At 40.8% G+C, this 272,935-nt stretch overlaps 2 protein-coding genes across 2 annotated transcripts; one reads left to right on the forward strand and one right to left on the reverse strand.

The window, feature by feature from the left end:
• Positions 1-22,675: 22,675 nt before the first annotated feature.
• Positions 22,676-238,295, forward strand: PTPN4 (protein tyrosine phosphatase non-receptor type 4). The gene is made up of 28 exons (XM_081095457.1): positions 22,676-22,776; positions 50,560-50,712; positions 55,632-55,786; positions 62,962-63,069; positions 89,704-89,746; positions 89,845-89,923; positions 96,040-96,084; positions 96,341-96,393; positions 100,434-100,554; positions 104,473-104,560; positions 124,613-124,701; positions 131,153-131,216; positions 136,854-137,026; positions 148,888-148,956; positions 165,635-165,760; positions 168,180-168,338; positions 185,142-185,301; positions 191,835-191,918; positions 192,001-192,057; positions 198,239-198,395; positions 204,166-204,332; positions 205,785-205,875; positions 205,962-206,023; positions 213,373-213,519; positions 218,693-218,821; positions 227,501-227,649; positions 229,790-229,925; positions 237,040-238,295. The coding sequence occupies exons 2-28, from the start codon at positions 50,667-50,669 to the stop codon at positions 237,124-237,126; spliced, it is 2,844 nt and encodes a 947-aa protein (XP_080951583.1). The 5' UTR covers positions 22,676-22,776; positions 50,560-50,666; the 3' UTR covers positions 237,127-238,295.
• On the reverse strand, positions 226,004-226,273 carry LOC308522759 (mitochondrial import inner membrane translocase subunit Tim9-like; the record flags this gene model as incomplete). Its single annotated transcript, XM_081096324.1, has 1 exon — positions 226,004-226,273. The coding sequence occupies one exon, from the start codon at positions 226,271-226,273 to the stop codon at positions 226,004-226,006; it is 270 nt and encodes an 89-aa protein (XP_080952450.1).
• Positions 238,296-272,935: the final 34,640 nt, after the last annotated feature.

Genomic DNA, 272,935 nt, shown 5'->3' on the forward strand with positions numbered 1-272,935 from the left:
TCAGTGGATAGAGCGTCGGCTTGCGGACTGAAGGGTCCCAGGTTGGATTCCAGTCAAGGGCTTGTACCTTGGTTGCGGGCACTTCCCCAATGAGGAGTGTGCAGGAGGCAGCTGATCGATGTTTCTCTCTCATTGATGTTTCTAACTCTATCCCTCTCCCTTCCTCTCTTGTAAAAAATCAATAAAATATATATTTTTAAAAATCAATGGAAAAATATCCTTGGCTGAGGATTAACAAGAACAACAAAAAATGGGCAAAGAACCTAAGTAGACACTTCTCCCAAGTGGACATACAGATGGCCAAGAGACATATAAAAATGCTCAAAGTCATTGGTCATCAGAGAGATGCAAATTAAAAACAACAAGGAAGTATCACCTCACACCTGTCAGAATGGCTACCATCGACAAATCAAGGGAACCCAAGTATACTGCTGGTGGGAATGCAGACTGATGCAGCCATTATGGAAAACAATATGGAGTTTCCTCAAAGACTTTAATATGGAATTTCTATTTGATCCAGTGATCCCACTTCTAGGAATATATTCTAAGAAACCCGAAACACCAATCAGAAAGAATGTATGCACCCCTATGTTCATAGCAGCAGAATTCACAATAGTTAAGATCTGGAAACAGCCCAAGTGTCCATCAGCAGATGAGTGGATAAAAAAGCTATGGTATTTTTACACCATGGAATACTATGTTGCAGTTTGAGACAGCATGGAGAGACCTGGAGAGTATCATGCTAAGTGAAATAAGCCAGTCAGAGAAAGTCAAGTATCACATGATCTCACTCATAGGTGGAATGTAATGAACAAAATAAACTCATGAACAAAATAGATCCAGAGACATAGAAGCATGGAACAGGCTGTGGAACCTCAGAGGGAAGACGAGGTGTATGGGGTAGGTAAGTAGGAAAAGATCAACCAAAGAACTTGTATGCATATATGCATAAGCCATGGACACAGACAATAGGGTGATGGAGGCCTGGGGTGGGGGGCGGGGCAGGCTAGAAGGGTCAATGGGAGAAAAAAAGAGGATATATGTAATACTTTCAACAATAGAGATTTAAGAAAACAACATGCTTTCTAGCCTAATTGCATAGCATTAGACAAATGCCTACTTGTCCCTTTTTGGCTGACAAATGTTAAGAAGGCACAATCATCCGCGAGGGTGCATGCACTTCGGGGGAGGCCTGCTTTCCCCTATTGCAGAGAGAAAAACAGTGGAGGGGAAGCCACCTGGGCTTGGAGGCAGACAGGCCTTAACAATGGAGTTTGAAGGCCCAAAAGGGCTCCTCTACATTGACCTTACAGCCCCACCCTGCCCACTGCAGCCCCTTTCAGGAGCCACTCCAGCCCAAACACTGTCCTTGGTTGCTAAACTATTACAGTAATTACTTTAACAAGCAGTCATTGATCATCTACCTCCACTGGGCACAGGGGTCCTAGGAGAAAGGCTCTTCACCATAACCCTCCTCCCTCCGGGCTCTTGCCATTTGTGCCCTGTACCCAATCCTATTACAACCTTCCAGCCCGACTGAGAAGCAGCCTGAGTCTCAGCCTCGGATCTCTTCTTTCCTCCTGGGTGTACGTTTGATCCTCCTCATTGGCTCAGTAAATGTCTGGAGAATTCTGGACCAGGCCTTACGGGCAGCATCCCCCTCCCCTACCTCTGCATGGGCCACGGGGCCAGGGCATGAGCCTGCTACTCCGAAAGCACTCGGAGCTTCAGTCTAGTTTCTGCAGAGGACAGCAGATGGTGCTCTCCCTGGGGACTGAGGGCAAACAGCTGTTCCTGGCACAGCAGAGCCCTCAGCCATGCCCAGGAAGGGCAGCTCTGACTTCCCAACACCAGGGGTCCCCGACTGTGAGCCCCGGCTGCCCATCTTCCCTGAAGGACATGGCGTCCCCTGCAAGGCTAGTTTCTGCAGCTCCATGGTGATTACTGCTGACATTCTCTCTCTGGGAAATGCCTTTCCATGCAGCGTTCAGAGAAAGAGGCCTGCCATCTGCAGTGGATCTGTGCGGAAACGTAGGGAAGTGGCCCTGAGTTTATTTATGTGTCCATTGTTAGCTAAGAATATCCAGGTGCTCCAATGTTGGAGGTGCTGCCACAGGAAGAAGTGGATGGTGGGAAGGATGCGGGGCTCAGATCAGGAAAGCGAGCCCCTCCGCCCGAGCTGAGCAGCCTCAGCACATCTTCAGTTCATCAGTCTCCATTGCTTCCTCCAGGGGAAAATGAGCCCAGTGGGACCTGCTCCACAGACCTCGCAGGGATGGGACGGGAATCCCCTGAACAGTGCACGTGTCCCACGTCATCTCAGGCTCCGGCAGCCGGAAGAACAGGGGAATCCACACTAACAGATGTCACGACTCATGCCTCCCACCTGCTGACACAGGGCTTCCAGCTCCCCCCACCCCACGTTAGCTTCGCCAGAGGTATTTTTGGGAACTCCTGGGGGTCTCAGAACCCCCACAAAAGCTTCCCAAGAGCCTGAGCGGCCCTCCCTACAGCTACCCAGGGAAGTTAAAGTTCAGGGTTCTCAAAGCTACAAAAACCAAGAGGTGTCAAAATGCCCCCTCAGATGCCCACCCCTCACTCCCAGCAGAGTGACACCTGGACACGGGCAGTGCCACTGACAGCAGACATGCCCAGGAATCCAAACACGCCCAAGCTTCAGGTCAGGCTCAGGGAACATCACTACACAAAGGGGTGGGGAGCAGCAGGCCCTGGGCCAAGGTCTTCCATGTTCCCACTGAACCACACAGCCGCCGGAGATGAGCATTACCCGCTCCTCACGTCCCCAAGGTCACTTGGCTGGTGGTAGTAGGTAACAGAGCCGTGTGCTGAGCATTTGTCATTTTGGCTGCTTAGCATGTGGATATATTTAGGTCAATGGTCTCACCCGACTTAATTTCTGTATATGAAACAAGGTAAGAATCAAGGTTCTTTTCCTTTGCACAGAGATGTCCAATTGCATTTACAGGTCTTATTTGGAAAGAACATCTAGAAGAGGGTCCATGGCCTACTGCGGAAACCAAGCTTGGGGGGGGGGGGAGATAGTTCCTCTTCCCAGCTCCTGGTCCCTCCAAACTGTGACCCTTGGGGGAGACAAGCCAAGGCACAAGGTCAGTTAGGATTTCTCTGAGGGTCCTGCAGGGCAGCAACAAGTGCTCCCCCACCAATCTGGTGCCTCCCAGGCAGCCTCTTGACTGAGCCTCACTTCCTGTGAGCCCCACCCCAGCCAGGCCCTCCCACCACCCAGTGATTCTGTGAGTTACCCACTGCTCCTCACACACATTCCGCTTTCAGTTCTATTTGCAACCAAATCCCTATAAGGCAATTCAAATCCAGGTATCACTTCCTGAAAAACCCATATGCTTTCCATAGTGCACGATTGAAGCTCAAGTACATATTAGACGTAATTAGTATTACAATGCATTAAACTGGAGCATATCCTCTTGAAATAAGTGGCAGACTGGTGGTAGTTCTGGAAGAAAGCAAGCTCACACCATCAAGGTTCAACGCGATGCTCTGAATCCCACACTAAAGAGAGGCTGGAAGAGCGCTACTCAAGTCAGGATACAACAGTGTGAACAGGAGGCACGCCGCTGGGAAATGGAATTCCACCTATTTTCCAAGTAATTAAATTCACGTGCTATTTTAAAAAGCATTCCTCTATGGTTTGCGTATGATCATGCTATGTCATACATGAAGAAACGGATGCCCAGTCCAGTTAAAGACCTGCCTAACATCCACACCAGCGTAGTGACAGAACCAGGACCAGAGGGAGCCGTCCTCTCCACGTGGGAAAGGATGATGAAAACAGGCCAACAATTCAGAGGGAACCCCTCTGACACAGGGAGAAGCCAGATTATTAGTTGAATTATCTAAGAAATCAAATTGCACACATACTCCAGTCTTTCTGTCCTTGTGAAGGCCTAGGTTTGTTCTCCAAACGGCCCCCCTGAGAGGTGCCTCCTATTTCCCCTGTTTCCACTGAGAAACGGTCCAGGTGACCCTCACTTCCTATAGCACCTAAGGCCACATGCACCGGTAGGAAACACCTCAGAGAGCCAGGGTGTGTCTGAGGTTTCCTGCAGTTACACAGGTGTTTTCAGTGTGTTACCTGGGAGGAGCGTGCTGTCTTGGTGCTAAGGTGCTGTGGTGGTATCTTATAGGCAACCATTCAGATTAGCTCCCAGGCAAAACAGATGCTAAAGAAAAGCAACACAAGACCTAAGGTTCTTGAAGTTAGGAGACACCCCCGTCAGTAGTGGCTCCGCTTCCCTCCCCTGGGAGTCACTGCTCCAGCAGGCCCTCCGCAGCGCCATCCGCAGGGTGCGATGCAAGGCTAATCTTAGGGAGGTTGAGAGTGCTGTTTGTAGTGATGTAGAAAGTTCTCCAAGGTCTATTGAAAATGAAGAAAGCAAGTGTGATCATTTGATGACATTTGATAAGAAATAAACACATGGTTTGGCAATATGTACACAGGCAACTTCTAAAAAGAGACATACAACACTGTAACTGGTGCTAGCTCCTGAGGAGTGAAGGACTTTTTACTTTTCACTTAAAAAAGCTCTGTAATGTTTACATCAATCACAAAATCTATGATCACCTGTTACCTTTATAATAAAAAATACAGTTTCCAGGGCATAACCCCTGGTGTGGGGTGGGTGGGGCTTAGAAATGTATATTTTAATAAGTTCTTCAGCTGATTCTAATGTGCAGCCAGAGTTGAGAACCAATGGGTTAAGCCTTAAGGCATTAAGGGTCCTTGGTAATGTAGGAATCACTCTATCAGATTAGCTCTGGAGGAAAAAGGATGCCAACAAAATTCAACAGAAGACCTGGGTGGTGTATTTCATGGGATGGAAGTAGGGCACCCAGGGCAGCCAGAGGGCACTGGGGTTGGTGCCTGCATTACTCAGCTACGGCTGCTATAACAAATGCCACAGGCTGTGTGGCTTGAACAATGGAATCTATTTTCACACAATTCTGGGGGCTGGAAGTCCCAGATCAAGGTCCCACAGGGCTGTTTCTGAGGAGAGCTCTCTGCCTGGCTTGCAGACGGCCACTCTGTCCTCACATGGCCTTTCCTCTGAGTGTGTGTGGAGAAAAGGAGCTTCTTATAAGGACACTTATCATCCTATAGGATCCGGACCCCAATCTTATAACCTCCTTAGAGCTCCCATCTCCAATACAGTACAGTCATATGGAGATTAGGGCTTCAACATACAAACTGGGAAGCAGCACAAACATTCAGTCCATAACCGCGCCTAAGAAGTGGGAAAGGAAAGGGGGAAGACAGGCCAGCCGAGGGGGTCAGCCTCAGAGCCTGCCTCACTTTGTCCTCAGAGCCCCCACCCCCCTGTTGCCTTCTGTCTTCTGTTCTTCCCACCACCAAGCAAGAACTTGGAACTTAGGCGCCCACAGGCAAGATATTTGTTTTATTTGGAAGCTCCAAAATTACATTTAAAAATAATTCTGGGTTTCTTACAACAGGCAGGTTAAGAAAAAACATCTGGGAAGAAATAAACCCACAGACCATTCATGTGGACCAAAAGAGAAAGAAAAAAACCCACTCCAAATTATGCTATTCATAGCAGTGCCAGGAAAGCCATGAATGAGGGGTGCGGGGAGGGGAACAAACTTCTCAGTGATTGTAAGAGAAGGCGGAGGAGGCCAGAGTGGGGGTGGGCCTGGGAGCTCTTTGCTCTCACATTATGGAAAGAAAGAAGCTTCATTTCAGTAATTTTGAGTCTTTCTCAAAAAAGTAGTTTTTATGTGTGGTTCTAAATTACAGGCTTGAGTCAACTCGGAACTTCACACAAGACTGGTATCTAAATTCCCCTTGACCTGACTAAGGAGCCTGTATCCCACCCCACTCAGATTGGCTGTCCCCAAGGTAAGTGTGTTCCTGGCAGCCACCATTCTCAGCAGCAGGGTTGCTGTGCGATGTTGACATATAATAAATATATATTTGGTCTTTGTCCCCAGTTCCTGGCACAAGAGCTTCTAAAGTCCTTGAAATCTCCTGAGTGGTGAGGATGCCTTTGGTACACTACTAAGATGACTCTGGAGTGACAAACCTCTAGTTAGCTTCAGGATGGGGCCTGAAAGACCAACCTTGTGATTAGAGGGTTGGAACTCCCGGCCCCACCCCTGGGTCTCTGGGGAGGAGAGAAGGGCTGGAGAGTCAGTTAATCACCATTGGTCAATGACTTAGCCAATCAGGCCTACGAAATGAGACCTCCATAAAACCCCCCACGCCATACCTGTCCTATGCATCTCTTCATTCGGCTGTTCCTGAGTCGTAACCTTTAAATAGTAGGTGAACTGTCTTCCTGAGTTGCGAGCCATTCTAGCAAATTTTTAAACCCGAGGATATGAGGTCGTGGAAATCCCCTACTTATAGCCAGTTGTAGAAGGCGGGTGACTTGCAACTGGTGTCTGAAGTGGGGGGAGTCTTGTGGGACTGAGCCCGTAACCTGGGGGGTCTGACAGTAACGTGAGGTAGTTAGTGTCAGAATTGAGTTACATAGCAGGACAGCCAGTTGATGCCTGAAGAGGTGGAGAATAGGTTGGTGTTGAAGGTTGTCAGAGTGCTAGGATGTAAAAACAGCCTATGGTGCTTCCGTGTGTCCCTGTGCTGAACTGAAAAGGGACTGACATCTGCAAGAACTCCTTCAAAAGGGCTGATGAAGGATCCCCAAAAGCAACCACAGCAATTCCTGCAAATCAGTTCATCTGAGGGAATGTCTGCCTCGGGGACAAATCTTTATTGAGAGCACATGGTCTGTGTTGATTCCGTTAGCAAGGAGGAGAGCCGGATGGGAACTAGCATCTCCAGGCATCTATTAGGGACCATATAGAAGTTATATATCTAATTCTTGATCGGTGCATATTGCTCAGATAAGGAAGTTGAGTCCCAAAGAGTCTGGCCTCCAGAATCAAGTAGGTCTAACTCCTCTATCCACTCCTTCTGACTTTTGGCAAGTTACTTAACTCTCTATGTCTCAGGCTCCTCATCTGTAAAATGGGGGAATACTAAAATCACCCCAAAATAATAACGGAGAGAATTGATATAATATAGAATGTCCCCAAAAATGTTTACACAGTGTAACAGCTGATTCTATTACCTTTTGAAAATGAAATGTATTTTAATAAACACTGCCTTTAAAATTATTCAAAGTGCATATATATTTTTGGGACACCCCATACACTGTAAAGTGTTAAGCAGAGAAATAAACACTCAATAAATATTAGTTACTATTATTATTATCGTTATGATTTAAAAAGGTAAAGAGCTTGGTGGGACGGAAGCTGGGATTTGCATAATTGTCTTCACTCAAAGTGCACATTCTCCTCACTACTCAGCACTGTCTTTCCAAGCTGAGGATGAAAGACAGAGAGACAGATGGACAGAGACAGCCTGTTGTCTTGCCACCAGGGAATATCAAAGTGGCCCAGAGGATGGGTTCAGTTGATGTTGCTCTCTGGCCACAGGGTTTATTCTGTGGCTTATTGGTCAGAAGTGGGGTGGCTCCCTGGCACCTGCTGTAATACAGGCCCAGGGTGAGGCAAAGGAAAATTGGCCGCCTGGGCAGTGGGCAGGGTCATAAGCTGGGGAAATCGGGCTGCCACAGGTCTGGTGCGGGAGGGGTACAAGGCCTGGGCACTCTGTCTGGGGGCTCAACAGGCTAACAGCCCAGGACAGTGTGGGGATGTGGTCAGCCGGGCAGGCCACAGGAGGAAGTCAGCAGGCTGTGTGTGACCTGGAAGAAAACTGCCATGGAACTGGCGGCCAGTGGGTGACCGGGAGCTGTGAAGGGTAGGATCCAGGTCTCCCAGAGGCCCCTAGGGAGGGGCTTGGCTCTCAGCAATTTGCCCATGGCCACTCCTAGTTTCTCCTGGGAGGGTGTAGGAGTTGAGTGTGAGGGGATGTGCAAATAACTAACGCACGTGAAAATAGGACCAGGCACATCGTTTATATACTGGGCGTTTTACACATGCTGTCTTAGTTCTCACCACAGGCTTTAGTAGCTATTCTCCAGGATCCCAGTGAGGAAACTGAGGCTCATACAAGTCAAATAATTTGCTCAAGGTCAATGTTTGGTTGTCTAATAAACTAATTACAAGTCTGCTTAGGATATGTGCAAAGCAGGAACATCTAATTTGATTTTTGAAATTAAAATTTTATTTTTCTATGTCTGCTTCAAAGAAATTACTTTTGGCAAATCAGAACTTTGTTGGACTTCCTTATAAGTATGTTTGTCCTAAACAGAATGGAAGGTGAGGGGTGAAAAAAAGGGCTTTCTCCACTTTTGTCTCCTATTGTGGGTTTGGGGCAAGGGAGCAACCTTTTCTAGAAGCCCTCAGCAAATTTCCCATCGGCCAGGACTGGGTCATACACACACCCAGACCAGTTCCTGGCAAAGGGAAACAGCATTGCATTAATTGTCTTGGAACAATCACAGCTTATACTATGGGCTGGGCAAATTGCCACGGCATACAATTGAGTCCTCTTAGCAAGAAAGGGGACAACAGCTGTTGAGTGGGCAATCAGTGGAGCTAGCACAACCCTTTAGGACACTCCAAAATCATGGGGGAGCCAGTGAAGCATGGATCATTCCTTTACCAAATGGTTACCTTGGGTTAGCATTTATTAACTATGATTTTTAGAAAGGGACTATTAATTGACTTCCCTGGGGACTTGAATCCCATGAGCTAGCATTGTGAGAACTATATTCTAACCAAAGCTTACCTTGATCCTGTCTATTTCTCTCACTTTCCTTAAACAACTAAGCTCCTTGTGACCTGTCTTCACTCTGTCTGGACTCCCCATTCCCTCTTCAATTCATTGTCATCTGCCTTCCACCCTACCTCTTCCTTGAAACTGTCTGGTAAAGGTCACGAATGAGTATTAAACTCCCAACCCCTGGCACACTTTTCCTCCCACAGCTCACTCAGCTCTGTGGTACATGGCACCATCAATCCCCGACAGCCTTGACAAGCTTTCCTCCTTTGGGGCCTGGGACCCTATTCTCTCTTCACCCTGACTCATCTACTACAAGGGCCTGTTCCCGAATGTTGGGTCTCACTCCCCAGGATGTTTTCCTTTACTTCTCTCTCCAGATATTGTCCTCACAATCTGTGCTGCCATCTCAAATCTCTGACTCCCGTGCATGCTGAGGCCCGAGCTGCAGGCCTGTATGTTTAATTGACTTTTGGATCGTCCCACCTAGAATCTCACAGGTACCTCAAGTTCAGTTTCTTCTAAACTGGATTCATCATCATCTCTGTCAAACCTAGTCCCTAATGTGCTCCTGGTCTCGGTGACTGGCACTACTACCCATCCAGCCCGTTGGCTGAGCCAGAAACCTGGGTTCCACCTGAGTCATGTAACAAATGATTGTGTCATCTTGCTTCTGCCTACCTAGTCTCTCAAGCATCTCTGTTCTCTTTTGTATCAACAATTTCCACCCTGGCTGAAATACTTTAACTCTGGGTTATTTGAGGGTCTGAAACTGGTCTCTCCACCATTACGCTTCCCATACCCCGCAGCCTATGCTACTTTATCATTATTGTGGTCTTTATAAAGCATGCGGATAATCACATCTCTTTCTATGGCTCTTCTTGGCCGCCAACACAGAGTTCATGACATACAAATGCAAAGGTGGCCACCAGTAGATTCTCATTCCTGTCCTTTCTCTACTTGGCTTCTGCTCTCTCCATGCTGGCTGCTGACATCACACTGTTTTACCTTTACTAACTCGAGTTGCTTGCATTTATGCATAAGCACTTTTTGATGTTTATAGCTCCATAGGAAGGTCAATATTAAATGTGATTAGGCTTGTTGGAACCTCTAAATTCAAGTTTCCTTATCTGCAAAATGGGGATACTAATACTTGCTCATAAGGGAGTTAGCAAGTGAACAATTCAACAGTGCACTTAATAGGCTTGGCACATGGTAAGTGTCTGATCAGTGATAACAGCTACTAATACGGACCAGTCTTATTCTGGCCCAGGACGGCTCTGGGTGCTTTATGTTGCTAGTTCCCTTGATCGTCAGTCCTTTGAAGTAAAGCATTATTCCCATTCTATGGATGGAGAAACAAGCACAGAGAGTTTGAGTTTGTATTATTCTGCTCGGGCTGCCATACGAAGTACCACTAACTGGGCAGCTTAGACAACACAAATTTATTTTCTCCAAGCTCTGGAGGCTGGAAGTCCAGAGTCACAGTGCTGGCAGTTTGCTTTCTTCTGAGGTCTCGCTCCTTAGCTTCCAGAGGACCACCTCCTTGTCGTGTGTTTACATGGTTTTCTCTCTGTGCGTGTCTGTATCTAAATTTCTTCTTATAAGGACACCAGCCATACTTTATTTGGGTCCACCTTAATTATCTCATTTCTTTTTTTTTTTAAATCTTCACCGAAGGATATGTGTTTCATTGATTCTATAGTGAGAGAAAGGGAGCAGGAGAGAAGGAGAGAGAGAAACATCGATTGGTTGCCTCCCAAACAGGGATCAAACCCAAAACCTGGGTATGTGCCTTGACAGGGAATCAAACCCACAATTCTTTGGTGCACAGGATGATGCTCTAACCAACTGAGCCATACCAGCCAGGGCATAATCTAATTTATTTAAAGACTTCATCTCCAAATAATCACTACAGATTAGGACTTCAACATATGAATTATGGGGGTACATAATTCAGCCCATGACAAGTAAGCAAGCTTGCCCAATATCACACAGATAGTGAGTGTCAGAGAGGAGATTTGAACCCTGGCAGGGCAGCCCCAGTGTACTCTTAACAACTATGCAACCTTCTCTCTTCTTTGTGGCTGGAGACCATTTAAATTAATGCCTTTGCTTCAGCTATATGCAGCAGAGTTTCTCATAAATGTGATACAGATTATTTTGGGGATGCAACAATCTAAGTACTTATTTCTAGAATCCTATATAATAAAAGGCTAATATGCAAATTGACCAAATGGCAGAATGATTGGTCACTATGAATTGCACTGACCACCAGGGGGCAGACGCTCAATGCAGGAGCTTCCCCCTGGTGGCCACTCAGCTAGAAGCCAGGCTTATGGCTGGCAAGTGCAGCAGCAGGAGCTTCTCTTGTCTCCCCAGCAGCACTAAGGACCCCCTTGGGGGATGTCCAACTGCCGGCTTAGGCCTGCTCCCTGAGGGGACATCCCCCAAGGAGTCCTGGACTGCAAGAGGGTGCAGGCCAGGCTGAGGAACCCCCACTCCCCCCCAGTGCACGAAGGTTGTGCACCGGTCTTCTAGTGTTAGCATAAAGCCAATAAGATGTCCACAAAACAACAACAACAAATTCTCAATAATTTGAAAGCTCTTTTTATCCACTAAATTAATCTGGCATATTTGGTTGTGTGTCATTAATACCAAAATAATTCAGACCGAAGTTAAATCTATCATCTGTAAATGAGGGAATTGTTTCAAAGACACTTGAACGTTTTTGCTCTTTCAAAACCTGCAGTTTCACATTGCTTCCATTTTGTAGGATCTATGAAACAGAGTCACTGGGGCTGCCCATTGGGGTAAACTTGACTTGCTCCACACTCACAGTATTTACCCAGGTTCTCTTGGGTTGGAGTTCAGCCAAACTGTCAACAACCAGAGGAGCTCCAGGACAACTTTACAGGTGTATCAGGAACTGGAGTGTGTGCCCATCCAAATAGGTCTCCTGGGACTTGCTCTCAGCTTCATGAACACTTGGGCATTTTACCCCTTACAAAGAGAGGGAGGACAGGTTACAGGCTTCTCCATCAACGACTTCTCCACTAGCCTGCAAGTCCTTAGGGGCAGGGCTGTGTTATATCCACCTTGCAAACCCAGATCCTGGCATAGTGCCAGGCAAGAGAAGGCACTTGACTAAGCCAACTGCTCACTCCTGCTGGTGGGGTTGGAGGTCCTGCTTCAGCCAGTGTTCAGAATAAGGATTGGGTTGGCAGAGTACTTAAAAGGAACAGCATCTTCCCAGATAAGAACCTGGGTGGCAGAGACGAGATGAGGTGGAGTTGATAGTATCTGAGAAATAGTCAAGTTGTTGGAAAAACAGATAGCTTCCCCAAATCACTAAGCTGGAGGACTGCGCTAATTTACATGTGTAGATTCTGATATGCTTGTAAAAACAGAAAAAAAGACAGGCCCTACGGTTATCACATTCTAATGCAGTGGTTCTCAACCTGTAGGTCGCGACCCCTTTGGTGGTCGAACGACCCTTTCACAGGGGTTGCCTAAGACCAACCTGCATATCAGATATTTACATTACGATTCATAACAGTAGCAACATTACAGTTATTAAGTAGCAACGAAAATAATTTTATGGTTGGGTCACAACATGAGGAACTGTATTTAAAGGGCCAGAAGGTTGAGAACCACTGCTCTAGTGCTTTCCCTAGCACAGGGGTGGGCAACCCCTGGCACGCGTGCCAAACATGGCACGCCAGTAACTTTTGCTGGCACGCGAAACCCTCTCTTATAATCTTCCATTTACAATTTTTTTCTTAATATCAACTTTTTTATTTTTCAGATAAATTCAGTGTAGGTGCATCTTAGATAAATAAATAATTTTACATAACAAGTTATCTTAAAGACCATAGACATGGATTGATGTGAGAGGGGAAGAGCAATTTCTATGCCTCTGCCTTAACTCTCCCTGCCTTCCTAGATCCGACCAGTATTTTGGTTTCATCTACATACACTTGTGAATCTTTGTTTTCAGTGATGAATTTTGTTAAGTCTCCTCATAGGAGTAGCCTGACGGATGAAAGTAGTAGCTCGTGCAAATCTCTGAAGGTCATGAAATGTAAACCTGATGTAAAATCTCTGCCATCAGTGATGCAGCAGCAAAAGTCCCACTGATAATATCAAACGGAATCATAAAGTTTTCTGTCGGACTATCAGTGTACATGTATACATTAAAAAGTAAATGTATTTTTCATCATCATATACTGTGTTTTTGTCGCTCGAATGAATTTTATTACTTCTTCAAGGTTCTTCATATACGTACACCTTAAGAGATATCAAGTAAGCGTAACATGTTCTCAAAAAATTAGGGTTGGCATGCAGAAGAATTTTGAGTCAGATATTTTGCTGGTTTTGGCACACACTCAAAAAAAGGTTGCCCACCCCTGCCCTAGCACCTTAGGCCCACCTCGTTCACTCATTTATTTGAGAATAACTAAGGGCTGATTACATATCAGACATTAGGTTAGGCTGTGATGAAATAATGGTAAGTGAAATAATGATGGTTCCTGCCCTCATGCAGTTTACAGTTTAATCGATGAAAGCACTTCTCGTATTAATTTGTATTGTTTATTTACTTACTAGAGGCCTGGTGCACAAAAATTCATGCTCTGAGTGGGCGCATCCCTCAGCCTGGCCTGTGCCCTCTTGCAGTCTGGGAGCCCTCAAGGGATGTCTGACTGATGGCACGGGGAGCAGGCCCAAGCCACAGTCTGGCCTCCCTCTGTGGGAGGCAATGGGTGAGCCAATCAGGGACAGCCCCGTCCCTATCGCCCTGCGGCCGCTGCCGGTCGCCATCTCCTCCTTCTGCCTGCTGGCACCTGCCTTGGCTGGCCTGGTGCCACCTGCTTGCCAGCTCCGCCCCCGCCGACTGGTCATTCTGCCATTTGGTTGATTTGCATATTAGGCTTTTATTATAAAGGATTAATTCTCCCTCAGGCCATAAGCTCTCAGAGACATTTTACATTACAACCTACATACACACAAACATATGCCTACAGTTAAAGTTTCCCACTACCATCTTAATCTTCACTTTGTGTGATGAACTCTGATATCTTCCAGTCTAGTTCATTTCTTTTTTTTCAAAATACTAGTAATGATCCACCAAATTGATATTATAACCCACTAATAAGTCACAACCTAAGAATGAAAAATACTTGCCTTGAGGGCAAGGGCCACTTCTTACCTGTATTCCTGGTATCTAGCAAATAATAAGTGGGCAGTAACATGTTTTATTTCATGAGTAATTTGTAATAATATTTAAACTAAGACTTAGGTACAGGTTCAGTGCCTTGTTGGTGGATAATAAGTGTCCTAAGAATTTATTTATATAGACAGATTATAGACACATATCTGCAGATAATTTTTTTAGATACTATATTGATCCCACACGAGGCACACCATATACACTGTTGATGTAATTTAACATTTCAGTCACAATCATGGGCTCACATTTTAAGTTCACATCATTAAAAACATGCTCATCTTGGAAAAAGAAGTTATGAAGAGAAATTGACTCTTTCAGATACTAGAGCTTATTAGAAACTCTAGTAGCTAAAAAGCTTGGTATTTGAGGCTGCGGCGAACAGAATAATGGCCTCCAAAAATGTACACACCCTCACCCACAGGGTGATTATGTGACTGTGTTAGCTTGCCTGGCAAAACAGACTTTGTAGATGTGACTAAATTAAGGATCTTGAATGGGACGATTATGGTGGATTCTGTGGATGGGTCCATTGTAATCACAAGGGTCTTTATAAGAGGAAGGCCAGAGGGTATGGGAGACAGAGATGGTGATAAGACAGAAATTTGAACTTTCTAGGCTGCTGGATTTGAAGACAGAGGATGGGCCATGAACCAAGTAATGCAGGCGGCCTCTAGCAGCTGGAAGAGACTTGTCTTACGTCTAGAACTGTAATAGGATAAATTTGTGCTGCTTTAAGCCACTGCAGTTGTGGTAATGTGTCACAGCAGCAATAGGAAACAAATGCAGAGATGCAGTAGATCTACGGAATAAACTAAAAAATTCCTAAATCAAAAATTAGAATTTAATATCTGATAAAAGCAATTTAGCAAAGCAGTGTGTGTGTGTGTGTGTGTGTGTGTGTGTGTGTGTGTGATGAATTATTCAATAATGGACAACTGGATTGTTAATAATAAAAGTAATAAAGCTGGATCCCTATCACTTTATACCAGAATTATTTTCAGATGGGTCAAGATTAAGCATTTAAAAGATCATCTAAAAATACTAGAAGAAATACGGTTTTGTTTTGTTTTTTATTGAGGAAGATATAAAACCCAGAAATGATGAGGAAGAAGTGGATGATAGTAACTTACACATAGTTCGTGGATGCAATTGGTAGTTGATTTGGCAACATTTATCAAAATTAAACATGCCCATACACTTCAACCCAGCAACTGCCTTTACAGGAATTTATCTTAGATACATTCTTAGTCCTGTGTACAAAGCTTTATGATGAAGATGTTCTTTACAGGCATTGCATGTAATGGCAAAGAACTGGAAATTGCCTAAATGCTCATTTATTATAGAAGATTAAATATATTATGGTACAACCCTTAGAAAGTATGACACATATGTGCTCTGTAAAGGAGATTTGTAAGTGAAACATAGTATATGTGGTATAATCCCTTGTATGTAGTGAAAAAGTACATTTATTTTACATGGAATAAAAGTCTGGAGGTAGATATAAGAAGTTGCTAGTAGTGCTTACCTTTTGGGGAGTGAAACTGGGAGTAAGAAGAAGTCTTTGATTTTAAAATTTTTACATTTTTCTGTATAATTCTTGATTCCAGGGATTGCTAATTTGGGTCTTCTGCTGCTACAGGCAAGAAGGAAGGAAGGAAGGAAGGAAGGAAGGAAGGAAGGAAGGAAGGAAAGAAGGAAGGAAGGAAGGAAGGAAGGAATTGTTAGCAAATGAAGAGGGCAAGAAGAGGGAGGGGCCATGTTGACAGAGTGAGCAAATCTGGGCCAACTGCACCAGAGGATATATACTAGCTAATTAAAAAAAATATATATATATATGTAAATACATATATACTAGTAAGTATATACTGGTATAAATTGGCTCTACGATTAGAGGAAGCCCAAGCCACAGAATTCTGAACTTGTTGGGAAAATGTATGACACCTGTTTAAAGGTATAAACTGTTTACATTTGTTTGCTTTACTTTGCTTTAAGTTATGCCTGAAGATTCCAGACAGGTAAAAAGATAAATTTCCCCCTTAATTGTGCAGCTAAGGCAGATGGATATCTAATTAAAGTCATGTGTCAGAGAGGTGTTTGAAAGGCTGTGTACCTTGTACGTACCACCTCACCAGTTTAGAAAAAAAAAATTCAAGTCACTTTAAGTCATGTGTTTTTTAATGTTAAAATTCACAACACTCTAAGTTCTAGCAAGGTGAGACCAGCTTTCCCTTGGGGGTCTTCTCCCTAGATATCCCCAGTAACCCAAGTGTTAGTCATTTCTTCCAAAGGATCCTCCCAAGTTGCTGATGGGGGTGGGGGCATGGGGAATGGGGCTGGTCAGTCAGCCACTGTGCCTGGTCAAAGCTGTCTCTGCTGCCTGTGGCTGCCAGAATTCACTGCCAAGGCCCAGGAAGCCTGGGTAGAAAACAAATGTCTATTCCCTCTTGGCTGTAGCTACCCAGGGTTAGGAAAGGTCCTAATGTCAACCACACAGTGTAGAAACACCAACCTTTCCCTGCCAACATCCTACAAGTGTGGACACAACCTTGCTCTTATTCTCCCAAAGCATAGCCAGAGGCAGGCTGCAGACAAGGGGAAAAAATTCAGTCAGTAGCAGTGTTTGCCAATATCTAGTAGTGTTTGAGGCCACTTAAGAAAAAAAAAAAAAGTCTTGCTCACTCTTGAATGTGAAATTAAATTATTTAAATTATGTTTCCTATTTAAGTGTAAACATAAGATATGTAGAAAGTCCTTATTTTCACAGCAATTGTACTTCTATAAAACTAAAAAATATTGCAAATTAAATTGACAAATTAAAAAATTCAATTAACATTATTATGTAATGTAGTTGATGATGTTGTTTTGCTGAAATTAAATCTTCCTTTGCAATGAAAATATGGAACTCACTGCTATTGTACAGGCTTTTAAAAGCATGCTCATAATCAACTTAGTTATCCCAATTTTCTTCTCTGTTTGAATTTCTGTGAAACTTTTGTACAATGTGCCATGAGGACACTTGACCTTCACTTAGCCAGAGCACTTGTCATCTCCACAAGAATATTCTTTTCTCATTAGCTCAAGGAAATTAAAGTTATAGTTTTTGGTGCCAAATACAAAATCAAGTGGCAGTATTTGACTGATTATAAGGTGGTCATCAAAATGATCCAGAATAGGCATACATTAATTTTTAAAATTATAATTTAAAATAAGAGCAAAATTTACATAGATGATTTGCAATAGACATGATTTCATTTATATAAAATGTCCAGAGTAAGCAAGTCCATAGAGACAAAAGGTAAATTAGTGGTTGTCAGGAGCTAGGCGGTGGCGGGGATGGAGAATGACAGCTAAGAGGTATGGATTTCATTTTCCCGATGAAAATGTTCTGGAAATAGGTATGGTGGTGGCTGCACAACTTTGTAAATATACTATAAAGCATTGAGTGGTACACTTGAAATGGGTGAATTTTTACGTGTGAATTATACCTCAAGTTTTAAAAGCTGACTTCACAGTTTTCCTAAAGAATAGGAACCGGATATGAGAATTACATTTATTTATCTAAACGGTTCACCCTGTGGAGTTTCCCAAAACAAAGGTTGTTGAGACTACAGCTCTATTTATATTATAACTCAGATTCACATTTGTATAAAAGGTCACAGTGATTTAGGGGTGGGGGTGGGAGGAATGGGCTGGAGAGGGAAGGTCTGCAGATGGGAAGATTAGTTGGGGGGCTAGCTACAAGGCTCTACAAGGCATCAACAAGGACATATCTAGACCAGACCAGGACCACCCAGAGACACAGCAACCAACCTCAGAAAGAGCCTGCTCTGTCCCAGGTACCTTCCTGAAACCCCACCAATTAGAGATTTAAGCATATCATTATGTCAACAAATACTTTTGGCATCCGGCAGTGTCATCAGGCATTATAGGGGATAGAAAGATAACTAAGACAAGGTCCTTGCCCTCAAGTATCTTACTATGTAGTAATGGAGATGAGCCACACAGAGATAAGTATCATGTGCACCACAAGAAAAAGGAGGTATAAACCTAGAACTGTCAATGTGAAAGGAGGAAGAAATTGCTTTTTACTTCTGCTGGAAGTCCTGTGTAACCTGATGATTTCATGTTGACAGGTGGAGATGAAGTGAAAAGCATTTTAGTGGAGGGAATAGTATGAACAAAGGTATAGAAAACAGAGAGCGAGAGCAAGAAAAGCATATTTAAGGAAGAATGAATGAGCGCAGGCTGGAACTAAGCTCTGGGAAGGAAAGTGAGAAGAGATAAAGCAGGAAAAACATGGACTGACAAGTTGTCTTTTTAAAATGGAAAAACTGAAGGGAGGTGCGAGGAATAGTAATCACTGTCTTTCACAGATTTGTATCAATTTGCACGATTTTATCTTGAGAAAACCACAGCTGATTACTGAACAGGCATTGTGTTGGCTTTGAAGGAGCGTGTTGAAAGAAGGCTTGTAGGAAGGCTAGCTCTGGTGAGGAGCTGAGGCTAAGAGCAGGGCGAGCAAAAGGCGACAGGCTACCGACAAGCGCACTGACAAAAGAAATGAATGCAAAGAAGTGTGAAGGTTCCCAAATCTCTCCTCGCAGCATTTCAGCTGAGATCACCTAGCCCGTAGGGATCTGCATCTGTCTTATCACCGATGTTTGTATTTTCAATAAAATATTCGAATGCACCTGGGAAAAAATCCTGGAGAGATAACACCAAATTCATATGTGTTACTGGAGTTAATTAATTCATTTTTTTAAAAGCACACCATCCTGTCACATAGAAGACACCCAAACATGTTTCATAAATGAACGTTTATTCTTTGTTTTAGAGACTATATTTAGGATAGGAAATGATTCTAAACTGCATACTAAACCTATATTCTCTGTTAGCACGTAAGTGGTGAAGACCTGGCCCAAAAGGTCTGATTTTCCCCTTTAAAACTTGGGTTTCGAGCCCCTCCGACCGGTCGGTCCCCTAGGTCAGTAGGCACAGCGTGGGGGGGGGGGGTGGTGGTCGATGTTCTAATAACCAATCGCTGCGGGGCCAAGGGGCGGAGCCACAGCGCCCCGCCCCCTCCTCCAAGCGCCCTCCCCGCCCTCACAGGTCCGGCCTCCTTCGCACCTGCGTGTCCGCCGGCGCACTGGCTGTGCCACCGCTCCCTCCTGCACTAGCGGGAAAGGGGTTTGGCCTCACCTCTCGCGAGATCGCCTGGTGCCGCTGCGGCCGCTGCTCCGGGGCGCTGACTGGCGGCGTCTGCGCAGCCGCCATGTTCGGTTGCTATGCTGTGGCCTGGGAGACGGAGTGTGCTTGAGGGAGGAGGAGGAGACCTGGGAGGAGGAAGAGGGGGAGGAGGCGAGGGAGGCGGGAGACCGAGCGCCTCTCGCATTCGCACTCAGTAGCGCAGCCCGAGAGTACCCGCTCGCTCACGCCGCGCCGCGCGCTTTTCCGCTCCTCACGGCCCCCCATTGTTCTCCCAGGACGCCTGGGTCCCCGGGGTGGAACTCGGGCCTGAGCCGGGGAGGGGAGAAACTTGGCTTTGGCCGAGGGTCGGCGGTTGGGGGCCGGGCCCCTCCCGGGGCTCCCCTCCCCCACGGCACTTTTGGGGGGTGCGGATTAGGTCATCCCCGCAGGGAGGTGGGAGCGCGCCCTCCGGTCTCCCGGCGGCGCCGGCCCGCGCGCGGCAGCCCCGCAGGATGAGGTGGTGCCGGCCGCTCCCGGCCCTGGCGCGGCCGCTGCGGCGGCGGGTGCTGGGGGGGCGCTGAGGGGGCCCCCGGCGCGGCGCGCGGACGCGCTTCTCCCCGCCGCCGGGCCGCGAGGCTTTTCTCCAGCCGGGAGGACGCGGCTGTGACTCGAAGGTAAGAGGCTCTCGGGTGTCGTGCGCGAGGCTGTTACCTGGGGCGAGTGTGGCTCTTGGGAAACGAGCCAGGTAGGGCCATCCCGAGGTGCCAGGTTAATTTAAAAGGCAGGGGAAAGGGTGCCCCGGCCCCCCGCACCATGCAGCCCTCCTTCCGGTAGGTACCTCTGCTCTCGGCCCCCGGGGTGAGAGTTGAGATCTGTGACAGGTGAGCGGAACCAGGGATGGGGTGGGTGCGCCACGGGACCCAAACTCCAAGGAAGGTTTTAGAATCTTCTGAGTTTTACAGCGCTGATAGGAGGCCCCCTTTTATTTTTTATTTATTTATTTTTGATTGGCTCACATGAGCGCGGCTTGCAGGCTGCATAGACGGACTCCCTACGGTTGAAGTTTGTAAGTTTCATGATCCTACCGGTATATACTTGCATTTAAGAATCTGTAGTTGGGGCAAAAAAAAAAAAAAAAAAAGTTGCGATGTAGCTAAAGAGACGTACCGATGCATTTCGCAGCGGTTCCTTAAAATGGAACAGCTTACAATTGAGCAGATAATGTTTGCATGTTTCTGAGAAACTTAGGATGGGATTGGGGTTGCATTATTTAGGGGCACCACTGCGATCTGCACCAGGACCATCTGTAGGATTTTCAAGCCCTTGTTCTAGGAGACCCTGTACATATACACTATGCCAACTGCTTTTCGAATCAGGAAATTTGAATGCTAATAGATTAATGTGACCAGATTTTAGACCCAGTTAAAACAATGCAGTTTAAAACATGTTTGGGGGTGGAGGGACCCCAGAAAACCAATGTATTCTTCTTGTAAAAGACGGTTTAAGTAGAAAGGAAGACTGGCCTTTTTTTTTTTTTTTTTTAAATCCTGATTTTGGATCCTTAAGGAGCCTGAGAAATTTTTTTTTTTTTTTTAAAGCGGGGAGGAGGCAACCTTAAAATAAATGATTATTCAGAGCCCAAAGTGTGCTTAATGGGAGATAGATAGGTATATCAGTTACATCTTGAATTTGATGAATATAAATTCAACCTATAAATTAAAAAAACTTTATAAGCAAATGTTTGTGTGTTTGTACAGAATGTCTTTACTAACTCGTAATAAAATAGTGCAATCATTTTGTGGACCCCACCATTTTTGGTCAGAATAAATTCGTGCTCCAATTTACCACAAAAAACTCTCTCTTTTTTTTTTTTAATGGCACACATATCTTTGTTACTGTTTTTGCACTGAAACATGTGCGTGGTCCCATAATATGATCTTGAGTGGTTTATAAGAAGAGAAACATGTTTTTGTTTTTGTACATGGGGATATTTGTTATTTAGCTCATCTATTTTAAACATTTGGCAAAAGATTTTGAAAACACAAGGAGCCACAATTTTGTAGTTTGTAAATAATATCGAGTAGTTTAAAGTTTATTAAGATAGAAAAATCACAGGTTCCTCAAAAGCAGCAATGAATGAGCATATGCCTTCCTTATTGCTTATTTTCTAACCTGCTTAGCTTGTAGGTATTGAATTGTTTCAGACTTTTTTCTTGTGTTCTAATTGAATATCTTCAAATGTTCCTAGTAACTTTGTTACTTTAAATTTGTGACACCCAATTTCTAATTTAGGCTAGGCATAAAACCAGCATTGATTGAACACACTTGCTAAAAATACTTTCTGGGTCAGATGTATTCAGAATGCAGCCTCAGGAAAATTCATTGGAACTATTCTACCGTGACCAATGTACACTTCATTATTATTGAAGGATTTAAAAAAAACTATAGACTCTTACACAGTTAGGTTGTATAACTTCAGGCATAGAAGCCTTTTTTTTCTCTTAATGTATAAAATACCTTATGTGGGATAGTAATAAAAACCTAAATAATTTTCTTAAATATGTGTGAACCCCCATGGATTATTAAACTCTGTGATTTTTATATTAAACATCTTTTAGTTTTGTCTACTAACATAATTTGAGTTGTAAAGGACAGTACAGTATGCAGTGTTATCTACTTCCTATTTATGACATTCTAAATTCTATAAGGGGATCAGTGGTTTTTCAGTAATCTTTAAGGAGCAAAATAAGAGACTACCAGATAATTTCAAGGAGATGCTGTTATTGACTGTTGTTGAGAGGACTTTTTTTTCCCCCTCTGAGAGTTAATATGGTCAGTTTTAAATAACAAAGTTTTAAAAAATATGTAGAAATTTTGTTTGGTAGAAGTTTGGTGGAAATTTGGTGGAAGTTAAGACATATGTTTAAAAGTTCTGCTTTAATTCTTTATGTTATTAGGAATATAAAATTGGTAATCTCATTAGAAACGGCAAGTTATGTGACTTTAGCTAAATATGAATTGTTCCTTCTAAATAAAATATAGTATTGGCAGAAATTTACTGGTTATAAACTGAGTTGAATTTTGTTGTTTTTCTGGGTTAATAACATGCATGTTGTAAAGTTTTTTATATGCTGTAGTCTAGTTTTGTTAAATTTGTCAGTTCACTAGATTAAGCTGTGAAGCCTTGAATACTGGTTGAGCATTCTGGAGATCCTTTCCCCCTCCCGGAAAGTAGTACTGTAGGGGGAAAGTGTTATTTCTTCATTTAACATCCAGTTATTAGTACAGATGGTGCGAAGTAGAAATGTTGTAGAATCGACTTTATTGGTGTAAATTACATTACTTATGAACAGTGTAATATATTTTCCTTTGTATGATCAGTCAGTATAGTGATATTTAAAATAGGATGGAAAACAGAGGGGCAATTTATTCCATTCTCTTCCACTTTATTAGAGGCATTTGCCTCTACATTCATTCTTAATTTCATTATTCCTAAATAGAAGCACTGGAAGAGAGATGCAAGTATTTGAAGAAATTGGCAGGAACAGAAGAAAATTAGGTACTGTGGATTATCTTGAAGGGAAGGAAGATACTAATTTGGGTGAGTTGTTGTGTTTGTATCTTTTAACAAGGAGGGTTATATTGAGGAGTAGGGGGAAAAAAGGATCCAGAAGGGAAGTGTTTATTGTCTTTTATGTGCCAGACAGTATAAAGGGGCTTTTCGTGTTATCCCACATAATCTTCAAGTACACTTTGTGAGGAAGGTATTAATAATCTCCTGCTTTTCCCTTCTCCTCCCCAAATCAGGGCAAGGAGAAATTAATTTGTCTAGGATCACACTGCTAGTAAGTAGGATTCAAATTAGGTCTGTCTGGCTCTGAAGCTTATTCTTTAGATCATGGTGCCAGGTGAACTTTCTGCAGTGATGGAAGTACAGTAAGTCTAAGTCCTCACTTAAAGTCATAGATTGCTTCTGTGACTTTAAGGAAAATGACGTATAACGAAACCAATTTTACCATAGGCGAACTGATATAAAAACGGGTTAAGTTCTTAAGGCATCTCATCAACAAAACAGCATTAAACTAAACGACGTTATTCTTTTTTCTGCACTGTCAGATGTGGTAGCCATGTGCAGTATGGAACACTCAAAAATGTGACTATCGTGCCTGAGGAACTGAATTTAAAATTGTATTTAATTTTGGCCCTGGCAGGGCAGCTCAGTTGGTTAGAGTGATGTCTGATACACCAGGGTTGCGATCCGGATCAGAGCACATAAAAGAGTCAACCAGTGAATGCATAAATAAGTGGAACAACAAATCAATGTCTGTCTGTCTGTCTGTCTGTCTCTCTCCCCCTTAGTCTCTCTAAAAATCAATTATAAATTTAAAACATTTGTATTTCATTTAAACCAGTTTAAATTTAAATAACCAGATGTTGCTAGTAGCTACAATATTGGACAGCACAGCTTTAGATCTTACTGCCTAGAAAATCTGAGTTTTAATTTTTTAATATTGAATCTTTTAGCTGTATATGACATTAGGCAAGTTATTTAGTTCTTGAGCATCAATTTAATTCATTTTGAAAATGAAGAGGTGATCACTAAAAGGTTATCTCCAGCATCCTTCTTGCTCTAAACTTATACTCCCTCTGTCCCATAATGATAGTAGCAGTTGATGAATGTAATTTGTCCCATAATAATAGTAGCAAAAGAAAATAAATATAGAATGCAACATTTATTATCAAAAAAGTAGATTAAATTAAACAATAAATTAAAAATAGTACTCCTAATTTTTATTTTGAGTGTTCAGATAGTTTCTGGATTTTTCAACAATTTCGTTACTGCATTTTAAACTTGTAGGTAGGATCCCTTGGCTGCAAAGCTTTGCTTTCCCTATATGGGTGAGCTTAAAATTATTGGAGCCATCGTTCTTCATTGCTTCCAGCATAACTTGTTGAAGTGACAGAAACGTATTATCCAGTATTTCGGGAGAAATATTATCAAAGGCTAATATGGTGCCTCTTCTGCTAAGAGGAATATGTCTAAGTTTTTTAAGTTTTTCTCCATAATCTTTGCATTTACGTCCACAGTTTTGTTTTTTCAAAGAATCAACATTAGCATAAGATTCTCCTTGAAATTATTTTCGGAAACACGTTTCCAAATCCTTGATATGGTCATTCTGTTGCACTTAAATTGTTTTGCAGCTAACGTAATTGCACCTTTCTGCAACTTTTCCTTTTTCTATTGATGCATCAATAACTGGACAATCGCAACTCGATCTTTGCTTGAAAACTTTTTCATCTTTTACAATGGGTTGATATTCAACAGAAATAAAACAATTGATTTCGATCAGCAGATAAAATTAGAAAAATAGTTATAATTCGTAATAATTAGATTAACCTAAAAATTGAAAGATGTGTCAAAACAAATGACAGATGTCATGAAACATTGATTTTGATCGAAGGTTTCATAATTTTGCGCTACAACATAACTTACAGCTGCATTTGCCAATAATTCCCGTTTAAATATTCACTTGCTACTATTATTATGGGACAGAGGGAGTATGATTCTTATTAAAATGTACAGTGGCATTTAATATTCACAAACATATCTGAAAGTCCTTCCTCCCCAATATACTCACCCATTATATAAAGACTAGAGGCCCTATGCACAAAATTCATGCAAGAGTAGGCCTTCCTTCCCCCGGCTGCCGGCATCAGCTTCCCTCTGGCACCTGGGACCTGGGCTTCCCTCCAGCCACAGGCAGGCACCTGGGACCTGGGCTTCCCTCTCAGCCCAGGCTTCATCCAGAAGGTTGGCCAGAATGATGTCTGGTCTAATTAGCATATTATGGTTTTATTATTATGGATTTTTATTGTTTAGTCAGTTTCTCTTTTTTACCAGAGTACGTATAAAAGATAATGGATTATTCCTCTCCATCCCCAGTTGTTTGGTGAAACACTGTGTAACCAAAGGCAGTACCTTGGAACAAAGTTTGGATCTTTAAAGACCATATTTCAGCATGCTACCTTCCCATTTAAGAATATGGTATAGTTCTCTGTTGCTTATCAGATTAATCCCAAACTTATCTGCTTGGCCTTGAAGGCTTTCCACCAACTTCATCTCACCCTGTTTCTCCTTCTTGCTTAAAAAGAAAACATTTTTGTTTTTTCCTTTGCCCTTGATTCCTCAGTTTAAACATTCCTGTCTCCAATCCATATGTCTTCTCTTCAAGTATTCCTCAAAATTCACCTTTTTCTGGAAGAATGCTGTTTAATCCAGTCATAATGACTAGATTTTGAATCCTGGTAATAAGCACCTTGGGGTTAATATGTGATTGTTTAGATATTTCAATTGAGTACATCCTTCTTAAGTTTTTATGTTACCTACTCTGTCTTTAATGAAAATGTAAAAAAATTAAAATTGGGGATTGTTTCTTTTGTTTTGCCTCATGAGTTTAGTCTATTGTTTATCAGTTCTGCTTTAAAAAGTTGCTAATTTTTAAAAAGGATAATTAGTGTAACAACATTCACCCTTAATCACCACTCTAATAGATGTTTTTGTTTCCTTCCAGGCAGTTGTCCATATTTTTAAAAATAAAGGTGTGTGGTAGAGATATAATTTGAGTTTAATATACTGGAAATATTATATATCAGGGGCAATGTAATGTAGGGAAAAGCTGACACACTTTGGAGTTAGATCTGGGTTGGAATCTGGTCTCAAAATCCTTGGGCAAATTATATAACCTCTGAGCTTACTTCCTTAACTATGAAATTAGGATAATACTTGGCCTTGAATTATTGTGAGGATTAAGGTACTCTATATAAAACATCTGGCACTATTTTTTTTTAAAATAAAAGAGATCAATAGAGTAGCAGATAACATTTTTTCTCATTTTTCCGTTCCCATTGTCATAACTTGAACAGTTGCTTCGACATTTCACATGATTTATTGATCAGGTGATTGATTTAGTCATTTACCTTTTGTTAAACATTTTGGTTATTTCTAAAGCTTCCAATGTTATAATCTGCATTGAATATATTTGTGCTTGTTTGTTTCCTCAGTCTAAAACCCTAGGACTGGGAAAGGGGTCCAGTGGTATGAATATTTCTATGACAAATATTTCTTTTATAAAACAATGGGTTTTCTTGCTTTGGAAAAATGCTAATGCTAATTTGGTTGTAAAATTGTACCTCATTGTTTTAATTAATGTATTCTGAAAAATTGGTTGCCCTTGCCTGTGTGGCTCAGTTAGAGCATCGTCCCATCACAGAAAGGTCACGAGTTTCATTCCTGGTCAGGGCACATACCCAAGTTCCAGGTTTGATTCCCCAGTCCAGGTGCATGAGAGAGGCAATCAGTGAATGTTTCACTCTCAAATTGATGTTTTTTTTCTCTCTCTCTCTTTCCCTTCCTCTCTCTCTCAAATCAATAAAAAAGCATGTCCTTGGGTGAGGATTAAAAAAAAAAAAAAGAAAGTAAAATATTTGGCTTATTGGTGAATTATGTAGTGAACATTTATATATAACTCGAGGCCCGATGCACGAAATTCATGCACTGGGGGGGCGGGGGGGAATCCTCAGCCCGGATTGCGAGAGGGGGCTGGCCAGGCCAAGGGACCCCACCAGTGCATGATTAGGGCTGGAAAGGGAAGCGGGAGGTTGGGCAGCCAGGGAGGGACCGTGGGAGAGCTCCAGGGCCTGTCTGGCCTGTTTTGCTCAGTCCTGATGGGCCAGACCTCAGCAGCAAGCTAACCTACCAGTCAGAGCGTCTGCCCCCTGGTGGTCAGTGCACATCATAGCGACTGGTCAACTGTCTTCCCCCTGGTGGTCAGTGCACGTTATAGCGAGTGGTTGAGCAGCCTTAGCATATCATTAGCATATTATGCTTTGATTGGTTGAATGGCTGACCAGACACTTAGCATATTAGGCTTTTATTATATAGCATGTTAATTAAACATTTGAATGTCTATTATAGGGATCAATGATAAACATGATTTTGCCCTTGAGCTCAAATTCTAGGTGGTAACACATGTCAACAAACAATTACAATTCGGAGTGACAGGTGTAATAAGATGTGGGGGAAGCAGCAGTAGCATTTGAGCAGTGTCTTGGAGGATGAGTTGGACTTGATCTGGATAGAGAACAGCATGTACAAAAAGTAAGAAGTATAAAAGGATGCATAGTGTGGAGAAATGCAAGTTTTCTTGTACATGTCTGTCTCTGTCTGTGGGATGGGTATTGGTATCTGATTTTGCCTGTGAATCTGTGTGCATGTATGTGTGTGTTAACTATGGTAGGAGAGGAAAGGTTGTGAGGCTCCTTGTTTGGGTGATGAGTGGGATCATATTAAGACCTTTAGAACAGAGCTTTCCAACTAGCTGGTAGGCCATGAATGGTTTACCATTAATGCTAAGAGCAAGATGCCTGTCAGTCTAAGGGACTGGGCATATTGGAGCCCCCCAGATGGTTTCTTTTGACCTTGAGTCATCTCCTTTGCTTGTCCCAGTGTGCTGAAAGCATTTTTTCTTTGATGCCAATTTGGGCAAAGGATTGGTAAAAGCACTGTTTTAGAGGCTATAAGTATTGGAAAGTTTATGATACCTACTCATCCCTGCCATTCCCACTGTGTAATAAAAAATAAAACCAGTACTAAATCCTAAAATAAGCATAAAAGATGTCAAGTCCATCCATCCCACCCACCCCACCCCCAGTAATTACTACTTCATTGGTGTGTGTGTGTGTGTGTGTGTGTGTGTGTGTGTGTGTGTGAGAGAGAGAGAGAGAGAGAGAGAGAGAGAGAGAGAGAGAGAGAGAGAGTTTTTTGGTGCTTCTGCATTGCTAGTGCCTTCACACATGTTTAATTTTCCTCTTAGAAAATCAACATTTACATTGGGGAGCAATTATAGGTACTTAAATAAAAGAACGATAACATTAGATTAAGTTTTGAAAAGGAACTCCATTTTTTAGATAATGATGCAAGGATGTAAGGATGGTGCAAAGATAAGGTTAAAATTGGAGCAGAGAGACCAGTGAGGATGCTCTTGCTGTGGTCTAGGTGAGAGATAGTAAGAACTGGAAATGGAGAGATGTGGAAATAAAAATTGGATTTGAAAAACTGAAAGCTTATTAGGTAGTTTTTCTAGAACTGAGAGTCCATTTGGATGTAGGGGAAAGAGGAAAAGAGTGATGATGACTTTAAGATTTTTTCATTTGAGCAGCTGGGAAGGAAAGGCCAAATAATTTTTTTTAGTACCTGTAGTAAGCCAGGCATTTTGCACCAAGGTCATCATAAGTTCTTACTGACTTTTAAAAATTAATTTATTTTAAAATAATTTCAAACCTACAGAAAAGTAGCAAAAACAGTGTAAAAAGCCTCCAAATTCCCTTCAACCAATTAATTTTTTCTTGACCTATTATTGCAACTTAAAATTTTTTTAAATAAGACTACTTTTTTAAAGCATTTTTAGGTTTACAGCAAAGTTGAGGAGAAGGTACAGAGATTTCCTATAAACCCTGTTCCCACACATGACCTTCAACCAAATTTTAACATTGTACTACATATATACTATGTGTATATACAAGACTAGAGGCCTGGTGCACGATATTCGTGCACTGGGGAGGATGGGAGGGTGGTTTCTCAGCCCAGCCTGCGCCCTTTCACAGTCTGGGAGCCCTTGGGGGATGTTGGGCCTAAGCTGCAGTCAGACATCCTTAGCGCTGCCACGGAAGTGGACCACTGCGCTCATCAACCGTCAGCTCAATTCTGGGTGAGCGGCGCTCCCCCTGTGGGAGCACACTGACCACCAGTGGGCAGCTCCTGCATTGAGCGTCTGCCCCCTGGTGGTCAGTGTGTAATAGCGACCAGTTGTTCCGCCATTCGGTTGATTTGCATATTACCTTTTTATTATATAAGATATAAGATAAGATGAGCCTGCAATATCATGTATTTGGCTCACTGTAGTGGGCTCAGTGAGGCCTTCCTTTCCAGATGCCCAAAGACAGAATCTTGACATCATCTTTGATCCTTTTCCTCTTTGTGATATATCTTACTGGATTCTCAAATTTCAGCAAATGAGACCTGATTATCTCATTTCTGGTCTCTTATTTTTATTACTGCTTTCAGTCATTTGAGAGGAATACACCATTTCTAATCTCATTAAACTTTTTCTGAACCATTTGAGAGCAAGTTGCAGACATAATGCCCATCACTCCTAAATAATTTAGTGTGTATTTACCAAAACATGGACAGTCTCTTGTGTAACCACCAAATCAGGAAGTCAACATGATACAACACTACCTTCAGATCCCCAGAAGCCATTCAAAATTTTCAACTGTCCCAGCATTGTCTCTCTTTACTTCTTGGTCCATGGTTCAATCCAGGATCACACATTGCATTTAATTATCATGTCTCTAGTCTCCATCAGTTTGAAATAGTTCCTCAATATTTCTCTGTCTTTTATGAACCTGACTTTTTTTATTCTGCTATAATAAAACTTAACTTTGGTCCATCCAGTGATTGCTCATGGCCATACTGAATGCATTGTTGGCAGGAATATCATAGAAATGATATACTATTCTTAGAGTATTACGAGGAGACATACATTGATATTTAACTTTGAACACTTAACCTTAATACCTTGTTAATTCATGTCTGTCATAAAGTCATCATTTTTCCTTTTGTAATTGGTAACTCTTTTTGTGGGACGATCTCCAAGACTGTGCCAGTATTCTGTTCCTCATCAAACAAACCTCTATCCACCAGACTTTGGGTCCACTGATGACTTCTGCCTGAATCAGTCACTACTATGAAGGTTGCCATCTGCATTTATTAGTTGATTTTCTAGTGAAAATTATAAACAGATGTTTCCCTTTCCCCCCATTCATGCACTCATTTATTTACATCAATATGTACCCATGGATTTTTGTTCTATTCAGTGGGTTTTATTAGTTACCACATTTTATTTTATTTTGATGCGCAAATTGCCCTAGATTTGGCTAATGGGAGCTCTTTAAGGTGGCTCCTGTGTGTTTCTGACATGTCCCATCCTTTGAGTATTTCCTTACTTCCGGGCACGAGATGTTCCAGACTTATTTTTGGCTTTTTCCTGTCCCAGCTCTGGAATCATGGATTTTCCCAAGGAATCCTGATTTCTTTTCGTGGAGGTGGTATTTAGAAATGTAGATTTGGATGCCTAATGTGCTCATTCTGTTGGAGTATCATTACTTCCAGGGTGGGCAGAGGTAGGAAATATGTGTATATAGGTACACATCTGAATCTCTTCCTACATCTGTGTATATGTATTTTTAAAAATTCACACTGATACATCCAATTCTAATCCAACTCCTGAGGGTTCTTTCTAGTCTTGCCCTTTCTGTATTTATAAATTTCTTCTCCAGCAGCGAGAAATTGACTCCCATTATCCTCAGTATATGTACTTATTTGCTCAAACTCGTATATTTTCTAATCTCCCAACCCCAGGCTAGTTGTCCCTTCCGCCACCTTTGAGGCCTATGGCATGGGTCCTCAAGGATGTGTTCCAAGTTCCTGCTAAGAAGGGAATGGAGTTTCTCATTTAATCTTTTTATTTCCCTCATTTAATCCAAACAAAAATTTGTTACAAACATGTTATCTCCAGTTTTAAAGGAGAACATAGCTGAAATTCAGAAAAATGTGTGGCTTTGGGCATGTTATGTAAATAGTAGAGCAAATATTTTGAATTCAGATATGCATGAGGCTGAAGCATCTTTGCTGGGTTGTTTTTTTGTTTTGTTTTCCTCCTGTACTGCATAGCCTCTGACTACCTGAAAATAGTTTAGAATTCAAAATGGCAGGGTTTAGGATGGCATATAGGTGGTTGTTGAAGCACCAATTACTGCTTATGAAGTTTGTGTCAATTTAGGAAGAGAGTCACTGACAGCCCCCTACCACTATTATTTAAAGGTTAAGAGTTATCAGGAAGTGAAGAAGCCAGTAAAGAAGATAGAATGGTGGTGAGAGAGGAGAGTCTAGTTGTGTGGTAAAAGGTGGTAGAAGGAAGGAGTTACAGGAAGGTGTCAGATGCTGAAAGAGATAACAAAAGTGCTTTGAATGTGACTATTGAACAGTTACCGATGACCTTAAGCTAGTTGGTTTTCAGGTGTGTTTAGGCAGGCTAGCTGTATTAGAATCAAATGAGATACTGATTAAAATGATCAGTTGCTCAGGTTTCATCACACACCTTTTGGATTCTTAAAAGGATGGAAGAGGAGTGAGGAAGAGTTGCATAGGAGATCTGCTTAAATGCTGCTACAGTTTGAGGTATACTAAAGTTTAACATTCATTGTCTTATTAGAGGAGTTATAAGACGGGTGTGATAAGAAACTAAGTTGAGGAAACTAGACGTACAATGAATAGAGACTAGAAAACTCTTAAGAAATGTGGTCATAAGAGAAGAAGAAAGGTCTTTTGTGTCATGAAGAATAGGGGAACAGAACCAAGAAAAACAAATTTTTTTAGAATTAAGAGAAAGCAACCATAGTGGTTATTTGAAAAGTGGGTAAGTAAAACTAGGTAGCAATACCTGCTATCAAAGAAATGAACAAACTTTGTTAAGTACCTGGGCTGGCTCCCTGATCCATTTCATATGATTGCCATCTTATGTTGAGTCTTTGGAGTGATCCGAGGGTAATTGTTAATCTTATTTTATTAACCCTTTGCGGTCGTTTGCCTACTCTCAGCCACCAAAGCTTTTTTACCGTTCCGGTCGTATGTCTGCTCTCAGCCACCATAGCAAGGAACCGTACGAATCTTAACTCTATTCATTCATGTATCAGTTCATAATTTCTCTGAAAGCTCTTAAGTGTCTAAGCGACCTTGTCACGAACCAAAACATTGCCCCGACAAATTGGAGATATCGAAACTCAATATAAACAAACGTGGTTGTTCCACACTCACCATGCAAAACACCGCGGCGAGTCCGTCGCCTTTTGAGAGTGAAGAAATCGACAAGCTTCGGAGATACTTCACAGAATTTCAAATAAAGCTTTACAAATTACGTTTAACTGTAATTAGGCATTCTCGCTTGTTAAGATATTTCAAAATAAAACTCCAAAATGGCAAAAAGAAAGTTACTGAAAGAAGTGTACTGCGAATCTGAAAGTAATGATGAAGAGTTTTATTTTGGCACTTTGAATACTGACTCTGACATAGAAAGTGATAACGTTTGTAGTGATTCTACTAGTAGTGACGTAGTTCCAAAAAAGAATTAATAAATCTTGTTTATCCTTCATAATCTCGTATGTTATGTATCACTGCTCTTTCAATGGAAATTAATTCCGACCAGTACGACACCCATGTCCAAATTTAATATGACCGCAAAGGGTTAATAGTTAAATTTATATCTTTCCTTTTTTGTTAAACAATTGTTAATAGGAAGAGCTTTCCTCATTTTTATAAGAACTTGAATTTTTTCTTTATTATTGAATTTATTGGGGTGACATCCTATATAATAATCCTATATGATAAAAGGCTAATATGCAAATAGACTGAATGGTGGAACAACCAAACAACTGGTCGCTATGACATGCGCTGACCACCAGGGGGTGCACATGGCACATGGTAGGCGTTGGCCGTGATGGGATGGTGGAGGAGGTGAGCTGGGCCGCCAGACCAAGGCGCCCGGGGTGCTGGTCACTGTCATTGGGGCAAGTCTCTGGTGGTTATTAAATTGTTTACTCCCTCACACCGCAGTCCCTCCCGGTGCTCACACCTGCTGCTGGCACTGGAGCCGCAGCTCACACGCACTATCGGCACCCAGCGCTGGCCCCAGTTGCTCAGTGCCATCAGTAGGTGCGAGCGGGGGCTGCAGGTCCCAGTTGCCCCTCAGGGCTTCTCCATGTCCCCCTGCTATAGCCCGGCTTACACCCACTGCTGGTGCCAGTCCTGCTTTTGCACCCTCAGCTAGTGCTGGTGCCACCAATCACACCTGCTGCCAGTGCCCAGCTCCAGCCCTGCTTGCACCTATTGCTGGTGCTGGCCCCAATCACTCCGCACCATCATTGGGTGCTAGTGGGGCTGGTGCCATCAGCATGTGGGAGTGGTGGTGGCAGGAGCTGGGCTGCTGGCAGATGGGGGATCGGACCAGAGGCTGTGACAGGAGGGGCCGGACGGGGGCGCAGAGATGGGCCAAGACCCCACCTGTGCCCACTGCAGCCTCACGGCCCACAGTTCCTTTCAAAGTGCATGAATTCGTACACTGGCCCCCTAGTTGGTTAATAAAATTATATAGGTGTCTGTTGTACAATTCTATAATACATCATCTGTGTATTGTATTGTGTGTTCACCACCCCAAGTCCAATCTCATTCTTGAATTTTAAGTATGATTTTGTACATAGATAAGTCACCACAATACAATTTAAAAATATATGCAGAATTGGAGGTGACTTCACTTGGAAAGCATTTAGGCAATCCAGAGTCAATTTAATGTATTCTTTGAATACTAGCTAGGTGCCAGGCACCATGCTTGGCAGTGGGGTTAAAGAACAAATGGGACATGATCTTTATCTTCAAGACTAGTGACTCGGTGCATGAAATTTGTGCACATTTAAAAGGGAACTAATTAGAGGAAGTATTTTAATATTGCTATTTGCTCTTTTTCTATAATAGAAGTGTCAGAGATTAAAGAAAATTAGTAAAATGTATATGAAAATCTTCCTCCTGTCAGAGTCTGGGGGGCACCATGGGAACCAGAGTCAAGTCCCCGCACACCCACGTGCGCCTAAAAATCGTGCGAGACCTAGACCTGGCTGGCCCCATCCCCATTGGGCTAGATCCAGACCCGGCTGGCCCCAACCCCGTCAAGCCCCACCGGGTGGGGGGCATGGCCTGAGGTCCCCCAGCCTGGGCCGGGGGGTGCAGCCTGAGGTCCCCTGTCAAGCCCCGCCATGAGGGGGCACAGCTTGAGGTCCCCCAATCTGGCACTGGGGTCCCTGCTGATTGCTCGTTAAGACTGATTGCTCGTTAAGGCTCAATACAGGAACTCGGCCTCTGCTGTGAGTGCAGCCATCTTGTGTTATGGATTTCCTGCCTCCACTATGGGTGAAGCCATCTTGACCATCATGGTGTGATGGTCAATTTGAATATTCCTGCTTTATTAGGATAACTAGAGGCCCGGTACACAAAAATTTGTGCACTCAGGGGGGAAGAGGGTGTCCCTCAGCCCGGCCAGTGCCCTCTCGCAGACTGGGACCCTTTGGGAGAAAACGACCTGCTGGCTTAGGCCTGCTCCCAGGTGGCAGAGGGCAGGCCCAATCCCTAGGTGCAGGCCCTGGTCGGGCTCAGAGCAGGGCCTATTGGGGAGTTGGAGCGCTGCCCCCTGTCATGCACAGAGCAGGGTGTATCGGGAGGTTACGATGCCACCCTCAGTCATGCTCAGGGTAGGGCCGATTGGGGGGTTGGGGCACTGCCTCCTGTCACATTCAGGGCAGGGTCGATGGGGAGGTTGCGGCGCCACCGCCTGTCACGCACAGAGCAGGGCCAATCAGGGGGTTGGGGCTCCGTGCCCTGTCACGCACAGAGCAGGGTCGATCAGGGGGTTGGGGAGCTCCCCCCCCTGTCACGTACAGAGCAGGGCCGATCAGGGGGTTGGGGAGCTCCCCCCATCACGCACAGAGCAGGGCCGATCAGGGGGTTGAGGAGCTCCCCCCTGTCACTCACAGAGTAGGGCCGATAGGGGAGTTGGGACACCGCCCCCTGTCCCACAGAGAGCAGGGCGGATCAGGGGGTTGGGGTGCCACACCCTGTCACACTCAGGGCAGGGCCGATGGGGAGGTTATGGCTCTACCCCATCACACACAGAGCAGGGCCCGTGGGGGGCGGTTGAGGCGTCACCCTCTATCACCCACAGAGCAGGGCCGATCAAGGGGTTGGGGCACTGCCACTGTCACACTCAGGGCAGGGCCGATGGGGAGGTTATGGCTCTACCCGTCACAGAGCAGGGCCCGTGGGGTGGGGGGGAGGGTTGGGGCGCCACACCCTGTCACACACAGAGCCGCAGGGCGATCAGGGGGTTGGGGAGCTCCCCCCTATCAGGCACAGAGCCGGGCTGATCAGGAGGTTGGAGTGCCTTCCCCTGTCACGAACAGAGCAGGGCGGATAGGGAGGTTGTGGCCCCGCTCCCTGTCACACACAGAGCCGCAGGGCGATCAGGGGGTTTGGGCGCTGCCCCCTGTCATGCTGATCCCGGTGCTGGGAGGCCTCGCGGCTCCGCTGATCCTGGTGCTGAGAGGCATATTACCCTTTTACTATATAGGATAGAGGCCTGGTGCATGGGTGGGGCTGGCTGATTTGCCCTGAAGGGTGTCCTGGATCAGGGTGGGGGTCCCCACTGGGGTGCCTGGCCAGCCTGGGTGAGGGGCTGAGGGCTGTTTGTGCTGGTCACACACCCTTCAGGGTGGGGTCCCCACTGGGGTTCTTGGCCAGCCTGGGTGAGGGGCTGAGGGCTGTTTGTGCTGGTCACACACCCTTCAGGGTGGGGGTCCCCACTGGGGTGCCTGGCCAGTCTGCGTGAGGGGCTGAGGGCTGTTTTCAGGCTGGCGGGTGATGGAGGCTCCCAACCGCTCCTTTTCTTCTGTTTTTGTTTTGTTTGTTTTTTATTCTGGGCCAGCTTTAGCTCTGAGGCTTGGCTCCAGCTCTGAGGCCTCGGCTGCTGAAAACAGGTATCTGGTTTGTTTGTGTTCTATAATCGAAACACTGTTTCAACTCCAGCTCTGAAATCCCGGCTGGCAGAAAGCAGGTTTCTGGGGTTTTGTTTAGCTTCTATATTTGTAACAATGTTTCAGACTGCAAGCTCAGAGGCCGGCAGCAGCAGGCTGGGAACGTTGGAGTCCTCCGTCACTGAAGCAAGCAAGCCTCATGTTCGCTTCATGCTGGCTGGCTGCCGGTCGCCATCTTGGCTGGCAGTTAATTTGCATATCACCCTGATTTGCCAATAGGAAGGGTAGCGGAGTGACACCAATTTGCATGTATCTCTTTTATCAGTGTAGATAATTCTTTGGAGGAAAAAATCTATTATACTGCTAAAATATGTACAAATAAGTCCTATATAATTAGTAAGTGTAGTGGAACATATCAACACTCAAGTTTCTGAAGCATTTTACATTTTATTTCCTTTTTAAATTGGTAATATGGTTACCAAAATAATATACAAAGGCATATATTGAGAAGTCTCAATACTACTTTGTCTATCCCTCTCTTCTCTATAGGTAACCAATTTTATTGTTTGTATATTTTACTAGTATTTTTGCAAATAGAAACAAAATACAAATATAAATTGTTATTTTCCCCTCTCTACTTTTTATGTAAAAGGGAGCATACCATGTTAATATTTTACATAATAATTTTTTTATTTAAAGTATAACTTGGAGATTTTTTACTTCAATATACAGAGAACTCTCCCTTTTTGCTTTTTTAAAAAAAATATGACATTAAGCTAATTCTAATGATTTAAACTTACTCTGCTTCAGTTTTTAAGGTCCTTTTACTTGTGTGACTCATTTACTTTGACTTCTTTATGAACTAGTGTTTTCATAAGGTATTTTGCATTAATGACCTACCTGCCTTTGTTCACCTAATTTCCTTTAATGCCTAGTTGGATAAGCCTTTCAGACTTTGTGGTCAAGTAGAATACTTCCCTATTTCAGTATCTTAAATGAAAAATGTAAGAAAAAGAGAAAGGGATGAAACTGCTATTTGTTGAACTCTACTGGTGTTTTAAAGTATTGACATCTCATTTAATTCTTCCAGCAACCCTGTAGAGTGGATAGTCTTATTCCCTTTTTATGGATGAAGAAATTGAGGCTCAAAATGCTGAGTTGTCCAGACTTTTACAGCTAGAAATGGCAGATTTAGGGTTTTGAAAGGTTAATTTGAGTCCAGAATCTGTATCTTTTCTGCTGCTGTCCTATTTTCTGTTTCCTATTTTTGAATTCCTGAACTCCAGTCTTATAGCTGAGCTCTCTGTTATCTCCTATATGTTTTTCATCAGGAACTGTAAAATTAAACATGTTCTGCTGTTGTGTTTTTCCTGATTGTTGGGATACCACCTGTTTATCTGACTTCTACAGTAAGGCCTGGATCACTGCTTATTGCAGACTACTGTACACTGTGGGTACCATTTTCTACTGGCTTGTCTAGATTGCCTCTCATCAACACTATTGAGTTTCTTTTTCTCCCCTAATTTTCTCTGTTGTAGCCCTATCACCACTTGAGTTTCAGTTTGGCAATATGAAGCTTAGGCAGAACTTCGGAAATTTTGTGGGATGATTTTAAACAAAGCTCTTCATGTCTCATCTGGACTTTTATAATAGTCTCTGAAAGTACATTCTGCTAGTGGTATTCCCTTTTTAGTCTTCCTTTACATTGTAGCCAGAGTGATCTGACTTGCACATCTGACCATAATTCACTCCTCAGAATTTTTTTGCCTCTCCATCTGCATCTATATATATATAAAAACTCAAGCAACCGAATGACCAGTGGACTGGTTGCTATGGTGCGCACTGACCACCAGGGGGCAGACACTCAACGCAGGAGCTGCCCCCTGGTGGTCAGTGCACTCCCACAGCCAACCTCCTGGGGCGGGCCAACCTCCCGCAGTCCCTCCCCCGGCTAGCCACCCCGATTGGCGGCAGGCAGAGGGATCCCACCTTTGCACGAATTCGTGCACAGGGCCTCTAGTGTTAAGATAAAATTTAAACTCACATTCAGCCCCTGTCTACCTCTCAAAGCCTCACTCCTTGTATTACCTGGTACACACAGTGCCTTGCACATAATATCTGCTAATATTGACTATACTTGGAGTGAATAAAATGAATGAATTTTCTAAGAAGGTTAAAATTATTTGGGAAACACCAGATTTTAAACTAATGTTGATGTTCTTTGTATCTGTTTCTTTTGGGCTATTTCTTACCTCATGGAGTAAAATATTTTTAAAAACTCCAAGGATTCCCATGTTGTTTTATTTACATTGGAATTAAAAAAATCTCTATACTTGGTTTATTTTCATTTCAAACTTATTGTGCCTTTTCCAGCCCAATATATACTGCTATGAGGTCCAGTGACTTACTACAGAAGCTACTAGGAAAATGGGGAATCTTCATTGGTAAGGGTTTTGTGGTTTGGAGAAGTTCGCCCAGGTGATTCTGATATTGTGACCCATCTTGCTATTTTATGGCTTTTGATCTGTGTTAACATAATTGTTTACAAAAGAATCGTATAGGTCAACAATTCCTCATATGCAATTCTGAAATCCCCAAGGTCGTCCGAGCTAATTAGCATATCATGCTTTTATTATTATAGATTTGTGTCATGTCACATCTCCATAATCCAAATATTCTGAAATCCACGACACTTCTGAAAGTGTTTTCAAACTAGAGGTTTCAGATGCAGGATTGTTGACATGATTGTTGATTTTCATTACCACCAATTTTCCTAGCAATGAGTGATAAATGGTACTTTGTTTTGCGTTGAATTTCTTTTTAGTGATAATTGAGTTTTTTGTGTTTTTTTGAAAATATTTTTTTATTGATTTTTTTTTTGTGTTTTTTTTTTTTAGAGAGAGGAAGGGAGAGGGATAGAGTGTTAGAAACATCAGTGAGAGAGAAACATCAATCAGCTGCCTCCTGCACACCCTCCACTGGGGATGTGCCCACAACCAAGGTACATGCCCTTGACGGGAATCGAACCCGGGACCCCTTAGACCGCAGGCCAACGCTCTATCCACTGAGCCAAACCAGTCAGGGTGATAATCGAGTTTTTTTATGTTTATTTACTAATTTCATTTCTTGTTGCATACATTCTTTAGATTTTTTGTTCATTTATCTGGTAGGGTCTTAATGTATTTTTTTTAAACCAATTTATAATACTGTAGATATTAACTGGTTTTCTGTTAGTATAGTAGCATCCTTGTGACATATTCTGAACTTTTTGTATCTTGCACGCCAATAAGAAATGATGCAAGTTCAAAATTTACCTACGTACAATGTAAGTAAAATGACCATGTTCCTCTCCTGTAAGTCCTTTAACGGCATCCTATCTCACTTGAGTAAAGGCTGTAGTTTTTAGCATGGCTGCCAAAGCCCTACATGATCTGTGGCTCCTGTTCTCCCTCTGAATTCATCTCTGGCCACTCTCCTTGTTCACTTTTCTCAGGGCACACGGGCCTCTTTGCTGTTCGAGGAACAGACCAGATATACGCCCACTTTAGGCCTTTGTGCTTGTTCTTCTCTCTCCCTAGAACACCTTTCTCCCAGGTATTTCAGGCAGAGGGTCCACATGTCTCATTTCCTCACTTCATCAAGTCTGCTCAAAAATGCCGTACTCAGTCATACCTTTCCTGAATACCTTATTTAAAATTACATCCCTACTTCTACATTCCCTGCTTATCACCTTAGTTTTAAAATTTTATTTTTCAATGACAGTTTACATTTGCTATTATTTTGTATTAGTTTTGGGTGTACAGCATAGTGGTTAGAAAATCATATGTCTTACAAAGTGTTCCCCTAGTATTTCAAGTCTTGGCACCTTTCATAGTTATATTATTACTAGTAGCCTGGTGCACGAAATTCATGCATTGGGGTCGGGGGGTGGGAGAAATGGGCCCCTCAGTCTGGCCTTCACCCTCTCCAATCTGAGACCCCTCAGGGAATGTCCAACTGCCTGTTTGTGCGCATACTTTTAACAGATAACAGCTCCATTGTTGTTTCTTTCTTATGCTTAAAACCATTGGAATTAGTAGGTATTCAAAGTGTGTATACATTTTGGGGGGACACCCTGTGTATCTCTAGTCAGCGGTGAAAGAAACCAACAGCAGATCTGGAACCCCCAGACAGGGAACCTCGCTCACTCCCCACATGTCTCCCCACTTCACTTTCCACCTTCGTGGGCAGCAGGAGAATCAACATTTTCTCTCATTAATTCGGAAGAGCACATCCTGTCACCCGCTGCCCGGCAGGAGTGCGCTAGGCCCCAAGCAAGTGAGGCTCAGTCAGGGCAGCCTTCGCTTATGGGTGCTGGCACCCAAAGTGCACATTTCTCCTCTACAGTCGCCCCGACTATCCCACTGTTTCACTGAGAGGACGGAATTCCTCTCCACCTCTGGGTTCTTGATCTTGAACGCTGACCAAAGGCACCTCAGCGAGGGCCACCCGCGCCCACCAGGTGTGTCTGTCTGCATCTGCTCCTGCCTCAGCACCTGCATTAACCCCCTAGAGGTGGTCTCGTAGCTGCACTGGCCTCCGTGGGAACGGGGCATCACTGCTCCGCCCTCTCACTGTCAACTCACAGGCGCCCACCCTCAGCACCCAGAACACCCAGACACTCTCCAAAGGATGTGAGCGCATCAGAGGGGATGTGTGCACATCCTGTGGGGGTGTTAGGCATGCTGGGTTGATGGAACTGCGGTGGAGAGTCGGGGGGAACTTGTGCACGCCTTGGTTTGCAACTCTTGCAGGCGCGGGAGGGTGACAGTGTGCTGGGGATGTTCGCATGCCAGGGGGGGATGTGCACACGGGAGGCCTCTGGCTTTGCAGATCCGCAGACCCCGGTGGTGTGGCCAGGAGGACGTCAGCCTGGCCCGCCACGGTGGCTGTCCCTGCGATCCTGCACCTTCTGGGCCAGGAGGCGGATCTTGCGCAGCCACTCCTGGGCGCTGATGGCCTGCAGACGCTACTTCAGCTCAGCCTGCAGGTTCCGCTTGGCGCGCTCACAGCTGTCACCACCGCCATGTGGGGAGTAAAGGCCGCCCTCCGCCGGCCTGCCTCCCCTGTCCAGAGGCTGTCTGCGCTGCTCACCTGCCCAGAGTGACTGGGGCTGGGCGGAAGCCAGGCATCCTGCCCTGCCCAACCCCGGCCGATCCGCCCCTGTGTGAGGTGCCGCCCCGCCGGGAAGGGTCACGGATCCAGGTCCGGGACCGCGGACAGCCTCAAGCACTGCCCCCCGCCCGGCAGGGTCACAGATCTGGGTCCCGGGACCGTGGACAACCTCAAGTGCTGCCCCCCGCCCAGCAGGGTCACAGATCTGGGTCCCGGGACAGCGGACAGCCTTGCCCGCTGCCACCCGCCTTCAGTATGCAAATTAGCTGCCATCTTGGTGCTTCAGGGTGGGGGTCCCCACTGAGGTGCCTGGCTAGCCTGGATGAGGGGATGATGGCTCTTTGTAGCTGGTCGCATCCCCTTCAGGGTGGGGGTCCCCACTGGGGTGCCTGGCCAGCCTGGATGAGGGGATGATGGCTGTTTGTAGCTGGTCACACCCCCTTCAGGGTGGGGGTCCCCACTGGGGTGCCTGACCAGTCTGGGTGAGGGGCTGAGGGCCATTTTCAGACTGGTGGGTGACTGAAGCTCCCAACCTCTCCTTTTTTTCTTTTTCTTTTTTAATTCTGGGATTTATTTACCTTCTATGGCTGTCACTGGAGCTGAGAGCCTGCTTTAGCTCTGAGACTCAGCTCCAGCTCTGAGACCTAAGCTGCTGAAAGCAGGTATCTGGGTTTGATCTATAATTGAAACTCTGTTGCGGTCCTGCTGGCTGAAGCCCGGCTGGGTGAAAGCAGGTTTCTGAGGTTTGTTTAGCCTCTATATTTGCAACATTGTTTCTTACACTGCAGCTCAGAGCCCAGCAGCGGCAGGCGGGGTACCTTGGCTTCCTCCTTCACTGGAGCAAGCAAGCCTCCTGTTCACTTCAGCTGCCTGGCTTCCGGCTGCCATCTTGGTTGGCAGTTAATTTGCATATCACCCTGATTATCCAATGGGAAGCGTGTCGGAGGTACGGTTAATTACCATGTTTGTCTATTATTAGATAGGATTGACTATATTTTCTATGCTGTATTTTACATACCCAGGACTAATTTGTGACTATCATTTTTTAGCTTTTAATTGCTTTACTTTTTTCACCCGGCCTCTCACCCCACTTTCCCTCTGGCAACCATCAGTCTATTCTCTGTACCTATGAGTCTGTTTCTATGTTCATTTATTTTGTTGTTTAGATTCCACATATAAGTGAAATAATATGGCATTCGTCTTTCTCTGTCTGACTTATTTCAATTAGCATAATATCCTTTAGGTCCATCCATACTGTTGCAAATGGTAAGATTTCATTTATCTTTTTTTTTTGTGGCCAAATAATATGCCATTATTTATATACATATCGTAACTTTTATATATATATATATATATATATATATATATATATATATTCTTGATTTTAGAGAGGAAGGGAGAGGGAGAGAGAGAAACATTAACGATGAGAGAGAATCATTGATAGGCTGCCTTATGCACACCCTCTACTGGGGATGGAGCCCACAACACCGGCATGTGCCCTTAACCAGAATTGAATCCGGGACCCTTCAGTCTGCAGGCCGACGCTCTATCCACTGAGCCAAACCAACTAGGGCACATATCATAACTTTTATCCACTCATCTGTTGATGAGGACTTAGGTTGCTTCCATATCTTGGCTATTGTAAATAGCACTGCAATGAACATAGGGGTGCATATAATTTTTTCAAAGTACTGTTTTGGGTTTCTTCAGATATATACCCAGAAGTGGAATTGCTGGGTCATAAGACACAAATGCCCAAAATCTTGGGTGATCCAGGCCAAACATCAACATCAATTGCAAGGCCAAATTGCTTCAGAAAGACGACAATGCTCTGCGTTTGGTGGGATCAGGAAGGTGTGGTGTATTATGAGCTTCTAAAACCAGGTGAAACCGTTAATACTGATTGCTACCGACAACAGATAATCATGAAATGACCAGAATGTGCCAGAAGACACGGCAAAGTAATTTTGCTTCAAGATGACGCACCATCATACACTTCAAAACCAGTTAAAGACATGTTAAAAGATCTGGCTTGGGAAGTATTAACCTACCCGCCATATTCACCAGACTTTGGTCCTTCAGATTACCACTTGTTCTGATCAATGGCACATGCACTTTCTGAGCAGCACTTCAAAACATATGAAGAAGTGGGAAATTTGGTCTCTGAATGATTTGCCTCAAAACAAGAAAAGTTCTATTGGGAGGGCATCCACAAATCATTTGAAAGATGGGGAAATGGTGTAGCTGGTGATGGACATTACTTTGAGTAAAGCACCTTTGATGTTTCTCTTGAAATTATAGTGTTTTCATTGATTACAAAATCCATATTATTAACCGGTACACCTAGTACAGATGATGTATTGTTTTATATTATAGAACTAGAGGCCTGGTGCATGAAATTCATGCACTGGGGGGGGGGGGGGCACGTCCCTCAGCCTGGCCTTAACCCTCTCGCAGTCCGGGAGCCCTCAGGGGATGTCGGACTGCCAGCTTAGGCCCGCTCCCCATGGGGAATGGGCCTAAGCCGGCAGTCGGACATCTTTAGCGCTGCTGCGGAGGTGGGGGAGGCTCCCTCCACTGCTGCTGTGCTCACCAGCCGTGAGTCCGGCTTCTGGCTGAGTGGCGCTCCACCTGTGGGAGCACACTGACCACCAGGGGGCAGCTCCTGTGTTGAGCGTCTGCCCCCTCATGGTCAGTGTGCATCAGAGACCTGTCGTTCCACTGTTCGGTCTATTTGCATATTAGCCTTTTATTATATAGGATTATACACTTGAAGTCTATATCATGTAATTAACAAGTGTCACCCTAGTAAATGTAATTAAAACAATTTGTTAATCATATGAGTCACATTTCAAGTCTTCCAATTGTCATATGTGGCATGGCTACCAGATAGAATAGTGCAGGTTATAAGTCACAAATTTTTATTTTATGGAGGAAGAAACTGGGACTCAGAAAAATGAATGACTGTCTCAAGGTAAATCAGAACTAGACAATAACAAAATTAGAATGTTAACATTTACGGTGAATCAGTGGCTTACCAAGTTTTGTAATATAACAGCAGTTATTAATAGAAAAGAATGAGACATTTGTCTTAGGCTCTGAAAACCTTTCTTACTAAATTCCATGTGAGATATGGGAGTAGCACAGTAACAGAAATATTTATATTTTGAGAGCTTACTGATTGACTTTATGGGTGCCCTATTTTTGCTGCATTGCCCATTCATATGTAGTCATTTCCATTCATTCATTTATGTAGTAGGTTCATTTGGACAGTGACTTAGGAACTTGACTTGAGAAGCCTTCAGGGAGAGGTTGAAAAGAATAGGCTATGCAAAACAAAATAGAACAACAACAAAGCTCTACTTATTGGTTCTCAATCTACCTATATTCCTTTTTCTATTCATGAGTTATTCCTCTGCCCTTACTGTAAAACATGTCTTATTATATCTGATTGTGATTTTTTTTTCCTGTTCAAATTCTCTGGGGGCAGTGTTGAGGTGGAAATTGAGGAAATGGAGAGTGCAAAGGATCAGATTAAAAATTTGTAAAACTCACAAATAGTAATGATTCTTTTTTAATGATGTCTTTCTTCAGTTAATTTAGGTGCTTTTATAGTTGGCTTTGAAAAGAACACTCAAAAGAATATTTTTGCATGAGAAAGTAGAAATTTCATTATATTGCTGTGGCAATAATAGTATTGCCTTTGAGATTAGACAGATCTGGATTCACATGCTACTTGATCACTTTTGCCTGTGTAACCTTAAACTAGCTGCTATCTGTATAAGAAACCAGGCTTATTAACATGACGAAGAAAAATGGCCAAAATATTCATTATGTTAAGTTGAATTGAATCTAGTTATATAGCCAGCAGATTATGAACCAGAACATCAAAATTGTCTCTAAATATTTTGCCTCTTAAGTGTTTTGGCCATATGTTTTTAACAACTTTATTGAGGTAAAGTAGTATGTAATAAACTGTATATATTTAAAGTATAATATTTGATAAGTTTTGACATATTTATACCTCTATAAAACTACTACCACAATCAGTGTAATGAACATATTCATTACTCCCCCAAATTTTCTTGTGTTCCAGTGTAATTGTTTCCTACTCTCATCCTGCCTGGTCTACTATTTATCACCAAAGTTTAGTTTGTATTTTCTAGAATTTTATATAAATGGAATCATATAGTATGTACTTTCTTTTTTGATTCAGCTTTCAGCATAGTTATTTTGAGATTTATGTTGTTGCATGTAACACCAGCTCTATTTTATTAACTACTCATTCTATTTATGTACAACATCTGAATAAATCCATTACCAGTTAATAGACACTTGTTTTGTTCTCAGTTTTCAACTATAGCAAAATTTCTGTGATCATTCATGTACAAGTCTTTATATGGACATATGCATTTGTTACCTAGAAATGGAATGGATAGCTCATAAAGTTGGAATAAGTTCAAATTTGTAAGAAAGTACCAAACTGTTTTCCAAGATTGTTGTAACATTTTATATTCCCACCAGCAATGAATGAGAGATCCATTTTTACCTGGTCCTTGCCACATTTGGTATTGTCACTATTTTTAAAATTTTAGCCATTGTGATAGGTATGTAGTGATACCATATTATGGTTTTACTTTGCATGTACCTTCAGTCTAGTAATGTTGAGCTTTTTTGCTATGTGGATATTTGCCATCCTTTTATCTTTGGTGAAGTATCTGTTCAAAGCTCTTGTTTGTGGTTTGTTTTGTTTTTCCTTATTCCTGAGTTTTGGAAGTTCTTTATATATTCTGGATAAAAATCCTTTATCAGATATATGCTCCCGCCCTCTGGCTAGTTTTATATTATTTTAACAGTGTCTTTTGAAAAGCAGATGTTTCATTTTGGTGAATGCTAGCATATCAATTTATTCTTTTAAGGATTGTGCTGATGGCAATGTTTCTGAGAAATACTTGCCTAATCCAAGGCCACCAAGGATTTCTCCTGTGTTTTCTTTAAGAAGTTTTATTGTTTTAGGTTCTACATAATCTGTGATTTACTTTAGTTAATTTTTGCATATGGTGCAAGGTGTGGATTGAAGTTCCTATTTTTTTGCAAATGGTATGTTGAAATGACTATCCTTTCTGTACTAAATTGCCTTTATATCTTTGTCCATATTTTTATAATTTGAATATCATTCATGTTCAGCTCTTCTTACTTAACATAATTTGTATAAATTTTTAATATTAGCAGCGTGGGGGAGGCGTGCGCCATTCATGCACGAGTTGAGGATGGGAGAGTTGTAAGGGGTCGATCTCAGCGAATGTACCTCAATCGATTGAGGACGTTTTTAGCAAAGGCCAGCTTAGGAGTACCCTAATTAAGTTAATAACAGTGTACCTACTTATATAGTTTAAGTTTAAAATATTTGGCTCTCAAAAGAAATTTCAATTGTACTGTTGATATTTGGCTCTGTTGACTAATGAGTTTGCTGACCACTGTCTAGTAGATCCATCATAAGCAAGAGTGGAATTTGCACAGAGATCATCATATGTTGCTGCATTTTTTTGTATATTTCTTTCTGTCTCATGAATGCATGTTGGTGTAGTAATACTACTGTGAAAGATGTATTAGTTTTCTATTGTATAACTAGAGGCCCGGTGCAGAAAAATTTGTGCACTCGGGGTGAAGGGGGTGGTCCCTCAGCCTGGCCTGTGCCCTCTCGCAGTCTGGGACCCCTCGGGAGATAACCACCTGCTGGCTTAGGCCTGCTTCCGGGTGGCAGAGGGCAGGCCCAATCCCTAGGTGCAGCCCCTGGTCGGGCTCAGAGCAGGGCCGATTGGGGAGTTGGGGCGCCTCTCCCTGTCATGCACAGAGCAGGGCGGATTGGGAGGTTGCGATGCCACCCTCAGTCACGCTCAGGGTAGGGCCGATTGGGGGGTTGGGGCACCCCCCCTGTCACACTCAAGGCAGGGTTGATGGGGAGGTTGCGGCGCCACTGCCTGTCACGCACAGAGCAGGGCCAATACGGGGGTTGGGGCGCTGCCCCATGTCACACACAGAGCAGGGCCCATCAGGGGGTTGAGGAGCTCCCCCCTGTCACTCAGAGAGTAGGGCCGATAGGGGAGTTGGGGCACCGCCCCCTGTCACGCACAGAGCAGGGCCCATCAGGGGGTTGGGGCGCTGCCCTCTATCACCAACAGAGCAGGGCCGATCAGGGGGTTGGGACGCCACCACTCTCACACTCAGGGCAGGGCCGATGGGGAGGTTATGGCTCTACCCTATCACACACAAGCAGGGCCCATGGGAGGGGTGGGGGTTGTGGCGCCACCCTCTATCACCCACAGAGTAGGGCCGATCAGGGGGTTGGGGCACCGCCACTCTCACACTCAGGGCAGGGCCGATGGGGAGGTTATGGCTCTACCCTGTCACACACAGAGCAGGGCCCGTGGGGAGGGGGGTTGGGGCGCCGCACCCTGTCACACACAGAGCCGCAGGGCGATCAGAGGTTGGGGAGCTCCCCTGTATCAGGCACAGAGCAGGACTGATCAGGAGGTTGGGGCGCCTTCCCCTGTCATGAACAGAGCAGGGCGGATAGGGAGGTTGTGGCCCTACCCCCTGTCACACACAGAGCCGCAGGGCGATCAGGGGGTTTGGGCGCTGCCCCCTGTCATGCTGATCCCGGTGCTGGGAGGCCTCGCGGCTCTGCTGATCCTGGTGCTGGGAGGCATATTACCCTTTTACTATATAGGATAGAGGCCTGGTGCATGGGTGGGGCTGGCTGGGCTGGCTGATTTGCCCTGAAGGGTGTCCTGGATCAGGGTGGGGGTCCCCACTGGGGTGCCTGGCCAGCCTGGGTGAGGGGATGATGGCTGTTTGCAGCTTGTCACACACCATTCAGGGTGGGGGTCCCCACTGGGGTGCCTGGCCAGTCTGGGTGAGGGGCTGAGGGCTGTTTTCAGGCTGGCGGGTGACGGAAGCTCCCAACCGCTCCTTTTTTTCTTTTTTCTTTTTTTTAAATTCTGAGCCAGCTTAGCTCTGAGGCTCCAGCTCTTAGGCCTCCGCTGCTGAAAGTAGGTAATCGAAACAATGTATAACTCCAGCTCTGATTCCACCTCTGAGATCCCAGCTCGCTGAAAGCTGGTTTCTGGGGTTTTGTTTACCTTCTATATTCGTTACAGTGTTTTTTAAACTGCAGGCTCAGAGGCCTGCAGCGGCAGGCGGGGAATGTTGGTTTCCTCCGTCACCGAAGCAAGCAAGCCCCATGTTAGTTTCAAGCTGCCTGGCTGCCGGCCGCCATCTTGGCTGACAGTTAATTTGCATATCTCCCTGATTAGCCAATGGGAAGGGTAGCGGTTGTATGCCAATTACCATGTTTCTCTTTTATTAGATTAGATAAGTTACCACAGATTTGGCAGAATAAAGCAGCACATTTATTTTCTTCCGGTATCATGGGTCAGTAGTATGGGTACAGCTTTGTTTTGGGTCTCACAAAGTTACAAACTACATGTTAACTGGACTTCAGGAGCTTGAGGTTCTCTTCCAAAACATGTTATTGTTGACAAGTACAATCAACTGTGGGGCTGAGGTCTTCAGTTCTTTGCTGGCTGTCAGTGGTTACCTGCACTTCCTTGCCACATGGTTCTGTCCTAGTCCCTCTCACAACATGGCGGATCATGTCTTTAAAGCCAGCGCCAGAATTTTTTCACTTCAGGAAGGACCTAGTCTTTCTTTTAAGGGTTTTCACCTGATTAAGTCAGGGCCACCAAGGTTAGTCTCTCTCTTTTTTTAAAATATATTTTTAATGATTTCAGAGAGGAAGGGAGAGGGAGAGATAGAAACATCAAGTTTTAAATCTATTTTTATTTATTCCTTCTTTGTGTTCTTCCTTTCTTTATGTAGATATGAGTTTAGACCTATATTATTTTCCTTTTCTCTAATGAACTTTAAAACTATCTTGCAAGCCAAGTCCACTGGAAACAAATTCTCTTTCTCTTTTTGTCTGAGAAAATCTTTATTTCTCCTTTGAAAGGTAATTTTTCAGGATACAGAATTCTAGGTTGGTAGGTTTTTTTCCTCCCCTCAACATTTTAAGTGTTTTACTCCACTCTCTTCTTGCTTGCATGGTTAAGAAGTTAGATGTAATTATTTGTTCTCTGTAGGTAAGGTGCTTCTTTTCCTCTGGCTTCTTTCAGGATTTTTTTTTTTTTTAGTTTTTGATTTTCTGTAGCTTAAAAATTATATGCATAGATGTGGGTTTTTTTTTTGTTTTATAGAAATTCTCAGTCATTATTGATTTATTTCTGTTCTTTTTTCTCTTCTTCCGGTATCCCCATTATATGTATGTTATACCTTTTGTAGTTGTCCCACAGTCCTTGGATATTCTTCTGTGTGTTTTTTCCAGTCTTTGTTTTCTCTGATTTTCATTTTTTTGAGGATTCTATTGATACATTTTCTAGCTCAGAGATTCTTTACTTTGCTGTAAGCCTATCAAAGGCATTATTTATATCTGTTGTTTTTTTTTCCCTGTAACATTTCTTTTTGGTTCATTCTTACGGTTTCTATCTCTATGCTTACATTGTTCATCTATTCTTGCTGTCTACCTTATCAATTAGAGCCCTTAGCATATTAATTATAGTTGTTTTAAATTCCATGTCTAATAATTCCAACTTTCCATGTCTGATGCTTGCTCTGTCTCTTCACAGTGTGTTTTTTATCTTTTGGTATGCCTTATAAATTTTTCTTGATAGGTAGATATGATATTTTGCTAAAAGGAACTGCTATTAATAGGGCCTTAGTAATGTGGTGGTAAGGTTGGGGTAAGGGAAACATTTTTTCCCCAGGACAGGGAATGTCCAGCCCACAGGCCATGACCTGAGAAATCATTTGGTCTGGCCCTGCCAAGACATTAGGGGTGAGTTAATTAAATGTTTGACCAAATGTAGCAGGCTAATTTTTAAGTTGATAATTTTGTATGGCCGTGAACGATGTTGTAAATATCCAAATGGCCTTTGGCAGGAAAAAAGTTCCCCGCCCCTGCTTTAGTCCTATGATTTGCTCTTAGTATTTTAGTGAACTTATGCCTCTGTACTGAGAACTTCACAGGCGTTTTCATTTTTTTTCTCTCCACCTAGGTGGGACAGCATGGCTAGAGTAGGCTGGGTTGGCTATTTTCTTTGTCCCAGGTCCCTTAGGCTCTGGTTAACTAGTTTCTTTTGAGGGTAGTTAAGAAGGACTGAATGCTCTGGTCACCCCATCCCACCCAACCTGCGGCAAGCCCAAGAGTATTTTCCTCTAATATTTACTATGGGAATCTGGTTGAGTTCCTGGAGGTAAATCTCACAGTATTATGGGAGCCTTCCAATAACTGGGTCCCCCTGGAGTTTTTATTTATTTGTCATTATTTTTAATCCTCACCCGAGGACATGCTTTAAAGAGAGGAAGGGAGAGAGAGAAACATTGATGGATTGCCTTTCATGTGCTCCCCAAACAGGATGAAACCCACAACCCAGGTATGTGCCCTGACCGGGAATCTAACTAGTAACCTTTTGGTACACAGGATGATGCTCAATCAACTGAGCCACTCCGGCCAGCCCAACTCTTAAGAATTGTCCACATTGAGTCTCCAGCAATTCATCAGTTACAGTTCAGGCTTTCCTACTACTCATGCATTGGCTCCTATGGCAGTTTCTGCTTGTGTGTCTCTACTCTGGTAAGTTGTGACTCTTCATATATGCCTGTCTCTCAAGCTTATGGATTTTAAACTTTGAATCCTTGAATTTTGGAAAATGTCTTTAGTTTTATTCTTTCACATTGTTAAACAATGGTCATTGACTCCATTGCAACGCCAGAAGGAATCCCCAATTTGGAATGTGGTGAAGAAGTACACTATTCAGTGCAAAACAATTCAATTTTTATACAGCATGGCTGTGACAGCAGCGTGATTGGAACAGCTTAGTTGTGATACAGCATGGCTGTGAAGCAGCCCTAGGACTAGCCATTCCTGGGGCCAGGCCTTTCTCTGGCTAGATAGCTCAACTCTGCTCCTCACTGATCTGCTCTGCTTCCTGCCTGTCTGCTTTGGCTTGCTTTGGTGTGCTCTGCTCTGTTCAGGTGAGACATCTTTGGTGTTTCAGCTCAGCTGGGTAACTGCAGTCTTTGGTGGAAAGGGAAAGTATGTTCTTAGAGCCAGAGGGGAGCTGGCTTATATGGACAGAAGTCCCTGTCCCTGGTCCCTGATTGGTTGGTATGTTCTCTTTCACAACAGGTTTCCAAATCTTCAAAGTTTGATTGGTCCAAAAGACATTGTCCTGATTGGTCAGAATAGAGCTACTCTGGATGGTTGCAGCTGTGCAGGTTTGATTGGATGGGGAAAGCCTTAGTCCTTTTGGTTAAATAGGATTCCCGGAACTCCTTTGTAAGGGTTGGCTTAGGTGGCAGAAACACACTGCAGCCAGGCAGTTCAGTACAGAGGCAGGGAGTTTAGTGCAGTCTTCTCCCTGAAGTGCAGTTTGTGTGAGTCGTCCCTCTGTAGAAATCGCTGCTGGGCTCTGGGCTCTGTTTTTGTCTTTGTTGTTGTTTTTAAGTTTGAGCCCAGTTAACCACCAGGAGCCCTTCTTAGTAGATGTCTTCTTTCGGAGGGTCCACAATACAAATTCTAATTTGGGGGGTATATACTTCTGTGTTTCAAATACAGTAAAGACTCAATATAACAGACTAATTCAGGCAAGTGGGTGTCTGTTATATAATTAAGTAGGTTTTCCAAAAGCATATGTTAAAAAATTGACAAATTAGTTTACCTATTTTTGCTTATGTAGACATGTTTGTGTAATTAAAATTATGTATGTATGAAAATTTTAATTTCATAGAAAAGCTTTCTATATGTATTACAGTAATTTTAAATTTATACTGAATAGGTGTAGTAAGTACATGCATTTACCAGTCACCACAAGTAAACAAATGCACAGGACTGGGGCATGTGGCTGGGGTATGGCTTAACACATATAAGGACATCAGCCAGCTGGCATGTGTTAAAACTACTGCAGAACGTCACACCATGGGACAACAGAGCCAATTACCATGGGAAATGTGGTGTAATCATTCACTGAACATTGTTTACCAGCGGTGACTCTTTAATTTAAATATGTAAGCTATAATTGTACATATCTGATATTTATTTATATCATTGAAATTACTAGTGTTTTTCCCAACATATGGCCTATTTGCTAAAATTTGTTAAAAATAACGAGAAAACCTGTTAAGTTACTTATAAGCAAAGCTTGATTGGGTGTTAATTTTTCACATATGACATACAGACCGGAAATTTTGTCCATTAAGTCCAAAGTCTGTTAAATCAAACTCTGTAAAATTGAGGGTTTACTGTAATTTTCTTTCAAACTTTGAAGCTACATCTTCATTGTTTTGTAATATCAAATGCTGCTTATATTGGTGTGATACCTGTTCTTCTGTAGGAATATACTTTTTCCCTCTTGGGTTACAAGTTGAGATGCAAAGATCTGTAGTCTTAAGTTTTTGTTTTTGTGTTAAGAATAAGAGTAATCTGAAAAACCAAGATGGCGGCATAGGTAAACACCGGAAATTACTGCCTCGCACAACCACTTCAAAAATACAAGTAAAAGACAAAATGGACATCATCCAGAACCACAGGAAGGCTGGCTGAGTGGGAATTCTACAACTAGAAGGAAAGAGAAAAGCACACTGAGACTCAGAGGAGCTGCGGAAGTAAAGTGCAGAGGTACGGAGGCTCGAGCATGCGAGGAAAGAGGCTGGCAACGGAGGACGCTGGTGTCTTTTTCAATCGGGAGGGAGTCTCAAGCTCCCGACTGCTCTGAACTCCAGTTCCGGGCGAGTCTCTGGGGACCCAGACTCATACGGGGAGAAACTGGACTGTCTAGCATCGGTTGGAACTCCAGGGCGGCTTTCTCTCAGAGGTGCTTGCAGCGATTACCAGGAAAGTGATTTGCGGGGATTCTTAGGGTAGGACTGAGGAGCAGCCATAGCTGCTTGCTCCACCCTGTTAATCCCCTGAGACCCTGCCCCACCCAAGCTGTGCACAGAGGCTTTTGCATATGAAAGGCCTGGCCTTTTGCAATCTGAAAATTACCTAACAAACTGCAGCTGGGTCAGAGAGACATAGAACTTCCAGAAGAAGGCCCAAGACCCCACAGCAGCTTTCATTGCTTCACAGCTGGGCTTCACCTGGTCACCTCCAAACCCCAAAGAAGAGGAATCTGCAGATCTCTCCATAGCTCCTGCTGTGTAGCCTCAGGCAGAGGCTAAATTAGCACCTCCTTAGAGATCCAAGAGACTGTGGATCAGCGTGGGACCATCCAGATTACAACTCCTCAGACCCATAAGGGACACACTCAGGGGCAGACTCAGCGAGCCCCACTGAAGCAAGTCTTGCCCCAGAAGGGTGTCTCCAGCACAGAAGTTCTCCCACTGCAGACACAGCTGATTCTCACAGCCAATTCGCCTGGAGGTCAATTCCTCCCAGTGATACCTATAACAATCAAGGCCTAAGTACAAAAAGACTCACAAAGGGGTGCACCAAGAGTGTCCACCTCAGGTAATTGGGGAGGCTGAGCCACTGTGCCCTATAGGACACCTAGCACAGAAAGCCACTCTATCAACACAAGGAAGCATAAAAAATGCAGAGACAAAGAAACAGGTCACAAATGACAGAAATGGAGGAAAGCAAACTACTGGATATAGAGTTCAAAACCACACTTATAAGGTTTTTCAAGAATTTTCTAGAAACCACAGATAAATTTAGTGAGACGCTCAAGAAATCTAGTGAGACCCTTGAGGTTATGAAAAAGGACCAACTAGAAATTAAGCATACACTGACTGAAATAAAGAATATTATACAGAGTTCCAACAGCAGACTAGAGGATTGCAAGAATCAAGTCAAAGATTTGAAATACGAAGAAGCAAAAAAACACCCAACCGAAAAAACAAAAAGAAAAAAGAATCCAAAAATATGAACATAGCGTAAGGAGCCTCTGGGACAACTTCAAACATACCAACATCCGAATTACGGGGGTGCCAGAAGAAGAGAGAGAGCAAGATACTGAAAACCTATTTGAAGAAAGAATGACAGAAAACTTCCCCTACCTGGTGAAAGAAATAGACTTACAAGTCCAGGAAGCGCAGAGAACCCCAAACAAAAGGAATCCAAAGAGGACCACACCAAGACACATCATAATTAAAAGAGCAAAAGACAAAGAATCTTAAAAGCAGCAAGAGAAAGACAGTCAGTTACCTACAAGGGAGTACCCATACGACTGTCAATTGATTTCTCAACAGAAACTATGCAGGCCAGAAGGGAGTGGCAAGAAATATTCAAAGTGATGAATACCAAGAACCTACAACCAAGATTACTTTATCCAGCAAAGCTATCATTCAGAATAGAAGGTCAGATAAAGAGCTTCACAGATAAGAAAAGCTAAAGGAGTTCATCACCACCAAACCAGTATTATATGAAATGCTGAAAGGTATCCTTTAAGAAGAGGAAGAAGCAAAAGGTAAAGATACAAATTTTGAACAACAAATACCAACAAGTGAATCTAAAAATCAAGTGAAAACTAATCTGATGAAAAGAATAAACTGGTGAATATAATAGAATTGGGCATAGAAAGGGAGTGGACTGACTATTTTTGGGGGGGAAGAGGCATGGGGGGGTGCGGGAAGAGACTGGGCAAAAATCATACACCTATGGATGAGGACAGTGGCAGGGGTGGGGGGCAGAGGGTGGGGTGGGAACTGGGTGGAGGGGAGCTATGGGGGGGAAAAAGAGGAACAACTGTAATAATCTGAACAATAAAGAATTAATTTTAAAAAAAGAGTAAGAGTAATCCTATTAGAATTAGTTTGAATTTGAGGATTGTTAAAATGAAGGGCATTGTATTTAAAAAAAACACACAACTCCATGTTTCCTTTTAGTCTTATGCGCTTAATAAAGGGAGGAGCCCATCAGAGTTAAATAATCTTCCCTCCGCCCTAACAGGTTTGGCTCAGTGGATAGAGCGTCGGACTTCGGACTCAAGGGTCCCAGGTTCGATTCCGGTCAAGGGCATGTACCTTGGCTGCAGGTACATCCCCAGTGGGGGGCGTGCAGGAGGCGGCTGATCTATGTTTCTCACTTGTCGATGTTTCTAGCTCTCTATCCCTCTCCCTTCCTCTCTGTAAAAATATATTTAAAAAAAAAAATCTCCCCTCCTGTTGCCAATTTGCAGTGTTTTTAATACTTGCATCAATGAGTACTATTCAACTTCCTGAAGTAGCAAATTCTTTTTCCCTCTTTTGACTACTAAATTTATATGTTTTGAATTGGAATATTATTCCCTGAACAATATTTCTGTTTTCTCAGTGGAACAGTTAAAAATAAACCTTTTTCTAGGTAGGTTGTAATTTTAGTTTAGATAGTGAACTATATGTATGGTATCTTCTTTTATACTTACAAATTCTTATCTGGTTGTTTCAAAATTTATAACTGGTTTTTACCTAAGTGGTAATTGAAAAATACATAGTAAATTTGTGTTTTAAATAAACTACTCTGAATCTTGAACTGTTTTATTCAGTGACTGTTTCTTTTTTTTCCCCACTTAGACCTTGTGTGGACAGTAATGACCTCACGTTTCCGTTTGCCTGCTGGCAGAACCTACAATGTACGAGCATCAGAGTTGGCCCGAGATAGACAGCATACAGAGGTGGATTGCAACATTTTTCTTCTGGATAACACTGTACAAGTTTTCAAAGTTAGTGTAAGTATTTTATATCGTTCTCTTTTAAAAATTATATCTGGTTATAATTAAAATTGGTTAATTATAGTAAAGGTTAAAACTCTTATTCAATGAAGAACAGTCATTGTAGTGCAGGTTTGTAACTATCAAGTACAAGTTCTGATTCAAACTAGGTCTTTAAAAAAGTTGACAAATCAGCAGTGCATTATGATTAATTAGTGGAGCAGATCAATAGTATGTGGGTAGTTTTTATAAATGTGCCTGAAAGAAATTTATTCTCCTAAATAACTTATACATTTTCATTTTAATCTTACTTGTACTGCCTGTGAATAAAACCTTTGCTAAACAGAGATAAATAATAGCCCTGATATTATCTGAGTCTTGTCTGGGATATTTATTCAACAAATAATTTGTTCATCTTATTTGTGTATAGCTTAATATGTTCAACATTATTTGTGAGTTTCACCCATGTGGTGTGTTAACAGTAGTTGGTCATTTTCATTGCTGTATTATAGTACTCGTTGTAATATGAATATACTGTAATTTACTTGTCCATTGATTTATTACCATTTGTCAAATTTACTGTTGGTGTTTATTTGGATTGTTTCCACTTTGGTCTCTTATCAGTAACGTGCTGGTGAATATTCTTGTGTATGTCTTGATATATATATATATATATATATATACTAGGGGCCCGGTGCACGAAATTCGTGCACTGGGTGTGTGTGGGGGGGGGGGGAGTGTCCCTCAGCCCAGCCTGCCCCCTCTCACATACTGGGAGCCCTCAGGCGTTGACCCCCATCACCCTCCGATCGCCTGATCGGCCCCTTGCCCAGGCCTGACGCCTCCGCCAGAGGTGTCAGGCTTGGACAGGGGACCCCCATCTCCCCCCCGATCACTGGCTCTGGCCCCCGCCCAGGCCTGAGGCCTCTGGCCCAGGAATCATGCCTGGGCAGGGGACCCCCATCTCCCTCTGATCGCTTGCTCCACCCCCCGCCCAAGCCTTACGCTTTTGACCCAGGCTTCAGGCCTGGGCAAGGGGACCATCATATCCCCCCAATCCCCGGCTCCGCCCCCCACCCAGGCCTGATGCCTCAGCCAAAGGAGTTGACCCTCATCACCCTCCGATCACCAATCACCGGATCGGCCCCTTGACCAGGCCTGAGGCCTCCGGCAGAGGTGTCAGGCCTGGGCAGGGGACCCCCAGCTCCCCGCGGTTGCAGGCTCCGCCCCTGCCCAGGCCTAACGCCTCTGGCCTAGGCGTCTGGCCCCGGCAGCGGGGACCTGCAGTGGCAGCCGGGGGCGCCGCGATTGTGGGCTTCGCTTTAGGCCCAGGCAAGGGACCCCTAGCTCCTGGGACTGCCAGCTTCGACCGTGCCCAGCTCCCATCGCTGGCTCCACCCCTACTTCCTGCTATCACTGGCCAGGGCGGCAAAGGTGCCTGATTCTCCGATCATGGCTGGGGGGCAGGGCAAAGGCGGTGCCCTTCCCCCCAGCTCTTAGCTCCCCCCTGGGTTTCCGATCACTGTCAGTGGCAGGGGGCTTCTTCCTGCTTTCCCTTTCGCCTCCCTGCATTGTGCCTACATATGCAAATTAGCTGCCATCTTGTTGGCAGTTAACTGCCAATCATAGTTGGCAGTTAATTTGCATATAGCCCTGATTAGCCAATGAAAACGGTATCGCCGTACGCCAATTACCATTTTTCTCTTTTATTAGTGTAGATGATTCAAATATTGCTTTTAACCCATTTTCTCTACTTCTGGACTATAATATATGCTAGACTGTTTTCAGTGCACCTCATCATATCTAATGTATATTCTATTTTTTGTTTTTAATTACTCTTTGTTTTTAACAGCTATTAATGTTGTCTTTGAGGTAATTCTGTTTTTTTTTTCTTATTCTGCTGTTAAACCAATTCCATATTATATTTTTGTTCTAGTTCTAGAAATGTCTTTATGATCACTTTTATTGATTTTAACTTCTTTGAAATATTCCATATTTTAATCCATTTTCTCTATTCTAGTCTTTAATATCTTAGTCATAGTTATTTTGAAGTCCTTATATACTAAAACCAATATGTAGATTACTCTTTCTTTTGACTGCTTTGTTTCTTGATTTCAGACACTTTTTCAATTTCACATATCTACTAACTTAGCAGTGTGTGATGGATATTGTGTGTGTAATGTAGAGTAGCACTTGTCATTTGTCGATTTGTTGATGATAGTCATTCTGACAGGTGTGAGGTGGTACCTCATTGTTGTTTTTATTTGCATCTCTCGGATAATTAGTGACTTGGAGCATGTTTTCATATGTCTCTCAGCCTTCTATATGTCCTCTTTTGAAAATTATCTGTTTAGGTCATTTGCCCATTTTTGTTTGACAACAGGATTGTTTATCTTCTTTTTGTTAAGTTGTATGAGTTCCCTGTAGATTTTGGAGATTAAACCCTTATCAGAGATAACATTGGCAAATATGTTCTCTCATGCAGTGGGCTTTCTTGTTGTTTTGTGGATGGTTTCTTTTGTTGTGCAGAAGCTTTTTAGTTTGATGTCGTCCCATTTGTTTATTTTCTCTTTAGTTTCCAGTGCCCTAGGAGCTGTATCGGTGAAGATATTGCTTCAGCATATGTCTGAGATTTTGCTGCCTGTGGATTCCTCTAATATTTTTATGGTTTCCTGTCTTACGTTTAAGTCCTTTATCCATTTTGAGTTTATTTTTGTGTATGGTGTAAGTTGGCGGTCTAGTTTCATTTTTTTCGCATGTATCTGACCAAATTTCCCAACCCCATTTATTGAAGAGACTGTCTTGACTCCATTGTATGCTCTTGCCTCCTTTGTCAAATATTAATTGCGCATAATGGCTTGGGCGATTTCTGGGTTGTCTGTTCTGATTCATTGATCTGTATGTGTGTTCTTGTGCCAGTACCAGGCAGTTTTGAGAACACTGGTTTTGTAGTATAGCTTGATATCTGTTATTGTGATCCCTCCAACTTTGTTCTTCTTTCTGAAGATCGCTGCAGCTATGCGGGGTCTTTTTTTATTCCAGATGAATTTTTGGAGAGTTTGTTCTAGGTTTTTGAAGTATGCTGTTGGTATTTTAATAGGGATTGCATTGAATCTATAGATTGCTTTAGGTAGTATGGACATTTTAATGGTGTTGATTCTACCAATCCATGAACACGGTATATTCTTCCATTTGTTTATGTCTTCCTCTATCTCTTTTTTCAGCGTCCTGTAATTTTCTGAGTACAGGTCCTTTACCTCCTTGGTTAAATTTATTCCTAGGTATCTTAATTTTTTTTTTTTAAGTAAATCTTTATGCTTCAGATTATTACATTTGTTCCTCTTTTTTTACCCGCATAGCTCCCCTCCACCCAGTTCCCACCCCACCCTCTGCCCTTACCCCCCCACTGTCCTCATCCATAGGTGCACAATTTTTGTCCAGTCTCTTCCCGCATCTCCCACACCCCTTTCCCCACCAAGAATAGTGAGTCCATTCCCTTTCTATGTCCCTGATTCTATTATAATCACCAGTTCATTCTGGTCATCAGATTATTTATTCACTTGATTCTTAGATTCACTTGTTGATAGATGCATATTTGTTCATAATTAGTATCTTTACCTTTTTCTTCTTCTTCCTCTTCTTTAAGGATACCTTTCAGCATTTCATATAATACTGGTTTGGTGGTGATGAACTCCTTTAGCTTTTCCTTATCTGTGAAGCTCTTTATCTGACCTTCAATTCTGAATGATAGCTTTGCTGGATAAAGTAATCTTGGTTGTAGGTTCTTCTTGGTATTCATCACTTTGAATATTTCTTGCCACTCCCTTCTGGCCTGCAAAGTTTCTCTTGAGAAATCAGCTGACAATTGTATGGGTATTCCCTTGTAGGTAACTGAGTTTCTTTCTCTTGCTGCTTTTAAGATTCTTTTTGTCTTTTGCTCTTGGCATTTTAATTATGATGTGTCTTGGTGTGGTCCTCTTGGGGTTCCTTTTGTTTGGGGTTCTCTGCGCTTGCTGGACTTGTAAGTCTATTTCTTTCACCAGGTAGGGGAAGTTTTCTGTCATTATTTCTTCAAATAGGTTTTCAATATCTTGGTCTCTCTCATCTTCTGGCACCCCTGTAATTCTGATGTTGGTACGCTTGAAGCTGTCCCAGAGGCTCCTTACACTATCTTCGTATTTTCGGATTCATTTTTCATTTTGCTTTTCCGGTTGGGTGTTTTTTGCTTCTTCGCATTTCAAATCTTTGACTTGATTCTTGCGCTCCTCTGGTCTGCTGTTGGGAGTCTGTATAATATTCGTTATTTCAGTCCGTGTATGCTTAATTTCTAGTTGGTTCTTTATCACATCAAGGGTCTCATTGGATTTCTTGAGGATCTCAATAACTTTATTGGCGGCTTCTAGACAGTTCTTCAGAGACCTTAAAAGTGTGGTTCTGAACTCAATATCCTCCATTGACAGTTTTGTCCTGTTTCTTTGTCTCCGCATTTTTTATGCTTTCTTGGTGCATCCCCTAGTGGTCTTTGAGCGCAGTCTTGTTGTAGTTAAGCCTTGATTGTTGTAGTTAATACTAGGGGGATTTGACCTCCAGGCCAACTGGCTGTGAGAATCAGCTGTGTCTGCATTGGGAAAACTTCTGTCCTCTAGGGAGGTGCTAATCTAGCCTTTGCCTGAGGCTATCTGGCAAATGGCTCTGTGCAGGGCTTGGGCGGGGCGGGTCCCACGGGATCAACAGAGCTGGTGGAGGGAGCAGTTATGGCTGCTCTCAGTCCCGTCCCCAGAGGCTCTGCCTCTCAGAGTCCCAGCAACCGCTGCAAGCCTCGGAGAGAAAGCTGCCCTCGCGTTCCGACCGATGCCAGACAGTCCCGCTTTTCCCATTTCAGTCTGGGTCCCTAGAGACTCGCCCAGAACTGGAGCTCAGAATCTGAGACTCCCTCCCAATTGAAAACAACAACCGCACCCTCAGCTACCAGCCCGCTCCGGGCGTACCTCTGCACCTTTGTATTTTCCGCACTGCGCCTCCTCTGAGTCTCGTATGCTGTTCTCTTTCCTTCTAGTTGAAGAATTTCCCCTCAGCCAGTCTTCCTGTGGTTCTGGGTGATGTCCATTCCGTCTTTTAGTTGTATTTGTGAAGTGGTTGTTCGAGGCAGCTAACTCCGGTGTTTACCTATGCCGCCATCTTGGTTTTCTCCTCTACTTTTTTTCGGTATCTTAATATTTTTGTTGCAGTGGTAAATGGGATTTTTTTTTTTAGGTTCTCTTTCTGTGAGTTCATTATTGGTGTATAAAAAAGCCATAGATTTCTGGGTGTTAATTTTCTATCCTGCTACATTGTCAAATTCATTTATTAAGTTTAGTTTTTTGATAGAGTCTTTAGGGTTTTCTATGTACAATATCATGTCATCTGCAAATAATGACAGTTTTACTTCTTCTTTTTCAATTTGGATCCTTTTATTTCTTCTTCTTGTCTGATCACTATGGCTAGCACTTCCAGTACTATGTCAAACAGAAGTGGTGAAAGTGGGCATCCCTGTCTTGTTCCTGTTCTTAGGGGAAATGGTTTTAGTTCTTGCCTATTGAGTATGATGTTGGCTGTAGGTTTGTCATATAAGACATTTATTATGTTGAGGCATGATCCCTCTAGTCCTACTTTGCTGAGAGTTTTTATCAGGAAAGGGTGTTGGATTTTGTCAAATGCCTCTTCTGCATCAATTGATAGAATTATGTGATTTTTTCTCTCAATTTGTTGATGTGATGTATCACATTTATTGATTTGTGGATATTGTATCAGCCTTGCATCCCTGGAATAAATCCCACTTGGTCATGGTGTGTGATCTTTCTATTGTAATGCTAGATCCGATTTGCTAGGAGTTTGTTGAGGATTTTAGCATCTATGTTCATCAGAAATATTGACCTGTTGTTTTCTTTCTTTGTAGTGTCTTTATCTGGTTTTGGGATTAGGGTAATGCTGGTTTCATAGAAAGAGCTTGGAAGTGTGCCTTCCTCTTGAATTTTTTGGACTAGTCTGAGAGGGATAAGCTTTAATTCTTCTTCGGTTTGGTAAAACTCTCCTGTGAAGCCATCTGGCTCCGGGCTTTTGTTTACTGGGAGTTTTTTGATAACTGCTTCAATTTCCTCCTTAGTTATAGGCCTGTTGAGATTGTTTTATTCTTCTTGATTGAGTTTTGGAAGGTCATATTTTTCTAGGAATATGTCCATGTTCTCTAGGTTGTTTAGTTTGTTGGAATAGTGTTGTTCATATTATTTGTCTTTGGCTTGCCAACAAGAGTAGGAATCTCAGTTTTGCCTGTCTGTTGTTACTCCTTAAAGTTCTAGTGATAAGCCTAAATACGTTTTGTTAGAGACAGTCTCATTATCTTTAGAGAAACTGTTTGAAGTAAGGTAGTTTTTCTGCAGATGTACTGTCCCTTGTGCTTTAGAGACTCCTACCCTAACTGGTCTTCTTGTGAAGTAAAAAACTATAGGGCTAGTAAAGCCTACAAAGAGATTAAAAACCATCTAAACTTTAAAATTTATTCTGTAGGCCATTTTATCATCCACTTATTCAACAAACCAAATATTTATTTACTTATTTATTTTTTAAATATATCTTTATTGATTTCAGAGAGAGAGGGAGAGGGAGATGGAAACATCAGTGATAAGAAAGAATCATTGCTCGACTGCCACCTGCACACCCCACACTGGGCATTGAGCCCGCAACCGAAGCATATACCTGACTGGGAATCGAACCTTGAACTCCTGGTTTGTAGGTCGGCACTCAGCCATGAACCATGCCGGCCAGACTGGCATTATTTATTTTAGTCACACAAATTTCAAATAGTATTTAGTCAAATATGTTATTTTCCAGTCAATTTAAATGTAAGAAAAAAACAATAAGGCAATTGACTAATGTGGCAACAATATAAAATTACAAAAATATCATACTGTCCTGAAAGCAGAACGCATTTTTAATTAAAGGTTTTCCTTATATCTTCATATTTATTATATAGTCTTTGCATTAGTTTGCCTAAAGTTAGACAGTTTTTTAAGTACTGTGTAACCTGTGAAGTCTCTATTCTCAATAGTCATTGGATGGGAACAGGTGCCAATTTAATAAGAGAAAAGTCCAACAGGTTAAAAATCTGAAAGTGTTTATAGGCTATTGGTATTGATTTCCTTTTATTTTTCTTCTAGAAACATGATCAAGGGCAAGTTCTGTTGGATATAGTCTTCAGACATCTTGATTTGACTGAGCGTGACTATTTTGGTTTACAGTTGGCTGATGATTCCACAGATAACCCAGTAAGTGTAAGCTGTTTTCTCATTTTAATTTTAATTTTTCTCTGTCATAATAAGTTTTTTTCTGATTTATAATGTTCACTGTTTTAGTGAGTTTTTAAAGAATTTAGTTTGACTGTGGTGATGTGATAGAAGGAGACTTGACTTTGGCTGGTTAACAGAATGCAGTATACAGATGATGTATTACAGAATGGTACACTTGAAACCTGTATAATTTTATTAATCAATGTCATCCCAATACATTTAATAAAAATTTTTTAACGCAGAAGCAAGAAAGACAAAAAAATATTAATTTGAATAATTAGAGGTAATTCTTTGCCTTTATTCTTCATTTTCTTGATGAGTTAGTCTGTAGTTATTTCTGTAAAGTTTTTTCAAATTACAAGTCAGTCTGTATATCTAGTGCCAGTTTCTTTATTTATGTGTCTCAGTCAACTAAGAAGTAAATCTAATTCATGCTTCTTGACTTAAAGAGAGAAAATTGGCCTAAAAATTAAAATATTAATTTAATAATAAAATATTAAAGTAAAATATTTTAAAATATTAATGTATCATTAGCTTGCATTAAGATGAAGTTAGTTTTTTTGTGGCATTTGTGGTGAGCTGTTTGTGTAAATATTCCAGTAGGAAGACTCAATGGAGGCCCTCAAAAATGAGGTAGAGATTAAATGTCAGAGCTCTATAGTTCTTGGGCAGTATTGTTTATTGGATTGTTACTAATTCCTCAGTAATTGCAATCATGATTCTTTGTATTGGAAAGATCACATCATAGAAATAGAAAATAGCACGTGTTGAATAACAGAAATTATGAATTTTTTGTAAATGTATACTGTTATTCAGTGAGGTTTTTTACAAAAGAATATGATATCCTTTTGACTAGTACAAAAGAGTGACTATTTTGAAGGACATCTTTTGTATAGTTTAAAAAAACTGAGAAGCTGAAAAATGGTTCTCTGGATCACTGCTTCAGAAATTAGTTTTATAAGGCCATATTGAAGGATGGCTATAGATAAAATAACTTCTTTGCCTTCGCCCTTGCCCTTGCCCTCGCCCTCATCCTCATAGCCAGGATCTTAGCTCTCTGAATAAAATGGTTAGTAGGAAGTAAATATGAAATGTTAAGTATTACTTATTTTTGGCATAATTTACTGATTTTTTAATTGAAAACTATGAGGACGATATAGATAAAACAAAGCAAGTGGCCTGTTAGTATCTGTGGAAATTTGTATACAAGAAGACATTTCTATTCTAAAACAATTACAGCAGGGTGAATGTGGGAAAGCAGAGGTATTTTGAGCTGGGATGATCTTTTGCTGTCACCTGCTTTTTCTTACTTAGTCATATTTTTCTATCTTGAGCATTCCTTCCCAAATAAGATATATTCCCAGGCCCAAGGATCTAATTGCTAATGATCCAAGATACTAATTCTTTCCCCCAAATTATAGAATTTAAAGACCCAAACCCTATGAGATTAGACAACACCCTTATTTTTCATGGGAAATTATCCCAATCCAAGGAGATTAACGTCCAAGCTACTGGATGGCATTGATCAAACTGGACTTGGGTCTTCTTCTTTCCACGCAAGTTTTTCCACAGCACTACGGTTTCAGTATTTAAATATTCAGAAGAATCTGTGAAATGCCAAAATGTGTCCAAGAAGAACCTTTAGAGCACAAATGTTGTGTCTCATCTCTGGTTGTAAATATGAAATATATCAAGACTTTGAATATGTATAATGGATTGAGGGAAAGTTTTGGAAGTCATTTTTAAAAAGAGAAAGGAGTAAGAGACTAACTTTTATGAAATACCTATTGTGGACTGGTTAATAAACCAAATTATCACAATAATCGTATGAAAGTGTCATTAAAATTCTTTTGGTTTGTTTTTTTGTTAATCCTCACCTGAGGATATTTTTCCATTGATTTTTTAGAGAGAGTGTAAGGGAGAGGGACAGACAGATAGAAAAATCCATGTGAGAGAGACACATCGATTGGTTGCGTCTCTCACATGCCTCACCCGACCAGGGCTGGGGATTGATCCTGCAACTGAGGTATGTACTAGAATCGAACCAGGGACCCTTGTGCAAAATGTTGCTTCCCAGGAAATGATGATGTAGATGTACAGATATTAGAAATGAACATATTGAGGAAAGGAGATAACCATGCAATAAAATTACCAGCAGTGATCAGAAGGAATTTGATATTTAAGACTAGAAGAAGAAGAATAGGCTATTAAGACCTAGTTTCAGTTTTAGGGCCTGGTTTCACTCGAAAGATGATGATTGATTGGATGAAGATGAAGGAAAGTGAGTAAATGCTGGAGATGTTGAAGAGATAAAGTCAACAGAACTTGGTTGGATCTGATTAAGGTAGAGTAGGTTCATGAGGGGAAAAAAAATCAGCGTTAATATCTCAGATTCTGTCTTTGGCAACTAGATAGAAGAACCATAAAAATAGTATTATTGGAATATAGAAATACGTATCATTTGTTTTATATATTGATTTTGTATTATGCAACCTTCATAAACTCACAGTTTAATGCTAGTCATTTTTTTTGGTAAATTCCATAGGATTTTCTACATACATTATCATGTAAACTAAGGAAAATTAAATTTATTTAATTTCAATCAACTTTGTATTACTGAAATAAATCCAGGAAACAAATTTGATTCTATATTAATCTTATATCCTAAGACTTTGCTACATTCTCTTATTACTTCTAGTATTTCTTTTACTGATTCCTTAGGATTATCAATGTAAATTTTGTCAGATGAGAGTAGGGATAGTTTCACTTTTTCCTTTGCAGTCTGTATATTTCTCATTATTTTTTCATTCCTTATTACATGGCTAAGACTACCATGACAATGATGAATAAAAGTGATGGGAGAAGACTATCTAACCTTCTCCCCTGTCTTAGGAGGAAACTATTCAGTGTTTCTTTTTATTTATTTTTTTAATATACATTTTTATTGATTTCAGAGAGGAAGGGAGAGGGAGAGAGAGAGAGATAGAAGCATCAATGATGAGAGAGAATCATTGATTGGCTGCCTCCTGTATGCTCCCTACTGGGGATCAAGCCTGCAACCCAGGCATGTGCCCATGACTGTAATCAAACTAGGGAACCTTTAGTGCGCAGGCCAATGCTCTATCCACTGAGCCAAACTGGGGAGGCTTCAGTTTCTTTAAGTCTGCTGTTAACTATAGAGTTTTTAAAAAATCAGTATAATTAAGGCATAATTTACATAGAATAAAATTAAATACTTATTTATAATGAAAACTCTCAACAAACTTGGGAAAGAAAGAGACATCCTCACTCTGATAAACTACATGACTCTACACTTTCTGATGCCTCAGGGAAATGTCAAATAAAAGCACAACAAGATGTTAGCATGCATCCACTATAATAGTTCAAATTAATCTTACGATAACAGGTGTTGTCAGGGATTGCTGGTAGAATTTTAAAAGGGTACAACCACTTTGGAAAGTAGTTTGGCAGTCTCCTATAAAATTAAACATAGCCCTGGCCGGTTTACTCAGTGGTTAGAGCATCAGCCCATGCACTGAAGGGTCGTGGGTTTGATTCCCGGTTAAGGGCATGTACCTGGGTTGTGGGTTCGTTCCCCTCCCCTGATTGGGACTTGTGCAGGAGGCAACCAGTTGATGTGTGTCTCTCACATAGATGTTTCTCTTTCTCTCTCCCCCCCCCCCCCACCCCCCACTGTCTCTGGAAAACAATGGGGAAAATATCCTCAGATAAGGATTAACAACAGCAACAAAATAATTAAACATAGATTTACTATATACCACCCAGGAAACCCAATTTTAGGGAGTTATTTAAGAGAAATGAAAACATGTTATAAGAAATCTTTTTTTTTAATACTGGGTTTTATAAATTGATTTTTAGAGATAGAGGAACCGAGAGAGGAAGAGCGAGAGAAGTATTCATTGGTTGCCTGCAGCATGCCCCCTACCAGGGATTGAGCCCCAACCCAAGCATGTGCCCAGACTGGAAATTGAACCAGCAATCCTTCAGTGCTCAGGGATGATGCCCAACCAACTAAGCCACATCAGCCAGGGCATAAGAAATCTTATACACAAATTATCATAGTATAATTTCTAGTAGGCTAAACCTTCATTAACCTTAACATCTATCAGTAAACAAATGACTGAGGCCTAGAACCAAGATGGCAGCATAGGTACGTGCCTGAACTCGCTGCCTCCCAAAACCACATCAACTAAAATACAGAACACCCATCATCCAGAACTGCCTGAAAGCTGGCTGAATGGAAGTCCTACAACTAGAGAAGTAAAGAGGAAAGCACATTGAGACTGATAGGAGGGGCAGAGAGGTGGAACGGGCTGGACTGTCATCTATGCGTGCTGCTTTTTTAATCAGTAGGAGATAGTCTCTGCAGAGGCAGACTGTGAGGAGCAAGGTGTCCCAGATCCACACCAGACTGCCCAGCCCAGAGTTCCAGAGATAGGAAGAGCAATCCCCATAACTACGGGCTGTAAAAACCATCAGGGATTGGGGCTCAGTAACACAGAGGCTGCTGGAGACCCAGCTCTTCCTCTTAAAGGGCCGGTGCATAAACTGAACTTACAAAGGACTGCTTCCTTTGCGCTCCAGCACCAGGGCAAGGCTCTGGGGAACCCAGACACATATGATGAGGAACTGGGTTGTCTGGCATCAGGATAGGAACTGGGGGAGGGGGACCTTTCTCCCAGATGGAGGTGCTCGCAAGGATCATTGTTCTTGTGGTGGGACCTCCCCAGTCGCAGAGCTGACTGGCAGCCATATCTGTTTGCTCTGCCCTGGTGATTCCCTGAGACCTCCACCCTATTCATTTTGCAGCTCCACCCAACCCTGTGTTGTGGCTTTTGCATGTGAATGGCACATCCTTGCTCAGGTTTCAGACTTTGCTAGAATCTCTCAAACGAGCTGTAGCTGGGTCAGAGTGCCTAAGCCTATCAATAAAAGGCCTAAGACCTAGCACTAGCATCAGCCTGCCTTGCTTCACAGCCGGGCCTCACTTGGGCACTTCCAAACCTGATACATATAGAGGAATCTTCAGATCTCTCTGTAGCTCCTGCCAGGTGGCCCCAGGCAGTGGCTGACTTTGCACTTCCCTGAAGACCCAAAAGCCAGTGAACTTGGTGGACAGAATCAGACCATACAAGATTACAACTCTACACATCCATAAGCCACACACTCAAGGGAAAGACTCAGTGAGCACCAAAGCCCCACTAAAGCAAGTCCTGCTCCGTAAGGGTGTCTCCTGCACAGCAGCTCTTGTACTATAGTCGCAGCTGCTCCTCACGGCCAGTTAGTCTGGAGGTCAATTCCTAGTGACACCAACAGTAATCAAGTCTCAACTACAGTAAGACTGTGCACACAGCCCACACAGGGGTGTACCTAGAGTTCCCAGCTCAGGTGACTAGAGAGGCTGAGTCACTGGGCCCTATAGGACACCTACTACACGAGGTCACTCTACTAACTCCAGGAGACATAGCAGCCCTACCCAATACATAGAAACAAACACAGGGAAGCAGCCAAAATGTGGAGACAGAAATATGTCACAAATGAAACAAATGGAAGAAAGCAAGTTACTGGATACAGAGTTCAAAACCACGGTTATAAGGTTACTCAGGGATTTTCATGAGACCTTCAAGGACTAAGTGAGACTTTCAAGGATTTTAGTGAGAATGTCAAAGACATGAGAAAAGATAAGTCGGAAATTAAGCATACACTGACTGAAATAAAGAATAATTTACAGGGATTCAACAGTAGAGGATTCCGAGAATCAAATCAACGATTTAGAACATGGGGAAGCAAAAAATACCCAATCAGAAGAGCAAAAAGAAAAAAGAATCCAAAAATATGAAGATAGTGTAAAGAGCCTCTGAGGCAACTTTAAGCCTACCAACATTTGCATTATGGGGGTGCCAGAAGGAGAAGAGAAAGAGCAAGATATCGAAAATCTATTTAAAGAAATAATGACAGAAAACTTCCCCTACTTGGTGATAGAAATAGACTTACAAGTCCAGGAAGCACAGGGAGTCCCAAATAAGAGGAACTCAAAGAGGCCCACACCAAGACACATCATAATTAAATTCCCAAACGTTAAAGAAAAAGAGAGAATCTTAAAAGCAGCAAGAGAAAAGCAGTTAGTTACTTGCAAGGGAGCACCCATATGACTGTCAGCTGATCTCTCAACAGAAATTTTGCAGGCCAGAAGGGAGTGGCAAGAAATATTTAAAGTGATGAATAGCAAGAATCTACAACCAAGATTACTCTACCCAGCAAAGCTATCATTTAGAATTGAAGGCCAGATAAAGAGCTTCACAGACAAGAAAAAGCTACAAGAGTTCACCACCACCAAACCATTATTACAGGAAATGTTGAAGGGTCTTCTTTGTGAAGAGGAAGAAGAAGAAAAAGGTTAAATATATGAACAATAAAATGGCAATAAATACATATTAACAATTCTAAAAATAAATGAATAAGAAATCTAATGAACAGAATAAACTGTTGAATAAAACAGAATCATAAGCATGGAACTGGAACAGGCTGACAGTTCTCAGAGGGAAAGGATGTGGAGGGCGGGAAGAGATTAAACAAATATTTTATATGCATATGTACATTACCTATGGACACAGATAGTAGGGTGGCAAAGGTGTGGGGTGTGATGGGAATTGGGTTGGGGAGGGTAATGTGGGGAAAAGGGACATCTGTAATACTCTCAACAATAAAGATTAAAAACAATACACATGACTAAAAAATAATTGTACTTTTATAAAGTGGAACCCTATATATTATATTATTTCATTTATTTTAAATTGTAGAACAAACAAAATTGATATATAGTTACTGAGGAGTAGAAATGCATTCTCAGTTGCTACTTTAGTGCTTTGGATAAAATCATGAAAACTATTTCTTTGATATCTATATTTTTTAATATTGCAGGGTATTAGGAAGTTTACATATAGAGTTTTTGAGGTTTTTGAATATAATCCATTATTTAAATGTTTCTTAATTTCTTTATTTTTTACTCAGAATAATATTTATTTTTATTACTGACCCAAAATAATATCTTTATCATAAAGTTCTTTTTATTTTCCTTTTTAGCTTTGTTTTTCCTAAAGATGAATTCTTCAAACAAGTATAAAGTATTCTTTATAATTCTACTCCAAACATTTTTATTTTGAAATATTTCAAACATAAAGAGCAATTATAGAAAATTAAAAAAGAAAAAAAAACAGCTCAAGAAATAGAACATTGTGTGCAAGATGGCAAACTCAGAAGATCCTGGCCCTCATTCCCACACAGAAATATCAAAAAGCAGCTACAGACTTATCATAGCAACCATATAGGACCTCTGCAAACCAGAGATTTTCAACAACTAAGCAAACAGTTACTTTTGTGATGTTTGATGTCACTTACCCTACCCTTCCCCAGTATGCACATCATGGTCAGGAGGTAACCGCCTAATTTTTTATTCCCTCCTTTGGGACAGTAGCAGGGTGAAACTTGTTTGCAACATTTTGGTGTATCTGTTGGCTGTTCCAGGGATTGCTTTTGTTCTTACTTGGAGATTAGATAGGAAACAGCAGCATAGTTTGGATCTCAGACTGGAAGCCACAAAAGGCAGTAGCAGGAGCTGCAGTACATAAAAACTGCAGGGGTCTCGCCAGAGCCACGGACCATTGAACATCTACCAGAATATCCAAGAAATAGCTGAAGTGAAACCTTGGGAACTTAGATGTTTCAAAGCAGATGAGAAAATAGGGGGTTAAAAAACAGATGCATATAAGTCCAGATAGAACAAATGTCAGAAAAGACCTGAGAAGACCTTAAGCCTTTATGTGGTGCTGATCTAAAGGCTCAGGGGCTCACCAATTAGTGAACATGTTCCACACCAGTCTGTGAAGAGTGAGATGTGACTTTTTATTCAATGTCCAGTTTTCAAGAAAAGATCACTGGAAGTACAAAGGAACTGAGAAATATTTCCCATTCAAAGGAACAAATTACATATCCAGAAATGTATATCAGACTTAACAGACAGATTTTAAAACTATCTTAAATATATTCAAAGAGCTGAAGGAAATCATGGACAAAGAAATAAAGGAAATCAGGAAAATCATTTACAGACAAAATGAAAATACTAAGAAAGAGATGGTAATTATTTTTTTTAATTCTGGAGCTGAAAAGGCAATAACTGAATTGAGAAATAGCCTGGAAGAGTTCAGCAACAGACTTGAACAAACATAAAGAAAGAATCAGCAGACTTTTAGAAAGGTGATTTGAAATTATTGAGCAAAAAGAGAAAGCAATGAAAAAGTAAACAGGGCCTAAGGGACTTATGTGGCAGCATAAGAAGACCAACATATGCATTAGGGCAGTCTCAGAAAGAGGACAGAGAGGAAAAGAGAGATTATTTGAAGAAATAATGTGCAAAATTTTTCTCAAATTTGAGGAAAGCTATTGGATGTACAAATAAAAGAAGCCCACCAATCCGTATAAAGGATAAACCCAAAGAGAGGCACATAATTAAACTGCTAGAAGTGAAAGGTAGAATCATGAAAGCAGTAAGACAGAAACAAATCATCACAATAAAGGGATACCTAGAAAGATAACAGATTTTTCAGCAGAAACCTTGCAGGGCAATAGGTAGATGCTATGTTTAAAATGCTGAAAAACAAAACAAAACTGTTGTCCAAGAATTCTACACAGTCACGCTCTTTTTAACTACAGGCATGTAGTCTTAAAACATGTCATTAGGCAGTGTCATCATTGTGTGAACATAGAATCTGCCTACTACATACCTAGGCTGTATAGTATAGCCTCCTAGGCTACAAGTCTGTATAGCATGCTGCTGTACAAAAATCCAATTCAAAGATGCTCTAAACCAGCCGTGGGCAAACTACGGCCCGCGGGCCAGATACGGCCCGTTTGAAATGAATAAAACTTAAAAAAAAAAGACCGTACCCTTTTATGTAATGATGTTTACTTTGAATTTATATTAGTTCACACAAACACTCCATCCATGCTTTTGTTCCGGCCCTCCGGTCCAGTTTAAGAACCCATTGTGGCCCTCGAGTCAAAAAGTTTGCCCACCCCTGCTCTAAACACAAGATATTTGAAGCTGCTCTTGGCATACTGTTTTACAGCAAATTAAAAAAAAATTATAAGTAGAAAGAGCACACTCTAAAATAACAAAAAGTATAGGATAATAAATACATAGTCATTGTCGTTATCAAGTATTATGTACTGTACATAATTATATGTGCTACTAGAGGCCCAGTGCATGAAATTCATGCACTGGTAGGGTCCCTAGCAGCTGCTGGCTGCCAGCTGGGTACTTCCTCCCTTTCCCCTGCTGCCACTGCCACCTCTGACGGGGCCTCTCTCCCTTCCCCCGGCCGGCCCCTCCCCTTGGTCAAACTCCACAGTTTGCATACAATGCTTTTATTATATAGGATCCTTTTATGAGTGGCAGAGCAGTAGGCCTGTATACACCAGTGTCACCACAAACACAAGTGATGTATTGCACTGTGACATGACAATAATGTCACTAGGTGATAAAATGTTTTCAGCTCCATTATACATTTTGCAGTATATTGTTGACCAGTATGTCATTATGCAGTCCATGACTGTACACAGCAAAACTGTCTTTCAAAAATGAAGGTGAGCCCTGGCTAATTTGGCTCACCGGTAGAGCATTGGGCCTGTGCACCATAGACCATAGGGTCATGGGTTCGATTCCTATTCAAGGAAACATACCTCAGTTACAGGTTTGATCCATAGCCCACTTGAAGTGTCTCTCTCACATTGATGTCTCTTTGTCTTTCCTTCCCTCCTCCCTTCCTTCCACTTGCTCTATAATTCAGTGAGGGGAAAATTAGAAAAACAAAACAAAAATGAGGGTTAGATTAAGGCATTTTCAGACATAAAACCAGAGGGGATTCATTACTATTACACCTGCTCTATAGTAAATGCTAAAGGGAGTCCTTCAAGTTGAAATGAAAAAGACACTAGACAGCATCTCAAAGCCATATGAAAATCATATTTGAACAGTTACAAAAACTGGTATTATTGTAAATTTGATTTGTAAATTCACTTTATATTTCCCATAAGATTTAAAAGGCAAATGCACAAGGAATAATTATAAATTATTATAATTTGTATTCAGTAATTTACTATCTGTACTAATAATAGAGGAATATACAAATTGTCTGGGACGCCGTCACAGTAACAGTAATAACCAAACAGCAGGTTGCATGGAGGGACAAGGCCAGCAGGGGGGTTCGTGAGGGACGACCAAACTACTGAACAGCAGGCTGCATTTGGTGACCAGGCTGGCAGGGGTGGGCAGTTGTGGGCAACCAGGCCTGCGGGGGGGGGGGGGGGGGCAGTTAGTGATGATCGGGCAGGCACCTCCCCCCCCCCCCGCCCCCTGTGCACGAATTTCGTGCACCGGGCCCCTAGTCATATAGATAAAAGGATAGGTGACCTACCGACTGGCCAGTACATATGACATGCATTTGCAATTTAAAAATAAACGTTGACTTGCGCATGTGTGATACATATAAAGCTCTCGAAATGGATATTATTGAAATGCCCTGTGAAATGATTTTCAAAGGATCTATTATTGAATCTACCTTTGGAAATGGTATATCTATAGATAACATTAAAAATATATCTAAACATGCAATTCTTTCTCCTAAAAATGACCACATTCATAAATTAAATGAAAAAATTTTGGATATATTCAAATTTTGGATATATTTGATGGAGATTTTCACACCTTTTTGAGTGCTGATTCCATTGATTCAACAGATGATGCCAAAAAGGCAAATTTTCCCATCAAATTTCTTAATAGTATTACTCCTTCGGGAATGCCATATCATAAAATTGAAATTAGGTGCAATCATCATGCTACTGAGAAATCTTAATAGTAAATGGGATCTTTGTATTGGTATTAGATTTATTATCAAAAGATTGCTACCTAACATAATTGGAGCTGAACTATTAACAAGATTTGTGGGAGGAGAGGTTGTTCTGATTCCAAGGATTGATTTGTCCCTGTCTGACACTGGCCTCCCATTTAAATTAATTCAAAGAGTTTCCCGTGATGCCAGCATTTGCGATGACTGTTAATAAATCACAAGGAGCCGAAACCAGTTTGGCTCGGTGGATAGAGTGTCGGCTTGAGGACTGAGGGGTCCTGGGTTCGATTCCGGTCAAGGGCTTGTACCTGGGTTGCGGGCACATCCCCAGTGGGAAATGTGCAGGAGGCGGCTGATCGATGTTCCTCTCTCATTGATGTTTCTAACTCTCTATCTCTCTCCCTTCCTCTCTGTAAAAAAATCAATAAAATATATTTTAAAAAAAATAAATCACAAGGAAAAACTCTAGACAGAGTAGGAATATTCCCTACCTGAATTCGTTTTTGGACATGGCCAGTTATATGTTGCTTTGTCTCGAGTTCGAGTAGCATGTGAAGTTAAAGTTGTAAATACTTCATCACAAGGGAAATTAGTCAAGCACTCTGAAATGTAGTATACAGGAAGATATTAGAATAAGTTCAATCAATTTATCAGTCATTGTTTTTATCAGTGTTGTTTTTATATCATGTTTTTGTTGTTTTTATATCATGTTTTTGTTGTTATATCATGTTGTTATTTATTAATCAATTTATGTTGGTTATGTTGGACTCGTCGTACATCGTTTCGTGGTTATGTTGCCATCTCCCATTTACAGTATTTATAAAAAAAAAATTTCGTCATTTTGACGTATGTACATATGTGCTTTATGTTTTTTTATTATTTATTTACTACTGGTAAAGGTCAAGAATTGTTATCTTTCTTTTAAATTTTTTTTACTGTTTCACTTCATTACTGCTGTGAATATGCTCCATGTGAGTGACATAGGTGCTTATGTAGGTGGGTTTCGACTTAATGGCGAAAATCGCGTTACATCGTGCCGTAGGACCGGATCTCCGGCGTAACCTGAGGACCTACTTTATTGTTTTCATATACATTTTACTAATTTTCCTTTATCTCTGACACTTCTATTGTAGAGAAAAGGCAAATAGCAGTATTAAGATATTTCTCCGAATTAATTTCCTTTCCATGTGCACAAATCCGTGCACCGGGCCACTAGTATGTAATATAATTTGATGCAGAGTTCTAAAGGAGTACAGGGGGATTTTTTTTGTTTGTTTTTTAATCCTCACTCAAGGACATGCTTAGAGAAATTGAGTGAAATGTCAATATGAGAGAGAAAACTTGATTGGTTGCCCTCTGTACACTCCCAGACCAGGGATCAAACCTGCAACCCAGGTTTGTGCCCTGACCTTTTATTGAACCAGCAACCTTTCGGTGCATGGGATGATGTTCAACTAACTAAGTAGAGTGTTTTTGTTGTGGTGTGTGTGTGTGTGTGTGTATTTTTTTAAATTTCAGAGAGGAAGAGAGAGAAACAGAAACATCAACGATGAGAGAGAATCATCAACCGGCTGCCTCCCGCACACCCCACACTGGGGATTGAGTCACACCCAGCATGTGCCCCGACCCAGGAACTGAACTGTGACCTCCACGTTCATATACTGATGATCAACCACTGAGCCATGCAGGTGTAGAGTTTTAATTAATGCTAAGTTAATATCAGCTTAATACAGATTGTAATAATTTAGGAAGTTATGTTGAATCCTCATAGTAACCACAAAGAAAAAAAAATATAAAATATACACAAAAGGAAATTAAAAGGAATCAAAACATTATCAAAAAGGCAAGTGCTTCAAAGGAAGGCAGTTACAGAGGAAAGGAGGGAGACAAAATAGCTACAAGAAAACCAATAGCAAAATGGCAAGTAAGTGCTTCCCCCTCAGTAATTACTTTAAATGCAAATGGTTTAAATCCCCCAATCAAAAGATAGAGATTAGCAGAATAGATTTTTTTTTAAAAGAATCTAACCATGTCCCAGTAGCTCAGTTGGTTGGAGTGTCATCCTCATGTGCCAAGTTTGCGGGGTTTGATCCCTGCTCAGGGCACATACAAGAAGCATTCAGTGAATGCATAAATAAATGGAACAGTGAGTCAATGTCTCTCTCTCCCCCTTCCTCTCTCTTTAAAATCAATAAATAAAATGTTAAACAAAAATAAATAAATAAGCCCTGACCAGTTTGGCTCATTGTCAGTGATGGCAAACCTTTTGAGCTCGGCGTGTCAGCATTTTGAAAAACCCTAACTTAACTCTGGTGCCGTGTCACATATAGAATTTTTTTGATATTTGCAACCATAGTAAAACAAGGACTTATATTCTTGATATTTATTTTATATATTTAGATGCCATTTAACAAAGAAAAATCAACCAAAAAAATGAGTTGGCGTGTCATAGGTTCGCCATCACTAGTATAGAGCGTCAGCCTGCAGACTGAAGAATCCCAGGTTCGATTCCGGTCAAGGGCATATACCTCGGTTGCGGGCACATCCCCAGTGGGGGGTGTGCAGGAGGTAGCTGATTGATGTTTCTCTCCCATCAATGTTTCTAACTCTGTCCCTCTCCCTTCTTCTCTGTAAAAAAATCAATAAAATATATTTTAATAAATAAATAAAAGTAATTAAAAAAATGGATCTAACTATAGGCTATTTGCAAGAGATGAACATTACATCTAACGATGCACATAGTTTGAAAAGCGTTTCTCTAGCATACAGTTTCTATGAGCTCTATGCATTAATAGCTTCCTTGCATGTGTAAACAGAGGCAAGGCTTTCTGTTACACAGTTTCAAGTAGCTCCCCTACTCTGGTTCCCTGACTCTAAATTTTTTTCTTTCATTTATTTTTATGATTATATCTATAATTGTTACATGTATTGCTTCAAAGGTAAGCTTATAGAACAATCCTAAAATTCTGTATTTGTGTTCCTTAAAAATATTTAAGCATCTCCATTTTAAAAAGCAGATAATTAATGCTTCTGTAGCAAGATGGCAAACTGAGTGCAAATTACTAATGTATTAAACACTGCTTAAATACTAATTTTTTACCAAATTTAATCCTGAAAACATACTTGGATATTATCATTCCTATTTTACAGATTAAAAAAAAATCAAGTTACTGAGAAACAATCACAAAGTTAGTAATTGAGAGAGTGGTTCCAGGGGTGTACCTAATTTAATGAGGAGGTTGGGGCAGACTAGAGATTTACAGGGTGGTGTTTGAGAGGAGGTATACTGGGCATAGAAGTAGCAGCTGGTGGGTCAACTCATTCTTTCCCAATGGGCCATGTGTTAAGCAATTAGCACTGCAATTAGCACTGTTTACCCCTAATTGTAACATTAAGTATGAGTACTTGAATTACAGAGAGAAACTAATTCCTGCAGAAGACTGGTGACCCCCAGTGAAATGAAAAAAAAAAAAAAAAGCACCTTTGTCCAGGAGATTAGATCGCACAGCCTACTGTCAGCACAGATTATTTATCCTTCCCAACTATTGAAATCAGGCTGTGTATCATGTCTTTTCTCCACAAGGAGACAGACACACAAAGAAGCTTACAGGGAATTTCAGATATGCAACTAAGCAGTTAAAACGGACACCAACATTTGAGGAAAGCCAACAATATTTAAGAGATTTGCCCGTTAGTAAATTTTACACTATGGAAATAGGAGAGGAATTTGTAAAAAAGGAAATAATAGTGCCAATCTTAACGTTAATATGGAGATGAAGTGAATTTTTACATGTAAAGGACTTAGAACAATGCTTGGAACATAATAAGTGCTCAATAAACATTTAACACCAAGTAACAAGTTTAATCGGGCAATCCCACAACCTTCTTTTTTTCAAATGCTACATTTTGGAAGATATAAAATTAACTTGCAAATATGAAATGTTTTACAGAATTAAAAAGAGACTCTACCAAGGGAAAAGAATGAGCAATTGGTTTTGAAAAGACTATAAGTAGGACTCCATGCCTTAATTGAAACTTCTTCATGAATTGATAGAGTAGATGATGAAATACCCATTCCTATTAGCCATTTTTTACACTTGATCTTAGCTAAAAGGCCAAGAAACAATAGCTATTTTTAAAATCAATATAACATAGAAGTAATATGCTAATTGTTCCTAACGGTGTCCAGTCACGGTGTCCAGTCACAACCGGTCAATAGGCTGTGCATGCACAGGAGCTGGTGGGCGGGGATGTGGGTGGGGACTTCCGCCCCCAGTGCAGGCGCACACAGGCCTGCCCAGTGCTAATGTCACGCTGCCTTGGAGGCAGAGGCCGCTCCTGATGGAGGCACGTGCAGGCCCACTGCGCTGCCTGGCCCGGAGGTGGGGGCTTCAGGATGGGGGCGGGGCTTCGGCAGAGAGCTCTCAGCACTCCTGTGCCAGTGTCTGAAGGCGCTGAGAGGAAAGGAGAGCAGATGGCCTGTTAGGCCAGGAGAGGAGAGCAGATAGGCAGTTAGGGGGATCAGGCCAGGAGGGGACAGCAGATAGGCAGTTAGGGGGATCAGGCAAGGAGGGGACAGCAGTTAGGGGGATCAGGCCAGTAGGGGAGAGCAGTTAGGTAGTTAGGAGGATCAGGCCAGGAGTGGAGAGCAGTTAGTGCCATCAGGCCAGCAGGGGAGCAGTTATGGGCATCAGGCAGGCAGGCAGGTGAGCGTATAGGAGCCAGTGGTTCTGGATTGCGAGAGGGATCCCATATTGGAGAGGGTGTAGGCCAGGCTGAGGGCCCCCCCCCCCCCCCCGCACAAATTTTGTGTACCGGGCCTCTAGTTGATATATAACATATTAGTTTCAGGTGTATAACATAATGATTTGATATTTGTATATATTGGGGAATGATTACCATAATAAGTCTAGTTAACACCCATCACCACATGTAGTTACATTTTTTCTTGTGACAAGAACTTTTAAGATTTATTCTTAGCAACTTTCATATATACAGTACTTTAATTATTGTTAGTATAAAATGTTAACTATATTCCCCAATCTATGTATTACATCCCAGGAGTTACTTATTTTAACTGGAAGTTTGTATCTTTTGACCACTTTTACCCATGCCCTACCTTCCAACTTCTGGCAATGACCAATCTGTTCTGTGTATCTATGAGTTCAGCATTTTGGTTTGTTTTTGTGTTGTTGTTTTTTATTTTCAGATTGTACATATAAATGAGGTCATGTGTTTTTTGTCTTTCTATGTCTTACGTATTTCACTTAATATAATGCCCTAAGGTTTATCCAAGTTGTTATATATGGTAAGGTTTCCTTCTTTATGGCTGAATAGTATTTTATTTTTAATATATACCAAATTTTCTTTTAAGTGAAGAACACTTAGTTTGCTTCCATATTGTGTCTATTGTAAATAATGCTACAGTGAACATGGTGGCACATATATCTTTTCAAGTTGGTGTTTTTGTTTTCTTTGGATAAATACCAGAAGTAAAATTGCTGAAGCATATGGTAATTGTATTTTTAAATTTTTGAGGCACCTCCATACTATTTTCTATAGTGACTGCATGAATTTACATTCCCACCAAGAGTGTACACTTGTTATCTATTGTTTTAGGCTAACATTAACTTACTGATTTTCTGCCTGGTTAGTCTACCCATATATGAAAGTGGAAAATTACCGTCCCCTGCTATTATGTCATGCTCCCTATTTCTTCCTTAGGTCTGTTAATACTTGTTTTATTTAGGTGCATAGTTATTTACATATTTATATCCTCTTGTTGGATTTATGCCTTTATCATTATATAATGACTTTTAAAAAATTGATTTGAGAGAGAGAAACATAAACATGAAAGAGAAACATTGATTGACCGCTTCCCATATACACTGACTTGGAATCAAACCTGAAACCTGGTTATGTACCCTGACTGGGAATCAAACCTACCACCTTTTGGTATACAGGACGACGCTCCAACCAACCAATTCACACTGGCCAGGGCGATATGACTTTCTTCATCTCTTATTATGGTCTTTTTCTAATGGTTTATTTTATTTTATGTAAGTATAGCTACCCAGCTTTCTTTGAGTTTCCATTTGCAAGGAATATCTTTTTCCTTCACTTTCAGTCTCTATGTTCCTTACATCTAAAGTGAGTCTCTTTTCAGTAGCATATAGATAGGTCTTGGTTTTTTCTCCATTCAGCTGCTCTGTGTCTTTTGATTACAGAATTTAGTCCATTTACATTTAAAATAGTTATTGATAGGTCTGCAATTATTACCATTTGTTAATTGTTTTCTTCCTTTGTGGTTTGATAATTTTTGTAGTGATATACTTAGGTTCCTTTCTTTTTATCTTTTGTGTATCTATTGGTTTTTGCTGTTCTGATTCCACTGTCATATCTTTAAGTTCATTGATTTTTTTTCTTCTTCATTGGTCTGTTGTTGAAACCCCTCTATTGTATTTTTGAGTTATTGTGTTCTTGAGCTCTGTGGCTTTTATTTGGTACTTTAAATATTTTCTGTCTATCTCTTTGTTAATTCTCATTATGTCCATCTGTTCTTTTCTGATCTCCGTGAGCATCTTTCTGACTTATTTTGAACTCTGTATTAGGCAAAGCACTTATCTCCATCTTATTAAAGTCCTTCTCTGAGGATTTTTTTTGTCCTTTTGTTTGGAACATATTTTTCTATTTCTTTATTTTCCTGACTCTCTGTTAGTTTCTATGCATTAGATAAAACAATCACCTCTCTATTTTGAAAGAAATTAGCCTTATCTTTTCAACCTTCTTCTAGGCCAGGGGTGGGCAAACTTTTTGACTCGAGGGCCACAAAGGGCCGGAACAAAAGCATTGATGGAGTGTTTGTGTGAACTAATACAAATTCAAAGTAAACATCATTACATAAAAGGGTACGGTCTTTTTTTTTTTTTTAAGTTTTATTCATTTCAAACAGGCCGGACCCAGCCTGTGGGCCGTAGTTTGCCCACGGCTGTTCTAGGCCTTGGCTGTTTCTCAAACCTTTGTAATTACTCAAGTATCCCATTTTTAGTGGCTACTTCCAGTAGTTAGAGGTGTGCTAAGACCTGCCATTGTCCTAAAGGGGAGATTTTCATTTAACACCTAGATTCAGGCTAATTGTAATCCAGACCTTCAGGCAGCAGCTTTTAAAGACTATGAATATACCTCTTTCAGGAGAAAATCAGGAAATAGGTATTTCTGTCTTTTTTCTCTGTGCAACAGACACAAAAGTCAAGGCTCCACAACTTTATACAAGCTCCTTTCTTAGAGATACCTCCAAGCCCAGTACAATGGCAACCAACTTCAGATCACTTTGTAGCTCATACCAGGTGGCTCTGCACAGGACACAAGCAGTTACTGAACATGGCCTATACCAGAGCTCTTCCCAAGAGACCCCTGAACCAAACCACTTGGTGGTGAGTTTCAGATCACACCAGATACCCACAAGTGACATACCCAAAGGGCAAACTTGGCTGACACAAGAGCCCCACTGAAGTAAATCCTCTGTGAGTTCAGCCCCTGCACTACAGCTTCTCCTCTGTAGTCATACCAGTCCTCACAAGCATTCAGTTTGAGGGTCAATCCTTCCCATTGCCAAGCCAACAGTAATCAAGGCTCTCCTACAATAGGAGAGTACACAAAAGGGACACACTGGGGCATCCAGCTCAGGTAACTAGAGAGACAGCACCACTGGGCCTCACAGGACACCTACTACATAAGGCCACTGCCAGGACCAGGCGATGTTGCAGCTCTATCTAATACACAGAAACAAACATAGTGAGGCAGCCAAAATGAGGAGACGGAGAAACATGTCCCAGTATGAGAACAGAACAAAACTTAGGAAAAAGAACTAAAAATGGAACAAGCAATTTAACACATGCAGAATTCAAACACTGTTTATAAGGTTGAAGATGTCAATAAACTTAGGGAAAAGTAGTGAACTCAGTAAGAACTTCAGCAGAGAAATAGAAAACATAAATATGGAGGTAGAAAACATAAAAAAGAACCAGCCAGAAATGAAGAATACATTAGAGGAAATCAACAGGAGATGAAGCAGAAGATTAAATCAGAGATTTGAAGGATAAGGAAGCAGAAAAACCCAATCAGAACAGCAAAAAGAAAAAAGAATCCAAAAAAATGAGGATAGTTTAAGGGGTCTCTAGCACAACATCAAACATACCAATATTTGCATAATAGGGGTACGAGGAGAAGAGGGAAAACAAAGAATTGAAAACCTGCTTGAAGAAATAATGATGGAAAACTGCTCTACCCTGGGGAAGTAAATAGACACATGAGTCCAGGAAGCACTAAGTCCCAGAGATAAACCCAAAGAGGCCCACACCAAGATATATCATAATTAAAATGCCAAGACTTAAAGACAGAGAATATCTTAAAAGCAGCAAGAGAGCCGAAACCGGTTTGGCTCAGTGGATAGAGCGTCGGCCTGCGGACTGAAAGGTCCCAGGTTCGATTCCAGTCAAGGGCATATACCTGGGTTGCGGGCACATCCCCAGTAGGAGATGTGCAGGAGGCAGCTGATCGATGTTTCTCTCTCATCGATGTTTCTAACTCTATCTCTCTCCTTTCCTCTCTATAAAAAATCAATAAAATATATTTTTTAAAAAAAAAAGCAGCAAGAGAATAGCAGTTAATTCCTACAAGGGAGCTCCCATAAAACTGTCAGCTGATTTCTCAACAGAAATTTTGCAGGCTAGAAGGGATTAGCATGAAATATGTAAAGTGATGTAAAGCAAGGACCAACAAGGAAGGCTGTCACTTAGAATTGGACAGATAGAACTTCTCAGAGAAGAAAAAATTAAAGGAGTCCATTACCACCAAACCAATGTTAAAGGGACTTCTTTAAGAAGAAGGGGAAAAAAGATAAAAAGTATGAATAACAAAATGGGAGTAAGTACATACCTATTAGTAATTACATTAAATATAAATGTATTAAATGCTTCAGTCAAAGGATAGGATAGCTGAATGGATAAGAAAATAAGACCTATACATATGCTACATACAAGACCTGTACAGACTGAAAGTAAAATATATTTAGGAAATTTTAAAAAACTAAAGTATCAATACTTTTATCAGACAAAATTGACTTTAAAACAAAGTCTATAATAAGAGACAAAGAAGGACCTAGAATTTCACTTCTGGGTATTTATCCAAAGAAACCCAAAACGCTAATTCAAAAAGGCATAATGCATCTCTATGTTCATTACAGCATTGTTTACTATTGCCATGATGTGGAAGCAACCTAAGTGTCCAAAAATGGACAAATGGGTAAAGAGGAAGTTATACATATATACAATGCAATATTACCCATAAAAGTATGAAATCTTGCCTTCTCAGTAACATGGTTATACTTATAGGGTATTTTGCTAAGTTAAATGAGTCAAACAGAATGACAGAGGGCATGTGATTTCATTTATATGTGGAATCTAAAAAACGAACTAACAAAAACACTCATAAGTACACAGAACATTTTGGTGGTTGCTAGATGGGAGGGGGTTTGAGGGATGGGTGCAAAAGGGAAAGAGATTAAGATATGCAAATTACCAGTTATAAAAACAGTCACTAGGATATAAGGTACAGAATAGGGAATCCTCTATAATAAAAGCCTAATAGCTAAGTGTTCAGTCGTCCAGTTGGCTGTTCAACCAATCAGAGCGTAATATGCTAATGATATGCTAAGGCCGCTCAACCGCTCTCTATGACATGTACTGACCACAAGGGGGCAGACAGTCGACTGGTCGACCAGTTGCTACGACGTGTACTGACCACCAGAGGGCAGAAGGTCTGACCAGTAGGTTAGCTTGCTGCTGTGGTCCAGCCAATCAGGACTGAGCAAGATGGGCTGGACACGCCCTGGAGCCCTCCCACGGTCCCTCCCTGGCTGACCAACCTCCCGCATCCCTCCCCTGTCCTGGTTGTGCACCGGTGGGATCCCTCAGCCTGGCCTGTGCCCTCTCGCAATCTGGGACCCCTTGGGGAATGTAGGAGAGCCGGTTTCAGCCTGACGGCAGAACAACCAGTCACTATGACGTGCACTGTCCACTAGGCGGCAGACGCTCAATGCAGGAGCTACCCCCTGGTGGTCAATGCACTCCCACAAGGGGAGTGCCGCTCATCCCAAACCTGGGCCCACGGCTGGTGAGTGCAACAGTGGTGGCGGGAGCCTCTCCCCCCTCCGCAGTAGCACTAAGGATGTTCGACTGAGGGCTCCCAGACTGCAAGAGGGCGCAGGCTGAGCTGAAGGACCCTCCCCCCCCCCTTCCATGAGTGCTCAAATTTCGTGCACCGGGCCTCTAGTGTAGTCAGTAATATTTTAATTATATATGGTGTGAGATGGGCACTAGATTTCTGGTGATCATTTCATAAGTTAAAGAAATATCTAATCATTATGTTGTGCTACTGAAACAAATATATTATGGTATGTCAGCTGTAATTGCAAAATTAAAAATTATAAAAAATATAACATGCCTGATATTATCATGTCTAATAAAATTTCATTTTAAACATTTTATTGAAAATAAGAATTTTATCTCAGATATATCACAGTAACTTGGTTGGTATAGGGAATTTTGGCATGGCAAAGTATGGTATATGATTAAATACAGGTAGTGGCATAATCTCAATGCCATTTGTATGCATAAAAAATTAGAGAGCTTATAGTACTTGTTTTCAAGATGCAACAGAGTTACTATAAGCAATTTCACTCCTAGATATGTTTCCAAGAGAATTGAGAACATGTCCACACACAAAAATTAGTACTGAGATGTTCATTGCATTATTCATAGTAGCTAAAATGTGGGGTCAGTGCAAATATTCATTAAATAATGGATGAACCAAAAGTGTATATTTATACAGTGGAATATTATTCAGTAATAAAAAGGAATTCCGTATTACTTTACACTTAGTAGGAGGGCTGTAATTAAAAAGACAAGAACAAGTATTGATGAGGATGCAAAGAAATTGAAATCCTCATACATAGATGGTGGGAATTTTAAAAGCTGTAGCCATTCTGGAAATAAACTTAATTCAAAATTTAAATGTAGTGTTACCATTTACCAAACAATGCTATTCCTAGGCATATTCCTGAGAGAATTGAAACATGTATTTATAGAAAAACTTGTATAAAAATGTTCATAGCAGTATAATTATTGTTATTATTTATTTATTTATTTATTTGTTTATTTATTTATTTTTACAGAGAGGAAGGGAGAGGGATAGAGAGCTGGAAACATCAGTGAGAGAGAAACATTGATCAGCTGCCTCCTGCACACCCCCTACTGGGCATGTGCTCATAACCAAGGTACATGCCCTTGATTGAAATTGAACCTGGGACCCTTCAGTATGCAGGCTGACACTCTATCCACTGAGCCAAACTGGTTAGGGCCATAGCAGTATTATTATGATAGCCAAAAGATAGAAACAACCCAGTGCCGCTATAAAAGTACTGTAACATGCTACAACATGATGAACTTTAAAAACATATAGTAGTGCCTCCTTATTCGTGGTTTTGCTTTTAATGATTTCAGTTCCCTGCGGTTTTAAAATACTAAATGGAAAATTGCAGAAATAAACAATTCGTAAGTTTTAAGTTGCTCGCCATTCTCAGTTGCATGATGAAATCTCATACCATCGCACCCAGGACATGAATCATGCTTTTGTACAGCATATCCATGCTGTATACATTACCCACCTGTTAGTCCTTAGTAGTTCCTCATGGCTTGATTATTCAGGATCACCTGAAGTAGGGGAATCCTCCTCATACATCATCAGAAGGTCAGAAGTAGCCTAATACTACATCACAATGCCTATATCATTCACTTCACTTTATCTCAACATGTAGGCATTGAATTATCTCACATGATCACCAGAAAAAGGGTGAATACTATACAATAAGATTTTTTGAGAGAGTACATCCACATAACTTTCATTACAGAATATTGTTTTATTTTATTTTATTATTATTTATTATTATTTTCTTACTGTGCATAATTTACCAATTAAACTTTATCATTGCCCTGGCCCGCATGTCTTAGTGGATAGTGTCAGCAGTGCACCAAAGGCTCTTTCTTGTGTTATATTCCTGGTCAAGGGCATGTACCTGGGTTGCAGGTACAATCCCCGGCCCTGATCAGGTTGCATGTGGGAGGCAACCGATTGATGTGTGTCTGCCACATTAATGTCGCTCTCCCCCTACCTCCATCCCTCCCTTTCACGCTCTCTAAAAATCAATGGGAAAAAATCCTTGGGTGAGGATTAACAAAAAAATAGACTTTATTATAAACTAGAGGCCCGGTGCATGAAATTCGTGTACATGGGGTTGGTAGGTCCCTAAGCCCGGCCTGCGCCCTCTCGCAGTTCTGGACCCCTCTGGGGATGTCCACCTGCTGCGGAGGCGGAAGAGGCTCCCACCATCACTGCTGCTCTTGCCAGCCGTGAGCCCGGATTCTGGCTGCGCAGCACTCCCTCTTTGGGAGCGCACTGACCACCAGTGGGCAGCTTCTGCGTTGAGAGTCTGCTCCCTGGTGATCAGGTCAGTGCAAGTCATAGCTACTGGTCGCTGTTCGGTCAATTTGCATATTTGGGTTTTATTATATAGGATATATATATAGGAAAGAACATAGTACATATAGGAGGCTCAGTATTATCTATAGATTCACGCATCCAGTGTGATCTTGGAACCTATCCCCCGTGGATTAAGGGGGTTGCCTACTGTAAAAGTGTAAAAAAAAAGATCACCTATGGTATGTTTGTATTCATATGAATCTCCCAAGCAGGCAAATTTATAGAGACAGTAAGTAGATTAGTACTTGCTAGAACCTGTTGGCAGTGCAGTATTGGGACTGACTGCTAATAGAAATGGGATTTATTTTGGGGATGATGCAAATATTCTGACATTTAGTGTTGATGGTTGTACAACATAATAAAATGCACTGAAGTGTACACTTTCAAATAGTGAATTTTATATTGTGTGAAATATATCAAGATGCTGTATAAAACAATACTTGGTCTATAGTGATATGCATTTTATAGTTTGATAAATATTGCCAAGTTGTCCTACATTGAGGTGGTATAATTTATATTCTCAGAAGCTATGTATGAGTGCTGTTTTCCTCACATTCTTGCCATTGTGGTTTGTCATTAAAAGTTTTAATCTTTGTCAGTATTACTATTGAAAAATGATAACCTAATGTAGACTGTTATATTTCTCTAATTATAATCAAGAGTGAATATCTTTTCATGTACTGAAAAGTCGTTTATATTTCCTTTCCCATAATCTTTCCATTCTTACCTATTGTCTGTTTTTTTTATTAGTGTTGGTTTTTTTTTTCTTATTGATTTGTAGAACAGTTTTATATGTTATCTTTTTTCCCTACGTTGTTTTTCTTTCGACATAATGGTGTGTTTTTACTATGAGCACTATCTTCACTGTGTAATAGAGCCCATTATAGCATTGCTCCATCTTGTTTTAAGCCAAAATCCTAAGTCCTATCTCAATGACATCATTGATGAGGTCTCTTCAGTTTTCTGGTGCTTATCATTGTACTCCTTCTAAGCTGTGTCAGCTTAACATATCTATTTGTAAATGTGTTTGTATATCTGATATTAGAATATTTTTGAGGGGAACGAAATGAGGAAGGAAGGGTTTGAATACAATCATTGATCCCAAATTTTGATTTTAGACAAGTATTAAAATGAAAGTAATTTATTACTTTTTTCTCTAAAATGTGAAAAACAAAATCAGTAGATTAGTACATAGATGTGTGCCTTGGCCAGTGTGGCTTGGTTGGTTGGAGCATTGTCCCGTACACCAAAAGGTAGCAGGCGTAAGCCCAGGTTGCGTGTGTACCTCTGATCATGGCTCATGGGGGAGACAAATGATCAATGTTTCTCTCTCACATTGATGTTTCTCTCTCTCCCTTCTCTCTAAAAATTATTAAAAATATTCTCTGTGAGGATTTTTTTAAAAAGTGTTATGAGAGAATTTAATGTTCCTTGCCTGTTTTTGGAAAATAAGTAAATAGGAGCTTTGTGACATACTTTTGGTAGGGAGGTCAGTGAAGACCTTTCTGAGGAGGTAGCATTTAAGCATAGACACAGTTGAAAGGAGTCAGCCATGGGGAATCTGGAGAAGGACATTCTGTGCATTAAGGAAACATGGAATTGGAATCTGTAAGATGGCATCTTTGAGTAGCAGAAAGGAGGCATTATGGCTGGAGCTTAGTAAATTGGGGTAGAAGAAGTAAAGAGATTAAAGGGCTTTGGACCTTGCATTGAGAAACTATCAAGAGTATTAAGCAAAGGAGTAACATTATGCTTGAGAAGACTACTTTGGCTTCTAGATGGAGGATGAAGAAGATGGTAAGAAAAGAAACAGGGACAGTAATTAAGAGGCTGTGGCCAGAGCCATACCAGAAATAAGGATGGTGGCAGACTAGATGGAGAAGAATTCTTAAATTCTAGGTGTGGTTTAAAGGTAGAGTCAGCCCAGCATGGCTCAGTGGTTGAACACTGACCTATGAACCAGGAGGCCAGGGTTCAATTTCCTGTCAGTTACCTGCCTGGATTTCAGGCAGCTGATGAATGATTCTCTCTCATCATTGATGTTTCTATCCCTCTCTCCCTCTCCCTTCCTCTCTGAAATCAATAAAAAATATTAAAAACAAAAACAAAGGTAGAATCAGCTAGATTTGATTTGTTGGGTGTTAGGGATAGTGAAAAGAAAAGATACAGATTATCCCAGGCAAATGTTACTAAAATCTATTTAAGTACTCTTCATGGAATCAAGTATGGGAAGTAAGGATTATAAATAATGATACATAAGCTTATATTTGTGTAGTGCTTTGAAAATACTGCCACATCCATAACCTCATTTTGGGTTCTTTAATTTTTTTTAATTGAAACTTGTTGGCAGTTCAGATACAGTGGGGCCTTGACTTACGAGTTTTATTCATTCAGAGACCTAGCTCGTTAAGGAGCTCATTAACTCAAATTACTCTATCAACTCAATGCAAAAAATTGGCCAAGAGACAGCTGGTATCTCAAAAAACTCGTTAGTCGGGACACTCGTAAGTCAAGGCCCCACTGTATTTTCTGAGTTCAGTTCGTTTTTCTAAAATAGATCTTAACTGGCATTCAGAAGTATTGAGATTACTTAAAATTCACATACACAAAAGGCAATCCTTCCCAAAACTAAACATTATCCTTTTCAAAATTAGTGTGGTTATTTGGGGGAGGTGAGGATGGGGGAAGGAGGTGTAATTTATTTTTTAAGGAATGGAGTAGAAGTTACAAAATTTTTCTTAATTTTTTAAATGTTCCAGACTGTTACATAATACAGTTAAATTAACAGAATTCACATTAGATTGCAGTGATTATTAAACATTTTTACTTTTGGAATAGAGGTTATTGCACACTGTATAATTTGAAGTAAAATTAAAATAAAAATCTTAAAGCTACCACATATATATATTCAGTACTTTCTAGCGTAATTTTGTTATATATGATATGAAAATCTGCAAATTAATGACTTTTTCCCTACCAGGCCTTTTCAAAAATTCAGTTTTTAGCATTAATCGTTAAATAGAACAGATTTGCATGAATCGGTGTATTAGTTCCTCAAGGAAAAATGAAATCAATCTTATTTATTTTTCAGAGGTGGCTGGATCCAAACAAACCAATAAGGAAGCAGTTAAAGAGTGAGCATATATATTTACTTCATGTTTTGTAAGTGTACTTTATAAAGATGCAGGATTAATATAATCTGATTAATTAGAACTGCTTTTATTAATTCTAGGAGGATCTCCTTACAGTTTGAACTTCAGAGTCAAATTTTTTGTAAGTGACCCCAACAAGTTACAAGAAGAATACACAAGGTGAGTTTATGGAGCATATTTTTCTTAAAAATATTTTCAAAACTATTATAAAATTATGAAATTAATTAGGCAAAAACAGATTGCCATGCCATAATTCTGAGTTTACTAGCAGCACACAGAATAGGTCATAGATGTTCCAAGAAAACAGTTTACTTCCCTCCTGGATGACAGGTAATGCTTTAGGACAGTGGTCAGCAAACTGCAGTTCGCAAGCCACATGCGGCTCTTTGGCCCCTTGAGTGTGGCTCTTCCACAAAATACTGACTTCTGCGCATGGGCCACGAAGTTTCAATCGCACTGTACATGTGCGCCCGCACGTGGTATTTTGTGGAAGAGCCACACTCAAGGGACCAAAGATCTGCACGTGGCTCGCGAGCCGCAGTTTGCTGACCACTGCTTTAGGAGATTGGAACCCCAGGGCCACCCCATCCAGCCACAAGAAGCCTCCTGAGCTACATAAATATTGAGATTTTCCAGTGAAAACTGGTTAAGCTGCTTTGCTGTAACTAATTGAAGTAATCAGATACTGCGTCATTTTAAGTGGTGCTATATAGTGAGAATTGTGCCTGCTTTTCCCCCTATAAAAATATTTAACCCTTGGAAAGCATGGTTAGGCACATCGACCACCTTTGCAGTCAAAATCTGTGAATAACTTAAGTTGTCCTCCATATTAGCTGATTCCCAACTGCAAATTGAAAATACAAGAATGGCCCAGATGAGTATTTTGATAGTATATTAATGTTAGATAACTGTTTAAGGCATACATAGTGAGGAATAATCACAGTGTGGTAACTGTCATTATTAAAATAACCTTAAGAACCCTGGCCAGTGTGGCTCGGTTGGTTGGGTATGGTCCTGTGCATTGAAAGGTCGCCATTTCCATTTCCGGTCAGCCCACATGCTTGGGTTGCAGACTTGATCGTTGGTAAGGGGGTGTGTAGGAGGCAGCCAATCAATGTTCCACTCTCACATTGATGTTCCTCCCTTTCTTTCCCTTCTTCTCTCTCTAAAAAATCAATTTAAAAAATCTTTAAGTAACCTGAAGGATAACCATGTGTATTGCTTGAAAGATAATTAGTAATTCACTAGTACCCTGCGCATGAATTCGTGTGTCAGTAGCTCTCTGTGGGGCCTGGCCGCTCCGTGCCCGCTGCCCAGAGGCCCATCTGCAGCGGGGCGCAGAATGCTTGCCTTGTTGCCAGGGTGATGATGAAAGCATTCCACCAGGCCGCTCATGCTGCCCACTCTCTGTGGCCGCCCCCCCAGGACTGGGAGACTCTAGCGGGGCTGAGGACTATGTGCTGTCATCTTGTGGCTATGGGTGCCGCCATCTTTGTGATGGAGTGATGGTTAATTTCCATATTACCCTTTATTAGATAGGGTTAGCAAAATAAGACAGAATAAATATTAACATATTATACCTTCCATAAAAGATATAAGAATATAGGTCAGTGACTATATTCACAATTATTCTAAAAGTTAGGTGCCAAATTTAAAATCTGTACCTAAAGTTATATTAATGTAGATATTAATGTATTGGTTATCCTTAGAATACTAAGGTGAAGTAGAGCAACAAAAGAATAAATTAAAGACATTTCCCTGCCAATCCTCAGGTGTTTCTGAAGCAGAGTTCTCAGTAGATAAAGTAAGAAAAATTAGATGCACATCCTTTAGAGTCCTTTCCTATGTGTTTGCTGTTGGGGGAGTGGGGACAGTAGGTTCCCTTTTTTATAACAGGAGAATTCAAGAATATAGGCTCTGGATTAGGTAGTTCAGACTAATAGTATCCAAGCTAATTTATCTTGAAAAGCGAAATTGTGTTATATGAATACCCTTTAGTTTAATACTGTTGCTCTTAGATTTTGTTGTTGTTGTTAATTAAAATAACAAGATTTTTAGTATAGTAAAACCTATTCTTGGATGAACTTTAAGGAAGCTACACTGAATTAATGAAAATTGTGATTTGTAAAGTATTTTTAAATGCATTTTATTGTTTCCTGGTACATATAACTTGAAATCAAGTAGCAAAGTATTCTGTAATACAGGGTGGGCCCAAATAATGTATACACACTTTAACAGCTGGTAGCTCAGTTGATGTTTCTTTCTGTGGAAGCAAGTTCCTCCTTGATCCTTCTTGAGCACAGTTCCTTGGACACAAGGTATTAAACGGAGAAGACAAGACATATGGTAGGCATATAGGAGAGACTTTATTGTAGACCCAAGTAGCCATTGCTAACAAGGAGCCATCAGACAAAACAGTTCTTCAAAGTAGCCAAAGGAGCCGTGCACCAGCTGGTCAGTAACACATCTTTATACGAACTCAGACAAAAGAGGCTTCTTGCCAAATAGTGACATCAGTATTTGGGTTATAGAAAAGTATGCCTGCGCAGTGTGTGCAGTAAAACTGCTGTGTCATTGCCTTTGCACAAGTGTATGGCAAATTGGCCTTGAACATCCGGTGTACTCTGGTTAGGGTTCCCACACTTTCTCTTCAGATATTAACCCATTGAAATGAATAATTATTCAAAATATGTATGCATTTTTTCAGAACATCCTGTATGTTTTAGTAATCAGATTTTTAAATGTGTAATAAATATTTGTAATTAAAATATCAATAAATTTAAATTGGATTTCTAATATATTTAATGTTTATTGAGTTTGATAGCATAAGCAATTAAAATATTGCCAATTATAGCTATATTCATAATTTACTCAAAAAACAGTCTTTGACTTTCTTAACAAAACTTGAATGTGTTGATTTTTATATAGCTTTTCTGAAGATATAATCAAGGAATAAATGTGTCTCACTGATAATTAAATCAAAGCATATTCCAGAAGTAGAAGAAAGTAAAATCAAATTTTATAGTAATCGAGAAAGTATTTACTCAGTCCATCAGTCTAGAAAATTATCTTTGTTTTCACTAGAAATAATACATTATTTCAAAAATCCTTTATAATGGATTTGTAATGTTATAACTGGCGCTATTTGGTAATTGGGGTAAGTGGCTAGTTTGTACTTTATTACCATAGTGTACATTGTGTATCAGTGAATCTCTACACTGATTACAAATTAGAGTCACTTAGGGTAGCTCTTGCTTTGGCCACACCCCCTGGGTACTCTGATTTAATAGGTCTCAAATGGGACCTATGCATAAGCATTACAAGCTTCCCAGGTGACTCAAATATTCCACTAGGTTTAAGAAATACTCCTTTAAAACTTTAGTGCTTAAGTAGCTTTAATGCGATGGTCCGGATTAGTAATAAGACACCCTTTGGGCCACAGTTGCTAATTGTAAGGACTAGTACAGTGATGGCGAAACTTTTGAGCTCGGCGTGTCAGCATTTTGAAAAACCCTAACTTAACTCTGGTGCCGTGTCACATATAGAAATTTTTTGATATTTGCAACCATAGTAAAACAAAGACTTATATTTTTGATATTTATTTTATATATTTAAATGCCATTTAACAAAGAAAAATCAGCCAAAAAAATGAGTTCGCGTGTCACCTCTGACACGCGTGTCATAGGTTCGCCATCCCTGGACTAGTATAAGCCCCACAAAACAGGAAATGAGCTATACCTCCTTACCTTGGGATTCCATTTTAGGTTAGTGGTAAAAAAAAAAAAAAAGAAGAATGGACTTACAGAGCTTCCAAATGAAACATAATTTACTTTTGCTGGCATCATTGGAATTGGAGTTTACTCAGGAGTTGAGAGAATACAAATGACATCACTTTTCATACCTTTTTAGAGCATGATAAGTATTCATTATTGTCTGGATTAGAAAAGTTTCGTTATTTTTACAGCTTGTAAAGGTGATTATCTAAACTTACCTCAGTCTTTATTAATCTGTTTTGAAGGTCTTAATTGTCTTTCAAAATTAGGCTTGTATTTTCTGATTAGGGCCCCTAAGATACCTATACCAGGCTGTGGTTCTACTTTCTTTTTACAAATAGAGAAACAAGACCCAGCCAAATTTTTAGTAACTTTCCAAAGATTATAGGCTGGCTTACTTTAGGACTTATAGTTTTGATTTAGCTTATTCTGGTTTCCGTTCTGTCAGTCTTTAATGATTAGTATGTAAATAGAATTCAGCAAGCACATAGGTATTATTTGTGTAGTATTCAGAATATTATGTCAAGGATATACATGACCTTTCAATCCTACCTATAAGATTGTTTCCACCAGGAACCTTTAACTTTTTTTTTTTTATCCTCATCTAAGGATGTTTGCCATTGGATTTTTAGAAAATGTGGAAGGGGGTGATGAGAGGGAGGGAAAAAAAGGAGAGGGAGGAAAGCATCGATTGGTTACCTCCTGCTCTTGCCCTAATTAGGTGATCAAACCTGCAACTGAGGTATTGCCCTTGACCAAGAATGGAACCAAGGGTTGACATTCTAACCACTGAGCAACCGGCCAGACCAGGGACCTTTAACTTTTAATTATGAAACTAAGATGGCTGTATAGAAATATGTTGTCTTAGATTGAGTAAGCAATAATATTTGTAATATTATGTATTAAGCCTCAGAGAATTTATTAATATTCTAGAGGCCCGGTGCATGAAATTTGTGCATGGAGGGTGGTCCCTCAGCCTGGCCTTCACCCTCTCCAATATGGGACCCTTTGGGGGATGTCCACCTGTTGATTTAAGCCCGACCCCTGTGGGCTTAAACCAGGGGTGGGCAAACTTTTTGACTCGAGGGCCACAATGGGTTCTTAAACTGGACCGGAGGGCCAGAACAAAAGCATGGATGGAATGTTTGTGTGAACTAATATAAATTCAAAGTAAACATCATTACATAAAAGGGTACGGTCTTTTTTTCCAATAGTTTTATTCATTTCAAGCGGGCCATAGTTTGCCCACGGCTGGCCTAAACCAACAGTGGACATTCCTCTCACAATCTGGGACTGCTGGCTCCTAACCACTCGCCTGCCTGATTGCCCACTAACTGCTCCCCTGCTGGCCTGATTGATGCCTAACTGCTCCCCTGCTGGCCTAATCACCCCCAACTTCCCTCCCCTGCCTGCCAGATCGCCCCCAACTGCCCTCCCCTGCCGGCCATCTTGTGGCGGCCATCTTGTGATGACATTGCACGTGACGCTACCTAGGCTTTTATTATATAGGATGAAGCCAAGATATTTGTATCAGCTCTTTTTTTAAAAAAAAAATTACAATCAATACCTAATTTTCTAAAACCTTAATTACATTCTTTGGTAATTTGAATGGTCGTGAAACTCTTTAATGACTTTAATCAAACAAACTTTTTAATGATTTTTAACTCTTGGAGTATGTATCCACTTTTTAGTGGGGTGAAGTCTGTAAATTCCTTATTTAAACATTTAAAGCCACAAATTTTGGTCTTCTACCAATATTATACAGCACAGGTGGTTTTGCCAAGCATTGATACATCTGTGCGGGAATGACTTCACCCACTAGCAGGGACAGGACAGTGCCATCTTGTAAGCAACCCTAGTATTCTTGTTATAGGATACTTACATTTTTTTTTTTAAGGAAATTGGGTACTTGGCAATTCTAATATTAGATCAGTTGTAGGTAAGGAACTTATGTGGGTTTTTTGTTTTTATTTAATCAAAGAGAGGTTTCTTAACTCATATGAAGAGGGAAAGGTGCTTTTCTGCAGTCAGTAGCTTCTTGCTGCCAGAAGATAATCAGCACACAGGCCTGTTCTTGAAGTTGGCTTCCCATCTCAGCAGAAAGAATGATTTTCTTCTACTGGTCTCTAGTGCATTGTTACTGTCAGCTTTCCTATGTCTGTTGTGCTTCCCAGCATACTTTCTGCATACACCAATCCTTAGAGTATTTCTCTCTAATCTTCTCCCTAGGTCATGTAACCCTTAACAAGCGTTAGGAGTTTTGTAATGGATCTAGTGGAAACAATACAGTTGAAGTACAAAATTTCATTTATCCAACAATTTCAAAACTTGGATTCATGAATTTATGAAAGATTATTTTTAAAATATCTTGTGTTAATACGTACATTATTGAAGTAAATACTTAAATATTTAAATTTTTATTTGTTAATATAAGTATATAGTTTTTAATATCTAAATGCTATAATTCCAATAAATGCTAACTATCTTTTTTTTTTTTTTAAGGTACCAGTATTTTTTGCAAATTAAACAAGACATTCTTAGTGGAAGGTGGGCTATTATACATTTTTAGTAATAAGTTTAAGAATACTCTTAGTTCTATATTAAGAAATTCAAGACTTTTGCAAACTATCTATTGAAAAAAAGTTACATATAACATTAATTCCTTTCATCAAATAAGTTCATTACTTAATAGTTAAAATATAAGTCAACATAGAAATTTCAAGTGTAACTAGTATAAATTATCATGCTTTTGAAATCATTGTGTGTAACTTTGGGCTATGTATTTTCTGTTTTGTTTTATTAGATTGCCCTGTCCTTATAATACTGCTGCCCTTTTGGCTTCATTTGCTGTTCAGTGTAAGTATCAGCCCAGGATTTTATTTTTTATTGATTTTTCGAGATGGAGGAAGGGGGAGAGAGAGAGATACATTGATCAGTTCCCTCCCATACTCACCCCAATCGGGGATGGAACTCATAAGCTAGGCATGTGCCCAAATTGGGAATCAAACCCATGACCTTCAGGTGCTCTGTACAAAGCTCCAACCAACTTAGCCACACCGGCCAGGGTCGGCAAATAACATATAATTACACTAGAGACCTGATGCACGAATTCGTGCACTGGTGGGGGGGCCAATCGGGGGTGGGGCCAGCCAGGGCGAGGGGCCTCAATTGTTCCGGTCATTTTGGTCATCTGCTATTTGGTCGCTGGACTTTTATTTTATAGGATTAGCTTAGACAGCCATAACAAAATATCATAAATTTGCGTGGCTTAAACAACAGAAATGTATTTCTCTCTCAGTTCTGGAAGCTAGAATTTGGGGTCAGGGTACCAGCATAGCATCGTCCCATACACCAGAAAGCGGTGGATCAATTGCCAGTCAGGGCACATGCCCAGGTTGCAGATTCAATACTCAGTCCAGTGAGTGCAGGAAACAGCAGAACAGTGTTTCTCTCTCTCTCTCTCTCTCCCTTCTTCTCTCTGAGATCTATTAAAATGAATGATAAATAAATAATGTTCTGTATGTATGGTTTTAACAGGAAGGACATTAGTGATCTATGAAGTGAAAAACTCATAACACATTTATATAGCATGACTCCATTTTTCAAAAAAATATTTATTGATTTCAGAGGAAGGGAGAGGGAGAGAGAGATAGAAACATCAGTGATGAGAATCATTGATTAGCTGTCTCCTGCACACCACCTACTGGGGATCTAGCCCGAAACCTGACTAGGAATCAGATCGTGACCTCCTGATTCATGGGTCGATGCTCAACCACTGAGCCCCACCAGCCGGGCCCCATTTTTATCAACACATGAGGTACATTGGCAAGATCTCACTCCTAGACGGAAGTCTGAAATTGCCCAAACTCCTTTGCAACTAGGTTTCTGGATATGAATTCGTTTCTGCCGATTGGATACACTTGCACAATATTTTGAAGGCAGAAGTGGGACAGAGGCATCTTCCTGAAGTTTGGCTGTTTGCTGCTGGTGATCATGTTTGCAGAGATGTGGAGGTTTTCTGCAGCGGAATCCAGGCTGTGCACAGACAGTTGTGGCAGAGGCAGTGTCCAGTGACCTGTTTTGTGGGAGCTGGGGGGCACTTGCGGGGGCAGCAGTTTCCTGATACTCCGGTCACAGCTGCTCCAGAGTGTCCTCGTATTCAGTTGTGTCTGAGGGGGCAGCTCCTCCTGCTGGGCAGGGAGCCTTTCCTGGGGGCCCAGCCTAGCACCCACTCCTCCAGCTTTCCGATGATTTCCCAAGCACCAGCTCCCTGTGCTAAATTCTTTCCTGCCTAAAATAGCAAAGATCTAAAAAAACATTTTGGACCCTCTACTTCCAACGAAAACAATGCTGCACAGGGGCAGGTATGAGCAGTGGGTGAGGTGCTGCGGAAGGCTCCCTTCTTTGAGACTCAGCTTCCTCTGTAGAATGGAGACCAAAGATTATCTGTTCATATTTACTGAAGACTATGGCAGCTGTGTTTCCTGAAAATGGCAACAACATTTCCCATTTCTCCTGTGGCCTTGCCACTTTCCGCTATGTCCTCTCTCTTGAAGCAGGGCTGACATCTGACACGCTGGTCGCCAGTACAGTGATTCCCCACAGAATTCCAAGGCCAAGACTGAAAAGGCATGGGGCTGCAGCCCCCCTCCCACCCCTCTCACTCTGCCGGGGTTTCCAGCTCAGGCCCCGCCCACACCGCTCAGGGCTCTGGCTGGCACTGAGCATTGCCCTCCTGGCTCTCTTCCCCTCCAGTCGGCAGCCAAGCGCCTTGCTGCACACCATGGCCCACCTGCTGGTGCTGCTCAGCCCAGCAGGCGGGGTAAGAGCCCACGTTGGGCCTTGCGCCTCCTGGTTCCCATGTGCATCACCCCCTGCGCCCCGTGGCCCCTATTCCTGCCTCTGCTGAGACTGGGGCCAGACGCCTGGGTGCTGTGCTCGGCCTGCGGGGACTTCTGTGGCCACCAGGAAAGCCTCCCCACCCCATCCCTGATTCCAGCACCTTAATCCCAGGTCCACTTCCACCAAAGGAGAACTTTGCCCGCACAGCTGCCTGAGACCGAGCACCTCCAAGATCCCTGGACTCCATATTTCTGCCAGCCAAGGCTGTTGGCCGGCTGGCCCTGCCCTGATCAGGGTATTGGGGGCAATCTGGCCCAGATCAGGCTGGTTGGCTGCCACAGTGCGTATCATAGCCACCGGATGTTCTGGTTGTTCTGGTCATGCCACTGTAATGGTCACTGGGTTTATATATATATATATATATATATATATATATATATATATATATATATATATGCATATATATGCTAGTGGCCCAATGCACGAAATTCATGCACGGGAGGGGGGTTTCCTCAGCCCAGCCTGCATCCTCTTCTATCGGGGATCTCTTGGGGGATGTCCGACCCCTGATTTAGGCCTGATCCCTGTGGGGCCTAAACCGGTAGTCGGACATCCCTCTCACAATCTGGGACTGCTGGATCCTAACCGCTCACCTGCCTGACCAACCCTAACTGTCTCTGCCTGCCTGCCTGATTGCCCCTAGCCCCTCTGCCTGCCTGCCTGCCTGATCGCCCCTAACTGCCTCTGCCTGCTTGCCTGATTTCCTCTAACTGACCTCCCCTGCCAGCCTGATCTCGCCCCCAACTGCCCTCCACTGCTGGCCTGATCTCACCCCTAACTGCCTCTGCCTTCCTGATCATCCCCAACAGCCCTCCCCTGCCGACCTGATCTCGCCCCCAACTGTATTACCCTGCTGGCCTGATCACCCCTAACAGCCTCTGCCTCAGCCACCACCACCATGGCTTTGTCCGGAAGGAGGTCGGACGTCTGGAAGATGTCCGGTTGATCTGGTCTAATTACAATATTACCCTTTTAGTGGTATAGATAGATTATATAGGATAGGATTGCTGAAATGGGTGGGGGGAGCCTTTTTCATTAGGAGGAGATGCTCTTGGCAGACAAAAATACATAATCCCTATATCTGGACTGATAGTGAGCCATATACAGTATACTTCCAAACCGGTCATTAAAAAATTGAACTGCTTTCTTACCTTACACCAAACAGCTGTTGCCCTTAAAACCCCTCCTTAGCTCCCACCTTAGGTTCTGCCTTCACAGTTCACCCAGATTAGGTTCTAATTGGTCAGTTTCTATGCCAGTCAGCATCAAAAGCTCTGCCTCCTAGGCAGCCATTGGCTCCTCCCACTTTACCCAGATTTTGTTCTCATTGGTCAGTTTCTGTGCCAATTAGCATCTCTGGGCCTATCAACAGACCTGATCAGAGAAGTGGGGCTGATCTGCAGAGGCCCAAGAGAAAGAGAGGCATGGATGCTGGCCAAGTCCGGAGTGAAAGAGGGGCAAGTGCTGATCAACAACTGCCGTGGAGGCTATGGATCAATCCCTGCTTTTCTCTCCAGTTCTCTCTTTGGGACTGATCCACAGCCCCCTCAGCAGTCAATGCTGGGTCGGGGTGCCCGCAGCTGCAGCAGTCAGTGCTGGGTCCCCATGGCAACCCAGCACTGACTTCTGGTAAATCGTTTTGGATGTTACAGGCCCTGGGTTTTTGTATATTAAGATGGTCTGTATGAATAGTACATTGCATTTAATGTAGAAGTTCTTTAGACATAAGTTGCTGTACAGAAGAAAGTGACTGCAGAGGAAATGTAATGACCTTCCAGTTAGTTAGCAATTACTTCAATCCCAGGAAAATATTCTCAAGGTGTTTTAAATCTAGAAGAATGTTATATGCATTGTTATAACTTGTTTAAATGGTAACAGTAGAAATATAAATATTTTACTTCCAGAAATATAATGTAATTCATGACTTTGCTGATTTGGCTATAAACATTAAAAAATGTGTTTACTAAAGTGAATATTTTTCTTTCATTTATTAGCTGAACTTGGAGACTATAACCAGTCAGAAAACTTGCCAGGCTACCTCTCAGATTATTCTTTCATTCCTAATCAACCTCAAGAGTTTGAAAAAGAAATTGCAAAATTACATCAGCAACATACGTAAGGATTTATTTTCTTTTCTGCTTATTTGGTAAACTTTTTTGGGGGTGTTAATCTTCACCCGAGGATATTTTTAGAAAGAGTGGAAGGAAGAGGGAGACATAGAGAGAGAAACATTGATGTGTGAGAGAGAGAGACATCGATTGCTTGCATACCACACAAGCCCTGACGGGGTCAGGGTTTGAGCCTTTGACTGGAATTGAATCCGAGACCCAGTGCTCTAACCACTGAGCAACCAGCTAAGGTGGTAAATTTCTTAATGGTATCTTTTCTAGAGAAATGTTTTAAACTTGTTTAATGTAATTGTTATATTTACTTAAAGTAGAACAGTTACTATTATATAAAGTATTATAATTGTTATAAAGAAATATAGCTGATCTATTTAAAAGAAAAACCATTGCTTATTTCATATGAGACTTGTTTTCATTTTTACTAAGAACTGTAAAGGTATATGTAAACAGAAATTTATTTGCTATTATATAAAACTAGCGGCCCGGTGCACAAAAATTTGTGCTCTCAGGGGGGTCCCTCTGCCCAGCCTGTGCCTTCTCGCAGTCTGGGACCCCTCGGGGAATGTCCACCTGCTGGCTTAGGCCCGCTTCCCGGGGGATCGAACTAAGCTGGCAGTCAGACATCTGTCTGGCAGCTCAGGAGCCCTCAGGGGATGTCCACTTGCCAGCAGGGAGCAGGCCTAAGCTGCAGTCGGACATCCTTAGCACTGCTGAGGAGGCAGGAGAGGCTCCCGCCACCACCACTGTGCTGGCAGCCATCAGCCTGGCTTGTGGCTGAACAGAGCTCCCCCTGTGGGAGCGCACTGACCACAAGGGGGCAGCTCCTGCATTGAGCATCTGCCCCCTCGTGTTCAGTGTGTGTCATAGTGCCCAATCATTCCCAGTCATTCTGCTGTTAGGGTCAATTTGCATATTACCCTTTTATTATATAGAATTGCTAGTTTTCATTATCTAAACTTTTTTTTACCTTCACCTGAGGATATTTTTTCCAGTGCTGCTCAGAGATAGTGGAAAGGAGGGAGGGCGGAAAAAATATGTTGATTTGAGACACGTCAACTGGTTGCATGCACCCTGACAGGGAGTGGAGAGTGAACCCACAATCCAGGCACATGCCCTTGACCAGGAATCGAACCTGCGACCCTTCAGTGTGCAGGGCCTCGCACTAACCACTAACCACACCAGATAGGCTATAATCTTTTCATTAAGTAAAGTTTTATATTTTATATAAATATATTAAGGTGATTTTTATTATATAAAGTTGCCAGGAATTTTAGAATACTAATCATATGTTCACCTTCTACTTACCAATTCTCTTTCCGTTTTTAGCTGTGTGAAGGGACTTTTTTTTTTTTTTTTTTTTGTAGTAATAATGAGCCAAGAGGAGAAAAGGAACTTTATATAGTACTTAATTAATAATAATAAAAAAATAGCCCTTTAAAGATAGTAGCCATTTTTCACTCATTACAGTATTCAACTTTGTTATTTTATGTCTCATATTCTGTTACATAATCTTTTTCAAGAAGAGAGCTATTGTTTTGAATAGAAGGTAATATTGTTAATTGGGTCAGAGATCAGTTTTGCTTTAACATACCATTCAAATTACTCATGTAGAAGTTAAGGTGGTGGTGCATATTGGCTGAGAGTGTGAACTCAAGCCAGAATGTCTGGATTGGAATTCTGGTAAGGTTACATACTATCATGTAACCTTAGCCAGATGGTTCTATGTCTCTTTTTCCTCATATGTAAATTGGGAATAATAAAAGTTACCTACCTCTGAAGTTATTGTAGGGATTAAGTAAGTTTATACATAAGGTATTCAAGACAGTGCCTAGCACACAGTAAGCACTGAAGAAATATTAGTTATTATTATATTTATTATTTTTTTCTAATAGTAATTATTATTATCATTTTATTTAATTGATTCTTAGAGAGAGAGGGAGAAAGAGAGAGCGAGAGAAACATTGATGTGAGAGAGAAATGTCGATTGGTTGCCTCTCATACATGCCCCAACTGGAGATCAAACTCACAACCTAGGTATGTGCCCTGACTGGGATGATGTGCAAGACCTTTCAGTGTATAGAATGATGCTCCAACTAACTTAGTCACAGCAGTCAGAGTTAGCTCTGACTATTAAAGAAAATTTATTTGGTAATGGCCTTATTTATTTAATACACATTGGCAAACTATAGCCCACTGCCTATTTTTTATGTCCCATGGGATAAGAATGGTTTGTATGGTTTAAATGGTTGGGAAAAAAATTTTTAAATAATAACATTTTGTGGCACATGACATATTGAGAAATCCTAATTTGTGTCCATAAATGAGCACTTACTGGAACACAGATTCCCTCATTCGTCTACATGTTGTCTGTGGTTGCTTTCACATAACAGCAGTGTTTAGTAGTTGCAACAGAGACCATAGGGCCTGAAAGCCAGCTCTCTCCAGTAAAAGTTTGCGGACCCTAATCTAAAATAAAACTCCTGAATGAGAATTTTAAGACTGGCCTAATGTGGTAAGGGAGCTATTTTGGTCTAAAAGTAAATGTCATTTATAATGAAAGTTCTATACATAGCATATCCAAATCAAGGATTTGAAGATAAACCCAATTTATAAAAAATTTACCAATAATGAAAAGTCCCCTGCAAGGAAAAAGATTATACATTTAACAAGGTATTAATTATATATTTCTGTTTGGTTTAAAGAAATGATTCTTCAACTCTTTAAACAAAGAAAAAAATAGAATCATCTAGTTTAACTGGGGATGGTGTGAAAGATAGAATATTTAGCTTAATTGAATTGTAGACTGATCTGAAATATATCTGCTCTCTTTGAGGAATCTCATTTTTATCATAAATTGGCAAGCTGTTGGGGGTTTTTTAGTATCAGTAGTGAATGATAGGCTTATATCTTTGTTTTTGTAATTTGCTGCTCTTGCTCTGCTGTAGTCTGATAACAACAGATAACTAAGTTTGTTAGAACAGTATATATAATATAGAGGTAAGTCAGTTTTTAAAGGCATTTAACATTATAGTTCTAAAACTTGTGTTTATAAGAATCACAGGGGATGTTTACTATCTGTTGTGAAAAACTAATTTTTCTCTACTCTGTCATGGAACAATACTTCTAAAATCTTCTATAATAATAAAAGCATAATATGCTAATTAGACCGGACGTTCTTCCAGGCGACCTTCCGGACGAAGCTGGAGCTGCCCGGGTCCTGGGTGCCTGCTAGCGGCTAGAGAGAAGCCCAGGTCCCGGGTGCTGATGGGAAGCCGGTGCCAGCAGCCGGGGGGAGGAAGGCCTACTCTTGCATGAATTTCGTGCATTGGGCCTATAGTATATAATAAAAATGAATTAATAGAAAAGTAAAGTGGAGAAATAAAGACAAAAAATTACAAGCCATTTTTTTGTTAGATTCAACAGACATGAAATTACTCCACCAAAATTCTATAAAACTCTTGATTCTCTCAGTTTCTATATTTGTTATGAATCAATGCCTATCTGTGCACCATTCTCTGAGAAACACTGCCCAAGAGTTTGTCTCAGAATCTATGTGTTTCAGAAGCAGTCTGTGTAATTTAAATGCAGATGTATACAAACACACTAAGTTATGTCTGGGAATGAGTGACTTTCTAACAGCCAAAGGAGCAGCTGTGAACTTTTAAAACTTAATGATTCTTATATTTTTCAAAAATAAGAAAATATTGTACAAAATAATAATTTGTGTTACTGAAAATGTACCCTCCAGATAAGTTAGATGTTACTGTACATAACTCAGAGGAGTGGTCATGCATGGTGTTTTGTAAAAGATTTAATTAGGATGCTGAAAAATGTCCAGATAAATAGCCTTTTCACTTTCGCCATATTTGTGATTGATTTAATTTTTAACCTAATGATGTCTTTACAGAGGCTTATCTCCTGCAGAAGCAGAATTTAATTACCTGAACACAGCACGTACCTTAGAACTCTATGGAGTTGAATTCCACTATGCAAGGGTAAGTGAAGAAATCTTACTTTGATATTGATGAGTTAGGCTCTATTGACATAGTAATGCCTAATAGCATTAGGTATTAAATGTAGTAACTAGTAAGTGCTGACAGTATAGTTACACTGAAAATTTCCTTTAAGTGTAAGTATTTTCACACTCCCGTAAGATTCAATACCTAATGAAAATGGTTGAAGTAGATTTTTGATGTTATTTTTCTTCAAGGAAGTGATTTATGTAATCATGATAATTTCTGCAGAGCATAGGAGGCAGTACCTTTAGAATTTTTATTTTAAAAATAAAGATTTAAGTTATAGGAAAAGTAGTTTTTTATATATTTAACTTTTTTTGATAAGCATTATCATAAAAGATGCTTTCACCACACTTATTTTACTTTCATCATTTAGTGATGTTAAACATTTTTATTTCTAAAGCACAAATGAAGCATATTAATATCTTTTGGCTGTCCCCTTCCCCCCAAATCCCTTCATTAACTGGCTGGTGTTGCTCAGTTGGTTGAGCAGTTCGATGCCCAGTCAGGGCACATGCCTGGATTGTGGGTTCCATCCCCAGTAGGGGGCATGCAGGAGGCAGCCAATGGATGTTTCTCTCTCCCTCTCCTCTTCGCTCTAAAAAAATCAATTAAAAAATCATTTAAAAAATCTTTTTTAAAAAGGTGGAATTATGATCACTAGCTTCCCCACAGCATTCTTTTTTTTAATTGAGTCAAATGTAGCTGTTTCCAAAAGACTATATCCTCCTGCTATAAAGATATTTGTGAGTGGCTATTCTTAGTACACCTGGATTCCTTCTCATATTTTATCAAGAGGTTGTATTTCTGTAGAAGTAACTGGAGTACAGCTATTATCTGTAACCAGTGAAAAGTGGGAATATATAGGTAATCATCGGTTATGTTGGTGATAGGTTTTACATTCTCTTGGGACAAATTGCTGAGCCTAATAAGAATAGCAGCCTGAAAGGGCGATAAGTTTTGTTTAGTTATTTTGAATTTATTTTAATTTATAGATGTACACAGACAAACAATGATTTGAGAATTCAAAGTTCTACTTCATATAATGGTTTTATTTTTTAGAGCCTCACCTGGTTATGTTCTGAGAGGAGCACTAAGTCTTATATTTCACAAAGCTTATGTCAGTCTCTCCTTTAAAAATACAATGAGCCTAGCCATCATGGCTCAGTGATTGAGCGTTGTCCTATGAACCAGGAGGTCACAGTCCAATTCCTGGTCAGGGCACATGCCTGGATTGTGGGCTTGACCCCCATTGGGGTGCATACAAGAGGCAGCTGATTCTCTCATCATTGATGTTCCTCTCTCTCTCTCCCTTTTTCTCTCCCTCCCTCTCCCCCCATTACTCCCTGATACCAATTTTAAAAAATATTTTTTTAAAAACAGAATAATTTGCTTTCCTAACGTTACTATATCTGATCATTCTTAGTGTCTGTGATTTGCAAATCTGTGTAACACCATTTAAAATGTGTAAGTTTCTGTCATAGACAGCAAGAGCACTGCTCAGCTCTGGTGCTCTGAGTTGCTCTGAATCCATATATTCTTCTAAATTCTTCCCCACTATGCCAGGGCAGGTTCCTTCTCGAACCCTGCCCACTGTACAAACTATTGGGAACTTGAGCCCAGGTTCCTCCTTTATCTTCCATCCACTAGATGCAGTTGTTGGGTCCGACCACCTCTGCCTAGGGCTGGACCTCCTTGGACATCAGGTCTTAGAGAAGCCATGAGAGGTTGTGGGTGTGTAAGAATGAGTTTATATTGCAGAAGCCAGTGGCCATAAGCCATTAGACAAGACAGTCCTTCATAACAGTATCTCAATCAGGCAGCCGTACATGGGTGGTAAATAGATACCTTTAGTTGCACATAGTTGCACCTCTAATAGTCTCTGTACCCACAGTCATTATCTGAGCAGTTGCACACTGGCCCCTAGACCAGTGATGGTGAACCTTTTGAGCTCGGTGTGTCAAAATTTTGAAAAATACTAACTTAACTTTGGTGCTGTGTCACATATAGAAATATTCATAATTTTTTTTTAATAGTTGCAACCATAGTAAAAAAAAGATTTATATTTTTGATATATATTTTATATATTTAAATGCCATTTAACGAAGAAAAATCAACCAAAAAATATGTATAAAATGAACAAAAACAGAAAAACAATGTACATTTAGGAAAAAATAATAAAAACAATGATAATCAAATGGTATGAAAACTAGAAATTAGTGACTTTTTGGTGCTGAAGTTTGCTAATTCTTCGATTGTAGGTTCATACTTGGTGAACTTCAAGGCCCAGCAAGCGCCACTAACTTCATCTGTTAGCCGGTTTCTTTTGTTCGTTTTAATATTACTTAATACTGAGAACAAAGTCTCACAAAAATATGTTGATGAAGAAATTGTTAGCAAAGTCATTGCTAGATTTTTTATGTTGCTAAAAGTGTCAGGTACTCTGTTCCAAGCACTCAAAATTTCTTATTCGTAGTTGCACTCTTCTTCATTATTCAAACGATTTCGTTCCAGATTTTCACGTTTCGACCTTAAGTCGACAAACACATGAGTCCAAATGCTACCTTGAAAATCTGCAAGTTGCATCTCTAAATCGTCAATTTGTATCCATTGGAAATCCTTTAATTCCAAAGTACTGTAAACAACTATATCCGGATACTTAATTATTTTAATGGTCTGTTCTAGGCTTCTAAATTGGTCAAATCTTTCGCTGAACTGTTCAAATAATGAGTTTACTATATTCTGGTACATAAGTATGGACTCCATTACACTCGTTGTAGTGGCCTTCTCGAAATACTTTTTTATCTGAGGAAAATACTTAAAAGTTCTAGTTTCAATATCTTGCTTGAAAATTTTAGTTTGCTTTCAAAAGATTTGATGTATCCAAACATAACGTCAATACTTTTGCCAAAACCTTGTAATTTTAAGTTCAGTTCATTCATATGAATAGAGAGATCTGTAAAAAACATCAAATTGCTGACCCACTTATGATCATTGATCTGAGGAAAGTTTGCCAGATCCTCCTTCTCAATAAATACCGTAATTTCTTCAAAGCACTCCACAAATCGCTCAAGTACTTTACCTCGACTCAGCCATCTCACATTATTGAACATCAGTAGTCCACTGTAGGTTCAATCAACTTCCTGTAAAAGTGCAGAAAATTCTCGCTTGTAAAGGGGTCGAGAAGCTATAAAATTCACAGTTTTTGTTACAACTGACATTAAATCATTCAATTCTGAGAATCCCGATTTGGCACACAACACCTCCTGATGGATAATGCAATGAAAAGGTACAAGTGGATGTCTAATTGCTTCCATAAACAATTTCAGGAATCCCACATTTTCCCCCACCATATTTGGTGCCCCATCTGTCGTGACTGACACAATTTTAGAGATATCAATATTTAGGTCACTGAATGTTTTTATAACAACCTTACATATTTCGTTTCCTGATGTACTTATTGGCACTGATTCTAACTTTATCAACACTTCTCTCACTGTGAGACCATCAGAATATCTAGCAATAATGGCCAACCAAACATTTGATGTGACATCAGTAGTTTCATCAAGAGAAATCAAAAAATATTTACAACTATTTAAGTCTTTTTTTAATTGATGTACATTTTTGTTAAGATCTATTCTGTCTTTGATAGTATTTCTACTGAGTGGTAACTCAGAAATTCTTTTAATAATATCTTTATTTTTCATATCGTGAAATAGAGCTGGTGCACATCTTAGAAATGTTTCCTTAATAAATTCTCCGTCACTGAGGGCTTTTCCATGCTGAGCTATGGAGTGAGCAATACAGTAACTTGCTGATGTTAAATTTGTAAAGCATCTTACAAATTTAATGATGGAATTAGATTGACTTTTATAGAGGTGTAGCTGTCTAGAAATGTATTCCTTCCTTTCATCGATACTTTTTTTCAAGAGCTGACAATGATTAGTTTCAAAGTGTCTCTTTACATTCCACGTTCTGCTTACTACCGTTTCATTACACAGTATGCACAATGATCTGTTGTTTCTGCCGACAATCCCGTACATCTCGGTCCATATGTCTTAAAAGGTCGGCTACTGCTACTTCCACTTCCTTTATCATTCAATCTTGCTTTTTTATTTTTTTGATTCTCCATACCAAGGCTGCAAAAATAAATAAATAGAAATCACGGCATTTTTTATAAAAGGTTGATAGGTTTCTTACCTATTAACTTTTTGCAGTGTTGTTGCACTGACTCCTGGTGCAAAACAATTCAAAGATAGTATGTATAACCAACAAATATATGGTACTGTAATCAATTATCCGACACGCAGAATGTCTTGTCGAGCACTGTTGCACTGTATATATTTTTCTTCTAACCCTCTCACTCCTGTCTCCTAACGAACATGGCGATCAAGTGCGTCTGTTTGCCGAATTCACCCGAACGCACGGGAAGCTTACCCGAGGCACATATTGGCAATAACGAGGCCATTTCCAGAACTGGGCATTTTGTCACTCGAGTAAAAATAAAATGTCATGAGTAAAGATTAATCTCTTTATAGTGCAATTCTAAACCTTTTTATATTAATGTCAATATTGGAACAGTGTATCTTGGATGTTTTCACTATGTGTCTTTGCTATGCAACACCGATGTACATGTTTATATCCGGTTTTAGAATTGCATTATTGATCATGAGTAACATGAGTAATAATATTACTCGAGTGATGCCCAACTCTGGCCGTTACGAGAGACAAATATTTGAATTATGCAATTTTTTGTCTCTGTCGACGTGTGTCACCCAAAATGAGTTCACGTGTCACCCCTGACACACGTGTCATAGGTTCGCCATCACTGCCCTAGACTCAGCACTTCACATCGTAGTGGTGCCTAAGCTCTCTGCCTCAGCAGCTTCTCTAGCCTCTCTGGTTCAGCAGCTTCTCCTGTCTTTCCTGCCCAGCACACTGGTCTCTGTAGCCTCACATAGTAACTATCTCCAAGCTTCTTTCCCAGCTCCATCTCTCCAGCACAATTCTTCACACTCCAGCAGCCTAGCTAGTCAGTAATCTGAATATTACTCCAGAGACAGAGATGGCTAGTTTCCAACAGTGATATCAGTCATTTGGGCTACAGAAGGGCACAGCGTACTGGGAGACCGCTGTGGCCTTGCACCTGCTTAATCCTTGGCCATTCTGATTAGGGTTCCCATGATCAGAGCAGCCTTGGCATACTGATAACAGGACTCTGGCGTGGTTGCCACAGTCTCTCTTGAACTTTTTTCTTTAAAATTTGCCCCTGGCACCCTCACTCCCTATTTGGAAGCTATTACCTTTGAACATGATTCTCTAAAATGTAACATAGTGGTCAGTATTTGTGTAACTAAATTTTGTTTTTTATTTTAATAAAGTTTAAAACCAGTGGAAATTTAATATGTGAACAAAACTGTGGTTAACAATAAGAAGACCACTACGTTCAGTCATTTTAGTCATCAGTTTTCTCTCTCTCTCTCTCTTTTTTTTTTTTTTTTTTTTTAGTTTATTGATTTTTAGAGATAGAGGGAGGGAGAGAGAGAAATGCGAGTGTGAGAGTGCAACATGGATCGGCTACCTCCTACACACCCCTACCGGGGCTCCATCCCACAACTCGCAACTCGTGCATGTGCCCTTGCCCAGGAATGGAACCGGCAACTTCTTGGTGCACAGGACACCAAAACCACTGAACCACACAAGGCTCTTATCAGTTTTGTAAAGGTAGTTTTGACTGCTATCTGTTATCTCTGACTGCTATCAAGGAAATACAAAGAGTGTTACACTACTTTTTTTAATTTTTCTTAATTAAATTTATTGGGGTGACATTGGTTAATAAGATTATATAGGTTTCAAGTGTACATTTCTATGATACAACATAATCTGTATATTGCATTGTGTACCCAACACCCAAAGCCAAATCATCTTTCATCACTATATATTTGGCCCCTTTACCCTTTACTACCCCCTATTGTCTTCCCTTTGGTAACCACCGTACTTTTGTCTGTGTCTATGAGTTTCAGTTTTATATCCCACATATGAGTGAAATCATATGGTTCTTAGCTTTTTCTGACTGACTTATTTCAGTTAGCGTAATATTCTCAAGGTTCATTCATATTGTTGCAAATAACAGTATATAATTTTTTTCCTATGGTTTAGTAATACAGTATTCCATTGTATATATGTACCACATCTTCTTCATGCAATCCTCTATTGAAGGACACTTTGGTGTTTCCATGTCAAGGCCACCGTGAATAATGCTGCAGTGAATATAGGAGGTATATATATCTTTGCTAATAAATGTTTTCGAATTTTTCGGGTAGCTAAGCAGAACAGGAATGGCTGGGTGTATGCTAACTGTGTTGTATTTTTTAATCCTTACCAGAGGATTTGTTTTTTTTTGATTTTTAGAGAGGGGAAGGGAACGAGAGAGAAACATTGATTGGTTGCCTCCTGTATGTACCCCATTGGGACTGAACCCACCAACTTTCTATGTACAGGATGATGCTCCAATCAACTGAGCCACCCAGCCAGGGTGTGGTAACTCTATTCTTAATTTTTTTAGGAACCGCCATACTGTTTTCCATGGGGTCTATACCAGTTTACATTCCCACCAGCAATGAATGAGGGTTCTTTTTTCCTCCACAACTTTTCCACCACTTGTTATTACCTGTCTTATTAACAGTAGCCATTCTAACAGGTGTGAGGTGGTATATCGTTATCGTTTTGATTTGCATTTCCCTAATAGTTAGTGAAGTCGAGCATCTTTTCTTATGTCTGTTGCCATTTGTATGTCTTGGTAGAGATGTCTGTTCAGGTCTTCTGCCTATTTTTTAATTGGATTGTTTGTTTAGTGTTGAATTCTTTTTGGATTTTAATCCCTTGTCGGAGCTTTGTAAATATCTCCCATTTGGTTGAATGCCTCTTTGTTTTGTTGGCGATACTTTTGCTCTGCAAAAGCTTTGTACTTTACTTTTTTAAGCGACATGGCTGGATTTTACACGTAAATAACCATGTTATTTATTAATTTAAGGTAAGATATTTTGTTATTCAAATTATTAGATTGTAAAACTCTCAGAAAGTCTTAAATGTAGAGTACTGGATTAAAGTAATTTAAATTTTAAATGGTCAGAGTTATCCAGAAACATATTTTGTACAGGCCAAAAAAAAGCCAGGAAAGGTTGTTTCTGTTGTGTGTGGCTATAAAAAGCTTAAGAAGAAAATGTACAAATGTTAAGTGAACATGAAGGGAAATTTTGTGGCATCAGGAACATAAAAGTAGAGGGGAGAGGATACATAAATAGAATACTAAAGTTTTAATTGACTATCAGAAGCAAAAGTGTGTAAGTCTTAGTGCATTCATTGTGGTGGCTCTGTTATGTACCTTGCAATGTTGGCACTGAGGATTACTTAGTGAACAAAACATCAATTAGCCTTGCCCTCTTGGAGCTCACAGTATAGTGAGGGAGAAAAAAATGGAACATGAATTAACAGTTAAATATGTGGGGCCACGAAGGGGAAAGTACAGATTGCTATGGGTCATATGGCAGGAATATCTAATCCAACCTGGGAGCAGAGTTAGGGAAGCCTTCTGAGAAGAAATAATTTACTGAAGCCAGAAGAATGAGTAAGACTAGCAAAGAGAGTGGTTTTCACTTAGAGCTTTCAGCATGAATGAATTCCTGAAATAACTGGAGAACATGGAATATTTCACGCAATGAAAACTGTTAGTATGTCTAGAAGATTAAATGAATAAGGGAAGAGGATATAAAAGTAAAGAATGAATGACAACTTCAGGATAAAAAGGAAAATAAAAATGATTTGGGGAGATGAAATAGGGGGATGTTTTGGTTTACTGTTAAACATATTCTAAATAGTTGGTGTTTTTCGGTGGTGGTGGGGGGGGTGTTCAGTTGTATGAGTTTTAACACATGTATAGATTCATGTAACTACTACTGCAATCAGAATACAGAACAGTTCCATCACCCAAAAAAAGTCTCACTCACACTGCCCCATTATAGTCCAGCGTTCTACTTACACCTATTTTCGGACTCTATTTTTGGACCCTAGTTTTGTCTTTTCTAAAATGTCTTGTAAATGGAATTCTGTATATTACGTTTTGAGACTGGCATCATTTACTTTCAGTAATGAATTTGAGATTTTTGAAGTTATTATGTGTATCAATAGTTCATTCTTTTTATTGTTGAATATTATTCCATTGTCTAGATATACTGTGGTTTGTTTATTCAGTTACCCACTGAAGGACATCTGGATTGTTTCCAGCATTTTTTTTTATTAATAGACCTACTGCAAACACTTATTTACATGTTTTTGTACGAATTTAAGTTTTTATTTCTGTAGGGTAAAAACCACAGAGTGGGATTGCCGGGTCATATGGTACGTGCATATTTAGCTTTATGTGAAATTGCCAATCTATCTTCTAGAATGATTGCACCACTTTGTTTCCCCATCAGCAGTATTTGCAAGTTCTAGTTGTTTTACACCCTTTTTAGCATGTGGTACTGTTTGTTTTGTTTCTTAAGATTTTCTAATAGGTGTGTTTTATCTCATCATGGTTCTATTTTGCATTTCCCTGATGACTAATGATGTTGCACATCCTACTTTCTCTGATAAATGTCTCTTCTGGTGTTTTGCCCATTGTCTAATTTGGTTGTTTCTTTTCTTGCTCTTGTGTTTTGAGAGCTCTTTATGTATTCTAGATATATGTTTTTTGTTGGATATATGATTTGCAGATGTTTTCTCCCACTCTTTGGTTGCCCTTTTATTGTCTTAACAATGTATTTCAAAAGGAAGTGATGGATTCTAATATTCATTGTTCAATCACTGATAAAACATTCTGAAAATCAGCAAGATATAGAAGGTTTTAAAATTACAGTCAGCAAACTTGACTTCTATGTAGATTACTATCCCCAGCAACTTCAGAGTATGCATAATTTCTGAGCACAATGCAGTTGAGCTAAAAACAGTGACAAAAAGATAACTTTAACAATTCTCCAAATAATCTAATGAACAAAATAAACTGATGAACAAAATAGATCCAGAGACATAGAAGCATGGACAGACTGACAAATCTTAGAGGAAGGGAGGTGGGGTGGGAAGGTTGGGGGGGAGAGATGAACTCGGGAACTTATATGCATATATGCATATCCCATGGACACACACAATAGTGTAGTGAAGGCTGGGGAGGGGCAGGTGTGAGGAGAGGGGGCCAATGGGGAAAAAAGAAAAGAGGGCACATCTGTAATATTTTCAACAATAAAGATAATTTTTTTAAAATTCTCCAAATATTTGGAAATTAAGAAACATACTTCTAAATAAACCATGGGTACAAATACTATCGTTATTTCTACCCAACACTCTGTGCTTTCTCTCAGACACTCATCTAGAAAGAATAATAATTAGTTACCCCTAAGTTGGTGGTTAGGATTGGTTGATGATATATGGATAGCAAAGTAATCTTGAAAATAAAAAATAACTTGAATATATCAATACCAAAGATCATGTGTTTTAAATTTTTGTAAAGAATTTCTGACCTTTTAAAATGGAAAAAGCACTATCAGGAGTACTACCTAGCTGGCCTTGGCTAAGTAGATCAGTTGGTTAGAGCAGTGGTTGGCAAACTCATTAGTCAACAGAGCCAAATATCAACAGTACAACAATTGAAATTTCTTTTGAGAGCCAAATTTTTTAAAATTAAACTATATAGGTAGGTACATTGTTATTAACTTAATTAGGGTACTCCTAAGGCTTAGGAAGAGCCACATTCAAGGGGCCAAAGAGCCGCATGTGGCTCGCGAGCCGCATTTTGCCAACCATGGGGTTAGAGTGTTGTCCCCATATGCCAAGGTTGCAAGTTCGATCTCCAGTCAGGACACATACAGGAATGAACCAATGAATGCATAAATAAGTGGAACAACAAATCATTGTGTCTCTTTCTCTCTCAGTCTGTCTCTCTATTTCTCTCTCAAATCTCATATAATAAAAGGGTAATATGCAAATTGATCCTAACGGCGGAACAACCAGTCGCTATGACGTGCACTGACTACCAAGGGGCAGACGCTCAACGCAGGAGCTACCCCCTGGTGGTCAGTGTGCTCCCATAGGGGTAGCTCCCCTCAGCCACATGGGTTGATGGGCTGCGAGTACAGCAGCAGTGGCGGGAGTCTCTCCTGCCTCCTCAGCAGTGCTAAGAATGTCCCACTGTGGCTTAGGCCCGCTCTCCGTGGGGAGCATGCCTAAGCCGTCAGTTGCACATCCTCCGAGGGCTCCCAGGCTGCCAGGGGGATATCTGACTGCCAGCTTAGGCCTGTTCCCCTGGGGAGCGGACCTAAGCCAGCAGGTAGACATCCCCTGAGGGGTTCCAGACTGCGAGAGGGCATAGGCCGGGCTAACCCTCCTCCTCCCGAGTGCACAAATTTCATGCACCGGGCCTCTAGTCAGTCAATAAATAAAAAATTTAAATGTCTTGTTAAATTAATAGTTTGAGGTCTCACTATACTGAAAATCAATCAGTATATATTAGACTGTGAGCATAGAATAAATGAACATTATAGAGCTAGTATATCTCTATGCCAAGGATCCTCAAGTTCAATCTCTGTTTTGTAAGGATGTTAGCATAATGTAAACTCTGTGTTTACTTAAACTGATTTCTAGTTATACAAATGTAAGTGTAATGACAGAAGCTTGGTTTTTGGTTTTTAGTTAGGTATAGGATGCTCTAAATCCTAAAACAAATTACCAAGTTTTAGGCTTAATTGTGAATATCTTATCTATAATAATAAAAACGTAATTGATAATTAGACCGGACATCCTTCTGGAAAACCTTCTGGATTAAGCCAGGGCTGCGAGGGAAGCCCAGGTCCCGCGTGCCTGCTGGCGGCCAGAAGGAAGCTTGAGTCTCGGGTGCCAGAGGGAGGCCGGTGCCGGCAGCCAGGGGAAGGAAGGCCTACTCTTACATGAATTTCATGCATTGGGCCTCTAGTTTGTAATAATGATGAAGATAATTACTGAAGAATAACTTTTGCCCTTCAAAGTTTCAAGAAAGGAAGCTTAATGATGCTATTTTGATTATTCATTGAATATTTATTGAGCATCTTCTATGTTCTAAGTCCTGTTATAGTAGAAACAGCAGTGAGTAAAGTAGATATAACCCAACCCTCATGCCACTAGTATTCTCATGGACAAGACAGACTAAAAAAATAATTGAGTAATTAGAGTACATAGTGTATGGTCCCTTGGAACTAAAGTTCAATAACAGGCAGAATACCTGTTTATACTGATGGAAGCCAGAATAGCAGTCACCTTGGAGGGCTATTATTAGCAGGAAGGCTAATGAGGGAGCCTTCTGGAATTTTGAAAATATATGTGTTGGTTTGTGGTGGTTACAGAGAAGTGTATATACGTACGTCAATTCATGTGTGTAAAGTCTTGTGCATTTTACTATAGGATTTTCTTGCAGTTAAGTAAATATGTAATATATCACATAGTGATAAATGCAGTGCAGACAAATTAAGGTGAGAAAGGGGATTGAAACAATAAAAACGGGTATCATGATAGGAAAGGCCTAACTGAGAAGATAAACAGACCTGAAGGAGTCATGCTGATATCTAGGCGTAGAATGTTCTAAGCAAAGAAAATTGCAATGAAAGGCCATGGTATAGTGTACATCAAGGAACAGCAAAGAGAACAGCATGGCTGCTGCAGTGCAAGCTAGGAGTGTATCAATGATGTCAGGCAAACCAGGACTTTATAGCACATTTTAAAGACTTTGATTTTAATTATAAGCAAAGCCATTTTTAAGAGACAATAATGACTGCTGTTTTGAGAGTATTCTGTAAGGCACTAAAGCAGTGATGGCGAACCTATGATAAGCGTGTCAGAGGTGATACGCGAACTCATTTTTTTTTGGTTGATTTTTCTTTGTTAAATGGCATTTAAATATATAAAATAAATATCGAAAATATAAATCTTTGTTTTACTGTGGTTGCAAATATCAAAAAATTTCTATATGTGACACGGCACCAGAGTTAAGTTAGGGTTTTTCAAAATGCTGACACGCCGAGCTCAAAAGGTTTGCCATCACTGCACTAAAGGAACAGACCAGCTTGGAGACTGTTCCAGAGATCCACATGAAATATAATGGTGGTTGTAGCTACTGGGTGGTGAAAAGTAGTCAGATTCAGTATATATTTTGAATATGGAAGTGCCAGCATTTACTGATGTGTTGGTAATGAGGTGTGAGAGAAAAAGAATTTGGGAATAATTCCAAAGTTTTTGGCCTAAGTAATTAGAGAAATGGAGTATGTCACTAAGTTGGGAAAGATGAGAGAGAAGCAAGTTTCAGAGGGCGAATCAGGAATTAGTTTGGGACATACTAAATTTTAGAAGATTTTTATTCCAAATGAAGGAGGGTATGCCGTTCAACAGGTGGAACTGGAGTTCAGAGGAGAGGTCTGGACTAGAGATAAACATTTGGGAAACTTCAGCTTATAGGTAACTAAAGGCCCAGTGCATGAGATTTTTGCACTGGGGGCGGGGGGATTCTCAGCCCAGCCTGCACCCTCTCACAGTCCAGAACTCCTTGGGGGATGTTTGGGATCCCTGGCTCCTTACCGCCCGCCCACCTGCTCACTCCTTACTGCTCAGCACACTGCTCCTGCACTGGTGGGGTGGGGGACGTGGTCTGCGGGGATTAGCCCGCTGTGGGAGCACCGCTCATCCCGATCAGCCGAGCGGCGCTCCCACTGTGGGAGCGCACTGACCACCAGGGGGCATCTCCTGCATTGAGCATCTGCCCCCTGGTGGTCATTGCATATCATAGCAACTGGTCTTTCTGGTAGTTCTGCCATTCGGTTGCTGGGCTTTTCTTATATAGGATGTTTAAAGTGATGAGATGAGAGCACTGTAGGAATATGCCTAGTAGATATTGAAGGGAAGAGGTCCTTGGAGCTGAACACTTAGCAATTCAGAGGTTAGAAAGATGGAGAAGAACCAGGAATGACACCAGGAAGAAGTAGCATTTTATATAGAAAGAAAGCCTTACTGTCAAAGACACGTGTGTGTCTTTGAAGCCAAGCGAAAACTATGTTAGAGGATTCCTGGTTAGAAATGTGTAAGCTCCTGGTGGCCTTGTAAGAGCAGTTTGGGACATAGAGTGAGGACCAGAGATTGATTAGGGAGTATTTAAAGAAGGCTGTGAGAGATTTTGCTGTACAAGATACAGATAATAATAACAGGAAACACCTATTTGGCATTTACTAAGTGCTTGACACCCTACTTAAGGCTTCACGTTTATTAATCTCATTTAATACTTAAAACAGCCCTGTGAATTAAGAGAAGAACCAGTTTATAGCTTCTTCCAAAACTTTGTTTTTAACCTGCATTTGTTTGAACACTTCATGAGAGAATGGTTAGAATAATAAAAAAATTAAAATATAATCCCTTGGTGATTAAAAATGGTGAAAAACTAAGTGGATGCTGAATGGACATGCGCCCAGGAACAAATTGGAATTACAACTGAAATACAGAAAAACTTCCTGAATAATCAACTGAAGACTTGCAGGAGAGAACCCCGATACCCGAGGACCGAGAGTGGAGACCACATAGAGACTGGCAGGAGGGGTGGAAGCGTGAAAGGGTTGGCTGGGTGCCCACAGACAGCAACTGAGTTCTGAGAGGTATCTCAGCTGTGGGGGTTGCCACTGAGAACTCTAGGGTCTAATCCCCGAACTGCCCCCCCCCCCCCCCCCCCCCCGCAGAGAACACCACAGCTGAGAAGGGTGACTTCATAACATCTGGCTGTGAAAAGCAGCAGGGTTGTTGTCTGCCAGGGAGAGACAGCTGGAAATTCAGGCACCCTCTTAAAGGGCCAACACACAAAATTCCCTGTGGAGCCACTACCTTATGCTCCCACAGAGGGAGGTCAGAGTGGACTGGAGCTGTGTGAGCAGATCTGGACATGGGGTTAGAGCTGGAAGGCAGACACTCCCAGTTTCCTATGCTGAGTCCTTCCCTCACATAGGGCAGGACATCTTTCCCACATACATTTGCCTTGCCTTGGGGGAGACAATTGACCCACCCTATTGGAAAACACCTTGCCCTGGGGCCACTTAAGAGACCAAAAATACTGTCTTGACTCTATCGTATGCTCTTGCCTATTAAATTTTAGGAGATTTTTAACATCTCTTTTTTCAACATCCTGTAGTTTTCCAAGTACAGGTCTTTTACCTCCTTAGGTAAGTTTATTCCTAGTTATCTTAATTTTTTTGTTGCAATGGTAAATGGGGTTGTTTTTTTAGTTTATCTTTCTGTGAGTTCATTATTGGTGTATAAAAAGCCATAGATGCCTGGGTGTTAACTTTGTATCCTACCACAATGCCAAATTCATTTATTAAATCTAGTAATGTTTTGATGGAGTCTTTAGGATTTTCTATGTACAATATCATGTCATTTGCGAATGAGCGCAGTTTTACTTCTTCTTTTCCAATTTAGATACCTTTTATTTCTGCTTCTTGGCTGATCGCTATAGCTAGCACTTTCAGTACTATGTTGAACAGGAGTAGTGAAAGTGGGCATCCCTGTCTTGTTGTTGGCTATAGGTTTGTCATATGAGGTTTTATTATGTTGAAGTATTGTCCCTTTATTCCCACTTTCCTGAGAGTTTTTATTAAAAAAGGGTGTTGGATTGTGTCATATGTTTTTTCTGCATCAACTGTAATTTTTGTCTTTCAGTTTGTTTATGTGATATATCCCGTTTATTGATTTGCAGGTATTGTTCCAGCCTTGCATCCCCAGAATAAATCCCACTTGGTCATGGTGTATGATCTTTTCAATGTATTGCTAGATGTGATTTGCTAAAATTTTGTTAAGCATTTGAGCATCTTTGTTCATCAGGGATATTGGCCTGTAATTCTCTTTCTTTGTAGTGACTTTATCTGGTTTTGGGATTAGGGTAATGCTGGTTTCATAGAAAGAGCTTGGAAGTGTGCCTTCCTCTTGAATTGTTTGGAATAGATTGAGGAGGGTCGGTTTTAGTTCTTCTGTGAATGTTTGGTAAAAATCCCCCGTGAAGCCGTCTGCACTAGGCTTTTGTTTGGTGGAAGTTTTTTGATTACTGCTTCAATTTCATTGGTAGTTACCAGCCTATTCAGGTTTTCTGATTCTTCCTGGTTGAGTTTTGGAAGATTGTATTTTTCTAGGCATATGTCCATTTCATCTAGGTTGTCCAGTTTGTTTTAGGAAAGTTCTTTATAGTATTTATTTTTTTTTACAATCCTTTGTATTTCTGTGGGGTCAGTTGTTACTTCACATCTTTTATTTCTGATTTTGTTTATTTTGGTCCTCTCTTTGTTTCTTGGTAAGCCTGGCTAACAGTTCATCAATCTTGTTTATCCTTTCAACGAACCAGCTTTTGGTTCTATTGTTTTTTGTGGGGGTTTTTTTGTCTCTGTTATTTCCGCTCTGATCATTATTATATCTCCCTTTTACTTACACTGGGTTTTTCTTGTTGCTGTTTTCTAATTGTTCAAGTTGTTGAGTTAGATACCTTATTACCAATTTTTCTGTTGTTGTTTTCTTTTTGAGGTAGGCCTGTAGAGCTATGAACTTCCCTCTCAGGACTCCTTTCAATATGTCCCCATAGATTTTGGATTGCTGTGTTTTCATTATCATTTGTTTCCAGAATGTTTTTTATTTCTTCTTTGATCTCTTTGGTAACTCATTCATTGTTTAATAGCATGCTATTTACCCTCCATGTGTTTGATACTTGTTAATTGTTTTTATTGTAGTTGATTTCTAATTTTATGCCATTGTGATCTAAGAAGATGCTTGTTATAATTTCAGTCTTCTTGAATTTGTAGAGACTTAGCCTGTGCCCTAATATGTGGTCTATCTTTGAAAATGTTCATGTGCACTTGAGAAGAATGTATATTCTATAGCTTTGGGGTGAAGTGTTCTGAAGATACCAATTAAGTCCATCTGATCTAGTGAGTCATTTAGGGTTGATTTTTTTTGCTGATTTTTTGTTTAGAAGATTTATCCAGTGGTGTCATTGGGGTATTAAAGACCCCTACTATGATTGTATTGCTGTTGATCTTTCCCTTGATATCTTCCAGAAGTTTTTTGTTGTTGTTTTTTTAATGTATTTGGGTGCTCCTTTATTTGTGGCATATAGGTTTATCAGAATTATATCCTCTTGTTGATGCACTCCCTTTAGTATTATTAAGTAGCCCTCCTTATCTCTTGTTATAGCCTTCACTTGAGGTCTAATTTCTCAGGCATAAGTATTGCTACTCAAGCTTTTTTTTCTTTTCCATTTGCATGGGAAAATTTTTTTCCATCCTTTTATTCTCATCCTGTGTGTGTCTTTTGTTCTGAGGTGGGCCTCTTGTAGACAGCATATAGTTGGGTCATGTTTTTGTATCCATTCAGCTATCCTCTGCCTTTTGGAGAATTTAGTCCATTTACATTTAAGGCTATTATTGATAGGTACTTATTTATTGCCATTTTAATTCTGTTTAATTCTGTATGCCTAGGTTTCTCTCTCTGTTTCTTCTTCTCCTCATTACAGCATTCCCTTTAGCATTTGTTGTAATGTTGGCTTGGTGGTGATGTATGCCTTTAGCTTTTTTGTGTCCAAGATGCTCTTTATTTGGCTGTCTATTTTGAATGGTAGCCTTGATGGATAATAGTAATCTTGGTTTTAGATCCTTGCTTTCCATTACCTTGTGTACTTCATGCTATTCCCTTCTGGCCTGTAGAATTTCTGATGAGAAATCGGGTGTCAGCCTTAGGGGAGCTCCTTTGTAGGTAAGAGTTTGCTTTTCTCTTGCTGCCTTTAAGATTCTTTCTTTGACTTTAATTTTTGGCAATTTAATTATGTGTCTGGGCATGGGCCTGTTTGGGTTCTTCTTGCTTGGGGTTCTCTGTGCCTCCTGAACTTGTGTGACTTTTTCTTTACCAGGCTAGGGAAGTTTTCTATCCCTTCTCCCTTTTTGCCTCTTCTGGCACACCTGCTATTCGAATATTGTTACATTTCATCTTGTCCCACGGCTCTCTTAAATTGTCCTCCTGTTTTTCAATTGTTTTATTCTTTTTGGTTCTCTGATTGAGTGATTTTTCAACCTCATCTTCTAGTTCACTGATTCGATCCTCAGCTTCCCCTAATCAGCTGTGTCTCCAATGTCTTCTTTATTTGTGCTATGTTGTTCTTTATTTGCTTTCATAGTTACTATATCTTTTCTCATGCTTTTGAGCATCTTTACCACCCTTACTCTGAACTCTTTATCTGATAAATTTCTGATCTCCATTTCATTTATCTCTTCTTCTGGAGAATTCTCTTGTTCTTTCATTTGGGGGTTGTTTCTTTGTCTCATTTTGGCTTTCTGTTTGGGTTTGTTACTACCTATTAGATTGATCTGGTACGCCTCTCAACCTCTAATGCAGGACAGTGTCAAATGCTGTTTCTGACTGATTAGGTCAGGCAAAGACTGTAAGCCTCCAGAGACCATATCTATTTACAGACTGATATGATTCTGTCTTAAATTGTCCTCAATCAATCATCCACAGGTGTGGCAAGAGTTTTTGTCAACAGTGTTTGGCAGTTGCTTCTGCCTGAAAGCTAATTGTTATTCTCAGCCTCTTCATTGGGCCTCAGCAATTCTGCACTGTGGGGCAAGGTGTTTTCAATGGGGTGGATCAGCTGTCTTCCCCAACAGGCAAGGTCGCCTGTATACCTAATGCCTGCGTGAGAAATATGACCTCCACAGCGTAAGGGAATGACTCAGCACAGGAAACCAGAGTGTCTGCCTTCTGAGCTCTATCTCCTGAGCCCGGGATCCTGCCTTCTGTTCACACAGCTTCAGTCCACTCTGCCCTCCCTCTGCAAGAGCACAAGGTAGGTGGCTCCACAGGGAATTTTGTGTGTTGGCCCTTTAAGAGGGTGCCTGAATTTCCAGCTGTCTCTCCCTGCTCTCCCTGGCAGACAGCAATCCTGCTGCTTTTCACAGCCAGATGTTATGTAGTTACCCTTCTCAGTTGTGGTGTTCTCGGGGGAGGGGGGGCGGGCAGCTCGGGGATTAGACCCTAGAGTTCTCAGTGGCAACCCCCAGAACTGAGATAGCTCTCTAGAACTTCAGTTGCTGTCTGTGGGCACCCTGCCAGCCCTTTTGCCACTCTGCCACTCCTACCAGTCTCTATGCGGTCTCCACTTTCGGTCCTCAGGTATCAGGGTTCTCTCCAGCAAGTCTTCCATTGATTATTCAGGAAGTTTTTCTCTAATTTAGTTGTAATTCCAGTTTGTTCCTTGGAGCATATCTGTGCAGCATCCACTTACTCCACTGCCATTTTTAATCTCTGTACTTTATCTTTTAAATTTGCTTCTCTTTCCACCTCCACATAGAACTTGCTCTTGTGTGTGTAGTTTGAGCTGTGGTTTTCTGTATTCTGATTGTATCATGTTTATGTCTTTACAGTTCCCTCAAAATATCTGGTGCCTTGATTATATACCTTTGGTTGTTATGGATTGTTTTCAAGTTTTACAGATTCTTTTCCTTTTCATGTATCTTCTCTGATGTTCTCCGATGGGGAGCTGAAGAAGTAATAGGAGCATATATTAAGTCTGCCATCTGTTCGGATCGGTCTGCTATTTTGGTCCTGACTTCTAATTGGTGTCCTTTAAAAAATTATTTAAGGTTCTGATAATAATGTACAGTGGTTTTGGTTATTGATAAACAAAATGAGCATCCAGACAAATTAGCATACACTGTTGTGTTTGACCTCTTTATGTATTATCCTACCTAAAGAGTTAATTTAATATGGTTTTATTTAATTTGAAATTATTGTAAGTACATTTTAAATATTTTTGTTTTCTTAGGAAGACAATTATAAAATCTTATATTTTCAGCAATTCTTTTTGAGCAAATGAATAGAAGGAGGTAAAAGCATTATTGCTATCTTAGTTTATCTATGGAATGCTTCAAGTCAAAAAGCAAAACTATTTCAAGGTTGATTAGCATCTGAAAAAAGTAGTTTAATACAATTCATTCTCATAATGTAGGTTAGCTATTCAAGTTCGATTGGTTAGCATGAAAACTCTTACTCAATCCTCAAAGCGCAATTCAGTTTTCTTCTTTGGAGTCTTCCAAACTCTCAAAACAATTAATTGTTCCTCACTCTATAATTTTATGATGTATTTTATTGTATTATACTAATTATAGGAGTTTTCTTATATTAAAAATACTGATTTATTCACCAAACTCTGAAGTCCTCCATATTTTTTTTTTTTTCACTTTTTGCAATCAGAGCATTATATTTGTCTCCTCATTTTGGCTTTCTGTTTGGGTTTGTGATTAGAACATAAGAATTTTAGGAATGGAAGGATGATACTAACTCATCATTCTAATTTTCTGTCCCAAATAAATTATAAACTATGCGGAGTCCTTAGATGATAATGACTTTTAATAATGCAACATTTAAGTTTAATTTGAAATATGTCATTTATTTTTATGAGGTAAGAATTACCATATGGATTTATAAATATGCAATTACTAGAGGCCTGGTGCACAACATTCATGCACATGGGGGGTGGGGGATCCCTCAGCCTGGCATGTGTCCTCTAGCAGTCTGGGACCCCTCAAGGGATGTCCGACTGCCAGAGGCGAGAGAGGCTCGCTGTGTTTTAGCACTGCTTCGGGGGCGGCAGAGGCTCCTGCCACTGCCACTGCTCTTGCCAGCCATGAGCCCGGCTTCTGGCTGAGCAGCGCTCCCCCAGTGGGAGTGCACTGACCACCAGGGGGCAGCTCCTGCATTGAGCGTCTGCCCCCTGGTGGTCAGTGTGAGTCATAGCGACTGGTCGTTCTGCCGTTTGGTTGATTTGCATATTAGGTTTTATTATATAGGATGTGGTGCCTTTGAAAATGTCTCATTGTATAAAAAAAAACTAAGCCTGTTTTTAAAATACATTTTTAACAGATAAATCCCAGTATTTTAGATTTGTCATTTTCTTTTTTGAAGGATCAAAGTAACAATGAAATTATGATTGGAGTGATGTCAGGAGGAATTCTGATTTATAAGAACAGGGTACGAATGAATACCTTTCCATGGTAAGGACTTCCATTAATACTTTTACTTTTTTATATCACTAATATAATAATTCATATTAAAGAAAGTGACAAAGTATATTAATATTGGCATGCAAATTTATTTTACTTACTTGGAATCTACCAGAAGATACCAAAATAATTGTGTTAATTTATTTCAAAAATTGCTTAGCTTCTCAGAAATACTACTTTATGAATTTTTCTCTTAGGGGAATTTCTATATTTATACTGTAATATAATAGCTAGCATCATGTGTACTCTAGCCGAGAAGTTGACTGGTCTAAGGTTAAACAACTGGTAAGTATGAAGTAGAATTTTAAACCCAGGTCTTTCAGATCCTAAAACACAAGCTTCTCACTTACCACTTCTTTCAAAATTAGAGCTATAAAAAAAGTAGTGTGCCACATACTAAATATGCTCCCTCATATCTTTTCATGTATGGTTATCCCTGAATTATTTAGTTCAAATTCACACTTTTAAAATGTTTAATAGTGAATTGGGGTTATTTGTATTCTGTAAATAAGACTTCATTAAAATTAATACTAATAAAAAACAACACCACTAAGCCTGGCCAGTGGTTGAGCATCAACACATGAACCAGGATGTCATGGTTTGATTCCCATCAGGGCATATGCCCAGGTGGCAGGTTCAATCCCCAGCATGGAGCATGCAGGAGGCAACTGATCAATGATTCTCTCTCATCATTGATGTTTCTATCTTTTCTCTCCTTTCCTCTCTGAAATCAATTAAAATATTTCTTTTTTAAAAAGAAATACATTTTTTTAAAAAAAAACACCCACCATTAAGAAAATAAAATGGAGAGGAGAGAGTTGTGGTTCCCAGTCCAGCAGGTAAAGAACTTGGAAGTAATCACTCCTATCCTTACAACAAAAAAACAACAAAAAAAAAACAAGGAAAAATGAAAATCAACTATCGTTTTTAGATTCCCTCAGAGAATTAAGTAATCAAGGCATACTGCATCTCTCAAAACTGGAGAGACAGATGAATATAAAGAATGACAGTTTACTATGACTAAGAAATCACTGCTGTAGCCAGCAACTGGTAGGAAATAATTAAAGGGTAATTGACTATTTGCTGGAGACTGAGCAAAGATAGCTTGAGAGATGAAAACTCCTGAAGTCTCAGCCTTAGGAAGGCCCCCTATGTTTTCATAAGTTCTACCATCAGATGTTCACCAGGTTCTCAAGGTGAAAATTGGAGAAAAATCTACTCATGTTCTGGAAAGGTTGGGGATGATGGTGCTGGTGAGCCAGGAGATAACCATTTAAAATATGCCCAGAGCTTTCTTTTCTCTTTAATGAAGGTCTGTCCTCAAGGAAATCCGTTTTACCAGTACTTAACCAACATGGGTTTTTATCACTAAGAGCCTAATGAAAGTCGAGGAAAGGAAATCCCCCCATCCGGCTCCCTCCATAGTTCTTGTGTCACCTAAGAACAAGGTGAGCTGAAAAGCACTGAAGGTCGTATTCAAGGGTCATAGACCACTAAATCACTGAGACCTAATCATAGAATTAAAGAATTATTCCTCCGCCGAAACCGGTTTGGCTCAGTGGATAGAGCGTCGGCCTGTGGACTGAAGGGTCCCAGGTTCGATTCCGGTCAAGGGCATGTACCTTGGTTGCGGGCACATCCCCAGTAGGAGATGTGCAGGAGGCAGCTGATTGATGTTTCTCTCTCATCGATGTTTCTACCTCTCTATCTCTCTCCCTTCCTCTCTGTAAAAAATCAATAAAATAAAATAAAAAATAAAAAAAAAAGAATTATTCCTCCAACCCACATCTTACTACATCAGCAGCGTTCCTGTATAATACAATTGAAATTTAAATAACTGCCAGACTCAGACTACATAAGAAGTAGTCTGTAGGGAAACCCAGAGACAACAGGAGAGATAAAAACAAAGATGGGATAGGAAATAGCTTCAAACACCTACCTCATAAACTGTTCCTTTGAGGAAGCTACAATTTGATAGCTTTAGTTTCTAAAATTTATGCCCAGGGCATTATTGAAAACAGTAGAGGAGTGTGGGTAAGTAAGGGAGTGTTATACTTGGGAGTGCTTACTGAAAGACTGGGATGACTGGTACCACTGTCATTTAGGGTTACTGTGGGCATAGTCAAAGCTATGCCTTCCTGAAAAAGCAACAGCAGAAGCTTAACACTGAGGGTTGACTGCTGGAGATAGAGTTCATAAAAATAATCCAGCAGCCCTGGCCGGTGTGGCGCAGTGGTAAAGTGTCATACTTTGATAGCTCAAATTCTGAAAATAAAATGTATTTTAGTAATATTTTTTAAAAATATATTTTCATTTATTTCAAAGAGGGAGAGAGAGATAAAAACATCACTGATGAGAGAGAATCATTGATCGGCTGCCTCCTACACACACCCTACTGAGGATCGAGCCCAAAAACCTGGGCATGTTCCCTAACCAGGAATCGTACCTTGACCTTCTTGGTTCATAGGTCGACACTTGACAACTGAGCCACACCAGCCAGGTGATGAAATATATTCTAATAAACACTGCCTTTATAATTATTCAAAGTGTATATACATTTTTGTATATACAAAAGGACACCCTGATTAAGATATCTATGGAAAATCTGTTAATATTATGCTAAATCATAAAAGTGTCAATTCTTTTTATGTAAGTAAAATCAGGGAAAAGTATGCTTATTCTCTCAACTTCAGCTTTGTTACTTAAGTCCTAACAAGCATATTACGTCAAGAATATGAAATAAAAGGCAAACAGATTGAAAAGAAAAAAGCAGATATGAGTACATATGTAGATTGGCTGAAAATAAAGAAATGAAAGTGATATAATATGTAAATGCATTGAAATAGTATTCATAAGAAGGCTAGTGAAGCTAATACTGTATTGCTTTGTACAATGGTCCAACCAATTTGGAAAACTGTTGTGTAGTTTCTTAAAAATTTAAACATAAAAGCTATCTTATGATTGAGCCATTCTATTCCTAAGGTTTTACCCAAGGGAAATTAAAGCAAATCCTATATAATAAAAGGGTAATATGCAAAGCGTCCCCTCAACCAGGAGGTCGACCAGGGGGTGGGGCTGGCCCGCCACCCTCCTGCATCCCCTCCCCCTGGTCAGGCCAGCCATCCGGACCCCACCCATGCACGAATTTGTGCACTTGTCCTCTAGTGTGAATTTACAGACTTGCACACATTTTTCACTAAGTGGTATGCATTTACTTTTTATCCATATCTTCTATGGCTTGATACATCATTTCTTTTTTTCTTTTTTTTTAAATATATTTTATTGATTTTTTACAGAGAGGAAGGGAGAGAGATAGAGAGTTAGAAACATCAATGAGAGAGAAACATCGATCAGCTGCCTCCTGCACATCTCCTACTGGGGATATGCCCACAACCCAGGTACATGCCCTTGACTGGAATCGAACCTGGGACCTTTCAGTCCGCAGGCCGACGCTCTATCCACTGAGCCAAACCGGTTTCGGCCATCATTTCTTTTTAGAGCTGAATAATATCCGATTGTCTGGATATACCACAGTTTTTTCATTCATTCACCAACTGAAAGCCATTTTGTTCCTTCCAAGTTTTGGCAGTTATGAATAAAACTGCTTGCTATTAACATCCATGTACAGATTTTTGTGTGGACATGCGTTCCCCATTCCTTTAGTTAAATGCCAAGGAGTGCAGTTTCTAGATGGTATGATACAAGTAAGTTTAGTTTTGTAAGAAATTGCCAAATAGCCTTCCAAAGTGGCTGTACCATTTTGCATTCCCCCCAAAATGAATGAGAGTTCCTGTTGCTCCGTATCCTCGTCAGCATTTGATTTTGTCAGTATTCTGGGTTTCGGCCATTCTGCAGGTGTGTAGTGCTGTCTTAATGTTTTAATTTGCATTTCCCTGATGACATATGATGTGCTTATTTGCCAACTATGTATCTTCTTTGGTGAGGTGTCTGTTAAGTGCTTTTGCTCATTTTTATTGGGTTGTTTGTTTTATTGTTAAATTTGAAGAGTTTTTTGTATATTTTGGATAATAGTCCTTTATCAGATGTGTCTTTTACAAATATTTTCTCCTAGTCTATGGGCTTGTTTTCTAATTTATTGCCTTTCACAGAGAACTTTTTAATTTTAATAAATTCAAGCTTCTCAATTATTTTATTAATCATGTTTTTGGTGTTATATCTATAAGAGCATCCCTATACCCAAGAGTATCTAGATTTTTTTCCATTGTTATATCTAAGAGTTTTATAATTTTGCATTTTATGTTTAGGTCTCTGATCCATTTTGAATTAATTTTTTTGAAGGGTATAAGGTCTTTGTCTAAATTTATTTTGTTTTTGCATGTGGATGTCCAGTTGTTCCAACACCATTTGTTGAAGGGACTGCCTTTGCCCTTTCTCAAAGATCATTTGACTGTTTCTGAGTTCTCTATTCTATAACATTGATCTGTTTGGGCTATTCTTTCACAAATACTATACTGTTTTGATTACTATAGCTTTATAGTAAGTTTTTAACTCACTCCTCCAACTTTGTTGTTTTCCTATAATACATGTTGGCTATTCTGGATTTTTCACCTCTCCATATAAACTTTAGAATCAATTTGTCAGTATTCACAAATAACTTAATGGGATTTTTATTGGGATTGCATTGAATCTATAGATCAAAATGGACAGAATTGACATCTTGGCAAACCTATCCAGGAACTTGGAATTTATTTATATCTTCGTCGTTTTTGTTCATCGGAGTTTTATAATTTTCTTCATATAGTCCTAGTGCATATTTTTTAGATTTATACTTAAGTATTTCATTTTGGGGGGTGCTATTGTACATGGTATTATATTTTTAATTTCAGATTCCACTTGGTCATTGTTGCTATACAGGAAAGCAGTGGACTTTTGTATATTAACTGTGTACCCTGCAACTTTACTATCATCACTCAGTATTAGTTCCAGGAGGTTTTTTTGTTTGATTCTTTTGGATGTTCTACATAGACAATTATGTCATCTTTGAACAAAGATAGTTTTATGTGATCCTTTTCAATCAGTCTATCTTTCATTTCCTTTTCTTGCCTTATTGAAAAGGAGTGGTTAAAGGGGACATTCCTACATTTTACCTGATCTTAGATAGAAAATTAGTTTCATACCATTAAGTATGTTAGCACAAGGGTTTTATAGAAAGTTGAGAAAGTTTCCCTCTATTCCTACTTTACAGAGGGTTTTTAATCATTACGAGGCATTGGATTTTGTCAGATGCTTATTCTGAATGTATTGATGTGATCATGTAATTTTTTTCTCTTTTAGTCTTTTGAAGTATTGGTTTGTAGTAATTGATTTTCAAAAAGCCTTGCATTTCTGGGATAAATCCCCTTTGGAATTGTTAGGTTTCATATGATAATATTTTATTTAGGATTTTTAAATTTATGGTTATAAGAGATACTGTTTTGTAGTTTTCTTGTAAGGACTTTGTCTAGTTTTGGTATTAGGATAATTCTGACATCATAGGATGACTTTGGAAGTATTCCCTCTGCTTCTATACTCTGAAAGGGATTGTAAAGAATTGGTATAATATTTAAATGTTTGGTACAGTTCACTAGTGAACACATGTGGGCCTGATAGCTTTTTAAAAATTCCTTTAATATCTACAGTAATCCCCTCTTAGCTGCAGTTTGCTCTCCACAGTTTCAGTTATCCATGGCCTAAAAATTTTAAATGGAAAATTCCAGAAATAAACAATTCATACATTTTAAATTGTATGCTGTTCTGAGTAAGGTGATGGAATCTTGAACTGTCCAGCTCCATCCAGCCAGTGATGTGACTCATCCTTTTTTCAGCATATTCGATACCTTCCCATCAGTCACCTAGTATCCCTCTCAGTTATCAGATCTTAGTACTTACATTCAAGTAACCCTGATTTTACTTAATAATGGCCCAAAGTGCAAAGCTTAGGGATGCTGGCAATTTGGATACGCCAAAAAGAAGCCATAAGTTGCTTCCTTTAAGTGAAAAAAGTAAGTATGTATGGGGGGGGGAAATCATTCAGAGGTAGGGTTCAGTACTATATGCATTTTCAGGCATTCACTGGGGTATTGAAGTTTATCCCCTGAAAATGAAAGGGGACTACTGTATAGGCCCATTTAGATCAAGTATCTCTTCCTATGTAAATTTTGGCAGATTGTGTCTTTCAAAAAATTAGTTCATTTCATTGAAATTATCAAATTTGTGGGTATAGACTTGTTCATAGTATTCTTTCATTATGCTTTTAATATCAGTGGGATTTATAGTAATGTCTACTCTTTCATTTCTGATATTAGTACTTGTGTATTCTCTTTTTTCTTAGTCTGGCTTATCAATTTTATTGATCTTTTAAAATAATTGTTTTCTTAATTTGCTAATATTTATGTCTGTATTCAGTATTTTAAATATTTCAGTTCTGTTTCTTTTTATCTAGGTTGAAGATTGTAAAAATTTCGTTTAAGTGCAAACAGTTTTTTATTCAACTTAGAAAAGAATTGGTGAGTATTTGTCTAATAATTATTAATATAAATGAAGTCTTAAGAAATGACAGGTCATTCATGGCAACTTTTAGTGCTAGTGAAAGTGTTATTAATGCTATTGATAACTGCTTCCTGACTTAATTCACATTTTATGACAAGTTGTATTATTTTCCCAGTGTTTCTGTGGTTATGATTTAAAGTTGTTCTAATTATCCATTTTGCTATTTTTTAAGCTTAAAAACTGACCTCAGTCATGATGTTTAATATCAGTTCCCAGGGTCCATTCATGAGGGCAGTAACTGAGTATTATATGTGTTCTTTTTCTTTTTACTACTAAATCTGTAGCAGTTCCTTCATATATAAGCTCATTTTATTTTAGGGAGCCTGAGTGTTTAGTTTTAGTTCTTGGTCATGAACATATAGTTCATGTCTCCCTTTTTTTGTAGTGGCAATGTCCTTTTTATATATTAAGTACAACATATTGCGTTATCATGGAAAGTAATGTTGGAAAGAATTTCATCTTGTAGTTTTTTTTCTATTTTATGAGATTAGACTAATCTTATTCTTTGATGTATATTATTTCTCAGAAATCTTGACAAATCAATGCAGATTTCAGGATAGGTGTGTGTTGTGGGGATCCCTGTTCGTGGCGTCAGATATGGGGGGATGGTGTTCTCTCTTCTTGCGACCAGTGCAGAGAGAGAGAACTACGGGGTTGATGAAATCTTGAATAGAACTTGATGAGGTTTAAGGAAAATTGAATAAAACAAGACTGAGACAGAAATAGAGGAAAGCTGGGACCGGGTGTGGCATCTGCTCTTTGATAGATGAACAGGGCCCAGAGCCAGCACAGCAACTTTTATTTATAGCCAGATACCAGGAAGTTTTACTAAGGGTAAATAAAAGGGGGGATGTGTGCATTCTTGTAGCTTCCTTGTAAATAGTCACCTCCGGGTCGGTGGGTGGGTCCAAATTGCATTCACTCCTGGTGCTTGACTAGATTTAGATAAGAACCCACTTCCCAGCACCTGGCTTTGAAGGTCAACTGAGGCATCCCTACCTCTTGGTTAGATATGCCCCAAGATAAGGCTCTGCCTTCACTATGGGTTCAGTTGACATGAATTTAAAAGAAAGCCAGCGCCTTCCCTGGCAGAGGGCCTTCCACAGTGTATGTGTAAAATATATTCAAGATCTTAAAATTGTATTTGATTCATTTTATCAGAAGATAGTGATCTATTAAGTCACTATGATCCATCATTTATGCTCACAAAATAAGGAAGTTTTTTCCAACAGTTTTATTGAAATGGAAAATTATACAGATATTATGTATAGTGTTTAATAAGTATCCTATCTAATAATAGACAAACATGGTAATTGACTATAGCTCTGCTACACCTCCCATGGGCTAAGCAGCATGATATGTAAATTAACCCAACCAAGATGGCGGTCGGCAGCCACGCAGCTGAAGCAAGCAGGAGACTTGCTTGCTCCAGTGATGGAGGAAGCCAAGGTTTCCCGCCTGCCACGGCCTGGCTTTGAGCTCCGAAAGCAACAAAGTTTCAATTATAGAAGCTAAACAAACCCCAGATCCCTTTCATTAGGCCGTGGCCACAGAGCTGGAGCGAGCAGGAGCCGGCTCTTAGCTCCAGTGACGGCAACAAAGTTTCAATTATAGAAGCTAAACAAACCCCAGATACCTGCTTTCAGCAGGCCGTTGCCTCAGAGCTGGAGCGAGCAGGTGCAGCTCTCAGCTCCAGTGACGGCAACAAAGTTTCAATTATAGAAGGTAAATAAATAAGAGAATAAAAAAGAAAAGAAAAAAAGGAGAGGCTGGGAGCTTCAGTCGCCAGCCAGCCTGAAAACGACCCTCAGCCCCTCACCCAGACTGGCCAGGCACCCCAGTGGGGACCCCCACCCTGAAGGAGGTGTGACCAGCTGCAAACAGCCATCGGCCCCTTACCCAGGCTGGCCAGGCACCCAAGCAGGACCCCCACCCTGATCTGGGACACCCTTCAGGGCAAAGCAGCCGGCCCCCACTCATGTACCAGGCCTCTATCCTATATAGTAAAAGGGTAATATGCAAACTGACCCCAACGGCAGAAAGACTGGGAATGACTGGTCACTGTGACACACACTGAACACCAGGGGGCAGACGTTCAATTCAGGAGCTGCCCTCTGGTGGTCAGTGCGCTCCCACATGGGGGAGCTCTGCTCAGCCCCAAACCAGGCTAATGGCTGTCAGTACAGCGGTGGTGGTGGGAGCCTCTCCTGCCTCCTCAGCAGCACTAAGGATGTCCGACTGCAGTTTAGGTCTGCTCCCCGCTGGCAAGTGGACATGTCCCGAGGGCTGCCGGGCTGCCAGAGGGATGTCTGATTGCCAGCTTAGGCCCAATCCCCCAGGGAGCAGGCCTAAGCCAGCAGGTGGTCATCCCCCGAGGGTTCCCAGACTGCGAGAGGGCACAGGCCGGGCTGAGGGACACCCCCCCCCCCCCCCCCAGTGCACAAGTTTTTGTGCACCGGGCCTCTAGTATGATACATAATGTTAAGATGTAGAACATTATCACCACCCTAGAAGCTGGTATTATTGCTAATAGAGGTGATGCCCACTTGCAGTCCTTAACCCTTCCAAAAGGCAAACATTACTCTCATTTGTATCACCATGGGTTAGTTTGTTTATTTTTGAACTTCAAAGAAATTCTGTAGAATGTTCTCCTTTTGTCTCCTTTTTCTCTCTTAACATTATGAAGTTCATCCATGTTTTTGAACTACTAGCAGTAGTTTGCTCCATTGCTGTATGGTATTCTACTGAATGAATATACCATAAATAGTTATTCTTACGTTAGTGAACAATTTTGTCATTTCCAGATTGTAGCTATTAATGTTAATGCTGCTTATGAACATTTTTTACATGTTTCAATAAATGCTTAGAGGAATAAAATATGTCTTATCTAAAAACTGGAGAACAAACAGATATTTTACCTTATATGGATAGAAGACAGTAAAGAAGTCAACTTTTCTAATTTGCTTCCCATTATAGTACTATTATTATTACTCATCATAACAGTACTTATAGTATCTAACATTTATTGAGGTCTTACTGTGTGCCTGGTAATAAACCAATCATTTGCATATCATTTAATCCTCACAACCATTGCCTCAGATAATATCAGTAACAAAAAGTCAACTAACAATTGATTAAAGACTGTAGACAGACATACTCTGCCGAATTGTGCCTTCTAATGTTTTCTCTCTGAAATATCTCTTTGTTTTTAAATACCCAAACTTTATAGAACCTACTTATCTCTCAATACCACATTTAGCATATCTATTGTTTACAATATGTGTAGGAAAGTTTGTTACATTCCAAATATTATTGGTAGAATGTCAGAATCATATATAGACTTTGAAGTTAAGTGTCAAAAAGAGGGAGCACAGAACAGTTACTGCAGTCATATTCTGAGACATTCTCTGTCATTTTTCATTGTTTGTGGTATGTGGTATAACATGTAACTATGTAATGCATGCAAAGCAACCCTTAAGAATAATTAAGAATTCTTTGATGATCTAGAAGTGATATTTTAAGCATATTATCTTCTAACAGTAATTTAATATTTATACCTGGGCATTTTACTGTATTTTAGTTATGAAAAAATATCTTTATGACCTTTTGATGGGCAAAGAGTTCTGTAATTGGACAGAGAAGAAAAACTATCTTAAAAGAAAAATTCAATAACCTGAACTGTGTTAAAATTAATAACTGTATTCATCAAAAACATCATTAAGAGAGTGAAGTATCACAGACTGTATATGTAATACACACACACCACATCCTGGGTTGTATATCCAATCTAATCTAAAAATATGTTAGTGGATTGAACAGACACTGCAGAAATTAGGATATCCGCATGGCCAGTAACATGAAAAGATGTTGAACCTCACTAATCATCAGGGAAGTACAAATGATAACAAAAATGGGATACTTCTTCACATCCACCAGAATAGTGTAATGAAAATACTGATAAATCAGTGATAAGTATTTGGAACCACACTGCTGGTAGGAAGGTGTGTGTGTGTGTGTGTGTGTGTATTTAACATTTTGGAAAACTGTTGGGTATTATTTGCTAAAGGTGGACACATACATATCTTTGATCCAACAGCAGAAATATGCACATATGTGCATCTGACAACATGCAGGAATATACTGTAAATAGCAATATTTATACATACCCAAATTGAAAACATCAAATGTCTATCAACAATAAATGGATATATAAATAGTGGTATGTTCATATGATAGAATGCTGTGTAGAATGAAAATGAGTGGATCACTGCTTCATAATTATATGGATGAATAGAATATAGAAATAAAATATCAAATAAAAGTCAGACCTAAAAACAAAAGATAATATATGTATGATTTCATGCATATAAAGTTCATAAACAAGGTAATCTGGTAGAAAGTCGGGAACAAGGATACTTCAGGGGTGCTAGTAATGATCATTTCTTGATCTGGTTTGAGGTTAAATGATTGCATTTATTGTGTGAAAATCAGAGCTGTACACTTATGACATATGTGCCTCACTTTATATAGCTAATTTCAATGAAGCTATTTAAATCAAACTTATAGAGAAAAATTAAAGAAATGCTCCATTCTGTTGCTACTTATTTTAATTGTAATTTGAGTTTCATAATAGTGTTTAGAAGTGCTGAATATTTTTATCTACTTATTTAGCACTTAAACAGATTTGTAAGCTTAGAGATATTAAAGGATGTGATGGTATATCTTACAGTTTAATTTATTGGCCAGGATTATTATTATTTTTTTTAATTTATTTTTATTGATTTCAGAGAGGAAGGGAGAGAGAGAGAGAGAGAGAGAGAGAGAGAGAGAGAGAGAGAGAAATAGAAACATCAATGATGAGACTCATTGATCGGCTGCCTCCTGCACGCCCCCTACTGGGGATTGAGTCCGCAACCTGGGCATGTACTCTTGGCTGGAATCGAACCTGGGACCCTTCGGACCACAGGCCAGTGCTCTGTCTGCAGAGCCAAACCAGCTAGAGCAGTTTTGTTGTTGTCGTCAATCCTCACCTGAGGATATTTTTTCTATTGCTCTTCAGAGAGAGAGAGAGAGAAGAGAGAGGGGAGGGGAGGGGAGGGGAGAGGGGAGGAGAGGAGAGGGGAGGGGAGGAGAGGAACATCGATGTGAGATTGATTGCTTCCTGCATATGCCGAACTAGGGCCAGGGATGGAACCTGCAAACCAGGTACATGCCCTTGACCAGGAATCAAACCCACAACCCTTCAGAGCACAGGCCAGCGCTCTAACCATTGGGAAAACCTGCCAGGGCCAGTATTATATTTTGAAACAAATTAGAGCTAGAAAGTTTTGAAAAAGATACATCAACTTTTAAACTTATTTCTAACTATGTTCTAAAGTAAAACTAAGAGTTGTAATAAGCCCCACATTTTAGAAACCTTTCCATTTATTTTGTTGCTTTTTTGGATTTATTTTGTTATTTTGTTGGACAATAACAACAACAAAATAAACGAGTGATTAGTGTTTGTAAGGCTAGAATATTTACCTATAAAAAGTAAATGGAGCATTGATCTTGATATATTCCTGATATTCTCTGCTTTTTGTTATTTATTACAGCATGAATCCAGAGAAACCTTATTGGGATTTAATATGGTGAACTACAGAGCATGCAAAAATTTGTGGAAAGCTTGTGTAGAACATCACACCTTCTTCCGTTTGGACAGACCCCTTCCACCTCAAAAGAATTTTTTTGCACATTATTTTACATTAGGTTCAAAATTCCGGTACTGGTAAGTATTGCTTATGCATTAATGCTGCATTGCTAGATTTTTTCTCCCTTTAAATTAAAGGTATAGTTTATTGAACCATAGAATTGTTACTCATACATACCTACAAAATCAAAATCTCCATAACTATATCAATAAAAAGTTCTGTAGGTTCTTGTGAGAAACTTGTTTCATTGACTCTATTTCATTTCATTAGTTCCTATAGTTAATGAGTGATATTTAATTATTTATATTCTAGAAATGTTATAATTTCTACTGTTTTTATAAATATTTACAAGAAAACTTCTTTGTTCCAAGACACCTTTTATTTGTACGCTGTTTTCTGCATAAGCATACAAATACTTTGCTTTTTTTATGTGTGAGTTCTCAAACCCTTTATTGTAAAGAGTTCAAAACAGCTGTTATACAAAATCAGATTTAATAACTGAAAAGTAGCCCTATGTTCTTTTCCTAATATTGTTGTATTTTTTATTTGTGATAGCTTTTATTTTTTCCTGAAGGCAACAATCTTTGGGGGATAGCTAATCAGATAAAAATAACAGCATAAGGCTTCGTACAGGGTATTCTATTTAAAATGCATGCCTTCACCTCCCCCCAAAAATTCAGTAGCAACTCATACAGAATTGTGGAAATTTTAACCTTGTCCCATGCACCAAGAGGTCAGGGCACATGCTCAGGTTTCAGGCTCGATGCCCAATAGTGCAGGAGGCAACTGATCAATGTTTCTCTCTCTCTTTCCCTCTTTAAAATCAATAAAGACTTTATTTTTTCAGGCACAGCAGATTTTTAAGTGGCTTGGTGTCATGATTAACTCCTAGCTCACCTTCCTAAAAGCAATATTGGAAAAACTAAGGCAGTGGTACTTTCAAATTCAAAGGTAAATAGAGAGAGTGAGTGTTAGATCAATGGTGAAAGTCAAGGAAAACTTTACTAAACATTAAATATTGGTACTATACCTCAGCAAAGACAAAAGAAATCTCTAGCCCTGACCGGTTTGGCTCAGCGGATGGAGCGTCGACCTGCGGACTGAAGGGTCCCAGGTTCGATTCCAGTCAGGGGCATGTGCCTGGGTTGCGTGCACGTCCCCAGTGGGGAGTGTGCAGGAGGCAGCTGATCAATGTTTCTCTCTCATCGATGTTTCTAACCCTCTATCCTTCTCCCTTCCTCTCTGTAAAAAATCAATAAAATATATTTTTTAAAAAAAAGAAATCTCTAATGAGAGAACAGTACTGACCATAATGGTCTCAATAAATTTAATTCCTAACTAAGCAACCCCCAGAGTTATTGTACAAGGACTATACTTGCCTATACTCTTTTTCTGTCCTTGAAAATACAATCTTCTATAATAATAAAAGCATGATATGCTAATTAGACCAGAGGATCATCTGGACGAAGCCAGGGCTGCAAGGAAAGCCAGGTCCCAGGTGCCTGCCAGTGGCAGGAGGGAAGCCCAGGTCCCGGGTACCAGAGGGAAGCTGGTGCTGGTAGCCGGGGGAAAGAAGGCCTACTCTTGCATGAATTTCATGTATCGGGCCTCTAGTATAAATATAAATAATGCACACACCATTTTACTTAGCGGCAAAGAAATGAGTAGATTGTAATATCCAGCCTTTCACTATAATTCAAACAGGTCTCAAATAAGATGAGAAAAAAAATCAGGAATTTTACCCAAACACAGCAAACAAAATCTAATCATGATGATGACAAATACAAAAGAGAGTTAAATAATCAGTTTGGGGGGAAATCATCACTGAAAAAAAATGAAATTTCTACATGGATATTGATTTTTTTTTTTTTTTTTTAATGAAGGAGCTAAAGAAATTAGTTTAAAACAAGAAAATATTGGTAGGGAGAAGAGCAACACCTGCCGTTCAGCCTATTACTGCCCTTGGGGGAATATGGGCCTAGTATTAGCAGGTTTTGCATTTCGAAACAGCTTTATGCAGGTGAAATTGACATACAATAAGCTACTATATTTAAAGTTTTAAAATTGATGTTTGGAGATACATACCCATTAATCCATCACCACTCAAGATAGAAAGCATATCTACCCAAAATGTTTCCCCAAACCCTTTTATAATTCCTTTCTCCCACTCATTTATATCCCCATGAAACCAACAATATATTTTACTGTATATATAAATATATGTAAATGGTTTGTTTTTCTAAGGTTTTATGTCAGTTTAAGCATGTATATTGCATGTTTGTATTTTAGTCTGGCCTCTCTTACTAAGCATAGTTATTCTAAAATTTGTCTGTGTTGTTACATGTATTGATGGTTCATTTCTTTTTATTGTGGAGTAGTATTCCATTGTATAGGTATACTATAATTTTTTTATCTGTTCACTTGATTATGGATATCAAGTGGTTTGTTTCCCCATTTGGGTTGTTAACAAAATTGGGCTCTTAATAAAGCTACTGTGAACATTCATGTGAAATGTTTGCTTTAATTTCCCTTGATTAAATACCTAAGAGTGGAATACCCAGATCATGTGCTAGATGTATATTTAACTTTTCAGAAACTGCCAATCATTTTTTAAAGGAGTTTGTACCATTGTATGTACCCACCAGCAATGTATGAGAGTTCCACTCAGTATATTCTCACCAATATTTGTTGTTATCTTCTCATTTTACTGGTGTCTTTTGAAGAGCACATAATTTTGATGAAGTTCAAAATTGCCAGTTTGTTTTTATGGATTTTTCTTTTGGTTTCATAGCTAAGAAATCTTTGCCTAACTCCAGGTCACTAAGATTTATTCCTGTTTTCTTCTATGAGTTTTATAGTTTTAGCTCTTAAGATTTAGGTCTGTGATTCATTTGAAATGATTTTTGTATATGGTGGAAAGGATGGATTAATTTTGTTAGGGGTTTGTTTTGTTTTTTCTTGTTTTTGCATATGGACATCCAGTTGTCCCAGCACAATTTATTGAAAAGATTATCCTTTTTCCACTGACTTGCTTTTACACCTTGTTGAAAATCAATAATTCAGATTTTTACAGACTTATTTTTGCTCTTATATCTAATAAGTTTTAAATTCAGTAGTATTAGTCTTCCAACTTTTTTTTTTATTATTTTCTCTTTTTAATTGTTTTTTCTTTTTCATTTTATTTTGTTTTGTTTTTCTTTTAGAAGCAAAGCCTTTTTTTTAAGTTTCTTTATATGATGAATGACATTGATTTTCCAAGTGTTAAACTTTCCCTACATTCCAGTGATAAACCCTACTTTGTCATCATCTTTTACCCTTTTCTTATATTATTTTATTGACTTTGTTAAATTTTTATTTAGAATTTTTGCATTCATGTTCATGAAGGATATTATTTTGTAGGTTTCTAATGTCATTGTCAGGTTTTGGTGTTAGGTTTTTGGCCTCATTAAATGAGTTGGGGGAAAAATAAATGAGTTGGGAAGTATTTCCTCATTTTCAACTTTCTAGAAGACTTTCTGTGGTAATGGTATTATTTTCTTTTGAAATGTTTGATAGAATTTACCAATTAATCCATGTAGGCCAGAAGTTTTATTTACTGGAAGCTTTTGAACAACACATGAAAATTCTTTATTAGCTATAAAGTAATTCAAGATTTCTCTTCCTGAACAAGCATTAGTGTTTTTCAAGAAACTTATCTATTTCATCTAAGTTGTTGAATTTTTTGACATAAAGTTTATAATATTTCCCTGTTATCTTTATATCTCTAGAATCTTTAGGAATGTCATTTCTGTCATTCTTGATATTGATAATATGTTTCTTCTCTTTTTTTCCGGAATAGTCTCACTAGAGATTTATCAGCTTGGATTAAATATTTTTAAATATTGAATGACAGAGCTTTTTATCCAGCCCTGGCCAGTATGGCTCAGTTGGTTGAGCATTGTCCTATGCACCAAGAGGTCGCTGGTTTAATTCCCAGTCAGGGCACATGCCCAGGTTGCAGGCTCGATCCCCAATGGTGGGCATGCAGAAACTTTTTTTCAGACTTATATATAGCTTGACTACCATGTCTAAAAGGGGAAAAACATATATTATATGTTTATAAACATATATTATACCAATACATAATATTCATATATTATAAAACATATATTATACCAAAAAATATATTATACTTAGCCAGGTTGCCATTGAAATTTAGACATTAACAAAAATAAAAATCCTCACAGAATGTAACATTTCTGAACCCATTTTTTAAAAATATTTACTAGTGCCCAGCCGGAATGGCTCAGTGATTGAGTGTCCCGGTTTTTGGGCTCGTTCCCCAGTAGGGGTCTCAGATGCAGGAGGCAGCCGATCAATGATTCGCTCTCATCATTGATGTTTCTATCTCTCCCTCTCCCTTCCTTTCAGAAATCAATAAAAATATACTTTGAAAATATTTAATAGTAAAATTGAGCTATTCAGGAGCTAAATGAAACTAGCTCATGAACCCTAGCTGGTTTGACTCAGTGGATAGACTCTACCTTCAGTGGTTCTCAACCTTCCTAATGCCACGACCCTTTAATACAGTTCCAAATGTTCTGGTGACCCCCAACCATAAAATTTTTGTTGCTACTTCATAACTGTAATTTTGCTACTGTTAAGAATCGTGCCCTAACTGGTTTGGCTCAGTAGATAGAGCATCAGCCTGTGAACTGGAAGAATCGTAATGTGAATATCTGATATGCAGGATGTATTTAGACGACCCCTGTGAAAGGGTCCTTCAACCCCCAAAGGGTTTGCGACCCACAGGTTGAGAACAGCTGGGATAGAGTGTCAGTCCTCGGACTTAAGGTTCCCAGGTTCACTTTCCAGTGAAGGGCACTTACCTCAATTGTAGGCTCCATCCAGTCCCTGATAGTGGCACATGCAGGAGGCAACCATTCAATGTGTCTTTCTCACATTGATGTTTCTCTCTCTGTCTCCTCCCTCCCTTCTAGTCTCTCTAAAAAAATCAATGGAAAAATATATCCTCGGGTGAGGATTAACAAACAAACAAAAAATAGCTCATGAACTGGCCCTGGCTGGGTAGCTCAGTAGGTTAGACTGTTGTCCCAATATTCCACTGTTGTGGGTTCAATCCCCGGTCAGGGTATATACCAAAATCAACCAATGAATGCGTAAATAAATGGAACAATAAATTGATGTTTTTCTCTCTCCTTCCCTCTCTTCCTCCCATCTTCTCTGCTTCCGTCCCTCCCTCCCTCCCTCCCTCCCTCTTTACTTTCCTCTCTCTCTAAAAATCAATAAATGTAAATAAATAAATTAATTAAATAGATCAAGGAAAATCTGGCAAAAAGAACAAAGAATGAAGATTAAGCCCTTTCAATATAGAACTGATTCTTGAACAGTAGCCTATATAATAAAAGGCTAATGTGCAAATGACCGAAAAACAGAACAACCGGTTGCTATGACGTGCACTGACCACCAGGGGGCAGATGCTCAATGCAGGAGCTGTCCCCTGGTGGTCAGTGCGCTCCCACAGGGTGAACACCACTCAGCCAGAAGCCAGGCTCATGGCTGGAGAGTGCTGCGGGGTGGAGGGAGCCTATCCCGCCTCCACGGCAGCACTAAAGATGTCCAACTGACAGCTTAGGCCCGCTTCCAGCGAGGAGCGGGCCTAAGCTGTCTGTCGGACATTCCCCAAGGGCTCCCAGATTGTGAGAGGGTGCAGGCCGGACTGGGGGACACCCCCCCTGAGTGCATGAATTTCATGCACTGGGCCTCTAATTATGACTATTTAATAGAATTTAAATATTATATAAATTTAAAAAGTAAAAGTAGTGGTATAACTTAAGAAAATAAGAGGAAGCAAGGGATTAATGGAAGTATGAGAATCCATATTAACAAAAATCAAACATTAATACACCAACTCCGTAAGGTTTTCCTAACCTTTTTTTAATGAATGTCAGTCTTTTATTGAAAGGGAACTTACTTTGATATTGTTTTCATTAAAAGTGGCACTTATAGCATAATCACACTGTAATAGAATTATGTCCATATTTGTAGCCATTTACATGTATATATAGAGTTTAAGAAAAAATTTTAACTGGTTGCAATGGAGATTATTTTTTTAGGGGTAGGACTCTGGCTCTTGTTGGATTTTTTAAAAATTATTTTTGTTATGCTTTTCTGTATTGTTTGAATTACTTATAACCTTTATTCTTTTACCAATTGTTATTTTTTATTGTTCTAAAGATAAATATTTTACTGCCAGAATTTAGTGCTCTTACATTATGGTAACGTTTTGCATTTTATTCAATAATCCTGAATTCCTAAAGGTTCATATCCTAAATTTTTAAAGAACTCATACAACTCAATGCCAAAAAGACCAATCCAATTAAAAAATGAGCAGCAGACCTGAATAGCCACTTATCCAAAGATGGGCCGACACTGGTTTGGCTCAGTGGATAGAGCGTCGGCCTGCGGACTGAAGGGTCCCAGGTTCGATTCCGGTCAAGGGCATGTACCTGGGTTGCGGGCATATCCCCAGTAGGAGATGTGCAGGAGGCAGCTGATCGATGTTTCTCTCTCATCGATGTTTCTAACTCTCTATCTCTCTCCCTTCCTCTCTGTAAAAAATCAATAGAATATATTTTTTAAAAAAACAAAAAAACAAAGATGGCCAGTAGTCATATGAAAAGATGCTTAACATCGCTAATCATCAGAGAAATGTAAATTAAAACCACAATGAGATATCACCTCACATCTATCAGAATGTCTATCATCGCCCTAACCTGTTTGGCTCAGTGGATAGAGTGTCGGCCTGCGGACTGAAAGATTCCAGGTTCGATTCTGGTCAAGGACATGTACCTTGGTTGCGGGCACATCCCTAGTGGGGGTGTGCAGGAGGCAGCTGATCGATGTTTCTAACTCTCTATCTCTCTCCCTTCCTCTCTGTAAAAAAATCAATAAAATATATATATATATATAAAAGAATGTCTATCATCAACAACAAGTGTTAGCGAGGATGTGGAGAAAAGGGGGACCCTCATGCACTATTGGTGGGAATGCAGATTGGTGCAGCCACTGTGAAAAATAATATGGAGGTTCATAAAAAAATTAAAAATGTAACTGCCTTATGAGCCAGCAATTTTACTTCTGGATATATATCTGAAGAAGCCTAAAGCACTTATTCGAAAGAATATATGCATCCCTATATTCATTGCAGTGTTATTTGCAATACATAAGCTATGGAAGCAACTCAAGTGCCCATCAGTAGACGAGTGGATTAAAGAATGGGGGTACATATATACAATGCAATATTACTTGGCCTTAAGGAAAGAATGAAATCTTTTTGTGTCAACATGGATGCACCTAGAGAGTATTACGCTAAGTGAAATAATTCAGGCAGAGAAAGATAAATGCCATATGATTTCATTTATATATGGAATCTAAAGAGTAAAATAAACGAACACGCAAAATAGGAACAGATTCATAGATACAGAGAACTGATTGCCAATGGGAAAAAGGTTGTAGGGCTGGGTGAAAAAGGTGAACGAATTAAGTACAAATTGTTAGTCACAAAATAGTCATGGGGATGTAATGTACACTATAGGGAATATAGTAAATAATGTAATAACTATACCCAGTGCCAGGTGGGTATTTGAAATTTCAGGGAGGTGGGACCACTTTGTAAAGTATATGATTGTCTAACTACTATGGTGTACACCTGAAATTAATATTGAATGTAAACTGTAATTGAAAAATAAGTATCTGGATATGTTATGATTTAATTATCTAGTCACTTTTGGCCTTTCTGGTTGTTTCCAGTCTGGCTATCATGAATAAAGCTGCTGTGAACATTTGTGAACAAAAAAAAAAGAAAAGAAAAGAAAAATAAGTAGTAATAATCTTGAACCCCTAGAGAATATTATGGATAATATCAATTCTAAACCTGTAATTGTTCCCTCATATTTTAATTTTATTTTTATGAAATTCAACTTGTTAATATCTAGCCTTTTGAGTAATAGTGTCCCATTTGGATCCACTTCACTGGAGAATTAATTTATGAGTCAAGTATACAGAAAGTTCTTTTGATTTTTTTAAATCAAAGCAATTTAATTGAGGGAATTGATTACATGGCTGTTAGGCTGGAAAAGCAGAAAGAAGGATGGGTTTGGAGAAGCAAATAGGAAGAATGGGTAATGCCTTAGGATCAGAAGCTTGTGTTACCTCTGTGCCAGAGTCCACAAGCTGCATCAGCTCCTACACTGTTAGAGACAATATCTTGGTCAATTCTGGACCTGCCAGAGAGGTCCTGCTTTGATCAGGATGGTACCATGGACAACATGTTGTTTATCCTTGTGTCCTATCCCCATATTGTTTCGGCAGCTACTGCGGTCAGCCAGTGTTCTGCGTTGACTTGGTCTGCTTTCTAATCTCCCACCAGAATAAAAGCAGAACCTACCTGAAAGCCAACTTGCAAAAGAAAGTAGAAAATAAGAGTTTGTTGCCTCTAGTCTCCTACAAAACTTAGCAGACCACAGGACAGGATTGAGGCCTCTGACAGCTCAGTTAATATTAAGTTAAATTTATGTATAAGCCATATACAGTATTCTATAGTTGTAAAATTGTTTTATATTTGTAGTTTAAAGAACTTTGGAAACATTATGAAAGCACTTTTTAATAATCAGAATCCTATATAATAAAGAGCTAATATGCAAATGGTCATCACGTGGTAACAACTCACACACTCAACACTGGGGAGAGAGGAATGGTGACCAGCCAGGCACAAATGAGCTCACGAAAGAGGAATGGGAACCAGCCAGGTTTTGGCTCAGGAGAGGGACAAGCCACACATCCTGCAGTCCCTAGCGCTAGCGGCTGGGATTGTGGCCTGGGAGAGGGACAATCCGCCCACCCCACAGTCCCAGGCACCTGCGGCTGCGGCCCAGGGAAAGCCGCCCGCCCACAGTCCCCTGTGGCTGAAGCCAACCCAGGTCCTGGTGCCTGTGAATGGCCAGAGGAGGGAATCCTGGGTCCCAGGTGTGGGGTGAGGCAGAGGTGATTAGGGGCGATCAGGCCAGAAGGGTAGCAGTTAGGGGTGATCAGGCCGATAGGGGAGCAGTTAGAGGCAGTCAAGCAGGCAGATGGGGTTAGGGGCGAGCAGGCAAGTGGTTATGAGCCAGCAGTCCCAGATTGTGAGAGGCAGTTGGACATCCCCTGAGGGGTCCCGTTTTGGAGAGGGTGCAGGCCAGGCTGAGGGGCCTTCCTCTCCCCCTCTCCCCCACACAAATTTCGTGCACTGGGCCTCTAGTGATTAAATAATTTGGTAAATGAGGTAGCAATGGGAGCATGACCAAGTTTACCTGGACAGTCATATTGCAGAGAGTATGCATTAAGTAAAACATTTTTTCCCCTCATACTAAGCAGTAGTTGGGAATATTAGAATTAACGCAATACTTAAAACATTGAAATGTTATTTCAATTGAGAGATGGAAGTTGGAATATCACACGATTTGTTCTTCCACCAACCTCCTCATACATACACCCTTATTATCTCTGTTTCAAGATATCCAGGGGATTAAAATCATTGTACTAATGTGGACACACAAAATAGTGAATATTAATTTGATACCTTATTTGCAGTTGCAAGTTTAATTTATCCTTCTTAAAGGAAATATAATTTCTTAAACTTCAACTTATCTAACTTTAAAAATCATAGTAACATTTCTAACGTTTCCATTAAAGATTCAACAGACATGCCATTCTATTTACATATAGCTATACTTATCCATGAAAGATGATCTTACAATTGTTGCTTAGCTTTGGAAACCCATGTGGCTGCTTTTATATGTATTAGATATCTGCATATGTAAATGTTTATATTTGATATATTAGACATTTATGTACAGTCGCAGGTAAATGTGATATGTCAAGTAGCAAATTCTCTGAGAACAAAGTTTTTATTAACAAACTAGAGGCCCAGTGCACAAAATTCGTGTACTCAGTGAGGGTCCCTCAGCCCTGCCTGTGCCCTCTTGTAGTCTGGGAGCCCTAGGGGGATGTCCAACTGACAACTTAGGCCCGCTCCCCATAGGGAGCGGGCGTAAGCCAGCAATTGGACATCCTTAGCACTGCTGTGGAGGTGGGAGATGCTCCCACCACCGCCGCTGTGCTCGCCAACCGTGAGCTCAGCTTCTGGCTGAGCAGCGCTCCCGCTGTGGGAGTGCACTGACCACCAGGGGGCAGCTCCTGCATTGAGCATCTGCCCCTTGGTGATCGGTGCATGTCATAGTGACCAGTCATTCTGCTGTCAGGCCAAAACTGGCTCTGCGACATCTCCCCAAGGGGTCCCAGATTGTGAGAGAGTGCAGGCCAGGCCAAGGGGCCCCACCGGTGCACGATTGGGACCAGGGAGGGACATGGGAGGGCTCCAGGGCATGTCTGGCCCATTTTACTTAGCCCTGATCAGCCAAATCCCAGCAGCAAACTAACCTACTGGTTGGAGTGTCTGCCCCCTGGTGGTCAGTGTACATCATAGCGAGCAATTGACTGGTCTTGCATATCATTAGTATATTATGCTTTGATTGTTTAATGTCCCAAGTGGATGACCGGACACTTAGCATATTAGGCTTTTATTATATATGATTTGGTCTGGAATCATTGGAGTACCGCAATGGAGGGTCAGTTTCCGTGCATAAATAGTGTGTTTGCTAGACAATTCAGCTTCAAGACAAACCCTCTATAGTGCTCAACTCCAAATCATATTTCTGTTCTTAGTTCCTTTCTATATACAAAAATCTGGAATTTTTTTGTGTCTGGACATGAAAGAATATGGGGATATAACCAGTCTTTTTTTTTTTTTTAATCTTTATTGTTGAATGTATTACATATGTCCCCCCCCTCCCCAGTTTTAGCCTGCCCCTGCCCCAGGCCTTCACCACCCTATTGTCTGTGTCCATGGGTTATGCATATATGCATACAAGTTCTTTGGTTGACCACAATGTAACCAGTCTTTGTATCTGTAACCATTATCAGTAGATAAGGAGTAAAAGCTTGTCTAAGGAAAGAGCTATTCTTCAAGATGTCCATGTTTCAGGCCCTTCATTAAGTGGTAGTAGAGACACCAGCTAAACCATAGCACTCTAGGGCAGTGATAGCGAACCTTTTGAGCTCGGCGTGTCAGCATTTGAAAAACCCTAACTTAACTCTGGTGCCGTGTCACATATAGAAATTTTTTGATATTTGCAACCATAGTAAAACAAAGACTTATATTTTTGACATTTATTTTATATATTTAAATGCCATTTAACAAAGAAAAATCAACCCAAAAAATGAGTTCACATGTCACCTCTGACACGCGTGTCATAGGTTCCCCATCACTGCTCTAGGGTAAGGGCAGGGCTTAGATGAACTGAGACACAACAGCCTATCTCAGTCTAGAGCAGTGGTTCTCAACCTTCTGGCCCTTTAAATACAGTTCTTCATGTTATGCCCAACCATAAAATTATTTTCATTGCTACTTTATAACTAATGTTGCTACTGTTATGAATCGTAATGTAAGTATCTGATATGCTGGATGGTCTTAGGCAACCCCTGTGAAAGGGTCGTTCGACCACCAAAGGGGCCGCGACCCACAGGTTGAGAACCACTGGTCTAGAGGGAGTGCTTTTATAGGGCATAGCAGAGAAGGAATTCCTCTCATACAAAATATTTCTCTCACATTTACTCCCAAATAAGGAAGTGTCTATGGAACACATCTCTATTGATTAATGAGAGAACTTAATTTTCATCCATTCAGGTAGAACTGGAATGTATTCCAGTCTTTCCTTATCCTCTGCTTTCTTTTCCCTGCTAGAAATATCTTATCTCTTAAGAGATTGTAATGTAATCATGTGGTGTGTTATTTTATAATTCTCTTCAGTATTTTATTGTGCATATTTATGTATTTCAGTGGGAGAACTGAAGTCCAGTCAGTTCAGTATGGCAAAGAAAAAGCAAATAAGGACAGGGTATTTGCAAGGTAAGCCTCCTGTTTCAGTATCTTCTTTTAAAATATATATATATATATATATATATATATATATATATATATATATGTGTATATATTAAAATTACTAAAAACTCTTTTTTCAAATATAATTACAGAATTATCACCTGACCCTTCCTTTAATTAAACAACAAATTATGTTGAAATAGTGAAATAGTTTGTCCAGTTTATTCATTCATATTTATTGCATGAGCTAAATTAACCCCGTGCCAAGCATTATAGCTCTGACTATGCTGAATCAAGTATTATATTATTAATATAACATTGTTTTGCATGGTTCAATACCCATTTTTAAAACATTTTAGAGCCCTGGCTGGGTGGCTCGGTTGGAGCATCATCCCGTAGCTCCAAAAGTTTTAGGTTTGCTTCCCAGTCAGAGCATATACCCAGGTTGCAAGTTCGATCCCTGATCAGGATGCATAAGAGAGGCAACCAATCGATGTTTCCCTCTCTCTCTCTCTCTCTCTCTCTCTCTCTCTCTCTCTCTCTCCATTTCTCTCTAAAGTCAATAAAAATATATCCTCAGGTGTGGATTTAAAAAGGTATAATCGCCAAAACCGGTTTGGCTCAGTGGATAGAGCGTCGGCCTGCGGACTGAAAGGTCCCAGGTTCGATTCCGGTCAAGGGCATGTACCTGGGTTGCGGGCACATCCCCAGTGGGAGATGTGCAGGAGGCAGCTGATCGATGTTTCTCTCTCATCGATGTTTCTGGCTCTCTATCTCTCTCCTTTCCTCTCTGTAAAAAATCAATAAAAAAATATATTAAAAAAAATAAAATAAAATAAATAAATAAATAAAATAAAAAGGTATAAATCACTTGGAATCAAAGGAAGTGAGCCCAGATGAGCTCTACCAACAGTGGTATCCTAGGAACCAAGTAGCAAAGCCAGGTTGGCTACCTGCCCTTTGATTTTAATCTTCTAGGTCCCCACTCATCCTCTGCCAGGAGCTGGGGCAGGAAAGCCGATTTGGCACTGCTGGCCCAACCTGAAATAGAGCCCCCTTCTCGCCACCCCTCTGCAGGCTCACCACCTTGCCCCCTGCCAGGGCAGTTTTCCTTTCATTTGTGTGTGTTTTCTATGTTCTTAGTTACTACTCCTACTCCTGCTGCCTTTGTGGGTCAGGATCAGGTCCCAGCCACAGACAGAAAAGGTCACCATGTACAGTGGCATACCTTGAACAGTTGCTAATTTTCACTGTTGGGAAAGTGATTTGATTTAGAATTAAATGGTTTACATTTAAAAAAAAGTTTTGAGAAACAACATGCCATGTATTATCCAGTCATTTCCATATATTTTTTAATCATGTTAAGAAATAAGTTGCTTTTTATTTGGATGGCATTTAATTGTCTTCACTTTTTTAAGATCTGCTATAGCCAATTTACTTGTAACAAGTGAAGTGAGGTGATTAAATTTATGTTTTAGAAAATGTTTTTATGAGCAAGGATAGAGAACAGATGAGAAATAGAGACTGAGTACCCAGAGACCAGGTCTCTCTCCCACCCCCGCAACTTGGCGTTGGGACATTCTAGTGATAGTTAGAATGGGGAGACAATAAAACAATCCCCAGAGGAAAGAAAAAGAGCAATCACCAAGAAAGGAAATAAGTGAAACAGAGGCATGCAGTTAACTTTGACTCTGGACTTGCACACACACGGGAGTCTGTTTCCCAGGTTATTGCAGTAATCCAAGTGAAAATAATGAAGTCCTGAACTAAAATATTGGCAGTGAGTGGAGGATCAAATTTGGGGCACATCTTATAAGTAGAAATAGTAGAAATAAATGACCAATTGGATAGAGATGTTTTAGCTACAGGCATATCTGGAAAGAAAGTCAGATTTAAATGATATACAACAGATGAGATATAGAAAGGAGAACAAATTTGTAATGGAAAAAGATGTTAAATTGGCACGGGTCTAGTTTGATATGCCTGAGCAACGCTCTTTTTCTTTTTTTTTCTTCTGAGCAATGCTTTTAACAGGATCATCCAATAAATAATTAAATATTCACTGGCACTGGAAAAAAGATAGCGACCGGCAAGAAGGCAGGGAGAGAGAATGTGTGAGAGAGTGAGGGAGCAATAGAGGAGTGTGTGGTGTGTGTGTGTGTGTGTGTGTGTGTGTGTGTGAGAGAGAGAGAGACAGAGAGACAGAGAGACAGACAGACAGAGACAGAGACAGAGCTAGGGATAGTTAGATACTGCGGGTCTTCCAGGGGGCTGCCAGACTGGTCTGTCTTGGGTTGCATAACCCCACTGCCCCATACTCTGGGGCGGGCACAGAGAGCATGCCATCTTGAAGAACAGGACTACTTGTGACTTGGATTCCAGCCTCACCACTTCCCAATCTGGTCTCAGACGCAATCCAGGATCTTACAACCACTCGGGACAAAGACCTGCCACCACAAATGCAGACCCATGGACACCAAGAGTCCAGACATCCCAGCTGCAGATTTCTGTGAGTCACAGAGCCCATCTCCCTCCCCGACAGCCCGCTGCGGTGGCATAGGACCTGCCAGACCCACTCTGTGCGAGCAGTCCTTCTGCCAACACAGGGCGACTGTGCAAATTAACTTTGACTCTGGACTTGTACACACACAGGATTCTGTTTCCCATGGTGCAGGAGTGGGCCTCCCTCCAAAACAGGGCGCTCTGCTACCTGATTTCAACTCTGGGCCCTCATACAGGAGTCTGGTTCCCACGGCGCAGGAGTGGGCCTCCCCCTGACACAGAGTGGCTGTGCAACCCGGCTCTCCAAGTAGACCGGGCACCCTGATTCTCCACACGAGAGGCAGCACTGAGCACTGATGACTGATTCTCAGCGTGCATGGCTCCCACCGACCCACGGCAGCCACACGCCTTGGTGTCAGAGCTCTCCAGTGACACTCAGGTGGTGCGATGCTCCCAGTGCACACGGTTCAGGCCCCCGCAACTTGCCTTTTGGACTTTCTAGTGATAGTTAGAATGGGGAGACAACAAAACAATCCCCAGAGGAAAGAAAAGAAGGAATCACCAAGAAAGGAAATAAGTGAAACAGCGGCATGCAGTATGACAGAAAGAATTCAGAATAATGGTCATACAGTTAGTTCATAAACCATATGGATGAGAAAATCAACAACCTGTGCAAAAATTCAGGAAGAAATCAAAAATGGTATAGCTACAATCAAAAACGCTATGGAAGGTTTCAACAGTAGACTAGGAGAAGCAAAGGACCGAATTACTGAGTTAGAAGATAAGATATAGAAACAAGCCCAATCTGAATAGCAACTAGAGAAAAAAAAATTTAAAAAGCAGGAGGAGAGCCTAAGGGAGCTTTGGGACAACACAAAACAAGGTAACATACTAGTATGCATAATAGGGGTTCCAGATTAGATCAGCGGTTCTCAACCTGGGGGTCTCGACCCCTTTGGGGGTCGAACGACCTTTTCACAGGGGTCGCCTAAATACATCCTGTATATCAGATATTTACATTACGATTCATAACAGTAGCAAAATTACAGTTATGAAGTAGCAACAAAAATAATTTTATGGTTGGGGGTCACCACAACATGAGGAACTGTATTAAAGGGCCACGGCATTAGGAAGGTTGAGAACCACTGGATTAGAGAATCTATTTGAAGAAATAATGACAGAAAACTTCCCTGATATGGGAAAGGAAAAAGTCACTCAAGTACAGAGTCCGAAGCAAGATGAATCCCAAAAGACCCACACCAAGAAACATCATAATTACAATGGCAAATGTTCACGACAAAGAATCTTAAAGGCTGCAAGAGAGAGATGGAGAGTTACCTACAAAGGATCCCCCATCAGATTATCTAATGATTTCTCAACAGAAACACACCAAGCTAGAAGGGAAAAAGAATGAAGTATACAAAGTGATGCAAAGCAAATGACTGAATCCAAGAATACTCTATCCAGCAAGACTATCAATCAAAATTGAAGGGGAAATCAGGAGCTTCTCAGACAAAAAAAATGCTAACAGAGTTTATCACTACCAAGCCAGCAATGCAAGAAATGCTAAAAGGAATGCTGTAAAAAGAAGAAATAGAAATGGAGGAGGAACACAGGCATAAAGTACAGAAATGGCTACAAGCTAGTACCTGTCAATAATAACATTAAACATAAATAGACTAAATGCTCCAATCTAAAGACATCGACGGACTGATGGATAAGAAAACATGACCCATATATATGCTGTCTACAGAAGACCCACCTCAGAACAAGGGACTCACACAGACTGAAAGTGAAAGGATGGAAAAATATTCATCAGGCAAATGGAAATGAAAAAAAAAGCTGGGGTAGCAATACTTATATCTGACAAAATAGACCTCAAAGTGGAGACCATAACAAGAGACACGGAAGGCCACTTCATAATTTTAAAGGGATCAATACAACAAGAGAATATAACTCTGGTAAACATATATGCTCCCAATGCTGGAGCACCCAAATACATAAGAAAAACTTCTGGAAGGTATCAGGGGAGAGATTGACAACAATACTGTCATAGTAGGAAACTTTAATACCCCATTAACATCACTGGATAAGTCCTCTGGACAAAAAATTAGGAAAGAAACAGTAATCCTAAGCTACTCACTAGAACAGATGGACTTTATGACATCTTTAGAACATTCCATCCTTTGTCAAATATTCATTGGAGCATAATGGCTTGGGTTGATTTCTGGGTTATCTGTTCTTTTCCACTGGTTTATAGGTCTTTTCTTGTGCCAATACCAGGCAGTTTTGAGAACAGTGGCTTTGTAGTATAGTTTGATATCTGGTATTATGATCCCTCCAACATTGTTCTTTTTTCTCAAAATTGCTGCAGCTTTTTGGGGTCTTTTTTTATTCCAGATGAATTTTTGGAGAGTTCATTCTATGTCTTTGAAGTATGCCGTTGGCATTTTAATGGGGATTGCATTGAATTTATAGATTGCTTTGGGTAGTATAGACATTTTAATGATGTTGATTCTACCAATTCATGAACATGGTATATTCTTCCATTTGTTTGTCTTCCTCTCTCTTTTGTTTTCAACATCCTGTAGTTTTCTGGGTAAAGGTCTTTTACTTAAGTTTATTCCTAGGTATCTTAATATTTTTTGTTGCAATGGTAAATTGGGTTGTTTTTTTAGTTTCTCTTTCTGTGAATTCATTATTGGTGTATAAAAAAGCCATAGATTTCTGGGTGTTGATTTTGTATCCTGCTACAATGCCAAATTCATTTATTAAGTCTAGTAGTTTTTTATGGAGTTTTTGAGGTTTTCTGTGTACAATATCATGTCATCTGCAAATAATGACAGTTTTATTTCTTCTTTTCCAATTTGGATGCCTTTTATTTCTGCTTCTTGGCTGATCGCTATGGCTAGCACTTCCAGTACTATGTCTAACAGGAGTGGTGAGAGTGGGCATCCCTGTCTTGTTCCTGTTCTTAGGAAAAATGGTTTTCGTTTTTTCCCACTGAGTATGATAATGGGTATATGTCATATATGGCTTTTATCATGTTGAGATATGCTCCCTCTATTACCACTTTGCTGAGTGTTTTTATCAAGAATGGGTGTTGCTGCCCTGACTGGTTTGGCTCAGTGGATAGAGCGTCGGCCTGCGAACTGAAGTGTCCCAGGTTTGATTCTGGTCAAGGGCATGTACCTTGGTTGCGGGCACATCCCCAGTAGGGGGTGTGCACAAGGCAGCTGATCCATTGTTTCTCTCTCATCGATGTTTTCAACTCTCTATCCCTCTCCCTTACTCTCTGTAAAAAATTAATAAAATATATTTTTTAAAAAAGAGAATGGGTGCCAAAACCAGTTTAGCTCGGTGGATAGAGCGTCGGCTTGCGGACTGAAGGGTCCCGGGTTCGATTCCGGTCGAGGGCATGTGCCTGGGTTGCGGGCACATCTCCCATGGGAGATGTGCAGGAGGCGGCTGATTGATGTTCCTCTCTCATCGATGTTCCTAACTCTCTATCTCTCTCCCTTCCTCTCTGTAAAAAATCAATAAAATATATTTAAAAAAAAAAAAAAGAGAATGGGTGTTGCATTTTGTTGAATTTTTTTTTTTTGCATGTATGATATGATCATGTGACTTTTGTCTTTCAATTTGCTTATGTGATATATCACGTTTATTGACTTGCAAATTTTGTACCAGTTTTGCATCCCTGGAATAAATCCCACTTGATCTGGTGTATGATCTTTTTAATATATTGTTGGATGTGATTTGCTAATATTTTGTTGAGGATTTTAGCATCTATGTTCATCAGGGACATTGGCCTGTAATTCTCTTTCCTTGTACTGTCTTTATCAGGTTTTGGAATTAGGATAATGCTGGCCTCATAAAAAGAGTTTGGAAGTATTACTTTCTCTTAGATTTATTGAAATAGTTTGAGAAGTATAGATGTTAGTTCTTCTTTGAATGTTTGGTAAAACTCCCCTGTAAAACCGTCTGGACCTGGGCTTTTGTTTGGTAGAAGTTTTTTGATTACTGCTTATATTTCATCAGTTGTTATTGGTCTATTCAGGGTTTTTTATTCTTCCTGATTCATTTTTGGAGATTGTATTTTTCTAGGAATTTGTCTGTTTCATCCACATTGTCCAGCTTGTTGGCATATAGTTGTTCATAATATTGTCTTACAATCCTTTGTATTTCTGTGGTGTTAGTGGTTACTCCTCCACTTTCGTTTCTGATCTTATTTATTTAGGTCCTCTCTCTTTGTTTCTTGATGAGTCTGGCTAACAGTTTATCAATTTTGTTTATCCTTTCAAAGCACCAACTCTTGCTTTCGTTGATTTTTTTGTATAGTTTTTTTAGTCTCTGTGTTATTTATTCCTGCTCTAATCTTTATTATTTCCTTCCTTCTACTTGGTCTGAACTTTTCTTGTTGTTTTCTTTCTATTTCTTTAAGTTGTAGGTTTAAATAGTTTATTGTTGATTTTTTTTTTTTTTGAGGTATACCTGTCGTGCTATATATGAACTTCCCTCTCAGGACTGCTTTTGCTGTGTCCCAGAGATTTGGGGTTGTGTGTTCATTTTCATTGGTTTCTAGGAAGTTTTTTATTTCTTTCTTGATCTCCTTGGTAACCCATTCATTGTTTAATAACATGCTATTTAGCCTTCATGTGTTTGAATGTTTTGTGTGTTTTCCTGTAGTTGATTTCTAATTTCATTTCACTGTGAACTGAGAAGATGCTTGATATGATTTTGATCTTCTTGGACTTGTAGAGACTTGTTTTGTGTCCTAACATGTGGTTTATGTTTGTGAATGATCCATGTTTTCAGCTGTTACTCTGGCAGACAGCACCCTGCTGCTTATCACAGCCTGATGTTTGTGGGAACCCTCCTCAGTTTTGGTGCTCTATGTTTGGCTGCCCAGCTTCAGGATTAGATCCCAGAGTTCTCAGTGGCAACCCCCCACATCTGAGATATCTCTCCAGGCCTTCAGTTGCTGTCTGTGGGCACCCAGCCAGTCCTTTTGCCTCCACCCCTCCTGCTGGTCTCCATGCAGTCTCCACTTTCGGTCCTTAAGTGTCAGGGTTCTCTCCAGCGAGTTTTCTGTTGATTATTCAAAAAGTTTTTCTGTATTTTAGTTGTAATACCAGTTTGTTTCTTGGAGCATGTCCGTGCAGCATCTACTTACTCTGCTGCCATTTTTAATCCTTGGGCATTTTTTTAATGTTGAAAAATCTACAGTCATTTATAATGTCAGTAAATTGTTAAATAGTTAAACCCTTTTATCCTAAACTGTAGATATAACTTTAGGATTCTTCCCTTTTCCCTGGGACTTCCATGCCTCCAGAGTCCAAGTCATTGCTTAGGCTATCTGAGGCTTTGCCATTACTATGCCCTGAATGCTTATAAAAAGAAATTTAAAATAATAGTATAAGTTCCTTGAAGTAAGAATATACGAAACAAAAAAAATATATCATTATATGTGTTTGAGCAATAAAATTTACTGCACTTGTTTTTCTTCCTTCCTGGCTTACCCTCATCCTATCCTAATTGGTCTGTTAATAATTAATAATCCACCCAGAAGGAATGCCATCAATGAAAATGCCTTGATATAGGAAGGATTTAGCTAGTTAGGGCTATACCATTTTGCTGTGATAAGTTCACTCTTCAATTTGAATGATGTAATTCAGCATTTGTTCAAACAAGTTTTGAAGTTGATTTATTATTTCTTTCTTTTAGATTTTTGAGGAAAATACTGTTTCTCTATTAAATATAAATATTGATGTTATATTAGTGGTTTGGTCATTTAGGAAAGGAGAAAAAAATACCATGAGAACTCAGAGATGCCTACCTTAGTGGACGTAGCTACTGAAATTATTCAGAATCCTCCCTTTTACAGTCCTAGGTACCCTGTTTCCAGTTAGACATTACTAAGGACCTGCACAGTAAAATGTTAATTTGAAATTGGTTTCCTTGAAATTGCTCTTGAGAAAGAGTCTACATCCTATCAACTTGGTTGTTTTAATTAAAAATGTATTTGTCCTAGCTCTTAACTTATTTGCAACACTCCTTTGAAACATTAAAATCAAAGTAAATGCTTTTCTGATTATTTTCTGTTAAAACTGCATCATAACAAAATAACATTTTTTTCTTCTGTTTCTAACCAGAAACTTAAACTTTATTCACTTGATATTTATAAAAATGTTGAACATGATTTCATAACTAGTTCTACTGTAGTGTGATGTCCTAATATGAGTACCAAATCATAGCTGTATTTATATATTAACTAGAGGCCCGGTGCACAAAAATTTGTGCACTTGGGGGGCGGGGGGGTGGTCCCTCAGCCTGGCCTGTGCCCTCTCGCAGTCTGGGAACCCTCAGGGGATGACCACCTGCTGGCTTAGGCCCACTCCCCGGGGATTGGGCCTAAGATGGCAATCAGACATCCCTCTGGCAGCCCGGCAGTCCTCAGGGGATGTCCACTTGCCAGCAGGGAGCAGGCCTAAACTGTAGTTGGACATCCGTAGCACTGCTGAGGAAGCAGGAGCGGCTCCCACCACCACTGCTGTACTGGCAGCCATCAGCCTGGCTTGTGGCTGAGCAGAGCTCCTCCCATGTGAGAGCGCCCTGACCACCAGAGGGCAGCTCCTGCATTGAGCGTCTACACCCTGGTGGTCAGTGTGTGTCATAGTGACCAGTCATTCCCAGTCCTTCTGCTGTTAGGGTCAGTTTGCATATTACCCTTTTACTATATAGGATAGAGGCCTGATGAACAGGTGGGGGCCGGCTGGTTTGCCCTGAAGAGTGTCCCGGATCAGGGTGGGGGTCCCAACTGGGGTGCCTGGCCAGCCTGGATGAGGAAATGATGGCTGTTTGCAGCTGGTCACACCCCCTTCAGGGTGGGGGTCCCATTATGGTGCCTGTCTAGTCTGGGTGAGGGGCTGAGGGCCGTTTTCAGGCTAGCGGGTGACTGAAGCTCCCAGCATCTCCTTTTTATCTTTTTTTTTTTTCTGGGATTTATTTCCTTTCTATGGCTGTCACTGGAACTGAGAGCCGGCTTTAGCTCTGAGGCCGGCTCCAGCTTGAGGCCTCGGCTGCTGAAAGCAGGTTTCTAGGTTTGTTTAGCTTCTATAATTGAAACACTGTTGCCATCACTGCCGCTCTAAGCTCCAAGGCCAGCTGGCTGAAAGCAGCTATCTGGAGCTTGTTTAGCTTCTATAATTGTAACATAGTTGCTTAGACTGCAGCTCAGAGGCCAGCAGCGGCAGGCGGGGAACCTTGGCTTCCTCCATCACTGGAGCAAGCAAGCCTCCTGTTCGCTTCAGCTGCCTGGCTGCTGGCCGCCATCTTGGTTGGCAGTTAATTTGCATATCGCCCTGATTCGCCAATGGGAAGCGTTCGGGGGTATGGTCAGTTTGCATGTTACTCTTTTATTAGATAGGATGTTAATATCACATGCAAATCACTTTCTTATAAGTATTAATACTATCTAATAATAGACAAACATGGTAATTAACCGTAGTTCCGACACGCTTCCCATTGGCAAATCAGGGCAATATGCAACTTAACTGCCAACCAAGATGGCGGCCGGCAGCCAGGCAGCTGAAGCGAACAGGAGGCTTGCTTGCTCCAGTGATGGAGGAAGCCATGGTTCCCCGCCTGCCGCTGCCGGCCTCTGACCTTGCACTCTATAAGAAACAGTGTTGCAATTATAGAAGTTAAACAAAACCCAGAAACCTGCTTTAGGCCAGCCGGGCTTCAGCCAGCAGGATCGCAACAGTGTTTCAATTATTGAATCCAAACAAACCCAGATCCCTGCTTTCAGCAGCTGAGGTCTCAGAGCTGCAGCCAGGCCTCAGAGCTAAAGGCAGCTCTCAGCTCCAGTGACAGCCATAGAAGGTAAATAAATCCCAGATTAAAGAAAAAAAGGGGAAGTTGGGAGCTTCAGTCGCCCGCCAGCCTGAAAACGGCCCTCAGCCTCTCACCCAGACTGGCCAGGCACCCCAGTGGGGACGCCTCACCCTGAAGCAACAATATGGCGGCTAATTTGCATACTGAAGGCGGGCGGCAGTCCGGGACTTGGTCTGGGACCCGGATCTGTGACCTGCCGGGCCGGGGGGGGGGGGGGGGGGGAGGGGGCGGTGCAGCGCTTGAGGCTGTCCGAGGTCTGGGACCCGGATCCATGACCTGGCGGGCAGGGGCAGCACTTGAGGCTGTCCACAGGACCAAGACACGGATCCGTGACCCTTCCCAGTGGGGAGGCAGCTCGCACAGGGGCGGATCAGCCGGGGTTGGGCAGGGCAGGACGCCTGGCTTCCACCCAGCCCCAGTCACTCAGGGCAGGTGAGCAGCACAGAGAGCCTCTGGACAGGGGAGGCAGGCCGGCGGAGGGCAGCCTGTACTCCACACATGGCGGTGGTGACAGCTGTGAGCGCGCCAAGGGGAGACTGCAGGCTGAGCTGAAGTAGCGCCTGCAGGCCATCAGTGCCCAGGAGTGGCTGCGCAAGATCCGCCTCCTGGCCCAGAAGGTGCAGGATCGCAGGGACGGCCACCGTGGCGGGCCAGACTGATGTCCTCCTGGCCACACCACGGGGGTTTGCGGATCTGCAAAGCCAGAGGCCTTCCGTGTGCACATCCCCCCCCTGGTGTGCGAACATCCCGCAGCACACTGCCACCCTCCCGCGCCTGCAACAGTTGCAAACCAAGGCGTGCACAAGTTCCCCCCGCCTCTCCACCGCAGTTCCATCAACCCAGCATGCCTAACACCCCCACAGGATGTGCACACATCCCCTCTGATGCGCTCACGTCCTTTGGAGAGTGTCTGGGTGTTCTGGGTGCTGAGGGTGGGTGCCTGTGAGATGACAGTGAGAGGGTGGAATGGTGATACCCTGTTCCCACGGAGGCCAGTGCAGCTACAAGATCACCTCTAGGGGGTTAATGCAGGTGCTGAGGCAGGAGCAGGTGCAGCCAGACACACCTGGTGGGCGCGGGCGGCCCTTGCTGAGGTGCCTTCGGTCAGCATTCAAGATCAAGAACCCAGAGGCAGAGGGGAATTCCATCCTCTCAGTGAAACAGTGGGATAGTCGGGGCAACTGTAGAGGAGGAATGTGCACTTTGGGTGCCAGCACCCATGAGCAAAGGCTGCCCTGACTGAGCCTCGCTTGCTTGGGGCCTAGCGCACTCCTGCCAGGCAGCAGGTGACAGGACGTGCTTTTCCAAATTAATGAGAGAAAATGTTGATTCTCCTGCTGCCCATGAAGGTGGAAAGTGAAGTGGGGAGACATGTGGGGAGTGAGCGAGGTTCCCTGTCTGGGGGTTCCAGATCTGCTGTTGGTTTCTTTCACCGCTGACTAGAGATACACAGGGTGTTCCCCCAAAATGTATACACACTTTGAATACCTACTAATTCCAATGGTTTTAAGCATAAGAAAGAAACAACAATGGAGCTGTTATCTGTTAGAAGTGTGGGCACAAACAGGTAGTTGGACATTCCCTGAGGGGTCTCAGATTGGAGAGGGTGAAGGCCAGAATGAGGGGCCCTTACCCCCCCCCCGACCCTCCCCAGTGCACGAATTTTGTGCACTTGGGCTATTAGTCCTATCTAATAATAGACGAACATGGTAATTAACCGTACCTCCGACACGCTTCCCATTGGCTAATCAGGGCGATATGCAAATTAACTCAACCAAGATGGCGGCCGGCAGCCAGGCAGCTGAAGCGAACAGGAGGCTTGCTTGCTCCAGTGATGGAGGAATCCAAGGTTCCCCACCTGCCGCTGCTGGGCTCTGAGCTTGCACTCTAAGAAACAATGTTGCAATTATAGCAACTAAACAATTCCCATGCTTTCGCCAGCCGGGCTGAGCTGGTGTTGCAACAGTGTTTCAATTATAGAACCCAAACAAACCAGATACCTGCTTTCAGCAGCCGAGGCCTCCGAGCTAAAGCCGGCTCTCAGTTCCAGGGACAGTCTTAGAAGGTAAATAAATCCCAGAATAAAAAAACAAAAAAAAAGAAGTTGGGAACTTCAGTCACCCGCCAGCCTGAAAACGGCCCTTAGCCCCTACCCAGACTGGCCAGGCACCCCAGTGGGGACCCCCACCCTGAAGGGGGTGTGACCAGCTGCAAACAGCCATCATCCCCTCATCCAGGCTGTCCAGGCACCCAAGCGGGACCCCCACCCTGATCCAGGACACCCTTCAGGGCAAACCAGCCGGCTCCCACCCGTACAGGAGGCCTCTATCCTATATAGTAAAAGGTTAATATGCCTCTCAGCACCGGGATCAGGGAAGCCGTGAGGCCTCCTGAACCCGGGATCAGCGGAGCCTTGAGGCCTCCTGGCACCGGGATCAGCGGAACTCCGAGGCCTCCTGGCACAAGGATCAGCAGAGCAGCGAGGCCTCACTGCCCGTGTCATGCGGAGCTGCGAGGCCTCCCAGCACCGGGATCAGCGGAGCAGCGAGGCCTCACTGCCCGTGTCATGCGGAGCTGCGAGGCCTCCCAGCACCGGGATCAGCAGAGCAGCGAGGCCTCACTGCCCGTGTCATGCGGAGCTGCGAGGCCTCCCAGCACCGGGATCAGCGGAGCAGCGAGGCCTCACTGCCCCGGTGTCAAGCGGAGACGCGAGGCCTCCTGGCCCCTGGAGCAGCGTGACAGGCGTAGCGCCCAAGCCCCTGGTCACCCTGTGGCTCTGTTTGTGACGGGGCGGGGCCACAACTTCCCTATCCGCCCTGCTCTGTTCGTGACGGGAAGGCGCCCCAACCCCCTGATCGGCCCTGCTCTGTGTGTTACAGGGTGCAGCGCCCCAACACCCCCATGGGCCCTGCTCTGTGACGGGATGGAGCCCTCCACCCATGTGACGGGTGGAGCCGCAACCTCCCCATCGGCCCTGCCCTGAGTGTGATGGGGGAGTGCCCCAACCCCCTGATCGGCCCTGCTCTGTGGGTGACAGGGTATGGAGCCCCAACTCTCTCATCAGCCCTGCTCTGTGCATGATGGGGTGGCGCCCCAACCTCCCCATCGACCCTGCCTTGAGTGTTACAGGGGGCGGCGCCCCAACACCCCAATTGGCCCTACCCTGACTGTGACTGGGGGTGGCATCACAATCTCCCGATCCACCCTGCTTTGTGCATGACAGGGCGCGATGCCCCAACTCCCCAATCGGCCCTGCTCTGAGCCTGACCAGGGGCTGCACCTAGGGATTGGGCCTGCCCTCTGCCACCCGGGAGCAGGCCAAAGCCAGCAGGTCGTTATCTCCCGAGGGGGTCCCAGACTATGAGAGGGCACAAGTGGGGCTGAGGGACACCCTCCCCCCCCCCCCCGCCAGTGCACAAATTTTTGTGCACCGGGCCTCTAGTGTTTTAATATTTTGATCATATCAGATTTCTAGAAATATGCAGTTACACCTGAGTCTTAGTTCTTCATTTTGTATATGCATTATTAAAATGTGAAATTGTTTAATAGGTGATTTTATAAATCAGATATACATCATTCAGTGAATAGTATAGCTAAAATTCCAATACCATAAACCCCAAATAGCCGTCCTATTTCTTTTGTCATTCCAGAATTGTATGAGTCCTCTTTGAAGTAATAGGTCATCACCTGGGACAAAGTGTTAATAGTACTGCTAACTCTGAAAGATTAAGCTTTTCTGGAGTGGTTTTTATAATATATCAGAATCTTGTTGTGGTGACCTGATGCACATCTACCAAAAATACTCAAATGGTTTTAGCAGTTATTAAATTCACCCATTCTTTTAAAGTATTAGAGAATTCTAGAGTTAGCAGTATAAATAGAACTGATTTCTCCTTAGACTTTTCATGTAAGGTTGATTTTTATTTAGCAATAATGAATAAATTAACTGTGTTTTACTTATATATCAACTTTTTGAATTGCTTTTACACTTTTTCAATTGTCATATAATATCTAAGAAAGCAAAAGAATGTTCTCATGCAACATAAAATAGAGGTGCCATAGTCAGAATATGAATTTACCACATTGCAAACACACTGATGATGTGTGGTATTTTTTTCTCTGAAATTTCCACACTTAACAGGAAACATAGACAGCAAGCCTGAGTGGGTGGGTCTCTGAGGTTAAAACTGTTAATAAAATACTTGAAATTTAGTTTTAAATGCAAAGCATTTATAACCATGTTTAGTTTATTAACAACAGTCGTGTTCTGATGCTTTATACTAGGTGAGTATAACTGGATTTTTTCCACCTTCAAATGACTTTTTTTCCTCTCTTAGAAAATGAAAGTAGTTGATCTCCTAACTATAGTTAGTAAATTCTCTTACAGCTTACATTTAGTAGTTTAACATTAAGAATTAGCATTTATAAGAGAGCCTTAGATGCTAAAGTTCATGCTTTAAAAACTTCAAATTCACTTATGAAAAAATGAAATCTGAGTCAACATCCTTTTTTATTTTTTAATTGATAACATTTACTTCTCCTAGCAAATGTTAAATGTTCTTATATTAAGGAGATGTCATTAGGCCAATAGGCCAAACTAAAAAGGCTTTGGCAATAAATATATGAAATGATAGGCATTTGTGTGGTTTGGATTCACAAATAATTTGTTACCCATGGTTTAGTAAAATTAATAGACTAAAACATTGCACTGAAAACTTAGATATATTATAAAATTCAGGAAGTAGTGAAGGACCTTAAGATTATATAGCGTACTAATAACATAGATACAAGTTGTAAGGTCAGAATTGGGATTTTGGGTCCCCACCCATCATGGTTTTTTTTTGGGGGGGGGCGGGGGTTGCTGTTTATTTTGTGGGGGGTGGTTGCAGAAGAAAATGTTTTTGGCAGAAGAAAACATTTTCTACAAAAGAAAATAATTCAAGAGAGAATACGTGGAAATGCAGAAAGGAATAAAGACTAATGTAATGGGAAAATATGTAAATAAATATAAAAGAATACCAACCCAATAATATCTTCTGGGATTTAAAATATGTAGAAATAAAATACAAGACAAATAATATAGTAACTTTAAAAGAATAAGACTAGTAAAATATTGTAGAAAATAAACAGGCGAACAGAGGAGATTAGAATACACTAAGAAAGTAAATATAAGTCCAAATGTGCTTCCTGGTTTGTACATAAATTTTATTGAGTACTCTTGGTTATTGTTACCATGCTTTTTTTTAGCCCATTCTTTCTCTGTGTTCTTCAGTGAATTTATTTATTTATTTATTTATTTTCAGTGAATTTCTTATTCAAATATAAAACTATCATTTATAAGATAATTTGTTATTTGTTTTTATACACGTAGTTTAATTCATAATATTAGCCTCCATACTAGCTCTGCATATCAAAAAACTAAAATTTAAATAGATGTCATATATTTTCCATGAATTTTGGCTACTATTTGAATTTGCATACAAAAAAGACTTTAGTTGTTAACTTACCTAAAATTCTGAGGATGTTTAATCTCTGCAAAGATCAGTATCTTTTCTGAAAAGATGATAGCTGACAATATATAAATAGGTAACAAAACATATTCTTTTATTTCCCACCATGAGACAGAATAGTTAACCTTCTAAATGGGCGGGGAGAGGTCAATGAGGGGGGAAGGAGACATGTGTAATACTTTCAACAATAAAGAATTTAAAAAGGAAAGGGAAGGGAAAGGGAAAGGGATTTTAATAAACACTGCCTTTATAATTGAAAGAAAGAAAAGAAAAATATCCACTGGCATACTACATATTAGAAGGAAAAGAATTCAAATAAAATGTACGATACATAGCTCTCATTTTTGCCCTGTCCTCACTGAGGCAGAGGATCAGGATTTAGATTTAAGGGCATTCAGGAGATAATACGCTAGGAATTATTTAATACGTCCAAGGGTTTCAGAGACTCTGGAATAGGAAGAGGCAATATCTACAATATTGATATTTGAGAAAATTTTTGGTAGCCATCTATTCCCTTGCTTTTTCCTTTTCTCCTTTTTTTCTGGTTTCTCTTCTTTTTCTCCTTTTCCCTATTCTCCCTCCTACTTTTTCTAGCTTATCTTTTCTTCCTTAATATAAAGCAGATTTTCTTTCTTAGGAAAGTATTTGGTGAATAGCCTCCGACTGCAGTAATTTCTGAAAAGTAAACTATGTTTACTCATCTAGAATATGATATGTTAATATAAATTCTAAGTTTTGGCTTAGAGTTTGGTGCATAAAATTAAAAATTGTTACATACTAAATTATTTCGGCAGATCCCCAAGTAAACCCTTGGCACGAAAATTAATGGATTGGGAAGTAGTAAGCAGAAATTCAGTATCTGATGACAGGTTGGAAACACAAAGCCTTCCATCAAGATCTCCGCCTGGGACGCCTAATCAGTAAGTGCAGACTCACATCAGGTGTTCATTTTGCTCATTTCTAAATTATTGACTGTATATGTCCATTACTTGAAGATCAAAATATGTAAATCTTTCTTATTTAAACTTTGGTTAGATATGATTTTTGTTATTGCAGATCATTATTTCCTCTTAGCCTTTCTCTGAGCCTCTAGCATTGTGTAAGTGGCATGGAATAACAGCCTCCAATTAGATGAGGTAGTAGAGCATTCAGCAAGGAAGTCACTTTCTTACACAGTCAACTTTTAAAGGAGGAGTCCCTAACCAATAAATCAAAATCTGCTGCTAGACTTAAAATATGAGAATATGGTTGTTGTTGACATAATCCTTTTCCATGTGGATCTCCAATAGAATTTCTGAAGGAGCATATGTTGTCTGAAAATTCTAAGTGATTATGATTCTCTTACTTAAGCTCCTACTCCAGCCACTGCTCTACCATTTTCTATGGTCTAGAACAGTGATGGCGAACCTATGACACCTTTGACACGTGAACTCATTTTTTTGGTTGATTTTTCTTTGTTAAATGGCATTTAAATATATAAAATAAATATCAAAAATATAAGTCTTTGTTTTACTATGGTTGCAAATATAAAAAAATTTCTATATGTGACACGGCACCAGAGTTAAGTTCGGGTTTTTCAAAATGCTGACACGCCGAGCTCAAAAGGTTCGCCATCACTGGTCTAGAAAGAGGGGTTTCCAACATCAGTTCCCAAAAGCTTGGCCATAGCTATGCTAAGAAGCAGTGTTTTTCAGCACTTTCTGTTTATGAGTTATACTCTAGGATTTCTCACAAAGGCTGTATACTTTGGTGTAGATAATAATAATAACATCAACTTGTACTAGCCAAAGATGTTATCTTCATTTTATAATGCCAACAAATGTGTTGTAATATATATATATATGTAATTAAGATACTAATAAACAGATGTGAGTCAGTACATTGACAGACCTTGTTAACCCATAGGTTGATAGTCAAAATATTTGAATTTTGTTATGGAATACAATATTTGAACAAGTCTTTCTTTAAAAATATCTCATACACATTAATATCCAATAAGTGTACACTACATTAAAATTGTGTCACTGGTAGATGTATATGAGCCAAAGAATACACTTCTACCATATTGCCAGTAAAGTATACATCAAAAGTTTGGTTCACAGAATGATACCTAATACCTAGATGTCTTTCTTACTACAGAAAAAATAGACTAAAAAGTTTCTGTCTTGCTAATTGCAGGTTGCTAAATCATCTTTCTTTAAAAGAGATTGTTTGTATTCAAAGGCTAATTAACTTGTTAGAAGAATATCCAGAAATTTCTTTTTCTGGGCTCTTTTCCAGCCAGCCATTTATCCATTTGTGATCAGGAACAAGGTATTTAAACTAGATGATTGAATTAATTAGCAGTAGCTCTGATAATGAAACAATTTTAGGTATGATCTGAAAAGATTGGCTTTTTTCTAAATTTTAAAGAGACAGTACAGTATAGTGGTTAAGAGCATGGGTCCTAGTGTCACTGTACATTGGAATTTTGAGCAAATTAATTAATCTTTGTCCCATGTCCTTTATCTATAAAATTATATTTATAATAATAGTGTCTTATACTATTGTTTGAGATGCTGTAACTATATGAGATGCTGTAAGTAAAATGCTTAGAATAATGCCTAGCACAAAATGCACACAATAAGTACTCAAATGTTAACTTGCATAATTAATAGTAGTAATGATAGTAATTCATGTGACTATGTCATGTATGAGGATAAAAATATGTTATTCAGTATTTATTCGTAGGAAGTAAATCAAGTCCCATAAATAAAAACATTCATAAGAATTCAAAAAGAACATGCTAAGTGAAATCAGTCAATCAGAGAAAGCTAAGAACCATATGATTTCATTCAGATGTGGCATATAAAACTGAAACTCATTGACACAAACAACAGTATGGTGGTTACCAGAGGGAAGGGAGGAAAAGGGAGCCAAATATATGGTGATGGAAGACTATTATTAGACTGTGGATGGTGGGTGCACAATGCAATATACAATGACAAAAATAATTCAGGCAAGAAGATATTTCTGAATCATTTATTCTATCCCTTTATTTTATAAGTATTGATTAAAACAAAATTGTAGTAACTAAAACCTAGAAACATTGAGGTTGGTAGAGATAATAGATGACTAAATAGGTAAAATCCTTGTGGTAGATGATTATCTATAGCTCAGTTTTTGACTTCTTATTCTGTGTTCTTTCTGTTTATGTCACACTGTTTTTGTCAGAGACTCTGAGTAGTTGATGTGGTTAGTCTTTAAAGTACACACCCATTTTTTGAAGGAATCATGTAAATAACATTTTAAAAATTGAATTAAGCACATTTTCACTCACTTTTCTTCCTCTTTGTGTAGTCGAAATTCTGCATTCACACAAGAGGGACCCCGGTTACGACCATCTTCAGTTGGTCATTTGGTAGACCGTGTGGTTCACACTTCCCCAAGCGAAGTATTTGTGAATCACAGATCTCCATCTTCAACACAAGCTAACAGCATCATTCTGGAATCATCACCGTAAGACCTTTTCCTGTTCAATTTCCTTCTTGTAAATAATAATGCCCCAAATTGTTTCACTTGAAATATTCTTGGAAATTAGGGTATTTGATATAAGATTTTATTTTTGCACTGTTTTAAAATTTTATATATTTGCAAATGTACTTACTTGTCTCTGAGACTTCTTGGTGCTCCCCTCACCAAAGAGAAATCTCCATTATTTTATTGACTCAATATGTTTTGAACTTTTAGTGCATACACTTAAATATTTCTGCAGATACTATAGCACTGTGGTAGTCAGTAAGGTAGTGAAAGGTAGAGTTTTTAAAAATATTTTTCAGGAAGGGACCCATGAGATGACTAGACAGTTTGGAAACATTAGGTAGCAGAGGAGAACTAAGTAAGATGACTGTCACACTGAAAATAAATTATAGAAACCATGTACACATTTCTAAAATTCATTCCTATTTCATATTATATACTGATATACAAATTCAACTTCATAAGTCAGTATCTATATGTCATCAGTTTAATGTACAAAATGCTTTCCCCTCATATTAATATGCAACATCTTTTTTTCTGAACTGTCTTTCTTTTTTTTCTTCTTTTATTGCTTAAAGTATTACAAAGAGTATTACATATCTTTCCTCCCCCCCTCCCCTTGACAATCCCCTGACCTCCCCTACCTCTCAGGGTCTTGTGTCCATTGGTTATGCTTATATGCATGCATACAAGTCCTTCAGTTGATATCTTACCCTCCCCCTTCCGCCCCCCAACCCTCCCCAGCCTTCCCGCTGTAGTTTGACAGTCTGTTCAATGCTGCTCTGCCTCTGTATATATTTTTTGTTCATCAGTTTATAATGGTCTTTATTATCCATAAATGAGTGAGATCATGTGGTATTTTTCTTTCATTGACTGGCTTATTTCACTTAGCATAATGCTCTCCAGTTCCATCCATGCTGTTGCAAATGGTAAGAATTCCTTCTTTTTTACAGCAGCATAGTATTCCATTGTGTAGATATACCACAGTTTTCTAATCCATTCATCCGCTGATGGGCACTTAGGCTGTTTCCACATCTTCGCTATGGTAAATTGTGCTGCTATGAACATAGGGATGCATATATCCTTTCTGATTGGTGTTTCTGGTTTCTTGGGATATATTCCTAGAAGTGGGATCACTGGGTCAAATGGGAGTTCCATTTTTAACTTTTTGAGGAAACTCCATACTGTCTTCCCTAGTGGCTGCACCAGTCTGCATTCCCACCAGCAGTGCACGAGGATTCCCTTTTCTCTGCAAACTCTCCAGCACTTGTCGTTTGTTGATTTGTTGATGATAGCCATTCTGATAGGTGTGAGATGGTACCTCATTGTTGTTTTGATTTGCATCTCTCAGATAGTTAGTGACTTTGAGCATGTTTTCATATGTCTCTTGGCTTTCTGAATGTCCTCTTTTGAAAAGTGTCTATTTAGGTCCTTTGCCCATTTTTGTTGGATTGTTTATCTTCCTTTTGTTAAGTTGTATGAGTTTCCTATAAATGTTGGAGATTAAACCCTTATCAGTGATAACTTTGGCAAATATGTCCTCCCATGCAGTGGGCTTTCTTGTTGTTTTGTTGATGGTTTCTCTTGCTGTGCAGAAGCTTTTTATTTTTATGTAGTCCCATTTGTTTATTTTCTCTTTAGTTTCCAATGCCCTAGGAGCAATATCAGTGAAGAAATTGCTTTGGCATATATCTGAGATTTTGTTACCTATGGAGTCTTGTAGGATTTTTATGGTTTCCCGTCTTACATTTAAGTCCTTTACTCATTTTGAGTTTATTTTTGTGTATTGTGTAAGTTGGTGGTCTAGTTTCATTTTTTTTTCATGTATCTGTCCAATTTTCCCAACCCCATTTATTGAAGAGACTGTCTTGACTCCATTGTATGTTCTTGCCTCCTTCGTGAAATATTAATTGCGCATATTGGTTCGGTTCGATTTCTGGGCTCTCTATTCTATTCCATTGATCTATATGTCTGTTCTTTTTTTTTTTTTTTAAATGTATTTATTGATTTCTTACAGAGAGGAAGAGAGAGAGATAGAGAGTCAGAAACATAGACGAGAGACAAACATTGATTAGCTGCCTCCTGCACACCCCCTACTGGGGATGTGCCCACAACCAAGGTACATGCCCTTGATCGGAATCGACCCTGGGACCTTTCAGTCCGCAGGCCGATGCTCTATCCGCTGAGCCAAACCAGTCAGGGCAGTATATATATATATGTTTGTTCTTGTGCCAGTACCAGGCAGTTTTGAGAACAGTGGCTTTGTAATACAGCTTGATATCAGGTATTGAGATCCCACCTACTTTGTTCTTCTTTCTCAGGATCGCTGCAGCTATTCAGGGTCTTTTTTTATTCCAGATGAATTTTTGGAGAGTTCGTTCTAGGTCTGTGAAATATGCCATTGGTATTTTAATGGGAAGTGTGTTGAATTTATAGATTGCTTTGAGTAGTATGGACATTTTAATGATGTTGATTCTACCAATCCATGAACATGGTATGTTCTTCCATCTGTTTATGTCTTCCTCATTCTCTTTTTTCAACATCCTGTAGTTTTCTGAGTAGAGGTCTTTTACCTCTTTAGTTAAGTTTATTCCTAGGTAGCTTAATTTTTTTGGTGCGATGGTAAATGGGATTGCTTTTTTTAGTCTCTCTTTCTGTAAATTCACTATTGGTGTATAGAAATGCCATAGATTTCTTGGCGTTAATTTTGTATCCTGCTACATTGCCGAATTCATTTATTAAGTCTAACAGTTTATGATGGAGTCTTTAGGGTTTTTTATGTACAATATCATATCATCTGCAAATAAAGACAGTTTTACTTCTTCTTTTCCAATTTGGATGCCTTTTATTTCTTCTTCTTGTCTAATTGCAATGGCTAGTACTTCCAGTACTATGTCGAACAGGAGTGGTGAGAGTGGGCATCCCTGTCTTGTTCCTGTTCTTAAGGGAAATGGTGTTAGTTTTTGCCCATTGAATATGATGTTGGCTGTGGGTTTGTCATATATGGCTTTAATTATGTTGAGGTATGATCCTTCTATTCCCACCTTGCTGAGTTTTTATCAGAAATGGGTGTTGGATTTTGTCAAATGCTTTTTCGGCATTAATTCATAGGACTATGTGGGTTTTTTTCTCTCAATTTGTTTATGTGATGTATCATGTTTATTGATTTGCGGATATTGTACCATCCTTGTATCCCTAGGATAAATCCTACTTGGTCATGGTGTATGATCTTTCTGATGTACTGCTGGATCTGATTTGCTAAGATTTTGTTGAGGATTTTGGCATCTATGTTCATGAGGGATATTGGCCTGTAATTCTCTTTCATTGTGTTGTCTTTATCTGGTTTTGGTATGAGGGTGATGCTGGCTTCATAGAATGAGCTTGGAAGTGTTCCTTCCTCTTGAATTTTTTGGAATAGTCTGAGGAGGATAGGTTTTAGTTCTTCTTTGAATGTTTGGTAAAACTCCCCTGTGAAGCCGTCTGGTCCTGGGCTTTTGTTTGCTGGAAGCTTTTTGATGACTGCTTCAATTTCTTCCATAGTTATTGGCCTATTGAGATTTTTAGATTCTTCCTGATTGAGTTTTGGAATGTTGTGTTTTTCTAGGAATATGTCCATTTCCTCCAGGTTGTCTAGTTTGTTGGAGTAGAGTTGTTCACAGTATTTTTTAACAGTCATTTGTATTTCTGTGGAGTCTGTTCTTATTTTGCCTCTATCATTTCTGATTTTGTTTATTTGGGTCCTCTCTCTTTGTTTCTTGGTGAGCCTGGCTAGAGGTTCATCAAATTTGTTTATCCTTTCAAAGAACCAGCTCTTGGTTTCATTGATCTTATGTATTATTTTTTTGGTCTCTATGTCATTTATTTCTGCTCTAATCTTTATTATCTTCTTCCTTCTGCTCACTCTGGGGTTTTCTTGTTGCTCTCTTTCTAATTCTTTGAGATGTAGAGTTAGATGATTTACTACCATTTTTTCTTTCTTTCTTTTTCTTTTTTGAGGTAGGCCTGTAGAGCTATAAACTTTCCTCTCAGGACTGCTTTCATTGTATCCCATAGGTTTTGGGTTGTTGTGTTTTCATTGTCATTAGTTTCCAGGATGTTTTTCTTTTTTTTTTCTTTTTTTTTTTTTCAGTTGATCAGCAGCCTAGCCAGGATCTCCAGTCAGGATCTCCAGCCAAGTTCTGGTCTGGATTTCCAGAGAGGTTCTGCTGTTTATTGTCTTGTTACATCCGTATTTATACCAGTTGATTTTAATCCTGTCAATTTCTATTACAAAGGTTAGGGCGTTTCTTATCTCCATTCCAGGGAGTAAAGATCATGTAGTTTAAGCATGATTGTTTGTAGTTAAAGTGATTAACTACCCGCCTGGCACTTAGTTAAGGAGTTTCATCCCCTCCATAACTTCAGGGAAAAATCCCTACCTGGGGAAACAACCTTTCTCGGAGAGGTGACCTTGGTTAAAACACACAGCGCTAAGGGGAGCAAACATATTAAGAACAGTATGCTATATACGCCAGGTCCCTTGAAACATATGCTGTGCAGATGTTTCTATCCTGCAGCGACTGTGTCAAGCAGCAAGGATGGACCGGCTTCCGGCAAATTCACCCTTTTTTATTTTTTAAAGGATAGCGCATGCAAATCAGTGGCCACCTCTCAGATTGGGCCGTTTAAAACTCGGAAGAAGACTGGCAAGCAATGACAGTGAGCATAACTATAAACATAGTGGATGGAGTGCACAAGGAGCCCCATTCATGTAGAAGGTTGCCGGCCTCTTCAGTCAAGGGATTACAGCTGTCCTCAAGTTGTTGGTTTGATTGTCTTTGTTATTCTGGCTAGCGGGCGGCATCACTGGCAACGGGCTTCCCGAAGCGTCAGCGAGTTGAAGGGCTGCATCAAAGGGTCCATCAGGGCCATGGTTGATGGTGGTGTCGGTGTCCGAAGAGGAGTAAGCTGTGCCCTCTGGGTCAGCTGATATGGAAGATGGAGGGTAGTAGAGAGAAAAAGAAGAGAAAGCAAAAGAACTACAAGGCATGGAAGTGTTTAGAAAAAAGAGCGAGAAGAAAGGGAAGAAGGCAGCATCCTGACACAGCCCTTTCCTTCAGCTACCCCTTTCCCTGTGGTCCAAGGTAGAAATGGGAAACAAGTCCTGTTGCAGTGAGAGGGCAGCTGCTGTCAGCCAGTCTCTATCTTTACCTGGGTCCCGATCTGAGCTGGGCGTGGGAAGCAGGAAGCAGCCATGGGGACAGGAGACCTTCCTCAGAAGGGGCAAGTGTTCAAGCCCCTGAACCATTGGGGGGGTGAGGATATGTGCCCCACCTCTGTTGGACCCCAATTTCTCTCCTACTGGCCCCCCGACTGTGCCTGTCTTAGGATGCCCCACCCTGTGGGGTCTTACCCGTCTTTGACTACCAGCCATCTCTGGGCCAAGTAGGGTGATGTGAGGTTCAGTTCTGTCTCCTTGGTAGCCTATGTCCCTCTGGCCTCCATGCCCAGCAACTGCCTTGGGATCCCCTTGCCTGCTGGCGGGTCCCTGGCATTGATCACATATCTTGGGGAACCCAGGTTTCTTCTCCAGGGAGGGCCCAGCTCACACTATTGGGTGAGAGACAGATCTATGGTACCAGCCACCATGAGGCTTCAGCCTCAGCATGAACAGAGAGCTCAGGCAACAGCTATGGGCAATTGGATTGTAAGAAGAGGGTCCCTCTTGACACAAGGGTAAGAGGGGCCAATACAGGACAAAGGAGATTCCCGGAACAGGGCTTTCTCAGCCCAGGCTCTTGGCACAAGACAACTCCATGTATGGGACATATACCAAGCATCCCTAGTCACGGCATAAAAGGGAGGTGCCCTTCCTGGAACAGTAGGGTAGGGAGATTCTAGAAGAGGCTGTGTTCAGGAAAGAAAGAGAAAGGCCAAAGAACCAGCAAACAAGTAGTTAGATTTTTAAAAAAAAGGAAAAAGGAAAGGAGATGTGGGACAAAGCTGGGACATGTGGAAAGACAAAAAGGAGGCACATGTGATCCTCCCAATGGACAGATTGTTCCAGCTCAGGGCTGCACATCTGCTGCAGACGGGCACTGGTCAGGTGTGCTATGATGAGGCAGAGATGGCGGGCGGTGAGACATAAGGTCGGACTAGACGGTCTGGAATCCACACAGGTGAGTCTGTGTCCTAAGGGTCCCTGTTCGGGCGCCAGATGCTGGGGTCCAACCCCAGCAGGTCCAGGGGTTCCCAAAGGCGTAGACGGAGTCGGCGAAGAAGGAAGGACACGGAGACAGTGTTCAGTTGATCAGCAGCCTAGCCAGGATCTCCAGCCAGGATCTCCAGCCAAGTTCTGGTCTGGATCTCCAGAGAGGTTCTGCTCCAGGATGTTTTTCATTTCTTCTTTGATCTCATTGGTAACCCAATCAATATTTAATAACATGTTATTCAGCTTCCAAGTGTTTGAGTGTTTTGGATTGTTTTTATTGTAGTTTATTTCTAATATTATGCCATTGTGGTCTGAGAAGATGCTTGGTATGATTTCAGTCTTCTTGAATTTGGGGAGGCTTTCTTTGTGACCCAATATGTGGTCTATTTTTTAATGTGTCCTATGAGCACTTGAGAAGAATGTATATTCTGTGGCTTTGGGGTGAAATGTTCCAAAGATGTCAATTAAGTCCATCTGATCTAGTGAGTCATTTAGGATTGCTGTTTCTTTGCTGATTTTTTGTCTAGAGGATTTATCAAGTGATGTCAGTGATGTATTAAAGTCCCCTACTATGATTGTATTGTTGTCGATCTCTCCCTTGATAATAATATGCAACATCTTGATTTATTGGTTTATATAATGCAGTTCATAAGCAAGTGAAAATACAGTGTGAGAATTAAGATAAAAGTAAAATACTTTATAAGATACATAGATAGGTAAGAAGATTCATTAATTTTTGAGAAAGAGAAAGGGGTATAAGATACAGTGAATGTGATTAGGATTAAAGAAAAGATGGAAGGGTAGATAGAGTGATCAGCAAAGCAGTTATTATAGGTGCTCTAGGAAAATGTCACTAAATCTGTAAGACCCATACTGAAAACAGTATTTTCTGTCCACAGTTGGAAGTCTACAGATATGAAGGGCTGGCTGTATACATTGCCCTTAGACCATCCTATCTAATAAAAGAGAAACATCGTAATTAGCGTACGTCCGCTACCCTTCCCATTGGCTAATCAGGGCCATATGCAAATTAATTGCCAGCCAAGATGGCGGCAGGCAGCCAGGCAGCTTGAAACTAACATGAGGCTTGCTTGCTTCAGTGACGGAGGAAACCAACGTTCCCCGCCTGCCTTGCCGGCCTCTGAGCTTGCAGTTTGAAACATAGTTACAAATATAGAAGCTAAACAAAACCCCAGAAACCTGCTTTCAGCGAGCCAGGATCTCAGAGCTGGAGTTGATACAGTGTTTTGATTATAGAACACAAACAAACCAGATACCTGCTTTCAGCAGCAGAGTACTCAGAGCTGGAGCTAGAGCTAAAGCTGGCCCAGAATAAAAAAAGAAAAAAAGGAGTGGTTGGGAGCTTCAGTCACCCGCCAGCCTGAAAACAGCTCTCAGTCCCTCACCCAGGCTGGCCAGGCACCCCAGTGAGGACCCCCACCCTGATCCAGGGCACCCTTCAGGGCAAACCACCTGCCCCCACCCATGCACCAGGCCTCTATCCTATATAGTAAAAGGGTTATATGCCTCCCAGCACCAGGATTGGCGGAGCTGAGAGGCCTCCCAGCACCGGGATCAGTGTGACAGGAGCAGCACCCAAACCCCCTGATCACCCTGTGGCTCTGTGTGTGACAGGTGGCGGGGCCACAACCTCCCTATCCACCCTGCTCTGTTCGTGACAGGGGAAGGTGCCCCAACCCCCTGATCAGCCCTGCTCTGTGCCTGATAGGGGGGAGCTCCCCAACCTCCTTATCGCCCTGCAGCTCTGTGTGACGGTGTGTCGCCCCAACCCCCTGATTGGCCCTGCTCTGTGTGTGACAGGGTGCAGCGCCCCAACCCCCACAATGGGCCCTGCTCTGTGTGTGACGGGGTAGAGCCATAACCTCCCCATCGGCCCTGCCCTGAGTGTGAGAGTGGCGGCGCCCCAACCCCCTGATCGGCCCTGCTCTGTGAGTGATAGAGGGCGGCGCTCCAACCCCCCGTCCACGGGCCCTGCTCTGTGTGTGATGGGGTAGAGCCATAACCTCCCCATCGGCCTTGCCCTGAGTGTGACAGTGGTGGCGCCCCAACCCCCTGATTGGCCCTGCTCTGTGTGTGACAGGGGGGAGCTCCCAACCCCCTGATGAGCCCTGCTCTGTGTGTGACATGGTATGGATCCCCAACCCCCATGATGGACCCTTCTCCGTGGGTGACAGGGTATGGAGCCCCAACACCCCTGATGGGCCCTGCTCTGTGCATGACGGGGCAGAGCCCCAACCCCCTGATTGGCCCTGCTCTGTGCATGACAGGGGGTGGCGCCACAACCTCCCCATCGACCCTGCCTTGAGTGTTACAGGGGGCGGTGCCCCAACCCCCCAGTCGGCCCTACCCTGAGCGTGACTGAGGGTGGCATCGCAACCTCCCGATCCGCCCTGCTCTGTGCATGACGGGGTGGTGCCCCAGCTCCCCAATCGGCCCTGCTCTGAGCCTGACCAGGGGCTGCACCTAGGGATTGGGCCTGCCCTCTGCCACCCGGGAGCAGGCCTAAGCCAGCAGGTCGTTATCTCCCGAGGGGTCCCAGACTGCGAGAGGGCACAGGCCGCACTGAGGGGCCCTCCTTCCCCCCAAGTGCACAAATTTTTGTGCACCAGGCCTCTAGTCTATAATAATAAAAGCTTAATATGCTAATTAGACTGGACAGCCGAACGACCTTCTGGACGTCCTTCCGGACAAAGCCACGGCAGCAGGGTCCGAGGCAGATAGGGACAATCAGGCAGGCAGAGGGGTTGGGGCAATCAGGCAGGCAGGTGAGTGGTTAGGGGTGATCAGGCATGCAGGCAGAGGCGGTTAGGGACAATCAGGCAGGCAGGCAAGCAAGTGGTTAGAAGCCAGCGGTCCCAGATTGCAAGAGGGATGTCCAACTGCCGTTTTAGGCCCCATCACTGCAGTTCTAGGGATCAGGCCTAAACTGGCAGTCAGACATCTCCTGAGTGGTCCCTGATTGCGAAAGGGTGCAGACCGGGCTGAGGGACTCCCACCACCACCCTGTGCATGAATTTTGTGCACCAGGCCTCTAGTCCTATATAATAAAGTGGTAATATGCAAATTAACACTCATACCTATCACCAGGCTGACAGGGGGGTTAGTGAGGGACGACCAAACTACTGAACAGCAGGCTGCATGGGGTGACCAGGCTGGCGGCAGGGGGCACTTGGGGGCGACTAGGTTGGCAGCAGGTCAGTGAGGGGTGACTAGGCCGGGGGGAGGGGGACGAGGTGGGTGCAGTGAGGGGCGACCAGGCCAGCAGAGGGGGCCACTTAGGAGCGACCAGGCTGGCAGGAAGCAGGCTGTTCCGGGCGACCTGGCCAGCAGCGGGGGCCAGTTAGGGGTGACCAGGCAGGCAGGTGAGCGATTAGGAGCCAGCAGTCCAGGATTGTGAGAGGGATGTCCCAGATTGGAGAGGGTGCACGCTGGGCTGAGGGGACAACCCCCCCCCCTCGCCCCCATGCACGAATTTCATACACTGGGCCTCTAGTTTTATATAAGGGACTGAACATCTGTGGATTTTGGTATCTGCGGGGGTCCTAGAACCAATCCCCTGTGTATACCAAGGGATAGCTGAAATTTTGGGGAAGTCAAAAGTTACACATGGATTTTCCACTGTGCAGGAGTCAGTGCCCAACCCCCCATATTGTTTAAGGGTCAGCTGTAGATTTCCATCCTCCCCTTTGTTTTTTCTAAGCATCCAAAAGTTAACACAGGTAGTAATTTGTCCACAAAATTTTTTATGTGTGTAAATTTTGAACGGTGTATGTTTTGAACCCTGGTTTCCACCCCATCTTTGGATTATTTTAGGCAAATTATTGGTTTGAATATATTAAAATTATTGAGTTAGAAATATATTATTAATTAAAATAAATAAGGATGCTTTCCTGGTCTCTACTGATCTTGCAATTCGTTCATTTAAATATAAATAGTTTGTATTAGAATTTAAATATAACAGTATTTCCACTTATAACCAAAATGAAATGAAAAAAATATAGGTCTGTTGAGGCCTCAGATACTGTAAGAGGATTGCTTAGCTTTCGCTGTTGTTTAAGTTGGCTTTTCATTTGAAACACTTTATTTGAATAAAAGAGTTCACTGCTACAAAATATTTGGAAACCCCTGATTTAAAATAACTTTGCTTATAAAACTGAAACTCATAGACACAGACAACAGTATGGTGGTTACCAGAGGGAAGGGGTGGGGGATAGTAAAAGGAAAAGGGGGCCAAATGTATGATGACGGAAAACAATTTGACTGTAGATGGTGGGCACACAGATCATGTATCAAAGAAATGTTCTCTCAAACCTATAGGATCTGGTTAACCAATGTAATCCTAATAAATTTAATTTAAAAAATAAATAATAAAAATAAAATAAAACAACTTTGCTCCTGCTTTTTGCAGTTGTTTTCTTTGAGGTACAATATAACATAATGTAAAAAGCACCATGGCACTGGCTGGGTAGCTCAGTTGGTTAGAGTGTCATCCCAATATAACAGCGGTTCTCAACCTGTGGGTCGCGACCCCTTTGGCGGTCGAACGACCCTTTCACAGGGGTCACCTAAGACCATCCTGCATATCAGATATTTACATTATGATTCATAACAGTAGCAACATTACAGTTATGAAGTAGCAACGAAAATAATTTTATGGTTGGGTCACAATATGAGGAACTGTATTTAAAGGGCCAGAAGGTTGTGGGTTCTATCCCTGGTGAGGCCACATACAAGGATCAATCAGGAATACATAAATAAGTAGAACAACAAATCTATCTATCTATCTCTCTCTACCTTCCTCTCTCTAAAAAAATCAATTAAAAAATAATATTTAAGAAAAAGAGCACAGGGTTTGAATTCAGACTGGGTTTCAAACTTGGTTCTACCACTTCTAATTATGTGACCTTAGGATAATTATTTTATCTCTGTAAGCCTCAATCTCCACACCTATAAAAACAAGATGATTATAACTACCTCATAGAATTGCTATAAACATTTAATGAGATGCATAGTTCAGCAGAGAAAAAAAATGCTTGTTAGATATTAACTATAATAATTATATAACTTTTTCAGTTAATATTTTGGGGGATTTATACTGGTAGCTTTAAGTATTTGTCAACCATTCATCTGTTGGCATGTTTGAAGTATGGATGTCTGATTGAGCACAATGATGAATCCCCTAAATTCTCAACTTTGTCCTTAGGTCCCTAATCATGAGAAATTCTATGCAGACTTCATAATCTTCAAGTATTAAATCCATTTCCCTAAGCCATTTTTCTTCTGGCCTGTCCCATTCTAGTCTTATCTAATGAGTCACCACAGCTTTGTTTGTACCTCTTCAGTTCTTCTGCTTAGTCTTCAAAGATTTGCCTTCCCTCTGCTCCTCTGAGCTGTTAGTACAGATAACTTCATCTCCAGACTCAGCTTAGCCCAATTCCCATGCCAATCTTGATTACATCTAGCAGTATACTATGGATCTGCTAATATTAGGCTGCTCTAGGGTAAGGAAATAAAAGAACCAAAGAGGGTGTGGATGGAAGGAGGTATCAAGCCCTAGGGACTTAGAAGATGCACTATCTTAGATGTTGTACTTATGACAAGACTAATTGCAGGTCGCAGTATACTTACCTGCCCTCCATCTCTGGCAAGTCTCCACTACTGGCATTTGGCAGCTAAGGTCAGGGACTTGGAATTTGGTTGAACCCCTGAATCTCAGTTCTGGGACCTCATTAGCAATCAGTCTGAAATGGTGTTTACTTTGGAAGGCAGCTATGCTCACCACTATACCACCAACGCATGAAATGTTGTTTACTTTGAAATACTCTGAATGTCACTATAAATTAGCCAGTATTGAGAAAGTCTGAATTTTGAACCAGAATTTTATCTGTATTTTATTTATAGTAGGGTTAAAGGCCCAGTGAAGACTGGGGTGACACTGGTGATTATAGTTGAATAGGATATGAGCTCCTGGTATGTACCCTAGAAAATAAGAGTTTTAAAGGGAGCTGTTATTCCTGGTAAGTTTATATTAGTGTCTACCAAGAATCTGGTTTTTGTTTGTTTTCTAATCTTAAATTAGAATAAACTTTATGCTTCTATGAAAGGTATGTATGTACAGTTAAACCTTTAGCATATTTTTAATTCACAATTTTTAGTGTTTATCTTGTAATTTTTCTATCTATAAGTATCATTTTTTTTCTATATTCTTCCTATTAGATCTTTTCCAACTCTCACTTTAAAGCCAAATAATTATCTCTACTTGTAAGACTCCAGCCACACCTCTGATCCCAACCTTTCTCTTTGGTTTCTATTTCCCTAGTCCTGTCCAAGACGCCTGATAGTGAATGCTGGCCTTCTTGTTAAGTTATAGGTCCCTTCTTTCAGGGTGCCAGCTGTTATTTCTAGTGAGGCTATCTTCCACTATGCTGCTTGGATGTTTTTACCATGTATATGATGTCTGTTCATTCTGTTATACTTAGCAGGGTTTTTTTTGTTTGGTTTTGCTTTTGATTTTGGGGTGTGGATTCTTTTGGCCTAGAAATGGTATATATTTTTTTAGAACTGGCCTGATTCATGACAGTATTTAAACATATTATAATTTATATTTATAATGCATGGTTTACCTATGAAAGTCATGTTTGTATATAACTGAGTGAGTATATGACACCTGTACATTAGATATGTAGAAGGAAGTTATCATAAATTGAGTTAATACTTTTGGAGTATGTCTTTAAAATATAATTGGTAACCTTTGTCCAAAATACGAATTTCAGTAGTCTATGTTGGCATCCTTAATTACTTTTAGAGACTGTATTTTAGGTAGGTAAGTAAATAGGTATGTAGGTAAACAGGTATGTAGGTAGAGAGATAGTTTGGTTATTGAAGTGGAAAGGTAGAAAGGGAAAGCAGTTACTGGGAGAGCAAATAGTTTGTAGAAGCTTCCCCAAGCTTCTTAGCCCTAATAGCAACCATGCATGTCAAGAACCTGTCTACCATCCTCTGAGAAGTTATTTTAAAAAGAAAGTTACACAAAACCATAAAGGAAGGTAGATAGCCCATGTTCTGAAACCCAAAATTATGTTCTTTCCTCTGTTACACCTTGGCTGATGCTCTGTCTACACTCCATTCTCTTCACCTTTTCTTCAGAATTTGGCTTAAATGCCAACCTAAACCTGTATGCTTGTGTTCTCTTCCTATTGTTGCCTTCCTGCAGCTAGGAATGCTTAAAGGAGAGTTATACTCAAATACCCACTGGAGTCTGGCAAGTAACACAGGGTGAGATTTATGTGGTCTTGAATGCCCATGACCCATTTAATGGCAGCAGCTACCCCTTGGCTTTGTCCAGTGGTTGACAACCTATAATTTAGGTCCATTCTTCCCAGAACTTCCAAACTTTTCGTTCTGGAAATCCATATTTGCATGTAATTTTTAATGTCAATTAACTCACATTTTACAAAAGCAGTGAATGAGCCAAATGTATGTTGACTAAAATTGTTTCACAATCTGCAAATTTGCGGCCACTATCCTAAGACAGTGATTTCTATTCAGAAGTACATAATAAAAATCACTTCTCAAGCTTATTTTGCCATATTTGCCTTATCTTACCCCGGAAATGCAGATTCAGTGGTTTTAGCAAAATGTCCTGTAATGCCGGTGCTGTCCCTCTCTTGTAACTGAGCATCGCCATTGTTAGGCCCAGACGCACCAGGTTTGGCTCACTGAGCAGTTACTCTACAGATCGGGCATCAGTTTGTAGCATATTTTGGCACTATGTTTAGACTATTAGTGGACAAAGGATAAAGAAAGTCGCTCTGACTCCATTCCTATCTGATCTCGGCCCTTACACTCTTCCCTACAGACTTTTAGTTTGAAGCTAAATGCTTCTTGAGTATGACAGCTGAATACAAAATTAGGAAAAGTTTCTCTTCACCTTGCCTAAGTAAGGAATAATGAGACCTACCGATCGAAATATGTGGAATCCAGGAACTTCTGGGTTGTTTTTTTTTTAAGTCTTGGAGGCTTTTAATCAACTGCTTTTTAGAAATGTCACATCTGTGAGGCTCCGCCAAGAGATGTCCATCTTCATCTTTCTTAATCCCTTGTAGCACGGCATTCATGTCTGTATTCTAATCTGTGGGAACATTTTTTTTGGACTCACAGCATTAGATTGTATTGAACCTTAGAGGCATGGTTTCTTAGCAGTTGAAACTAATAGAATAAAAACTAGTATGTTTAGTACCTGGAATCCCTGGCCATCAAGATAGACCTCAAGGAAGCTTTTGCTAAAAAGGAGAGGTATATTCTCTGATGCAGTATTATAGGTTTATCAGAATTGAGAGCATTTTATGCTCTGCAGACTTCTATGTAGAAAGTTAGACTGAGTGGGCATTCTTGTTTACCTACTTAATTATTATATTTTACAATGGCTTATTCAATTTCAGAAGGAGTATGATTCTCATTAGGGAACCCTCCCTGGAGGACATAAAGTTACACCATTCATTATTAATCCCTCTGACTTCCTTGGCACTAATCAGATTTTTAGTTCCCTACCAATAGTCACCAGATATTTAGCAGGGAGCCTCTAAGTTCACAGCTTCTCTACCAAGGGAGAGCATATGTATCTAAGGGCCACTGCGGCAGTAATCTGTGTATTAGTTGTTGAGCTAAAGTATGCCGTGCTGTAGCAAATTACCCCCGCTTACAGTGACTGGCAACACAGATTATTTTTTTCTTATACCATATGTACATCATGGATCGACTATGCCTCGACCCATGTCTTTTTTATTCCAGGACCCAGACTGACTCCAGCCCCTGTTTGGGACGTGGCTGATCATGGCTGAAGAAAAAGAGAAGCATAATGAGTCCAGAACCGTTTCTTAAAGCTCCCTTTCAAAAGGAGAAGCATACCACTTCTATTCATATTTTATTGGCCAGAGCAGGTCATACAGCCAAGCTTAATGTCAAATGGGAAGGGTGAAGAATGATTTTTGAACAGCAATATAATCGAATACCGTTCTACTTCCTCAAGGCCTTATAACTTGTATCTTAGGCATATGTTGTTAGTCAACAAAAATAAACAGAAACTGAGTAAAATACATGCCTGAGTATTACAGCAGCTATTAACTTCTTATCTGTCCTTAAGCAATGGACGGTAATTATTTTATTCTCCCCAAAGGACCTCCTGCCATCTCAGAGATAAATAATAAGCCCAGCGATGGTCAGTGCTCTTATCAAGGACCATTTTTCCCTTGCCTCGTCTCCTCAACTCCACAGCTTCCTGGATGCATGCCTTCTAGCATACAAGTTGAACCACTGGCTCCCCCTTCTGGTCTTTGTGAGAAATTCACAAGTAATGTTAACATACTCTGTACTTGCACTTTTATTATTTTGTGTCTCAATTACAGTTTACATTCAATATTATTTGAATTAGTTCCAGGTATACAGCATTGTAGTTAGACAAATCACATATTTTACAAAGTGTTTCCCCCAATATTTTCAGTACCCACCTGGCACAATATATAGTTATTACAATATTATTGACTATATTCCCTTTGCTGTACTTTACATTCCCTTGACTATTTTGTAACTACCAATTTGTACTTTCTATTCCCTTCACCTTTTTCACCCAGTACCCAAGCCCCTCTCACCTCTGGCAACCATCATCTGTTCTCTATTCTCAAAAGCTACAATTTTTTACCTTGACACTTCCCCTATTATACCTAGCTTTTCTTTTTTTTTTATCAGTACCTCCTGTTACAGACTGTGGCTTATGTTCTCTAATGTTAATTGGATTTTCGCTTTTTCCCCTTAAGTTATATGCTCTAACAAGGTCTCATTCAGTTTTGTCTTTTTGGTGATCTCAGCATTTTTAATCAGATTCTAATCCTGGTTGCAGCATTGAGTTCATTACTTTCATTAATTGTGTTTTATTTCTAAATAAATTGGGCCACTTAACTTCTCTAGACTACCAGTTGTTTTACCTGTGGAATGGCTCACCTCTCAGTTCTTATTTCTCTTTGCCTGCCTTGTTCCCTGGCTATTCGTATGACTGCACTGAAAACTTTTTTAAAAAGGTTTTTGGAAAGGTATATACACTGTTAGAGTAGATTAATAAACATCTTCACGTGGATACCCTTGACATAGATTTTATTATATGTAGTATTGATTACAGATTTGATGAAGTAGGAAATTAAATATGCTATTTAAACTTCAACCGTAAAAATATTTCATTAAACAGTGGCATTTGCAAATCAATATGGTATTTAAAGCTTGTTGTTTTTTTTAAAATGTATTTTATTGATTTTTTACAGAGAGGAAGGGAAAGGGATAAAGAGAGAGAAACATCGATCAGCTGCCTCCTGCACACCTCCTACTGGGGATGTGCCCGCAACCAAAGTACATGCCCTTGACTGGAATCGAACCTGGGACCTTAGAGTCTGCAGGCCGATGCTCTATCCACTGAGCCAAACAGGTCAGGGCTAAAGCTTGTCTCTTACTAGACATCGTAAATATCTGAGTTGCTTGACTCTAGCTTTTAGTAACAATTCATTCTTTTCCTTTTTCCTATCTAGATCACAAGAGACCCCTGGGGATGGGCAGCCTCCAGCTTTACCGCCCAAACAATCGAAGAAAAACAGCTGGAACCAGATGTATTATTCATATTCGCAACAAGATCTGGAAAACCATATTAACGAGGCATTTGATGTTCCATCTTCCCCTGAAAAATCTACTGTAAGTAGCTTCAAATATTCTCATATTTCTTTGAAATTTTAAAATTATAAATGAAGTTATTTTTGTACAGTGGCATGTTTTGTAGCATTTTCTCTTTTTTATCATATGTTTGCTCATAAATTATGACATGATATAACCTAACTGGAATTTCCTTTTATCATCATTTATAAAATGCTCATTACTCTAGACCAGCCGTGGGCAAACTACAGCCCATTTGAAATGAATAAAACTAAAAAAAAAAAAAGACCATACCCTTTCATGTAATGATGTTTACTTTGAATTTATATTAGTTCACACAAACATTCCATCCATGCTTTTGTTCCGGCCCTCCGGTCCAGTTTAAGAACCCATTGTGGCCCTCTAGTCAAAAAGTTTGCCTACCCCTGCTCTAGACATTAATTTTTAATAAATATATGTTGATTTTAGTCTTGTAAAACACATTTCTAGAACAAATGCTAATAGTCCATTAAATATCATTAACTTGATTATAATTCACTGAGTGCAGAGACTATCATTTTCATCAACCTTTTGACTATATATATGGATTATGTTGGTACTTTTGCCTTAGAGAACATGTTTTTACCACAACAAATGATAAATTGTTAAAATCCCCTGATTTACAAATTTTTATTGCTTTTGTAGATAGATGAGAGATTAAAGCAAAAGTGAGATTATCAATAAATTTTAAGGATACACAGTGTTCATGAGATGGATAAGGACAGACAAAGTATGGGTATATTTCAGGAAACTTAATAGGGACATCAGGAAATAAAATAAGATGCAGGGAGAAAAGGGTCCACAGCAGGTTTGGCACTGCCAGAAATTTCTGGTAGCCATTGAACACATGGCCCTCTCGTTTTTCCACCTATGGCCCTCCCACGTTATCTCAAGTTGAAAGGCAAGAGGCACTCACTCACTCTAGTCTCCCACACTTATTGTTGTCCCACCACCATAGACACATCAAAAAGAAAGAAGAATCCTTACCAAAAATGGCAACTTTAGTGTTACCTCTGTGGTGAGTCTTTTGTATCATTTATTCATTCATTGGTTCATAGTTATTGAGATCTTTCTGTGTGCTAAGGTACTTCGGTAGGTAGTAGGAATACAGAGACAGGTAAGACATGGTCCCTGCTATTAAACAATCTACAGTGTAGTTAGTTTTTTCATTCATTTCTTTATTGAGTAGCTACTGTATGCCATGCATTGTTGTGGGTTTGAGGATTTTATGGAATTAAAAAAAAAAACCACCTTGCCTTCAAGAAACTTACATTCTGGGTATTAGGGTGAGACAAATAGTAAACAAGGCACGTAATTTAAGTCTATAGCATATTAGATAGTATAAATCCTAGGGCGAAACATAAAGCCAGAGGCATAGGGAATTTCAAGAGTGTTACAATTTTAGATAATATAGCCAGGAATGAACTTAGTGATAAGCCATTTAGATAAGTTGAGGGAATGGTAGGTACAAAGGCAGGGATATGACTGATACAATCAAGGAAGTCAGTGTGGCTAGAGCAAAGTCAGCAAATGAGGAGGAAATGGGTACAGGACAGGGTCAGATCCTGAAAGCCTTGTCTTATAAAGACTTTGTTTTAAACCCTGAGTGAGGTAGGAAGCAAATGCACATACAGATCTGAGGAGAGAAGTAGCGTAATGTGACCTGTTTCGCTCTAGCTGTTCTATTGAAAATAGCCTGAGAGCAGGGTAGTAGAGATAGTTGTTATAACATATTGAAGTATTCCAAGCAAGTAATGGTAGCCACAGAAGGAATAAGACATGACTTTATTCTGGATATATTTTTAGAGTAAAACTAACATAATATGCTGATGGATTAGATGGGGTGTACTAGAGAAAGAGAGATGAAGGATAGAAGCAAGGTTTTTGCCCTGAACAACTAGAAAGGTGAAGTTTCCATTTACTAAGGTCTGAAAGACTACAAGTAGAGCAGGTATGGGTGGAATATCAGGAGCTCAGTTTTGGACATGCTAAGTTTGAGATGTCTATCAGAAATCCATTTGGAGATGGGATTCTGGATTTGAGGTTCAAGCTGGAGTTGTGACATTGAAAACTGATGGTCTATAGACAATATGTTAAACCATGAGGTAGGAAGAAATCACCAAGGAGGTGTGTTGTGTATAGATTTCTAAATAAGAGATTCTAGAAATTGAGCTTTGGCCCTCTAAATTCTAAACAGTAGGGAGATAAGAAAAAAAAACAACCAGCAACTGAGACTGAGGAGACGCAGATAGAAAGGTAGTCAACTGACTTGTGGGAATAAAGTCACAGAGAGAATAATCAACTTTGTCAAATGCTACTGGTAAGTCAAGTAAGATGAGGACTGAGAATTGAACACTGGAACAATGTGAAAACCTCTGGTGACCGTAATGGGAACAGTTTTAGTGAAGTGCTAGGGATGAAAACCAGACTCTAGGATGGAGTGAGAAGGACAGCAAATGGGAACACTCTTTCAAGAAGTTTAGAGAAAGACAAGTATCACATGATCTCACTCAGATGTGGAATCTAAGTAACAAAATAAACTGATGAACAGAATGGACCCAGAGACATGGAACAGAGTGGGGAATCTCAGAGAGAAGGTGGGGGAGGGTGGGTGCGTGGGTGGTAATCAACAACAACAAAACAAAAGTTTAGCAGTAAGAGGAAGGAAAGAAAGGGCAGTAGCTAGATGGGGAAGTGGAGTCCAGAGGAGAGGAGTTGTTGTTGTTTTAATGGGAGAAATAAGAGTATTTCCAAGAGGATGAGGGAAATGGATAAGGCAGGAGGGTAAAGAATTGCTATAGCAATATTCTTGAGTATGGAAGAGAGGATGGGATCTAGAGCAAGCAAGTAGGAAGACAATTTGAAGGCAATATAAAGTTTATAATTAGAAGTGATTATAGAGAATTTACAAGTATATATAAATAACTAATGCAGCTGTGGGGTTAAGGAAAGACTTCCCAGAAGTGATCATCTCTGAACTGTGACTTGAAGGATAAGTAAGAATTAGCCAGATACTTACCCTCAAAGAGCAGGCATAAAACATGATAAGTGAAAGAAGCCAGTAACAAATAACCATCCTATCTAATAAAAGAGAAACATGGTAATTAGCGTACGTCTGCTACCCTTCCCATTGGCTAATCAGGGCGATATGCAAATTAACTGCCAGCCACAATGGCGGCCGGCAGCCAGGCAGCTTGAAACTAACATGAGGCTTGCTTGCTTCAGTGACGGAGGAAACCAACGTTCCCCTGCCTGCCTTGCTGGCCTCTGAGCTTGCAGTTTGAAACATAGTTACAAATATAGAAGCTAAACAAAACCCCAGAAACCTGCTTTCAACGAGCCAGGATCTCAGAGCTGGAGTTGATACAGTGTTTTGATTATAGAACACAAACAAACCAGATACCTGCTTTCAGCAGCAGAGGCCTCAGAGCTGGAGCCAGAGCTAAAGCTGGCCCAGAATAAAAAAAGAAAAGAATAAAAGGAGCAGTTGGGAGCTTCAGTCACCCGCCAGCCTGAAAACAGCACTCAGCCCCTCACCCAGACTAGCCAGGCACCCCAGTGGGGACCCCACCCTGAAGGGTGTGTGACCAGCTGCAAACAGCCATCATCCCCTCACCCAGGCTGGCCAGGCACCCCAGTGGGGACCCCCACCCTGATCCAGGACACCCTTCAGGGCAAACCAGCCGGCCCCCACCCATGCACCAGACCTCTATCCTATATAGTAAAAGGGTAATATGCCTCCCAGCACCAGGATCAGCAGAGCCACGAGGCCTCCCAACACCAGGATCAACGTGACAGGGGGCAGCGCCCAAACCCCCGATTGCCCTGCGGCTCTGTGTGTGACAGGCGGCGGGGCCACAACCTCCCTATCCGCTCTGCTCTGTGTGTGACGGTGCGGTGCCCCAACCCCCTGATTAGCCCCGCTCTGTGCCTGATAGAGGGGAGCTCCCCAACCCCCTGATCGCCCTGCGGCTCTGTGTGTGTGACATGGTGCGGTGCTCCAACGCCCCGCCCCCCCCCCCCCACGGGCCCTGCTCTGTGTGTGACAGAAGGCGGCACCCCAGCCCCCTGATTGGCCCTGCTCTGTGCCTGACAGGGGGCAGCGTCCAAACCCCCTGATCGCCCTGCGGCTCTGTGTGTTACAGGGGGCAGGGCCACAACCTCCCTATCCGCCCTGCTCTGTTCATGACAGGGGAAGGCGCCCCAACCCCCTGATTGCTCTGCAGCTCTGTGCGTGACAGGGAGCAGCTCCCCAACCCCCTGATCGGCTCTGCTCTGTGCGTGACAGGGGGTGGCGCCGCAACCTCCCCATTGACCCTGCCTTGAGTGTGACGGGACGGTGCTCCAACCCCCCAATCAGCCCTACCCTGAGCGTGACTGAGGGTGGCATCGCAACCTCCCGATCCACCCTGCTCTGTGCATGACAGGGGGCGGCGCCCCAATTCCCCGATCGGCCCTGCTTTGAGCCCAACCAGGGGCTGCACCTAGGGATTGGGCCTGCCCTCTGCCACCCGGAGCAGGCCTAAGCCAGCAGGTCGTTATTTCCCGAGGGGTCCCAGACTGCGAGAGGGCACAGGCCGGGCTGAGGGACCACCCCCCCCCCCCCGAGTGCACAAATTTTTGTGCACCGGGCCTCTAGTCCTATATAATAAAAGGGAAACATGCAAATTAACCATCCCTCCACTACGCTCAAGCCACGCCCACAAGCCAATCAGGCGCAGGTATGCAAATTAACCCAACTATGATGGCGGTGGCCTCGGAGCTGGAGTGAGCAGGAGGCTTGGGTTGCCCCCGGCGATGGAGGAAGCCAAGCTTCCCGCCTGCCCTGGCCAGCCCTGGGCTCCGCTCAAGGCTACAAAGTTTCAATTATGGAAGATAAATAAATCCCAGATACCTGCTTCCAGCCAGCGGTGGCCTCTGCCCAAGGAGGGGCCGGGAGCCCAGGCTTCCAGCTGACCTGGGCTCCACTCAAGGCTACAAAGTTTCAATTTTAGAAGATAAATAAATCCCAGAAAGAAAAAAAAAAAGAGGTTGGGAGCTTGGGTCGCCGGGATAGTGGCCAGCCTGACAACGGCCATCAGCCCCTCACCCAGGCTGGCCAGGCACCCCAGTAGGGACCCCCACCCTGAAGGCGGTGTGGCCAGTCTGAAAACAGCCCTCAGCTCCTCACCTAGGCTGGCAAGGAACCCCAGCGTGACCCCCAACCTAATCCGGGACACCCTTCAGGGCAAACCAGCCGACCCCCACTCGTGCACCAGGCCTCTATTCTATATAATAAAAAGGTAATATGCAAATTGACCCTAACAGCAGAACGACTGGTCACTATGACACACACTGACCACCAGGGGGCAGACACTCAATACAGGAGGTGCCCCCTGGTGGTCATTGCACTCCCACAGGGGGAGCTCTGCTCAGCCACAAGCCAGGCTGATGGCTGCCAGCACAGCAGTGGTGATGGGAGCCTCTCCCACCTCCTCAGCAGTGCTAAGGATGTCCGACTGCAGATTAGGCCTGCTCCCCACTGCCAAGTGGACATCCCCCGAGGGTTCCCAGACTGCCAGAGGGATGTCTGACTGCCAGCTTAGGCCCAGTCCCCAGGGAACAGGTCTAAGCCAGCAAGTGGATATCCCCCGAGGGTCCCAGACTGCGAGAGGGCACAGGCCAGGCTGAGGGACCCCTCCGAGTGCACAAATTTTTGAGCACCGGGCCTCTAGTATATTATATAATTTTAAATAAGTGAAATGTCCAGAATAATTACATCTATAGAGACAGAAAGTAGATTTGTAGTTGAATAGGACTTAGGGAATGGGGTGAAGGGTTGGGGAATGACTGCTAATGGATACAGGATTTATTTTGGGGGTGATGAAAATGTTCTAAAATAAAATTGTAGTGATGTTTGTACAACTCTGTGATAGAAAAATTATCGAATTATGCACCTTGATTGGGTAAAGTCTATAGTATGTGAATTATATTTCAATAAGGCTGTTTTTTAAAAGTAGAGGGAGTAACATGAATTCATGTAACACTATGAGCACTTGCTGCATGCAAAGCTTTAAGCCAGGTTATAGAGATATTGCAATTAATGAATTAAAATTAACTGGTAAGCCCTGGCCAGATAGCTCAGTGGGTTAGAGCATCGTCCTGATACACCAGGGTTGCAGGTTCAATCCCCAGTCAGGACACATACAAAATCAACCAATAAATGCATAAATAAGTGGAAAAACAAATTGATGTTTCTCTCTTTCTCCCTCTTCCTCTCTCTCTAAGAATTAATTTAAAAATAATAATTGATAAAGCTCCTGTCTCGGCACTTAAAGTCTAGCATGCGGTGGCACAAAAGTATGAGAAAATAAATCTAGTTGGGGTAACACGCCATTCCCTAAGTCCTGTTATTCAAAATGTACTTTTCTGAGTTAACATTTTAATTTAAATTGTGATTCTTTATATACTATAGATAATGTCAACATACAAAAAAGCATACTTAATGTGTATGTAAGTAAAGAAAATTACAAGTTATTTATATTTGTCTTTTTAAGCCTAATGGTGGTATTCCACATGATCATCTTGTTCTAATCAGAATGAAACCTGACGAAAATGGAAGATTTGGATTCAATGTAAAGGTAATCTAAAATTTCTATTGTACTCAGTTTTTAAATTAAGATGTTTCTATTTTGCTAATATTTGATTTGCTCTGTTTTTAAGGGAGGATTTGATCAGAAGATGCCTGTGATCGTGTCCCGAGTAGCACCAGGAACACCTGTGAGTTATCTTAATCTCCCAAGTAAACCCAATTTTCAAGAATATGTACTTATTTTAATTAGTTAAAAGAAATAATCATTCTTTTAATTTGTCAAGTATCTACTGTTGTTGGTTGGCTATCTTAAATTGCTGGAAAGTTAGTTTTTATTTATTCCCTGTCTATAAGAGTTTTTAAAATCCTTGTGTTTACAAAGAAGCTGGTGTATGACTTTCAGTGCTTCTAAAGTGTAAATAGATCTTATCAGAATAACCCCTTACACAGCAAAATGTAGACAGGAGCCCAGCTGGTGGGGTTCAGAGGTTGAGTGTTGACCTATAAACCAAGAGGTTACGGTTTGATTACTAGTCAGAACACATGCTTGGGTTGCAGGCTTGATCCCCAGTAGGGGGCGTGCAGGAGATAGCCGATCAATGATCCTCTCTTAACATTGATGTTTCTATCTCTCTCCCTTTCCCTTACTTTCTGAAATCAATAAAAAAACATATTTCTTTAAATGTAGACAGGATGTATATTTTTTATTTATTTTGTGTGGGGTTTTTTGCTTGTTTTTTCATTTAGAATTGTTTACTTAGATTCCATTTGCCTTCTTATGTTTAAAAAAAAACTTAAATAGAAATAGTACTAGTGATTATTTTTTCTTTATAAGGACAATTTTTAAACTTTTTATGAACATTATAAACAGAAAGGGTGAAAATATTTTAGGTACCCATTGTGATGACTTCCCCTGTTCCCATTGTTTATCTCAGCACTCATGAACTTCATGCTCATCAATATGGACAGCTCTTAATTAATTATGGCTTCATTAGCTTTATTGCTCTTCCATGCAGCAAATATCGCTTTCAAATTTACATTTATGTTGTTGCCTACTTTACCTAAATGGTCTGCAAGGACTTTTCAGTCAGCACCCTTTATCATTTAACTGTCTCCCTGCCCCTAGGGAAGGTATATAAATCAGCAGCTTGAGAGAAAGAGATCACTTATGTCTTTTTTGGTGTTTTGCAGCTACCTCAAAGTTAGTTTGAAGATCAGAGTCAAGATTAATTAAGGATAGCATAACCTGTTGTTTTGATTTTGAAGGACTTTGTTGGTTGCAAATAATAGGACATTTACTTATGGAATATCCCTTTCAGCATAACTACAGCTTCTCTTTAGACTCTATCATACTTCAGTTTGATGCAAAAATGTTTTATTTGCAGTTTTCATTTTGTCATATATTAAAAGGTGCATATTCAAGGATTGAGATTAATTAAGTTAACTGTTTTTACTGCTTCATCAAGAACAAAAAAAATTAACATAGAGCTACATAGATGTCTCATAAAACCAAGCACAGGAACACCCTTACACCTCCAGAAAGTACTCATCAGTCACTCTCTACTTTTTATCTATATTTCTTATGTGAATGTCCCATTCTTCTCTCAGTGCAAACCATTTTGTACACTGAATCTTCAACATCTCTCAAACCACTTCAAATATATTAGTCTGAATAAAAATAGTGTATTTAGTGACAGGTCAAGTCCTGTAATATCACCACCACCAGACACACTCTGCCTTCAGATATAATTATGACTCCTAAATCTCTGCTAAATTAAAATTGTATAGCTACTGTTATTTTGTCCTCAGTCCACATGGTAGGAGGATATGACTACTAGTAACTTCCATATTTATATATTACCAGCTCAGCAACCCAAAACAATTAAGCATGTACAAATTACAGGCTCCTGGCAAATAAACCAATCAGAGATCCAGTTTGAGTCAGATGTCCTCTTTTAAACCAGTCTTTCCCGCCTTGAGCTGAGGCACCTAGAAGTTCCCTCATTTCCTTTGTTCTCAAGAACAGTTCATTAAAGTAGTAATAATCACAGCCACTCCCTCTTGGAGCCTGGGTAGCATTTGCCAGCCCTGGGCTTCATGTGATTTTTTTTCTCTCATTAAAAGCTTGAAAGAAAAAAAAAAAAAAACAGTCTTGAGGTCATAGGGGACAGGACATGGATACAATGTATAAAATTACTCTTGAATCTACTATACATATGAAGGACGGGGGCAAAGATGAGAAAAATAGTCCAAAATTATTTATTTAGTATATATTTAATGATAACTATGTATATGTTTTGACTACAGATGAAGAGATAAAAGGCTGTTAAATTCTGATCAAGTAGTAAGATAGATAATGTCTAACATAGAAAACTAAAAAAAAACACAAATAGGGGAGATATGTGGAGTTACTGAGATAAACACAAAAGATGTAGCTAAGATGTTGAAAGAAGTTGACTCTAGAGAGGGGAATGGGAGGGAAGAACACAAGAAATGGTTTTAATTACAACTTAAATATATATCTTTTGACCTGACAATGGATGGCCTCTAATGAAACAGTTGTGCTAGGGAACAAAAGATATACAAGGATGTTCACTGTAGTATTGTTTATAACAGTAAAAAATCAGGGGCAAATCAAATGTACATCATCAGAGCTGGTGAAATACATTATGTGTTGCTTTGCAGCTATTGAAAAGGATGATGTAGCTCTATTCTAGTATGTAGATATGTTCATAAGATATTATAAAAAATGAGTATTACAATTCTACATTTATATTTGATCCAGTTTTTTAAAATGTGAATTATGTGTATTAAAAAGTCTAGATACATGCTTAAAATGTTAACAGTGTTTTATCTGAGTAGTGGAATTACTGATATTTATCAATTCTATATTCCTTTTTGTATAGATCATGACAGTGAGTATGCATTGCTTTTATAATTAGAAAATGCAATAAACCTTTTTTATTATGCCAGTTGTAATAATCAGTGAATGACACAAAAAAAGAAATATTGATTTTTCTGAGCAGTGAATGTGGATAGTTATTAATTAAGTCAAGGATGTTCAGGGAACATTCTATAGGTAGTAGGTTCACTTCCAAACAGAATTCTGTGACTCTAAATTTTCTTTTTAGGCTATACAGATTATTGGTAAATGTTTCCTTTTTGGCACGTAGAACTGTGTTCCATATATATATTAGCTGAATTTAGGACAAGTTAAAACAATAGAAGTTTATCATTTTTATATTATTTTACTAATTTGGAGACCATCACAATCTCCCAATTGGAAACCTCATTTTAAGTGGGGGGGAAAAAGAGTTTTAAATATTTTAATGTTTTTTTATTGTACTCCTTCTGAAATGGATAAAATAATTCCCAAGTAAAGTCAAATTTTTGTTCCAGTGTGATCATCTTTAAGCCAATAGCTGTTTATGCAACAAAATTTATTTTAATATACAATTCATCTGGACTTTCCAAATCAGAATGAAATGCAAATAAAAAATTATAAACATAACTGAAAAAGCAGATTAAGCATCAGAGAGTTCTTTCCCTTCAATGATAATGGGTTAAAAAAAAAAATCTCTGGCCCTAACCGGTTTGGCTCAGTGGATTGAGCGTCGGCCTGGGGACTGAGGGGTCCCAGGTTCGATTCTGGTCAAGGGCACGTACCTTGGTTGCTGGCACATCCCCAGTGGGGAGTGTGCAGGAGGCATTTGATCGATGTTTCTCTCTCATCGATGTTTCTAACTCTCTATCCCTCTCCCCTCCTCTCTGTAAAAAAATCAATAAAATATATTTAAAAAAAAAAATCTCTGCATGTTAGATATAGCATTTTGGTTAATACTGCCCTTTCGCCTCAACCCTTTGTTGTATCAGTGGCTATATGAAGGTACAGTTAGAGATTCATAGCTATCTTCTCCTTAGCACATAGATTACCTCCTCTTTTCATTAACTATACTATCCACAAAGTAAGGTGAGAGTATAACTTTTTTCGCTATAACCCTTTTCTCCCAGAACCATTAATATCTTCCAGTTCACCACTCTTTGGGTACCTTGAAGACGTTTACAAAACTTGGACCAAATTGATACATAAACGTATCACACTACTAATACACAGAAAGCGTATAGGACTATCATCTGCTTCACTACAAGAAGGATAGAAAAAAGCAACTAGGGAGAATGGTTGTAACCTTAAATTTGAGTTCTCCAGATTTTAACATTTTGCATACTTACATCATTTTTATCTTCACAGCTCTTTGTTATTATAATCAGAGCAGATATCTGCTCCCTTTTCAGAGTTTCGGGTGTCCAGAGCACACATTTTATAAGCAGTAGAGGAAGAATATGGTTCCCAGACCAGTGTTCTTTTCATTAATAATATATCGTGTTGGATTTTATTGACTGTGCTTATAGTGAATTTGAGTAGTCATGTTTTCAAGTCTTCAAGCTTTTGCAACAGGAAGTTCCTTTTTTGTGTGAGGCCCAGCCCCATCATTTCCTTCTCTATCTGCTCTATCATCCTTCAGACATTCTTCCCATGCCTCCTTATTGCTGTCCATATTTCTGTTTATCTCATTTGAATTATTTATTTTCTCAATAAAATACAGGCAGTCATCACTTTGCACAGTAGTACAGGACCATAAAAATGACCATTTAAGCTGAAACTATATAAAGTGACCTTGATAATCAATGGGGAAAATTATGGTTGTTTCTAAGACCTTTAAATTTTTCATTAAAATGTCTCTTACTTTCCCTTATAAATGTATAGGGATATGAGAAATAGTAAAACTAGCCCTGGCCAGATTGCTCAGTTGGTGGGAGCATCGTCCCATACACCAAAAGATTGCAGTTTGATTTCCTGTCAGGACACATACCTAGGTTGCTGGTTCAGTCCCAGTTGGGGCACGTATGGGAGGCAGCTAATTGATGTCTCTCTCTCCCATTCCCTTCCTCCTCTCTAAAATCAGTGCATGTCCTCAGAAGAGGATAAATAAATAAAATCTGTGAAACCAGTGCTTATTTTTTTAAAAAAAAAAAGTAAAATTAATACTGATTTACTGTCCTGTCATTCTAAACATTAGAAACATTGAGAACTTAAGTATTTTATTTCTTCATGAAAACTTATAACAAGTAGTTTGAACAGGCTTGTGCCCTTCTCGTCATATAAATTAAAATACAGAGTGAGCATTCTTTCTTGTCTTAGCAAATTGTTATAATTCTTTCTAAGTTTGAATTTACTTCCAATGTTTGGTCCTCTGCATTTTTTTAAGTAAACTTTTATTGATTTCAGAGAGGAAAGGAGAGGGAGAGAGAGATAGAAACATCGATGATGAGAGAATATCATTGATTGGATGCCTCCTGCACACCCCCCACTAGGGATCCAGTGCACAGCCCAGGCATGTACCCTAGCCTGATATTGAACTGTGACCTACCTCTTGGTTCCTAGGTCAACACTCAACCACTGGGCCACACCAGCTGGGCAGTTCTCTGCATTTTTAATGTTGTAAAATATCTCCAAAATCTCCAAAATCTTCTCCTTTAATGAGAAGTTTTATGCCAGCATCATGTCCTCAATAAAAACTTCATCCTTTTTATTATACCCACTTTCATCATGTTGATAAGTTCCCCTTCACTAAATCCCCTTCTCTGTATATCTAGTCTCTGAGATGGTGGTCTGTGAGGTCCAAAAGGTTGGCGACCACTGTCTTAAACAGTAGCAGTGTATATTTCCACCATCAGCTGTTTTTTATCCATTTTTATGTGGGTTTATTGTTGGGAGATGAGGCAGCACAAGTATACACTTTGCTGTCTCTGCAGGAACTGAGTAACAGGTGCCCAGCGACAGATCACCAGCAGACATTGAAGGAAGTGATGTGTTGGGTCATTGGTCGTGATATGTCTATTATTTATGTAGAGAGTTTTGGACTACAATCTAGCAGCAAAGATTGTATTTTATGTGATTATTTACAATTAATACATTCACAGTGGAAACTGAAATTTGCACCTTGTTGAGAGATAGGTGTTACTTGACTAAACTGTGGTAACAGAAATTTGTACGTATCTGGATAGTGCAAAGTGAGGCCTGACTGTGCCTAGGCATTCCAGATAACTAGTCTTATCTGTATGGCTATGCATGTAATAAGGCATCAGGGGAAAAATTGTTGAATGAAAATAGAAAAAAGTATAGTATCTTCATGGGAAAGCTAGATTTCTGTTTGGTTTGTTTTTTTGTTTTTTTGAGTAGATGAATGAATGGATAGATGTTTTTCTATATGTAGTTTTAGTTCTATAGAGTCTATAAAAATAAATTTTTGTGCTTTACTTTTTGAAAGCCATGTACAAATCTGAAACCTTATTTGCATTACGTTGCAGGCTGACCTCTGTGTCCCTCGATTGAATGAAGGGGACCAAGTTGTACTGATCAATGGTCGGGACATTGCAGAACATACCCATGACCAGGTTGTCCTGTTTATTAAAGCTAGCTGTGAGAGACATTCTGGGGAACTTGTACTTCTAGTCCGACCTAATGGTAAGTAGTCTACGTAGCACTGGATAGTTTTCATAATTATTAGTGTTTCCTACTGGAATAGCAGCCAGAGTAGGCTTTGAAACCTAAACCTGTCTTGTCATGTCAGTTTCCTGCTCAAAGTATAGTGGCTTCCATTCTTCACACTTGGAGTAAAATGTAAGTTCTTGACCTCCTTGCCTACCACTCAGCCTTGCTCACTCTGTTCTGTGCTGGCTTTCCTGCTATTCCTTCTGCCTACATTTTGTATGATTTTCCTGATTTTGTATGACTTATACTCTCACTTCCTTCAGGTTTCCTGTCACGTGTGATCCTCAGAAAGTCCTTCCCTTCTGACTACCATAGCTAAAATGGCCTCCTTCTTCTCCCACTTGCTCTAGTAATAGTAATAGATAATCAATAAATAATTGTTGAATGAATTAGTAAATTTTGAACTCTGTTCCACTTTTAGAAAACTCTGTAACAAGCTACAGTTAAAGCATTTTTTTAAGCCTGTCCGTGTTTTTAGTAGAGAATGCCTAGTAGCCTAATCATTTCATCTCCTGCTCTGGACAGCTGATGTGCTAATTCAGAGTCAGAGTCCCAGGGTTGGAGAAGCCCTAATGCTGTAAGCTCTGGCTCCTTTACTGACTGCTTGAGTTCCTCAGTAGCGATCTCAAGAATGTCTTACCGGTGCAGAGCACTCAGTAGCTCATGAAGTAGTTCATCCCCCCCTTTGAATAGCTTGAACTATTAATTTGAACTAAAATCCATATTCCTTCAGTCCTGTTGTTCCTAAATCTATCACTTTGTATTATGCAGAATAAATTTAATCCCTCTTCCTTCAGTTTTTGGCAATAGATGATTTTACCAGAAACCCTCTCCCTTTCCTCCAGTTCACTAACCCCAGATCCTTCAGTGAGTGTTCATATGGCATTGTTTCAAGTTCCCTCCACACTATATCAATCTCCTCTGGAAAAAATTCTTGTATGCCTATATCCCCAGCATTAGACATAGTCTTCTGGTTTTATTCTGAACAGTTTACTATTAATCATAGTCTTAGCCATAAGAGTAACTATTGGTTAATGCTATATTACCAGTTGTTGAATATATACCTGTAGTATATATTCAAGTAAAATGTAATTAGAACTCTACCTATTCCCACACCACACCCAACCCTGTAAAAATTGCAAGAAAAAAATACAAAACTCATTTTGCCTGTTGTGTACAAATAGGCATTTTCATTCCATCTTTTCTACTTTGTTTTTCTGCTTTCATGTCTCTCTTCTCTGCGTCCATCGCGGCTAGAGAGCAGTCCAGTTCCTGAGTAGGGGCGGCTGGGGACTGAGAAAATGAAAGAAAGAGACAGACACAGAGATGGAAGAAAAAAGCTGGGGCCAGGTGGGACCATTGTCCTCTGATGATGAGACAGGGACAAGGGACCCCAAGCCAATACAGCAAAAAAACAGGAAGTTTTACTAAAAGTCAAGACAAAGGAGATTATGCACATTCTTGGGTGGACCCAAGTCGTATTCATTCCTGGTACTTGGCTGGATTTAAATAACAAAACCTACCCCCTGGCACCTGGACTGAAGGTCAAGCTGACAACACTCCTGCCTTTTGGCAAAGGATGTTTTCAGGACATGGCTTTGCCCAACTGGATTCAGCTGACAATAATTAAAGAAATGCCCATGTGCCTTCCCAGGTGCTCTCCACATTCATGATCTGGAATTTGCATTCTAGGAAAATTTGCAGGACTCCAACACAACATTCTATTTTGATTTTTCAAGGAAGTCATTTAGATCTGATATTTAGGTGATTCATTATTAGGCATTTTCTGTTAAGTAAGCAACTTAAATTTTATACTAAGACTAGAGGCCCAGTGCACAAAAATTTGTGCACTGGCGGGGGTTGGGGCTGTCCCTCAGCCCCACTTGTGCCCTCTCACAGTCTGGGACCCCTCAGGAGATAACAACCTGCTGGCTTAGGCCCACTCCCGGGTGGCAGAGGTCAGGCCCAGTCCCTAGGTGCTTGCCCCGCAGCTCCTGGTCGGGCTCAGAGCAGGGCCGATTGGGGAGTTGGGGCGCCGCCCCCTGTCATGCACAGAGCAGGGTGGATCAGGAGGTTGCGATGCCACTCTCAGTCACGCTCAGGGTAGGGCCGATTGGGGGGTTGGGGCGCCGCCCCCTGTCACACTCAAGGCAGCGTCGATGGGGAGGTTGGGGCGCTGCCCCCTGTCACCCACAGAGCAGGGCCAATCGGGGTTGGGGCACTCCCCCCTGTCACACTCAGGGCAGGGCCTATGGGGAGGTTGTGGCTGCACCCCGTCACACACAGAGCAGGGCCCATGGGGGAGCTCCCCCCTGTCACACTCAGGGCAAGGCCAATGGGGGGGTTGGGGCGCCGCACCCTGTCACACACAGAGCAGGGCCGATCAGGGGGTTGGGGAGCTCCCCCGTATCAGGCACAGATCAGGGGGTTGGGGCGCCTTCCCCTTTCATGAACAGAGCAGAGCGGATAGGGAGGTTGTGGCCCTGCCCCCTCTCACCCACAGAGCCACAGGGCGATCGGGGTTTGGGTGCTGCCCTCTGTCACGCTCCTCCAGGGGCCAGGAGGCCTCATGGCTCCCCTGACCCCGGTGCTGGGAGGCCTCACTGCTCCACTTGACACAGGGGCAGTGAGGCCTCACTGCTCAGCTGATCCCAGTGCTAAAAGGCCTCGCTGCTCCGCTGATCCCGGATTCGGGAGGCCTTGTGGCTCCGCTGATCCCAGGCCGGGAGGCCTCGCGGCTCTGCTGATCCCGGTGCTGGGAGGCATATTACCCTTTTACTATATAGGATAGAGGCCTGGTGCACGGGTGGGGGCCGGCTGGTTTGCCCTAAAGGGTGTCCTGGATCAGGGTGGGGGTCCCGCTTGGGTGCCTGGCCAACCTGGGTGAGGGGATGATGGCTGTTTGCAGCTGGTCACACCCCCTTCAGGGTGGGGGTCCTGCTTGAGTGCTGGCCAGCCTGGATTAGGGGATGATGGCTGTTTGCAGCTGGTCACTCCCCCTTCAGGGTGGGGGTCCCCACTGGCGTGCCTGGCCATCCTGGGTGAGGGGCTCAGGGCTGTTTTCAGACTGGCGGGTGACTGAAGCTCCTCCCAACCTCTCCTTTTTTCCTTTTTTTTTAATTCTGGGATTTATTTACGTTCTTTGGCTGTCACTGGAGCTGAGAGCCGGCTTTAACTCAGACCTCAGCTGCTGAAAGCAGGTTTCTGGACTTTGTTTACCTTCTGTATTTGAAACTTTGCTGCGACTCCAGCTCTGAAATCCTGGCTGACTGAAAGCAGGTTTCTGGGGTTTTGTTTAGCTTCTGTATTTGTAACAATGTTTCTTACAGTGCAAGCTCAGAGCCCAGCAGCGGCAGGCGGGGACGTTGGCTTTCTCCGTCACTGGAGCAAGCAAGCCTCCCTGTTCACTTCAGCTGGCTGGCTACTGGCCGCCATCTTGGTTGGCAGTTAATTTGCATATCTCCCTGATTAGCCAATGGGAAGGGTAGCGAAGTTATGGCTAATTACCATGTTTCTCTTTTATTAGATAGGATAACATCCTCTCTGTTTTTTTCTGTTGATAACAGATATTAAAGAACATAATAATAATAGTTTTTAAATGTTTTCGATGCACCTGAACTCTTGTATATTTTCATTTAATCTTTACAACTATCCAGTGACATATGTGACATCCCATTTTATAGTTGAGGACATTTTGACACCTAGACATTCAGTTTCTGCTCACAAATTTATGACTAGTACGGACCCAAATATAAACAAAAGTCCATATAATGGAAAAGTCTTAGCTTTTTTGCAGTTCAAATCACCTCATTTATACTTTAAATCAGGAGAGGAACCCACCTAGGTCTTGACAAAACATCTTTCTATTATTATTTAATGTCAAAATCTGGGCAAGACCTGTATTCACTTTCAGGGTCTACCTTGTCCTTTTTTTTACTTAAAATAACAAACAGCAGGTCATCGAATAATGTTTCATTTAACATCGGATATAACATTGATGAGATAAAGAAAAAGATCCCTGGCCAGATCACTGTGTGAAGTTTCCACATTCTCCCCATGTCTTCCCGGGTATTCTCTGCTGACTCGGGTTCCTCTCACATCCCAAAGATACGCACGTAAGGTGAATTAACGTTTCTACCTTGTCCTAGTCTGAGCGAGTATGAATGTGTGTGAGTGGCCCTGTGATGGAAGGGCATCCTGTCTAGGTGCCCTGAACTGCCAGGTGAGGTTCTAGCCACCTGCGATCCTGAACTAAAATAAGCAGGTTGGAAAATAATTATTTTACCTGTTTTTATTAATTTTTATTAAATTTGTGAATAGCTCACATTTATTTCAATATTTAATATTAGAAGTAGTATCAACAATGTCAAGTGAAGACTTACTACATAATCAAAATTTAAAATTATGTTTGCCAAAAATATCAGAAAAAGAGTTTCTCTTTTTCTGGTATTTTCCCCTTTAAATCTTATTTCTTCTTAGACAATATGCATTCATTCCTTTTTGCTTTTTTGTTCTTCATTTCCAAAATTTATTCTTCCCAAAAGTACATTCATATCTGAGCAGGAACCAAAACTCTTAGTCAAGGATATAAGAGACCCCTAGCTTGACTCCATTCTTTAGAGGGCTGTTTTCTGTCTCTCCTTCAGCCTTGCCTCCCACCACCACCACCACCGTGGGGTCAGGATTTTGTAGGAGCAAGGGGACATGCCAGGGCATCACCTGTGACTTCCCCATCCTTCCTAAACCACTATTTTCAACTTTCAATTCTCTGTCCAAATAGCTCTGATTCTGTGTGCCCGTTTTCCCCAAATCCATTCTCCCAAGGTGGCTCACATGATGTGTGTAGACTTAGGGGCATGGCTGCTAGTAAGATGCAGCAATTTGCAGAGAGTTGTAAACAAGCTTACATATGGATTGGGATGTTCATGGGAATGTTCATATTCTCCCATGTTAAATAATGTTATCTGAGGGCAAGAAAAGAAAGAGGGTGTACTACAGACCAGGGTCTAGGGCAGGGGTGGGCAAACTTTTTGACTCGAGGGCCACAATGGGTTCTTAAACTGGACCGGAGGGCCGGAACAAAAGCATGGATGGAGTGTTCGTGTGAACTAATATAAATTCAAAGTAAACATCATTACATAAAAGGGTACAATCTTTTTTTTTTTAGTTTTATTCATTTCAAACAGGCCAGATCCTCCCCGCAGGCCGTGGTTTGCCCACGGCTGGTCTAGGGTCTGTCTCTCCTCACACTGCCTTGGCCATGAATTCTGGCCTAGGTTCTCATTTGAAATGCAGACTCCCAGGTTGTTTTGTAAATATGTCAAGGAGAGGATAAAACATGTTTTGTTTAGAACTCTGTTTCCTTCATAACCATTCGTATCTAGACATATAGTATATAGGCTTCTATTTGTACTCTTGCCTTATGTCCCACAATAGGGCAGGTCTCTTCAGAGCTGCTTCTTGGCAGCTCCTCTTTTTCTTAATGTCTCTTCAAGTTATGGAGATTTTCAGCAATTACAGCCAAGAACTGTTCTTTTCCTCTAAGGTGCAGCAAACTTCTTCGTCTCCACAGTCACCGTTTGCCCCTACACCATGACATCAGACTCAGATCTGATGAATTATGAATAAATAAATTATTTTTCCTGACACATAATTAAAGAATAAATCTGGTAAATTCTTTTCCCAATTCATTAAGTTCTTCATGTGTCTTTATTAAAATTTTTATTTTATTTTTTTGTCTTAGCTGTCTATGATGTAGTGGAAGAAAAGCTAGAAACTGAGCCAGACTTCCAGTACATTCCTGAAAAAGCTCCACTAGATAGCGTCCATCAGGATGATCATTCCCTGCGAGAGTCAATGATCCAGCTAGCTGAGGGGCTTATCACGGGAACAGTCCTGACACAATTTGATGTAAGTAATATTGTATGGTTTCTTTTTTTTATTTTTTAGATTTTTCAAATTTTGATATTTAAAGAGAGAATTGGGAAGGAGAGAGAGAGAAATATCCATTCCCGATGGATCAAGCCTGCAACCTGAGCATGTGCCCTGACAGGGAATTGAACCAGCAACCTTTCAGTGCACAGGGCTACACCCGACCAACTGAGACACACCAGCCAGGGCAATATTGCATGATTTCTTTTTTCTTTTTCTTTTAATTGATTTCAGAGAGAAAGGGAGAGGGAGAGAGAGATAGAAACACCAATGATGAGAGAGAATCATTGATTGGCTGCCTCCTGCACTCCCCCTACTGGGGATCGAGCCCGCAATCCAGGCATGTGCCCTTGACCGGAGTAGAACTTGGGACCCTTCAGTCCGCAGGCCAATGCTCAATCCACTGAGCCAAACCAGCTAGGGCTGTATGATTTCTTAACTGCCTTATCTATCAGTTATAATTTACAAACTAAAATGGCATTCTGAGAAATATTTGAGAATAGTTCTAAAATACAAAGTTTTAAAAATTGCTCCCCAAACAGTAGCTATTGTTACATAAATAGATGTCTGCTTAAAAGAGAAAAATAGATTTTTATGCATATGTCATCAAACTACATTTTTTTCTGTAACTAAATAACTGTTTTTGTGAAAGTTGGCAGATGAAGGTAGGCAATTGCAGACTTAAAAATCCTAAGTTAAAGGAAAATAACTTGAACCTTGTAATATTTCATTTTTGTCAGTGTAGTTAGCCATCATTAGTATTTGTGCTCTGAAGTATATGTTGCAGGTAACTGACTAAAACATTTGTGACTAAAAAAATTTAAGGTCTGTCAGTTTTGCTTGTTTCTTTAAGTTCTGGGTTCATATACTTATGGAGAAAATACACATTAGATAAGCTTCTTTTATTTACTTCTACAAAGTAAATAAAAGCTAAATGTTTTCTGCAGATTTTCTGTTCAAAACTTCAGGTACTTTTTGCTGTAAGAAAAATTATCTTCGTTTATTTTGCCACTCTCTAAATCAGTGGTTCTCAGCCTTCCTAATGCTGCGACCCTTTAATACAGTTCCTCATGTTGTGGTGACCCCCAAGCATAAAATTATTTTCGTTGCTACGTCATAACTGTAATTTTGCTACTGTTATGAATCGTAATGTAAATATCTGGGATGCTATATGTGTTTTCCGATGGTCGCGACCCACAGGTTGAGAACCACTACTAAATTATGATATACAATTCATATCAGAATTTGGACAGAATTTAGCTTTGCAAATCTGGTTTACTATCCTATCAGCCTAAGGTACATCATTGTATAGATGAGGTATTCTAAGGAAAAAAAAAACTTGTTTCATAGCATAGGAACAAGTCAGAAAAACAAAATGATAACTTTTGATGGCTTGCTGATCTCGTACCTTTTTGTTTTGTTTTGTTTTAGCAACTATATCGGAAAAAACCTGGAATGACAATGTCTTGTGCCAAATTACCTCAGAATATTTCCAAAAATAGATACAGAGATATTTCGCCTTGTAAGTATCTATGATTTCTGTATGTTAGGCTTTAATCTTTTTAACATAACTTTACTAAAAAAAATTTTCTTTTGAAATTTTTTCAGATGATGCTACACGGGTCATTTTAAAGGGTAATGAAGATTATATCAATGCAAATTATATAAATGTAAGTTTATTTTTATTATATCATTGGTATAAGAAGGGCCACTATAAACTGAGATTTATTACTTTTTGTTAAAAGCCTAACCTGGGCCGAAACCGGTTTGGCTCAGTGGATAGAGCATCGGCCTGCAGACTGAAAGGTCCCGGGTTCGATTCCAGTCAAGGGCATGTACCTGGGTTGCGGGCACATCCCCAGTGGGAGATGTGCAGGAGGCAGCTGATCGATGTTTCTCTCTCATCGATGTTTCTAGCTCTCTCTCTCTCTTCCTCTCTGTAAAAAATCAATAAAATATATTTTAAAAAAAAAAAGCCTAACCTGGAGAGAATATTAAAACTTTTACATATTTTAAAGTATTATAAAATTAATGTTAAAAATAGTTTGATACTGGCATATTAATATATACATAGAAGAGTGAAATGGAATAATCTAGTCTAGAAATAGGCTGAAATAAAGACTAGAATTTGTTTACGGTAGAGATAGCCTTTTAAATTATTTAACACATTGTATGTGGGAAACGTATTTATACGTTTTACGTTGACTGGTAGTAGAGCTGCGCCAGACACGTATTAATACGTTTTTTATAGACTAGCGGTAGAACATGGGTAACATATAAATACGTAAACTAAAGTTATCGTAATTTTACTGAACGTTGCCATTTGCACAAAAAATTAGCAAAAATGGCCCACGCCACCTGTTAGCACGCAATAAAACTACCCGCAAACAATTTAAGATAAAACTGATGATCTAGTAAATGAATTAGGTCTGTCTGGAATATACCATGGTAAGGAGGTCTCCTCCCACCCCCATGGGGCAAAAAGAGGATTACTATTTTTACTTTGTATTACAGAAAATTTTAAACATACATAAGTAGAGAAAAAGTAAAATGAACCTCTTATACATATGACTCAGCTTCAACAATTACCAACTAATGGCCAACCTTGTTTCATCTATCCCCCCACCGTGCCCCCACACATCCACATTGTTTTGGAACAAATCCACACATCATATAATTGATCTATAAACACTTTACACATTCTTGAGGCCAGCATACATTTTAGGTGTATCAAATATAAATGTATGAAATGGACATGAAAATACTTTGAGGAATATGTGAGAATTGTTTAAAATCTCAGAAGGGAGAAGGCTTTTCTAAGCTTAGGTACATGTCTGAGCTATAACAAAAGATTGATGAGTTGGGCAATGTATAAATTTTAATTTGGGGGATGCTTTGAAAAGTACTAAAATGAAATGACAAACTGAATTTTTTAAATAGTATAAAGGGCTTACTTCATCAATATATAAAGAGCTCTATAAGTCTCCGCCACCGCCGCTACACTCACCAGCCGTGAGCCTGGCTTGTGGCTGAGCAGCACTCCCCCTGTGGCAGCACACTGACCACCAGGAGGCAGCTCCTGCATTGAGCGTCTGCTCCCTGGTGGTCAGTGTGTGTCATACTGACCAGTTGTTCCGCAGTTTGGTTGATTTGCATATTAGCCTTTTATTATATAGGATGACCAATCTTGTTCCATCTAAACCAGGGGTGGGCAAACTTTTTGACTCGAGGGCCACAATGGGTTCTTAAACTGGACTGGAGGGCCGGAACAAAAGCATGGATGGAGTGTTTGTGTGAACTAATATAAATTCAAAGTAAACATCATTACATAAAAGGGTACGGTCTTTTTTTTTTTTTTTTAGTTTTATTCATTTAAACGGGCCGGATCCGGCCCGCGGGCCATAGTTTGCCCACGGCTGATCTAAACACTACCCCCCCCACCCCCCGATTTATTTAAATCAAATATATCACTTTTTGTAAATACAATCAATTCTTGTTATTTGTGATAGTCTATAAAGTCTTCATTAACCCTGAATTAGCAAATACTGAATCCTTGCTGCAAGGGAAAAATATATGGTATGGGTCCCATGAGCCTCTATTTGCAACATTTTTGTCAGTTAATCAGTACATAACCTTGCTTCTGTTTAAAGATACCTTATTTAATACACATTGTTGATTAATTAACATTGAACTCACACCCAACAGCACTATAACTCATGCCTGAAAGAAGCTTATCTAATGTGTATTTTCTCCATAAGGCATTTCATGGCCTCTTTACACTTAGAACAGTAGGCAGCACTTTAGCACTTGGGGACTGTTTTAAACAGTGAAATCGCTAACAACAAGCACAGAAATTTTAAAACATAGCACTACATAGACTGTAAAAAGGGCAGTTGTTTAAGTATGAGAGCAGAAGCAAGAAGGCAGAACAGCATCTTAACAACACTAACAGGAAATGTACACTTTGGGTGGCTCAGATTTTTTACCTCTTTGGACATGTCTATAAATAACCATGAAAGCTCTACAAGCACTTTGGGATTACAAATAAATTTTAGCAAGCAGGCAAACTTTCAAATACAGAATCTGTGAATAGTGATGATTAACTATTTTAGTATGTATCTCTGGGGACCTTTTTTATTTTTATTTTTTTTAACAAAACCATAATACCATTATAACACTTTAAAAAATAATACTAACAGTTAAATAAAAATACACTTTTCTTAAAAAGAAAAATGCAAATCAAAACTGCAAAGAATTACCAGTTTTTACTTATTAGACTGAAATGTCGGAAAGTTTGATAATACTATATATAAGTCTATATCCTTTATCTGAAAACTTGAGATCAAAGATGCTTCAGAATTTAGAAATTTTTTGGACTTCTTTAAGGTTATTAAGTGCATAGATCATATATTATATAGGTAACAACCTTAGCAGGCTATAATGAGTATATTATATTCAACATGCCTACTATAGATATTTCCACTAACAGTCTTAGATGAGATCAACTCAGATGTTCCTGTCAAATGAGTTCAGGTTAGGTCAGGTGTACCAAAAGAAAAAGACAGATTTACACTTTTTATTAAGGACATTATCAGGAAACAATGATTTCTCATACATTATGGTAAAAGTATAAATATGTGCAATCTCTTTGGAGAGCAATTTGGTACTCTCTGACAAAATTCTAAATGCACATATACTTTGATTCAGCATTGTCATTTCTTCCTATTGCCCACACAAATAGGTTTCTTGTAATGTGCCCCAAAATTTTAGGTTTGCAAAAGTATTCAGTGCAGTTTTGTTTATGATAGCAAAAAGATTAGCAGCAACTTAAATATCTGTTAAATAAAGTATGATATATTTATACAGTAGAGCCACTAAAAAGAATGAAATTTTTTTACTAATCTGACATGATCTCAAAGATAAAGTAGAAAAAAGAAAATGGCCCTGGCCAGTTTGTGCTGAGGGTTAGAGCATTGGCCCTCAGACCGAAAGGGCTTGGGTTCGATGACCGGTCAAGGGCATGTACCTTGGTTTCAGGTTTGATTCCCCAGCCCTGGTCAGGAGGCAACCAGTTGATGTATCTCTCTCACATCATTGTTTCTTTCTCTCTCTCTCTCTCTCTCTCTCTCTCTCTCTCTCTCTCTCTCTTCCTCTCTCTTTCTTTCCCTCCCTCTCTCCCTCCTTCCTCCCTTTTACTCTCTCTCAAAATCAATGGAAAAAATATCTTCAGGTGAGGATTAAAAAAAAAGAAGAAACAAAATGCAGAACAACATTATGTACTTACATTTTACAGAAAAAAAAAAGAAAAATCGTTTTGATGTTCACTTGTGTGTTGTATGTAGAATATCTCTGAAAGGATATATTAGCAACTAAAAAATAGGATTGCTCTCCTGGACATAAACTGGAGGCTGGGATGAAAGGGAAATTTCTTTCTCTTTTCACCCTTTGGTATTCTTCCAATTGCCATGTGCATATGCCACCTTTTCTTTTTCTAAATTGAATCTCAAAATGTAGTAGGATGATGACTTATCTTACCCAAATATGATCTTAACCTCTTTCTAAAAATAATAATGAATTTAAAATATTTTTTAATATCCTTTTATGTTATCCTATCTAATAAAAGAGAAACATGGTAATTGGCGTACAACCGCTACCCTTCCCATTGGCTAATCAGGGCGATATGCAAATTAACTGCCAGCCAAGATGGCGTCCGGCAGCCAGGCACCTTGAAACTAACATGAGGCTTGCTTGCTTCAGTGACGGAGGAAACCAACGTTCCCCGCCTGCCTTGCCGGCCTCTGAGCCTGCAGTTTGAAACATTGTAACAAATATAGAAGCTAAACAAAACCCCAGAAACCTGCTTTCAGCCCGCCGGGATCTCAGAGCTGGAGTTATACATTGTTTCGATTATAGAACCGAAACAAACCAGATACCTGCTTTCAGCAGCGGAGGCCTAAGAGCTGGAGCCTCAGAGCTAAAGCTGGCCCAGAAAAAAAAAAAAGAAAGAAAAAAACGAGCGGTTGGGCGCTTCCGTCACCCGCCAGCCTGAAAACAGCTCTCAGCCCCTCACCCAGACTAGCCAGGCACCCCAGTGGGGACCCCCACCCTGAAGGGTGTGTGACCAGCTGCAAACAGCCATCATCCCCTCACCCAGGCTGGCCAGGCACCCCAGTGGGGACCCCCACCCTGATCCAGGACACCCTTCAGGGCAAACCAGCCGGCCCCCACCCGTGCACCAGGCCTCTATCCTATATAGTAAAAGGGTAATATGCCTCCCAGCACCGGGATCAGCGGAGCCGCAAGGCCTCCCGGCACCGGGATCAGCGTGACGGGGCAGCGCTCAAACCCCCTGATCTCCCTGCGGCTCTGTGTGTGACGGGGTGGGGCACAACCTCCCTATCAGCCCTGCTCTGTTCGTGACAGGGGAAGGCGCCCCAACCCCCTGATCAGCCCTGCTCTGTGTCTGATAGGGGGGAGCTCCCCAAACCCCTGATCGCCCTGCGGCTCTGTGTGTGACAGGGTGCAGCGCCCCAACCCCCTGATCAGCCCTGCTCTGTGTGTGACAGGATGCGGCGCCCCAAACCCCCCTTCCCCGCACGGGCCCTGCTCTGTGTGTGACTGGGTAGAACCATAACCTCCCCATCGGCTCTGCCCTGAGTGTGACAGTGGCGGAGCCCCAACCCCATGATCAGCCCTGCACTGTGGGTGATAGAGGGCAACACCCCAACCGCCCCCCACGGGCCCTGCTCTGTGTGTGACAGGGTAGAGCCATAACCTCCCCATCGGCCCTGCCCTGAGTGTGACAGGGTGCGGCAACCCCCTGATCCACCCTGCTCTGTGTGTGACAGGGGGCAATGCCCCAACTCCCCTATCGGCCCTACTCTGTGAGTGATGGGGGAGCTCCCTACCCCCCTGATCAACCCTGCTCTGTGCATGACAGGGTGCGGAGCCCCAACCCCCCTGATGGGCCCTGCTCTGTGAGTGACAGGGGGCAGCGCCCCAACCCCCTGATTGGCCCTGCTCTGTGCATGACGCGGTGGCGCCACAACCTCCCCATCGACCCTGCCTTGAGTGTGACGGGGCAGTGCCCCAACCCCCCAATCAGCCCTACCCTGAGCGTGACTGAGGGTGGCATCGCAACCTCCCGATCCGCCCTGCTCTGTGCATGATAGGGGCGGCGCCCCAACTCCCCAATCGGCCCTGCTCTGAGCCCGACCAGGGGCTGCACCTAGGGATTGGGCCTGCCCTCTGCCACCCGGGGGCAGGCCTAAGCCAGCAGGTCGTTATCTCCCAAGGGGTCCCAGGCTGCGAGAGGGCACAGTCTGGGCTGAGGGAGCCTCTTTTCCCCCCGAGTGCACAAATTTTTGTGCACTGGGCCTCTAGTCTATATATAAAAGGCTAATATGCTAATTGTCCATCTGACCGGTTGCTATGACACACATTGACCACCAGGGGGCAGATACTCAATGCAGGAGCTGCAGTGACATGCACTGGCCATTTACAGAGAAATAACACCTCGGACCTGGTGCCCATAAAGCAACACTCGGCTTCCCCAAAGTGGGACACAGGCCCTGCCACCATCCAGGAGCGACAGCCCACCAAATCACAGCCAACGCTGCCAAGACCCCATGGTGCAAAGTGCGGCCCACAGCCCAGCCGAGCCTGGAAACGGTAGCTGTGGGCGCTGGCTAATGACGTCACATAACAATGCATGGCTTCCTCTCCCTAGTGACTAATCTCCTTGTTGGTTCTTCAGCCCAGGAACACGACTTTGCTTTTTAGCCAGGTGGAAACATTTTTCACTTTAACCAAATATCTGTTCTCATTTGATCCTCACAGAAGTCCTGGAGTAGGTAGATAGGAGACTTGGTGGAATCCTGTTTTCTTTTCATTAGCCAGGAAACAAGATTTAGAAAGCTTAGAAACTTGACCCAACTGAAAAAAAGTAAGAAATGGTGGACCTTGAAAATGACTTCAGGTTTTCTCACTGTGCAGAATATAGTCAATCACTGCTGCAGTTAAATATTTCACCCTTTGTTCCCCCTGCATGATGTATAATAATAATCTGCTTCGTGTTGATATTTACTGCTGTGTTGCTGACAATTACCTGAAAGAGAAGTTGGGGGTGCTTCACTGGGCTGGAAAAAGTTTAGCTAAGTCAGAAAGCAGGTCTAATTAAGCAAATTTATCTATATATATAAAGCTCTCGTTAGCGCCAATTGCATGCGTGTGTTTCCATCTGTCATTGTCAATTGTGAATTTGGTTGACACTTCTATTATAGAGAAAGAGTGAATAGCGATATTAAAATATTCTAATTAATTTCCTTTCCGTGTGCACGAATTTGTGCACTGGGCCTCTGGTATATTTTATAAAATCTAAACTAAATTGGCAGAACTTTTGCTCCTCACAAATTTTACCAGTAAGTGTTTAGAGACAAAGTCTCTGCCTCTGAAACTGGGTTCTCTGTAAAATTTCTCTTAAAACCATAATACTGCTTTGAAAAATACTTGGATTTCTGTTTCTATTGTTTGTTTCTATATATATAGGCTGTTGCCAAGAAATTTCTTCTACAGGTAAAATAAGAAAGTATTGATAAAGATTTGTTGTGCTTACCAGCTGGAATGGCTCATCCTGTGCACCGAAAGATTGCCAGCTCAATTCCTGGTCAAGGCATATACCCAGGTTCTGGGTTCCATCTTCGGTCAGGGCACACAAGGCAGCCAATTGATGTTTCTCTCTCTCTCTCTCTCTCTCTCCCCCTCTCTCCCCTTCTCTACATGTCTCCCCCCCCCCCACCTCTCCTTCTCTCCTTCCCTCCCTTTGTCCCTTCCTCTCTCTAAGCATGTCCTCAGGTGAAGATTTAAAAAAAAATTTTTTATTTAAAGATTTGTTGTACTGACTTTGTAGTTTATTAGAATTAGTTGCATTCAATTATTTCATGGATGATTTTCATATGCTTGATAATAGTAAAAAGTACTAATATAATCGATTTTTATTTTCATGTCTTTTTCTTTTAAGATGGAAATTCCTTCTTCTAGCATTATAAATCAGTACATTGCTTGCCAAGGGCCGTTACCACACACTTGTACAGATTTTTGGCAGATGACTTGGGAACAAGGCTCCTCCATGGTTGTAATGTTGACCACACAAGTTGAACGTGGCAGAGTAAGTTGTACTTGAATCTCACACATTGCTTGGGCCTTCTTCACATTACATTGCATATACTTATAGTCAAAATGTTCACATTGATTTAGTCTTTTTCATAACCTTTACACCCATAGAGGGCAGAAAGTAGATTAGTGCTTGTCTAAGTCTGGAGTTGGGTTTAGAGGAGTGGGATAGAGATGAATGAATGCACATTGGTTACTAATGGGTATGGGATTTCTCTTGGAAGTGATGAAGTGATTGTGGTGATGGTTGCACAGCTCTGTGAATATATTAAAATCTAGTGGCCCATTGCACGAAGATTCACGCAATCGGCCTTCCTACCCCTGGCTGCCAGCACCGGTTTTTCTCCGGCACCCGGGATCCAGGCCCTTGGTCCAGCCGCAGCAGCGAGGCTTGACTTCTCCACTCCGGCTGCTCCCAGCTCCTCCCTTTTTTTTTCACTCCTTGAGTGGAGCCCAGGCCCCCAGCCCCTCCTTGAGCAGAGCCCAGGGCCAGCGGGAAGCTTGGCTTTCTCTGTCGCCAGGAGCAACTCAAGCCTTCTGCTCACTCCAGCTCTGTGGCCGCCGCCATCTTCAGTCATCTTCAGTCTTCGCTCTGTGTCTGTGTATGCAAATTAACCACCATCTTTGTTGGGTTAATTTGCATAGTCACTCTGATTGGCTGGTGGGTGTAGCGGAGTGGTGGTTAATTTACATGTTCCTCTTTTATTAGTGTAGATAATTGAATTGTGTACTTTTAAAAAAAATTTCAATTACTGTTGGTGTACAGTATTATATTAGATGCAGGTGATTAGACATTTTATATAACTTATGAAGTGATCAACTGGATAAATCTATGACCCATCTGACACCACGCATAGTTATTACAGTACTGTTGACTGTATTCTTATGCTCTACTTTACGTTCCTATGACTATTCTGTAACTACCAATTTCTACTTCTTAATCCCTTCACTTTTTTTACCCATTCCTCCAAGCCCCCTTGCATCTGGCAACCATCAAAATGTTCTCTATATCTATGAGTCTGTTTCTGTTCTGATTGTTTATTTTGGTTTTCAGAGTCAGCATACAAGTGATATCTTCTGTCATTTGTCTTTCTCTGATTTATTTCACTCAGCACAGTACCCTCTAGGTCAGTGATGGCAAACCTATGACATGCGTGTCAGGTGACACGTGAACTCATTTTTTTGGTTGTTTTTCTTTGTTAAATGGCATTTAAATATATAAAATAAATATCAAAAATATAAGTCTGTGCTTGCTTCAGCAGCACATTTACTAAAATTGGAACGATACAGAGAAGATTGGCATGGCCCCTGCACAAGGATGACACGCAAATTCGTGAAGCGTTCCATTTTTTTAAAAAAGTAAAAAGTATATATATATATATATATATATATATATATATATATACACATACACATATATATATATATACACATACACATATATATATATATACACAAGTCTTTGTTTTACTATAGTTGCAAATATCAAAAAATTTCTATATGTGACACGGCACCAGAGTTAAGTTAGGGTTTTTCAAAATGCTTACACATCGAGCTCAAAAGGTTTGCCATCACTGCTCTAGGTCCATCCATGTTGTTGCAGGTGGCAAAGTTTTATTCTTTTTTATGCCTGAATCATAGTTCATCGTATATATCCAGTTCTTCTTCTTTATCCATTCATCTATTGATGAACAACTTGGTTGCTTCCATATCTTGGCTATTGTAAATAATGTTTCAGTGAACATATATGTCTTTTCAATTTTGTGTTTTGTGTTTCTTCAGATAAATACCCATAAGTGGAATTGCTGGGTCCCTCCCTGTCTCTTGTTATAGCCTTTTTTAAAAAGTATATTTTGTCTGGTATAAATATTGTTACCCCAGCTTTTCTTTTTATTTCCATTTTTATGAAATGTCCTTTTCCATCCTTTTATTTTCAGTCTGTGTGTGTCTTTTGATCTGAAGTGAGTCTTTTGTAGACAGCGTATATAGTGGTCTTGTATTGTTATCCATTCATACACCATATGTGTTTTGTTTGAAGCATTTAATCCATTTGCATTTAAAGTAATTGTTGATGGATATTTATTGCCATTTTTGTTCATAATTTTTATGTATTTTTTCCCCTTCTTTTAGAGAAGACCCTTGAACATTTCTTGTAATACTGGTTTGGTGGTGATGAATTTCTTTAGCTTTTTCTTATCTGGGAAGCTCTTTTATCTCTTTTTCAATTCTTAATGATAGTTTTGCTGAGTAATCTTGGTTATAGGTCCTTCTTCTCATCAGTTTGAATATTTCTTGCCAATCCCTTCTGGTCTGCAAAGTTTCTGTTAAGAAATCAGCTGACAGTCTTATGGGAGCTCCCTTGTAAGTAACTAATTACTTTCCTCATGCTACTTTCAAGAATCTCTCTTTGTCTTTAACCTTTGGCTTTTTGTTATTGTTGTTATTGATGAGAGAGAGAGCGAGAAACATCAATGTGAGAAAGAAACATCAATTGATTGCCCCCCCCCCCCTTTACTCCCTGCACACACCTCTATCAGGGATTGAACCCACAACCTCTTGGTGTATAGGACTGCTCTCCAACCAACCGAGCCACACCAGCCAGGGCAACCTTTGGCATTTTAATGATGTGTCTTGGTTGGGGCTTCTTTGGATTCATCTTGTATGTAACTCTCTGGGCTTCCAAGACTTGTATATCTGCTTCCTTCATTGGGTTAAGGTAGTTTTCTGTCGTTACTTTTCTCAAATAGGTTTCGAGTTCTTGCTCTTTTCTTCTCCTTCTGGTATCCCCATGATTCTAATGTTGGTACACTCGAAATTGTCCCAGAGGCTTCTTATACTGTCCTCATTTTTTGGATTTTTTTTTCCTTTCTGTTCTGACTGGGTGTTTTCTGCTTCCTTATCTGCCAAATCACTGATTTGATCCTCTGCTTTATCTATCCTCTACTGTTGGTTTCCTATAATGTATTCTTTTTATTTTTTATTGATTGATTGATTTTATGCATTCATTGGTTGATTCTTGTATGTGCCATGACCAGGATCAACCTTGGCATATCAGGACAACCAACTGAGTTACCTGCCAGAGCCCCCTGTAATGTATTCTTTATTTCAGTTGTTGTATTCTTCATTTCTGATTAGTGCTTTTTTATGCTTTCTATCTCCATTTTTATGTTTTTATCTCCATTTTATATTTCCTATTTATTTGTTGAAGTTCTCACTACGTTCATCTACTCTTCCCCTAAGTTCATTGAGCCCCCTTATAGCCAGTGTTTTGAACTCTACTTCCAACAGATTGTCTTCGATTTGTTCGTTCTCTTTCTGGAGTTTTATTCTGTTCCTTCATTTGGGACATGTTCCTTTGTATCCTCATTTTGGCTGCCTCCCTGTGTTTGTTTCCATGTATTAAGTAGGGCTGTTAGTCTCCCAGGCTTGGTAGATTAGCCTTATATACCAGTAATAGGTGTCTTGTAGGGCCCAACGACACGGCCTTCCCAGTCATCCAAGCTGCTCCAGGTGGGCCCCCCATGCGGGCTGGGCTACGTACACCCTCCTGTTGTAGTTGAACCTTGATTGCTGTTGGCACTTCAAAGGGAGGATTTACGCCCAGGCCACTTGGCTGCAAGGACTCACTATGACTACCTTGCAGGATCAGCTGTGCAGGGGCAGACCCCACAGAGCAGGACTTTACAGCAGGGCTCTGATGCCTGCTGGATCCGCCCCTTGTGTGTGTCACTTGTGGAGGTGGTTGTGTGGTGGTGCTTTGACGTTTTCTGAAGCTGTTCACCAGGTGCCACCTATGCCCTGCCTGGGGTCACCAGACCTGAGCACATAGTGATTTGCAGTTGGCTACTATTTGTCCTGAGTTTAGAGGTGCCCAGGAGAGGCCAAGCTGCTAACCAAGGCAGGCTACCTCGAGTGCTAGGACTGGGGCCACTTTGCAAGAGGTACGGGGCACACTGAGGCCAGATGCTGCTTGTTTGAGAGATTTTGGGAGAATTGTTTATATAGAAAAGGCACTGGAAAGAGATTGGTGGGCCCACAGGTTGGGTGGGGTGGTCTCATAGAGTCACAACAGTGTTAGCCAGGTTGATGGAGACTCAGATATGGCATCCACCTTCTGGCTCTATGGAGGGAAGGCTCAGTAAAGAAACGAGGGTCTCTGCCAGCACTTCTAGCTGGGAGAAAGCTGCCCTTCCAGCCCTCGACGGACCATGCAGTTTTTCCCTTTGTGTCCCTGGTGCCTTTCAAGCTGCTGTGAGTCCAAGTAAGTCTCTGTATGGTCCCTTTAAGAGGAACGCCTGGTGATAGAAAAAATTAAGTCAACTTAAATTTTTAAAAAAGGGCAATGCCTGGGATTCCAGCAGCCCCTCTCTCTGTCTTACTCAACCATAATCCCTGCTAGTTTTCACAGGGAAAAGTTAAGGGGACTTCACTTCCTAGTACTGAAACATTGGTCAGGGGCTTGGTGTGGTGCTGGTACTCCTTGCTCCTCAGGGGGTCCCTCCACAGCCCCCATATCCCTCCTGATTTTTAACTGTTACACATGGGTATGGCACTAGCCCATTCTGCATCTCTGTCCCTCCTACCAGTCTAGACATGGCGTCTGTATATCCTTAGTTATAGGACTTTAGTTCAGCTAGGCTTCAGGCAGTTCTGAATGGAAGTTGTTTTGTAGTTTAGTTGTAATTTTGATGTAGTTGTGGGAGGAAGTGAGCACAGCATTTACCTATACTGCCATCTTGACTGGAAGCTGAATTGTGTAGTTTAAATGGGTGAGTTATATATCAAGAAAGCTGTTGTTGTTTTTTAAATCTAATTGTGAAAATAAATGGATTGCATTTGGCATTTTAGTTGAAGATTGTTAACTTAAATCTAAAAAGATTAAAATTAGTGCAGCATTTTGCCATTCTCATAGTAATAATTGACTCAGGCAAGAATTCATCACACATGGTAAAACACTAAGTGAAAGCTTATTGTATACAGGATATTTGCAGTCTCAAAATATATCCAAACAGATTATTACAAAGAGAAAAAAATGACAAAGAAATATTAATAGTTGACAGAACTAGGTGCAGCATGTATGAGAGTTTATTAAATTTTTCTGTAAGTTTGAAAGTTATATTAAAATATTATAATTTTTAATATATATATTTTTAATCAATTGATTTTAGGTGAAGTGCCACCAGTATTGGCCAGAGCCCACAGGAAGTTCATCCTATGGATGCTACCAAGTCACCTGCCACTCGGAAGAAGGAAATACTGCATATATCTTCAGGAAGATGACACTATTTAACCAAGAGGTAGGAAGCAAGATAAGTACTGTTCATTAGAACTGTTATGTTCAAGGTGAAGACTGAAAGCTGAAAATGTTTTCAGTCTGAGTTCTGGTTACTAAAAAATATTTTTTTTAATTATTGAACTATTTGATTTTTGGGGATGCTTTGGAATCTCATGACGTGTATTTCCTTTCTATAATAAATTTCCAATTTCTATAGTTAAATATGAGTGGTCAGTGAGAAAATAATCTAGTAAACAAATACTTATTACTCTTAAAACTAAGGATATTCATGCCCTGCCGGCCTGACTCAGTGGTTGAGCATTGACCTATGAACCAGGAGGTCACAGTTCAATTCCCAGTCAGGGCACATACTCAGGTTGCGGGCTCGATCCCCAGTGTGCATGCAGGAGGCAGTTGATCAATGATTCTCTCTCATCATTGATGTTTCTATCTCTCCCTCTACCTTCCTCTCTGAAATCAATAAAAATATATTTTTTAAAAAAATAACTATGCGGCCCTAACCGGTTTGGCTCAGCGGATAGAGCGTCAGCCTGCGGACTCAAGGGTCCCAGGTTCGATTCCAGTCAAGGGCATGTACCTTGGTTGCGGGCGCATCCCCAGTAGGGGGCGTGCAAGAGGCAGCTGATCGATGTTTCTCCCTCATTGATGTTTCTAATTCTCTATCCCTCTCCCCTCCTCTCTGTAAAAAATCAATAAAAATATATTTTAAAAAAATAAATAAATAAATAACTATGCGTACTCATAGAAAGTATACCTTAGATGTTTTTGGTTATAATGATTTTTCCCCTCCAAATAATATCAATCAAATATTTTAGTACATTTGTGGAAATGGAAAGAACAATTAATTGTAAGTTATCAAATTATTCCTCTTTTTGAAGAGAGTACAGGAGAGATATTTCAGTCTCCTCAGTATTAAAGAGGAAAGATCGTAGGCAGGACCCTCCTACAGCAGATAGATCATATCTTTCTTTTTAAATATATTTTTATTGATTTTAGCAAGGAAAGGAGAAGGAGAGAGAGAAACATCAATGATGAGAGAGAATCATTGATTGGCCACCTCCTGCATGCCCTACACTGGGGGTCGAGCATATGGCCTCATAGGGAATCGAACCGTGACCTCCTGGTTTATAGGTCAATGCTCAACCACTGAGCGACACCAGCCAGGCTATCATAGCTTTCTAATTTCTTCTTATTGCCACTTGAGTCACTCTCCTTAGCTTCCAAATCCAGACCCAGAGATGGAAATTGATTAATAAATGATGGATTAATAACCCAATTGGAAGATGTATGTGGAAGGTGGCATTGCTGTCAGTCTGCTAGAAACAGTGTACCCCACTTTTACTGCCTGCAACTAGATATTCCCCTGCCACCTTTGGTTTTGAAGAGTGCTGTGAGAAAAAGAAGCAATTGCTAGAAAAGAGCAAACAACACAAACTGTGAAGACACAGGCCTATCCCATTGGAAATGAGAACTCCATTCCCTTCCACCCCCCTGAGTATGATTAAAAGAGCCTAGCAAGATAGAGCCTTACCAAAAAGGAAGGAGCTAGATGTTGTGCTGACTTATATTAAAGGAATCTGACATTGATTAAAGCTAAAGTTATAAGAAATTAAAAATTGAATAGTTCGAAAATCTTATGGGCTAGAGATTCCATCAGAATGAATTTAGTGTTTAGGGTTATATACTATATAGCTCATAGTCTAACATAACAAGGCAAGCCAGTAAAATATTTCTTCATTTTCTCAAGTAGATATGAGAGGTTGTAAATAACTACATAGACTAATACTGATATCTTCAGCATAGTCTCTTTATTGTACTCCACCTGTAGATTATTCACAACAGTTTTATATACTGTAATGGCTTTTCTTTACAAAACCTGAATACGTCAAAACTAGCCTAAGACGCAAATTAGATTCTAAAGTGTGACCCAAATGTAATTAAGAAAATAAATTTGCAGAGAAAACCAAGATGGCAGCATAGGTAAACAGCTGTACTTGCTGCCTCCCACAACCACATCAAAATTACAACTAAAATACATAACTATCATCCAGAACCTTGGGAAACCTGGCTGAGTGGAAGTACTACAACTAGAGAGGTAAATAAGAAAGTGCATTGAGACTGGTAGCAGGTGCAGAGGCACAGAACATGCTGACACCCAGGTGTGCTGCTTTTTTCATTGAGAGGGGGATGCAAGTTCCCGCTTGCTGTGAGCTCCAGTGCCGAGGGAGACTTGGGGGGACCCAGACACATATGGGGAGAAACGACTACCTGGCATTGGGGCAGGAATGTAGGGGCAGCTTTCTTCCAGACTGAGGTGCTCGCAACAGTCATTGTTCCTGTACTGGGACCTGCCCTGTGCAGGGCTGACTGGCAGCCATGTCTGTTTGCTCTGCACTGGAGATTCCCTGAGACCCTGCCCTACCCAATTTACAAAGCCACCAAGCTGTGCTTCAGTGGCTTTTGCATATGAATGGCCTATCCTTTCTTAGCCTAAAACCTGTCAAACAAGGTGCAGCTGGGTCAGGGAGCTCCCAAAGCTATCAAAAGAAGGCCCAAGGCCACACCAGCCTTCCTTGCTTCACAGCTGGGCCTCATCTGAGCACTTCCGAACCTGATACAAAGAGGAGGAATCTGCAGATCTCTCTGTAGCTCCTGCTGGGTGGTCCCAGGCAGTGGCTGACTTTGCACCTCCTTGGAAATCCAAGAGCCAGTGTATCAAGTGGTCAGTGTGAGACCATACCAGATTATAACTCTTCACATCCATAAGTGACACACTAAAGGGGCAGACTCCGGGAGCACCAAAGCCCCACTAAAGCAAGTCCTGCCCCATAAGGGTGTCTCCTGCATAGCAGTTCTTCCATTGTAGACACAGCTGGTCCTCACAGCCAACTGGCCTAGAGATCAATTCCTCCCAGTGATACCAACAGCAATCAAGGCTCAACTACAACAAGACTGTGCACACAGCCCACAAAGGGGTGCACCAAGAGTGTCCACATCAGGTGATTGGGGAGGCCAAGCCACTGGGCCCTATAGGACACCTACCACACAAGGCCACTCTATCAACTCAAGGAGACTTAGCAGCTACCCAATACATAGAAACAAACAGGGAAGCATCCAAAATGTGGAGGCAAAGGAACATGTCACAAATGGAAAAAAGCAAACTACTGGATACAGAGTTCAAAACCAGTTATAAGGTTACTCAAGAACCTTCTAGAAACATCCGAGGAACTTACTGAGACCTTCAAGGATCTTGGTGAGAATGCCAAAAGAAAAGGGCCACTCAAAAATTTAGCATACACTAACTGAAATAAAGAATAATATACAGGGATTCAACAGTTGACTAGAGGATCCAAGAATGAAGTCAAAGATTTGAAATACGAGGAAGCAGAAAAACACCCAAATGAAAGAGCAAAAAAGAAAAAATAATCCAAAAATATGAAGATAGTGTAAGTAGCCTCTGGGACAGCTTCAAGCATACCAACATCCGAATTATGGGGGTGCCAGAAAAAGAGAGAGAGCAAGATATTGAAAACCTATTTGAAGAAATAATGACAGAAAACTTCCCCTACCTGGTGAAAGAAATAGACTTACAAGTCCAAGAAGCTCAGAGAACCCTAAGCAAGAGGATCCAAAGTGGACCACACCAAGACAAATCATAATTAAAATGCCGAGGGCAAAAGACAAAGAGAGAATCTTAAAAGCAGCAAGAGAAAAACAGTTAGTTACCTACAAGGGAGTACCCATACGACTGTCAACTGATTTCTCAACAGAAACTGTGCAGGCCAGGAGGGATTGGCAAGAAATATTCAAAGTGATGAATGCCAAGAACCTACAACCAAGATTACTTTACCCAGCAAAGCTATCATTTAGAATTGAAGGTCAGATAAAGACAAGAAAAAGTTAAAGGAGTTCATCACCACCAAGCTAGTATTATATGAAATGCTGAAGGGTATTCTTTAAGAAGAGGAAGAAGAAGAAAAAGGTAAAGATAAAAAATTATGAACAACAAAGTGACAACAAATACATATCTATCAACAAGTGAATCTAAAAATCAAATGAATAAAAAAATCTGATGAACAGAATAAATTAGTGAATGTAATAGAATCAGGGGCATGGAAATGGAGCAGACCGACAATTCTCAGGGTGAAGGGGGTGTGGACGGGGGTGCGGAAAGATATTGGACAAAGATCTTTTTTTTTTTTAATCTTTATTGTTCAGATTATTACAGTTCCTCCTTTTGGTAAGCTTGAAGCTGTCCCAGAGGCTCCTTACACTATCTTGATATTTTTGGATTCTTTTTTCTTTTTGCTTTTCCAGTTGGGTGTTTTTTACTTCTTTGTATTTCAGATCTTTGACTTGATTCTTGGGATCCTCTTGTCTGCTGTTGGATCTCTGTATATTATTCTTTATTTCAGTCAGTGTATGCTTAATTTCTAGTTGTTCCTTTTTCTTATCCTCGAGGGTCTCACTAGATTTCTTGAGGGTTTCTAGAAAATTCTTGAAAAACCTTAAAAATGTGGTTTTGAACTCTATATCCAGTAGTTTGTTTTCCTCCATTTCTGTCATTTGTGACCTGTTTCTTTGTCTTCGCATTTTTTATGCTTCCTGTGTTGGTAGAGTGGCTTTGTGTGTTAGGTGTTCTATAGGGCCCACTGGCTCAGCCTCCCCAATTACCTGGGGTGGGCACTCCTGGTGTACCCCTTTGTGGGCTGTGTGCACAGTCTTGTTGTAGTGAAGCCTTGATTGTTGTAGGTATCACTGGGAGGATATGACCTCCAGGCCAGTTGTCTGTGAGAATCAGCTGTGTCTACAGTGGGAGAACTTCTGTCCTGAAGACACCCTTCTGGGGCAAGACTTGCTTCAGTGGGGCTTTGGTGCTCACTGAGTCTGCCCCCTAAGTGTGTCCCTTATGGGTCTGAGGAGTTGTAATCTGGATGGTCCCACTCTGACCACTGGGTACACAGTCTCTTGGATCTCTAAGGAGGTGCTAATTTAGCCTCTGCCTGAGGCTACACAGCAGGAGCTATGGAGAGATCTGTAGGTTCCTCTTCCTTGTTTGGGTTTTGGAGGTGCCCAGATGAAGCCCAGCTGTGAAGCAATGCAAGCTGCTGTGGGGCCTTGGGCCTCCTTTTGGATGTTCTGGGTCTTTCTGACCCAGCTGCAGTTTGTTAGGTAATTTTAGATCTCAAAGGGCCAGCCCATTCATATGCTGGGGTCCAACCCCAGCAGGTCCAGGGGTCCCCAAAGATGTGGATGGAGTTGGTGAAGAAGGAATGACATGGAGACAACATTCAGTTGATCAGCAGCCTAGCCAGGATCTCTAGCCAAGTTCTGGCGTTTATTGTCTTGTTACATCTGTATTTATACCAGTTGATTTTAATCCTGTCAATTTGTATTGCAAAGGTTAGGGCGTTTCTTATCTCCATTCCAGGGAGTAAAGATTATGTAGCTTAAGCATGATTGTTTGCAGTTAAAGTGATTAACTACCCACCTGGCACTTAGTTAAGGGGTTTAATCCCCTCCCTAACTTCAGGGAAAAATCCCTACCTGGGGAAACAACCTTTCTTGGAGAGGTGACCTTGGTTAAAACACATATTGCCAAGAAGGGGAGCAAACTTATTAAGAACAGTATGCCATATACGCCAGGTCCCTTGAGACATATGCTGTGCAGATGTTTCTTCCCAGCAGCAACTGTGTCAAGCAGCAAGGATGGACCGGCTTCCAGCATTCATATGCAAAAGCCTCTGCGCACAGCTTGGGTAGGGCAGGGTCTCAGGGAATCAACAGGGTAGAGCAAACAGCTATGGGTGAACCTCAGTCCTGCCCTAAGAGGTCCCTGGTCTCAGTGTCCTGGTAATCGCTGCAAGCACCTCTGATAGAAAGCTGCCCTTGAGCTCCACCCGCTGCCAGACAGTCCAGTTTCTCCCCGTATGAGTCTGGGTCCCCAGAGACTCGCCCGGAACTGGAGTCAGGGCCGTTGGGAGCTTGTGCATTCCTCCCGATTACAAAAGACACTGGCGTCCTCTGTTGCCAGCCTCTTTCCTCGCATGCTCGAGCCTCCGTACCTCTGCACTTTACTTCCGCAGCTCCTCTGAGTCTCAGTGTGCTTTTCTCTTTCCTTCTAGTTGTAGAATTTCCACTCAGCCAGCCTTCCTGTGGTTCTGGATGATATCTGTTTTGTCTTTTAGTTGTATTTTTGAAGTGGTTGTGCGAGGCAGCAATTTCAGGTGTTTACCTATGCCGCCATCTTGGTTTCTCTCCTTGGACGAAGATCTTATATGCATGTATGCAGTACCTGTGGACACGGACAGTGGGTGACAAGGGCCTGGGTGGGGTGGGATCTGGATGGAGGGGAACTATGGGGGAAAAAAGAGAACATCTGAAATAATCTGAACAATAAAGATTACAAAAAAAATTTATGGGAGGAAAAAACAAAAAGAAAGAAAATAAATTTGCTACCATATAAACACATACCTACTTAGATGGAGAGACAGAGACAAACACTATGTCAAAACTAATTAAAATATGATTTTTACATGACCCATTCTTATAGGTTATTGATACCATTAAATACCTACCCACCCACCCTTTTTTTTTTGTTAATCCTCACCCAAGGATATTTTTTCCATTGACTTTTAGAGAGAGTATAAGGGGGAGGGGTGGAGAGGGAGAGAGAGAAAAGCATCAATGTGTCTTGAGATAAATCGATTGGTTGCCTCCCTCACTCTCCCTGGCCCATGCTGTGGATAAAACCTGCAACCCAGGTATGTGCCCTGACCAGGAATCAAACCTGTGACCCTCTTTTTTTTTTTTCCAGTGATATTTCCATTTATTTAACTTTTAGAAATAAAAATTGTTTCTATCTCATTCATGATTTTGCTTTAAAATTAATAGGCACTATTGAAGAAATAATGGTTTATTTTTCTAATCAAGTGATTAAGCTCCTGAATCATAAGGCCTCAACAAATGTTGCATCTTACATATTGATTGGACAATAAGACCTTCTATTTTGATTATCCCTGGTAAATAGCAATTTTGTTTCTCCAGTGGTTTCCATTTGCCAGTCATGACAGATGGTTAACATGGTGGCTACTGCTTTCAGGGGATTCTATTAGATGAATCCTCACTTCTAGTGCAAAGCTATTGGCAACCTTTCAGGGAAAGTCCACCCCTCAGGACGTCTCTATCGTGGCTGGCCAAGGAGTCCTGCTTTGGCTGCCAGGGCTTCATCCTGCTGAATATGATTTTCCTGAAATCTCATGGATATTCTTTGCGTCATTTTTAAATATTTCTGTAAGCAATGTTCTGAACAGGTGGTCGCTTCAGGTTTTACATCTCTTGTTGTGAAGACTTTAACACAGTCCAAAAAGCAGGTTTCTGTAAGTTTATTGTAGGTTCCAAGAAATTCTTTAAACGGTTTTATCTGATCAGATCCTGGAATTTGTGCAGCCATATTTTTCGGTACCTTTATGAGAAACACAGGCCAGGGCAAATCCTTTTTTGTTTTTTTTTAATAGTAATCAAAAGTAGTCTATATATATATTAGATGGTTTTCATTCATTCTATATTGTTAAGGATTCTGAAAAATTAGTTATTACATTATACTGGGGTATCATGGAATTCTTTTATCAGTCCCTTTCTTTTTTTAAAATATATTTTTGTTGATTTCAGATAGGAAGGGAGAGGAGAGAGAAATAGAAACATCAATGTTGAGAATCATTGATCAGCTGCCTCCTGCACTCCTCCTAGTGGGGATCGAGCCTGCAGCCCTGGCATGTGCCCTGACCATAATCGAACCATGACTTCCTGGTTCATAGATTGACATTAAACCACTGAGCCACACCAGCTTGGCATATCGGTCATTTTCTTAATTAATTTTTATTTTCATGGTCTTTTCTGGAAATGCCCTTTAGTGTAAATGACAGTAACCAGATTTCATATTGTTGAATGACTATATCTATTATTGAGCATAAGATTCCAAACAGCTGATTGGGAGATTTGCAGTTTCTCTTCTAGAATCCTTTCAACATAAGACTCTCCCTTTGAGGTGTAGATGTTGTTTCATTTTAACTGAAGAAAGTGAGATTCTGAAATATTAAATACCTTAACAGACAGAGTCAAGATGTATAAATCCAAAATCTTATTCTCTTTTCTACCAACTCTTGGCTCCCAAAAAGAATTAAGCCCCGATTTGACTTTGTGGTTTTTTTTATCTTCAAGTTTTTAATCTGCATTCATTTTGAAAGTTTATTTTCCTGATTTCCATGATTTCACTTATTTTTTAGGATTAGCTCAACTTTGTTTATAAAAAACGTTTTTATTTCACCATATTTGTTCATCCAACAGTTCTTTAGTTTTCTTTAAATGTTTTTCTAGAACTTGTCTTTGCCTGTTTACTTGATTATCATCTTGAAACATACTTTACAAATATAGAAATTGAGTTATAAGAAGAGGAATGATCCAGCAGCAGATACTTAAATGGATACAACTGTTTCTATAAAATGGTTTCTTTCTTTTTTATTGAAATTTTGGGTTTTATTGTGCATATGTATTACTTTGGGGAGAGGTAGTGGGAGTAGTTTATTTTATTTTTCTTCTAAAATTAAAATTATATGAGTATTTATTTCTATTTTAAAGATAATTCCTAAATCAAAGTGTATAATTTTTCTTTTACACTTAGAAAAATGAGAGTCGTCAACTTACTCAGATCCAGTACACAGCCTGGCCTGACCATGGTGTCCCTGATGATTCCAGTGACTTTCTGGATTTTGTTTGTCACGTACGAAATAAGAGGGCTGGCAAGGAAGAACCTGTTGTTGTTCATTGCAGGTATTCTATTTTCTGTCTTCTATGCTTAAATAGCTGACATTTTTAAAGGGGAGTATGTATTTTATTTTGTCCTTAAGTTGTAACTTTTACTATAATTAGAAGGAACTCACAAGTGTGCTCTGAAGGTAGAAAGCAAAGGGTATGTTCCAATATGATTGGCAGAAAGTTTATAATAAGACGTAAAAATACTTTATTGCACTGACTGTTAGAAGCTTGTCATTTTTACAGTTTAACATCTCTGAAAATGGGATTTGTTATACGATTGATGGTATCTTAGACTTGATGAAATACAATAATGTAGGCATTAGATTTAGTTTTCCCCCTCCCAACAAGGTACTCCTTGCTGGCCTATGGCCCCTCTCAGCACATTTGCTGAGCTCTCTCACCTCTCTTGGAATGGCCCTATCTACCCAATACCATCACGGGATAAGTCCTCCTGTTGTAATTGATTTTTGATTGCTATTGGCCCATTCATGTGTGGGATCACCCCTCAGGCTGACTGACTGTGAAGATCAACCCTAACCACAGTGTATGGGCAGCTGGCAGGTGCTGACCACATGAAGTAGAGTTCACCTCAGCAGGGTTTGCTGCCTGCCAAGACCTACTTTGGATATGCTACTTATGAAGCTAATTGAATCCTGCTCTGGTGTTGTCTGAAACTGGCTGAGTGAAGGGAAGGTGTGCACCAGTCGAGTATATGAGGGGAAATTTTCCTCTTTCCTAGACCCATTACAACTCAGTCTGCCCCAGATTCTGCCAGGAGCCTGATCTCAGCAGGAAGGGGCCACTGGGAGTCAAGAGATGGGGGGGTGCTGTTCAGGTTTGGGGGAAGTTGGAGGGTTTGGCCCCTACCCCAGAGCCACACAGTTCAGACTGTCCTGGATTCTGACCAGACCTCAGCAGAGTGGAACCACCAAGAGTCAAGAGGGTGGGAACTCCAGGAGCTTAGAGAGTGGGGCTAGAGGATCTACCGTGAGGGGAAGGTGCTGATCAGGATCACAGGAAAGGGTTGAGGGAATGGCCCCCACCCCTAAGTCATACAACTCAATCACTGACATCCCTTGAATTGGCCAGACCTCTAATGGCCCAAGCCATTGAATCATTAGCAGAGCAGAAGCTCCGTAGAGTGGTTCAACAGGAAGACCAGAGGGTGGGGCAATTGCTTCCCCCAAGCTGATGCTGCATGGAGAGGCATGTTCCACCCAAGAAAGATGGTGTCTGCGTGCAGTACAGTGACTTAGCACAGGGGGTCCTAGCAATTGTTCCCTCAGCTCTGTCCCCAGAGCCACAAACCCCAGTCTCTCCTCACATGACCCATCTGTTTTTCCCTTCCTAGGTGAGTGGCCAGAGCTAGGGTGAGTGGCTATAAACAAAATTATGCATGTTGGCCCTTTAAGACAGCTCCTGAGTTTTTAGGGGACTTCATCTCTCCCTGGTGGAAACAGAAATCCCGCTGCCATTCACAACCAGATGTTATGTGTGCGCCTCTTCCAGGCTCTGGTGCTTTGGGCTGGGGAGCCAGGGTTGGACTTGAGATCCCACGCTTATCAGGGGAAATACCCTGCAGCTGAGATATTCCTCCAGAACCTCAGCCACTGCCTGTGGGATTGGGGCCAGCCCTTTCACACGTCCACACACACCTCCACACTTCCTACCAGTCTCCATTGGCTGCTTCTGTAAATCTTTGGTTATAAGCCTTCTATTCAGCTAGTCTTCAGTTGGTGACTCAGGTTATAATTCTGTATTTTAGTTCTACTTCCAATTAGGTCCTGGGTGTATCTTCTACTTACTCCATTGCCATCTTGGATCCCTTCCTCTATTATTTTTCATTTTAAAGTGGAGTTGCTCCAATAAGCTTTTATATCTTGTTCATATTTTAAAAACTGAAATGTAACTTTTAAAATAGTATTTTTTACAGCTAATTATGGGGGATAGTGTTGATATAAACCATTTTAATCTGTATTGTGTGAGATTTTTGTCAATTTTGAAAATATTTCTAGTTGGCTTGCTACTTTCATGATATTAAACATAAATCAAATTGTTCTGTTTTATGATTCGAAACTTTAATTTTCTGCACAAAATCCACAAAGTTTAACGGAACAGTATCAGTAATACCTTGCCCCATATTTGCCTTTTTCAGTGCTGGGATTGGAAGAACTGGGGTTCTGATTACTATGGAAACAGCCATGTGTCTCATTGAATGCAACCAACCAGTTTATCCACTAGACATTGTAAGAACAATGAGAGATCAACGAGCCATGATGATCCAGACACCTGTAAGTACTGTGCTTCATGCATTCTCAACATGATGATTTTTGTTATCAGTGTATATTCTAAACCAGATTCATAGCTTCTTAATATCCTGCCAGGAGCAAATAATTCCTAACAAAGGAGTTTGTCAAATACTGCCTGTGAGCCAAGTCTGGCCTTCCACTTGTTTTTGTAAATAGAGTTTTATTGGAATATAGCCATGCTCATTTGTTTATATATTACTTATGCCTGCTTTCACACTATAATAGCAAAGTTGAGAAGTTGCAACAGACACCATATGTTCTGAAAAACCTAAAATATTTACTATCTGGTCTTTTACAGAAAATGTTTGTCAATGCCACTGTAGCATGATAATTTTTGAATGTTTAGACAGGCTCAGAGGAACTTGCCCTGTATTACTTAGTCAAGGGGAATGCTAAGAATGAGAGTGTCCCTGACCTAGAGACTCTTGATAGACCTGCTCTGTGACACAGCTGTGGCAAAATGCCTTTCTCTTTTATATAAGAACTTAAATTGCAACAAGAAAAATCATAGAAATTCCACACTGACTCTGAATAATGTTTCAAGATCACAGGGGAATCATGGGATTTTAGAGTTAATGTTATGATAACTTTTTATAGTAAGCCATTGTGGAATGTTAGCACTAAACTTACTGAAGTGAATTGACATATATGACCTAGTAAGTGCCTTTTTTTTAACCTTTAAATTATAAAAAAATTTCCAACATACACAAGTAGACAATATAATTAACACTACTAGTATGTTGAGTACTCAGGTCCAGCAACATTTGCCATATTGTTTAATCTATACTTCCACCTACTCTCCATATTTGAAGCAAATCTAGACATCATATAATTTTGTCTATAAATATTTTAATATGTATCCCAAATAGATAAGAAGTATTTTTCCTTCTAAACAAAATCACAATACCAGTATCACATCCAAGTATAATAACAAGTAATTCCTTAATATTATCAAATAACAGTATTCAAACTTCCAGTTAATGATTTTTAAATTTTAGAATTAACTGTATTGAAATGTAATTCATATACCATAAAATTTACCTTTTTAAAGTTTACACTTCAATTGTTTTTAGTATATCACAGTTTTACAACCTTCATTACTATCTGATTTTAGAATGTTTCATCACCCCAAAAAGAAACTCTATACTTATCTTCCTTCATACCTTCCCCAATCTCCCTTGGCCCAGCCCTAGGCACCAACTCATCTACTTTGTCTCTATAAGTTTACTATTCTGGACCTTTCATATGAAGGAATCATACAGTTTGGTCTTTGTAATTGGATTCTTTTAATTAGCATAATATATAAAGGGTTTGTGAAAATGCCCTTTAGCAAGTTGACAAAGTTTCCTCTGTTACAAGACTGTTGAGTATTTCATCATGAAAAGGTATTCAATTTTGTCAAATGCTTTTTCTGGGTCTATTGAGATGATCATGTGGATTTTGTATTTCATTTTATTACTGTCTATTACATTGATTGATTTTTGGATATTAAACTAACCTTTCATTTCTGGGATAAATCTTACTTGAAGATAGTGTATAATTCTTTTAATATGTTGCTTCATTTGTTTTTCTAGTATTTTCTAGAGGTTTTTGTATCTATATTCACACATAATGGATTTTTTTATTTTTAATTGTGGTAAAGTACACAACATAAAACTTAACAATTTTTAAGTGTACAGTTCAGTAGCCTTAAGTATATTCACACTACTATAGGCAATCTCTAAAATTTTTCATCTTGCAAACTAAAACTCTACCCCTTAAACAACAACTTGTCATCCCCTCTCCTCCCAGCCCCTGATAACCACCATTTTACTTTCTGTTTTTATGAATTTGACTTTCTAGATACCTCATATACGTACAATCATATAGGTTTTATCTTTTTGTAATTGGCTTATTTCACTTAGCATAATATCTTTGAGGTTCATCCAGTTTTTAGCATGTGTCAGAATTTCCTTTCTTTTAAGGCTAAAAATACTTCATTGTGTGTATAGACCACAGTTTGTTTATTCTCTGACCTGTCAATGGACATTTGGGTTGTTTCCACCTCTTGGTGATTGCAAATAATGCTGTTATGCACATGGATGTATATGCATATCTCTTTGAGACGCTGCTTTCAATTTTTTTGAATATATGCATGGAAGTCAAATTGCTGGATCATACCATACTTAATGAGTTTTGTTTTTGCATTGTATGTAAAATCAGGTTTCAGATGTGGTTCACACATTTTGATTAGTTTATATGTCTCCAAAATCTTTTAATGTATAGCTTCCACAAACATCTTTTTTCTTGTTTCTTACCATTTATTTGATGACCAAGTCAGGTGGTTTGTGCTACATAGTTTCCCACTGTAAACCCTTATTTGCAGACCTCAGTTTAACGGACCTCAGATTTAACAGACAAAATTTCCAGTCCATATGTCATATGTGAAAATTAACATCCTATTAATTTTAAAATGCTTTTAACCAAGATTTGCTTATAATTAACAAGTTTTTTGTTAGTAATTCACTGTTTTTACAAATTTTAGTGAATAAACCATATGTTGGAAAAAGCACTAGTAATTTCACTAACATAAGTAAATATTACATATCTACAACTGTAGTCTACATATTTAAATCTAAGAGTCACTGCTCATGAACAATGTTCAGCAAGTGATTAGCATGTGATCACACCACATTGCTCATGGTAATTGGTTATGTTGTCATTGGACATTCTGCAGCAGTTGTTGTTTGTTTTTGTGTTTTAGTTTTTTGTTAATCCTCACCCAAGGATATTTTTCCATTAATTTTTAGAAAGAATGGAAGGGAGGGGGAGAAACACAGAGAGAGAAACATCAATGTGAGAGAGACACAGTGATTGGTTGCCTGCCACACAAGCTCTGACCAGGGCCAGGGATTGAGCCTGCAACCAAGGTATGTGCCTTGACTCTAATCAAACCCGGGTTCCTTCAGTCTGCATGCTGACGCTCTATCCACTGAGCCAAACCAGCCAGGGCTTCTGCAGCAGTTTTAACTTAAGCCCCTATGTTCCCACTTACACTAAGCTACACTCTAGATGTGGTCATTTGTTTACTCAAGGTGACTGGTAAATGCATGCACTTATAGACCTATTCAGTATAAATTTAACAATTACTGTAATATAGAAATACGTATAGAAAACTTCTGTGAAATTAAACTTTTCATACACACTTATTTTTAATTACACAAACATGTCTACGTAAGTAAAAACAGGTTAACTAATTTGTCAAATTTTTAACATACACATTCAGAAAACATACTTTATCATATAACAGACTTTCAGCTTTAACGGACACTCCCTCGGCCAAATTAGTCTGTTTTGTCAAGGTTTCACTGCATTTTCTAGAAGTGGTAACTGTATCTATATGCTTGAACAGCTTAGATGGTATTGTGTTCTTCCTGTAAGAGGCCCATAATGTCTGTGGTTTTTTTGTGTGATGTTAGCAGCATTCATTGGGCTTTCTAAATGATAGCATTCTGTTCTTCCTTACTTATTAATGGCTGGAATCCTTTTTTAAGGAGGAACTTGTCATCAGCTATTTGGTTAACCAGTGGTACTATCTATATAGTAAAGGCAAGATAAACACTTGATGCTTTCCCTTTATTTGTAAAGTTTTTAATATAATTAGTTGGTTCACTTCCCTCTCCCAGTGGTTACCACTTATTTTGTCTGTTTTGGTATTATTTTTAAATCATGGATCTGTACATATGTGATGTTTCAATCCATTGTAGTTATTTTTCTTAACAATGCCTAAATTGTTCTATTTGGGGCCAGTGGGAGCAGAACCCTATTCAGCTTAGCTCCTGGGCCTTTCTGTCAAGACCCTAGTAACTTAGATAGCTTCCTTATCTATATACTAGAGGCCCGGTGCATGAAAATTCGTGCACTCAGGGGGGTCCCTCAGCCCAGCCGGCATCCTCTCACAGTCCGGGACCCCTCGGGGAAGCGGGACTAAGCCACAGTCGGACAAACTTAGCACTGCCAAGGAGACAGGAGAGGCTCCCTCCACCCCGCTGCACTCTCAGCCTTCAGCCCAGCTTATGGCTGAGTGGAGCTCCCCCTGTGGAAGCTCACTGACCACCAGGGGGCAGCTCTTGCATTGAGCGTCTGCCCCTTGGTGGTCAGTGCACATCATAGCAACCAGTCGTTCCTGGTAGTTCCGCCCTTGGGGTCAATTTGCACATTACCCTTTTATTTTCCTATCTAATAAAAGACAAAAAGAGTAATTAACTGTACCTCCGCTACGCTTCCCATTGGCTAATCAGCAAGATATTCAAATTAACTGCCAACCAAGATACAGGCCAGCAGCCACTCAGCTGAAGTGAGCAGGAGGTTTGCTTGCTCCAGTGATGGAGGAAGCCAAGGTTCCCCGCATGCCGCGGCCTGCTCTGAGCTCCAAAAGCAACAAAGTTTCAATTATAGAAGCTAAACAAACCCCAGATACCTGCTTTCAGCCAGCAGTGGCCTCAGAGCTGGGAGTGCCAGTGACAGCAACAGAGTTTCAATTATGGAAGGTAAATAAATCCCAGAATAAAAAAAAGAAGAAAAAGGAGAGGCTGGGAGCTTCACTCGCAGGCCAGCCTGAAAATAGCCCTCAACCCCTCACCCAGACTGGCCAGGCACCCCTGTGGGGACCCCCACCCTAAAGAGGGTGTGGCCAGCCTGAAAACAGCCATCAGCCCCTCATCCAGGCTGGCCAGGCACCCCAGTGGGGACCCCCACCCTGAAGGGGGTGTGACCAGCTGCAAACAGCCATCAGCCCCTCACCCAGGCTGGCCAGGCACCCAAGCAGGACCCCCACCCTGATCCGGACACCCTTCAGGGCAAACCAGCCAACCCCCACCTGTGCACCAGGCCTCTGTCCTATATAGTAAAAGGGTAATATGCAAACTGACCCTAACAGCAGAAAGACTGGGAATGACTGGTCCCTATGACACACACTGACTACCAGGTGGCCGACGCTCAATGCAGGAGCTGCCCTCTGGTGGTCAGTGCACTCCCACAGGGGGCGCTCTGCTTAGCCACAAGCCAGGCTGATGGCTGCCAGTACAGCGGTGGTGGTGGGAGCCTCTCCTGTCTCCTCAGCAGCGCTAAGGATGTCCGACTGTAGCTTAGGTCTGCTCCCCACTGGCAAGTGGACATGTCCCGAGGGCTGCCGGGCTGCCAGAGGGATGTCTGACTGCCATCTTAGGCCCAATCCCTCAGGGAGCAGGCCTAAGCCAGCAGGTGGTAATCCCCCGAGGGGTCCCAGACTGGGAGAGGGCACAGGTCAGGCTGAGGGACACCCCCCCCCCCCAGTGCACAAATTTTTGTGCACCGGGCCTCTACTATAGGATATAAAAGCCTAAATGACCATCCGACCGGTAGTTATGACGTGCAATGACCACCAGGGGACAGAAGCTCCAACCAGTAGTTATGACACGCACTAACCACCAGGGGGCAGGCGCTCAATGCAGGAGCTGCGGTTCTCAGGTGACACACCTGGAACCAGAGAGGAGGGAGCCCAATTGCAGACTGTGTCACCCGAGAACCACCCTCACAGTCCAGGACCCCGTGGGGGGATGTCGGAGAGTCAGTTTCAGCCTGATCCCTGCAGGCCAGGCTGAGGGATCCCACCTGTGCACGAATCTGTGCACCGGGCCTCTAGTCATCAATAAAGATAACTAGCCTCCAGCTTTGTACACTTTCTGCCCCAAACTTAGAATCTGTAATTTCTCCAAAAAGTACTGGTTCTTTTTATTGAGAAATTATATTAGGGAGCACCTGTGAGCACTAAGGTTTCCTGTTGCTTTGGGGTTAGTGTTGGTATTTGTCTGTAGAAATCTTCAATAGCTAGAAGTAGGAAAACAAACTTATGAATTAATACTGGTGTTTCCAATACAAATTCAGGAGCACAGTATTTTTGCTTAATGTCTTCTACCTTATATCTTTACTACCTTTCTTCTTTAACAGAAATGTTGGTTCTCTACAAAACCAGCAATGAAAGACTTAAAATATCACAAATATCCATTTGTTTTAAGTTGATTATACAAGAACATTCTCAGAACAACTAAACTAACACAACTACCACCGACAGTATGGTTACTGAACATAACTTAAATTTTTTCTACAGTGCTTTTCGGATATATTCTACAAAAGATATACAGACAAATTACTGTTTCAAAGTCCCTTGATATAGTTTCTTTCTGTTTAGTTCTGCCATCAACTAGATACACACATTGATTTGTTCATGTTATTTTCAATTTGTAGATTTTTTTTAAATTGGTTTAATTATGGGGTATATTTATATGGTTCCAAAGTAAAATCTGTAAAAGAAGGAAGTGTATTCAATGAAGTCTAGTCTCTAGCCTTCTCCTGCACCTTATTTTTTTCTTCCTTTTACAGGAAATCATTTTTTAATGATATATCCTTCCCTTGCTTTTATAATACAAGAATAAACCCTGTGTTTTGTGTACTCACAACTGTAAACCTACTTTTGCCTCACCCCGTATATTGAGAGAGCTTTATATCCTCCTTTCTTTTATAAAAATAACATATTATATGCTGTTTTCTCTACCTTGCTGTTTTTACTTAACATATCCTGGAATCATTCTGTAGTAATCTTTAGACTTTTCTTCCTCCCCTACTACATCGTATCCACTGTGAGGATGTGCCACAGATTACTCACCAGGCCTTTCCTGATGGCGAGTGGATCGCTTTTACTTTTTAATTATTATAAATAATATATTAGCCTCACTTATGAATATATGTTTTAAATATCTTTTTCTAATTTATCTTTGATAGATTCCTAAAAGTAAGATTGCTGGGTCAATAGATAAATTAATGTAATTTTGTTAGATGCTGCCAAATTGCCATCCATAGAGATTGTGGCAGTGCTAGGAATATTAGCAATGCATGAGGAAGTTTGCCAACAAAATATGTTGTCTGACTGTTATTTTTTGTTAGTCTGTTCATGAAGAATGGTATCCCTGTGCTGTTTTACTTTGTATTTCTTTTATAAGCAAGTCAAGTGACTTGTCATTTCTTTGTTTTATTTTCCAGTTTTTCTGACCAATTCTATTTTTCATATTTTATTTTTCAGAGTCAATACAGATTTGTATGTGAAGCTATTTTGAAAGTTTATGAAGAAGGATTTGTTAGACCCTTAAAGACATCATCAAATAAATAAGAAAGCAAAAAATCTGGGATATGTGTTAGAAAACTGCTTTCCAATTATATTCACTGTGCCATAATACTGCTTGCAGGAAATGGCATCTAAACAAAAAATGAAGAACTGACAAAAACTGAAAACTTCAGCACTGTTGCACTTTATGTTTAAAAAAAAAATCATTCTCAAAACCTATAATTCATGTGTTTAAAGACTATTTCATGCTTTGTCTCGAACAAATAGTGAATAACTGAGTATGTTCAGGGTAACTTATGAAATTTTGTAGTGGTGCCATGCAGTCCCCTTCCAGAAGAATTGCCACAAACAAGGCTCAGAATTCTCATCATCTCTGTTACACCTGTACTTTGAAAGCAAAAAGAAGTAAACATCAGGAGTCAGCTCTGGTGTTTGCAGTGATTCATGTACTTACTATATTACTTGATTACCAGATTTTATTTTTTAAATTTTAGCAATATCATTTTCAATATTAGCCAATACACTGCCTATGGATGCAGCACATCTTTCCCTACACTCCCCCTGTAGAGACCTGCTGTTCATAAGAAGAAAGGTGGAATTGCTTTTCCCAGGAAATGCTGCACATTGTCCATTTACCAGCATCTTACAGAAAGTATAAATATGAATCTACAGATTTTCTTGAATTTAATAATGTAACATATTTACCTTAAAGTTGGCTTATTCCAAATCATGTGATTTCATGTACTTGATATAAAGGAATGCATGTATTATGTCTTAACCCCGTAAGTGCCTTGAGACATCTGTGTATGTCTAATGAATAGGCACTCATTTGACCCACTAGGAGGTATGTATGTATACTGTACACTTACATTTTTATGCATTTTTAATCAGTTCACATTTGCAAATAACTTCCTGTATTGAGACTTATGCAGTCAAAGAAGGGTAAGGAAATTCTGTTTCTTACTCAGACCCTGTATTTTGTCACAGGAAGCAAAGGTAATTAGTGTTCTTCTGAGTGAGAGCTCTGCTGCTATGGAATTGTTTAAATCTGCACATTCCTTTCCTGAAAGACAGGGTTACAGGTTAGCAGCTCAAGTTAAAAGATGCTTTATTCTTCAAATTTATATTTATTTTATCCCTTGCTTTACAAATGTCATCTAATATGCACATTAAAGTTAAACATACTGATACTCTAAGCTAGAGTTAGACCAGTTAGTTGTGGCTTATTTCTATTACTAATGGAATTATTACTCTTCAGCATTCATTTCAGTTCATACCACATTTTGTTCACACTAGTCTATTAGTCAGGATACTTCAAACAAGGAATGAAACATTGTTGACTTGTTTCAAAGTATAATCCCTCAGTAACTGAAATGAAATGAAATCCCTCAATAACTGAAATGAGGGTTTTTCTGGTCATTTTTGTATACCGTTAAGTTACTCCAATTTACATGTACTTATGAGGTTATAAGCATGTTACTTCATGGAGACTGTTGGCTGTCCTGCCTGATGGAGGATCTGATGCCCTTTAAGGACTTGAATATTTTCCTTTTCAGGTTTTTTTATTTTAATTTTTAAGTCTACAGGGAGATAGAACTTTAAAATTGCCCTGTTTTAATATAAGTGGAAATTTGCTCACCTATTGAAATGTTATAATTACACAATTATTTTATATGGATTATTGTTGAAATTTACTTTTACTGGTGTTTTCTGAATATTTCAGAATAGTATTGATAAAATTTAGGGTTGAATGGTGGATATTTTGGAATGCCATGTAGTATGAGGAGGGAAATGTACATTTTAAAATCTTCAGTATAATCTAAATGATGTTCTTTCAGATAGTCAAAATCCATAGTAATCAATTTTAGGAAGTTAAGTCCTAATCATTAATAGCCAAGATACCAAATAAATTATTATTAAAATATTTTAAGTTTTCTAAAAAGAATAGTAAACATAACCAGTATGTCTAAGAGAAATTCTCTTATCTATTTCTGAATTTCATAATCAAGACAGTATAAGAGTAAATAAGCTGTAGTTTTATTTGAACATTCCATTCTCTGCCAACAGATAAATGTAATATAGGCTGCTCTATGACATGATGATCAGCTGAAAAGTGAAATCATGTTCAGGTCTACATAATTAAAAACTGGGAAGTTTTTCACATGAATTAAAAAGAAAATTGGTCTGTTCTATGTAGATAGAAGATGATAACCACAGATTTAAAAACAAAAGATACAGTTGTATAGAGATAAACAGATAAGTGACATGGTTGGCATGTTCTTTAGGGCTTAATGTTTACACTTCTGAGATTAGCTAATAATTGTTGGCAGTGAGCACTGCTGCCTTTTTTAACTGTTAAGGCCAGTCTGTAAATCCCACATATATCAATTGTTCATCTGAGAGGTGTTCTCGGTCAGTATTGTTATGTACAAAAAGATTCTTCTTTAAAGGCATATTTATTGGGGTCTTAAATTTAAAAATATGCTAATTATGCTTCCCTGTTCACTCAACAGATAAGACATTATCCATTACACCTAAGAATTTTTTAACCTGTTTATTGATCTATGTAGGGTTCTAGAATTATCCTAGCTTTGGTACACCAAGTAGGTCTAGATTTCACTCATATCATGTAACATCAAGTGATAAAAATGCCAGATTACTTACATCTAAACTACTCTCCCCTTCCACTCCCCACCCCCACCCCCAATTAATCAACATTGACTGTTATTCTCACAAGTGGAAATAGTTATTGGTGAACCTCTCTGATTTATATGATGGTTTTACAATGTTCATTTCAAATGTATGTTTGAGCATCTGATTTGTGTCAGCACTCTGTACACAGGAATATTTTGGAATAGACTTTACATTCACAAAAAGAATTGGTAGTATTTGTTAAACCAGTGCACTCATTCAAAATAGACGCAGAGTAACAGCATCTATTTTTATTTCTTTTGTGTGGCCTCCTAGTAAAAGTAGGAGATGGGGAAAGGGTTGGTCATTTTGAAGAGTAAAGAGAAAATGTATACTGATATATAAAAACTGGCTTCAAATGTTTAAAGGTATGTTAAGTCATTAAGACAATTGCTTGAAGGTTTCAAGTACTAATATTACACATAAGATACTTTTGTGTGTTTCACAAAAGCTAATGCTAAGAGAGGTAAAGGATTATTTTAACCATATAGTTGTTTATAATTTGTTGGCAGGTCTGATCAGATCTAATCAGGTATTTGAGCAAAAGCCTCCTGTTTCCACAGGCAGTACCATGTACAACATTAGAGCTAAAAGGAACCTGAAAGACTTTTATCTAATTTCACTCCGTTATTTTAGGCAGCATGTGTGATTATCATAAATTCTTATGAATTTTAGGGTTTCAGCGCAAGAATTCTATTCAGGCAGTGATTTCACTTTGATGTCACTTAGTTTAGAAATAAGTAGACTTTTCAAAGTGATCCTCAGTGGGACCTGATTCAGTTTGCTAGCCATGCTTTCTTGACAGATCATAAGCTTTTGTAAGGTGTATATGTGCGGTGCAAAAACATTCTAAAATGCAAATTAGAAGGCTAATTTTTAAAAGCACTTAAAACATAAAACTAAGATTTAGAATATATGTCCACTTGCAATCAAATAATTTATGTGCATAATGTGAACATGTAGTAGCATTACTTGTTTTATAATCTTATCAGGAAGGGAGAAGAAGGAAACAAGAATTTTTAACAGTGTTCTATTTAATATCTATGTTTTGAATGTTTAAAATATTCTGACGGTAAGGTTGCCAAAGTAGGTTTGAATTCATAAAAATTATACAACAATAATGTGGGGTATGTTTACATCTCTTTTATTTTGTTGTAATTATTTTGTAGTTTAGGTGAATTTTCATTTAAGTCCCTTAGAGTTACACATTATGGTAAATATTTGTTGGAATAAACATCTCTTAATAACATGACAAGACCAAGATAAATTATGCCACAGTTTGCTTTTATGTAATTGCCACATCAATGAAGTGACTCTATTAGGACTGCTTACTCGCCACGTTTGCTTCAACTATCCCACCACTGTTCTGGCAGCATTTTTGTGTGTGTGTGTGTGTGTGTGTGTTGTTTCCTCCAAGTAAAAGAGCTATGTTAATTGAAACCCACTGGATTAATTGAGTCAAATATCAGAATTTCTGATCCATTGGCAAGAATCTATTGGTGCCTCAGTGCGATCACAACACAAGTTGTAGCAACCCTTTTGTGAAATTCTTTGAGAGTTATATAGAAACACATTTACATAATAAAACATTTTAGGACTAACTGCTAATAGATAATTTCAGCAATTTTATAAAGAGCCCATGAAATGAATCTCTAAATTGAATTTGGGGGATTCAACTTTCTTTACAATGTCTATAACTATCATCAACACAATTTTTTATTGTATACAGATTTCATTCTTAGTAGCAATTACAATAAGCCTTTCAATGTTATCAAAAACAAGCCCTATTTCAGTCAGAAATTAGATATTTTATTTCCAAAATCGTGGTGAAAATACCAATTTTATTCCTGTTTCCTATCTAAATTTGCTGCTATTTATTTGTATGTTTTCTACGGCAGTTTCCTGTGATTTCTAAAGTTTAATATTCATTGTTTTCATTTTAGTAATGCAAGCTAAATGGGCAGCCAGAAGTAGTATCTGCTGGGGTGCAATTCATCAACACTGGCTAGATATGGTTCATTGCATAAATAAGTAAACTGATCTTTTTTAAATTTACAAAGGGAAAGGTATTAGTAGTAGTTCAAGTTAAAAGCTACAATTTTAGGAAGAAATCCTAATGTTTAACTTCCTGAAACATTTCAAAATTTCAAATACAGGAATGAAAACGTTTTAAAACCTTGTTGTGCTCATAGAAGTTTTAGTTAAATACTGTCGAATTTTTCTATTGTGGTGTAAATGATATAGAAAATATTTTTCTATGGGCAAAAGATTGAAACCTCTTTACTTCGTTGTTTAAAAAGGATAAAATGATACTTGTCTTTCATGCTGTAAAGAAAATGAATGTATCTTTCAATGTTATGAGAATTATGACTTGATTATGGGGATACTCTTTGGTTTAAAAGAAAAGTCAGTGAGATTAAAAAGGAAAGGAAGCGTGTATTCCACTTCATTATAGAAAATGCAATCTTAGAAGAAAATGTAATTTCATTATAAAGAAGAGCAATCATTGCCCTAGCCAGTTTGGCGCAGTGGATAGAGTGTTGGCCTGAGGACCAAAAGTTCCTGGGTTTGATTCTGGTCCAGGCTCCTCCCCCACCCCTGGCCCTGGTAAAGGGCTCCTGCAGGAGGCAGCCAATCGATGTGTTTCTCTCACATCGATGTTTCTCTCTGTCTCTCCCTCTCTCTTCCACTCTCCCTAAAAACCAATGGAAAAATATCCTTGGGTGAAGATTAATAAAATAAATAAGAGCAGTCATTGTTGAGGCATATTTCAAATTAATTTCACATTCTTTTTCATTTTGCTTTGTTTTAGCTCTAGAATAGGAACTTTCAAGAAAATGTTTGCATACTGTTTTTAAATGTAATACAACTGAATTCTAGATTTCTCTAGTGTGGAAGGTTCTTTTTGTGTGACGGAAAACATTGTGCTGACATGTTTACCATGAAGGAAAGTTCTCAGGCTTTGTCACTACTGCAGCCACAAATGAGGACATCATTGTGAGAGTGTGACTTTGATGAAGCCAGGAAACCATGCCTAAGATTTAGCACGGTAAATATGTGCAGAGGCCCCTGACAAAGAGTTTTGCCTTTTTATTCTCAGTATCAGACAGATAAGCCCAACTCTGACTTGTCTTATATGTTTAAGGGTTTATTAAGTCAACTGAGCAAAATACAACCAAACCCTCCCTCTCCCCCTGTATCTTAAGCCAACATCTTTAGGTATGATTCATTTACTCAACAATTTGTTTAAAGGGTAGTATTTACTATTTGTTACTTACTACCTTGATGCATTCTATTGACACCTTGCTTCCACCCCCCGACTTGTAAAAAATCATTACTTTCCCTTATGCAGTTGAGTCTTTGTGAAGTACCCTGAGCAACTGTGAGGTGATCTCTTCCCTCATTAACTTTTGTTAACAGTTCTTAAAAGATTAGTCTCAGGGCCCCTTAACCCTGGGAGTTTCCAAATTTAGCAGGATTATTTGTGATAACCTTAAAATGCCACATTGCTAAGTGAAATTGTCACCATAAAGCCATCAAAGGGGCTCACCCCTGTTTGCAATCTTAGACCCAGATAGGTACTGATTTGTGGTTTCCCCAAATCCACTGTAGTCACAGTTGAGTCCATTTTACCTTATACTTAAAAGAAGCTTTTAGTTTTTACTTTGAATTGTAGTGTTCCAATTATTTGCCTTTCTGGGCAAGAAAATTTCAACCCAATTCTGGGATTCTCTTGACCCCACCTTTTCCCATCTTTAGGGAGCTGGCAAGATTTTTCATGTTTTCTTGTATTCTGTAGAGTAGGCCAGATTTTAATGCTGAAATTGATTCCTTGAATTTCAAATAGTAGCACTTTATTTCATGCTTACTACTGACTTAATTTATACATTTAAAAATATCCTAGGAGTCTTGTAAATATGAAAAAGATGTAATGGGTTAGTATGTAGAGGTCATTGGATTAGACCCAAATTTAAATGCTTTACAATGATCTCTCTCTTTTTTTAATGATCTCTTGATCATTTGATATTTGAAAGGTAACTGTGTGATATTTAGCTTTTCCATTTTTCTGTAATTTATTTAGTACAATAGAGGCTGCGCACTTGACTATGTTGCTCGACGCTGAGTTCTCGCAGCTAGCTTCAGCCAAGTTCGGTTTACGATAACCATTTCTGCTTTGTATTTTTGTGCATTACATAAATATTTGGAAATCCATTTGTTTAGGTTTGTGTTGTGCTTAGGGGTTAAGTCAATACTGCACCACAAATAAGTTGAAAGGGTAAAAACCTGACACTTCAGATACATGTCAAGGGACGGGATTTAAGAGAATAAAAACGGTTTACATTAAGCTGTTTTCATTTTCTATCATTAGAATATATGTGCTTAAGAAATTAGAACTGCCCAATTCACTGTTTCTACAGCATCATGACATTGCATTTATAATCCATTGCTGTAATCTTTTCAAATAAGAAAAGCTAGTCTTTATTTTCTACAGTGTAGGCTTAACTTTATGACAAATAGTTTACTATATATTCATTGGTGATGTTTATAATTCCATGTAGAGGGTGTTTTAATTTGGAATTTTTTTCTTGTAACAGGTGCTATATGTAAATATAAAGGGCAAAAAGTCACTTACTTAAAAGTCTAGTTTATTTACTAATTAAATATATAGTTTTGCATTTCTGCTGCCATTTCACATTTCATTGTACTGAACTTGTAGCAATGGAATTATCTCCCTAATTTTTTAAACTAACTCCTCTCCCACTTTACAAAAATATATCTCCATCAATAGGGTTTGTTCCCTAATTAAGAGGCAAAGAAGCTTAGGGTTGTTTGTTTTTTAAATGTGTAAGCTTGAATTTGGTCAACACTGGGTAATTTGAAATCACTGTGTGTCATGTAATTTACTGTATGCTTGAAAGGCCTGTGTAGTTACTTGTCTTAATATCAATGGAATTATAATCCCTACTGTTAATTCATGTAAAAGTATCTAGAATACTAGCAGCAAACAGGATAAAAATGCATTAAAACTGTTGTAGTCCTGAGAGTGAGTGATGTTATATAAAACGCCGTGACCTGCATTTTGTTGGCCGTATTCATTTGATTGAGACGTAGTTGTCCAGGTACAAACGTGAGAAACTCGAGCTGTGGCGTAGTCACTCAGTTGCTAAATAAAGATGTGCTTTGTCCCAAATGTAGGGGTGCGGAAGGTTGTTTATGGGGATTCGTTGTTGGCTCTCTGACAATGGTTATGTTCATTTAACGGGTGATTGGAGGGGATTTCTAGAATTACAGGCTCACATAGTGGCTGTACTGGGGGAGGGAGAGGGTGTGTAGGAAGTAGGAGACATTTAGGAGACTGATGATCTAGCACCAGCCCCTCTACTCTGGTATTCCTAATGTAAGACCTTGTCAATCAAAATAAAGGAACTTTATTTCTATTCCTGAGTCAGCTTCATATCTTCCCCAAGTGCAGTTAAGCTTGCCGTTTTTCATCAGAAAGGAAATAATTGTTAGAGAAAGTATTAATATTTAAATACTTTTACATCAAAATTATATTAAAAAGACAAAAAAAAACATTTATGATTATGCCATGACTGTTCTTATGTACACGATGATAAAAATATAAGCAATATAAGGAAGATCCAAAAGGAGTTCTGAAAGCCACATTCTCCACAACTAAGGATAGTTCCCCTCAAAGTGGCAACCTCTGTTAAATTTCTTGTATTTTGTTATGGGGGGTGGGGGGGGAATGTGCCTGCATTTGTGTGTTCATATACATTTTGTTAATGTCAGAGAGGTTGTACAATACATTCTGCAGTTTGCTTTTGCCGGGAGCCGGTCCATGCTTGCTGTTTCAAGGGACCTGGCATATATGGCATACTATTCTTAATATGTTTGCTCACCTTCTTGGCACTATGTGTTTTAACCAAGGTCTCTGAGAAAGGTTGTTTCCCCAGGTAGGGATTTTCCCCTGAAGTTAGGGAGGGAATAAAACCTCTTAACTAAGTGCCAGGCGGGTAATTAATCACTTTACGAACAATCATGCTTAAGCTACATAATCTTTACTCCCTGGAATGGAGATAAGAAATGCCCTAACCTTTGGAATAGAGATTGATAGGATTGGAATCAACTGGTATAAATACAGATGCAAGAACACAGAACTTAGAAGACAGAACATAACCAGACAGAACTTGGCTGGAGATGCTGGCTACTGAACCTGGCCAAAGAACCTAGAGACAGAACCTGGCTATGGAACCTGGATAGAACATGGCAAAAGATCCTGGACTGAACCTGACTACAGAAATTGGCAAGAGAACCTGACTAGAACCTGGTGACTGAACCTGGCTGGAGAACCTAAGCAGAACCTCTCTGGAGATCGAGACCAGAACTTGGCTGGAGATCCTGGCTAGGCTGCTGATCAACTGAACGCTGTCTCCCTGTCATTCCTTCTTCGCCGACTCCGTCTATGCCTTTGGGAACCCCTGGACCTGCTGGGGTTGGACCCCGGCATGCTTTGTCGTCTTGGGAATATTTCCATATCTGCATATTCAGGTCTTCCTCATTCTTTTTAATCACTGCCTTGTACTCCATCATAGAATTTAATTTCTTGATGGACACCTGGCTTGTTTTTAGTTTATACTGTACAAGCAATGCTACAATGAGCATTCTTATACAAATATTGTTATTAATCATTGCAAGTATATGCATAGAGCACATTTCTAGCAGTGGGATTGCTAAGTCATAGGACACCTACCTACACTTAAATTTTAATAAATATTGTGTAATTGTTCTCAGAGAAGAATCTACCAGTTTATGCTTCCAGCCAAAGCATATGAGAATGTTTCCCCTCATTCTTATTAGAACTGCTATCCTACTTAATTTTTTTGCTCACCTTATAAACGAAACATTTTATTTTGATGTATTTCTTCTACAAGATTAAACAGACTTTTATATTTACTGACCTCTTGTATTTCTTGTTTTCTAAATTTCATATTGCTATCTTTATATCAAGTTGTATGATGCTTTATTCATTATGAGATTTTGGAAATTAGTCATGCTGCAAAACCTGTTTCTTATGGTGTGACCTTTGACTTCTTTTTGAGGGCTCGGGTGGTATGATGACGTTTTTAATACTTTTGTAAGCAAATGTATCAATCTTTTTAATGACATCTGAGCTTGGGGTATACCTGCAAAAACTTGTTCTAATTCCTATTAGCTCGCCATCTATGACTGAGGCTCTCTTAACCACCATCAAACTAACCTACTCAGTACTGACACTTGTCTTCCTGTTGTGTGCTCCCCTGGCCACTGTGGACTGTTCTCAGTCATGCCGGAACTCTTCTAGTTTCAGCAATTAAGTTGTAAGCTTATGAAAATGAAAATCATGTGTTTATTTGCTAACCTGCATATGCAAATGTGTTTGCCTTTACTATATTTATGTATTAAATAAGCCAATGAAATGTGAGTGTGAAAAAGAAGAGAGGGTGGGGTGTTTGCAAAAAGCCTTATAACTCATTAAAACTTTATTCTACATTTGTAATACCTTAACCAATGAGAGAGAGAGAGAGAGAGAGAGAGAGAGAGAGAGAGAAAGAAAGAAAAGAAGAAAGAAAGAAAGAAAGAAGAAAGAAAGAAAGAAAGAAAGAAAGAAAGAAAGAAAGAAAGAAAAAGAAAGAAAGAAAAACAAGAAAGGAAGAAGAAAGGAAGAAAGAAAGGAAAAGGAGAAAATAAAATAAAATAGTATGAGCAAGACAACTGTGAGAGAATAAAAGAAAAAGGAATAGATGAGAGACTGATAAAAAATAGTTAATGCACTTAGAGTCTGTTTTTTGCAACAAAGACAAAGGGATTATAATTGGGCTCACACCTTACATAAAAGGAGTCACAAATGAATATACATTTATATACCTTTAGCTAAAACAAAGTACATGTGTTTTCTAATTGCTCCTTTAAATGTTCTTTTTTTTTTATTCAGCCAACCATTACTTCTGATCTGTTGGGGTCCAGCCCCAGCAGGTCCAGGGGTTCCCAAAGGTATGGACAGAGTCAGCGAAGAAGGAATGACACTGAGACAGCGTTCAGTTGATCTCTTTTTATTCTCCTACTAGAGGCCCGGTGCACAAAAATTTGTGCACTGGGGGGGGGGGGTGTCCCTCAGCCCCACTTGTGCCCTCTCACAGTCTGGGACCCCTCAGGAGATAATGACCTGCTGGCTTAGGCCCACTCCCAGGTGGCAGAGGGCAAGCCCAATCCCTAGGTGCAGCCCCTGGTCGGGCTCAGAGCAGGGCCGATCGGGGAGTTGGAGCGCCGGCCCCTGTCATGCACAGAGCAGGGAGGATCAGGAGGTTGCGATGCCACCCTCAGTCACGCTCAGGGTAGGGCCAATTGGGGGGTTGGGGCGCCGGCCCCTGTCACACTCAAGGCAGGGTCGATGGGGAGGTTGCAGCGCTACCCCCTGTCACGCACAGAGCAGGGTGGATCAGGGGGTTGTGGTGCCACCCCTGTCTCATACAGAGCCGGCCGATCAGGGGGTGGGGGCGCTGCCCCCTGTCACACTCAAGGCAGGGTCGATGGGGAGGTTGGGGCATTGCCCCCTGTCACCCACAGAGCAGGGCCAATCGGGGGATTGGGGCACTCCCCCCTGTCACACTCAGGGCAGGGCCAATGGGGAGGTTGTGGCTCCACCCCGTCACACACAGAGCAGGACCCATGGGGGGTTTGGGGCGCCACACCCTGTCACACACAGAGCAGGGCCTATCAGGGGGTTGGGAAGCTCCCCCCTATCAGGCACAGAGCAGGGCCGATCAGGGGGTTGGGGCGCCTTCCCCTGTCACGAACAGAGCAGGGTGGATAGGGAGGTTTTGGCCCCGCCCCCTGTCACATACAGAGCCACAGGGCAATCAGGGGGTTTGGGCGCTGCCCCCTGTCACACTGCTCCAGGGGCCAGGAGGCCTTGCTGCTCTGCTGATCCTGGTGCTGGGAGGCCTCGTGGCTCCACTGATCCTGGTGCTGGGAGGCATATTACCCTTTTACTATATAGGATAGAGGCCTGGTGCACGGGTGGGGGCCGGCTGGTTTGCCCTGAAGGGTGTCCTGGATCAGGGTGGGGGTCCCCACTGGGGTGCCTGGCCAGCCTGGGGGAGGGGATGATGGCTGTTTGCAGCTGGTCACACCCCCTTCAGGATGGGGGTCCCCACTGGGGTGCCTGGCCAGTCTGGGTGAGGGGCTGAGGGTCGTTTTTAGGCTGGCGGGTAACTGAAGCTCCCAACTGCTCCTTTTTTCCTTTTTTTTTTTTTTTATTCTTGGATTTATGGCTGTAACTGGAGCTGAGAGCTGGCTTTAGCTGTGAGACCTCGCTGCTGAAAGCAGGTTTCTGGCTTTGTTTACCTTCTGTATTTGAAACTTTGTTGCAACTCCGCTCTGAGATCCTGGCTGACTGAAAACAGGTTTCTGGGGTTTTGTTTAGCTTCTGTATTTGTAACATTTCTTAGCAGCTCAGAGGCCAGCAGCGGCAGGCGGGGAACGTTGGAGTCCTCTGTCACTGAAGCAAGCAAGCCTCCTGTTCGTGTCAGTAACCTGGCTGCTGGCCGCCATCTTGGCTGGCAGTTAATTTGCACATCGCCCTGATTAGCCAATGGGAAGGGTAGCTGATGTACTGCTAATTACCATGTTTCTCTTTTATTAGATAGGATTACATTTATATTTATACCATTTGATCCTAAGCATGCCTCTATAATCACATCATGGTATGTTTTGGGTAACGTTCTACAGTTCCTTGTTTCTTATCTGACCTTTGCCAAAAATCCTGTCTCTATCTAGTTCTGTTGATTTTAATCTTGTCTAGGTTAATCTCTGTGTTTCCATTACAAGGGCTATTCCAAGGTCGCTGCTCTACTGATAGGCTACTAGGAAGTGACTGAAGGGGATTATCCTACCCAGTAAAGGTTATGTCCTCCCAGCCTCGCTGCTTGCCTTCCCTGGGACTTCCCTGTGTCTGTGGATCTCCAGGGGTGTAGGCTTTGATGCTTTCCCTGGTGGGCAGACCCCTGGGGATGTGGGCCCAACAAGTCCCAAATTTATTGCCAACAGTCTTAGTCCAAGTTCTTCATAAGTAGTACATGGTATTTCTGTAACACTAGGGGGTTTCACTGATTTATTCTCTTCCTTAGTCCTGTTAATCCCTAACCTGGGGAAACAACCTTTCTCGGGGAGGTGGTCCTGTTTAAAACATGTAGCGCTAAGATGGAGAGCAAACATATGTCATATACGCCAGGTCCCTTGAAATGTAAGCTGTGCAGATGTTTCTTCCCTGCAGCGACTGTCAAGCAGCAAGGGTGGACTGGCTTCCGGCAAATTCCCCCATTTTTTATTTTTAAATGACAGCACGTGTAAATCAGTGGCCACCTCTTGGATTGGGTTGTTTAAGACTCAGAAGAAGACTTGTTTGTGATTTTGCTAACAGGTCAGTCCGAGGCTTAACCTTATATCGGCTCCCCACACTGATCACATTAGATATGTGGGTTTCTACCATAATTTATTAAATAATTCCTCTGTTTTTAAACTTTGGCTATTAAAAAAAGGATACACACTCAAAATGACAGCGAGGGTAAGTGGGTGCTACACAGACACGTTCCCTGGGACCAAACTGGAATTACAATTACAATTTTAAAAATTCCCGAATAATCAACTGAAGATTAGCTAGATAGAACCGGGATAACCAAGGACAGAAAGTGGAAACCACATGATTATGCCTCAGCTGTTCAAAAATTTTCCTAGACTCTGCAGTCCTTTCAGTTTGATTTTATTGGAGACATCTGACTGATGATGAGATTAACACTGGTATGGTGTTTTTCTAATTGGGAGGGATATCTCTACTGCAGATGCCTCCTGTGAGGTACAAAAGGTCCCAGCCCCATATCAGACCCCCAGTCCAGGGCTTCACTGCTGGGAAGAAAAGTCCCCATAACTTTAGGCTGTAAAAGACAGTGGAGACTGTGGCTGCATGACACAGAAGCTGCTGGAGACCCAGGCAGTTCCTCTTAAAGGGCTGGCACACAAACTTGCACGGTCTTACTTCCTCTGAGCTCCAGCTCTGGGCAGCAGCATCAGGGCAACCAAAGACATACATGGAAGAACGGGATTGTCTGGCAAGGGGAGAGTAACTCGAGTATGGCTTTCTCCCAGATGGGGTTGCTCGCAGGGGTCATTGTTCCTGTGCTAGGACTTCCTCCATTGCATAGCTCACTGGCAGCCACATCTGAGTTTCCATCAGTATGGCTCACACTGTCCACTCCGCCCTGGTGATTTCCTGAAGCCTCACCCCATCCAATTTACAGCCCCACCAAAGATGTTTGCAGCAGCTTTTCCATATGAATGGCCTGTCCTGGCTTAGTCTGCAGACTTTCCTAAAGTCTCTCAACAAGAGGCCCAAGGCTTGGCACTACCACCAGCCTGCCTTACTTCCAAAACTGGGCCTTGCCTGGGCACTTCCAAGCCCAATACAAGTAGCAGCCATCTGCATATAGGTCTGTAGCTCCTGCTGGGTGACCCCAGACAGTGACTAAATTTGCACTTCCCAGGGGGCCCCAGAGCCAGTGTACCTGGTGAAGAGCTTCAGACCATACCAGATTACAACTCTACACATCCACAAGTGACACACTCAAAGGGTAGACTCAACACCAAGGCCCCACTGAAGCAAGTCCTGCTTCATAGGGGTGTCTCCTGTAAAGCAACTCTTTCACTGTAGTTGCAGCTGGTCCTCACAGCCAATTGGCCTGGACAACAACTCCTCCCAGTGACACCAACAACAATCAATGCTCAACTATAACAAGACTGTGCACACAGACCACACAGGGGCATATCTAGAGTGCCCAGCTCAGATGACTGGAGAGGCTGAGCCTCTGGGCCCTACAGGACACCTTGTACACAAGGCCACTCTACCAATTTCAGGATACATAGCTCTACCTAATACAGAGAAACAAATACAGGGAAGCTGCCAAAATGTGGAGACAAAGAAACATGTCACAAATGAAAGAACAGAAGAAATCTCCAAATGAAGTAGAAGCAAGCAAACTACTGGATATAGAGTTCAAAACAATGGTGATAAGGTTGCTGAAGGATCTTAATGAGAGCTTCAAGGGACTCAATGAGAACTTCAAGGGACTTAATGAGACTTTCAAGGATCTTAGTGAGAATGTCAAAGACATGAAAAAGGACCAGTCAGAAATTAAGCATACACTAACTGAAATAAAGAATAATTTATAGAGAATTCAACAGTAGAATAGAAGATTCCAAGAATCAAATCAATGATTTGGAATATGAGGAAGCAAAAAACACCCAATCAGAAGAGCAAAAAGAAGAAAGAATAAAAATATATGAAGATAGTGTAAGGAGCCTCTGGGACAACTTTAAGCATACCAACATTTGCTTTATGGGGGTGCCAGAAGGAGAAGAGAGAGAGCAAGGTATTAAAAACCTATTTGAAGAAATAATGACAGAAAACTTCCCCTACCTAGTGAAAGAAATAGACTTACAAGTTAAGGAAGCACAGAACATTCGAAACAAGAGAAACCCAAAGAGGCCCACACCAAGATACATCATAATTAAAATGCCAAGTGTTAAAGACAAAGAGAGAATCTTAAAAGCAGCAAGAGAAAAGCAGTTACTTACCAACAAGGAAGCACCCATACAACTGTCAGCTGATTTCTCAACAGAAACTATGCAGGCCAAAAGGGAGTGGCAAGAAATATTCAAAGTGATGAATAGCAAGGACCTACAACCAGGAATACTCTACCCAGCAAAGCTGTCATGTAGAATTGAAGGTCAGATAAAGAGCCTCACAGACAAGAAAAAGCTAAAGGAGTTCATGACCACCAAAGCAGTATTACATTAAATGTTGAAGGGTATTCTTTAAGAAGAGGAAGAAGATGAAGACAAAGAAGGAGGGACAGGAGGAGGAAGAGGAGGAGGAGGAGAAGGAGAAGAAGAAGAAGAAGAAGAAGAAGAAGAAGAAGAAGAAGAAGAAGAAGAAATAAAATGGCAATAAATACATATCTATCAACAATTGAATCTAAAAATCCTATCTAATAAAAGAGTGATATGCAAATTAACCATCACTTCGCAACAAAGATGGCAGTGCCCATAGTGGACGCTGGCAGCATCATCCTGGCAATGTGAGCCCAGCAGGCAAGCGCAGCCTGCAGGCAGCACCCAGTAGGGCCTGCTTGCCCATCGCCATGGTGTGGAGCAGGCAGGCCCTGCAGAGAGCAGAGACCCACAGGGAGTGGGCCCAAGCCATCAGTAGGACATCCCCTTAGGGCCCCAGGATTGGAGAGGGTGCAGGTCGATCTGAGGGAAAAAAAAGAGAATGATAGTTATGAAGAAAAATGGCAAAAAATAATACTTATCAATAATCACTTTAAATGTAAATGGCTTAAATGCTCCAATCAAAAGGCATAGGATAGCTGAATGGATAAGAAAACAAAACCCACATATATACTGTCTACAGGAGACCCATCTCAGAATGAAAGACATACATAGGTTAAAAATAAAGGGATGAAAAATTATATTTTATGCAAATGGAAACTTTTAAAAAGCTGGAGTAGCAATACTTATATCAGACAAAATAAACTTTAAAACAAAGGTTATTATAAGAGATAATGATAATGATAAAGGGATCAATCCAACAAGAGGATATAACCCTTATAAACATTTATTCACTCAACACAGAGCACCTAAATATATAAAGAAAATCTTGATGGGCATAAAGGGGGAGTTTACAATAATACAATAATACAATAATACAATCATAATAGAAGACAGTAATACAATCATAGTAAAAGATGTTAGCAGCCAATTGACATCATTGGATAGATCTTCCAGACAGAAAATCAACAAGGAAACCGCAGCCTTAAATGACACATTTGAGCAAATGGATTTAATTTATATTTTCAGAGCATTTCATGCCAAAGCAGCAGGATATACATTATTTTCAAGTACACGTGGAACATTTTCTAGAATATACCACATGTTAGTACACAAAACAACTCTCAATAAATTTAAGAAGATTGAAATCATATACAGCATTTTCTCTGACCACAATGGTATGAAACTAGAACTCAATTATAAGAAAAATAAACTGAAAAACAAACACAAGAAGGCTAAACAATGAACAGACTGATGGTTGCCAGAGGTGAACAATGAATGAGTAAACAATGAGATTGAAGAAGAAATCAAAAGATACCTTGAGACAAATATAAATGAAAACAAAACACCCCCAAATCTATGGGACACAAAGGCAGCAGTCCTAAGAGGGAAATTCAAAGCATTACAGGCTCACCTCAAGAAGCAAGAAAATTGTTATTTTTTTTAAAATCCACAACAGCCCTGGCCAGTTGGCTCAGTGGATGGAGCGTCGGCCTGCCAACTGAAGGGTCCCAGGTTCGATTCCGGTCAAGGGCATGTGCCTTGGTTGTGGGCGCGTCCCCAGTAGGGGGTGTGCAGGAAGCACCCATTCGATGTTTCTCTCTCATCAATGTTTCTGACTCTCTATCCCTCTCCCTTCCTCTCTGTAAAAAAAAAAAAAAAAAAAAAAAAAAAAAAAAAAAAAAAATCAATAAAATATATTAAAAAAAAAATCCACAACAATCTAACCTTGCACTTAAAGGACTTGAAAAAGAACAAAAAGTCTAAAGTGAGTATAAGGGTCAAGAAGAAAGATCAGAATTGAAATAAACAAAATGGAGTCTAAAGAATATAAAGATTGATAAAACCAAGAGCTGGTTCTTTGAAAAGGTATAATTGATAAACCTTTCATCAGACTCATCAAGAAAAAAGAGAGGACCCAAATAAATAAAATCAGAAATGAAAAAGGAGAAGTAACAACTGACACCAAAAATACAAAGGATTATAAGAAAATATTACAAACAAATATATGACCACAAATTGGACAATTTGAAAGAAATGAATAAATTCCTAGAAAAATACAATCTCCACAAACTGAATCAAGAAGAAAGAGAAAATCTGAATAGACTGATTACAACTAATGAAATTGAAGCTGTAATAAAAAGACTTCTAACAAACAAAAGTCCTGGACCAGATGACTTCACAGGTGAATTTTACCAACCATTCAAAGAACTGACACCAATCCTTAAACTCTTCCAAAAAATTCAAGTGGAGAAAAGTTTCCCAGGCTCATTTTATGAGGACAGTATTATCCTAATTCCAAAACCAGATAAAGACACTATAAATAAAAAAAATTAAAGGCAAATAGTTCTGATGAACATACATGCAAAAATACTCAAAATGTTAGCAAGCCAAACCCAGCAATACATTAAAAAGATCATATACCATGATCAAGTGGGATTTATTCCTGGGATGCAAGTTTGGTACAATATCCATAAATCAATTAATGTGATATACCACATAAACAAAATGCAGTATAAAAATCACATGATCATACCAATAGATGCAGAAAAGTCATTTGATAAAATCCAGGACCCATTTATGATAAAAATTCTCAGCAAAGTGGGAATAGAGGGAACATACTTCAACATAATAAAGGCCATATATGACAAACCCATAGCTAATATCATATTCTAAGGGGGAAAACTGAAAGCATTCCCCTTAAGATCAGGAACAAGCCAGGGATGTCTGCTTTCAACACTTTTATTCAACATAGTACTGGAAGTCCTAGCCACAGCAATTAGACAAGAAGAAAAAATAAAAGGCATCCAAACTGAAAAGGACGTTGTAAAACTGTCATTATTTGCAGATGACATGATACTATATATAGAAAACCCTAAAGATTCCACAAATGAATTACTAGAACTGATCAATGAATTCAGTAAAGTAGCAGGATACAAAATAAATAACCAGAAATTAGTAGCATTTTTATACACCAATAATGAACTCTCAGAAAGGGAAATTAGGAAAACAATCCCATTTACAATTGTATCAAAAAATATGTAGGAGCAAATTTAACCAAAGAAGTAAAAGATCTCTACTCAGAAAATTATAAGACACTAAAGAAAGAAATTAAAGAAGATACAAATAAATGGAAGCATAAACAGTGTTAGTGTCCATACTACCCAAAGCAATATATATAGTTCAACACAATTCCTATCAAAATATCAATGATGTAATTCACAGAACTAAAATAAATAACTCAAAATTTTATATGGAACCACAAAAGACACCAGAGAGTCACAGTAATCTTGAGAAAGGAGAACAAAGTTGGAGGAATCATGCGTCCTGATATCAAACTATACTGCCAGGCCACAGTAGTCAAAACAGCACAGTACTGGCATATAGATCAATGGAACAGAAGAGAGAGCCCAGAAATAAACCCCACCTTTATAGACAATTAATATTTGACAAAGGAGGCATGAGCATACAGTGGGATAAAGACAATCTATTCAATAAAAGGTGTTGGGAAAATTGGACAGATACATGCAAAAAATGAAACTAGAACACCTTCTTACACCATATGCAAGAATAAACCCAAAATGGGTTAAAGACTTAAATGTAAGACTCAAAATCATAAAACTCCTAGAAGAAAACATAGGCAATAAAATCTTGGACATTTCTGTTAGTAATTTTTTTTCTGATATATTTTCTCAGAAGGCGAAGGAAACAAAAGATAAAATAAACAAATGGGACTACATCAAACTAAAAAGTTTTTGCACTGCAAAGGAAACCATAACAAAATGAAAAGACAGTTCATTGAATGGGAGAACATATGTGCCAATGATACATCTGTCTGATAAGAAGTTAATATCCAAAATTTATGAAAAACTCATACAACTCACCCAGCCTGAGTGGTTCAGTTTTCTGGATGTCAACCTGTGCATAGAAAGGTTGCCAATTCAATTCCCAGCCAGGGCACATACTTGCATTTAGGGTTTGATCCCTAATCGGGGAGCGTATAGAAGGCAACGGATTGATTTTTCTCTGACATCAATGTTTCTTCCTCCACCCAATCCCCCTCTCTCTGTCTCTCTGTCTCTCACACTAAGAATGCCTTTGGGTGAAGATTAAAAAAAAAAAAGAAAAAAACAACTCATAAAAGTCAACACCAGCCCTAGCCGGTTGGGCTCACTGGATAGAGCATTGGCCTGGGGACTGAAGAGTCCCAGGTTCGATTCCGGTCAGGGGCATGTACCTTGGTTGCGGGCACATCCCCAGTAGGGGATGTGCAGGAGGCAGCTGATCGATGCTTCTCTCTCATCGATGTTTCTAACTCTCTATCCCTCTCCCTTCCTCTTTGTAAAAAATCAATAAAAATATATTTTAAAAAAAGTCAACACCAAAATAATAAGCAATCCGATGAAAAAATGGGCAAAGGACCTGAATAGACAGTTCTCTAAGGGGGACATACAGATGGCCACTAGACATATGAAAAGAAGCTTGTCACTTATCAGAGAGATGCAAATTAAAACCACAGTGAGATCACCTCACACCCATCAGAATGGCTATCATCAATAAATCAACAAATAGCAAATGTTGGCAAGGATGTGAAGAGAAGGAAACCCTTGTGCATTGTTGGTGGGATGGCAGATTGGTGGGAAACAATATGGAGGTTCCTCAAAAAATTAAAAATGGAACTGCCTTTTGACCTAGTGATTCCACTTCTGGGTACTATATATTAAAGAAACACTAATTTGGGCACTGCAGCACTATTTACAATAGCCAAGATCTGGGAACAACCCACGTGCCCATAAAGAACAGGTATATAATGGAATACTACTCAGCCATATAAGAGAATGACATTCTAGAATTTGCAACAGTATGGAAAGTATTATGCTAAGTGAAATAAGTTAAAGAAAGACAAATATCATATGATTTCACTCTTATGTGGAAATTAAAGAGCAATATAAATGACCAAACAAAGCAGAAACGGACTCACAGATATGGAGAACAGACTGATGGTTGCCAGAGGGGAAGGCTTTGGGTGGTCAGATTGGTAGCTATAAAATAATGATGGGGATGTAAAGTACAGCATAGAGATATAGTCAATAATATTGTAATAACTATGTATAGTTTCAGTTAGTACGGGAAATAACAGGGGGAACATTATGTAAAATACACGATTGTCTAACCACTAAGCTGTACACTTAAAACTAATACAAATAATATCAAACGTAAACTATAGTAGAAAAATTTTTTTTAAAAAAAATGCATGCCCTCACCTGTTGGCTCCATGGGGTGAGCATCATTCCATGTACCAAAAAGTCGCCAGTTGGTTTGATTCCTGATCAGGGCACATGCCCTGGTTGCAGGCTTGATCCCCAATAGGGGGTATGCAGGAGGCGGCCAATTGATGTTTCTCACATTGATATTTCCTCTCTCCCTCTCCCTTCCTCTCTCTCTAAAATCAATAAAAATATATATTAGTAAAATAAAATAAAAATAATAAAAACAAAAAATAATACAACTTCTGGAGAAAGACTACCTGTGTTCACATAAAAGTCTAGCCTGTACTAGATGTGTGACCTTGGGCAAATTAACCTCTCTGAGCCTCAGTTTCCGCATCTTTGGAATGGAGATAATCATAGCATCTACTTTCTAGTGTAGTTGGAATCAATAAGTTAACAGTGTAATATGCTTGGAACGCTGACTAAAATGTTAGCTATTAATATTATTAAAAATATCTTTTTCATAGAATATAACGTTCTAAAAGTCAGGGCAAATTAGCATCTCCAATCCTTAGCACAATAGGATATTCACTGTTTATTGAATGTTACCAAGTAGTTTAGGTAGGTTTGGTGTGATCCATATTTGCTGTTCATTCACTTAGTCACTTAACAAATGTTCCTTGAACATTTGAACCAGGTGCCAGGGATCTTGCTAAATGTTGGATGAACCAGAGGGAGATCTTTGTCCTTGGGGAGTTTAGTGGTAGAAGCTATTATAAAAGAATAAAAACAAAAATACATTTATAATTAAGATATGAGGAGAAAACAAAATGGCAGCATAGGTAAACACCGGAGATTGCTGCCTCGCACAACCACTTCAAAAATACAACTAAAAGACGGAATGGACATCATCCAGAACCACAGGAAGGCTGGCTGAGTGGAAATTCTACAACTAGAAGGAAAGAGAAGAGCATACCGAGACTCAGAGGTGTGGTGCGGAAGTAAAATACAAAGGTGCGCAGGTGCATGCGGAGAGGGCTGGTGGCTGAGGACACGGTTGTCTTTTTCAATCAGGAGGGAGCCTCAAGCTCTGAGCTCCAGTTCCGGGTGAGTCTCTGGGGACCCAGACTCATATGGGAGAAACGGGAACTCGAGGGCAGCTTTCTCTCCGAGGAGCTCGCAGCGATAGCTGGGACACTGAGAAGCAGGGCCTCTGAGGGCAGCCATAACTGCTCGCTCCACCTGCCATGTTGATCCTCTGGGACCCCACCCTGCCCGAGCCGTGCACAAAGGCTTTTGCATATGAAAGGCCCGGCCCTTTGCAATCTGAAAATTACTTAACAAACTGCAGCTGGCCCAAGGCCCCAGGGCAACTTTCATTGCTTCACAGCTGGCTTCTGCTGGGTAGCCTCAGGCGGAGGCTAGATTAGCACCTCCTTAGAGATCCAGGAGCCAGTGTTCCCGGTGGTCAGAGTGGGACAATCCAGATTGCAGCTCCTCGGATCCATAAAGGACACACTCAGGGGGCAGACTCAGTGAGCACCAAAGCCCCACTGAAGAAAGTCTTGTCCCGGAGGGGTGTCTCTAGCACAGAAGTTCTCCCACTGCAGAAACAGCTGATTCTCACAGCCAATTGGCCTGGAGGTCAATTCCTCCCAGTGATACCTACAACAATCAAGGCTTAACTACAACAAGACTGTGCACAAAGCATACAAGGGGGTGCACCAAGAGTGTCTACCTCAGGTAATTGGGGAGGCTGAGCCACTGGGCCCTATAGGACACTTAGCACAGAAAGCCACTCTATCGACACAGCGAAGCATAAAAAATGCTGAGACAAAGAAACAGGACACCAATGACAGAAATGGAGGAAAGCAAACTACTGGATATAGAGTTCAAAACCACACTTTTAAGGTTTTTCAAGAATTTTCTAGAAACCACCAATAAACTTAATGAGACCCTCAAGAAATCTAGTGAGACCCTCGAGGTTGTGATAAAGGACCAACTAGAAATTAAGCATACACTGACTGAAATAAAGAATATTATACAGACTCCCAATAGCAGACCAGAGGATCTCAAGAATCAAGTCAAAGATTTGAAATATGAAGAAGCAAAAAACACCCAACTGGAAAAGCAAAATGAAAAAAGAATCCAAAAATACAAAGATAGTGTAAGGAGCTTCTGGGACAGCTTCAAGTGTACGAACATCTGAATTACAGGGGTGCCAGAAGAAGAGAGAGAGCAAGATATTGAAAGCCTATTTGAAGAAATAATGACAGAAAACTTCCCCTACCTGGTGAAAGAAATAGACTTACAAGTCCAGGAAGCGCAGAGAACCCCAAACAAAAGGAATCCAAAGAGGACCACACCAAGACACATCATTATTAAAATGCCAAGAGTAAAGGCAAAGAGAGAATCTTAAAAGCAGCAAGAGAAAGAAACCCAGTTACCTACAAGGGAGTACCCATACGACTGTCAGCTTATTTCTCAACAGAAACTGCAGGCCAGAAGGGAGTGGCAAGAAATATTCAAAGTGATGAATGCCAAGAACCTATAACCAAGATTACTTTATCCAGCAAAGCTATCATTCAGAATTGAAAGTCAGATAAAGAGCTTCACAGATAAGGAAAAGCTAAAGGGGTTCATCACCACCAAACCAGTATTATATGAAATGCTGAAAGGTATCCTTTAAGAAGAGGAAGAAGAAGAAAAAGGGGAAGATACAAATTATGAACAACAAATACACAACTATCAACAAGTGAATCTAAAAATCAAGTGAATAAATAATCTGATGAACAGAATAAACTGGTGATTATAATAGAATCAGGGGTATAGAAAGGGAGTGGACTGGCTATTCTTGTGGGGGAAAAGGGGTGTGGGGGATGCGGGAAGAGACTGGACAAAAATCATGCACCTATGGATGAGGACAGTGGAGGGGGGTGAGGGCGGAGGGCAGGAGGGGAACCGGGTGGAGGGGAGCTATGGGGGGGAAAAAAGGAACAACTGTAATAATCTGTACAATAAAGATTTAATTAAAAAAAAAACTGGAAGAGTTTAGACAAAAAGAAAAAGATCTGAAAGAGATCTCAGGAATCATCCATTCTAATTACCTCATTTTCAATATCTTATTTTATTTTATTTTATTTTATTGATTTTACAGAGAGAGAGAGAGAGAGAGAGAGAGAGAGAGAGAGAGAGAGAGAGAGAAATGTCAATTTGTGTTCCACTTATTGATGCATTCATTGGTTGATTCTTGTATGTGTCCTGATTGGGGATCAAACCCACAACCTTGGCGTATTGGGCGGATGCTCCAACAACTGAGCTACCTGGCCAGGGCTAATTCCCTCATTTTATAGATGAGCAAATTGATGCCAGGAACGAAGAATCTTTGTCCAAGTGACTTAGTGGCAGGATGGTCACCACTGATCTTTCTACTATGTAATCTCCTAATACCCCCACAAGCCTGGTGTCCCACAGTCGTCACAGGTGTGGGGCAGTCATCCAAAGACGACTTATTCAAAGCCTAGCTCACGAGTGAGCAGTAGCAACAAACTTCAAGCTTGTGGGTAAAGCCAGCTCTCAGGCCCCACCCCAAACTTAAGCCTTTTAACAGGATCTCCAAGTGACTCAGATGCACATTACCTCCTAGAGCACCGAGTCTTGGCTCTTTCCTTTTCCTCCCTTGAGTCTTGGTTTCATGACGGTTTCACCACTAGGGAAACCTCATGGCAAATGCTTCACTTCTGCCTCTCTTATACTTGTATTATGACCTTGCCTGAAGCCAGCCATGGTTTTCTGAAATGTCCTTCCTATCAGCAAAAAGAAGGCGCGTAGGCCACCAGGTCAGTAGGGCTGTGAACAGAGTGATGCATGAAATATTGATTCCTGGAATATGAATGTTTAGGTGTTTTGCCCTGAGTTTTGAGAAATAGGGAGAAGCCTGAGTGTTCTGGAGAAGGAAGTGACTTACCTTCAAATCACCCTTCATGTCCCTTCTCTGCATCCCTCTACCGCAGCCATCCCCCATGCTTTTTAAAAATCTTTTTTTAAAAATTATTTATTGTTTAGAGTATTACATGAGTCTCCTTTTCCCCCCATTGACCTTTCCCCCACCACACCCTCCACCGAGCACAAGCCCTCACCCCCCTACTGTCTGTGTCCATTGGTTTTGCTCATATGCATGCATACAAGTCCTTTGGTTGATCTCTTACCCCCTCACCCCCTTCCTTCCCTCATAGGTTGTACAGTCTGTTTGATGCTTCTATGTCTCTGGTTCTGTTTTTGTTCATCAGTTTGTGTTGTTCATTATATTCCACAAATGAGTGAGATCATGTGATATTTATCTTTCTCTGACTGGCTTATTTCGCTTAGCATCCCCTATTCTTTTAAGGTGTCTTTCAATTAGCCTATGTGGTTAATACTTTTGTTTCAGGGCTTACTCCTCCCAGGAATACTTGCAAAGAGAGGAAGGGTGGCTCTTCAAATATGAGATTCTGGCTCAGGAAAGGTTTAGCTGGGAAAGGGAGTTATCCAATTCCATGAAATTAGGCCCAGGAATGTTGTTCCTTGGTGCATAAATTTACATGATCTTATATAGAGTACTGTATGCTTTTAAAACCATTTTCAAATAACTTACTTTCTGTAGTGCTTAGGACTGCCCTGTGAGGAAGGTAGCATCGTCCTCAGTTCACACACTTTAAAGTTGCTTCAGATATTTCAGCTTCTGAACTCAAGTCTAGACTCCATATGCTAATAAAATTCTCGCTCTTAGTGGTGTTTCCCGATGACTGGTTTCATCTTTTAATTTACAGTCATGCATCACTTAATAATAGGGTTACTTTCCATGATTTTGTCGTTGTGCAAACAGCAGAGCGCACTGACACAAGCCTCCATGGCACAGCCTCCTCCACACCTAGGCTACGTGGTCTAACCTACTGCTCCTAGACTATCGCCTGAACAGCATGTTACTGTACTGAGTACTGTAGGCAATTATAGCAAAACCACAGTATTTATGTATTTAAACATATCTAAACATAGAAAAGGTACAGTAAAAATAAGGTATAAAAGATTAAAAAATGGTATACCTGTACGGGGAACTTATCATGAATGGAGTGTGCAGGACTGGAAGTTGCTCTGGGAAAGTCAGTGAGTGAGTGGTGAGTGAATGTCAGGGCCAGGACTTACTGTACTCGACTGTAGACTGTCTATACACACTGTGTTGATGGTTTCCTTTGCTGTGCAAAAGCTTTTTATTTTGATGTAGTTCCATTTGTTTATTTTCTCCTTAGTTTCCTTTGCTCTAGGAGATATATCTGTAAACAAATTGCTACGAGAGATGTATGAGATTTTGCTGCCTATGGTTTCTTCTAGGATTTTTATGGTTTCATGACTTACATTGAAGTCTTTGATCCATTTTGAGTTTATTCTTGTGTATGGTGTAAGTTGGTGGTTTAGTTTCATTTTTTTTGTGTGTGTGTATCTGTGCAATTTTCCCAACACCATTTATTGAAGAAACTGTCTTGACTCCACTGTATGTGCTTGCCTCCTGTGTCAAATATTAATTAAGCATAATTAATTAAGCATAATCGGCTTTGTTCGATTTCTGGGGTCTCTGTTCTGTTCCATTGACCTATATGTCTGTTCCTGTGCCAGTACCAAGATGTTTTGATTACAGTGACTTTGTAGTATAACTTAATATCTGGAATTGTGATTCCTCCTATTTTGTTCCTCTTAAGATTGCTGCAGCTATTTGAGTTGTTGTGTTTTTTTTTAGTCCCATATACATTTTTGGAGTATTAGTTCTAAATCTGTGAAATATGCTATTGATATTTTATGCTGAAATATGCTGTTGGGATTGCATTGAATCTGTAGATTGCCCTGGGTAGTATGGACATTTTAATGATGTTGAGTATACCAATCCATGAACAAGAAGTATTGTTTCACTTGTTTATATCTTCTTCTATCTTTTTTTCCCAATGTCCTGTGATTTTTGTCTTTTAATTTGTTTATGTAATGTATCACGTTTATTGATTTGCAAATATTGTACCAGCCTTGCATCCCTGGAATAAATCCCACTTGGTCATGGTGTATGATCTTTTTAATATATTGCTGGATCCGAATTTGCTAATATTTTGTTGAGGATTTTAGCACCTATGTTCATCAGGGATATTGGTCAAAAAAAAATTCTCTTTTTTTGTAGTGTCTTTGTCTGGTTTTGGAATTAGGATAATGCTGGCCTCACAAAAAGAACTTGGAAGTGTTCATTCCTCTTGGATTTTTTGGAATAGTTTGAGGAGTATAAATTTTAGTTCTTTGAATGTTTGGTAAAACTCCCCTGGGAAGCCATCTGTACCCAGGCTGTTTTTTGCTGGGAGTTTTTTATTCTTAAATTATTATTATTATTATTATTATTATTATTGCTTCTATTTTCTGTTATTGGCCTGTTCAGGTTTTCTGATTCTTCCTGATTCAGTTTTAGTAGATTGTATTTTTCTAGGAATTTGTCCATTTCATCCACATTGTCCAGCTTACTGGCATATAGTTGTTCTTAATATTTTCTTACAATCCTTTGTATTTCTGTGGTGTCAGTGGTTACTTCTCCACTTTTGTTTCTGATTTTATTTATTTGGGTCCTCTCTCTTTGTTTCTTGATGAGGCTGGCTAACAGTTCATCAATCTTGTTTATCCCTTCAAAGAACCAGCTCTTGGTTTCATTGATTTTTTTGTATTGTTTTTTTAGTCTCTATGTTATTTATTTCTACTCTAATCTTTATTATTTCCTTCCTTCTACTTATTCTGGGCTTTTCTTTTTGTTCTCTTTCTAGTTCTTTAACTTTTAGGGTTAAATAGTTTATTTTTTATTTTTCTTGTTTTTGAGGTAGGCCTGTAGTGCTATGAATTTCCCTCTCAGGGCTGATTTTGTTGTGTCCCAGAGATTTTAGGCTGTTGTGTGTTTATTTTCATTTATTCCCAGGAAGTTTTTTATTTCTTTCTTGATCTTGTTGGTAACCCATTCATTGCTTAATAACATGCTATTTAGCTTCCATGAGTTTGAATGTTTTTGAGTGTTTTTACTGTAGTTGATTGCTAATTTCATTCCACTGTGATCTGAGGAGATGCTTGATATGATTTCAATCTTCTTGAACTTGTAGAGACTTGTTTTGTGTTTTAACATGTGGTCTATCTTTGTGAATGACTCATGTGCACTTGAGGAGAATGTATATTCTGCGTTGAGGTGAAATGTTCTATAAATGTCAATTAAATTCATCTGGTCCAGTGTGTCCTTCAGAGTCACTGTTTCCTTGTTAATTTTTTTGTCTGGAAGATCTATCCAGTGAAGTCAGAGGGGTGATAAAGTCCTCTACTACGAATGTAACATTTTCAATCTCTCCCTTAAAGTGCTATGTATTTATTGCCATTTTCTTCTTCTCCTTCTTCTTCTTTTCTTCTTCTTTTCTTCCCCCTCCTCCCCCTCCCCCCTCCTCCTCCTCCTCCTCCTCCCCCTTCTTCTTCTTCTCCTTCTTCTTCTTCTTCTTCTTCTTCTTCTTCTTCTTCTTCTTCTTCTTCTCCCTTCCTTAAACAAGACCCTTCAACATTTCATGTAATACTGGTTTAGTGATGAAGTACTTTAGCTTTTTCTTGTCTGTGTGTTATCTGACCTTCAACTTTAAATGATAGCTTTGCTGGGCAGAGTAATCTTGGTTGTAGGTCTTTGCTATTCATCACTTTGAATATTTCTTGCCACTCCCTTCTGGCCTGCAAAGTTTCTGTTGAGATATCAGCTGACAGTTGTATGGGCGCTTTCTTGTTGGTAAGTAACTGCTTTTCTCATGCTGCTTTTAAGAGTCTCTCTTTGTCTTTAACACTTGGCATTTTAATTATGATGTGTCTTGGTGTAGGCCTCTTTGGGTTTCTCTTGTTTGGGACTCTCAGTGCTTCCTGAACTTGTAAGTCTATTTCTTTCACGAGGTAGGGGAAGTTTTCTGTCATTATTTCTTCAAATAGGTTTTTAATACCTTGCTCTCTCTCTTCTCCTTCTGGCACCCCCATAATGCAAATGTTGGTATGCTTGAAGTAGTCCCAGAGGCTCCTTACACTATCTTCATATTTTTCTATATTTTTTCTTTTTGCTCTTCTGATTGGGTGTTTTTTGCTTCCTCATATTCCAAATCATTGATTTGATTCTTGGAATCTTCTAATCTACTGTTGAATCCCTGTAAATTATTCTTTATTTCAGTTAGTGTATACTTAACTGGCCCTTTTTCATGTCTTTAACATTCTCATTAAGATTCTTAAAAGTCTCATGAAGATCCTTGAGTAAGCTTATATCCATGGTTTTGAACTCTGTATTCATTAGTTTACTTGCTTCCATTTTTTTCATTTGTGACGTATTTCTTTGTCTCCGAATTTTGGCTGGTTCCCTGTGTTTGTTTCTGTATATTAGGTAGCGCTGCTATGCCTCCTGGAGTTGGTAGAGTGCCCTTGTGTAGTAGGTGTCCTGTAGGGCCCAGTACCTCAGCCTCTCCAGTCACCTGAGCTAGGTACTCTAGGTGCATCCCTATGTGGGCTGTGTACACAGCCTTATAGTTGAGCCTTGATTGCTGTTGGAGTCACTGGGAGGAGTTGTTGTTCAGGCCAATTGGCTATGAGGACCAGCTGTGACCACAGTGGGAGAGCTGCTGTGCAGGAGACACCCCCTCTGGAGCACAGCTTGCTTCAGTGGGGCTTTCGTGTTCACTGAATCCGTCTTTTAAGTGTGACAGTTGTAGATGTGTAGAGTTATAATCAGGTATGGTCTGAAACTGTCCACTGGATGCACTGGCTATAGGGCCTCCAGGGAGGTGGAATGTCAGCCACTGCCTGGGGCCACCCAGCAGGAGCTTTTGAGGGATCTGCAGACAGCTGCTATTTGCTATTTATATTGGGCTTGGAGGTGCCCAGACAAGGCCCAGCTGTGAGGCGAGGCATGCTGGTGCTAGTGCCCCATCTTGGGCCTTTTATTGATAGGTCACCAGTTGCAGCTTATTTGAGCTATCTTAGCAAAGTCTGAAGCATGAGCAAAGACAGGCCATTCATAAGGAAACGTTGGTGCAAAAAGCTTGGTTGTGGCTGCAAATTGGATGGGGCGGGGTCTTAAAGAATCCCCAAGGTGGAATAGACTGATGGAGACTCAGACATGGCTGTCAGTCAGCTCTGTGATGGGGGAGGTCCTAGCACAGGAACTATGACTCTTTTGAGCACCCCCAACTGGGAGAAAGCCACTCCCAAGTTACTGCCCCAGTGCCAGACAATCCAGTTTCTCCCCGTATGTGTCTGGGACCCCCAAAGCTGCCTGATGCTGCCAGTCTGAGTAAGTTTATGTGCTTGCCCTTTAAACGCAACACCTGGGTCTCCAGCAGCCTTCATATCACTCAGCCACAATTCCCACTATTTTTTACAGCAATAGTTGTGGGGACCTCTCTTCCCAGCTCTGGAACCCTGCACTGGGGGTCTGGTGTGGGGCTGGGACCCCTTGCTCCTCATGGGGGCCTCCCTGGAGGCAATCTCCCTCCAGATTAAAAAACAAAACAGAAACGGCACACATGGGTGTCAGACCAGCCCGTTCTATACCTCTGCCCCTCCTACTAGTCTCAATGTGTTTCTTCTTTACATCTCTGGTTGCAGGACTTCCATTTAGCCAGATTTCAGGTGATTCTGAATGATGTTTGTTCTGTACTTAATTGTAATTTTGATGTGGTTGTGGGAGGTGGCGAGTACAGGCATTTCTCTATGTGCCATTTTGGTCTTTCTTCAGTCATCATTGACCTAATGTTCTTATGTGGCACATGGCTGTATTTTATCTGTGTCCATTTTTTGGAAGAGGTGGTGCCCTTTTAGATCCAGTGTCTGATAAATTCTTCATACCTACTCTCTTGATGTGTTTTCTTATTTTTTTCACTAATTGCCTTTTAAAAATTGTTGCTGTTACTACAAATGTCCTCCATTCTCCCCGTCCCCTGATGGTGTTTTCTTTTCAATGGAGACGTTGGAATGCAGGACTTCTTCAATCTCCAGGAGGACTGAAACTCATATTGAATTTCCTCTGCTCCACTCTGCTCAGAATCCCTTGGCATGAATGACTCCACCAGTGTGGAGAAATTGACCAAGAAAGTAAAGAGCTTGGAAATCAGGATGCGGAGAAGATTGTTGCTCAAGTGGGACAAAAGTCCTCAGTTATTTCCTGAACTAAAAGACAAAGCTTCAGGAAGAGAAGATCTTTTCCCCTTTCCTTTTATTTCTGAAACTCAGATAGGAGAGCTGGAGCTACGGCAGCCCTCCTGTGGTCAGAGGCTGGAAGCAGGAAAACCAGACTCAACATGCCAAGGATGGAGAAATGAGAGAGTAAGCGTTTGGGATTCTTACAGCATTGTTGAGGAGCTGAACCAGTACTAGGCACCTGCCTGCCTCTAGATTACTTATGTGAGAAGAATAAACTCCTTATTTGGCTAAATCAGTGGTTCTCAACCTTGGCTGCACATTAAAATCACCTGGGAATCTTTTTAAAATCCTGATTTCTGGGCCTCATCCTCCGGAAATTCTGTTTCTTTGTTACTAATGTTGTGGCCTCACCCCATAACAAAGAAACAGAATTTCCAGAGGATGAGGCCCAGAAATCAGGATTTTAAAAAGATTCCCTGGCCGAAACCGGTTTGGCTCAGTGGATAGAGCGTCGGCCTGCGGACTGAAGGGTCCCAGGTTCGATTCCGGTCAAGGGTATGTACCTGGGTTGCGGGCATATCCCCAGTGGGAGATGTGCAGGAGGCAGCTGATCGATGTTTCTCTCTCATCGATGTTTCTAACTCTCTATCTCTCTCCCTTCCTCTCTGTAAAAAATCAATAAAATATATATATAAAAAAAGATTCCCTGATGATTCTAATGTGCAGCCAAGGTTGAGAACCACTGGGCTAAGTACTGTTAATTGTTTCCCTATTACTTGCAGCCAAATTCATTTTTACTTAATTCAGCTGTGTTCAAGGAGAGAGACTTCTCTTTCTCTGGTGGGAGTCAATTAGCGGACTAGTGTACCACAAAACAGGGATGTTACAGAGGATATTTAATGTCTGGGAGAGAGGATTTTGGAAGGTGATAAATTATTAGGAACTAGTGGCCTGCTGCACAAATTTGTACACATCGAAAGGAAATTAATTAGAAGAAATATTTTAATATCGCTATCCACCCTTTCTCTATAATAGAAGTATCAGAGATGAAATAAAATTAGTATAATGTATATGATAATAATATATAAATTGATTAATAAATAAACAATAACAACATGATATAACAACAACACATGATCTAGAAACAACAAAAACATGATATAAAAACAACATTGATAAAAACAATGACTGATAAGTTGATTAAACTTATTCTAACACTGAGGCCAGTGTCAGACAGGGACAAATCAATTCTTGGAATCAGAACAACCTCTACTCCGCAGATTCTGTTAATAGTTCAGCTTCGATTATGTTAAGTCACAATCTTTTTTTATTTCTTAAAGTATTACAAAGAGTATTACACATGTCTCCTTTTTTCTCCCCCTGGACATTCCCCCAGCTTCCCCCACCCCCCCGGTGTCTTGTGTCCATTAGTTATTCTCATATGCATGCATATAAGTCCTTCGGTTGATCTCCTACTCCTCCCAACCCTCCCCACGGTTCCCACTGTAGTTTGACATTCTGCTCAATGCTGCTCTGCCTCTGTACCCATTTTTCTTCATCAGTCTATGTTTCTTATTATCCATAAATGAGTGAGTTCATGTGGTATTTTTCTCAGCTTCCCAGCGGCCATCTCAGTCTCACAGGGGCCGCCTCAACCTCACAGGGGCCGTTTCAACCTCATTGGGGCAGTTTCAACCCCACCGGGGCCGTCTCAACCTTACCGGGGCCGTCTAAACATCACCGGGGCCTATTCAGCCTCACCGGGGCCGTTTCAGCCTCACCGGGGCTGTTTCAGCCTCACTGGGTCCAATTCAACCTCACCGGGTCCGATTCAACCACCAGGGCTGTCTTGAACTCACCGGGGCTGTCTCAACCTCACCAGGGCCGTTTCAAACTCACTGGGGCTGTTTCAACCTCACCGGGGCTGTCTCAACCTCACCGGGGCCGTCCCAGCCTCACCGGGGCCGTCTCAACCTCACAGGGGCCGTCTCAACCTCACAGGGGCCGTTTCAACCTCACCGGGGCCGATTCAACCTCACTGGTGCCATCTTGACTTCACCGGGGCCGATTCAACCTCACCGGGGCCGTCTCAGCCTCATCAGGACTGTCCCACCCCCACCAGGGCCGTCCCAGCCTCACCGGGGCCGCCTCAGCCTCACTGGGGCTGTCCCAGCCTCTCAAGGGCCGCCTCGGCCCTACAGGGGCTGCCTCGGCCTCACGGGGGCCGTCTCAGCAACACGAAGTTTGGCATTCTGTCCTTTGTCGGGCGGCTCCTTGATGGACAAAATCTCCAGGTGTTCATGGTGGCTGAATACCTGGTATGCTTGCTTGGATTTCGTTTTCTACCAAGTGCACAGACTGCCTGTCTGCCATCTACCAGTGTCCCATGTGAGACTGGATCTGGTGGGCCTGCCTGTGCGTTTGCTGGTACAGCGGTTCCACATCACCGGCTCAGCCATGTCTGGCTCCGGTTTCCTCCAAACCTGATTCTGCTTCTTTATTGTGTCCCTTATGTATGCGAGGAGTTGAAATCTGCATTCTGCTGGGCTGGGCTGCAAAAGTGTCGGTGGTTCTCTTTGTGTCACTAGCACAGCTTGGGTGGGGATGTAATTTGAGTAGGGCGCGGTCCCCGGGAATCACCAGGGCAGGGCCAAGGGCAATGGCGTCTTCGCATCTACTCGCCTCTCTGCAACTCAGTGACTCGCATCCCCGAGTGCTGGTGAGCAGCTCCGCGAGACAGCCACTCTCGCTCTCCGGCCTGTTGCAAGGCCTTCCTGCTTCTCCCCGTAGGGTTCTGGGACCTCACGATCCCACCCCAAACATGCTCAGTGGATTTGAGAGTCTGCATTCCCTTCTGTTTGAAAAAAACCATGCAGCCAGTTGCAGCCAGCTTGGCGTGCGACTCCGTACCTCCGTTCTTGGAGCTTCTGCACAACCTATTCAGTCTCAATGCTCTTCTTTCTTTCCTTCCAGTTGTAGAGCTTCCACTGGGCCAGCTTTCCCATGGTTCTGAATGACAACTGTTTCTTTTATAGTTGGTAGTCTCGATGTTGTTGTGGGAGGCAGCACGCACAGGTCTGTACCTTACGCCGCCATCTTGGTTCTCCCAAGTGACAATCTTTTGATAATAAATCTAGTACCATTACAAAGACCCCGTTTACTATTAAGATTTCTCAGTAGTATCATGATTGCACCTACTTTCAATTCTAATTTATGACATGGCATTCTCGAAGAAGTAATACTTTTAAGAAATTTGATGGAAAAATTTTCCTTTTCAGCATCATCTGTTGAATCTAGTATAATTGTCGATTATACTGTCGTCTCTGAGTCTTAAAGCAATATCCGTTCCCCAGCCTTTTCCACCATGTGGGAAAAAAATAGGATACATCATTGAATCTAATGTAGGAAACAGGATACTGATTTGCTTCATTTTAGTGGCATTCGGATTACTGGGACCTGGTTTACAAAGAATGAGCAAGTCCCTTTCAAAAGGAGGTCCTCCATCTTCGTTTATGAATACGAGTGCAACTTCCGTTACACAGGGAGAATTATATCTACCCGATCACTATTACGATCATATTTAATTGCCATTGTTACTTCCATGAGACGCTACCACTTTCTTTCAGCTTCAGAATGTCAGCAAAAACAACCAAATTCACAATCGACAATGACAGATAGAAATACTTGCATGCAATTGGCGCCAGCGAGAGCTTTATATGTATCGTGCATGTGCGAGTAAACTTAGCCTTTTATAGATATAGAACAAATTTGCTTAATTAGACCTGCTTTCTGATGTAGCTAAACTTTTTCCAGCCTAGTGAAGCACCCGAACTCCTCTTTCAGGTAATTGTCAGCAACACAGCAGTAACTATCAACACAAAATACATTATTGAAAGGGAATTTTTAGGAGTGAAAAAGACAGGTTTGGGAAATTTTAGAAATTAAGGGGACCATGGAAGAAGCATAGGCTACAGAGCAGCAGAAGGTATATTTCCATAGAATAGAAGAGCTGAAAAGCTGCAACAGGTACATTTCCATAGAATGAGGGAGCAGGGAACAGCAAAAGGTCTATATTTACAAAATAAAGGGAAGGAAGCTCCTCATCTGAAAGGAGAGGAAAGCCCAAAAGGAATAGGAAAACAATAAGGAAAGAGGTTCAACCTTTGAGCTCAGGAGTTACCATAGTGACCAGTCCAAGGGAATAGTGACCAATCAGAGGGATATCAACGCACAAAGATCTGGGGCCTTTATAAGCCACTAGAGGCCTGGTGCACAAATTTGTGAGCAGTTGGGGTCCGGCCAGCCTGCCCTGATGCAGCCAATTGGGCTGGGTGGCCAGGGGGAGGGGCTGTGGGCAGTTGGTGGGCCAGCCCCGCCCCCTGGTCAAACTTCTGGTCAAGGGGACAATTTGCATATTACCCTTTTATTATATAGGACTAGAGGCCCGGTGCACAAAAATTTGTGCACTGGCAGGGGGTGTGTGTCCCTCAGCCCCACTTGTGCTCTCTCACAGTCTGGGACCCCTCAGGAGATAACGACCTGCTGGCTTAGGCCCACTCCCAGGTGGCAAAGGGCAGGCCCAATCCCTAGGTGCCTGCCCCGCAGCTCCTGGTTGGGCTTAGAGCAGGGCCGATTGGGGAGTTGGGGCGCCGCCCCCTGTCATGCACAGAGCAGGGTGGATCAGGAGGTTGCGATGCCACCCTCAGTCATGCTCAGGGTAGGGCCGATTGGGGGGTTGGGGCGCCGCCCCCTGTCACACTCAAGGCAGGGTCGATGGGGAGGTTGTGGTGCCACCCCCTGTCATGCACAGAGCAGGGTGAATCAGGGGGTTGTGG

Source organism: Myotis nattereri (assembly GCF_964212035.1).
Source record: "Myotis nattereri genome assembly, chromosome: 7".
Lineage (NCBI taxonomy): Eukaryota > Metazoa > Chordata > Mammalia > Chiroptera > Vespertilionidae > Myotis > Myotis nattereri.

What these genes read in the sequence shown, in the direction of transcription:
- PTPN4 (XM_081095457.1), top strand. Translation starts at nt 50,667, where the DNA reads ATGCATTGGCTCCTATGGCAGTTTCTGCTTGTGTGTCTCTACTCTG. An exon ending in TACAAGTTTTCAAAGTTAGT is followed by an intron (nt 55,787 to 62,961) that starts GTAAGTATTTTA and finishes TTTTTCTTCTAG; the next exon opens with AAACATGATCAAGGGCAAGT. An exon ending in TTCAACTTAGAAAAGAATTG is followed by an intron (nt 131,217 to 136,853) that starts GTGAGTATTTGT and finishes TATTTATTACAG; the next exon opens with CATGAATCCAGAGAAACCTT.